Source organism: Dasypus novemcinctus, chromosome X, assembly GCF_030445035.2.
Source record: "Dasypus novemcinctus isolate mDasNov1 chromosome X, mDasNov1.1.hap2, whole genome shotgun sequence".
Classification (NCBI taxonomy): Eukaryota; Metazoa; Chordata; class Mammalia; order Cingulata; family Dasypodidae; genus Dasypus; species Dasypus novemcinctus.
Window position 1 is genome coordinate 83725132 of NC_080704.1, and position 288358 is coordinate 84013489.

The 288358-nt window shown below is 39.8% G+C and overlaps 2 protein-coding genes across 4 annotated transcripts; one reads left to right on the forward strand and one right to left on the reverse strand.

Annotated features, from left to right (window-relative positions):
* The first annotated feature begins 26740 nt into the window (after window positions 1-26740).
* SLC16A2 (solute carrier family 16 member 2) lies at window positions 26741-199565 on the forward strand. Its single transcript, XM_004475775.4, has 6 exons — window positions 26741-27993; window positions 186598-186742; window positions 189386-189836; window positions 190827-190970; window positions 195265-195493; window positions 196315-199565. The coding sequence occupies exons 1-6, from the start codon at window positions 27564-27566 to the stop codon at window positions 196533-196535; spliced, it is 1620 nt and encodes a 539-aa protein (XP_004475832.3). The 5' UTR covers window positions 26741-27563; the 3' UTR covers window positions 196536-199565.
* Window positions 199566-226452: 26887 nt separating this feature from the next.
* Window positions 226453-251678, reverse strand: RLIM (ring finger protein, LIM domain interacting). 3 transcript variants are annotated; one of them, XM_004475771.5, is made up of 5 exons: window positions 251423-251627; window positions 249504-249567; window positions 235817-236009; window positions 234820-234903; window positions 226453-233286 (listed from the first exon to the last, which is right to left on the reverse strand). In XM_004475771.5, the coding sequence occupies exons 3-5, from the start codon at window positions 235983-235985 to the stop codon at window positions 231692-231694; spliced, it is 1848 nt and encodes a 615-aa protein (XP_004475828.1). In that variant the 5' UTR covers window positions 235986-236009; window positions 249504-249567; window positions 251423-251627; the 3' UTR covers window positions 226453-231691. The 3 variants fall into 3 exon arrangements, with proteins under 3 accessions (XP_004475828.1, XP_023439638.1, XP_004475829.1); XM_023583870.3 differs by having other exon boundaries at window positions 249504-249562; window positions 251423-251609; XM_004475772.4 differs by lacking the exon at window positions 249504-249567 and having other exon boundaries at window positions 251423-251678.
* Window positions 251679-288358: the final 36680 nt, after the last annotated feature.

Sequence of the window (288358 nt, forward strand, 5' to 3'; positions counted from 1 at the left end):
TATGCCCACACCTCACCAGGAACCCCAAGTATGCTATTGGAAGCTTGGAAAGCACCTCGTACAGTCCCTCTCCTTTAGGTGTGCTATGAGAGGGCTAGTTGATTTTCTGACTCCACCTTCTCCCAGGTCAAGTTTCCTATCCCAGGGTATTTAGGTGAATTGGGCTTTCTCAGCGTATTTGCCACTCCTCTCTGCCCAGGCTTTCCCCAAGCCAAATGATATACTCCTCCAAGCACAAAAAGGGGGGGGGGGCAGAAAATGGAGCTTGCCTGGCCCCTCTGGTGCACCCCCCACCAAATCCCTCCCATTCAGGGAGTCAGTCCAAAATCATTGGGCTATGGCAATCCTGGACCTCCAGGATTGCTGGACTTGGGAAAGGGAAGTCCGGAACACTGTGGACTCAGGGTATGTACACCTGTGAAATGTGGGCTATGGGGACTTAGGGGACACAGACCTGGGGACCATGCATCTGGGGATCACGGCACCCAAGAATGCTGCCGTACAACCGACAGTTCTCTGGGAACACTGCGGCTGCCAGCCCTAGGGGAAAGGGTCCCACCTCCCCACAGTCTCTGACCTCCATACTTGCAACCTGCAATTCTATCTGTAGCAAGAACTACCTCTGTCACTGTCTCTCCAAATCAACATCCACATTTTACCTCCTGCCTTGCAAGCCTGCTCTGGCAAGACTCCAACCCCACTCAGCTGCCTCTTTCCAGGAGAGATTGTGAGGTGCACTCACTCCGATGCCATCTTGCCCCCAGTAGTAATATTTTAATGATGTCCTTTCATAGTTTGTAATAAATGTTTCACAACAATGCAAGGTGTTGGCGGTGGGGAGATGTATTGGAATCTTGTATTATGACATGCATGTTTGTATTGTAAATTCACAAAATTTACTATAATTTTTTGTTTATGCATGCTTATGTATGAATGAAAGTCTTCAATAAAATTTAGTTTAAAAAAATAACCGCATGGCATTGGCCTACAGATAGACACATTGTTCAATGGAATCAAATTGAGAGTTCAGAAACAGACCCTCAACTCTATGGTCAACTGATTTTTTTGATACATGTACCAAGCCTACTTTTCTGGGACAGAACAGTCTTTTCAACAAATGGTGCTGGAAGAACTGGCTATCCATAACCAAAAGAATGAAAGAGGATCCCTAACTCACTCCCTATAGAAGAATCAACTCAAAAGGTATCAAAGACATAAACATAATAGCTAGGACCATAAAACTCCTAGGGCGGTGGACTTGGCCCAGTGGTTAGGGCGTCCATCTACCACATGGGAAGTCCACAGTTCAAACCCTGGGCCTCCTTGACCCGTGTGCAGCTGGGCCATGAGCAGTGCTGATGCGTGCAAGGAGTGCCCTGCCAAGCAGGGGTGTCCCCCGCGTAGGGGAGCCCTACGCACAAGGAGTGCACCCTGTAAGGAGAGCCCCCCAGCGCGAAAAAAAGTGCAGCCTGCCTAAGAATGGTGCCGCCCACACAGAGAGCAGACACAGCAAGATGATGCAACAAAAAGAAACACAGATTGCCATGTCTGAGAAGCAGACAAAGAAGACGCAGCAAATAGACACTGAGAACAGACAACCGGGGTGGGGAGGAGAAGGGGAGAGAAATAAATGAATAAAAAAAAATGACAATGTCACAAAGGCCAAAAAAAACCACAACTCCTAGAAGATAATATCGGGAACTATCTATAAGACCTTATAGTAGATGGGGGTCTCTTAAACCTTACACCTAAAGTAGAAGAAACAAAAGACAACTAGATAAATTGGGCTTCCTCAAAATTAAACCCTTCTGCACCTCAAAGGATGTTGTGAAGAGGGTAAAAAGCAGTCTTCTCAATTGGAGAAAATATTTGGAAGTACCACATCAGACAAGGTTCTGATATTCATGATATAAAAAGAGATCCTACAACTCAACAATAAAAAGACAAATGACTGGATTAAAAATTGGGCAGAAGACCTGAATAGGCATTTTTTAAAGAAGAAATGCAATGATGAAAAACACATGAAAAAATGCTCAACATCACTGTCTATTGGGGAAATGAAATCAAAGCTACAAAGTTATTATTTCACACCTACTAGAATGGCCACTAATTTTTTAAAAAACATAAACCTACAAGTGTTGGAGAGGATGTGGAGAAATAAGGATGCTTATTTACTGTTGGTAGGAATGTAGAATGGTACAGTCATGGTGGAAGTCTGTTTGGCAGTTCATAAAGAAATTAGATATGTATTTACCATGTGATCTGGCAATAAAATTACTAGGTATATACCCAGAAGAATTGAGAGCAGTGACACGAACAGACATCTGACACTGATGTTCATAGTGGCATTATTCACAATTACCAAATGATGGAACCCATCCAGGTGTCCATCAACTGATGAATGGATAAACAAATCGGGGTATATACACCCAAAAGAATATTATGCAGCTGTAAGGAGAAATGAAGTCATGAAACATATGACAACATGGATGAAACTTGAGGACATTATAGTGAGAGAACCAAAGCCAGGAACAAAAGGGCACATATTGTATGATTTTGTTATTATGAACTAAATGTAATGAGCAAATTCATGGAGTTAATAGCTAGTATGTAAGTCACCAGAGAAAAGAATGTGATTAGAGAATGGAAAACTGAGGTTTAATCTGTGTAGAATTGGTAAAATGTTGTTTGTAAAAGTTTGGAAATGGCTACAAATGGTGAAAGCACACATCATAAGATTTGTAGTTAGGAAGACAGATATATGGATATGATTGTTTTTGTTTTGTTTTGTTTTCTTTTATTTTTTTTTGGAGTCATGAAAATGCTCTAATATTGAAGTGATGAATCACAACTCTGTGATTATAACAAATGCCATGGATTATACACTTTAGATAAATTGTATGGTTTATGAAGAAAAATATTAAGGTGTGTTGAGGGAACAATACAACAAATGTAAAATATGGGCTGAAGTTAGTAGTGATACTTTGATGATGCTCTTTAATAATTTGTTACAAATGTTTCACAACAATTCAAGGTATTGTTGGTGGATAATGTATGCGAGTCCTGTATAGTGTTATACTTGTCTGTTTTGTAAGTTCATAGCTTTTACTATACATTTATTTTTTATATATGTTCATGCATGAATGATATGCTTCAATAATCTTTTTAATGAAAAAAATGTCAACAGTATACTTTGCAGAAATTGAAAAATCAATTACCAAATTTATTTGGAAGGAAAAAGGACCCCAAACAGTCAAAAAACATCTTTAAAAAGAAGTTAAGGGAAGCACATGTGGCTCAATTGTTTGGGCTACCTTCTACCATATGAGAGGCCCTGGGTTGACTTCCCAGGGCCTCCTTGAGAAGGCAAGCTGGCCCATGCCCATGGAGAGCTGATAGCCAGTGCCCATGGAGAGCTGACAGCCTACACCTGTGGAGAGCTAGCACAGCAAGATGATCCAAAAAAAAAGGGAGACAAGCAGACACGGAAGAACACACAGCAAATGGATGCAGAAAGCAGAGAGCAAGCAAGCCATAAGGGGAGGGATAAATAAATAAATAAATAAATAAATAAAATATTTTTAAACAAAAAGTTAATAAAGAAGTCCCTTTTAGACAACATATAGGTGGCCTGATATTTTTTATCCAGTATGGTGAACACACATTTCCCAACTTTAAATCTTATTACAAAGCTACAGTGATCAAAACACCATTGTTTTGTCATAAAGATAGACATGTAGCACAAAGGAATTGAATCGAGAGTTCAGAAATAAACCCTCACCTCTACAGTCAATTGATTTTCACAAGTCTACCAAGCCCATTCAACTGGGACAGAATGATCTCTTCATCAAAAGGTGTTGAGAAAACAGGATATCCATACCGAAAATAATGAAATAGGACACATGTTTCACATCCTATACAAAAATTATCTCAAAATGGATCAAAGACCTAAATATAAGAGCCTTGAACATAAAACTTCTAGAAGAAAATGTAAGGAACATCTTCAAGATCTGGTGGTACAAGGTGGGTTCTTAGATCTTATACCCAAAGCAAAAGTAATGAAAGAAAAAAATAAATAAGATGTTCTTAATATTAAATGTTTTTGAGCATGAAAGGACTTTTTCAATAAGGTGAAAAGGCAGCCTACTATATGGGAGAAAATATTTGAAAATCTCATATTAGATAAGGGTTTAATATCCATGATAAATAAAAAGAGATATATATCATGATTTTATCGATGTCAATGATAGAACAAATTACCCAATTAAAAATGGGCAAAATATTTGAATAGACCCTTTGCTAAAGAGGAAATACAAATCGCAAAAAACACATGAAAAAATACTCAACATAACCAGCTATTATGGAAATGCAAATAAAAACTACAATTAGATATCATATCACAACTACTAGACTGGCTGAGGATGCTGGTTAAAACCCAAATATAAGAATGTTTTTTCAGTATCTATAACAAAGGTATGTCACTAGTACAGGGTATTGATAGTAAGGTGATACATGACAAAAATGCACTTAAACATACTTCTATGGGATATAAATATATTCATGTTGTCATAGGTATGATTTCTTGAGAGATAGAGGTCCACTCATTAGCTGATATTAAACTTCTATCCTGGGAAAGTCCTGCAACTCTTTCAAATGAAATGGCAAAATGCCTGGAATATATAAGCTGTGCCTAACAAAAGAAAACAAGCCCATACCCCTAATTCTATATCTCAATGCTTTTACTCCTGTAAAAATGAAACTTAGACTAGTTATAATCAATGCTTAAGTTGCATCCTGAAAACCTCCTTGTTAGTCGTGTGTCCTCTCTCAGTCACACTCAGCAAATAACCTACCTACCTTCTCTCTGGCATGAGACATGACTCCTGGAGATATGTCTCCCTGGCACTGAGGGATTATTACCAATCATTAACCAGGGATGTATTTGGAAAAAAAACCTAGACCAAAATGAGAAAACATTAAGTAAAAAAAAAAATAATTATAGCAAAGTGAGTAAGAAGGTCTTTCCAGAAGTTATGTTTATGCAGTTCTCAGGTATATTTCACTAACTGCCACAGTAAACAAAACCTCAAACAAAAGTGCTCCTGAAGATAAGAGGAGGGTTCAGAAGAACTACTGATACTCGATGCATATATTACACACTGTAAAATGTAGAAATGGATAGAGTTGATGGTAACATACTATAGTGAGCAGCAACTCATTTATAAATGGGATTGTGACTGAAAAGAATAGTCTAGGGATGTAAATGTCAATTGAAAGAGAGGTAGAGAATAATCTAAGGACTGACTATTACAGAGAACCCAGAGGTGTATGAGAACTGTGGTTGATGGTACAGATGCAAGAATGTTCTTCTGTGAGCTAGAACAGATGTACATCACTATTGCAGGGTGGTGGGAATGTAGAGAAGCATGGGAAAAATACAATTGGTGTAACCTATGGACTGTGGTTAACAGCAATACTGTAATATTCTTGTAACAATGCCAAAGATTTACTGTGTTGTTAATGGGGGTGTGTGGAAAAAGTGTGCTATGGGCCATTGTTTGTGGTAATAGTCTGATGACATTATCTCATAATCTGTAAAAATTTTCCACCATGGTGTACTGTGTTAGTGAAAGGGTGTTGTATGGGAATTCTACACTCGCACATGATTGGTTTATACGTTTTATATGTTCACAACCTCTGTAATAAAAGTATATATTTTTAAAAAAGGGTGGGTTGTGGGAAAATACCCCCAATGTAAGATAGTTAGTAGTAATATTTTGATGATGCTCTTGTATACTTTGTAACAAATATTTCACAACAATGCATGATGTCAGTGAAGGGGTGATGCATGGAACCACTGTATGATGTTGTGCATGTTCATTTTTTAACTTCACAATTTTTACTATACACTTATTATTTATGTATACTCATGTGTGAATGATATACGTCAAGAAAAATATATTTTAAATCATGCCTTTGAGGGCTCTAGAGATGTCTGGACACCATAGAAGAGGCACACAGCCTCGTGAAATCACCACCTTCTCAGTGGGCTTTATTTGGGAATATAAAATAATCTATTTCCCCAATATAACATAATTATACTCATTTATACAACTTCTACTCTTGATTCTTCTACTCCTTGTATTTGAACCTATAATTTTCAATATCTCTCAGAGACTTAAATCTTTGTATTGTTCATATGCAGGTTGAGCCCTGAATCCCAGCAAAGGAACAGCAAATACTACTCTCCAGTTCTTCAGCTTGCCCTGGACCACTAACAAAACGATGATGATGGATAAGTTCCTTCCCAAAAAACAAGAAACATCTACAACTGTAAGCAAAGCAATTCTTTCCATCTGCCCCATAATATCTAAGTCCCGTCTCAGCTTGAAGCAGTCAGAACAGACATCATCCCAAATCCCAAATCTCAAATCCCTCAAGACTGGGGAAGTACAACCATGAATAAAATTAAATTTTTGTTATTGTAGTTATTATCTTGTGTTAACAGAAGAATTTGTAGCATTGATATAGAATAGTGGTTGCCAGAAGTTTCAGATGAATAGGTGGAACACAGGACATTCTTAGGACAGAGAAACTGTTCTGTATGATGCAGCATTGATGGCTATATGAAATTATACATTTGTAAAAACCTACAAAACTGCACAGCACAAAGTGTAAACCAAAATGTAGAACACAGACTTTGATCAATAACATAACTTGAGTATTGGCAAATCAAGTGTAACAAATGTACCACACTAATGTAGATGTTATTAATAGGGGAAACTATGTTTGGAGGGGTTTATATAGGAATTCCCTATACTTCCAGTGTACTTCTTCTGTAAATCTAAAACTTCTCTAAAAATGAAATTTATTATTACAAAAAAAAACTACAAATATCATTTCAAACCTATTAGAATAGCCATATTAAAAAAAAACAGAAACCTACAATGTTTGAGAGGATGTAGAGAAATAAAAAAGCTTATTCTGTGTTGGTGGGAGTGTTAAATGGTGTAGCCACTGTAGAAAACTGTTTGGCAGTGATTCCTTAGGACATTAACTATAGGCTGCCATAAGATTTTGCAATGCCACCACTAGGTATATACTCAGAAGAACTGAAAGCAAGGATGTGAATAGACATTTGCACACTGAAGTTCATATAGGTATTATTCACAATTGGCAAAAGATGGAAACAACCCAGGTGTTCCTCAGTGATGTATGGATAAACAAATATGGTAAATGCATAGGAAGGAATATAATTCAGCTGTAAGAAGAAATGAAGTCATGAAGAATATGATATGAAAGAACCTTGTGGACATCATGTTGAGTAAAACACACCAGACACAAAAGGATAGTATTGTATGATATCACACCAATTAAGTAAATATAAGGAGTAAAGTCATAGATTTAATAACTAGAAAATTGGTCACTAGAGGCCAGAATAAGGGTAGACAATGGAGGGCAGAGGCTCAATTTGCGCTGAATTTGTAATAATGTTCATTGTAAATGTTTTGAATTGGATAGAAGTGATGCTAGCACATTAGAGTGAATGTAATTAACAATGTTGATATGGAGGTACTGTTTTGGTAGAAGGGAAGAGTTTAGGTTTGTGTATGTCACTAGCAGAAAAGCTAAAGGATGAAACCTTGGATTGTATAGGATAGTGAATCCTGTTGCAGAAAAAGAGTGTGGTTAATAGGACAAACATAAGAATGTTTTTCCATGAATCAGAACAAATGAATGTCACTATTATAAGATGCTAACAGTAGGATGGTATTTGAGCTAAAATGCTCCTAAAGCAAACTATGGACAGTAGTGAATATACATATATACACACACACACAATCAATTGCAAAAAAAGAGAAAGAATTATCATAAGTGACAGAAACCAGATAATAATTCATATTGTTTGACTCCATTATATAAATTGTGACTACAAATAAAGTATAGAGATGGAATTAGATTAGCAGATATGTATTGCAGGGGAAGGATAGAGGGATTGAAAGGTGACCGCTAAGGGGGGTTTCGTTTGGAGTAATGAAAATGCTCCAATATTTATTGTGGTGATGAGTACACAACTCTATCAAAAGCCATTGAGGGAGCTGATGTGTTTCAAGCAGTTGAGCACCCATCTCCCACATGGAAGGTCCCAGGTTTGGTTTCTAGTGCCTCCTAAAGAAGACAAACAAACAACAAGCAGCCAATGAGCAGACATTGAGCAAAAAAAAAAAAAATTGGCAACAAGCAAAATCAATGAGCAGAAAATGAGGGGAAAAAACAATGAGCAGACAATGACCAAAAACAAACAACAAAAAAACAAGCAGGGAGCAGATGCAGCTCAAGCAGTTGAGCACCAACATCCATGTGGCAGGTTCCAGATTTGGTTCCTAGTGTCTCTTAAAGAAAGCAAAACAAAACAAACAGACAACAAGCAGAAAAAAAAAAGTCACTGACTATACACACTTTAGATTGCCTGTATGGTACATGAATGTATATCAATAAAACTGCTTTTAAAATTAAAATAAAAAATAAACAAACAGAACAACTGCAGTTGTGGATGATGATAAATGAAATGAAAAATTACCAGGATAGTTTCACATGCAGATTGGAACTGACAGAAGAAAAAACCAGTGAACTCAATGGCAAGACAATTGATATTAGTCAGACTGAGGAACAGAAAGAAAAAAGAATTTTAAACAGCAAAAATAGTCTATGAGAGCTCTGGGATCCCATCAAGTGTACTAATATATGCATTATGGGTATCACAGAATGAGAAGAAAGAGAGAAAGGGGGAGAAGGAATATTCAAAAAATAATGACAGAGCACTTCCCAAACTTAGCAAAAGACATGAAGAGGCAGACTCAAGAAGTCAGAGAACACCAACCAGCAAAAATATGAAGAAAAACACACCCTATCATAAATTAGGCAACCTGTCAAATTTAAAGGACACAGAGAAAGTTCTGAAAGCTGCAAGAGAAAAGCAATGTATTATGTACAAAGGAGTTCAAATTAGACTGAGTGATGATTTCTCATTAAAAAACCATGGAGGCACTAAGACAGTGGGTTAAAATTCATAAAGTGCTGAAAGGAAGTAGCTATCAGACAGTAATTTTGTACCCAGTAGTGAGACTTTCCTTCACATATAAGGGAAAGGTTAATACATTCATAGATAAACAAAAGCTGAGGAAATTCATCACCATTAGACATGCCCTACAAGCAACGCAAAAGGGAGTTCTTCAGACTCAAAGGAAAGGACACTAGACAGTGGTTCAAAGGGGCATAAAGAAATAAAGACTTCTGATAAAGATAAGCATTTGGGTAATGATGAATGCCAGTAATATTATATTGAACTTCTTGGTATATAACTCCACTTCTTATATCCTATAGGGACTAAAATAGAAATGGATAAAAAGTAATAATAAATCTATGGTTTTGGACATACAGTGTACAAAGTATAATTGGTAAAAATTTTAAAAAAGGTGGGGGGCAAAAGTGTTTAGGAAAAGTGTGGGTGTATGCTAATGAATTCTGGATGGTGTCAGTCCAACTTAGAATGTTAAATTTTAACTCCATAGTAATAAAAAGAAAATATATTATAACGTATCCAGATAGAAATGAGAAAGCACTCAATAAGGTATAACACCAAAAAACAGTCAAACAGTCAAATACACATACAATAAAAGTAGGCATTAAAGGAAGAATTGAGAGAAAAAAGATATGACTTCCAGAGACTAAATGGCAAAATATAGACGAAAGTCTCGCACTATCAGTAGTGACTTTAAATGTAAATGGATTAAATTCTCAAGTCAAAAGGCAAGAATGAAAGAATGGATAAAAAGCATAAACCAACTATACACTGTATACAAGAGACTCACCTTAAATTCAAGACACAAATAGGTTGAAAGTGAAGGAATGAGGGAAAGTTAACAAGCAAGTACTAACTAAAAGAGAGATGGGAAAGTATATTAGTCAGGGTTCTCTAGGGAAACAGAACCAACAAGAGATATCTTAAATATGGGATTTTATAAAACTGTCTCACATGACTGTGGGGGTATACAAGTCCAAATTCCATAGGGCAGGCTACAAACCAGGGGCTCTGGTGAAGGTCCTTGATGAGTTGCCCAGGAGACACTGGCTGTCTGCAGTAGAGATGGGAATTCTCTTTCTGAGCGTTGAAACCACTTCCCCTTTTAAGGCTTTCAACTGACTGCATGAGAAGACCCTAATCGCTGATGACAATCTCCTCAGTTGAATGTAGATGTAACTAGCCATCTCTATCTATGCAATCAACTCACTGATGATTAAAGTCCATGAAATGCCCATGTATTACAATTAGCCCAGTTCTTGCTTGACCAAACAACCGGGCACCATTACCTGGTCGAGTTGACCCATTAGCCTAACCATCAGAGGTAGGTATAGTAATATCAAATAAAATAGACACTAAGTCAAAAATAGTTATGAGGGTTAAGACACTAATTATTTCCTGATAAAGGGGTCAATTCAATGAGAAGACAAAAGTTATGAATATATGTGCACCTAACAGCAGAGTCCCAAATATATATGAAGCAAATACTGACAGATTTGAAGGGAGAAATTGATGGATCTTCACTAATAGCAGGAGACTTAAATACACCACTTTCAAGAATGAATAGAATATTTATAAAGAAGATCAATAATGAAATAAAATACTTGAATGATACTCAAAACTAACTAGACCTCACAAACATATATAGAACACTTTAACGAACAACAGAATGCACACTAGTCTCAAGTGCATATGGATAATTCTCTAGGATAGATCTTATGGTAAGTTACCAAAAAAGTCTCAATAAATAAAAGAAGATATTGAAATCATAGTGTATATTCTCTGACCATGAAATAATGAAGCTGGGAATCAATAATAACAGAATGAGAAGTGGAAACTTCACAAATAGGTCAAAATTAAACAATATACTCTTTAACAGCAAATCAGTTAATGAGGAAGTCAGAGGGGAAATTAAGAAATATCTTGAGGTAAACCAAAAATGAAAATGCAACATATGCAAACGTATGTGGTGCAGAAAAGGCAGTGTTAGAGGATAGTTCATAGCTCTAAATGCTTACATTAAAATAAAAGAAAGACTTCAAATCAGAGACCTGACTTTGAAACTGGAAGAACTAGATAAAGAGAAAATTAAAGTCAAAGCAAGCAGAAGGAGGGAAGTAAACAAGTTAGAGCAGAGAGAAATGATATAGAGAACAAAATAATTACAATCTACAAAAGTTGGTTCTCTAAAAAGATCAATAAAATTGACAAAACTTTAGCTAGACTGATAAGAAAAAAAAAAGAGAGGACACAAGTATTTTAAATCAGATATGACAAGGGGAACATTACTACTGACCTCAATGAAATAAAAAGGACTATGGAAAGATACTATGGCAATCTCTTCCATTTCTTCCTCAGTGTCTACATCCTTTTTTAAAAATATGTCTTTAAAAAAGTTTTAGGTTATGGTAAAGTCATATATAGAATATTGGAAACTCCCATATACCCAACATCTAACTCTTTTCCCCCTTCCCCAGCAAAGATCTTTTTACATGTGGATGTTACATTTGCTGCAACTGATGTACAGATTATGCTTGTAATCTGATCTGTACCTGGGCATGATTGAGTTATGATTCGGGCCTTATAAAAGTCATGGCAAAGAATACAGTTGAGGCTTTCTGATGTTGGAGTTTTGATTTGGAGTTTGAGGCTGAAGTCTTAATCTGGAGACCTGGGGAAAGAGACAGCCATTTGCCTGATAGTCTACAGCTGACCTTGTGGAGAGAAGCAAAGCCTAGAGAGCATCATAGTCTACAACTGACCTTGTGAAGGAACCAGAGGAGCTGATCCCAGAGGAACCCAGAAAGCCTGAACCCGCACAGATGTCAGCAGACATCTTGCTCCAACATATGGAAATAGACTTTGATGAGGGAAGAAACTTATGCTTTATGGCCTAGTAACTGTAAGCTCCTACCCCAAATAAACACCCTTTATAACACCCAGCAGATTTCTGGTATTTGGCATCAGCACCCCTTTGGCTGACTAATACAGCTACTAACCATGGCTCCATTATGGTTTACACTTTAGACTATACACTTGCAAATTTTTGGTTACATTATGGTTCATGTTATGGTTTACATTTTAGACTATATACCTTTATAAATTTTTGTTGATATTTAACACAGTCTTTATCCATCATTACAGGATCATGCAGAACACTTCCATTGCCCCCCAGTTACCCCCTCTTCCAACTATTCTATTCCTTTCTTCCCCTCCCCTCAGGGCCCACAGTGACAACAAAGCTTCACTGCTTGAAGGCCAAGATTCATACATACTTGCAACAATGCTGAGGGCTTGACACACTAGAATTATTGTGACTCGAAATGGAAGAAATTATATCATTGATGTAGAGACAGTGGCCATGGGAGTTCAGGAAGGCAGGGAGAGGGAAAAAGAGGTGTGATATGGGAACATTTTCAGGACTTGAAGTTGTTCTCAATGATATTGCAGGGACAGATGCAGGACATTATATACCCTGCCATAACCCACTGAATGGACTGGAAGAAAGTAAAAACTACAACATAAACTATAATCCATGCTGTGTAGAAATGCTCCATATGTACTCATCAAATGCAATGAATGTACCACACTAATGAAAGAAGTTGTCAATGTGGGAGGATGGGGGGTGTGGGGAGTGGGGTATATGGGAACCTCTTATATTTTTAATGTAATATTTTGTGTGATCTATGTATCTGTCAAAACAAGATAAAAATGAAAAAAATTAAAGATATTCTGAATAACTCTGCTCCAAAAAATTAGAAAATCTAGATGAAACGGACAAATTCTTTGACACACACAAACTATCTACACTGACTCAAAAAATAGAAGGTCTTAACAAACCAATCATTAGTAAAGACATAGCATCAGTAATCCAAAACCTCCCAAGAAAGGGACCTCAGAATCAGGTTGCATCACAGGGGAATTTTAACAAATATTCCAAAAGGAATTAATAACAATTCTACTCAAACTCTTCCCAAAAAATTGAAAAAGAGGGAACACTCACAAACTCATTCTACGAGGCCAACATCACCTTCATACTAAATCCAGATAAAGATACCAAAAGAAAGACTAATATCTCTTATGGATATGATTTCAAAAATTCACAACAAAATACTAGCAAACTGAATCCAACAGCACATTAAAAGAATTAGACACCATTATCAAGTGATATTATCCCTGGAATGCTAGGGTGGGTCAACATAAGAAAATCAATTTATGTAATACACCACATTAACAAAATGAGGAGGAACACCACATGATCATTTAATTGATGCAGAGAATGCATTTGTCAAAATCCAGCACCCCTGCTGAAAAAACACGTAGAAACCTGGGGATACAAGGAGACTTCCTTAACATCATAAAGGGCATATATGAAAAACACACAGCTAACATCCTACTTAATGGTGAAAGACTGAAAGCATTCCCTCAAAGATCAGGAAGAAGACCCTTAAGGATGCTTTCTGTCACCACTGTTATTAAACATTGCAATGAAAGTTCTTGATAGAGCAATCAGGCAAGAGAAAGAAATAAAGGCATTCAAGTTGGAAAGGAAAAGTAAAACTTACACTATTTGCTAATGATATGATCTTATACACGGAGAATTCACAGCATAGCTCCTAGAGCTAATATATGAATCCAGTAAAGTGGCAAGATACAATATTGACACCCAAAAATTAGTAGTGTTTCTATACACAAACAATGAAAAAATTCAGAAAAAAAGTTAAAAATTATATTCGCAAAAGCAACTAAGAGTCAAATATATAAGAATAATTCTAACCAAGCTTCTAAAGTACTTGTACACAGAAAACCACAATACATTGCTAAAAGGAATCAAGAAAGTCATAAACAAATGGAAGGACATTGTCAATGTCAATTCTACCCAAAGTGATTTACATATGCAATGCAATCTCAATAAAAATTCCAACAGCCTACTTTGCAGAAATGGAAAAGCTAATCATCAAATTTATAAGGATAGATAAGGGGCCCCTAATAGCCAAAGCCACTGTGAAAAAGAATGAATTTGGACAACTCAAATTCCCTATTTTAAAATTTATTACAAATGTACAGTAATCAAGAGAGCATGGTACTTGCACAAGGACAGACATATAAAATAATGGAATCAAACTGAGAGTTCAGAAATCCACCCCCACATTTATGACCATATACTTTTTGACAAGGGCAAGCAAACACCACACAGTTGAGAAAGAACAGTGTTTTCAAAAAATGGAGACAGGAAAAGTGGATTACAATTTGCAAAATAATGAAGGATGACCCATACATCACATCTTATGCAAAAATTAACTCAAAATGGATCAAAATGTAAATATAAAACCCAGAATTATCAAACTTCTGGAAGAAAAATTAGGGAAGCAACTTCAGTACCTTGCATTAGGCAACAGTTTCTTGTCTTTCCACAAGAAACAAAAGGAAAAATGGATAAATGAGACCTCATCAAAGTTAAAAACATTTGTGCCTTAAAAAACTCTATTATGAAAGTGTAATGACAACTTACAAAATAGGAGAAAATATTTGGAAACCATGTATATGATATGTTTAATATCCAGAATATATAAAGCAATCCTTCAAGTTAATGAAAAGATAAACCAATTAAGAAATGGGCAAAAGACTTGAATAGATATCTCTCCAAAGAAGATGTATAAATAGCCAAAAAGCACATGAAAATATATTTAACATCATAGCTATCAGTGAAACACATATCAAAACCACAATGATATTCCATTTCACACCACTAGAATGACTACTATTAAAGAAGACCAAAAATTACTGGGGTTAGAGAGGATGTGGAGAAATAGGGCCACTCATTCATACTGGTGGCCATGTAATTTAATCCATATTAGCCATCAGGGAAATGCAAATCAAAACTGCAAGATAGCATTTCAAACCAACTAGGATGGCTACTATCAAAACATCAGAAACTAACAACTGTTTGAGAGGATGTGGAGAAATAGGAGCAATTATTCATTGTTGGGGGAATGTAAAATTGTGCAGTTTCTGTGGAAAACAATGTGGTGTTTCCACGGAAAGTTTAGTATTACCATATGACCTGGAATTACCATTTCTAATGTATATGTCCAAACTAATTGAAATCAGGTACTCAAAGAGACATTTGCACACTGACATTCATAGCAGCATTATTCATATTTGCCAAAAGTTGGAGACAACTCAAGTATCCAAAAACAGAGGAGTGGATAAAAAAAAAATGTGGTATATACATATAATGGAATAATTTTCAGCCATTAAAAGGAATGAAGTTCTGATACATATGACAGTATGGATGAAGTTTGTGGACATCATGATAAGTGAAGTAAGCAGACCCAAAATGACAAATACTGAATGATTTTTAAAATATTAAATAATAAAGATATGCTGTTTTATAGAGTCAGAACTAAAATATAACTTACCAACATTTGGGGTGTGGGTGGGGAATAGTGAGTTAATCCTTAATTGGTGAAGAGTTTCTGTTTAGGATGGTGGAAAAGTTTTGGCAATGGATAATGGTGGTGGTAGCAAAACATTATGAATATAATTAATACGACTGAATTGTATATTTGAAATTGGTTAAAATGGGATATGTTAGGTTGTATGTATGTCCCCAGAATAAATTTTTTTAAAAAGACCTGTACAATACAAAGAGTAACCTTAATGTAAATTATGGATTCTATTTAATATTATAATTATGATAATATTGTTTCATAAATTGTAACAAAGGTACCACACTAATGCAAAATATCAACATTAGGAAAAACTGTGTTTGTGTGTGTGTGTGTTGGGGGTATATGGGAACTCTATTTTCTGTGTAATTTTTCTGTAAATTTATAACTACTCTTTTAAAAATTTTTAAAAAGAAGCCAACCATATAGCTACAGTAATCAAAACAATGCAGTAAGTTTGTTTTACAAATTCACAACTCTTACTATACACTTGTTTATGTATGTTAATGTATGAATGATATACTTAAATAAAATTTTATTTTACAAAAGCAGTTCGGTGCTAGTATAAGAATATATATCATTGGAAAACAACTAAGAATCCAGAGATAAACCCTCTCATCTGTAACCAATCTATTTTTGTTTGTTTGTTTTTTGTTTTTTACTTTATTTTATTTTAAATAAAATCTTTTAAATTAAAGTTATATCTATTTTCAACAAGGGTGCCAAGTCTACTCAATGGGAAAATACTAGTCTTATGCTGGGAAAAATTCATATCCACTTTTAAAAGAATCATATTGGAACCCTACCTTACACTATATTAGAAACTTACCTTATACTATACACAAAAATTAACACAAAAAATTAACCACCTTAATACAAGAGTTAAAACCATAGAAGTCTTAGAAGCAAACACAGGGGAAAATCTTCAGGGCCTGTATTTGGTAACTGATTCTTAGGTATTACACCAAAAGCACAGCCAATAAAAGTAAAATAAATAAATTGAGCTTCATCATAATTAAAAACTTTTTTGCATCAACAGGCATTACCAAGAAAGTGAAAAGACAATATACAGAATGGGAAAAATATTTGGAAACTATATCTGATAAGGATTTAATATCCAGAATACATAAAGTACCTCTACAACTCAACAACAAAAGACAACTAACCCAATTAACAATGGATAAAAGACTTGAATAGACATTTCTCCAATGAAGATATATAAATTGGCAACAAGTATATGAAAAGATGCTCAACAACATTAGTCATCAGGGAAATGAAAATTAAAACCATAATGAGATATTCCTTCACACCCTCTAGGCTGGCTATTATTTTAAAATTGAAAATAAGTGTTTGAAAGGATATGAAGAACTTGGAACCCTTATGCATTTATGGTGGGAATGTAAAATGTGTACTCACTATGAAAAACATTTTGGCGGTTCCTCAGAAAGTTAAACAAAACATTATCACATGACCCAGCAATTCCACTCCTAAGTATATACCCAGAAGAACTGAAAGCAGGGACTCAAACGGATACTTGTATGCAGATATTCATAGACATATTATTTACAATAGCCAAAAGGTGGAAACCACCCAAATGTCTATCAACAGATGAATGGATAAACAAAATACAGAATAGGCACACAATAGCACATTATTCAGCCACAGAAAGGAATGAAGTTCTGATAAATCCTACAACATGAAAGAACCCTAAAACATTTATGCTGAGTGAAATAATCCAGACCAAAGGACAAATACTGTATGATTCTCTTTATATGAAATATCTAGAATAAGGAAATTCGAAGAGACAGAAAGTAGATTAGAGGTTATGCCAAGGGCTTGAGGTGGGGAAAGTGATAATTATTGCTTAATGTGCATAGAGTTTTATGTTTGGGATGATGAAAAAGTTTTAGTAATGGATCGTGTTGATGATAACACAACATTGTAAATGTAACTAATGCCACTGAATTTTACTATTAAAAATTGTTAAAATGACAAGTTTTATGTTATATACATGTTACCACAAGGAAAAAACACAACATCCCAAATGTCCATGTGTATATACTCTATTCATTCTCTGAAATAATATACAGCAATGAAAATGTCTGAATCTCCCTGGCAACAAGGGATTACTACCAAGCACCAGCTGATGATGTAACTACAAAAAGACCATGAACAAAGAGTTCAACTCAGACCGGCAGAATATCTCAGCCTACATGTAGTATCGGGTGTTAAAAACTGCTTTTTGACTTTGGATAAAAGGGGGGAAATGGAAAGGACAACTTAGTTTATATGTCTAAGAGTCTCCAAAAAAGAGTCGGGAGGTCATCAGGGGGTGATGCTTACGCACACCTCAGCAAGGTACCAGAGACAGCCAAGGTAGATGGAAACCCAGGTGCTGGTTCTCCTGAGGGCTGCAGTGACCCACAGGTTCTGTGGTCAAGGCAGATGGCTTGGAGTTCAGGGCCATGTCAGTTGGCCCTACTTTGGAGTTTGTGTTCCTGAGTGTGATGGAGTTGGACTCAGGTATGACCTTTCTACCCATGCCTCTTCTGTTACTTTTACTGGACCTGTGGTTGGTGTTTGGGTTGGGGTATACTCAGGGGACCTGAATCTCTGACCCGTCCATGTGACAGCCAGGCCCTGGGCCTCAGCAGACTTGCAGCTCCTACCCTCTGGTTTCTTGGAATTGCCCTGGCCAGCTGACAGGGAGGTGAAGAGGGTCAACCACCACACCAGGGAGCCAAGAGTGCCTACAGCTGCAAGCAGGAGAATTGCATCCATCATCCATGTGTAATCTAAACCCTCTCTTCATGCAGAGGGGGACTGGACATAGCCATCCCAGGTCCACAAGATGGAGGAGTAGAGTATGGATTAGAGTGGACTTACTGATGTTCTCCTGGGGAACTATTGTGATTAGTAAGGGCAGAAACTATAGCAGTGATGTGGAGAGGGTGGCCACGGTGGCTGCTGATGGTCAGGAGAGGGAAGAAGAGATATGGTGTGGGTGCATTTTCAGGATTTGGAGTTGTCCTAGGTGGTGCTGCAGGGATGGATGCTGGACATTGTATGTCCTGTCGTGACCCACTGGGTGGACTGGGGGAGAATGTGGACTACAATGTGGACCACTGTCCATGTGCTGCAGCAGTTCTCCAGAATGTATTTGCTGGGTGCAGTGGATGTATCACTATGATGGAAGAGTTTGTTGATGTGAGAGGGGTGGTGTGGGTGAGGTGGGGGTTATATGGAGACCTCATATTTTTTGTATGTAAAATTTAAAAGAAAATAAAGAAAAAAAAAGTCCAATTCAAAAAAAAAATGTCTGAACCATTGCTACATACAATGTTGATGACTCTCACAAGTATAATACTGAAAGAAAGAAGTCAGGCACAAAAGAATATACAATATCATTCCATTTATGTGAAATAGAAAAACAGGGAAAACTAATTTTTGCTATTAGACATCAAGATAGTGGTTACCCTTGCAGTTGGAGGAGAGATTCTGACTGTAGAAGGGCACAAGAGGGGCTTTGGGGATGCTGGTAATGCTATGCTTCTTGATATGGGTGCTAGAATATGAGGACTGGTTAAATGGGAGTCTTTCATTTGTGAAAATTCAATTATCTTTACATGTCCACTTCTCTAAATAAAAGAACTAACAATATAATGGTAAGAAACCAATATGATCCAATGGGAGAAGGGAATTCTTTTCAATAAGTGATACAAGAACAACTGAATATCCATGTGGGGAAAAAAATGAACCACATGCAAAAATTTGAGATGGATCATAAGTTTAAATATAAAATCAAAATCATAAAGCTTTTGGAGGAAAAGAGGAGAGAATATGACTTGGGAAAACCAACTTCAAAGAGGTGAAGCAGGCAATATCTGAGGAGACAGGCATACAAAGTCTACTCTCAGTCCTCTCTCTGCTACCCTGAACCCCACTTCACCCCACCCTCAGATCTCCATCACCTTGCCCTCTGTCCACCTCAGCAGTTAGTTTCTCTTCCATGGATATGGTGCTAGGGTTATAATCTTTCTGGAAGTATATGATTTGTCTCTTTAGCTAGACTGTAAATTCTTAGCAGGCCAAATGAGAAGGGTCAGGCTAAAGATTGTTGTAAGGCCAAAGCAATTCCTAAATTGAACCAAACCAAACCAAACAAACCAACAAAAACAACAAATGCAATACCCCAAAGCCTTTAATAAAAAGACTCCTCCTAATGTGGTGAGGAAACTCTCAGATCCCATCATGGTTCTGACATTTCATCTTCCTCATGAAGTTTCTCATTCATAATTCCCCCTTAACAGCCTGACCCAGCATGGCTGTATGCTTTGTAAAACAAAATACCAAGCTAAAATATTCAACAAGACATTAATAAAGGAAAGGAGAATACAAAAAGGAAATGAACACCCATAGTACCACAAAACTAGGTAATCTGGCTTCAAAAGTATGGCCTGCTCTTTGGAGCTACCAAGTCCTGACATGTAATAGGTGCTCCATAAATTTCTAAGTGTATGACTATCCACAGTGGAAGCCAGTAATTGGGGAAACAAAGAGGAAGCAGATAGTATCCCTGCCCTCAAGGAGCTTAAGTTCTAGTGGGAAGAAATGCTAAATGGGTAATTTTAATATAATCTGTTAAGGGATTTGATAGAGAATTGCATGGTAAAAATCAGACTTCTGGTGTCAGACTGCCATAGTGTGAATCATAGACACTTGAGCAAATTTTAAATCTTTTCCTGTATCCATTTCCTAATTTGTAAAATGATGCCCCTACCTCATATGTATGTATATCATATCACCTTTCACAATTATTTGAGGTCATTAGAAGGAAAGTTTAGATAAGTCAGATGTGACTTTATGTAAGTACTTTTCCTTCTTTAGGTTTCAGTTTGTTGAACAAGGAGATTGGACTTTGTAGAAGATACCTTCCAGCTCTGATACTATGGTCTAGATTTCAGAATTGGACCAATGCCAAAAGACATACCAGATTGTTTTCTTCTTCAAACTATCTGGACACTAACATTTATTGATCATCAAATGCTATGCTAAGTGCTTTCCACACCTTATTTCTAATCTTCACGATAAACCTTCCAGACAGGCCTCATTACGATTGTTTATGGATAAAGAAGCTGAGACTTTGTTACATCAAGTAACAAAATGTATTTGTTTGTTTGTTTAAATACTTAATGAGCATCTGCATCATATCAGGCATTGTGTTAAGTGCTAAAGACTCAAAATCAAATAATCATGACCCTGTTCTCAAGAGGAGTCACAGTTTATGAGAAGCATATATAACAAAGGCAAGACCCATCCTTACACTGCGTTGTAACCATATACTTTAAGGTTCCATTTATTAGAATAGGAAACTTTTTAGCCAAGGTCTAGCACAATAGTCGCCATATAGTAGGCCTTCAATAAATACCTTGTGAATGAATGGAAAAAAAAATTAATGATTTTAAAATGCAAAAAACCATTCCATTTCTTCCTTGGAAATGATCAGAACACCAAACTATTTCATCTTTTCTCTGACTTCAAGCTTTGTTATTCTATTCTAGCCTCAGAGAGTAAAGTGTTTCCTATCTTTTTGTTTTACATAATGCTCCTGCTACTTCTGTTATCTTTTCCCTTCTGGCTCCAGGGTCTTTTCCCTTCTATGCCTGCTCTAATAATAGACTAACTATTGAGCAGAACTGCTTTCTTAGCATTCAGGAAACCAGCTCCATGCATATGGCCAATTGATTTGCTTTTATTTTTTTTTTTATTTTTTATTGACTTTGTAATAATATTACATTAAATATATATATATGAGGTCCCATTCAACCCCACCCCCCCACCCCACCTCTCCCCCCCCCCAGCAACACTCATTCCCATCATCATGACACATCCATTGCATTTGGTAAGTACATCTTTGGGCACCTCTGCACCTCATGGTCAATGGTCCACATCATGGCCCATACTCTCCTCCATTCCATCCAGTGGGCCCTGTGAGGATTTACAATGTCCGATGATTGCCCCTGAAGCACCATCCAGGGCAGCTCCATGTTGATTTGCTTTTAATGTACCTATTATTATGAACAGCCTGTGGCTCAAGCTGAAATCAGGGTTTACTGAATGTCTTTTCCCTTCCATGCCTCCTCTTTGGCCATCAGAAAACATCAACATTCAAATTCATTTCCCAGTATGTGAGTTCCCTTCTGTACTCTTTCCTGATTATGAACAATAAAACAAAGTCTTCTCCGCCTTTGGAGTTCTTTCACCACTGCTAGAGCAACTCCATTTCACAATCAATCCAACTTGGATCTTAGATCCAGATTGATGCTGTATCAACATAACTTCTAAGCTATCTTCACCGAATTAAATAAAGAAAAGTAAGTGAGTGAAGGAGGGCAAGATTATGTGCTCATCTTCTTGAGAACGCTTCCAATATGTCATCCAATATCAAGTAGTTAGGATAATGTAAGCACAGCCCAGGGGATGATGTGAATGATATGTTGAGCTTCATGCTATCCAGAAAATTCTACTGGAGAATAGGAGAAGCCAAAAACAAGGAAGTACTTTTGGCCTAAAATAGAGAGCTTCAGGGCTAGAAGGGCTTCCAGAGGTCATCTGGTCTAGTGAAACCCCAGTGCTAGTCGGCAAATGCATGCCAGTTTATGACATTTTCGTCAGTCTGCCAATACATGAGAAAAATTGTTGCCAACTGACAACAAACAGTCTTGAGAAAGACTGTTTTCCAGAAAAATCTATGCCCTTTCTTTTTTTTTTTTTTGGTCTTAAAAATATCATTTCTTTAATTATATGTTAGTGTGGATTTGTCCTCACATGGCAACATTGAAATTTCACAGCCTTATGTTGGTTCCTGTTGGGGATTGAATAATGTCCCCAACAGAAGTAATGTTCAGGTCCCAACTCCTGGTCCTGTGGGTATTAATCCATTCATATATAGGCTCTTTAAATATGTTATTAGTTAAGGTGTGCCCAACCTGAGTGACAGTAGGCCTTAATCCAATATGGCTGAAGTCCTTAAAAGCAAAGAAAATTGTACACAGAAAGAGAAGCCACAGGGAGCAGATAGAAGCTGGAAGTCAATGGAACACAGAAAAGAGAAGATGGCACCATAGGTATTGCTATTTGAGAGAAATGATAAGGAACCCAGGAGACTGCACGCCAACCAGAATATATTGACCCTGGGAGTAAGAAGCCTTCTAGCCTCTGAAACCATGATCCAATAATTTCCTGCTGTTAATCCAACCCATTGTATGGTATTTGTTTTAACAGCTAGGATACTAATACATTCCCCAATGTTTGGGGGAAAATTTTACTAGTCTTTGAGATCCTAATTAGGGGAATTATTTCTTTGGTTTAGTGGTATCCAAACCTAACTGTATATCAATAATACTAAGAATCTCATTAAAAATATGTATTTCTGTCTCTACCCCATGACATTCTAATTCAGAATGATTCAGTAGGAGCAGGAGTCAGTACTTTATGAAACTCTTCAGGTGATTCTGATGCACAACCAGGTTAGGGTAACAATGTTCTTCTCCAGTCCCAGTAAAGGGCATAAGTAACTACAATGATTCCATTGTGGGCTCATTTCTCTTAAGGACATTCTCTCACTTGCAGTACAAAAAGGAGACCTCCACTGGGATTTTCCCAAGGTCTGCAATCAGACAAGTAAAATAATCTAAAGAGTGCTATACAAGTCATACCTCACTCATGAGCATGAGCCAAACTGAATGAGTGATAATACTCCATACATAGTAGGTACTCTCCAAAATTTTGTTGTTGATGATGCTTGTTGACTGAGACTGATTTAGAGAAGATTTCTAGAGAAAACATTCATCTCAAGACCCTAGCCTTACTTCTACCACCTCACTCTCAACCTTACACCATCCTTGACGCCCTTCCCTTCCCTTCTCTTCAATCTCAAATTTTTCTATGTATTCACTCAATTTAGTGGAGTTAAATCTAATAAATGATAGTTATAATTATTGTTATTTTTCAACTAGAATGTAAACACCACATGGACAAGAATCATTGTTTGTCTAGAACAATGACAGGTACACAATAGTTGCTCAATGACTGTGAAATGAATGAGTGAATGGTATAACAAAAGCAAGAGGCATGCCTCCCAATTTCAAGACTAACCATGATATCTGCTTTATTGAACCCACTCTGTCCTGTCCCTGCTGGAGAATCAAGAAAGGTATGGGATCTCAACTGGATTGTTAGAAAATGGGTGGTCAAGGCTGAGAAATTGACAGGTATCCCTTAGTCATGGAGTGATCAGTAATTCATTTTGGTTGGAGTCTTTCCTAAATGGGACAAAGGGGGGGGGGTGGCGAAAATAACAGAAAGTGATCCTAGACAGGTTGAATATGAAATTCTCAGAAACAGGCACCAAGTCTTTTATTATTCTGTCCTTGGTATTTAGTACAAAGTCTAGCACTTAAAGGCTTAGTAAATGTTTGCTGAATGAATGAATGAATGAATGAATGAATGAATGAATGAGGTTAGTCCCAAACCATAAGCGACCTTTTATTCTTGGCTGAGGAATTGAGACTTAAGAGTCAAATGGAGAATCATTGAAGGCTTTTAAAGCAGAGGAATGTGATGATTAAATTCATACTTTATAGCTGTAATTTACAGGATGGATTGAAGGGGTAAGAGACAGGAAGCCACAGGCACCTTGGATCTGCTTCTGCTTCTAATTTCCATTTCTATTAATGCTATTATCATCTTTTTCTTCACTCAAGCAAGAAATGTTTGCATAACCCCTGCTTCTTCCCTTTCCCTCACTGCCCTAATCTGTTCTATCAACTCTACCATAACAATTGTTCAGTCATCCCTTTGTCTTGATCCCTACAGTCAATGCCTTATTTAAGATCATCAACATTTTTACCTGGTCCATTTGTAAAAGCTCTTTAACTGGTTTCCTTACCTCTTCTCTTTCCAAGTCATCTTCTACTCTGCCACCACAGTTTTCTTTCTAAACTGCAGATCTGATGTTACTGTCCTACTCAAAAAATCAGTGGCTCCCTTGTATATCCAAAATAAAGCCAATACCCACCCCCAGCATGGAATTTAATAACTGTGATGTATTTAACCCTATTTTACAGATAAAGAAACTGAGGCTCAGACAGGAAAAACACCTTGCTTAGGATCACCCAGGCATGCAATGGTAAAATTAAGATTAGATTAGAACTCAGGATTCCTGATGTCAGCACGTTAACCATTTTAAAGTACCTTCTAAAGAGTGTGTTGCTGTGGGATTGCAGTTACATAATTCTGTCTCCTGGATGGGGCACATACTTCGAAGTTCACACAAATGAGCAAAAATCCCTGTTCTACTTCTTATTGGCTTTGTAGACAGAAACAACAGCTTCTCTTGAAGCTTCTGTTTCCTCATTTATAAAATGTTGCCAAATCACCCCAACCTTATAAGGTTCTTATGAAGGTTACAAAGGCTACATGAGATCATGTATTTAAAGGACCTAGCATAGTGTTAGGCTCACAAGAGATTCTCGGTGTCATCACACACCTTTACTCCTACTCCAGTGATATAAAAACTCATTTAAATAATGAGGAAAATAAACTTTAGAAAGTATGGATCTGAAGTTGGAAGCAAAACTCTAGGGTTCATTCCTAGTTCTGGCATTGGAAACAACCCTTTTCAGAGTCTGATACCCCTGACTAGAAAGCAAATCTTAAACCCCAGTGACCATAATATCCACAATTAGTAACTCCTGTGGCTGAAGCATTGTGAATTCTTATTAAAATTCAAATGTTTCCTGGGATAGGCAGCATACATATTCAATTTTTCACCTTATTAGGTTTCACTTCCCTCCTATGACAAGAATCCTAAACCTCTGTGCTTTAAGCTAAAGGCATGCTTCAAGGCAAGGAACCCTCCTAACCCAACCTGTTAAAATCCTACTCAGTGTTCTAGCCCCACCAGGTCACCATCTCCTCCAGAAGCCAGCTATGATAGCTTAAAGGGATCCTGCCTTCCTCTCTCTAACCCCCACTCTAGGAGCACCAAGTGCCTGACTTGTTGGTGGATAGAGTGCAGGGAGCTTGAGACTTTGCCTTATGGAGAGACCTTTGAAATTCCATCTTGTCTCTGATTTGCCCCATGTCCTCAGGCAAATGGATGCCTTGTCCTCCTTGGGCCTAAGTTTTCAGGCCTTCAAAAAGCAAGTGATAATAATACCTCAGGACAATAAGGGATGTGCTCTACTTCCTCCGACATCTACTCTGTTCACTTGCACAGCCCCTGTGATTTGTGAATTTGGCTGATTCCTCTCTAGGCACAGCAAGTTCCTCAGAACTCCTTTATCTTCCCTATCAGCTCAGCCCTCCCTCAGGTGCTTAATAACTGGGTGTTCGCTTGTCCCTCTAACACCGGCCACAGTCTTTTCATCTAGCAAGAGGGTTAATGCGATGCTGGGGAGAAAGGGCTTGGCGCTTGTCTGCCGGCTGCTTCCAGGAAACCGAATGCTTGGTAACCATACGACAGCCTCATGATTAGTGCATTATATATACCGGCTCTAAGGGGAGGCAAAGTTTCCCGGGAACTCCCCGCCGGCCCCGAAGGCTGAGGCTGTGCACAACAGTGCATCGTGCTGGGAGTCGGCTAGGACTGATCGCCTACTCCTTGATCCCACCCCACCCTTCAGGACCCGCGTGCTCCCCGGAAAGCAAATTCTTCCTTACCCTCGCGGGGCTAGGGCCCGAGTTTGAGATATTAAGCGAGGTTTCCCTGTCTGGATGCCCAAGGGGCCCCATTCCCGGCGGACCAGGGGCGGACCCATCTGCTTGCGATTCAGCCAAGTCTTGGGCACTGGAAAAGCTGTGGCCAAGCCCAGCCGGAATGTCGGGGACGAGGACGCCCTTGCCCAAATTGGTGGCTCCGCCAGGCCCCGGCTCCTGTCTCCTCGGCCCCACACTGGAGAAGGAAGGAGGTTTCGGGGGGCTCTGGTTCTCGACCCCGCCGGGGCCGGCCCCCTCCCGTGCCGCTGCACCTCCCTTTCACTCTGGCCGGGCCCCGGGTCCTGACCAAGCCCTGGCAGGGCCCAGAACCGGCGTTCTGCGACTCCTCCGGGTTCCAGGTTGGAGCAAACAAAGCCTTGATTGACAGCCCGGAGGGGCGGGACTCGCTGAGGCGCCGCCTCCTGCCCTCCCAGCACTGCTAGGCATTTGCCGGGAGGGGCAGGAGTGGGGGAAGACTCCGGGGTGGGGGGTGCGCCGACAGTGGGGTGCCGAGTCCTGGGGCTCAAGAAGATCGTACCCACCCTTTGTCCGAGGTCCAGGCTGTTCACTACAGGCCAGGCTGGTGGGGGTGGGGCATAGGAGGGACTCTTGAAGGCAGGGTGGGGTCCCATGCAGGCCAGCTCTTGCTCTGGGGGTCCCGGGATCACCCCAGTTGCAGGCTGCGTGTGAGAAAGGAGGGAACTGGACGCGAAGGAAAAGGAGGGGGTCTCCTCTTGAAACTCAGGGTTCATCAATAACTGTCCTGGAACCTCCCGGGAAGACAGGGCAGGGGTACAGGATAGTTTATACTCTTTTTCTTTTTCTTTTTTTTTTTTTTACATTTTAACTTTCTCTACTGGACATCTGGACAAAGAGGGCAGGATTCAGTAGTTTGGAAAGGGAGTTGGGGGAGGCATCGGGGGGCCTGAGTAGGTAGGATAGTAAGAGAAGGAGGGGGAGGAAGGGTTGGGGAGAAGAGCGAGGCTGTAGTGGCTGCCTGTTGAGGGAGGAAGAGGTGGGGGGAGAGGAGGAGGAGGGGGAGGAGAAAGAGATGACATGGGGAGAGGAGGAGGGGGTTGGACGGAGGAGGAGAGGGCTCAAGGGACCGTCTGTCGCGGGACGGGCTGGCCAGCTGGGGCGCGGAGCAGGGAGACGGAGGCAACGACAGCAGCAACAGCGCTCTGAGCAGCAGCAGCAGCAACAACAGAAACAAGTACCAGCCACACAGCGGCTCCTCCGGCCGGAGCAGCCACAGTCACCCGGCCGCGATGGCGCTGCAAAACCCGGAGAGCGAGGAAGCCAAGGGGCCCTGGCAGGAGTCAGAGAAGGTACAGCAGGAGCCGTTGGGTAACCTGGAGCCCGAGCCTGAGCCAGAACCTGAACCCGTGCCTGCGCATCTGCCTGAATCCCAGCCAGAGCCCCAGTCAGAGCCCCAGCCCCTACCGGATCCCGCACCCCTGGCGGAGCTGGAGTTTGAGCCAGAGCCTGTGCACGAACCCGAGTCCACGCTCACGGTGGAAACCCGCGGCACTGTGCGTGGCTTCCAGCCCCCCGAGGGTGGCTTCGGCTGGATGGTGGTCTTCGCTGCCACCTGGTGCAACGGCTCCATCTTCGGCATCCAGAACTCGTTTGGAATCCTCTACTCCATGCTACTTCAGGAAGAAAGAGAGAAAAATCGCCAAGTGGAGTTCCAAGCAGGTGAGTAGCCCCGCGCGTCCCACCTGGCCTTCTGGGCACAGGTGTCTGCCCCTGTCCACCCCCCACCCCCCATCCTTCCTGGTCGGAGGTTTCCCTCTCACGCTCTGTTCCAACCCCTTCCCTTGCTCCTTTCTTGTGGACCTGTTAGAGCGTGGATTGCGGGGCTCTGGGCAGCCCTGGCTGCGGAGATTGGTCGCTAGACGCCATAGGGATGGGAACCGGCAAGAAATGAACTTTTTTTTACCCTAGGACAAATCCAGACACACCTTCTCGGTTAAGTACTCTGCCTGTGCGTGCTGGGGGAAAATAGCTGCAGGGTTTTTTTTTCGGGGGGGGGGGGCGGGAGGCGAAATCATAAAGAGAGGAGAGGCTAGCTCCTAGAGAAACAAAGTCCTCTGATTCCGATTCCGCAGCAGCCCGCGATGCGGTGGGGAAGTGTAGGTGTTTTTTTACCAAAGACACTTTAGGAATCCTAGTGACTCTGAACCAAGACTCAGACACATGTTTGAGTGTTTGAGGCAGGCGTGTGTCTGCAGAACAGAGAGGGAGGGCAAGAGGGTGAGTGAGTGGGGTTGTGCACGCGTCTCTTTGCTCGCGGTAGCTACCGCCCAGCATGGCCAGGCCGTCCTCTGCCTCCTTGGGGGAGCGAAAGGATCTCCTTGATCTCTGAGCCGAGCTCCAGGGCAACCAAGGTGGCGGTCTCCTGGATCTCTTGCCAGAGAGGCATGAGTCGACCCGCAGGCTGGGCCCAGCAGCTCACTACCCACCGCCCTAGCCTCAACCATACCCTCCAGGGCGCCCCACACCTCTCTGCTAATCGTGGGGTGCCTCATTAGGCTTTAAGCCTGAATACAGGCCACAGCACTCTCACTTTCGCTTGGAGCTGACTTGGTCTCCTTCCTAAGACAAGCAGTGCTGGGGGCGGGGGCTAACCCTCTCTCTCCAGGCCACAGGATGCAGTACCCCAGGCAGGTCCACTTCTTGTACTAGTCCACCTTCGAGTTTGGAGAAGTCAGATACGTCATGCCTCTTAGGACTCCAGCATGCTGCCAGTGGAAACCCCCATTGTTTCTGGCGAGGGGTCTTGGGACAGAGCCAGGAACTTGTAATGCCCTCTCCCACAGGTCTAGCACTTTCTCATAGCTCCTCAGGACAGCTCTACTTGTGCCAAACACCTCAAGTTCTTCACTGTGCAGGATGTGGGGCTCTTCTAAGTAATGCCCTGGGGCGGACAGGTTTCTCCCCTCACTACCCCCAACTTCTACTGCTATGTGAAGAGGCCTGGGGATTATTAAGTGACTAAAGAAACCTTGAGTTCTGGTGTGTCCACTTGTGGCTCCTCTGGACCCTTCAGAGCCCCTCCCACCACTTTCAACCAAGGACCCATTTTTTTTTGTTTGCAGCTTCCCTGGACTGCCTTTGCAGAAGGGGCCTTGGAGCTCTTAGTGCTTCTGACTTTATGACCCATGTGTGCAACCACAGAGTGTGCAGACTCCACTTGAAGGAAACTTGAGTGTGTGTCAGTGGCTGGCAAGGGCAGAGTCTCAGGATTGCACAGGCTGTGTTGGCACCTGTATGAGAGTAGTCCCTGGACAGTGTGGAACAACTTTTGTGGGGGAAGATTGCTGCCATACTCACCCTTCAGACTACATTTTCCTTGCTGTGATTCAGTTCAGGGATTGTTAGGAAAACAACTATGATAGGGCCTCTGACTGTTGCCTAGTTTACCTCAGAGAACACCTGCTGAGTATGACCCTGTGGTTGAAAGCAGGCTGTTTCACTGTTAGGGTCAGTGGCAAAGTCTGGGTGAAACTTTATGGGAGGCAGCAAGGGCTGGGATGAAGCTAGGCCCTGGTATTTGTGTAGTGTGAGCAGACCTAGACCTGGGGCCTTTGGAATGTGTAATTAAACTTGGAAAAACCACTATTTCACCAGGAAGAGGTTTACTGCTGGGGAACAGACTTCAAAGTGGGTGATCATAGGGGACTCAGGGGGAGGGCTGGTGGGGACTTTCCGGTCAAGACCTCACAGTGCAGCTGGGGGTGGGTGGAGTGGTGGGCTATGTAGAGGTGTGGCTGGTGTGTACTTTGACACAAACTAAGTCCATTGAGGGGAAGAGTGTACTGGTCTAAATTATGGTTTTATTGTAAAGTCAAGAAAGGATAGAAAGGAATTTGCTATGTCCCCAGGATCTCAGAATATTTTGGTTTGTGTCCTTCCTGTGGTATATCTTGAATTCACTAAAGTTATTTTTTATCATTGAGGCTCTCGGGATCACCCCAATTTTTATTTTAGGAAATTTGAGAATACCCCACCCTATTCCTGAGCTACTGGAAAATCACATTGTCAGCAGTACCTCTCTTGAGCCCCTCAGTTCTCCCAAGCAACCATTTATATCCTGAGATTCCAAAAGTGTCTCTGCTTGCAGATATTCTCTGCAATTTACTTAAATTTTCCCAACCCTGGTGTCCCGAAGGGATAGAAGCTAGTGGAAGCTCACCATCATTTTTATCAGCTAATATGTGCCCAATAGCCATTCTCAGGGACTTGAAACATACACTCCCACACTCAAGGAGATCTTTGCATTGTCCATTTCTATTAATGTCTGAATTGCCTTCCATCCTAAATATTTATGAATTTAATGTCTGGAGGCACCTGCAACCCCAAGGTCTCTTTTGCTATGCCTAATATCTTCACAGCCCTAAATCTGTGACTATTGGCTTAAAGAGTTGACAGTTCTGCAGATGATTGGTACTGTTATGAGGAAGCCCCAGAGAAAAGTAGTGTATCAGTCAGGGATCTCTTGGGAAACAGAATCAACAAGCGATATCTGCCAATAGTATGCAATTATATAAGAGTCTCTCATGCAGCCGTGGGGATGCACAAGTCCAGGTTCCACAGACAGGCAATGAAAGTCCAGTGAACTGGGAAATGTTGGCTGTCCAAAAACGAGCTGGGAAATACTCTCTCAATGCTGTAATCACTTCCCTTTTTAAGACATTCAACTGATTGGGTTAAACATCACTCTTGCTGATAGCAATCTCCCTGACTGATGTAATTATAACTAGCTATCTATGATTTACCACTGCAGTAAAGTCAATATGGTGACTGAAGTCCATAAATGCCCTTGTATTACAATTAGCCCAGTGCTTGCTTGACCAAACAACTGGACACAATTACCTGGCTGAGTTGACACAACAGCCTAACCATCACAGGTAGTCTTGATGTTTGGGGGCTAACTACATATCAGAGGGACCTCTGGGCATGAGAAAAAAAGCCACAGGGCATAGAAGAAGTGAAATTCAGGCCATACTAGAGCATACAGCATGAAATCTTTGTGGACTCTGTGATGTGTACAGTGCTATGGTATCACAAGCAGTATACCTTGTCCCCTTTCTTCAGCTATTTTGGGAGGGATGTCCACTTTCCTTAAGTCCTAAGCCTAGGAAAGCAAATGATTCCTGAGATGGAAACAAATGGCCAGAGTCTAGTTTAAGAAAAAAGAAAAATCAGCAGAGAAATCAGTCAATATTTTTTGCAGAGCTTATGGGAAATTTGTGAATACCCCAAGCTGACCAAGCAACAGATGGGACAGGGGTCAATCAGGTAATTTTTTGAAAAGTATAGACAATAATGGCTTCCTGGGAGGATAGGGGAGCTTTTGTGGGGAAAGAGGAGCTAGATGACATTGGGTGTAGACCCCAGCTTGCTATTGGAGTCCTAAGTGAGTTGGATCTGGGGCGGGTTTAGGGCTAGAGTTTCAGTGGACAGAGGCAGAACAAGTCAGAGTTGTTAATCCTGGTTCCAATCTAGGGCCTTTTTGAAAGCGGTCCAGAGTAAACCCATTACCTTGCATGATCTACCTCAACTGTGAGTCTAGAACTGAGCCATAAAATACAATGGGAGACATCTTTTGGGCGGCAGTTTTTAAGCATGACTATTATAGGCCCCCAGGTTGGGGCTAAGACTCTACCACCCAGGGAAAGGGAAAATTATCTGGAAGGATTAAAACTGGGTACAAGATGGTTCAGGTTAATGGACCACTCTGATTGAGACAGAATTTTCTAGGCATGAGGAAGAATGCTACACTTCACCTTTGGGAAAGTTTAGAGTCCCAAGGATGGGTAAAACCAGAGGCAGAGTAAGTTCTTTTTTCATCCCATTTTAAAGGTTTTTCACTGCTTTGTCCAGTGGATCACTGGGCTCACCATTAAATGGTAACTAGAGAGCCAGGTATCTTTTGAAAAAATCTGCCAATCTCTTGCCTTTGGCTAAAGGCATTTGTCTACTGCCCAGAGGAACTCGATCAGATTGGCCTAGAGCATGCGATAGAGCTTCAGACCACAGGGCCATTGACCAGGCATCTTTCAAGTCACTCCCCTGCTTTCTCTCCAGTCAAACTGTGTCCCACACTGGGACAGTGAATCACACTGGTAAGGATGAGAATGAGAGGTTGGGACATTTGAAAGCCGAATTACTCCTTTTTATCTAGTATGCAAGGGCAGCTCTGGGTGTGTAGCTGCTTCTCCCAGAATGCCCTGTTTATCATAGAGCTAAACCTCCAATAGAACTTCCTTGATTTGGCCTGCTGCAGGCTAGTAGGGTGGGTCCATATGCTGCTATTTCCCAGCATTTGAGCCAATTTATAAAAAGCATTAAATTACAAGCATTCCTTTAGTCCCTTGTTTGGATCCTTCTCCTGGAACTTCATTTCCCGCAGATAACTCTCATTTCTCAGAAACGCTTGGTCAGTGCTACCCTGGTTTGCTGTTACTTCATGCCAGAAGAGTAAACCAAGGTTCCTATATATGATACAGAGGTTTCCTTCAGGGAACTTCAGACAGGGCATCTTTATAGCTGGCTTGACACTGCTGCCTGGATCCCACTGTGGTAGGTTGGGAGTGTGCTGCCTGTAATCCTGGAGAAGGCCCTGTTTGGTGTCCACTATTTCTGGTCAACTTCAGCCTCACTTAGGGATTAAATGAGAGTGTGGCTACTGGAGTAGTAGGCACAGAGCTCTCTCCTTTCCCTTGGATTTATAATTTCTTGTCATTGGCAATATTTCCTCCAGTCTCATAAAGACTAAACAAGCAACTAAGCTATCTACATTTGTAGAACTATGCAAAAGATGCCATCCCATCTCAATCTCTTGGGCAGACCAGACTGGTTTCCAAAAAGGGTGGATTGCTTCTCCATACGACATCTTTTTTGTTTTGTTCCATTTTGAAAAGAATTATTTTGCTCTTTTCAAATTGTGTATAAGATGGAGTAGGGTTTCTTGTCTTGAGAGGACCCGTATCACTTGGGAATGAATGAGTAAACCCTAGAGAAAAAGCTTTGTTCTTATATGCACATACACACATACACATCGTACATTCCAGGTCAGGAATAATGAATATTCCATCTGAAAGAAGTTTTTCCCATCTGTCTGTGGAATCAGGTTTAATGTAGCAGAGGCTTCTGTAGGATTTATAGGGGAATAGTACAAAGGACCTAAACTGGGAAATTTGCTAGGTGAGGGTAGGGTTGTACCACCTGGCCCAGATCCCTTTGAAAACCTCCAATAATTAGTCTAGAAAATATTTATTGCAAATTTCTTTCTGCTTCCACCCACCCCTTGTCCCACATTCCTCCAGTACTCAAAGATTACTGTGGTAGTGTGGATAAGCTAGGTCACCACAGTCCTCTTATGTTCCAGAGGTAACAGGACTAAGGCTTGGGACCTTTAATCACCACCTGAAGGTGGTTGCTAATGTGAAATTGCTTGGACCTACTTGTGGGTGGGAACATGGTATAGTTGGGTAACTTGAGAAAGTGTGTTTCTCTTCATGCTGCCTGTCTTGGGATCCTTTATTCTTTACTTTGTTCCATTTTCTGTTGGGGGAAGAGGAAAGATTGGATTGGCTATACCAAGCATATATTTTCTCAGCTTCTCTTATTTTCATGGTGTATTTTTATCACCTTTTCAGAAGATGTGACACTCACTTTCCTCTCAGCATTCATCTTTGACTTTTCTCTCTCTCTTGCTCAATTAGAAGAACAGCTGGAATTTAGGACATCGAACAAGTCCAACTCCAACCTTGGTCTCATATCCACCCGTACATGTCCCACAAATACATAATCCCTTCCCTTTCCCCTCTTTCCCCACTCTTTACTTCCACTTTCTGGATGAAGGGGGACTTTCTATGGAGCACTCAAGGGTATCTTCATGCAGTAAGATAGCTGCTATGAAACTCCTTTCATCACTTATATACCTCCTCTTTTCACAGTCTTAGTACCCCAGCTCATGAGATAGTATTGCAGTAGAGACTTACTCAATGGCTTTCAACAATGTCCTAGACTGTTGCACCCCTTTGTCCTCAATTCCTCACCACCACTGTCCCCCATCTCCTGGGCTGACTGAACCCTCAGAGACTTCAGATTGGCTTTCAGTAGCTTTGGGGTTTCTGGTTAGGACAAAAGTCTTCATTCTATTTCTGAGGCCCTAGCATCTCTTTCCTTGCCACAAATACTGCAGAACTGGTTATACAGAGACTGGAGAGAGGAGAGAACAGACCCTCAACTTCTAATTAGACTCAAAAGTGCCTTCAGGAAGTGAGGAGGGTGTAAAGCTTCCAGGTTAGTTGTTTCTTGTTTCTATACTGTTAAAGGGAGACAAGGAAAGGAAATGTTGTTAAACAAGCAATCTATACACCCCTGCATGGACTCTTTGCCCAACTCTTTGTGTGGATCAGCCCACCCATCTTCTTACCTAGCCTGGAAGAGTATGCGCATGCACATACAGACATGTATATACATGTGTATAGCTGGGTGTGAGGTTTTTCTGGGCCAATTAGCAAATGTTGCTTAGAGTATGGTACCTAAAAGGCTGATATTACTGATTCAGTCACTTTTTCAGGTCACTGACCTTCTCACAAAGAAAAGAACACTGTCCTCTGTTCACAGTCCATGGCCCTCACATGGGGTTGCCACTAATCCCAAGGAAAACTGGATAGAAGAATGGAAATGACTAACCATAAGTCCTCCTTGCTACTGGGAAAAAGATGAAAAGAACACAACCTAGTGGTGGCGCCTCTACAGCGTTCCACAGTGTGATTTCTTTGACACTTAATACCATACTTTTGCCAAGCACCCTAATAATAATAATAATATTGCCAATATTTATTTAACAATTTAAGTCTGTGACAGGCACTATACTAAGCACTTTACATGTATCATTAGATGTACCATTACATGATGCATTAAATGTGTCATTATTTCCCACATTTTGCAGATAAAGAGACTGAAACACGAAAGTTAAGTAATTTGCTCAGGCTCATACTGCAAGTAATGGCAGAGCTGAATCCAGAGCTGTTTTTTAGACAACACTTGATATATAGCGCAGATGTGGGGATAGCTACCAAGGGGGCCTGCTGCAGGATTTTTCATTCCTATAGCTTCAGGGAATCCTTATGATTAAGGAATAAAAATAAATAAAAAAGAAGAGGTTATTTGCAAAAAAAATGGCAGTTTTGTGATGCATGGTGTACTCCTCTAACCACCCATGTCACTTTACCCAGAGCCTGTAGTCAAAGGGTCATAATCCTTGGGCCCAAAAATGACCAGAGAAACTCTATCTCTTCTTAGTTGTTCAGCTCTGAGCTGGTCACTTAACTTTTCGGGCTTCAGTGCTCTCGTCTATAATATGGGACCTACAGTTTGTACTTTTATAGGACTATGAAGGGTCAGATGAAATTGTGTATGTGAAAGAACTTTGCAAATTGTAAATGGGATGTTGTTGTTGTTGTTATACAGTTGCCTTTTCCAGCCCCTGCTTCTCTCAGGACTTCCCCAAACTATCCTATAAATGGAGTCACTACACTTTTCTCTGAACGTTTCTAGAAGAATCAAGCCCCACTCCCCAACCCCCAGCTCCCCATCCATCTCTTCCCCATCTTTCTTCTGGATTCTTCTGCAATTTGACCTGGGTAACCTGCAGCTAACTATGAACTGCTTGTGATTTCTTTTTTCTTAGGTCTCTGAGAGCCGAGAAAGAGAACGGGCCAGATTCTAGGTCATATACATTCAAGGAAACAAGGCATGTTGAAATATTTACAGCACTTGGCAGGAGCTCACAAACCTCCTTACAAATCAAGGAATGAGTTCTTTTTGTAGGAATTGCTAGGGTTGGGTGGCAGAAGGATTGTGGGGTGGAGGTAGGGTGTCACTTCCTCCCGAGGGTCTCTCACAGAGCCTCTGTTCTTTTGCAGGTAGTGAGGAAGAAGGAAAAGGATATTTAGGGTCAGAAGGTCTGGGCCAAAGGACATTAAGCATAGAAGGTAACTTGCTCCTTTGTATTCAGGCTTGGATAGGGCCAGTTTCCTTGTGTTCTAAACAGGATAGTCCCAGAGAACAGAGGCCACAGAAGGCCAGAAGCCTAGAAGCGGACAACAATAGCAGTTTTTAGCAAGCACTTCAAGGATTGCTCAGCGAGCCTCCAGTAAGTCCACATAGTAGACAAATCAGAATGGAAATGTTTCTCTTTTTGTTACAAGGAACAAAATCCCCAATAACCTCCTTCCACACTAAGATTTCAAATCTACTGGGACTTATTTTTTATTTTTAGTTATTTAGATGGCTGAGCTGGAAGACTTTTTAGGGATTACCTACTTCTACTCTATCTACTTCAATTTTACAGATAGAGAATTGAGATCTGGAAAGATATGACCTCAAACCATTGTTGACAGATGCTTGTAGTGGGAGTTGGTTTGTAAAAGAGTTGGGGAGTGGGTAAAAGGGCAGAGCTTCAGGCACACTGGGTGTTCCCTAATGGAATCACTGACATACTGCCACCTTCCTCTCTCCATGAACTTTTCTGAGGTCATTACTTTGTAGAAAGACATTGGGATTTGTATGTGTTTTAATAAATGTAATTTTATATATTTAACATGAGACAAAATACAAAAGATGAGACAGTAAGAAGTCTCTTAGCCAGCCCTGTCTCCAAGCCACCTTTTTCCTCCCCTTAGGGGCAACCAGTGTTATCTGATATATCCTTCCAGAGATACTCTGTTCATGTACAAGCAGGTATCTATATCTAAATTTATATCTATATCCAAAATCTTGCTTTTAAAACCCAAATAGTAGCCTATAATTCACATTATCCTCAACCTTGCCTTTTATACTTCACAGTATATCTTGGCTATTGTTATTCATAAGTCCATAAAGCACATACTCATTCTTTTTTATAACTACATAGCCTTCCATTATATGGGTGTGGCAGTTTGATATCATTTATGATTTCCAAAAAGAGATATTGATTGTTTGTAAACTGGTCTTTTCCTCTGGGCATGATACCCTTTGGTTGTATTAAATACAAAGGTTTTATGTTTACTTGATTATGTTAAGATTAGGGCTTTGACTTGACCATGTCATTAGGGTGTGCAGGGTTGAGTCCCCACCCCCCTGGTGGGCTATATAAATGGACATTCACTCAAAGAGAACACAGAAGCAGATACACGAGAAAAGAGAGAGAGTTCCATAGACATGGAAGAGAGATAAGCCATTCACCTGATAGTTTGCAGCACTGAGAAAGCACCAGGGAAAGAGCCTTTTGCCAGCCCTTAGCTGAGATCAGAAGAAGCTGGGACCATGGAGCCTTAAGAGGAAGAAGGAAGGCTGAACCCTCACAGACATCAACAACCATCTTTAGTGAGAAAGTACCTCTTATAGTAGCTTGAGTTGGACTCTTTAAGGCCTTGTAATTGTAAGCTTCTACCCCAAATAAATACCCTTTATAAAAGCCAACAGATTCCTAGTACTTTGCATCAGCACCCCTTTTGCTGACTAATACAATGCATATGTGGTATGTCACCATTTGTTAAACCAATACCTTACTAATGGACATTGAAGTTATTACCAATCTTTTAATATGGGCTTTGGAGTCAGAGTAAGTTCAAATTTCTTACCACGTGACTGGTCTTGATAAGATTTTTTAACTTTTTGGAGTCTCAGTTTTCTCATACTAAAATAGGGATAATAATAACCATTGTCATTATTGGTGTGGAAATTAAATTAAATGAGGCACATAAAATATCTAGTATTCAGCCTGGCACATACTTTAAGTGTTCAATAAATGTTAGGTTCCTCCCTTCTCAAAAATCTCTCTTCGTATTTTCCACCTCCAATTCAATTAATGTTGGTTCAATTCAAATAAATATATCTTTGCTATGTATCAGATGAGCCAAAGAAGGAAAAGAGTCCCTCAAGGAGTTTATCATTTCTTTGACAAGACATAAAATATCAAATAACCAAATAACTGCAGATCACTGCCGAATAGTAATACACACACATGCACACACACATACACACATACACACACATGCATGTATTAAACTGAATGCAATTTTACAGTGGTGATGTGGAAAAGGAGAAGTGAATGTAAGGTCCAGAGGAATCAAGGAAAGTTGCTGGTGGAGTTGAAATGGGGTTGAAATGGGGCTTGGGCTAAGTGGAGAGGAGACTAGGAATTAGGCAGTGTGTGGGGTGGTGGTGGTTGAGAATAGGACAGTTCAGAAGTTGCTTGGATTCTGGATCTTTGTCCTCTGTGAGCCCAGTGAGTCACTGTTTCCCAGAAGTACCCTAACCCAGCAGGTGGAGTGAGGATGGAAGGCTAGGAGGAGAGGAAAATACTGAGAACATTTGGAGAGAAAGGCATGGAATGAGATGCCTGAAAATGGCTTGTGGCACAGCCTTGCCAGGCTCTACCACCTGCTTTTTCATGTCAGCAGCTCAGGCACTTTTTATTAGAGGTCTGAAGGGAAAGAGAAAGGGCCTGAGAGAATAAGGAGCAGCAGTTCCGAAACCCTTGCCCTGAGAGTTAAGCAGGTCTCCAGATCCTATGAGACCCAGGACAGGGGAGACTTTTGAATGATAATAATCCCCTCTGGGTGTGGCACATTGTAGTTCACATCTTAGTTGATATTAATCCTTGCAACAGAAATAGTCACAAAAGCAAATAGTTGAATTGCATCTTGTGCCAACATCTTTGGTCACCAGTGCTATGTTGGGGGGTTCTGGTAAATGAAAGTCAACATGATTAGTATGAAATAGGGAAAAGTTAACTGCAGGTCAGTGCTTTGTAGAGAGTAAGATCCCCATTTTACAGCTACAGAAAATATGGAGAAGATTCAGGGTGAGTGGCCTAAGGTCACACACAGTATTTGTCAGAGTTGTGAGTAGAACTCAGGTCTCCCAATTGCATGTTTTGTGGGGACAGAGATATAAGAGCTTTGTGAAGCTGGAATGGAGTTTTTCTAAACTTGATAGCAGCCTGAAGTTTAAGTGTGGGTATAAGAAACAGTGTGTTAAAGCAAAAAAAAATTGGGAGTTAGGAAGTTCAGAGAGATGGAAATGCGGTTCATGCAGGAAAGGATCTTGGCAGAGCTAAGTCCTGCTAGCTAGGAACAAGAAGGAGCACTGGACTAAGAGTCAAAGACCTGGGTTCTGATTCTGTCTGTCTTTGTGACCCCAGCAAGTCCCTTCCCCCTTCTGGTTCTCAGTTTCTCCACATATGAAATGGGAAAGTTCTACCTCCCAAATACTTTTTGGTTCTTAGAACTAATGGTTTCTGCAATCCAAGGAAGCTTTGGATACTTCTAGCAAGAAGGGAGAATAGGAAGTGATGAGGTGGTGAGTGAAAAAGAACAACTTCTCTGATGAATATGGAAACCAGATTCTCCTAGATTTGAACAAAGATGAGTTTTGGAAAGAGTAACTCTCCCATGGTTTCCATCCTATCTCCTTGGATAATCCCATTTAAGAGAGGCAAACAGAGAAAACATTCATGCAAGTAAGCAAGTACTTCAGTATGAAGTTGACAGCAAAGTCATTGCCTCTGGAAATTTTGTTGTTCTGTCCCATGAGTTTACCAATAATCTGAGTAGGCAGTGGTAAAGCTGCCTACTTTCCAGTTGTCAGTTTTCAGGAGATATTTTAGTTCTCATCAATGTGAAGAACCCCCTGGTTATCCAGAATTTGCCCTGTTTCATGAAAGACAAAAAACATATATTTACTATCAGGATATATTCACTTTAACTCCTGAACCAAGAACTGCAGATCTAGTCATTTTCATTGCTATCAACTCAGCTGCTTATGCCAATTTAATTACAAACAAAATATAAACCTCCAGAATTTCATGAGCAGTTACCACAGCAGAATGAATCCTTAAGTTGGCCTTTTTTTACCCCAGGTTATAACCCATCAGTAAACACAAAATCTGCATTTTGAACAGGAATATTAGTTCAATAAATTTAGGGCCTAGTGCCTTTCTATTATAGTCAAGGTCATTTATTTGGTCGGATCTAGTACAAAAGTAGCATGATTTTAGGAGACTGCATCTCCCAAGCCCAATATTAGGGTCGGATAATAATGCTTATTCTAGCTGGTCAGATGGTACACCAACAAATGTTTGGCCCACCCATGTACTTGTAATGCATGTGGGACATGCCAATAAGTCCAAAGAAGCCAACTTAAGGGTTTGAGCCTTTTCAATAAGTGTGGTGGCTGCTGCCACAGCTTGAAGACATGTAAGCATTCCCAGTGCCACAGCATCCAGAAGAATTAAGAAATGAGCAATTGGCCTAGAAGCTAATTCCAATTTTTAGTTAAAATTCTACTAGCAGTGCTTTTATTTTCATGACAAAACAAATGGAAAGGTTTCCCCAGGTTTTATTTTCATGACAAAACAAATGGAAAGGTTCTCCCAGGTTGGGAGAGCAACTACTATGCATTGAATAGTGTTCCCCTAAAAGACACATTGAAGTCCCAATCCCCAGTATGTCAGAATGAAACCTTATCTGGGAAAAGGTCACTGCAGATGAAAATTAGTTAAATCATACTAGAGTAGAGTGGGCTCTGACTCCAATATGACTCATATCCTTTAAAAAATTTTTAAAAATATGAAGTTGATATTTGATGGGACAGACTATGGGATACCGAGTAAACATCACTGGAAATCTCTCCTGAATAATCTCCCTTGTAAGGTCACTTTTTTACTAAGATCTTAGTTTTATTTTTAAAAAGGTCTTGTGTCTTAAAGGTGGGTACTATTGAGAGTACTCCTCCTATGAAAGGCTCATGAATAAGCCTAAACTACCTGGGTTAAATCTTGACTCTGTCATTTACTAGCTGTGTGTCACTGGGCAAGGTACATAATCTCTCTGTGCCTCTGTTTCTTCATTTGTAAAAGGTGAATAACAAGAGTACTTACCATACAGTGTTGTTAAATGAGTAAATATATATATAAAGTGCTTAGAATAGTGTCTGGCACTAAGAGCTTTATAAGCATTTGCTGTTGTTATTATTTACCTAGCAGGCTACATTTCATGGGTCTATCTAGTTGGGCTTCAGAAAGGAAATGTATCCCCAGGTTAGTCCAAGGGAACTCAGCATTATTCAATCAGGAATTTTGGGGGCCAGGATTGAGCAGGGGCCTTGTCAAAGTAATTTGGGCTAATATGATGTTGACCATATCCAGGTCCAGAGTAAGATCTTTAGAGGCCCTAAGCACTGTTTTTCTGACTGCCACATTCTGAAACAATTCATCAAAGCTATACTTTTCTTATTTTGGGATGGCCCTGCTTCACTGACACCTTAAACCTATGCTTAGTCTACCTGTTTGTGGAATGCACTGTAAATGTCAATCTGTAAGTTCCACCCAAAATTCTAGAGGGAGCCAATGACTAGTTGATCTACACATTCACAAACAACAGTTTTGAACCAGAGTAGCTCCTTCCACAACAGGGTTCTCTGCATCCCAGCTCCTCAGAGCTTACCTGCCAAACCACATGGCCTCTTTGCTGGTTGGGATCTCCCACTCTATCACTTGGAAGGAAAGCTTATCTTCTGGGGCCAGGAGTAGGAAAGGACAAATTCCTGGATGTCCCAAAAGACCTCCTTCAAGAAGCTCTAAACATTAGTCATTTAAAGTTCTGTGACAAATTGGAATGGCTGAGAAGGTTCATAACAGACAAAGGAAATGATAAAGATTTTCTACCTTCAGATGACTAGGAGACTAAGCCTCCTGTCTTAAACCCTGACTCCTCCAAGGACTTCAAATCAGTGGTACTGAAAACTTTACAGTCACTACCAGTATTTTCATTACTCTATGCAGCTTAACCAGACTCTAACCATGTTGAACAACAGGACAGTATGTATTCCAAGAGTAACAGTGATTTTTCTCTTGATCTTGATTTTGCCTATGGAAAGACTAGCCAGTAGCAAGTTTTCCTTAGATCTACTAGCCAGCCAGCTGGAGGGACCTAGTGACCAGGATAAGGGAAGTCAGCAGGACTCCAGATGGACTCATTTGCTTTCTTGCCCAGGAATGACACCACTCACATGCAGGCCTAACCAGGCTGGTGCTTTCTGCCCTCCTCTTAGGATGCCTTAAACATGAAAAGTTCAGGTGGAACCTGTCAGACCAGATGTTGGGTGCCTGCAGCTTTTAGGAAGAGAGGGACAGACTGACAGCCAAAGGAGAGATTAGGGATAGAATAAATCTATCATCCCCTCTCCTAACCTCAGGAAGCCCCTCATGGGCTCCAGAGTATCATCAATGAAGAACTGTTCAAGCAACCCGTGGCTTATCTGTGTCCCAAGAGGGACCTGGCTGATGTCTCCAATCAAGACCAGGTGACCTGCAAACCGCTTTCCAGGCCATGGTGCAACAGAGAACAGCACTAGTCCTGGAGCCTTCTTCCTTTTCATGGACTTTGTTTCAGAACTAATAGAAAAGATGGTCTTAGAATAAGATATCATAAAGAAGAAGATACCAAAAGTTGATTCCCCTTTGCCTCACTTCTCCATATGCTGTGCAGTATAGAGCAAGGCACAGAATCTGACATCAAATAGCCTAGTGTTAGGGTCTTGGCTTTGCCATTTTCCTGATTTGCAATCTTGGCCAAGTCATTTGGCCTCTGTGAGCCTCACTTTCCTTGTCTATAAAATGGGGAGGAGGGTTATAATCATACTCCTATGATGACGTTCTAATGAGAGGATGGATTGACTGTCCTTTGAAGACTGCTTTAAACTTTACATATGAATTATTGTCATGGCTGCCACATACATTAGTTTATCTGTAGACTTGTATATGTACTATAGCAGGATCAAGACATATACCCATGATTACACATGTATATACAACCACTTATATGTACAAAACTACACACATAAATCTGATCTCTTTTCTCCTTTGTTTTATTTTTTTTCATTTTCTATTATCTTTTTAAAAAAGATATATATCACACAAAATGTTACATTAAAAAAGATAAGAGGTTCCCATAAAACCTACTCCCCATATCCCCCTCCTCCCACATCGACAACTTCTTTTATTATCCATATAATGCCTTATTTCTTTTTCTCTCACATGTATAACCACACATAGACAGAATATATATGTATGTGTGTAAGTAGGCATATATGTGTGTGTTTAGCCTCCTAGCTGTGCAGATGCATGCCCTCTAACCTTTCCCTAGACTATCCATTTTTCGAAGTGTCTGAGAAAGGCCCTGCTTGTAGATTCCCCCACTTTGTACTGATAATGTTCCTTTTGCTCTTGCTGGGGCCTCCTCCTAGCCTCCATTTTATTTGCAGATTAATACAGCTGCTGTCAAAATTCAAGCTGCAATATGTGGTATGTATATGTCTGGAGAACATGGATCCTTGACCAGTTGCTCTGTGAATAGCACTACAACTCTATCCTGCATAATATATTTATAGCCATGTTTGCAAAGAGCTGACAGCTTTTTCAGATTTTTTTTAAACACAGTAACACAGTTAATCTAGCCACGAAAATAGTCACTGGCCCACATGCCCTGGAGCTAAAAGAAATTAGGCAGCTGCCCTAATGAAAATTAGCTACAGAATCTAACTGAGGTTGTATCTCTCTTATTTTTGCCACTCCTTTTTATTCCAAAGATTTCAGAGACTAAGGTGAGGATAGTGGTGAATGGAGTGCATTTGCTTCAGGAAGAGCCCTGGGTAAAGGTGGGAGTCATCAGAGACTAGTATTTTGGGGTGGAGGAGGAGCAGGAAAAGGAGGCAAAAATGAGGGTGCCTAGATTTATAAGGAAGAGGAGCATAGCTGGGGGATTAAATGGGATGAGACAAAAAAGTACTAAGGACTAATGCCCAGTTTAAGGCCATCTTGAAATTTGGGTGAGTGGATAACTTCTCAATCCAACTGACAAAGCCCCTCCCCCCAATCACTGGGATGTGGTCTGGTAAACTGCTGTGCTTATTATTGGCATGGTTGGAATACTAAAAAGGATTCCTAGTGATGAAACTAAAGAGCTAAGCATGGTTAGAAAGCAAGAGAGTAGGCCTGGAACTGATGTGATGGGCCCCATCCCAGGATGTTCAGCCATGACCCAGGGTAAGGAAGGGTTTAGGTAGGGTCATCATATAATTTATCATACAAACTAAGAAACTTTTCCGAGTGATAAAGGGATTAATATTTTGCTGGGACAACAGGTATAAACTATGATTATCCCACACAGATAAAGATACATGTTGACTCTAGGTTTAGGTCATATTGCTCCAGCTTTCCAGGAAAGGGCAAAATGTAAGGATTCCTTATAAAATGCATTGAAATCTCTGTGTGTGCTTGTGTCGTAGTTAGGTAAGGGGAGCTGGGCAAGGAGATTTAAACTTTGGTGTGAAGATTATTTACTCTGAATATAAATTCCTTTGGTTGTTGTCCATGGATGTATTTAATAGAGTTCCTTCCCAGGTATGTTTATTTCCTGGTCAGCTTCAGAAGACTGATTCTGTGAGTGTGAGTGTGTGTGTATTGGGATCTGTGTATGAATATAGATTTGCGCATTGTATTTATTCATTTGTATCAAAGTTGTGGAAGTATGTGTGAGTATGAGTGGGAATGTGAGTATATGTAACTGTGTGTAACTACGATAATGTGAGTATATATGGATGTGTATGGGTATGAATGTGTAGATGTGGTAAAGATGAATGAGAGCATGTGTGCATGTGTGTATGTGCATGTGTGCACACACGTGACTGATGCCTTGTTTATTGATTACGGACTCAACTTTCAGAGATCAATCACATAGAACAAGACATACACAATTTTACTATTTGCTTGGCAGTGGTTGAGGATAGAATAGCAATAGTCAAAATAATGCTGATTGGGAACCAAATGCCAATCATTCATTGGAGCAAAAGCTTAGCTATTTCTTTAAGATATCTGCAAACAATGGGTGCTTGGCCTGTGCAGGAAGAAGTTGCTGAAAAGTGCACTTGACATACATGAAAGGCCTAGCTTTGAGCACAAACACAGATGGCCAGTTCCCATAGGCTTGCCTCTCTGAAGGGCCCTTTCAAGCAATGGAAACTCTTTCCATGCTGTAAACATTATTCAATCCCCCTCCTACTCCCAACATACAATATGCCAATATAGTTTGCCTTGGAGACAAACCTTGATCTCCATTAAAGATCCATTGGAGGCAGGGTGCAGGTCTGGCATAAACAAAGTGTTCCCAGACTGGGCAGTAATATACAGGAAGGCCAACCCCACAACCCTCAGTCTCTGACCCTTCTTCTCCTGCCCTCATCACTTTGGGCTCTGGAGCAAGGGAAATAGCTAGACAAGTCTAAGGTGTGTTAGAGTTGGCTGCTGGAAAGGGAATGTGTGCTCCTAGAAGAAGAATGGGTGGCTACCTCATGAGCCTTGGCCTGTTCTACCTGCAGCTGAGGGTTAGCATGCATGTGAGGATAGCACAGTGCTAATGAAGCCAAAAACCCAAAACCATGTTTCAGTTCTCATCAGAAAAACTTCAGCTTGCTTGAGCCTTTGTTTAACCTGGACCCATTTGCCTGACTGGTCACACAAAGGATGAGACAAAAGAGTGTAAGATGATACAGCACAGCTCTGAAAAAACAATCCAAGTTTCATGTCCTATTCAGATTGTCAGTATTTACTGAGCATCTTCTATATGACTAGCACTATGTTAGGCTTTTACATGTATTGTCTCATTTAATCATCACAACAGCCCTGTGAAGTAGGATTAGTTGCATTAAGACATTCTGAGAGGTAAAATGGTTTGCCAAAGGCAAAACAGCTAGTAATGGTTCAGAATTCAAATCACAATTCTGCTTGATTTCAAGTCAAAAACTGACTGCCTGACTTGATGGTACTAAAACTATTTTACATTAAAAATTATTGGGGAGTGGTTGTAGCTCAGTGGTTGAACACCTGCTTCCCATGTATGAGGTTCCAGGTTCAATCCCTGGTAACTCCTAAACATTTTTTTTCAAATATTGAGAACCCACTGTATTAGTCCTCAAAATAACCTATGGGGGTGTACTCATCTTTTTTTTACAGATAAGGGTATTGAGGAAAAGAAATGTTAAGATGTGAAGCAACTTGTCCAAGGTCAGTGCTAGTATTAGCTAGGATTTGGGTTTTTTTTTACAGTCTACTTTTTTATTGTATTTTTGAAGATATATAAATCACGAAAAATGTTACATTAAAAAATATAAAAGGTTCCCACATACCACACACCCTACCCCACTCCTCCCACATCAACAACCTCTTTCATCATTGCAGCACATTCATTGCATTTCCTGAATACATTTTGGAGCACTGCTGCACCACATGGATTATAGTTTACATTGTAGTTTATACTCTCCCCCAGTACATTCAATGGGTTATGGAAGGATATATATAATGTCCAGCATCTGTCCCTTCAATATCATTGAGGACAACTCCAAGTCCTGAAAATGCCCTCACATCACATCTCTTCTTCCCTCTTCCTGCCCTCAGCAACTACCACGGCCACTTTCTCCACATCGATGCTACAGTTTCTTCTATTACTATTCACAATAGTTCTATAGTAGAGTAAAAGTAAGTCCACTCTAATCCATATTTTATTCCTCCATCCTGTGGACCCTGGGATGGTGATGTCTACTCCACCTCTATATCTTAGACCTACATGGCCGAGGAAGGCAATTTTCCTGCTTGGAGTTGTAGGCATTCTTGGTTCCCTGGTGTGATGGTTGACCATCTTCACCTCCCTGTTAGCTGACTTGGGTAAGTCTAACAAACTGGAGAGTAGGAGTTGCAACTCTGCTGAGGCGCAGGGTCCAGATGGCACACAGTCAGTCAAGAGATTCAAATCTCCTGAGTATACACCAACTCCAGAGCCAACCACAGGTTCAGTAAAGGTGACAGAAGAAGCATGTGTAGAGAGGTCACATCTGAGTCCAACTCAGGAACACAGATTCAAAAGTAGGGCCTACTGACAAGGCAGTGAACTCCAGAGCTAACTTCCATGTCCATAGAACCTGTGTGTCTACACAGCCCTCAGGAGTACCAGTACCTGGTGTTGTATCTACTTTGGCTGTCTCTGGGATTCTGCTGAGGTGTGCATAAGTACGACCCCTCTGATGACCTCTTAACCCTTTTATTAAGATTCTTAGCCATATAAACTCATTTCTCTTTACCATTTCCCCCTTTTATTCAAGATCTTTGTCTAGTTGCATCACCAATTAGTGATTGGTAATAATCCCTTAGTGCCAGGAGGTTCATCCCCAGGAGTCATGTCCCATTCTGGGGGGAAGATAATGTATTTACATGCTGTTTGGCTTAGAGAGTAGCCACATTTGAGCAATATGGAGGATCTCAGGAGGTAACTCTTAGACATCCTGCAGCTGTAGGCCTAGCTGAAATTTCAGACAAACAAGCTCATAAGCATAGTCATCAGTATCAAGGACTCATTATTGGAACATCCTTCCTCACAGGTCTTTGTCCTTGCACTTGGGAGATTGTTGCAGTTCCATTGGGGAATGTGACAGAGCTCCCCTGGCTAGGAACTCAGCACTCCCTCAGTTGTCAGTAACTGTACAGTTGTAACTGTAACTACTATGAAAATACCCAACGAATATGTGAACATTTTTATATACCCTATATACATGCCCTGGAGAACTTCCTCCCAACCATGTCCCCCCCTTCAATAATACCCCACATAGTCTCCTAAGCTAGGATTTGAATACAGGTCTGTTTGATTCCCAAGCTAGGCCCATCGCTTCCCTGATTTTCTTGGGTACCAGATTTCCCATCTGGGACTCCTAAAATCCCTTCCAGCTTTCACATTTTAGAAGTCAGTAATCCTATGGTAACCCCCACAGATTCAAGCAGCTTTGGATCACTTGCTGTAGTCCCGTGTCATGTCCCTTCCCTACTAAGGTCTCTCTGTGTGTGGTGCAGAGGAAGAATGGATTAGTGGCCTCCAGTAAGCTCAGTCTGAGCTGACCTAGGGCTCTGACACAGCCACCCCACTCCTGGTCCCAGGTCCCAGGTGAGGCACTTTCTGTAACAATATCCAGAAACTGCTCTGGACTCTATGCCTGGGCCCTATAAAGCTCTCCTTCTGTGAAAAAAAAAAGAATAACAATAACAACAAAAACAAAACAGGAAATATCTCTTTAAATTGGCAAATGAGAAAGCCCTGCAAGAGGGGCCCAGGGAAGTTGCCTCCATGCCTACTGTGATTGTGTACATGTCTGAGTGTGTTCTCTGTGTACATGTGTACATGATAGAGCCAAAAAGAAAGCAGGCAGAGGTCAACCTTGATTTTGCATTGTCTACAGCCCTTCTTGATGGGCTGAGATGAATATTTCCTTCCCTGCCCACCATATCAACATATCCTTTTGGAAGTTGCTGATAGATTTCCCCCTCCCCTTCTGAGCCTCAAGCAAAGCAGAATGTTTGGCTCATGAAGTGATATTGGTCAGGATTTGGTGCCAGGTGTGTGTGTGGGGAATGGAGGTAGGGAGATGATGGCATGGTCTAGGCCCAGCAGAGGGCTACTTAGAGTGCCCAGTGGCCAGGGTCTGGAATAAGCCAAGTTGCTTGTGGAGAAAGCATCTGGTGGAGGTGAGTTTCTCCAGGAGGGTCCTACGAAGCACTTAGAAAATGACTGTGTGGGGTGGAGCTGTGGTTCAGATATCTCCCAACTCTCCAATCACCTTCCCTTATCTTGATGTTTTTTGTCCTCCTCCAAAGTACCTCCTTCTTCAATCTTTGCTGTCCTGGAACCCCACTCTCCCTACCCTTGTTATTTGGTACAGGGAAAAGAGCACTCCACAAGGAGTCAGGAAATCTGGATTCTATCACTATCTGCCAATTTCACCACTATCTCCCTGTGTGATTTGGGGCAAGTTACTTTACCTCCCTGGACTTCAGTTTCCTCATTTGTAAAATAGACAAAAACAAGCCTGATTTTAAAGGTTTGACACAGGGTTTAAGTGGGGAAAATGTATGTATAAACATCTAGGATATATAAATCACTTGGTAAATGTTAGTTTTTTTTTCTCTGTTGCTTGTGTGAGGATCAAATGAAAGAATGAACTGGAAATACTTGAGCCTTAAAGTACTGTTCACACAGGAGGAGTTGCTATTATTAATATTTCTGCTCTCAGACTACCCTTCCATACACACAATTTACCCAGCATTGCTAGTGTCCTATCCTGCTCTAATTTTTGTTCTGAAAACTAGGAGGTCACTTGCTTCTGTAATCTCTATGTGTATGGCAGAGAATTACAGCATCCTCTTTCTTCTTCCAGGGACAAACTTAGCTAGATTTTTCTGCACAGAAAGACCTTCTTATATTATCCCATGGCTGCAAGTGGCAACCTCAAGTTAATGCAGGCCAGTAGGCAAAATCTATTTGGGCAAATGTGACTTGTCTCAGGATGCTATTATTAGCCTATATGAGAATAATATTATTATTACAGATGAAGAAACGGAAGCTCAGAGAAGTAAAGAGCACATAGATAACAAAAGTGATAAGCTCTGTGTGTGTGTGTGTGTGTGTTGAGGTGAGTAGGAAGTTTATCTGGAAGCATTTGAGAGATGAAGAATCTGTATGAGCTATTAAGATAACTATTAGTCTTCAGGAATCAAATAAAATCAGACAGCAAGCCTAATAAAAATTAGGCAATAGACCAAAAAGATACTAACTGTACATTGCCTTCTGTTTCCTTCTCTATTTGGCTTGGCTTCCTACAGGGAGCCCACAATGTGGTCCTCATTTTTTAAAAGATTTATTTACTTAGTTTTAATTTTTTAAAATTTATCTCATCCTTGCCCATGGTTCTCTATCTGCTCATTGTTTGCTTGCCCTCTCCAGGGGGCACCAGGAATGGAACACAGGACCTCCCACATGTGAGATGAGTGCCCAACAGCCTAAGCCATATCAGCTCCCCATGGTCTGTGGCATCTGCAGGCTTGTGGCATCCACTCATTTAGTCATCTGCTTGGTGCATCAGTGCTGCATTTAACTCCATGCAGTGGGTGCGGCATCTGCTCACCTTCCTCAGAAGGCACCAAGAATCGAACCCAGGACCTCCCATGTGGTAGGTGGGCACCCAACTGGTTGAGCCATATCCACTTCACGAGTGGCCCTCATTTTATTTCTCTCTATATAACACATTTCACAAGGTGGTACGATGGGAAGGTCATGGGGAGATATAGAATTGGGTAAGAAGATGGACATAGACACACACATATGTACATATACACAAATACCAGTCTCCAATTAAAGTAGACTATGAATGATAACAATAAAAGTTAAACATTGAATCTAATGGGTTATAAGAAAGGATATAGTTAGCACCTAACACAATGCACTGTATATCATAAGTGCTTGATAATTGTGTATTGGAATGTTTGGAGAAAGGTTAATGCATTGTAGGCAAGAAGGGCCAAGTGAGTCATGACTCTCATCCAGGCATATTAGCAAAAGTCAGGACTCACTGCTGAATTCCCAGGCCCTATTGCAAGGCTACTTGAAAGAGGTGATGTGTTTACATGTGTTTTTAGCAACCAAGGTCAGGGTTTTTGACTTTTCTTTGACCACTGACCATGACCCCCTGCCTAAAAAAACTCACAGGAATCTCCCAAGCTTCACTTTGCCCTGCATTTCCTTGCCCTGTCTACAGACTCTGATTTTGGTTGTGGGGGCCAATATTTTTTTCCTTCTCCTTCTTCCCCTGGGACCAACAGGTTTCTAAATTCCAGAGAAGAGCTGCACTCTCACCCATCTTCTGGCTAAGTCTGGAATTCTTAAAGCATGGTCTGTCTTGTCAGTACTCCAGGAATAGCTGGACAAGATAAATTTCCTGGACTGCTCCTCTGTCCTCCCCTGGGCAAATTGACTTCCCTGCCCACATCTCCCAGATCCAACCTAGATTAATTCCCTGCCTTTTTTCCTATTCATGAGAAAAGCTGGCAGAATGGAAAGGTTCCTCTCTTATCAGCCTAGAGGCACCTTTGGATGGGATAGGCAGATAGCATCTCATGTTAGAGTAGATTCTGACATAATTTTCAAGGGTTGGTGATTTAAACTTGCTTAGTTCTCATACAAAGACTGAAGTAATGGTGAGGTATACTTGCAACAGAAGAAAATTAAACTAGAAGAAAGAACTTCTCAGTTCTTAGAATTTCAAGACACTATGACAGATCCAGTTCTCCCTAAGCGTTTGTGTTCAGCCTCCTGCCTCCAAGTCATGCCAAGAGATGAAGGCCTCTATTTTCTTTTTGCCAGAAATTCAGATTTTGGCTTAAGGCCTGGATGAAGATGAGGATGACAGAGGACAGAGTTACCTAACTGTTTGCAACAGAGAATACATTCTTCCCCACCCAATCCTGCCTCAACATGTAATTGAATACCTCTCTCTTTGCCACCCCTCAATAGACTTTTGCCCTTTTCTTTCTAAATAAAGTTAGGTTATTGACTTAGTTATTGAAATAACAAGTTTTTCCAAATGCTCAAGAGCCCTTCTGTATGACTTTTGGGTCTGAACACACCATCAATTTCAATCTTTGTGAGTTTTCAGAGAGGACCACTAGCTTCCTGTATGAAATGCCTGGACCTTAATCATGTGAATGTAGTTGCATGATAAAGGCTTTTTGAATGGCGATATTTATAATCATGATAAGGTAGTTAGTCCAAACTTGCCTTAGACTCATAAAAGACTAAGGATAGAGGGTCCTCAGTTGTCATCCAATTTAGTGGCTCCCAACCCTGGCCAATCATCAAAATCATCCAGAAAGTGTATTAAAAATACAGCTTGTCTGGGGTCCATGACATACCTACTGAATCAGAATTTCTGGAGTGGGGCCAAAAATCTATATTTTAAATAATCTTATCAGGTGATTCTGATAATAGACCAGATTTGAAAGCCATTTGGCTGAATCTGATTTTTTTAGATGAGGAAACTGGGGCTCAGAGACAGGCAGTAGCCTGCAGCAAGGTGGTGATACAGGAAAATAAAGATAGAGCACCTCTGCCTTGGTTCTCTTCATCTGCTATTTGTATAGAGCACTTATATTACTTTCTCTCATCCTACATATGTAGGATGTGATCAACATTACTTTCCATGTATCCAGGACTGTTCTGAGGCCTCCAAGTACTTGAACTTGGTACCTGAAGCCAGACTCCCAACATACTGGGCAGGTAAACATTCTTAGCCTCTCTGCCCTGTTTCCCAAGGGATAAAAGGGTAGAGCAGAAGCCAAAATGTACCCCCTACCTTCAAAAAGCAGGGTAGTCTACAAAGTTTCAAGTGTGTGTGCTGGCAAAGATCTAGCCAGAGCAGTGTGTGAGCTGGGAGCCAGGTTCTTGTTCTGAGGGAACTGGAATGTCTAGTGGAAGCAGGTTACCTGAAGCTCGGGCTGGGGCTGAGTGTCTGTTTATCTCAGGGAATTTTGGCCTCACTCACATCATATTATAGCCGGCGGCAGCCTTAAGTGTAAGGATAATGACATGCTTTGAAAAATGCCTCAAATGTCAATTACCTAGCATTGAGACAACCCCTGGGAGTTGTTCCTTCATGTCCACATCTTTAGCTATGCTTTTCACTCTCACAGCACTGTTTCACCCTGTCTGAGTCAGCAGGGCTACCTCGAGCTTCTGCCTGCTGCTCTTCCAGGCTGGAGTAGGAAGTAGAATAGAGAGATGGCTGGTGGAAGGCAAGGTGGAGCTAACTGTTAGGTAGTTTGCATTTTTGTGTGTTGAGATGAGTTCAGTGCCAAGCTGTGTATGGGGGTATAGTGAAAAGAGCACTTACTATCATTAGATCTGGATTCTAGCCTTACCACTGCTATATTCACTTGCTGAGTGACTGTGGACAAGGCCATTACTTCTCTAAGCCAATGAGTAGGTTGGACTCAGAGTTTTCCCATTCTGATAGAAGGGTGCTAATTAAAGAGTCAAGCTATAGGGTCAGAGGGTTGGCACTTAATGGGCGATGTCCAATCCCTGCCTTCATGGTGTCCTATTTATCCCATATCTTTACTTTCTCTTGGAGAAAATGTTATTACCCCCAAAGCCCAAGATATGAACTCCAAAGAAATTTGCATAATATGTTCATGTCCTGGTGAGCTAGATTTAATGGGCCTGGCTCTATTCCACTCTGAATTTCAACTTCTCAAGGGCAGCATGGTACAACTGAAGATTGCTTTCCCACTGTATGTGGATGCCTGAGGGTGTAGCTAATTCTGCTTTTCAGGGTCTCCTCCCAGGTTCTCGCTTGTCCTGCTCTGTAACATCCTGTGGGACTTTTCAGTACATTGACCCCCTCAGCTACACACCCTTCTATCTAGGTCACCTGCTGCCCCTGGCTTAGGGCCAGAATTCTGTGGTTTCTCTGATTGGAAAGACCTTGATTCATCCTGTTGTGGAGAACTCTTGGGTTTGGCAGCTGTTTTGCTCTAAGGATTTCTCCCCTGCCAAACCCTTCTCTTTCTAATTCCTTTACCTCCCTCCTCTTCCTCTCCCCCAAACCCCTAGGGATTGTCACAGAGCAGGGAACTGTAGATTACCTAGAAGGTCCAGCCTTCCTCCACTACTCCTGAGAGCATCAAGGAGTAGATTGGGCAATTTTAGCATCCCCAAAGTCATGTCTAAAAAATAGATAATCTAAGCAAAATGTGTATGCTTGTTATGGAAGCCACCTTCAAGATAAGTCCTCTAGTGATCTCCTTCCAACCAAATTGCTTTCTCTAAATTCTTTTTATTAAGAAATTATGAAGCCCCCATTATATTCTCCAGGGGCTAGCATAAAGCCTGGCTGGCACATAGTAGATATTCAATAAATATTTGTTGAATGAATGAATCACCAAATGAACACCATACAGACCTAAAAGCCAAAAGATATAGTGATAGCTGAGTCAGGAGACCTAAATCATCCACGATCCCATCTTGTACTTTTGGGCATGTCCCTTCCTTTCTCTGGGTCTCAGTCTCTCCCTTTGTAGTATCAGGTGCTGAACTCAAAGATCCCATAGGGGCCTTCCACCTCTAGTAGTATGACTCTGTGATCTGTACTCCTGTCCAAAAGAAGTGAAAGAAACCTCTATCTAGTTATCCAATAGGTTTTGATTCATGTTGCTGGGAAAAAGAAACAAAATTCCAGGTTTTGGGCTGAGCCAATTTCAGAGTAGCCATTGCCTCCCATGTTGCCAATGGAGATTGCTTTTTGTGTCCTCTTGCTTCCATTCAACATTCAATTTCCCCCACTACTTGCCTTCTTTTCCCTGTCTTTGATGCACCAGGTGAAATGTATTGAGCAAAAGGTGTCCCTTGGGCTCTGGTGGTGGTTGAGGTGGAGAGACTCCTGTAAATATGGAAATCCTGGCCATGGTAGAAAAAGTCCTTGTCCTTTATTGCAAGCATATAGTTCTTGATTTTGAAAATCTCTTCCAGCCATGTACCTTCCTGCTCAGGATTAAAGGGAACCAGGCAGGAGACCAGATAAAGATATAATCTCTCTTATTTGTCCTTTCCTTTTTTGTACCTCTGCAGTGGATTTCTGTGGGGTGCTGTGGGTGATATACATGAACTTTAAAGTCTCTTTTTATTAGGATGATCTTTGAGAGAACTTCCAATGCTGAAAAATCAAAGATTCTCTAATTCTAAATATGTAACCAGCAGAAAGATGATGTATTTTGTGTATGTTTATTTTTTCTGTAGTTTTTGTGTATGTTCTTTGAGTGTGATGAGTCAGGCTGGAAATGGGGATGGGAAGTAGGTATATGACTACAATAGTGTGTTTTAGTGGGGAAATAAAGGCCACTGTTTTTAAGAAAAGACATAGCATACTTACCAAAGAATGTGTGTAGCCTGAGAAACAAAATCAATAATTTGAAAAGCTGGTCACCCATACTTCCCTTCTTCACAAATACAGTTTTTGCTCAATGCCCAACAGCAAGTTTAGGCTAGATAATCTCTGATGGTTATTTCAGTTTGGATATTCATTCTCTAATTCTGTGGCATAATTCAAACTCACCATGCACTTTGCCAATGACTTTCCTATGTTTACTTTCAATGTTTTATTCCAGCAAGAAAAAAATGACCAGATCACATGGCTAGACCTTGATGAGTTTGGCCATAAAGTGACATAAAATGTTGATGGCTAATGTTGGAGGATAAGCTATGAGTCAAAGCAAACATTTTGGTCCCTCAGAAACCAGAAGCTCAAGAATTGATCATAAAAAGAGTATGTGGATGTGTATGAGGTGGGGTTTCTTATAATCAAGTGATGTGTTTATTTGCATTGAAATGTCAGCCCTCACCAGTAATAGGACAAATGTTTCATAAGCATATGTGACATGAATGTACCACACTGATCAATTGTCTTTGATGTACTTGAGCCCCACTTGTGTGATAAATAGGAGGAAATGAGCCCAGATTCAAATATGTTATGCTCTGTCAGAAAGAGAATGCATGTGTTACCATTAAAAAGTGTCTTGCTACCAACTGATGATGCAACTAGAAAATGACCTTGAATTAAAGGTTCAACGCGGACCGGCAGAATATCCCTGTCTACATATAATAACAGGAGTTAAAAATGCTATTTGACCTAAATTAAGGGGGAAATGGAAAGGACAAATGAGTTTATATGGCTATGAGTTTCTAAAAAAGAGTCTGGAGGATGTCAGAAGGATTGCCCTTATGCACACCTGAGCAGAGTCTCAGAGACAGATAAAGTAGATACAACCCCAGGTATTGGTTCTTTTGAGGGCTAAAGAGACCCACAGGTTCTAGGGTCATGGCAGATGGGGTTCACTGCCATGTCAGTTGGCCGTTCTTTGGAGCTGGTGTTTCTGCGTGATGGAGCTGGACACAGATGGGATCTCTTTTCACAAGGTTTTCATGCTACTTTACTGGAATTGTAGTTGGTGCTGGGGTTTAATATATATGTAGGGGATTTGAATCTCTGGACTGACAATATGATAGCCAGGCCCTGAGCCTCAACCGACTTCAACTCCTACACTCTGACTTATTGGACTTACCCCACTCAGCTAACATGGAGTTGAAGAATATCAACCACCACACCATGGAGCCTAGAGTGCCTACAACTGAAAGCAGGAGGATTGCATCCAGTATCCATGTGGAATATAAGCCTCCTCTTGACATAGAGGTGCAATGGACACAACCAATCCAATGTCCACAGAGAAAAGGTGGCATTGGTGTGGGAAAAGTGGCCATGGTGGCTGATGGGTATGGGGAATGGGAGGAAGAGATGAGATGTGGAGGCGTTTTCGGGACTTGGAGTTGTCCTGGGTGGTGCTTCAGGGACAATTACCGGACATTGTAAATCCTCTGGATGGAACGTGGGAGAGTATGGGCTATGATGTGGACCATTGATCATGAAGTGCAGCGATGCCCAGAGATGTACTTACCAAATGCAATGGATGTGTCATGATGATGGAGTGAGTGTTGCTGGGGGGGGGGGGGGGAGAGGTGGGGTGGGGGTGATGGGGTTGAATGGGACCTCATATATATATATTTTTAATGTAATATTATTACAAAGTCAATAAAAAAAAAGAACAAATTGACCTAAATGACTAGAAGTATGTTGGTACTTGACTACTTTGGATCATGGTGAAATGACCAGAATAGAGTTGAGCAAGTCCCCCAGGCACTCTCCAAACTAGACATGCATTGAGACCTAGCAGCCTTTTCCACCAATTTCCAACTGCCGGTCTGCTGTTCTCTCCAGCGCACTATCACTACTGCACTCAACAGGGTGGATTTGGGAACTGGCTAGAAGGTGGCAAGCCTTCCAAGTTGCATGTGAGGGGTGGTCTTATGAGCTCCCATTCTAAACAAAAGGAGAGGGGACATGCCCACAGCTCCAATGCCATTTTAAGTTAAGGAGCAAGCAATGAGCAGCACAGAATGGTGAAGGCATAGGGCATAAGGGACTTCAAAATTACCTTGTACAGTGCTTTGCAAAATGTGCATTAAAACACATAGGTGGGGTGGCGGACTTGGCCCAGTGATTAGGGCGTCCATCTACCACATGGGAGGTCCACGGTTCAAACTCTGGGCCTCCTTGACCCGTGTGCAGTGCTGACACGCGCAAGGAGTGCTCTGCCACGCAGGGGTGTCCCCCGTGTAGGGGAGCCCCACGCACAAGGAGTGCCCCCCGTAAGGAGAGCCACCCAGCGCGAAAGAAAGTGCAGCCTGCCCAGGAGTGGTGCCGCACACACGGAGAGCTGACACAACAAGATGACACAACCAAAAGAAACACAGATTCCCATGCCACTGACAACAACAGAAGCAGACAAAGAAGACGCAGCAAATAGACACAGAGAACAGACGACCAGGGTGGGGGGGGGGGGAAGGGGAGATAAATAAATAAATATATAAAAATCTTTAAAAAACAACCACATAGGTGGGTCATGAAATTAATTCGGAAAGTCACAATCTGCATTTTAATTTCATTGTTAATCTTTTCAAAAAGATACATAGAACACACAAAATGTTACATTAAGCAATATAAGAGGTTCCCATATACCACACTCCCCATACCCCCCACTCCTCCCACATCAACAACTTCTTTCATTAGTGTGGTACATTCATTGCATTTGATGAGTACATTTTGGAACATTGCTGCACAGCATGGATTACACTTTATGTTGTAGTTTACACTCTCCCCCAGTACATTCAGTGGGTTATGGCAGGATAAATAATGTCCTGCATCTGTCCCTGCGATATCATTCAGGACAATGCCAAGTCCCAAAAATGCCCCAGTATCACACCTCTTTTACACTCTCCCTGCCTTCAGCAACTCCCGTGGCCACTGTCTCCATGTCAATGATATAATTTCTTCCATTGCTAGAATCACAATAATTATATAGTAGAATACCAATAAGTCCACTCTAATCCATATTTTCTTCCTCCATCCTGAGGACTCTGGGATGGCAATGTCCACTCCACCTCTAAATCGAAAGGGGGCTTAGATCCCACATGGCTGGTGGATAGAATTCTCCTGCTTGCAGCTGTAGATTCTCTCAGTTACCTGGTGTGGTGGTTGACTATCCTCACTTCAAAATGAGTCGGGAGGTCATTAGAGGGGTCACACTTATGCACATCGCAGCAGGATCTCAGAGACAGACAATGTAGACACAACCCTAGGTAATGGTGTTTTTGAGGGCTATGGAGACACCCAAGTCCTATAGTCATGACAAATGGCTCTGGAGTTCAGTACCTTGCCAGTGGGCCTTACTTTGGAATTTGTGCTCCTGAGTGTGATGAAGTTGGACTCAGATGTGACCTCTCTAAACATGTCTCTCCTGTCACTTTTACTGAACCTGTGGTTAGCGCTGGGGTTGGTGTATGTTCAGGTGACTTAACTCTCTGTACTGTCTATGTGCCAGCTGGGCCCTGAGCCTCAGCAGAGTAGGAACACATACTCTCCAGTTCATTGGACTTACCCAGGTCTGCCAACAATCTGCATTTAAAAAAATAAAATAGATTGAAAATATCAGTGTTTGTCAAACAGAGTAGGGGAAATTACTGTTTTGTGAAATTTTGTTTAAGTTATATATAAACATCACATATATAGTTTTAAATATATCAGATATATACATATTATATCATGACACATATGTGACACATACATATATATTTATGTGTGCAAATGTGTGCACTGTCTTCCTTTCTTAATGCTCATATGACATAGTTTCAAGTGTCTTCACTCTACAGTCCATGCTTCTCTGGACATACTCCAGTTGGTTTTAAAATTTGGGGCCCCAGAACTGCAGCAGCCCTTCAAGTGTTGTTTTCCCAGAGCAGAGGAAGGCCAAGTTATTTACTCCTTTTTTGGGGCCAGTACATTTTGAACAATTCAGGCTAAGATTTCCAATAAGGTAGCACATAATAACTTTGATAACTATTCAATTTGTTGTCTAAAACCCCCAAGTGCCCCACACTTCTCTGCTAAACTCTAGTTACCTTATTCTACCATTGTGCAGGTTGCTTTATACTCCATTTATCTATCATTTATCTCAGTTACAATTTATCTTCCACCTTCACTCACCTTTTTTTAATCCATTTATACATCCATACATGACCATCTTTATGCATATATTTGTGAAATTTTTCAGTTAAAAATATTTCCAAACCTACAGAACAGTTTAAAAAATAATACAAACCTAATACAGAGAACTCCAACACAGCCCTATCTCCAGATTCCCAGATCCAGCCATTTTAACATTTGCCACATCATTATACCTATCCATCTATCTTTCAATCTATACATCTGTCTGTCTATTTAAAAATCCATTTTCTGAATATTTCAATGTAAGTTGTATGCATCATGCTTCTTGAATACTTAATACTGCATGAACATTTCCTAAGAACAAAAATATTCCCTTATGTAACCACCTTATGTGCAGTTAAGTTCAAGACACTTAGCATTGACATATAACTTCTAGATTGAATTCTACTTTTCATGTCCCAATAATGTCTTTTTCAGCTTTTTCCCTTCTTAGATACTGTCCAAGACCACAAATTTCATTTAGCTGTCATTGTCCCTTTTTTAAAAAATTGTGGGAACATATGTACAATATAAACTTTCCCATCTTACCCACACTCAAGTATACCATTCACTCAGTGGGATTAATTATATTCACAATGTTGCAGAGCCCTTATCACCTTCCATTACTATGAATTTCCTATCTCTCCAAACAGAAACCCTACACTCATTATGCATGAACTCCCCCTCTCCCTGCCCCCTGACCTTGGAAATTTGTACTCTTTTTTCCCTAAGCTTGCATATTCCCTGACATTTTCTTTGTAGTTACCATGGGGCTTAAATTTAACCCCCCAAATCTATAACAACCCATTTTCTTTGATACCAACTTAACTTCTATAGTATACAAAAACTATATTCCTTTATACCTCTGTCCCCTCGCCTTTATGTATTTATTTTTAAATTTATTCTTGTCTTTTTTAAAGGTACATAGATTGCAAAAAATGTTACATTAAAAAATATAAGAGGTTCGCATATACCCCACACCCTACCCCCCACACACCTCCCACATAAACAACCTCTTTCATCATTGTGGCACATTCATTGCATTTGGTGAATACGTTTTGGAGCACTGCTGCACTGCATGGATTATAGTTTACACTGTAGTTCACACTCTCCCCCAGTACATTCAGTGGATTATGACAGGATATATGATGTCCAGCATCTGTCCCTGCAATATCATTGAGGACAACACCAAGTCCCAAAAATGCCCCCACATCACATCTCTTCTTCCCTCTCCCTGCCCTCAGCAACTACCGTGACCTCTGTCTCCACATCAATGATACAATTTCTTCCATTGCTAGAGTCACAGTAGTTCTTTAGTAGAATACTAGTAAGTCCACTCTAATCCATATTTTATTCCTCCATCTTGTGGACCCTGGCGTGGTGATGTCCACTCCACCTCTAAATTGAGATGGGGCTTAGATCTCACATGGCTGATGGATGTGATTTTCCTAATGGCAGTTGTAGGCACTCTCAGTTCCCTGGTGTAGTGGTTGACCATCTTCACCTCCCTGTTAGCTGGCCTGGGTAAGTCCAATGAACTGGAGAATAGGAGTTGCAACTCTGCTGAGGCTCAGAGCCCAGATGACACATCGCCAGTCCAGAGATTCAAGTCTCCTGAGTATACACCAACCCCAGTGCCAATCACAGGTTCAGTAAAAGTGACAGAAGAGGCATGAGTAGAAAGGTCACATCTGAGTCCAACTCTATCATACTCAGGACCTTGTAATAGGAAATGGCTTCATGAAATTCACACCCAAAGCATGAGCAGCAAAAGAAAAAATAGATAAAAGGGACCTCCTCAAAATTAAAGCCATTTGCACCTCAAAGGAGTTTGTCAAGAAAGTGAAAAGACAGCATACCAAATGGGAGAAAATATTTGGTAACAATATATCTGATGGGAGACTAATATCCTGCATATATAAAGAAATCCTATATCTCGAAAATTTTTAAAAAACAGACAATCCTTTAAAAATAGACAAGAGATTTGAACAGACGCTTCTCCAAAGAAGAAATACAAATGGCTAAAAAGTAAATGAAAAGATGCTCAGCATCACTATTAGGGAAACACAAATCAAAACTATAATGAGATGCCATCTTACACCCGTTAGACTGGTGGCTATTAAAAAATCAGCAGACTACAAGTGTTGGAGAGGATGTGGAGGAATGGGAACCCTCATCCACTGCTGGTGGGAATGCAGAAGGATCCAACCATTCTGGAGGAGAGTTTGTTGATTCCTCAAAAAGCTAGGTATATATTTGCCATATGACCCAGTAATTCCACTGCTGGGTATATACCCAGAAGAACTGAAAACAAGGACACAAACCAATATATGTACACCAATGTTCATTGTGGCATTATTCAGTATTGCCAAAAGTTGGAATCAACCCAAAATGCCCATCAACAGATGAATGGATAAACAAAATGTGGTATATACATACAGTGGAATACTATTTGGCTTTATATATTTCTTGTCACAAGTTATATGTTAAACGTATACATTGAGTCCAAAATGACTGATTTTTCATTACATTTTGTGGGTTTGGTTTTTAGATCCTGTATAAAGTAAAAAGTGGAGTTCCAAAATAAAAATAGAACATTACTGGCATTTGTATTTACCCATGTCATTATCCTTCCCAGAGTTCATTATTTCTTCATATGGCTTTAATCTGTTGTTATTGCACTTTCCTTTCAACCTGAAGAACTCTGTTTAGTATCACTTGTAGGGTCAGTCTTGTGGTGATGAAGTCCCTCAGCTTTTGTTCATCTGGGAATGTCTTAATCTCTTCCTCATTTTTGAAAGACTGTTTTGCTGGATATAAAATTCTTGGTTGGCAATTGTTTACTTTCAGCACCTTAAATATGTCATCCCACTGCTTTCTTTTTTTATTTTATTATTATCTTTTTTAAAAGGTACATAGATCACACAAAATGTTACATTAAAAAATATGAGGTTCCCATATACCCCCATGTCCCAACCTCACCCCCACTCCTCTCACATCAACAACCTCTTTCATCAGTGTGACACATTCATTGCATTTGATGAATACATTTTGGAGCACTGCTACACAGTCTGGAGTATATTTTACATTGTAATTTACAGCAGTCCATTCAGTGGGTTATGGCAGGATATATAATGTCCTGCATTTTTCCCTGCAATATCATTGAGGACAACTCCAAGTGCCCCAATATCACAACTCTTCTTCCCTCTCCCTTCCCTCAACTACTACTGTGGCCATTGTTTCCACATCAATGATACAATTTCTTCCATTGCTAGAGTCACAATAATTCTATAGTAGAATATCCATAAGTTCACTCTAATCCATATTTTATTCCTCCATCCTGATGTCCCTGGGATGGTAATGTCCACTCCACCTCTAAATCAAGAGGGAGCTTAAATCCCACATGGCTGGTGGATGGGATTCTCCTGCTTGCAATTATAGACTTTCTCAGCTCCTGTCTCTGTGGTTTCTAATAAGAGAACTTATTGATGTTCCCTTGTACATGACATATTACTTCTCTTTTGCTGATTTCAGAGTTTCCTCTTTATCTTTGATGAACAGTAGTTTGATTATAATATGTAATGTGAGTCTATTTGGATGTATCTTGTTTGGAGTTCACTGAGCATCTTGAATGTGTATACTCATGTCTTTCATTAAATTTGGGGAGTTTTCAGCCATTGTTTATTGAATATTTTCTCTGCCTTTTTCTCTTTTTCTCTTCCTTCTGGGAGTCCCACCATGCATATGCTGATATGCGCGATGGTGTTCCACAGGTTCCTCAGAGTGTTCACTTCTCTTCATTCTTCCTTCTACTCCTCTGTCTGAATGATTTCCATGGCCTTATCTATTACTTTGGTCTTCAGCTCTGTTTCATTACTTTTCATAACTTACATCTGTCTATTAATGTCCTCTTTGTGTTTTTTTTAAGATTTTTAAACTTTCTCTCCCCTTCCCCCCCAGTTGCCTGCTCTCTGTGTCCATTCGCTGTGTGTTCTTCTGTAACCACTTTTATCCTTATCAGTGGCACCGAAAATCTGTGTTTCTTTTTGTTGCATCATCTTGCTGTGTCAGCTCTCTGTGTCTGTGGCACCATTCTTGGGCAGGCTACACTTTCTTTCACACTAGGTGGCTCTCCTTATGGGGCACACTCCTTGGGTGTGGGGCTCCCCTACACGGGGGACACCCCTGCATGGCACGGCACTCCTTGCGTGCATCAGCACTGCACAAGGGCCAGCTCCACATGGGTCTAGGAGGCCCAGAGTTTGAACCGCAGACCTCCCATGTGGTAGGTGGATGCCCTATCCATTGGGCCAAGTCTGCTTCCCCCTCTTTGTGCTTTTGATTTCCTTTAGTTCTTTGTCTATGTTTTCTATTAGCTTTTTGAGAATATTTAGGGCATTTAGAAAGAAAAAACTCTTTGGTATGGTCCCAATCTGGTCCTACTCATTGGCGGTTTCTAATGCTTTAATCTTTTCCTTTCTTGGACCATTCTTCCTGTTTCTTTTTGTTTTATAACCTTTTGTTGAAATTGGATATTTTGATATTTTAAAGTGTTATCACTGGAATTTTTACTCTGAAGCTTCTATTATTTAAGTTTGTATCCAGTTAGTGTCATAACAGCTTTCCTTGAATGCTAAAAGCTAACAAGAAAAAAGAAAGAAAATTAGAAAACCTTTCCTAGAATTTATGGATTGACTTTGTGTGAGTGCTCTCCTTCAGAGCTTATCGATACAATGAGCTTAGAGAATAGCTCAAGGCCAAAGAGTAACGGCCTGATTCTTTCCACACATGCATCTTGTCTTGGGAATGCACCTTGTCTTGGATAAGCACATGTGCCCTAGGAATTCCCCCATTTATGTGGATATGAATGTCGGTTCTTCCCTAGTTCCTCATGATCCCAGGTACTGCACTGTATGTCCTACAGTCAACAATCCCTTGTCCCAGGCAGCCACAACTTGATTGCTTTCCCACAGCCCTCTTTTGGAGAGCTCGGTGAGCCACCTTCAACAAACAGTGCAAGTATTAGATCAGTAATTCTGCAAAGAGTGTCCTGCTTCACTCCCTCAGGCTACCACCAGAGAGACTGGGCCCCAATATGAGGGTTACTCTACCCTTTCTGGAACCAGGACACTAAGAGTACAGGCTGGCTGCCTGCCAAGTGGGTGATGTGATGGGGGAAGGGCAGGTAGGGAACCTACCACTTTTAAGTTGCCTTTTTATTGATTCAGCACTCACCCGGTACTATAATCCTTTAACTCTTTCTGGAAATTTGAGAAAGGTTTTTATTTCAGCTCTTGCTTCAAGGCTTCTGTGGGGGACAGAGCCCTGAAACTTGTTGCTCTGCTATCTTGATTGGAGCAGGGCCATGCATATTTAAATATAGTTTATTTTCTAGGGAAGACTAGCATTCAAATTCCATATAACTCTTTCTCAACAGGTCATATTTATTTTTTCCAGACCATTCCTTTTACTGCTTATCTATCCTTTATCTGTATGATTACTATGATGTCCCTACTCCAGGTCTACCAGACATGCTTCTACCTCTGGGCTTTTGATTATGGTAATCCCTCTTGTGATACCCTCCTTACTCTAATCTATTCCTCATGGCTCAACTTAAGTCACTACATGTTCTGTGATGCTTTCTTTGCTATTTCCAGATCATGCTGATAGTTCCTCTGAATTTCTATATTTTTATTGCATTTCCTGTATTGCTTCACACTTAATGTTATATAACATATATATAATATTGCTTGTATCAGAGGCACATGGCTGAGTCATACAAGTGGGCCCTCCAAAACGAGACTGCCTGGGTCCAAATCCAATTCTACAATTTACCAATTATGTGTCCTTGTGCAAAATACTTAATCTCTCTGTGCCTCTGTCTCCTCAAAATCAGGATAAAAATTGTGTAACCGTATGTGGTTGACTGTAAGATTAAATGAATTGATACATATGAGGTACATAGAACAGTGCCTGAAACATATCAACACTCAACACATATTAACTATTATGATTAAATATTATATACTTCCACATATTTATTTTATTTTATTTTATATGGGAGGAGGTTAGAGTGGGGTTTGGGGGATTATCATGCCCATTTTATAGAGGAGAACCTGAGGCTTAAGAGGCTAAATGACTTGTCTAAGGTCACACAAGTGAAGTGTCATAGGTTATTTGGCAGATTAACTATAAAGTATGGTAGAAAATGTTGAAGGTCATGGGAGAGGGGAGCAAAATCCCCGCAGAATTCAGAAGTTTTTCTGACTGGAGAGAGTAAGGAAGGTTTGCTGCTGCTGTTGAGACAATGAACAAGATGTAGGATAGGACTGGCTTCTTAAGTGTCTATCAGGGAGTGGCTATAGCTCAGTGGTTGAGCAGCTGCTTTGCATGTACAGGTCCTGAGTTTAATCTCCAGTACACCCTATTTTTAAAACATGTCTATCAGGCCATTTCAGGCTGCTGGAATAGTATGAGTAGGGGCCCAAGTGGCATGGGGGGGAATGGAGGAGGTGGAATGTGGCTCTTCCTACATTTTACTTCTGGTATAGAAGTCCTAGGTCACAGGCAGGAGAATAGAAAACATGAAAAGGAGACACCAGAGCATGACAGCCATATGGGAATCAGTTAGGAGTAGTTCTGTGGCATGATAGGAAGGCACTGTGTGGGAGAGGGAAGAAAGCCTGCAGTAGCAAGCTAAGGTGCTAGACCTGTGTTCCAAAAATTCCCACTCACAAAATTCATGAATATTTGGTCACTGCACTGGGCTTTTGCATATCCTTCATTGATTATCCCTGACAATGTTATCAGATGAGCCAGGTGATCTCTTGTGAAACATACCCACTATCTGCTCAGGTTTGTATTAGACTTTGGGGAAATGAAGAGAAGGAAGAAGCAATGTCTCTTTCCCAAGGAGCTTCCTCTTTAGGTAATTGACTCTATTTCATTATGTGTGAACTGTGGTTGTTGCATGGTAAAATTGCTGTTTTATTTATTGTGTTCTATAATTCATGAGTAGGGCTGTGGGGGAAGACAAGAAGTGGATGAAGAAATTGCCATGTGGCATGAGGGCATTGGCTAGAAGAGGAGTTCTGAAAAGGGAGATTGGGAGTTGGAATGGAGATGAAGGAAGATACTTTGCTCCATTCTAAACTAGGCAGCGTTAGAGTCCAATGTGTGAGCAAAGAATCTTGACAAAGCCTGAGTCTTGAAAATGGTGAATTGAAATATGAGTTAACATATACACTTCCACCTCAACTCCCTGGGCCTTTGTCTCTGTAGCAGAAAAATATAGGAATGAAAGAGAATACAGACTTGACGTGCTCCTTGGAACATTGCTGCAGATATATTTGAGCTATCATTATTATGGAATGGGAAACCTGGATGTCAAATTAAGATCATTATTAATAATAATAATAATAATAATAAATGTGCATGTGGTACCAGCAAAACTACCAGCATCCTGAAGAATCTGTACTTGGGAATTGTCCCTGCTTAGTGGGCTTACAGCTGAGGAGAACCTGAAGACAATTTTCATGCCTTCCAAATGGATTCTGTGTAGGCAGTTCCCTGGGACCGGCCTTTCCCAGGGGGCTGGGTTAGTGGTGCTCTTTAGCATCCTCTATAAGCCAAACCTTGCCCATGCATTTACAGCAGAGCCATTTGTCCCCTTCTATTGCCTGATAAATTCCTAGAATATTGCCAAAATTAGGAGAACCCTTAGAGTCTATCAAGTCTAACCCCTTAATTGTGCTGGTGGAGGCACAGGGGCTCAGAGAGAGATATGGAATTTCCCAGGGTCACATAGAAAATGAGAGGCAAAAACAGGGCCATAACCCAGGTCTCCTGGCTCACAGGCCAGTTTACACTTTCACAGTACCCATTTATCTCTACTTCCTATCCCCCTCCCTCCACAAACTTCCATTTCCTTAATCGGTCACCCAAGCTGCCATCAGACTGAGACCATAGGCATTCTCTGGAGCGGTGGTTCTCAACACAAGCAGCCCATAAAAAATCCCCTGCTTTTAAAAAATGCAGATATCCTGGCTCCTACCCCAGATCAATTAAATCAGCATATCTGGGGAGGGGGGTGGGCTTTTTTAGAAGCTTCCCACATGAATCTAATGTGTAGCCAAAATCGAGAACTTTGTCTCTAGAGAAAACTAGCTTCACACTTGTCAAGAGATCTGAAGGACAGATTATCAATGAAGCAAGATTCCCAACCACTGCTCCACTGACTCCAGGCTACCCTAGAGTAGTATGTAAAAGACCTAGGAATCTAGGAGTATGAGTTTCAGAGATCCTGATGCTGCCCTGAGTTCCATTGACCATCTTACCGTCACTTCTCCCCTCATCCTAGCTCAGAATTATTCTATTTCCAGTTGCCTTTCTCTTTCTTTACTCATCACAAAGACTTATTTGCACCAGTTTTGATGTTTCCTGAAGTCATGCCTCATCTCTGGCTCCCTCCAAGGTTCTTGCTGAATGTCTGGAACCACTCTTCAGCCCCCACTGCTATCTACTTGTATTCCCCCCACATACAGCTCATTTTTTAGGAATCTTACCTTTAGGTAGATCAAGCACAGAGTAGGGAGAAGGGAGACCTGGGACCTCCAATGCCTCTTCAAATCTTTGCCTTCTATCTTGCTGTCTCTAGATATATAGTTACTTGCAAACTTGACATACCTAAGGATGAGAAGATAAAGATGTGTATCTTTTACTAATTACCAAATTTTTTTTCAGAAATAGTAAGATTTATGTAAATATTCCATTAGTAAAATTAAACATTGGTCATTTTAAACAAAACATCTTCAACATACTGCATAATATCCCTCAAAAAAATCAAACCAGAAGGGATAATTAATAAAGATATTAATCTTTGAAAGATATAGCCATTTTGTTTTTTTACATGGTCTTTTTTTTAAATTGATTTTGTAAAAATATTACATTAAAAAAATATATGAGGACCCATTCAACCCCACCACCCCCACCCCACCACTCCCCCCCCAGCAACACTCATTCCCATCATCATGACATATCCATTGCATTTGGTAAGTACATCTCTGGGCACCTCTGCACCTCATGGTCAATGGTCCACATCATGGCCCATATTCTCCCCCATTCCATCCAGTGGGCCCTGTGAGGATTTACAATGTCTGGTGATTGCCCCTGAAGCACCATCCAGGGCAGCTCCAAGTCCCAAAGACGCCTCCACATCTCGTCTCTTCCTGCCATTCCCCATACCCATTAGCCACCATGTCCACTTTTCCCACTCCAATGCCACCTTTTCTCTGTGGACATTGGATTGGTTGTGTCCATTGCACCTCTATGTCAAGAGGAGGCTCAGATTCCACATGGATACTGGATGCAATCCTCCCGCTTTCAGTTGTAGGCACTCTAGGCTCCATGGTGTGGTGGTTGTCCTTCTTCAACTCCATCTTAGCTGAGTGAGGTGAGTCCAATAAATCAGATTGTAGGTGCTGGAGTCTGTTGAGGCTCAGGGCCTGGCTATCACATTGTCAGTCCAGAGATTCAGATCCCCTAAATATATCTTAAACCCCAACACCAACTACAACTCCAGCACAGTAGCATGAAAGTCTTATGGAGAGCCCATCTGAGTCCAGATTCATCACGCATAAACACCAGCTCCAAAGAAGGGCCATCTGACATGGCAGTTAACCCCATCGGCCATGACCATAGCACCCATGGGTCTCTTTAGCCCTCAAAGGAACCAATACCTGGTGGTTGTATCTACTTTATCTGTCTCTTAGACTCTGCTCAGTTGTGCATAAGGGCAATCCTTCTGACAGCCTCCAGACTCTTTTTTAGAGACTCGTAGCCATATAAACTCATTTCTCCTTTCCATTTCCCCCTTACATTAGGCCAAACAGCATTTTAAAGTCGTTACATGGTCTTTTGATGTCCTCCCTTTGTCAAATTCCTGCTTCCTCTTCTACCTCCTCCCACTTATGATGTAGTGCCCAGGAATGTGCTGGTTAAAACTCCTGGACTGGTATTCTTAGGTTTTCAAAATGTAAAATCAAATCTTGAGCAAGGACGAAATCCCTTTCAGCCAGGTTTGTGGTAGAATAGCAGTGCATGGTGGATGGGCTGGGGCATCCAGAAAACCAAGATGGGCTCTAATCCCTACCTTTGAGGGCCCTACCTGAATCCTTCAAGCCAGTTACAGACCTCTATTCTGGATTCTATCAGTAACTGAGTCCTTACTCCTGTCTCCTATTAAGGCCAGAAGCTGAGAAGTGTCCTTGGAGGAGACCCTAAGGCATTGGCTCCCCAAGGCTGGAGCTGGGTTGAAGACAGGGCAGTCGAATGACAAGAATGCAGACTTGTGGTAGTCTCCAGTTTGCAGAGAGGGCTGCACTCATGCCAGTCTCTGGAATTCAGAAAGAGGAAACACTAATGGTAAAATTTGGGTCCTCTACTGAGGTTCTGGTTCATTGTGAGTTTGGAGGCTCTGTCCTTTAGAGCTGTGCACCTGTAAAGAACTGGCTTTTCCCCTACATTCTCAGTTTTCTTGTCCATCAAGCATATACACTAGTATCTATCAGCAGTGCTATGTTGAGTAATGCAGGTTAGGTATTAAAAGGGCATAGCATACTATCTCATTTTGTTGGAGTCTCAATAAAATACTAGTTTCTTTCCCTCCCCTATCCTAGTCCCAAAATTCACACCCAATATTGAAAGAAAAGAGTTGTAGCTGATGCTCTCCTCAACACCCACACCACCACACTGTTTTGCTCAGTGTTCTCCAGACACAGATGATTTAGAGGATAGGGAAAAGAAGGATAATGGATATCTGGGACAGGAAGGAATCTGTACCTTCAGGATACCTGGAAGGGCAACTGGAATTGAATGGCTCTGATGGACAACTGGGGGGGGGGGCGGGTATGTGAATATTAGCCCATAACAGAGCAAGTACTGGGAGTTCAAGGTTATGGAAAGAAAGAGCCAAGGCTCAATGTAGGTTTGACTTCATTTTTTCTGGCAGCAGCCCTCTGGTCCCACTCCTCTTCTGTTCATCTTCCATAGAGACTCAAGGCCCCAGTTGGGCCTGTGGATCTGGATAAATGACTGCAGCAAGACAGGGAAGGGGTAGGTAAAATATAAAAGTAGAGTTGTATTGCAGCCACAAGAATTCCCCTTGCAGAACTACAACTGCAGGAAGCATAATAGACCAAGGTCCTTGGCTGTTGTGCCCTAGATCCATCCCAGGCCACAGCTCCTACACAGCATCGATACTAAGGTAGGCCTATTCCTGAGAGACATGGAACTCTTCTGACTGCTGAACTTGATGTCATGATTCCCTGACGGCCTTGCCAAATTTTGCTTAGTGTGCAGGGCAGACTAAGATGTTTCCACTCAACCTTTCATCCTTCTCTTCTTCAATCAGGGTCACACTTACATCCCAGCCTCACAGCTTTCTTAGCCTTCCTAGGTTCTCTCCCCATTTTCTCTCATTTCTCTTAATAAATCCTTGCACATTTAATCTTATTTTATTGTCTGCTTCTGGAAGCTCCAGACTAATGCAAGTTCTTACTAATGCAAGTGAAATGAAATGTGTTGGGCTGGAGTTTGAACCTGGACACACAGTTTTGTGTAGTAGAAGCCCCGGGCCACTATTAGATAACAGTTGGCAGATTTCTAAACATTAGAGAAGAATTTCTGTGGTTTAGAGGGACTTTGTTTTTTTTTTTTTTTCATTGTACGGTATTTGTTTTATTTTTTTTTCAAATTCTACTCAATTTATTCATTTTTTAAAAAGATATTACATTAAAAAAATATGAGGTCCCCATTCACTCCCACCGCCCCCACCCCACCACCCCCCCCCCAATAACACTCTCCCCCATCATCATGTCACATCCATTGCATCTGGTGAGTACATCTCCGGGCATTGCTGCACCCCATGTCCCGTGTTCCACACCATAGCCCACGCTTTCCCACGTTCCATCCAGTGGGCCATGGGAGGACATACAACATCCGGCAATTGTCCCTGGAGCACCACCCAGGACAACTCCAAGTCCCGAGAATGCCTCCACATTAGAGGGACTTTGTAAGTGTTCTCCAAATCATTTATTTATTGCCCTGCTTTATTCTGAATCAATATTCCAGACAAAACAGTTTCTTTTTTTTTAATAATCCAACTCAGTGCCATATCCCTTCTTACTGAGGAATATCTTTTACTGTTGTGAGAAGCACTCATTTCCTCTTGTTCTCCATTTTGGACTGGGAGTCAGGGAAATATAACTCCATATTTACCACTGACAAACCATGTCACCTTGGACAAATCCCTACGCTGTCTATGACCTTTCTTTTCTAGGCCTTAGCTCTTATTTTCTGCTACTAACAGTTTTTGTGTTGTAAAAGGAGAATGTGTGCAAGATGGGGAGTGAGAAAGAGAGAGAGAGGCATCTCAGTACAGCTTGTTTCCAGATTTGCTTGGCATTTCCCCACATGCAGTGCTAGGCAACACACATGGTGACCTACTTTTTTAGGAAGCCTCATTTTGGAGTTATATAGTCTTCTTTACCTTGTTTCTTGGCCTAGGATGAGTCCGCTACTAAACAGCAAATACAGATATAGGAATCAGAGGAACTGTGGCAAATAGTTACCAAATTAAAGAAATTATAAGGTCAAAAAGGATTCTACTTCTTAGCTTTTTTTGTTGCCAGAAACCACCCCAGAGATTAGAAATTTAATCACTTCTAATTCCTTCTAAGAATGATTTAGGATTCATACCATCTCCAGCCCCATCTGGAGAAGCCGGGGTACTTTGTTCCAAGTCCCTCTTCCCAGCAGTGGTCTTCACTCTCTCCTACTTCAGTGAAGTGCCTCCTACTGAGCCCTTCAGCTTAGGCCAGGTCAGTTCCTTTAATAGGTGACCATCCCCCTTGAACTCCCTCTTCCTGCCTTCTCTTCCCCCTTGTGGCGGAAACCCCACCTCTGTTGACTGAGTGTCTTTGAAGAGGGGTTGAACTGCCCCATCTGAGTTTGGGTGGAGCCCCTTGCAGGCATCCAGAGAACGATAAGGAATCAAAGTTGTTTGTGATTTCTGGTTCCCAGTCTCTTGGGGTTTGAGGGTCTCTTCATCTAAGATGAGTCTGAAGTATTTGTTTCATGGGCAGCCTTCATAACTTTTGGTTCTGTTTTTTTCTTGGTGTTCTTGTCCCAGCATGTCACAATTTCTCTATGGCGCCTGCAGCAGATCCATGGATAATGAGCTTTTCCAGAAAGGAGGGGTAAGGTTTATAGGCCTGGCCTGGAAGTCCATGATCAAATAGAAACAGTACTGATGGGTGGGGATGGGTCAGAGAAGTAGCTCTGCTTAGGAATAGTGTAGCAGAAATTCATTAGGAGTTCAAGACACTTGTGAAGAAATTGAAAAGAAAATCTTATCAAAATAAAAGCCCTTCAGAAACACCATCCACAGGCACAACAAGGGAATCTGGCCTGTTACAACGAAAACACTTGGGCTCCCAAATTCTGTTTCTGTCATGTGGGACCATGTGCAGGTTCCTTCACCTATTTGTGCCTCAGTTTCCCCACCTATAAAATGAAGGTGCTGAACTCTATTATCTTTTAGGTCAGATAGTGAGACAGTAGTTAGCCTAAGAAAAAGGATACTTGCACAATTCTAGAGATTACTCAGAGCCCTACAAAGACAATTGCTAGGGGAAGGAAGTGAGTAAATGAGAAAAAAAATCAGTGATGCTTTCAGTACCTTGACAAGCACCCACATCACATTACTTTTCTATGATTTATACAAAGCACTTCAGTATATGATTGCAATTGGAAAGGAAAAGGGATTCCATGGATTTAGAAAGGTTTTAAACTTTCTAACCCCTAATGACAAATGAGTCTGGAGAAAAAAGCATGTAGCTTTTGTAGCTTCGATAATGGTGGCAGAAATAGAGAAAAGAGTTGAAAATGCATATTGAGTTAGCCCAACAACATCTACTAAAATTAATATTTTTGCTTTAAATCTAATTACATTCTTAAAAAGCTTTATTAAAGTATAATTGATGAACAATAAACTGCACATATTTAAATTTTATTATTTGGTAAATTCTAACAAGTGTATACACCTAAGAAATCATTGCAATAACCTAGATAATAGACATATGTATCACACCCAAAAGTTTCTTCAAGTCCTTCCCTCTACCACTGATCTCTTTCCCATCACTATAGATTTTACATGTTTTAGGATTTTATATAAATGAAATCATACAGTATGCCCTGTTTTGTATGGATTCTTTTGTCTGGTTTCTTTCACTCAGCATAATTATTTTGTATGTATAAAGTATGTATCAATATTTTTCCCTTTTTTATTTCAGTGTAATATTTCATTGTATGAATATACCACAATTTGTTTACCATTCATCTGTCGATGGGCATTTGCATTGTTTCCAATTTTGGGCTATTACAAATAAAGTTGTTAGAATACTTGTGTACAAGTCCCTTTAAATCTAGCTGATGACTTCCATTTTCAAAATGTTTTTGCCAGAAACTGATGTGGAAAATATTTCATTTGTATTTCTCTTTTATACTCAAGGCTATTTTTGGCTGGATCTTTTTTTGTTGATGATGTTTTACATCCTTTTGATGTTATTACACATTGTTGATCCTCCAATAGTACTTTCCCTCATATGGAGAAGGGGTGTCTGAAAACACATGTAAGAAGAATTTCAATGAAAAACTTATGAATTTATGTATAAAAAGTTGTATTGGGAGAAATAAGCAACAAATTCCCTCATAAAAATTTTATATTTATGAAAATAAACCAATATATATAATACTAAATAAAGACAGTATTAATATTTTTAAAACTCACTGGGCTAAACAAATGCCAGGGTCTTCACCCATCTAGGAAACACTAGGTGTCCAGGGGACAAGAATACAGGGAACACAGTCTTAATAATAGTTGGTTTCAGAACTTTTGCTCCATTATTGAACCAGGGAATATAGTAACAAGGAGAAATCTGGTCTTCAGGGCTGGGCTGGCTCATGGCCAACAAACAACTGGTGTTTCAGGAAATGGGTTCAGGTAGAGATTTCATAGTGTGAAAATTGTTAGCAGAATGGGATTTGAGATCAACCTTATGTCTTCCTTCCAGGCCTCCTCACAGAAATGGACTTAAGTTCATTTCTTTCTAATTATATTTTATTTTTCTGTAATAAAATTTAAAATGGCCCCATGGGGCTATTTGTAAATCAAAGATGACTTTTCAGGCCACGAAAAGAGTATGACTTGAGTAGACTTAGCCACATCATAGAAAGAGGCAGACTGTTTTGGGAAATCCAAGAATTCTGGAGACCCTGGATGTGTCCTTCATAATCTAAGCTCCCTCTCAATATAGAGGTGGAGTGGACGTAACCATCCCATGGTCCACAGGATGGAGGAAAAGAGTATGGATTGTAGTGGACTTACTCTTATTGTACTATGGAACAATTGTGATTAGTAATGTAAGAAATTGTAGTAGCCTTGATGTGGAGAAAGTGGTCACGGTAGCTGCTGAGGGTAGGGAGAAGGAAGAAGAGATATGATGTGGGGGCATTTTCAGGACTTGGAGTTGTCCTGGTTGGTACTGCAGGGACAGATGCTGGGCAGTGTATATCCTGCCATGGCCCACTGGGTGGCCTGGGGGAGAGTGTAAACTACAATGTAAACCACTATCCATGTGGTACAGCAGTGCTCCAAAATATATTCACCAAATGCAATTAATGCCCCATGATGATGAAAAATGTTGTTGATGTGGGAGGAGTGGGGTGAGCAGAGTGGGGAATATGGGGACCTCTTATATTTTTTGAATGTAACATTTTTAAAAAATAAAGAGAAAAAAAAAGCATTGGCCTATCAGCTGCTGCAACTCCACTGTCCTTGCTGCCCTTTCCCACCATTTGGACTCTTCCTTTGGACCTTGAGGCCACAGAGATTAGCTTGATCAGATTGGATTTAGCTAGACTTCTAGGGAGGCTGAGGGTGGTGCTCACCAATTCTGAATGTAGGAGACAATGTTTGTGCACCAGAGTGGTGTCTACTGGCAGGTAGAAAAGAGATGGAGAGAGACAGAGAGAGAGGCCTAGTGAGGACCACACTGCAGTTTTCTTCCCAACCCCCTTATTGTGGTGGCAATTCCTCAGAGTTGGGATGTATTTGTTCTTTGCTTGTTGGGGATCTCTGGACAGGGAACAAAGTAGTCAAAAGGCTGTGTGACAGGGGAGGATAAAGAAAGGGAGGGGACAGGAGGGGAGGTGGTAGAGGATATGGACAAGGAGCCCCTGGTGCTACCCAGGCTGGCTGACTGATCTGCTTACAAACATCAGAACTTCCCCTCTCCGGCCCTCCCAGCCCCTGGGGAACATGAGCTGTTTTGCTCTCCTATAGCAGGAAAAACATTTGCTCTCCTAGATCAGGAAGAACATGACGTCTTTATCTTGTGGGAGAGGATTGGTCAATGCAACCTCCAAAGAGAAACAGAGAATGGAACTAGAACCATAAACCCAACAGGCAATGCCATTCTTGGAAGAAGCTTGGGAAGAGGGGGACAGGCTACATTCTAGGCTCCCAACATTTCAAGAGTCTAAATGGACAGTGGATTCAAACTCCACACTCCCCTAGGATTGCTTAAAAGTCCTGGTGCTTGTGACTGGTGTGAATTTTTTACTTTCATTATCTTAATGAGCTTTTGCTAGACCTAGCCCTAAAAAGCAATGAAAATCAAACACCTTCTCAGGCTATAGCATTCTCTACCCACTTCCCTGACACCCTACTTGCCACGAGGATGTATTTATTTATTTTTTATTAGAGAAGTTGTGGGTTTATAGATGAATCATGCATAAAATACAGGATTTCCATACACCAACCAATCAATACCTTGCACTGGTGTGGAACTTTGGTTTCAATTGATGATAGCACTTTTTTCTAATTGTATTATTTTTTTAACAGTAGTTACCTTTGTTACAATTGATGAAAAAGAATTAAAATAGTACTATTAACTTACTGTCCATAGTTACCATTAGGTGTTATATACCACCGTCTTATTAACACCTTGTGTTAATGTCAAACATTTGTTATAATTCATGAAACAATATTCTTATACTTGTACTATTATCTGTGGTCTGCTGCAGACTTATGCTGCTTCCAGGTTTCTCATTCCCTGTGTCACCTCTCACCACAGAGAAGTTGCCCCATTTTACCTGATGAAAACAAAATTGCCCTTCCCTGACTTACTTTACCAAGCTCCGTCCAAGATCCAGTCTCTCTTCACACCAATTCAGTGAAATTAGAAGCACGGTAAATACTCAACTGGCAGGAGAGGTATGGAAATTGTGGAATCTGATTTCAGTTGTGACAATGATGTTATCTGATCTAAGTTAGGGTTTCCATGGGTTTAGCATGGTCTAGAAGCCCATGGCTTTGTCACAATACTTGCTTCTTAATGGTGTGGCCCTAAAAAGGTTTTATTTTTTTAATTTTTTATTTTTAAAGATTTATTTATTTATTTAATTCCTCCCCTCCCCAAGTTGTCTGTTCTCTGTGTCTATTTGCTGCCTCAGTTGTTGTCAGCAGCACGGGAAGTGTGGGCGGCGCCATTCCTGGGCAGGCTGCACTTTTCTTTCGCGCTGGGCGGCTCTCCTTACGGGTGCACTCCTTGCGCGTGGGGCTCCCCTACGCGGGGGACACCCCTGCGTGGGGTGGCACTCCTTGCACACATCAGCCCTGTGCATGGGCCAGCTCCACATGCGTCAAGGAGGCCCGGGGTTTGAACCGTGGACCTCCCATGTGGTAGACGGACGCCCTAACCACTGGGCCAAGTCCATTTCCCCCTAGAAAGGTTTTAGACCTTTTAGCAGAGGTTCTTGAATTTTGGCCCAGTTCTGCCAACCTAGGTCAATTTACAGCTATTGAACCAATTGAGCCATACGTTCTCCTGAAAAAAATGATGAGTTTCACCAATCGAACAAATTTTCTAAGTACCTGCCTTATTGTGGAGAAACAGCCCTAGAGTGGATTGGGGTAAAGGAGAAAGGGTTCTGACTGGTAGTTTAGAGACCTAGACTCTTCAGACAAGTCACTTCTCCTCCTTGGGTCTCAGCTTTCTTAAGAATAAGGGTCTATCAGCAGTTCCCAAATTTTCACCCTTTCAAGTATTCCCCCTCCTGGACCATGTATTTCACAAGATTTTGCTTACTAATAAATACATTGATTACATGATAATTTATTTCCTCATCTTATTAGCTAGAGGCATAAATTCCAATTGAACTTATGATCAGTAGATGACTGTTATAGCCAAAAATAGAGAAACTTTGTAATTTAGTGAGCATGTGCCACTTTATTCTGGATAAACCTACAATTTCTTTGAGGGCTTTGGATTCACTCAAAGACGTCTTTCTTTTTCATCCTCTTTGCCTGTGCCACCCCTACTTGCTGCCTCCAAATCTTGCTCCCCCAATTTCTGTGGCACTGCCATACCAGCCACTGCCATATCAGCCTTCCAAACCCTAGCTCTCTTGTGAAAGTGGTAAGCCTTTTTCCCAGGGTTGCTTCTCCTCAGTTGTAAGGCCTCTGTGAAGTATGAATAGAAGCAGACATCCCTTCAAGATAGGAAAGTAGGATCAAGACATGGGTCCCACTGAAGTTCAGCTGAGCCTGAGCTCCAAGGCACTTTTGTCTGCCTGCTATTGTTCAGTGAACTACTAAGGTTGCTAATAAAGGACAAGTTTCCTGTGAGTTCCTGTCTTACCCAAAAAAGTATGTTCTCATTAGCAATATGTTTTACTGAAATTTGGGGACACAGAGCATTGGGCAATATGAAGTACAAAAGGGGGAAATGGAAAGGACAAATGAGTTTATATGGCTATGAGTCTCCAAAAAAGAGTCGGCAGTCATCAGAGGGATAATGCTTACGCACACATCAGCAGGGTACCAGAGACAGCCAAAGTAGATAGAAACCCAGGTACTGGTTCTCCTGAGGGCTGTGGAGAGCCACAGGTTCTGTGGTCAGGGCAGATGGCTCTGGAGTTCAGGGCTATGTCAGTTGGTCCTACTTTGGAATTTGTGTTCCTGAGTGTGAGGGAGTTGGACTCAGATATGACATTTCTACACATGCTTCCTCTGTTACTTTTACTGGACCTGTGGTTGATGTTTGTGTTGGTGTATACTCAGAAGACCTGAATCTCTGGACTGTCCGTGTGATAGCCAGGCCCTGAGCCTCAGCAGACTTGCAACTCCTACCCTCTGGTTTATTGGACTTACCCTGGCCAGCTAACAGGGAGGTGAAGAAGAACAACCACCACACCAGGGAGTCAAGAATACCTACAACTGCAAGCAGGAGAATTGCATCCATCATCCATGTGGAATCTAAGCCCCCTCTTGATGTAGAGGGGGACTGGACTTAAACATCCCAGGGTCCACAGGTACAGGAATAGAGTATAGACTAGAGTGGACTTATTGGTGTTCTGCTGGGGAACTATTGTGATCAGTAAGGGAAGACATTGTAATATTGATGTGGAAAAAATGGCCACAGTAGCTGCTGATGGTAGGGAGAGGGAAGAAGAGATATGATGTGGGTGCATTTTCAGGATTTGGAGTTGTCTTGAGTGGTGCTGCAGGGACAGATGCTGGACATTGTGTGCCCTGCCATGGCCCACTGGGTGGACTGGGGGAGAGTGTAGACTACAATGTAGACCACTGTCCATGTGGTACAGCAGTGCTCCAAAATGTATTCACCAGGTGCAGTGAATGTGCCACGATGATGGAAGAGGTTGTTGATGTGGGAGGAGTGGGGTAGGGGAGGTGGGGGCTATGTGGGGACCTCATATTTTTAATGTAACATTTAAAAGAAAATAAAGAAGAAAAAACACACAAAAAAATAATAAAATAAAATAAAATAAGTGGAACACACCCAAGGGCAGATGTTGGTTTGAAGAGAGCATATTTTGTTTGAGGACAGCCCCCCCTTTTCCAAAGTTGAACTAGGTCACCATATACCCAAGCAGCTTTTAACCAGAGAGAGATGTCTAAGGGCCTATCCTCTCTCCCATATTTATGACTTTCTCCATCTTTCCGCCCCTCCATTGTCCAGTCAGACTCAGCCCCAACTACAGAAAGCTGGGCTAAAAAGCTAGAAGGGCCCCTAGAGATAATATTTTCAAAATATCTCATGATATAGATTGAAAAACCAAGACACAAAAAGAGTAAGGGTGTTGACCAAGGCCACACAGCAGGTTTACTGGTAGAGTTGGGAATTAAGACTAGAGTAGACAGAGATCTTCTAAAACAAAGAGGATATTCATATCCTAGGTTAAGTGGGGAGGGGCATGGAGAAGGCAGATCAGGACCCATAACCTGGACTTTGTGGCCACCACTAGGGTTAGTTTAAAGACTACCTGGTAACCTTATGGCACTGGCACCCAAAGTTTCTCTCAGAAACAGAAATGCCACCTCTTGAAGGCTTTGCACATTTAATTTTCCAAAAATAAAAACCTACTATAGGCAAGGCACTATGGGAACAAGGCTTAGAGTGGCATTTCAGAGAAGACAATTGAGAAATCACCCAGTAACAACCTTTGCAGACTACACAGTTTACAAAAACCTAACTGGTATTCTTGCTTTCTTCAATGTATTCTATAAGCTGATTGCTGTCAGGGCATGCTTCATAACATGGAAATTTGACCTTCACAGTCTTCAGCCCAGGAACTGTTTGTTTTAGTTACCAGGCTGCTAAAGCAAATGCCATGCAATGGGTTGACTTAAACAATGGGAATTTATTGGATTATGATTTTGAGGCTAAGAAAATCAAGGCATCATTAAGGCAATGCTTTATCTCAGAAGAATGTGGTATTCTGGGGGTGACTGCTGGTGATCCTTGGTCCTTGGCTTTTCTGTCACATGGTAATGCACATAGTTGTCTCTTCTGGCTTCTCTGGGTCCTGTTGACTTCTGGCTCCTTTCTGTGACTTTCTCTCCATCTGACTTTCACTCTACTTACAAAGGCCACCAGTAACTCAGATTAAAGCTTAACATGATTTTTTGGGCCTTACCTTAACTGAAGTAACATCATGAAGAAATCTTATTTACAATGGATCTACACCCACAGGAAAGGATTAAATTTAAGCACATGTTTTTTGAGGTACTGTAGCAGTTTGACATAGTTATGAATTCCAAAAATAGATATTGAATTATGTTTATAAACTGGTCTGAACCTGGGCATGATTAAGTTATGATGAGGGCTTTGATTGGACGATGTCATTAGGGCATTGAGTCCCCACCCACCAAGGCAAAGGACAGAGTTGAGGGTTTCTGATGTTGGGGTTTTGATGTTGGAATTTGGCACTGAAGTCTTAAGCTGGAGCCCCAGGAAGTAAGCACAAAGAGGAAAGAGAAGCAAGACCCAGGAAGAGAGGACCTGAGCCAGGAGAAGAACACAGAGGAATAGAGACAGCTCCTTAGACATGGCAGAAACCCCAGGGAGAGAGACAGAGCCATTCACCTGATAGTCTATAGCTAATCTTGTGGAGAGAGGCAAAGTCTGGAGAGTGACATAGACTACAGCTGACCCTGTGGAGGAAACAGAAGAGCTGAACCAAGAGGAACCCAGGAAGACTGAACCCTCATGTGAAAACAGACTTTGGTGAGGGAAGTAATTTATGCTTTATGGCCTGGTAACTGTAAGCTCCTACCCCAAATAAATGCCCCTTATAAAAACCAACCAATTTCTGGTATTTTGCTTCAGTACCCCTTTAGCTGACTAACACAGGTACATAGCTCCAAACTGCCACAACACCATGAATCCCATTGACTTGGTGAAAATAGAGCCAAACACATACCATTAAATTTCCCCAGCACTTTCCAGATTTATCATCTTCCACCCAACACCTACCTATACCACCCACACATACCTTATTCACTCACACCATATCGTGTACATTTCAGCTTTCAAACCATTGTTAGAGCTTTTCCATCAGCTGGAAATATCTTTCTCTACTTTGTGACTGTCTTGTTATCATAATTCAAAGATTACCTTCTGTTCTGTTAAGCTTAAAAAATAACAGATTTATTGACACATAATTAGTGTACCATTTAAAGTGTACAATTCATTGGCTTTAGTATATTCACAGGGTTATGCATCATTCACCAAAATCAATTTTTAGACCATTTTCCTCACCCCCAAAAGAAACCCCATACATTTTAGCTATCACTGCTAATGCCCCATTGCCCCTCTGCAAGCACTAATCTACTTTCTGTCTGTATATTTGTATATTATAGACATTTCATATAAATGGAATCGGACACTATGTGGTATTTTGTAACTGGTTCCTTTAATTTATTATAATGTTTCAATGTTTACTCATGTTGAAGCATATATTAGTATTTCATTCCTTTTTATTGCTGAATAAAATTCCATTGTATAGATGCATCACATTTTGTTTATTAATCAATTGGTGGGCATTTGGGTTGTTAACATTTTTGACTACTATGAAAAAATACTGCCATGAACACTTGTGCACAGGTTTTGTGCTTTTTTAAAATTTTGTACACATATGTTTTCAATTATCTTTTATGTATTCCTAGGAGTAGAATTGTGGTTAGAGGGTAACTTTATTTTTAAAAGTTTGAGGAACTGCCAAACTGCTTTCCGAAGTGCACCATTTTACATTCCCGCCAAGAATGTGCAAGGGCTCTAATTTCTCCACATTCTTACCAACATTTTAAAAACTATTATTGTAGATACCCTGGTGGTGTGAAGTGGTACCTCATTGAGGCTTTTTGTGTTTTGTTTTGTTGAAGCACCAGGCTGGGAATTGAGCCTGGGACCTCCTATGTGGGAAGCAGGCTGTCAACCACTTGAGCCACATCCATTCCTTCATTGTGGTTTTGATTTGCATTTCTCTAATTAGTGATGATGTTGAATATCTTTTTATGTATTTGTTCACCATTTGTATATCTTTTTTGAAGAAATTTCTACTCACATATTTGCCCTTTTTTGTCTTTTTGTTGTTGCATTGTAGTTCTTTATATATTCTGGGTACTAGATTCATATCAGATGTGTAATTTGCAAGAATTTTATCCCATTATTTGGATTATCTTTCCATTTTCTTGATGGTGTCTTTTTTTTTTTTCTTCATTAGCAAAGTTGTGGGTTTACAGAAAAATGATGCATAAAATACAGGATTCCCATATACCATCCCACCACCAACACCTTGTATTGGTGTGGAACATTTTTTAAAATTGATGAAAGCATATTTTGACAATTGTACTATTAATTAAAGTCCATGGTTTAACTTAGGGTTCCAGTGTAGTGTAGTTCCATGGACTTTTTTTGTCCCCCACCTTGTGGCTTTTTGCATGGTGTCTGCTCTCTGTGTCCATTTGCTGCTCTCTCTTCTGTGTGTTTTTTTGTTTTTTGTTTTTTGCTTGTTTCCCTTTTTTGTTGTATCACCTTGCTGAGTTAGCTCTCCATGGCACTTGTGGGCTGGGCAGCACTCCCCGGCACTTGTGGGCTAGGAGGATCTCCGCAGCGTGCGGGTGAGCCTGCCTTCACAAGGAGGCCTTGGGAAGCGATCCCAGGGCCTCCCATATGGTAGACGGTAGCCCAGCTGGATGAGCCACAGCCACTTCCATCCATGGATATTTTAAAACTTTTATTCCTTTACTGTATGTACAATCTAAGATTTCTCATTTTGATCATATCCAGATATGTATTTCAGTTCTGTTAGTTGTGTTCACAATGCTGTGTATCATCAACCACCATCCACTATTGATTGTGTCCTTTGAAGCACAAAATATTTTAATTTTGATGAAGATTAATTTATATACATTTTTCTTTTATTGCTTGTGGTTTAATTTTTATGTTAAAAAATCATTGCCTAATCTAAAGTAGTGAAGATTTATGCCTATATTTTCTTTGAAGAGTTTTATAGTTTCAGTTCTTACATTTAGGTCTATGCTCCATTTCGAGTTAATTTTTTAAATGGTGTGAAGAAGGGGTCCAATTTCTTTTTTTTTATATGTGGCTATCTAGTTGTCCCTGCACCATTTGTTGAAAAGACTATTTTTTTCCACATTGAATTATCCTGGCAACCTTGTTGTCAATCAATTTGCAATAAATGTACAAGTATATTTCTGGACTCAATTTTATTTCATTAACCCATACATCTATCATTATGCCAGGAAGAAACTGTCTTGATTACTATAGCTTTGTAGTAAGTTTGAAATTGGGAAGTGCAAATGCTACAACTTAGTTCTTTTTCAAGATTGTTTTGGCTCTCTAGGGTCCTTGAATTCCCAGATGAATTTTAGAATAAGATTGTCAGTTTTTGAAAAAAAAGTAGTAGGATTTAGATAGGATTGTGTTAAATCCGTAGGTAAATTTTAAAGAGATTGTCAATTTAACAGTGTTAAGTCTCCTGGTGTATGAAGATAGGGTGTTTTTCCCTTTGTTTAGGTATTCTTTAGTTTCTTTAAAAAAAAAAAAGGTTTGTAGTTTTCAGAGTATAAATTTATAGCCCTTTTGTTAAATTTATTTCTTTGTGTTTTGTTCTATTTGATGCTATTGTAAATGGAATTGTTTACTTAATTTCATTGTTGGATTTTTTCTTTCAAGTGTATAAAAAATAATTTTTGTATGTTTATTTAATAATTTATGTATGTATTTATTTATTGTCTTTTTTTAAAGATACATAGATACAAAAATGTTACATTTAAAATATAAAAGGTTCCCATATACCCCACCCCTCCCCCACTCCTTCCATATTAACAACCTCTTTCATCCTTGTGGCACATGCATTGAATTTGGTGAATACATTTTGGAGCACTGCTGCACCACATAGATTCTATGTTTATTTTGTATACTGCAAATTTAGTGATCTAATTTAGTAGTTATAATTGTTTTTTGCCTATTCCTTAGGATCTTATATATAAAAGATCATGTCATCTGTAAATAGAAATCGTTTCATTTCTTCCTTTCTAATCTGTATGCCTTTTACTACTACTTCTTTTCCTTCTTCTCCTTCTCTTTCTTCTTTTTGACTATTAAAGACCTGATGGAACATCCAGTACAATGTTGAATGGTCATGATGATAGCAGACATCCTCTTGCCTGGTTTCTGGTCTTAGGGGAAAAGGAATCAGTTTTTCACCAAGAATTATGTTGTTAGACTTGGGTTTTTCATAGATGGTCTTTATCGGGTTGAGGAAGTTGCTTCTGTTGCTAGTTTGTTGAGTGTATTTTTTTATTATGAAAGGATGTTGTCTTTTGTCAGATGCTTTTTCTGTGTTCTCTTGAGATGATCATGTGGGTTTAGCCTTTATTCTGTTGAAAGAGTGTATTATATTAATTGATTTTTGATGTTAGACATCATTCTTGTTATAAACCTCACTTGGTCATAGTGTATAATTCTAACATATTTCTGGATTTGGTCTGCTATTATTTTGTTGGGTATTTTTGCATCTATTTTCATAAGAGGCATTGGTCTATAGTTATCTTTTCTTGTTATGTCTTTGGCATCAAGATAATTCTGGCTGCTGGCTGTGTATAATGAATTGGGAAATGTTTGCTGTTCTTTTTTTTTTGAAGATTTGTGAAGATTGGTATTAATTCCTTTTAAAAATAATCTATTGCTAGAAAAATAAATCTATAATAGAATAATAATGTCTACTTTAGTCCATCCAATTGTCCTGCATAACATTGCAATGACAGATTCAGGCCATTATACATTTTGTCATAACCTATAAAATTGTGCAGGACAGAGTGTAAATAATAAACTATAGTCCATGGTTAGTAACAATGCTTCAATATGTGTTCATCAATTGTAACAAATGTACCATACTAATGAAAGATGTTATTAATGAGAGAAAGTGTGGGAGGGGCAAATGGGACTCCACTATATTTTTATGTAACAGTTATGTAATCTAAAGCTTCTTTAAAAACACATTTTTTTTAAATTTATTGAGGTGAAATTCACAAAAAATAAAATTAACCATTTTAAATTGAGTGATCAGTTGAAATCAGTACTTTCAAAATATTGGGCAATCATCACCTCTATCTAGTTTCAATACATTCCTGTCACTCCAAAATAAAACCCCTTACCCATTAAGCAGTTACTCCTTCCCCCTCTTCCAGTTCCTGCAAATCACCAATCTGTGTTCTGTCTCCATTGATTTATCTATTCCGAATATTTCATATGAATGGAATCATACGATATGTGACATTTTGTGTCTGGCTTCTTCCACTTGGCATAATGTTTTGTAAGGTCATCTATGTTGTAGCATATATCAGTATTTCATTACTTTCATGGCTGAATAATATCCCATTGTGTGGGTATTCCACAATGTGTTTATTCATTCATCTCTTGATGGACACTTGGGCTGTTTCCTCCTTTTAGCTATTGTAAATAGTGCTGCTATGAACATGTGTGTACACATACATATCTAGATATTGGTTATCAATTCTTTGGGTCATATACCTGGTATCAAATCTTTCTTAAATGTTTGGTATGTCACTAGATGTGCCTGGGCTTTTTGAAGGTTGGCTACTATTTTGATTACTATTTTAATCTCTTTACTTGTTGTGGTTCTACATGGATTTTTAATTTCTTCTTGAGCCAGTTTTGGTTATTTGTGGCTTTCTAGGTATTTAACCATTTCATCTAAGTTTTTAAAATTTATTGGCATAAACTTGTACATGGAATTCCTTTACATTCCTTTTATTTCTGTAAGATTGGAAGTAATGTCCTCTATTCCTGTTTAACTAATTTGAATCTTCTCTCTTTTTTCTTGTTCACTGTAGCTAAAGATTTCTCACTTTTGTTGATTTTTCAAGGAACCAATCTGTGATTTCATTGATTTTCTCTATATTATTTATTTTTGCTCTACTCTTTTTTATTATTGCCTTCCTTCTCCTCACATGGGTTTAATTTGCTCTTTTAGTGTTGCAGGATGCCTAAGAGTTACCTCCTGAGAGTCTCCATGTTGCTCAAATGTGGCCATTCTCTAAGCCAAACTCAGCATATAAATGCATTGCTTTCTCCCCAGTGTGGGACATGACTTCCAGGGATGATCCTCCCTGGCGCCAAGGGATTACTACCAACAACTGGCTGGTGAGGCAACTAGAAAAAGACCTTGAATAAAAGGGGGAAGTGGTAAAGACAAATGAGTTTATATAGCTAAAAGACTTCAAAATGAGTCAGGAAGTCATAAAGGGATTTCACTTATGCATGTCTCAGCTTGATCTCAGAGACAGCCAAAGTAGATACAACCCCAGGCAGTGGTGCTCCTGAGGTATACAGAGACACCCAGGTCCTACAGTCATAGCAGATAGGTCCAGAGTTTAGTACCTTGCCAGTGAACCCTACTTTGGAATTTGAGCTCCTGAGTGTAATGGAGTTGGATTCAGATGTGACCTCTCTACACATGTTTCTTCTGTCGCTTTTATTGAACCTGTCATTGGCACTGGGTTGGTGTATGCCCAGGAGACTTGAATCTCTGGGCTATCCATGTGTCAGCTGAACCCTGAGCCTCAGTGGTGTAGCAGCACCTACTCTCCAATGCCTTGAACTTACTCAGGTCAGCTGACAGGGAGGTGAGAACAGACAACCACCACATCAAGGAACTGAGAGAGTCTACAGGTGTGCACATGAGAGTCCCATCCATCAGCCATGTGGGATCAAAGCCCTCTCTCAATTGAGAGGTTAAGTGGGCATCACCATCCCAGAGACCTCAGGAAGGAATAATAAAATATGGATTAGAGTAAGCTTACTGGTATTCTATTACAAAATTATGGACCCTAGCAATGGAAGAAATTATATCATTGATGTGAAGACAACGGCTATGGGAGTTGCTGAAGGCAGGGGGAGGGAAAAGGAGGTGTAATATGGGGGCATTTTTGGGACTTAGAGTTGTCCTGAATGATATTGCAGGGACAGATACAGGACATTATATACCCTGCCATAACACTGAATGGACTGGGAGAGAGTGTAAACTACAAGGTAAACTATAATCCATGCCATGTAGCAGTGCTCTAAAATGTATTCATCAAATGCAATGAATATACCACACTAATGAAATAAATTATTGATGTCGGAAAAGGGGGGGGGGAGTGTGGGGAGTGGGCATATGGGAACCTCCTGTATCTTTTTTTTGAGCGTTTATTTATTTTTTATTGTATTTTTTTAACTTACATAGATCACAAAAAAATGTCACATTAAAAAACATAAGAGTTGTAGGCACTCTTGCATCAATTATCCACGTGGAATCTAAGCCGCCTCTTGATGTATAAGGGGACTGGACTTAAGCATCCCAGGGTCCACAGGTACAGGAATAGAGTGTAGACTAGAGTGGACTTACTGGTGTTCTGCTGGGGAACTATTGTGATCAGTAAGGGAAGGCAATGCAATATTGATGTGGAAAAAGCAGCCACAGTAGCTGCTGATGGTAGGGAGAGGGAAGAAGAGATATGATGTGGGTGCATTTTCAGGATTTGGAGTTGTCTTGGGTGGTGCTGCAGGGACAGATGCTGGACATTGTGTGTCATGCCATGGCCCACTGAGTGGATTTGGGGAGAGTGTAGACTATAATGTAGACCACTGTCGATGTGGTGCAGCAGTGCTCCAAAATGTATTCACCAGGTGCAGTGAATGTGCCACGATGATGGAAGAAGTTGTTGATGTGGGAGGAGTCGGGTAGGGGAAGTGGGGGGTATTTGGGGACCTCATATTTTTTAATGTAACATTTAAAAGAAAATAAAGAAGAAAAAAATGCTAACAACAAAACAAAAACATAAGAGGTTCCCACACACCCCAAACCCCACCCACCCCCACTCCTCCCACATCAACAATCTCTTTGATTTGTGTGACACATTCTTTGCACTTGATGAATACACCCGGAGCACTGCTTCACCGCATTGATTACAGTCCACATTGTAGTTTATACTCTCCCCCAGCAAATCCAGTAGGCCATGGCATGATATATAATGTCCAGCATCTGTCCCTGCAATATCATTCAGAACAACTCCAAGTCCCAAAAATGCCACCCCCCAATATGGTAACCATTTTCTCCACATCAATGCCACAATTTCTTCCATTAATAGTCACAGTAGTTCTTTAGTAGAATACCAGTAAGTCCACTCTAATCCATATTTTATTCCTCCATCCTGTAATGTAACATTTTGTGTGATCTATGTATCTTTTAAAAATAAATAAAAAATACATTAAAAAATAGTTTCTTAAGGTAGGTTAGGTTATTGATTTAAGATCTTTATTTTTTGATTCAGATAAAAATTACATACCACAAAATTTACACTTTGAAATGTACAGTGATTGGTTTTTACTATATTCACATTGTTTTGCAGCCATCACCATTATCTAATACCAGAACATTTTCATCACCCAAAAAAAAACCCTGTATGTATCAGCAGTTGCTCCCCATCTGCCCCACCCCCTCAGTCACCTGGCAACCACTAATCTTTCTGTCTCTATTAATTTGTTTATTCTAGAAATTTCATATAAAAGAGTTTTTTACCTGACAATTTTTTTTATTCTTTCATCATTTTGTTTTTTTTTATTTTATTGACTTTGTAATAATATTACATTAAAAATATATATATATGAGGTCCCATTGAACCCTACCACCCCCACCCCACCTCTCCCCCCCCCAGCAACACTCCCTCCCATCATCATGACACAGCCATTGCATTTGGCAAGTACATCTCTGGGCACCCCCGCACCCCATGGTCAACGGCTAACACCACGGCCCACACTCTCCCCCATTCCATCCAGTGGGCCCTGTGAGGATTTACAATGTCGGGTGATTGCCCCTGAAGCACCATCCAGGGCAGCTCCATGTCCCAAAACGCCTCCACTTCTCATCTCTTCCTGCCTTTCCCAATACCCATCAGCCATCATGTCCACTTTTCTCAATCCAATGCCACCTTTTCTATGTGGACATTGGATTGGTTGTGTCCATTGCACCTCTATGTCAAGAGGAGGCTCAGATTCCACCTGGATGCTGGATGCAATCCTCCCACTTTCAGTTGTAATCACTCTAGGCTCCATGGTGTGGTGGTTGTCCTTCTTCAACTCCATCTTAGCTGAGTGTGGTGAGCCCAACAAGTCAGATTGTAGGTGCTGGAGTCTGTTGAGGCTCAGGACCTGGCTATCACATTGTCAGTCCAGAGATTCAAATCCCCTAAATATATCTTAAACCCCGACACTAACTGCACCTCCAGCACATTAGCATGAAAGTCTTATGAAGAGAGATCCCATCTGAGTCCAGATTCGTCACACATAAACACCATTTCCAAAGAGGGGCCATCTGACCTGGTAGTTAACCCCATCGGCCATGACCATAACTCCCATGGGTCTCTTTAGCCCTCGAAGGAACCGATATCTGGAGATTGTATCTGCTTTATCTGTCTCTCAGACTCTGCTCAGTTGTGCATAAGGGCAATCCTTCTGACAGCCTCCAGACTCTTTTTTAGAGACTCGTAGCCATAAAAACTCATTTCTCCTTTCCATTTCCCCCTTACATTAGGTCAAACAGCATTTTAAAGTCATGTTATTTTATGTAGACAGGGATATTCCGCTGATCCGCGTTGAACCTTCCGTATGAGGTCATTTTCCAGTTGCATCATCAGTTGGTAGTTGATAGTGGTCCCTCGGTGCCAGGGAGGCTCATCCCCAGGTGTCATGTCCCATGCTGGGGGGAAGGCATTGCATTTACATGCTGAGTTTGGCTTCGAGACTGGCCACATTTGAGTAACATGAAGGCTGACAAGAGGAAATTCCCAGGCACAATGCTGCTCTAGGCCTTGTTCTTATTTTAGGCTTATCAGCTCACAAGCTTAGTCATTAGCATCAGGGGCTCACTGTTGAACCCTCACTCACTCCCGGTCCCCGCCGCTGCACCTGGGAGACTGTCGCTGCTCCCCTAGGGACCACGACAGAGCACCACTGGCCAGGAACCCAGTACCCCCCCTACTGTGGTTTTTAATTGTTGCCACTATGAGTATATCCAAACATTGCCATGCACCCTGGACATATGTTCTGTACAGCTCCCTGTCAGCCATATATCCCCTGTCAATGATATCCCATACCAGTATTCCTCCATTGCCTTTGTTGAACCACTCTGTGATCCAGAACTCCCTGAAATTTGAAGCCCAATATAATGTCAGGGTCCCTTACTAGGAAATGGCATATAGCGATGGGTTTAAAGGTTATATAAAGAATAAGTGCTGACTTGGAAAAAATTCTACATCCTATCTTCCCCCCCCCCCTAATTATTGAGCTTCTCTTCACAGGAGCCCTAGACCACAGCAATGCATATATATAGTATACAGCACTCCCATACATCCACCACAAAACCTTTCCCTTCCACAGCGATACTCTTACACCCTATTCACATCATATTTACTTAACGTAATGTACAGAGTCTGAGACAATAGCTTTCAAACAAGGTGACATTTGTGCTTACATTGTGGTGCATACTTTAGGATACACAGTTTTTTACATTTTTAGTTATCCTATGTTTTACATTATGGTTTACATTATCAGTCTGTCACCTCCTATACGTTATGCTGTAATATTACATGTTTTATATCCATCCTTGTGTACTCTCACGAAACTCCTCTCTTACCCCCCATTTACCTTGGTTACACACATTTAACGACCATTTTCCCTTCCACATTGGTGCCCACAGTGACAGCCAGCCTCCGTTTCCTGAGGAGCCACTTCCAGATATAGATGGAATAGTGTTCAGGGTCTAACTTGCTCAACTGCCCCAATGCCCTGGGAGCCACCCTTTCTTTCGAGGGATACAGTTCCCTCTATTTGATGGCATTAGTCCTCCCCAGGATGTGGGTCCACCCCCACTCTCACTACTTGGGTTTCTACCCCATGGTGTCACCCACTCTGGCAGAATGAGCATTTAGACATTCCCCAGGAGCCCGTCCTGCATCAGACCCTCCCCTCCGAGCATTCTAAACAGGTAACCCTCTTTATTATATTTTGATATGATTTTCTCAGCATTTTACTCTCCACCAACACCTGACCCTCTCCTGTGTTCATATGCTACCCCTCCCTCCCCCCACTTTTGGGCAATGTTACCCATCCGCCCATCCCCAGCCTCCCTCAAACCCACAAAGCCCCAACCAAAGGCAACCCCTGCCCCCCTTTTATCTCTTCTTTGTGTTCATACTTACCACCATCTCGTCTTAAATTCCACCCCTGTAGACATCGGCTCACATCCTTCCTCCACCCTCCGATTTCTTGTAAGCCTCTCGTTCAGTCTCTTGCAATCTAGGGCAACTTGGTTATTTCAAATCATTGAGGTCATGTAGTATTTGTCCTCTAATGTCTGGGTTGCTTCACTCAACATAAGGTTCTCAAGATTCATCCATGTTATCACATGTGTTTGTAGTGTGTTTGTTCTTACAGCCGAGTAGCATTCCATTGTGTGTATATACCACATTTTATTGATCCACTCATCTGTTGATGGGCATTTGGGTTGATTCCAACTTTTGGCAATAGTGAACAATGCTGCTGTGAACATTGGTGTACATATATCGGTTTGCGTCCTTGTTTTCAGTTCTGCTGCGTATATACCCAGCAGTGGTATTGCTGGGTCATATGGCAAATCTATGGCTAGTTTTTTGAGAAACCGCCATACTGTCCTCCAGAACGGTTGGATCCTTCTGCATTCCCACCAGCAGTGGATGAGTGTTCCCCTTTCTTCACATCCTCTCCAGCACTTGTATTCTTCTGTTTTTTTCATAGCTGCCAATCTTATGGGTGTAAGATGGTATCTCATTGTGGTTTTGATTTGCATTTCCCTGATAGCTAGAGATTTGGAACATTTTTTCATGTGCTTTTTTGCCATTTGTATTTCTTCTTTGGAGAAGTGTCTGTTTAAGTCTTTTTCCCATTTTTTAAATGGGTTGTTTATCTTTTTATTTTCAAGATATAGGAGTTCTTTATATATGCAAGTTATAAGTTTCTTATCAGATATATGGTTGCCAAATATTTTCTCCCACTGTGTGGGCTCCCTTTTTACTTTCTTGACAAACTCCTTTGAGGTGCAGAAGGCTTTAATTTTGAGGAAGTCCCATTTATCTATTAGTTCTTTTGCTGCTCGTGCTTTTGGTGAGATATTCATAAATCCATTACCTATTACAAGGTCCTGTAGATGTTTCCCTACACTGCTTTCTAAGGTTTTTATGGTCTTGGCTCTTATATTTAGGTCTTTGATCCATCTTGAGTTGATCTTTGTATAAGGTGTGAGATGGTAATCCTCTTTCATTCTTCTACATATGGCTATCCAGTTCTCCAGACACCATTTGTTGAATAGGCCACTCTCTCCCAGTTGAGAGGGTTTGGTGGCTTTATCGAATATTATGTGGCTATATATGTGAGGTTCTATATCAGAGCTTTCAATTCGATTCCATTGGTCTATGTGTCTCTCCTTATGCCAATACCATGCTGTTTTCACCACCGTAGCTTTGTAGTATGTTTTGAAGTCAGGTAGTGTGATTCCTCCAATTTCATTTTTCTTTTTCAGTATGTCTTTGGCTATTCGGGGTCTCTTTCCTTTCCAAATAAATTTCATAGTTAGTTTTTCTAGTTCCTTAAAGAAGGCTGTGTTGATTTTTATTGGGATTGCATTGAATGTGTAGATCAGTTTTGGTAGGATAGACATCTTAATAATGTTCAGTCTTCCTATCCATGAACAAGGAATAGTCTTCCATTTATTTAGGTCTTCTTTGATTTCCTTGAACAATCTTGTATAGTTCTCGGTGTATAAGTTCTTTACTTCTTTAGTTAAATTTATTCCTAAGTATTTGATTTTTTTATTTACTATTGTGAATGGTATTTGTTTCTTGATTTCCTCCTGATCTTGCTCATTATTGGTGTACAGAAATGCTACTGATTTTTGCGCATTGATCTTATAACCTGCGACTTTGCTGAACTCATTTATGAGTTCTAGAAGCTTTGTTGTAGATCTCTCAGGGTTTTCTATGTATAGGATCATGTCATCTGCAAATAATGAAATTTTGACTTCTTCCTTTCCAATTTGAATGCCTTTTATTTCTGGCTCTTGCCTCAGTGCTAGAGCAAGTACTTCTAAGACAATGTTAAACAGGAGTGGAGACAGTGGGCATCCTTGTCTTGTTCCTGAGTTTAGAGGGAAGGAGTCTAGAATTTCTCCATTGTACACAATATTGGCTTTAGGTTTTTCATATATACTCTTTATCATGTTCAAAAAATTTTCTTGTATTCCAATCTTTTGGAGTGTTTTTATCAAGAAAGGGTGCTGTATTTTGTCAAATGCTTTTTCTGCATCAATAGATATAATCATGTGATTTTTTTTCCTTCAATCTGTTTATATGGTGTATTACGTTGATTGATTTTCTTATGTTGAGCCATCCTTGCATACCTGGGATGAATCCCACTTGGTCGTGGTGTATAATTCGTTTAATGTGTTGTTGAATACGATTAGCAAGTATTTTGTTAAGTATTTTTGCGTCTAGGTTCATTAGAGAAATTGGTCTGTAATTTTCCTTTCTTGTGATGTCTTTGTTTGGCTTTGGTACTAGGGTAATGTTGGCATCATAGAAGGAGTTCGGTAATGTTTTTTCTGTTTCGATTTTTTGGAATAGTTTCAGCAGGATTGGTGTCAGTTCTTTCCGGAATGTTTTGTAGAATTCACCTGTGAAGCCATCTGGCCCTGGGCTCTTCTTAGTTGGGAGATTTTTTTATTTTATTTATTTTTATTTTTTTATTGACTTTGTAATAATATTACATTAAAAATATATATGTGAGGTCCCATTCAACCCCACCCCCCCCACCCCCCCTCTCCCCCCCCAACAACACTCGTTCCCATCATCATGACACATCCATTGGATTTGGTAAGTACATCTTTGGGCACCTCTGCACCTCATAGACAATGGTTCACATCATGGCCCATACTCTCCTCTATTCCATCCAGTGGGCCCTGTGAGGATCCACGATGTCCGGTGATCACCCCCGAGGCGCCATCCAGGGCAGCTCCACGTCCCAAATACGCCCCCACCTCTCCTCTCTTCCTGCCCTTCCCCATACCCATCGTCCACCATGTCCACTTTTCCCAATCCAATGCCACCTCTTCTATGTGGACATTGGATTGGTTGTGTCCATTGCACCTCTATGTCAAGAGGAGGCTCAGATTCCACATGGATGCTGGCTGCCATCCTCCCATTTTCAGTTGTAATCACTCTAGGCTCCATGGTGTGGTGATTGTCCTTCTTCAACTCCATCTTAGCTGAGTGTGGTAAGTCCAATAAATCAGATTGTAGGTGCTGGAGTCTGTTGAGGCTCAGGACCTGGCTATCACATTATCAGTCCAGAGATTCAAATCCCCTAACTATATCTTAAACCCCAACGTTAACTGAACCTCCAGCAGATTAGTATGAAAGTCTTATGAAGGGAGATCCCATCTGAGTCCAGATTCATCACACATAAACACCATTTCCAGAGAGGGGCCATCTGCCCTGGTAGTAAACCCCATCGGCCATGACCATAACTCTCATGGGTCTCTTTAGCCTTCATAGGAACCAATATCTGGGGGTTGTATCTGATTTATCTGTCTCTCTGACTCTGCTCAGTTGTGCATGAGGGCAATCCTTCTGCCAGCCTCCAGACTCTTTTTTAGAAACTCGTAGCCATATAGACTCATTTCTCCTTTCCATTTCCCCCTTACTTTAGGTCAAACAGCATTTTAAAGTCATGTTGTTTTATGTAGACATGGATATTCTGCTGATCCGCATTGAACCTTCCATATAAGGTCCTTTTCCAGTTGCATCATCAGTTGGTATTTGATAGTGGGCCCTCGTTGCCAGGGAGGCTCATCCCCGGGTGTCATGTCCCACGCTGGAGGGAAGGCATTGCATTTACATGCTGAGTTTGGCTTCGAGACTGGCCACATTTGAGTAACATGAAGGCTGACAGGAGGAAATTCCCAGGCACAATGTTGCTCTAGGCCTTGTTCTTATTTTAGGTTTATCAGCTCACAAGCATAGTCATTAGCATCAGGGGCTCACTGTTGAACCCTCACTCCCTCCCGGTCCCCACCGCTGTACCTGGGAGACTATCGCTGCTCTAGTTGGGAGATTTTTAATAACTGATTCTATCTCTCTCCTTGTGATTATTTTGTTAAGATCATCAATTTCTTCTTTTGTCAATATGGGCTGCTTATGTGTTTCTAGGAATTTGTCCATTTCCTCTAGATTGTCATTTTTGTTGGAATATAGTTTTTCAAAATATCCTCTTATGATAGTCTTTATTTCTGTGGGGTCAGTGGTGATATCGCCTTTCTCAATTCTTATTTTGTGTATTTGCATCTTCTCTCTTTTTTTCTTTGTTAGTGTCACTAAAGGTTTGTCAATTTTGTTAATCTTCTCAAAAAACCAGCTCTTGGTCTTGTTTATCTGTTCAAATGCTTTTTTATTTTCTATTTCATTTAGTTCTGCTCTTATCTTTGTTATTTCCTTCCTTCTTCTTCCTGTTGGGTTACTTTGTTGTTGTTTTTCTAATTCCTTCAAATGTGCTGTTAGTTCTTCACTTTTTGCTCTTTCTTTTTTTTTGATATATGAATTTATGGCTATAAACTTCCCTCTCAGTACTGCTTTTGCTGCATCCCATAAATTTTGGTATGTTGTGTTATCATTATCATTTGTTTCAAGGTAGTCATTGATTTCTTTTGAGATTTCCTCTTTGACCCACTGTTTTTGTAAGAGTGTGCGGTTTAATTTCCAAATTGTGGTGTGAAATCTGGGCTTCTGTCCCTTGCAAATCTCCAGCTTGACTCCACTGTGGTGAGATATAATGTTTTGTATGATTTCAATCTTTCTGAATTCGTTCAGCCTTTCTTTGTGGCCTAGCATATGATCTATCTTGGAGAATGATCCATGTGCACTTGAGAAAAATGTATATCCTGCTGTGTTTGGGTGTAGCGATCTATATATGTCTATTAGATCCAGCTCCTCTAATATACTGTTCAGATGTTTTGTTTCTTTGGTGATTCTCTTTTGAGATGTTCTGTCCAGAGTTGATAGTGGTGTATTAAAATCCCCCACTATATTTGTAGATGTATCTATTGTTTCACTTAGTTTTTCCAGCATTTGCCTGACATATTTAGAGGCACCCTTGTTAGGGGCATAAATATTTATGATTGTTCGATCTTCTTGACAGATTTTCCCTTTCACTAAAATATAGTATCCTTCTTTGTCTCTCACAATTGTTTCACATTTAAAGTCTATTTTGTCTGATATTAATATAGCTACTCCTGCCTTTTTTTGGTTATTGTTAGCTTGTATGATTGTTTTCCAGCCATTCACTTTCAATCTCCATGCGTCTCTGGGTCTAAGATGTGTCTCTTGTAGACAGCATACGGATGGGTCATATTTCCTTATCCAATGTCCCAGTCTGAATCTTTTGATAGGTGAGTTTAATCCATTGACATTCAGTGTTATTACTATCAAGGAATTATTTGTGTTAGCCATATTTTGATTGGATTTGTGTTTGTCATATTTTGTTTGTATATATATTTTTTTGTCTTTTTTGTTGTTGTTGTTGGTCTTATACTCTCCTCCAACTCTGCCTTTCCTGTTTTTTCCTTTCTTCCTGCAGAACTCCCTTTAGAATTTCTTGAAGGGGAGGTTTCTTGTTGGTATACTCTTTCAGTTTCTGTTTGTCTGCGAATATTTTGAACTCTCCATCATGTTTGAATGCTAGTTTAGCTGGATAGAGTATTCTTGGTTGGAAATTTTTTTCCTTTAGTACCTTGACTATATCATATCACTGCCTTCTTGCCTCCATGGTTTCAGATGAGAAATCAGCACTTAATCTAATTGAGCTTCCCTTGTATGTGATGGTTTTCTTTTCTCTTGCTGCTTTTAGGATTTTCTCTTTGTCTTGAGCATTGGATAATTTGACAAGTATATGTCTTGGGGTGGGCCTGTTGGGGTTTATGACTAGTGGAGTGCACTGTGCTTCTTGGATATGTACATCTGTCTCTTTCAGTAGATTTGGGAAGTTTTCAGCCATTATTTCCTGCAACACTCCTTCTGACCCCTTTCCCTTCTCTTTACCTTCTGGAATGCCTATAATACGTATGTTTGAGCATTTTGCATTGTCATTCAGGTCCCTAAGTCCTAATTGGATTTTTTCTATCTTCTTATTGACCCCTTCTACTATCTGTTTGATTTCTGATGTACTGTCTTCCACATCACTAATTCTCTGCTCTGTCTCTTCTAGTCTGCTGATATTTGCTGCAAGTGTATTTTTGATTTCTTGAACTGTGGTGTTCATTCCCATCATATCTGTTATGTTTTTTCTTATGTCTGCAATTTCCCCTCCAAGTGATGTCTTCATGTTGTTAACCTGTTTCATTACTTCATTAAATTTGTCGGTGATATATGTTCTGAGATCTTTCATTGCTTGTGCCAAGTTTTGCTCCCCTTCGTGATTATTGGTTTGTTGATTGGATTCAGCCATGTTTTCCTGATTACTGGTTTGCTTTGTAGATTTTTGTTGCTTTCTGGTCATCTCTTTATCTTGACGGATTTAATCAGTTCCTTAGCTTCTTTGTCTGCTCTTGGAGGTTAATTAGCTGTTATTTTTGCATAGGTGTTATATCTTCTCTTTGTCACTTTTTTCTTCTTATTCTAGTTTCTTGTTGTTGGTTAAGTTCACGCAAAGGCAAGTTCACTCAGCGACCATCTTGCCTCTTTCATCATTTTGAATATGTCATTCCACTGCCTTTTGGCCTATATGCTTTCTGGTAGATTTCAGCTATTATCTTTTTGGAGTTTCCCTTGTACATGAAAAATTATTTGTTTTCTTGCTGCTTTTAAGATTTTACCTTTGTGGTTCTCAACACTTTAAGCATGACGTGCCTGAGTATGTCTCCTGTGTTTATCCTGTTTGGAATTTGTAGAGCTTTTTCAGATATGCAGATTAAGTCTTTTCTTCAAATTTGGGAAGTTTATAGTCACTATTATCTTAAATATTTTTATGCTCCTTTCTCTCTCTCTTCACTATCTGAAAGTCCCACTGTACTTCGTTGGTGTGCTTAATTGCACCCCCTATTTCTCTGAGACTTTGTTCATTTTTCTGCATTCTATATTCTCTCTCCTCTTTAATAACATGTATTAATATATCTTCAAGTTTGCTGATTATTTCTTTTGCCACCTTATTTCCACATTTGAGTCCCTCTATAGTTTCTATCTTTTAATTAATATTCTCTATTTGATGAGACATTGTCATCATATATTCTTTTGGCACTTTAAGCATGGATTCCATTGTTTTCTTTAACATATTTATAATAGCGCCTTTGTCTTCTAAGGCAGTTTCTACCGCTTGCTTGCTTTTCCTGTGTATGGGTCACACTTTTCTATTTCTTTGCCTCTCTCATAATAACTTTTTTGCATTAGAAACTGGAGTTTTCCAGCACATGAAAAGATACTCAACATCATTAGGTATTAGGGAAATGCAAATCACAACCACAGTAAGATACCATTTCACACCCACTAGAATGGCTACTATCTAAACAACTGAAAATTACAAATGTTGGAGAGGATATAGAGAATTAGGAACTCTCATTCATTGCTGGTGGAAATGTAGAATGGTACAGCCACTGTGAAACACAGTTTTGCAGTTTCTCAAAAAGCTAAGTATAGAATTACCATATGACATAGCAATATCTCTACTAGTTATATATCCAAAAATTTGAAAGCAGGGACTTGAACAGATATTTACACACCGATGTTCATAGTGACATTATTTACAATTGTCAAAAGATGGAAGCAACCCAACTGTCTATCAACTGAGGAATGGATAAACATAATGTGGTATATACATACAACAGAATAGTATTAGCTGTAAAAAGAAATGAAGTCTTAATACATGTTACAGCATGGATGAACCTTGAAGACATTATGCTAAATGAAATAAGCCAGATGCAAAAGGAAAAATATTGTATGATCCCAGAAATATGAAATAATTAGAATAAACAAGCACATATAGTTAGAATGTAGATTACCAGGGGCTGGGTTGAGGGGAAAGAATGGGGAGTCGATGCTTAATTTGTACAATTTCTCTTTAGATTGATTGTAAAGTTTTGGAAATGAATAACAGCACATTATTGTGTGTAATCAACAGTACTGAATTATATATGTGAATGTGGTTAAAAGGGGTAAATTTTAGTTTATATAGATGTTACTATAATAAAAATTAAAAGACGAAATATATGACACAGTGAATCCTATTGTAGACAATGGACTATAGATAATAATACATCTGTAAAAATATTCTTGCATGAATTAGAACAAATAGACTACACTAATAACTGGTGGAATATGAGAAAATACACATAATGTAAACTATGGACTATAATTAACAGTACAATTTTAATATTCTTTCATCAATTAAATCAAAGGCACAGTGTCAATAATTGGGGGTATATGGGAGTCCTCCCTTTTTACAAGATTTTTCTATAAACCTAAAACTTCTCTAATTTAAAAAAATTAATTGAAGAAACTGGACTTTCCTAATAATGTACAGTACAAATTTGGATATTGAAACTGACTTTGCTGGACTAGTTCATAAAAATCTATTTCCTTCTAGCCTCTGATATTGTTCCTCAGAAGTCACAGCCTTGGGCATGTGCACAGCCTCACTACCACCAGTGATCACTGTGGTTTTAGCTGGGCTCTCTTTGAATCTCTCTTTCCTGAGATGCCATAAGCATCTGGCTGATCTATCCCTAGTAGTATCACACCCAGCTGTTAGTTATTACTAATTGCTTCCTATTTCCTCTATTATTTCAAAAATGCTTTGGACATAAATTGTTCCAAAATCTGATCCAGTTAAAGTTGGGCCCAGCACAGGAACAGCCTGTTGCCAGTCTGAGGCTTGCTTTAACCCTAGAATGGCTCTTCTTATTTCTTTCCCTGGTTATTTCTATGAAACTTCTTCCTGGTATACTATTTTGTAGTTTCTAATAGAATCATGGCCAGCCAACCCCCTCTTGATGGCTTATTACCAAGATCTTCATCCTTTCTGACAAAGCCTTTAGCACAAAGTTTTCCATGCTCTTTTCCAAATAAAGTCAGTCTCTTTACAGAGACCTAAGGAGCTCTCCAATCTTAAAGCCTATCTCTTCTCCTAGGGAGAAACTCTGCTCTACTGCACTGGAGCTTGAGGTGGTAAGAGTGGACTGCTTCCCCAAGTGTGGAATCCATGTTTTACAAGCAGGGTGTTGGGTGGGAATTATAGCCCCTGCTTTTCTAGTCTTGTCTTTCCTAGCATGGAACCTCCACCATAAAAGTAAGCTAGAACAGAGGTTATTCAAGAAACAGTATTTGTGACCTGTCATGATGGGAGAAGAGATTCCACCCATAAGTAGAGGCTGGGTGGGGGAAGGGAATCCAGTACTCTCAACCCCACGTTCTTAGAGGTAAACAAAGGTACATTCATCTGGGCCACAGTTGGCAGAGGAGCCCCTGGGAAGGCAACTCCAGATCCCTGGAGCAAGCCTTAACTCCCTGGCTTACTTATCACGGAGCTTCTACAACATGGAGCTGGGGGAAAATGATAAATACAAGCAGCCTAGTTCTCCCAGCTGGAGGAAGATAAAATTTCATGTTCTTGGCCACATCCACCCAAAATAGAATGTCTATCACAATGAACTTGGGGTGGATGATTGGAAAATGAGAGCAGGTCATCATTCAAATGCAACAGACTGTTTCTGTTCTTACTATGAGTTAGCAGATTTTCTTGAATGAACATTTCTCCATTTACTACATGCCAGAAAATTTTCAGAAACTTAAATGGATGATTTTTCAAAATTTAATTTTCAGCAGTTATGGTTGAGTCTCTGGAGAATGGGTCTGATGAACTCCTTACATCACCATTCCAGAACTGGAAACTTTTCTGTTAAGTTTGCAAACTTCCCCCACATAGACTTCTTCTCTCCTGCTTCTACTTTTCCACAGGGCTTATGCATCTTCAGCACAGCACTTGTTGCACTGAATTATAATTATAATTACTTGTTTATCTTCACTGACCCATTACTCCTGGTTGTAAACTTAAGACAGACGCTGGCATCTATTAAACACAGTACAACTCTTATTGCTTAGGATACAGTAGGTGCTCAGGAAGTATGTGGTGAATGAGCAACTGGGATCAGAGGTATCTAGAAGTTGGGCTTCCTAAATTAATTCAAGCCTAAGTTGCTCTATCCTTGCAGAGATTGTACCTGGTTGCTGTGGGGGATGTCACAGGGTACCCCCAGGCAATCTTCTGCCTCTGTCTCTGAGGAGACTGGCCTGCTAGAGAAGTCAGAGGGGCTCAGTGAGCAATGGAGAGTTGGAATCACCCTTCCAGCAGCTCCTCTCCCAGCTCTGACTGAGCTGAATGTACTCATGTTCATGAGTAGTGCCTATGTGGGGGAGGTAGGCTGCTGGCCAGGCTGAGTGCCACAAAGACTGGCTGGGCACAAGAGCAGGGAGCGAGCAGTTCTGCTCCAGAAGCAGGAGCCAAGGCTGGAAGAATCTCAGGATAGAGACAGATGCCCAACAGAAGGAGGCTCCATTGCTCTCATCCTCCTGCCATAGCCAGGCCTGCTTAAATCATAAACCCCACCAGAAGCCCTGGGTCAAATGTTCCCTGCCTAAGTGGGTCAGTGGGAGAAGACTGAACTCAGTGACAGGAATTGGATTCTGGACTTTGCAAATTTGTCAATCCCAGTGGCTTGCCCTTTAAGAAAGCTAAAGGTGGTGGAGATCAGAGGGCCTTGGGTCTCTGGAAGCCTGTTCCCTGATAGGTGACTGGAGGCAGGGAGGTGGAGCTCAGAGAAGAGGAAGAGCATGGAAGGCTACAGGCCCCCACAGCAAGGCAGAATGGACTAGCTCCTATGGCCCCCACGGGATGGAGTCACCTGGGTACCACAAGACAAAGCTCTTTTTAAGGGAAAGCTACAGCAAAGGCTGCCACAAGAAAAAGTGTTCTCTCTATTGTTGACACTGGGGTTATTATCTATGCACAAAGCAGAGGCCTATGTATTGAGAGGCCTCTGGCATTTGGTGAGAAGCTGGATCCCAGAACCCTTGGAGGGCCATTGACCCTAAAATGTCCTGATCCTCTTGTCTTTGGTGAACAAACCCTGTCCAGTCCTTTCTGACCTGGTCAGATGGCTCATACTGCAGGCTTGTTCTGGGGTTTCAAAAACATGAGGTATTATCATTCTTTAGTGTTATAATTGGTATCTTAATTGCCAGTAGTATGCTGATGAACCTTTTTTTAAAGATTTATTTTTTATTTCTCTTCCCTTCCCTGCCCCCTGCCCAGTTGTCTGCTTTCTGTGTCCATTCACTGTGTGATGATCTTTACATTGAGGACCTGGTGAACAACCTGCCCCTCCCTCCATTTCCCTGGAGTTCAATTCCCTGCCTCCCAGTTGTGTCTCACCTTCCATTCACATACACCTGCAACTGCCTTTCCCCAGCTAAGCCTGGAGGCTGGGATGAGCTTCCCCAGGGCATGTGCATTCCACCTTCTCTCCCTCCCACTTACAGTGAGCTCAGGAAATTGGTTTTAATCCACCAGGCTCCAGTTGCTTAGTAATAGAAGCTCCTGCTCCTAGCAACTAGGAACCACAAAGATGCTGTAGCAAGAGGGGGCTGTCTGGGCTCTGCTCTTGCCCAGCTCCTGACTACTGAACTCTCTGATATTTTTCTCTTGGAACACACACACACTTCTTCTCTCAGATGCCAGATCTTGAAAGGCTGATCTCTGGGGTGGCTACCTCACCTCTACTCCCCATCTTGTCTGCCTCCATCTCTTCTGTAGCCTACATCATGTTGGCTCTAGGATGAGCACTCACTAAGAAAGGAAAGAGATTATTGGCTGCTTTGGATCTTCCAGTCTGACCTGGTAGGTGGGTGAGAGCAGCCCTGGCCCAAGAGGGTGATGGTGTGGGAGAACATATTGTAATCTCAGGCCATCTGAACTTGAAGAAGGGAGGTGAGGGTTCACTCAAAATAACTTTCTCCTAGAGATCAGGAAACTAAAGATCAGTAGCAGTGCTCCAAAATATATTCATCAAATGCAATGAATGTGCCACACTGAGGAAAGAGGTTGCTCATGTGGAAAGAGTGTGTGGGGTGGGTGGGGTGTGTGATATATGAGAACGACTTATATTTTTTAATGTAGCATTTTGTGTGATTTGTGTATCTTAAAAAAATTAAAGACAATAAAAAAAGATCAGAAACCCGCTCAGGCCCATATAAAGCTTTTCACTGACAGCTGAGTCTGAACCAATGGCAAAATGTGGGACTCCTCAACACAGTCAGCCTTCCTGAGACTGCCAGGCCACTGTGCAGTGCCAGGTGATACCCCTCTGCTCCCCACATGACAGTTAGCACAGGTTTCTACATCCCTGAAGAAAACCCTTACTCTCTGTGGATTTGACTTCTGCCTTCTGGGATGGCCACAGCTCAGGGTGATTACGAGTGCAGATTTTCCATTTGATGAGCTGTTTCCTTGGAATTTTTTAACTTAAGAGTTCTGAAGTGTTCCTCAGGAGAGGTCTGCCCAGAATTCTGACTCTGTGTATGGGTGGGTGCTAATTGGTATCTTAATCACAGATCTCACTCTAAAGGTCCTTGCAGCCGTGTGTGCATTCCTCCTACCCCTTCTGTGGAACTTCAGGCTCTGACAATGGGGCTGCCCACCTGGAGAAAACCAGGGAGCATGGGGGCTGTGAAAAACAGGCATCCAATCACAGACCCCCACTTTTTATTGCACCCTCTGGGCTAGACTCTGGGCTAGACTCTTTCTGTACGCCCTCCCTTCTTGCTTCTCTCCCTTCCTCACTTTCTTCCTCTAAAAATAGGGTTTCTGGCCTCTCGCTGCCATTGCCTGGCAACCAAACCTCCTGTGACAGGCTGAGTAAAGCACCACAGATGCTGCTGAATGAAGGAGCTGAAATGAGGGGGTGAAATCTCTGTCTTTAGGCATAAACCATCTGCCAGCAATGCTGCTAGCACTCACAAATCAGATACAAGGCTTTTCTTAAATTTGTGAAGGTAATGCTCTACATGGAAAGTCTCCCAAAGGTGGATAGAATAAAACATATTTGGTTAAACATCTTCTTGATCTACTCTTTTATTTTCATATGTAAAACCTATTGTTATGGAAAACTTTAAACTTACACACAAATAAACAGAACCAAACAATGTGTCCTCATGTACACATTTCTAGCATCAACAATTTTCAACACCTGGTCAATCTTATATCAACTCCTAGCCAGTCATAATATCACTTTATCCATAAGTATTTCAATATATAGCTCTCAATAGCAAGAAGTCTTTTTTAAAAACATAATTACTATCAGTACCATTATATCACCTAAAATAACAATAATTCTTATATCATTGATATAAGATATATATATATATATATATATCCTGTCAATGCCCAAGCTTCAAGTGTTTAATTGCCTCATCAATGTCAGGAAGGTTTTTTTTTTGGGGGGGGGGTTGTTTTTTTTTTTTCCTAAAGTTCACGTGAATCAAGATATAAATAAAGTCCACACATTATGCAGTTTCCCCCTTTTGAATACTGAATATTGAAATTATCAGGAACTGGAATTGTCCCAGAAGCCATTGACCTACAGGCTCTTTCTGAGACTACTGGTTGCTTAGCCTTGAACTACATTAGGCATTTGTTAGTTATCAGATTTGGAGATGAAGAGACTGAGATTCAGAGCTGCGAAACAACTAGCTCAAAGTCACCCAGCTACCGAGGGACTGGGCCAGGTAGAAACTCATTCCAAGAATCCAAAGTCCTAAATGTGTGTACCCTGTTGAACACTCTGCCAACCCTTCCTGTGCTGCCTTCAGAAAGATGAGGGAGGCCTTTAGGAAGGGGGCTGGGAAAACCTTCCCCACCCCCAAGCTGGTCCAGGTCATACCCAGGATCTAACAAAGACCTATGCAATTCCATCTCTTCAGGCCCCGTCCTATTTCTCTTGCCCCGAGTGTTTGTCCTTGGGTTCATGTACCTCACTCTCCCTCTCACCCAGAAGCTCCCTGAAGGCAGGAACCTTGGACCTTAGATATCTGTAACCTAGCCCCCAGCTGAGCCTCATCCATAACCATTTCAATGTTACTCCCTGAAGGGGTAGGGTCTTCTTTTTGTTTCAATGAGGGACCTTCTGGAAAGTGGGTGATTTGAAAATCAAGAATAGTCTTTGGGACCAAAAAAGAAGGAAGGTCTAACAATGAGCCCTTGATACTAATGACTATGCTTGTGAGCCTGTGCACCTGAAATAAGAACAAGGCCTAGAGCTGCAGGGTGCCTAAGAGTTACCTCCTGAGAGCCTCCATGTTGCTCAAATGTGGCCAGTCTTGAAGCCAAACTCAGCATGTAAATGAGTTGCCTTTCCCCTAGTGTGGGACATGACTCCCGGGGATGAGACTCCCTGGTGCCGAGGGATTACTACCAAGTACCAGCTGATGATGTAACTAGAAAATGACCTTGAATAAAAGGGTCAACTCGGACCAGTGGAATATCTCAATCTACATAAATACCAGGAGTTAAAAATGCTGTTTGACCTGAATCAAGGGGGAAATGGAAAGGACAAATGAGTCTATATGGCTATGAGTCTCCAAAAAGAGCCGGGAGGTTATCAAAGGGGTTGCACTTGTGCACACCTGAGCAGAGTCCCAGAGACAGATAAAATAGATACAACCCCAGGTATTGATTCTTCTGAGGGCTAAAGAGACCCACAGGTTCTATGGTCATGGCTGATGGAGTTCAGTGCCATGTCAGTTGGCCCTACTTTGGAGTTTGTGTTTTTGTGTGATGGAGCTGGGCTCAGATGTGATCTTTGTCCACAAGTTTCTCCTATTACTTTTGCCAGAACTGTAGTTGGTGCTGTGGTTTAATGTATACCCAGGGCACCTGAATTTTGGACTGACCATGTGATAGCCAGGTCCTGAGCTTCAACAGACTTACAACTCCTACACTCGGTTTATTGGACTTACCCCACTCAGCTAACCTGGAGGTGAAGAAGGTTAACCACCACACCAGGGAGCCAAGAGTGCCTACAACTAAAAGCAGGAGAATTGCATCCAGCATCCATGTGGACTCTAAGCCCCCTCTTGATATCGATGTGGAGTGGACCCAAACATTCTAAGGTCCACAAGATGGAGGAATAGAGTATGGATTAGAGTGGACTTACTGATATTCTCTTCAAGAACTATTGTGATTAGTAATCAAAGAAAATGTGGCATTGATGTGGAAAAAGTGGCCATGGGGGCTGCTGGGGGAGTGGGAGGAAGAGATGTGATGTGGGGGCATTTTCGGGGGTTGGAGTTGTCCTGGGTGGTGCTGCAGGGACAGTTACCAGACATTGTATGTCCTCCCAAGGCCCACTGGGTGGACTGTGGGAGATTGTGGGCTATGATGTGGACCATTGACCATGAGGTACAGCGGTGCTCAGAGATGTATTCACCAAATGCAATGAATGTCTCATGATGATGGAGGAGATTGTTGTTATGGGGGGAGGAGTGGGGTGAGGGGAGTGGGGGATATATGGGGACCTCATATTTTTTGAATGTAACATAAAAAAAATAAAGGCAAAAAAAAGAATATTCTTTGGGGATAGATCTCGGGTCTTGGGCAGGAACCAGCCATCAGATACTCCAGAGTGGCATTCATCCCTCTTGTCCTTAGAGGAGGCAAATGAATGTCCAGAAAGAAGCCTGGGTATGAGCATCCTGCGGAGAAGCTTTGATTTCACCCCTCCCTCCCATTGGACATTTACCTCTGAGGGCCTCAAGTCGTCTTAATATGTATAGCAAAGGCATTCCAAAGAATCAACTGGCTTGCCCTGTAGTTGAAGGAGGCCTCTCAGCTTGGGATAACAGAAATAACTTTGGCTGGAGAGTCCTAGGCCAGCAGGTCTTGGTCTCTGCTCTTGCATTATGCTGCTCTGTGAATTTGGGCCAGCAACTTCCTCTCTGTTGGTCTCAGTTTCCTTGTCTATGCAATGCAGGGGCCAGAACAGATGTTTTCTAGGGGAGGAGAACCACTAGCTTACAAGTTTCTACAATTTCCAGGAAATGGAGAACCACAAAATTCCTTGATAAAAGATTTCTGGTCTTAATTACCTTTATAGTCAGGAGTGTCTTCCTGCCTATTTCCTACTGTCCCTGAGCCTGATTTCCTCTTGCTGAAGCCCATGCCTGAATAAGTATGTTGATTGTCTCAGAGCTAGCAGGGTGGGCAACAGGCATTTTATTATCACAACTCAAGTCACAATGGTGGGAAAGTGAGGCTTAGACCCCTCAAGTCCTGGCTGTTGACCCCTGAGGTTTTTGGGAATCTGCTACATTTAGGTCACTCATAGATACACAATCATGGAACAGATAAGCTCCTTGACTTTCAACTTACTCAAACTACCTCCACCCACTTTCCAGAGAAAGAAACAGAAACTTCCCCAAAGTCATACAGATCTCGGATAGGAAGCAGCTTTGGCAGGGATAAGCTGGGGACCCCTCTGAAGTGATCTTTTCTGGGCAAGGTTGGGGATGGTAAGGAGAGACACCCCCTGGACATCTCAGGTCACCAATTTGTGAAGCTTACCTTCTGGGAGCTGGTGGGTTCTGATGGGGGATGATAGGAAACACACATGAGTACACACACACACACACACATCACATCACATCACATCACATCACATCACATCACATCACATCACAGAGAATGTCTGATTACTAGGTGTCTCAGCTGGAACTCTAACTTGACCACTACCCCAGGAGGCAGTGCGCCTCCTGGCAGCTTCATTTATTCTACAAATAGTAACTGAATTGCTAGAACTGGAGTTGTGAACAAGAAGGATATGGTCTCGTCCTTCTTGGAACTTGCCACTGGTGAAGGAGGCAGATGCTCAAGAGGTGATTCCAACCTAGAGAGCTACACCCAGGCTACAGTTAGCCCATGGGTCTATGGGAGCCCAGCAGAGCTCATCTCAGGAGCTCAGAGACAGTCCTGTGCTGCAGACACTATCTTCACTCTGTCCATTTCTGGAGAAGTCAGTCCTGGTTGGTTGGGGAAGGTAACCCTGGGGTATCATTGGCTTACCTCTTCAGATCAGGCAGGGAAGGTTGAGAATGGATATGACTCTCAGGGACTTTTTCTTATCCCAGGGAGAATTGCTTAGGTTCGGAGACTTGGAGGAGAGGTGGAGCTCCCCATTTTTTAGACCAGGTATTCTCAATGTACTGGGTTGAGACCTCAAAGCTCATTGTTGAGGCTTCAGCATCTTTGGTGAACAGAAATTATATGAACTGGACACCCCTTATCCTACTGGTTGTGGTGATAAAAGACATGGGTTATGGGTTTCAGAAATGGCAAAAGTTCAATAGTTCTGAAAAAAGTTTTCTTTTTTCTTCCACTCATGCAGAGGGCTAAGATGTTTCCTTCCTCAAACCTGTGTTTGTGATTTAGTTTCCATTAACCCTGAAAATTAACATAAAGGTCACTGAGCAAGGCTGTCCTTTTTGTACATCCCTGCTACCCTTCTCCAGTGTATGTGAAGGGGAAGTAACAGAGAAAGGAAGGGGGATAAAGTATGGAAAATGTCCTGTAGATTCTAAATTTACTGAGATCAGTGGCACACGAGATGTTTAATTGACTCTTTTAGGGAAAAATATGAAATGGTTTATTTAAGCTACCTGATCTTTCTCATTATCGTTGTTTTTTTGCAGCAAATCCATTTTTATTGGTACTTATTAATAAAATGTACAATTCATCCAAAGTATGAAATCAATGGCATTCCCATTGTTTTGTTTCTGAGTCTTGTTGTTTTCTAAGCTGTTGTGTAAGTACTGAGCTATTGAGGAACTGTAAACTTTCTTGGAAGAGAAGGGAAAGGGGTCCCTGGTCCCTGGCATGCCTCCCTCTGGACATCTCTCCATTCATCTAGGGATGCTCTCTTTTTCGTGCTGGTCCTGGGGAGGGGTCTATGATTATTGGAAACAGTGATACTAATGGGTGTCCAGTTCTTTGGGGTCCAGGAATCCATCTCCATTCTATTCCACACACATGAAGCTCCACCTGTGTAAGATTTTGGAAAAGGGGGAAAATGTACAGCTCCAATTTATCCATAGCTGAGAACTGAGGCCCAGAATCCACAGAGCACTTGACTTTTTCAAGGAACAGAAAACTGGAAACCTCAATTATATTCATTTATTACTGTTTTACTTAACTATCAGGAATTTAGACAGTATTTATTGCAGGGTTATATTCTGGAATAGAATGCACAGTTCCTGATGAGCCTCTAAGAAACAATTATCAACCTCAATGTAATTATTTCCCTACCCTTTGCACCCTATTTAATCTATTTCACAGGTGAACAAACTGAGTTCCAGAGAAAGGAGGTCATTTAGAAAAAAAATCTATAGCAATCAATTGTAGCACTAGAGGACAATTTTTCTTAATAATAAGTAATCTTTAAAATAGAATTATTGTTTGTCCCAGTTTATGACTGTAGTGCCATTATAATTATTAAATGTGCTCTCTTTCACTCTCAGAATTGTCATGATTTGGATGATAAATTATATGCTCACCTTGTTTATGTGCCATTCATTGTACTTCAGATGCATTACTTTATATAATCCTTATGATAATCCTATAATATATGTATTACTATCACATACAGAGGAAGAAAATGAGATTCAAAGGGGTTATGTTATTTACCTGAAGGTATATAGAATGTAATGTTGAAACCAACTTCAAATTTAGGTCATGTGAAAATTAGTCACCCAAATGCTATGCTATCTTTAGTGTCTCCAGAACAAGATCTCACCAGACATGGAACTCCAGGGTTTGCGCTGGATGCAAAATAGCTGCTTGGCCTCCACTTGTATCCTGTTGGAGATGCTATTTACCTGGGCTTGGCAGACAATGCATAGAACACAAGGAGCCTAGAGCAGGAAGGGGCAGAGGGCTACTATACCTCAGCAAGGTAGTGAAGTGCCTTAGTGGCAGCTGTTGACAAGAGTACAAGCCAGTTGAGAAGGAAGATTGTAGAGTGCAGCTGTAGCTCCTCGAGCAAGTATGTCAAGGGGCAAGAACCAGATGCTGCTGCTACCATCTCTGGTTTCCTTTGATTTCAGTCCCAAGGAAATCCAAATTTCAAAAACTGTCTCCTCCTAGATAAACATCATGTCCTAGTCAAAAGGAAATGTTGGTGGGGGGTGGTGATGGTGATGGTGGTGGTGGTACTGGGGATGCCCATCTTTCACCCTGCTCTCTTCTGCCCCATCCTATTGGTTTCCATGCTTCAGCCTGGTACTGCAGGCTGGACAGTTCACTCTGAACAGAGTCAAATCCTCTCTTACTAACCACCAAATTTGAAACCCTTAATTAGTATTCTATGTAAAATATTTCTGAAAGAGTTTGTCTTGGCGTGTAGGCCACCCCCTCCAAAGAGTACATGTCTCAACACACAGCTCCTGCTTTTCTTCACCTTGGTACTTATTAGCTTGTTCACTCCTGCAGCACTTTGATAATACTGATGAATTCCAAAAAGAAATATTGGATTATGTTTGTAAACTGATCTTTTCCTCTAGGCATATTAGATTATATTGGATTCACAGGTTTACTCGATTAAGAAATTATGTAAACCTCTTCTTCCAGTGGGGCATTGAGTCCCCACTCTTTGGTGGGTGGGTACTCACAGATAAAAGGCATGACAAAGAACAGGGTTAAGGTTTCTTAATGTTGAAGTTTTGATGTTGGAGTTTGATGCTGAAGCCTTAAGCTGGAGACCCAGGAAGTAAACTCACAGAGGAGAGAGAAGCAAGACCCTAGAAGGGAGAAACCCAGGAAGCCTGAACCTTCGCAGACGTCGCAGCCATCTTGCTCCAACACGTGAAAATAGACTTTGGTGAGGGAAGTAACTTATGCTTTATGGCCTGATAGCTGTAAGCTCCTACCTCAAATAAATACCCTTTATAAAAATCAACCAATTTCTGGTCTTTTGCATCAGCACCCCTTTGGCTGACTAATACAACACCCAACCCTGCCCTAGAGTGCAGGGAATGCCACCCAAATAGAAGAAAGGAACACAATATAGTAGGAGTTAGGCAGCCAGGGTATTGCATGCTCTACCAAAACCTACCAGGTGGGGACTCCTAGTAAAAAACCCAAACCAGCCCCAGGCCTACCATGGATAGGGTACCTGAGATCTTCCAAGCACCCAAACACCCAGGCCTGAGAACAGGGCCTCAGTTACTCTCTTTGAAGCATTCCCAAAAATCCTGTCCACCCTCCACAGGTGGGGAAGGCGCAAAGAACATCTGTGGGATCCTGTGTCCAAGAACTATCTGGGATGCATTTGTAGGTTTGAAACCTTGGAGTCCTCCACAGCTCTGTCCTCTCTTTTTCCAGGTAGTCTTATCTCTTTTTAATGTCTAAAGTCTTTATGTAGTAGGACAAAACACAACATGTTGCTTCAGGCTCTTAAGGCTCAGTCACTAACAGATTGGTGATCTTGGGCAATATACTTTAATTTCTCTGAGCCTCAGTTTCCCCTTGTGCAAAATGAGGAAGTTGGTCTAAATGAGTACTAAGTATTTTTTTCCAAACTCTTATTTATGTGTGTGATTCAGTCTTATCTCTGCTCTGATTGACAGGTCCATAGACCATCTCACTTCTACTCATTAAAAAAAAATCTTACTCCAGCCTCCTCAGTGACGGCTTCCAATTCCTCTCTGTATCTTTATGGACATAATAACCTGTCACCATTTTTTAAATTATTTTTTAAAATGATATTAATATTTAGTTTACATAAATGTTACATAAAAATGTAGGGGATTCCCATATGCCCTACTCCCTACCCTTCCCACACTTTCCCAAATTAACAACATCCTTCACTAGTGTGGTACATTTGTTAAAATTGATGAACACATATTGAAGCATTGCCACTAAGGGTGGGTTATAGTTTACATTATAGTTTAAACTCTCTCCAGCACAATTTTGTAAGTTATGACAAGATATATAATGGCCTGTATCTGTCATTGCAATGTCATTCAGGACAAGTCCAATGTCCCAAAAATACCCCCATATTACACCTATCTTTCTCCTCTCCCTCCCTTCAGAACCTCCAGTGGCCACTGCCTCCACATCAATGATAAAAGTTCTTCCATTGCTAGAGTAACGATAAGTCTATAGTAGAATAACAGTAATTCTACCCTAGTCCATCATTAATTCCCCAATCCTGAGGATTCAGGGATGGTGATGCCCACTGCATCTCTAATGGAGAGGGGGCTTAGATCACATGGGGCAGATGGATGGGACTATCCTGCTTGCAGTTGTAGACTATGTTCCTTGGGATGGTCATTGTCCATCATCATTTCCTTGTTAGTTGTCCTGAGGGAGTCCAATGTACTGGAGAGTAGGTTTTGCAACTCTGTTGAGATTCAGGGCCAGCACAGTCATCTTTTTAACATCCCACTTGGACCATGTGTGGCCTTTCCAAAACCCAAAGATCTAAGTCTCTTTCTTGATCCTGTCATTCAAAGCTCTCCACACTCAGAAATGGAGAAAGACTCAGGAGAGCCTCAATGTTTCAAGGATCTCTGGATATTTTAAAATGAAGAAATGTCAAAATATGGTATCAAAATTATATATATTTTAAATACTGTGACAAACATTTTAACATAGATATTACATAAATACAATGTAGTATATGTATGCCATTCACAAAATAATTACAAGATTAATAATTTTTACATTGGAGAACTTTTCTGAATGAGAGCCCCATTCAAATAGACCCTTCTGACCTCTTCCTCCTGCTCTCTCCATTCCCCACAATGGACTATAATGGGAAATATTAGTTGATTTAATCTAGTGCCTTCCAAACCTGGAAGTGCCCTTGAGTTACCCAGATGATGAAGATACAGGTTGGTATTTGGGAGCCACTGAATAAGCTCCCTTTGCATGCATGTTAGCCTCCTGTTTTGACTGGTCATAACTTTGGCTTGCATTGATCCAAAGCCACCTCAGTCCCTAGAGCCAAACCAAAATCCTGGCAGACTCTTTGTCAGTGTTGGTTTCATGGCTGAAGACCAATGTGGAAATGTGTTTACAACCCTGTCTGTGCTCCTATCCTCTCCCCACTCCCTTCAGCATCACCACATAGACTCTATAAAAAGATACCTCAAGCCTTTAAGACCATGATATTAACTTCCCTTTACTTGTATACAAACTATTAATACATGATTTCTCAAACCTATTTTGTCTCATTTCTGCAGGCCCCTGGCCTTCTCTTCAGTCACTTCACATCTGTGTGAGCCCCCTTTGCTTTGCCCCTGCCCTGAAGTTTCCACAGACCTAATTAAAAGGAGAAAGGGAATGCACTGGGTTTCTTTTGTCTGATTTTTTTTTGATCCAGACTGCTTTCTTTGCTGACATCTGGGCACATGCATAGATATACAAGAGAAACAAGCCCAGACTTGAGAGTTAAGAATTTCAAGGAATTTCTCTGCTCCTGGTACAGTGAGGAACCTGGAGTAAGTTATTTGCCTCTTTTCTGCACTATGGTTACCTCATCTAGAGAGCAAGCTTCATAAGTAATGAAGGATTAAGCCCTGACCTTACTGGGAGAGGGCATGTTTACCTAACCCCTGGAATTCTAAGCACAGGGTGACCACAGGGTACCTGGAACATAGTACCAAGGGGTGGGAAGACATGTCATTGATGATGAAAGATACAGTTGATAAAAAGGGAAAGAACACAGACTGGAGGCTCATGGAACCCAAGGTTAAGCTTAATTCTGGTACTAGATTGCTTTGTGTCTGTCCTTGGGCAAGCCTCTCAAGCTCTCTGGTCCCAGTTTCTTTCTCTTCAAAATAAGGTATATATAGCATAGTAGCTAAGCACAAGAGCTTTAAAGTCAGACAGACCTGGGTTGGAGTCTCAGTTCTCCTTCTTACTAGCTTTGTGATCTGGGCTAGTCACTAAATCTCTTCAGGCTGTTTACCAGCTTGGAGGCAAGTAAGTGGAGACACTAATAGAACCTTCATTGTGAGGTTGCTATGAGTATTAAATGAGATAACATAGCAAAAGTATGTAAAGAATTTAACATAGTGCCTATCATACAGGAAGGCTATATAAGTGTTAGTTACTACTACTACTACTACTACTACCACTACTACTACTACTAAAGAAAAGGAAGAAGGGTGGCAAGACATTTGTTGGTCTATCTTTTTAAAATTCTATTTTAATGTGGACATACATATATGTATATATATATAATACAGTTTTCCATTTTAGCCATTCTAAGTGTACAATTCAGTGGTATTAATTACATTCACAATGTTGTGCAAGCATCTCCACCATCCATTACCGAAACTTTTACACCCTCCCAAACAAACTCTGTACCCATTATGTAATAACTCCCCACTTCTCCCTCCCCTGAGCCTCTAATAACCTGTAATCTACTTTCTGTCTCTACAAATTTGCCTACCCTAGACATTTCATATAAGTTGAACAATATTCAATATGCAATATTTATTATTTTATTTTTGACTTAATTAACTTAGCATAATGTTTTAAGATTCTTTCATGTTGTAGCATGTATTAGCCTATTTTACACAGATACTATGAGGATTTAATGAGTTAAGTGCTGGAAAAGATTTTTGAAAATAAAAGACCCTTTGAAGGTGAGATGGAATTGAAATTAAAAGGCAAAAGTGTTGGGACCTCCCCCCTCACTACTGCGAGGTTTATCGTGAGTCTATGGGCTCTGACTTTGTCAGTGCTGGCATGAATAGCTATTGCCTCCTCTCCCACACACCCATCTTTGCTATCATTGTGATTTGCTCCTCCTGGAAGACTGAGTTCGAGGAGAGGATTCAAAACCTTGATCACCATCCCTCTGCCAACTCTACTACTCCCAAGACACAACTCTCAGGCAAGTAGCCAGTACTGAACCAGGCCCAGACCTCACTTTGCCTTTGCCCTGCTGAGAGCCTGGCTCTTTGTTAACAGTGGACAAGCTTCCTGCAGCTGCATTTCAGCTTTTTGGGTGTACTGGAGCACCCTAGGGTTGCTGTGATGACCTACTTTTCTGGACAATCATTAACTTCTGCACACAAAGCCACACTGTTACAAAACAGCCAGTCAGCAAGCATGGGCTAACCAAAGGAGGGGTATATGTGCATAGGAGTGGGGTTCAATTCAGTAGCAGCCTGAGAGGAATGACTACCTTCATCTACATTCCCCATGACAATATATATTGTCTACATGCCAGGTCTTTTACATTACCTCACTTAATATGTACAAAACAAAAATTTAGTTGGTACTTTATAATGCTCAATTGCCAGATAAGGAAGCTGAGGTTTAGAGATATGAAATAATTTGTTCGAGGTTCAACAGAAAGTAGGTGGAAGATTTTGGTGGAAGATTTTTGTCTTAAACCTATGTCTGTCTGGCTACAGAGACTACACTCTTAACTTATACATTATAGAAAGATTAATCAAGGTCAGAAACTTCCTGTAGGTCCTAGCCTACTTCCAGGATGACCAAGCTGAGGCTTAAGGAAATTTCCCAACTAGAAAGCAAGTTGCCAAACCCTGTAATGTCCTCTAGCCTACAGAGACCTTCAATTTCTTTCCTCTACCCTTTCCCATTTTCCCCATGTCTCTCAGAAACATTAACAAAAGGGACAGTATCCTTAGAAAAGGCATTTTAGATTAAAAATGAACTTTGCCCATATTTTCCAAGTCCCTCTCCTTCTGACCTCTTTTCTATCCCTCTACTCTGACAAGGAATCTAAGGGTACTGGGATTGTCAGTGGATTACTGCTCAGAGGCAGGAACATGGCCTATGTGACCTCTTGAGAATTCCACCCAGCTTTGTTACTTCATGACACCATATAAGCAACAGGCCCTAACAGTGGAGCCAACATTAGTGCTTGGCTCAGCTCTAAAGATGAAAGCCATATTGATCCTGACATTGAGTCTTACCTGAATTGATTACCTTGTCATTTGCCCCAAGCAGATTATCCAAGATTCCTTTCCTAATGCAAGTGGCTGTGCTGCGAGTATGGGGAAAGCTGCTACTGGAAACAGTGGTCACCTGACCCCTTAGGACTGCTGTGGGGAGTTGGTCCAACTGGTTGCCTCCTTAGCTCAAAAGTGTCCTCAAAGCTAAGGGTAGGGCCATGTCCAGCATCAGTCTCAGACAGGAAGGTTTTTCATGATTTCTGTATTTGTTCCTTGTTTTGGCTCTGTAAAGGCACTGATGCTTTCTGAAAGCAAAGTTTAACAAATTGGCCTTCTGGCCCACTATACTTCCTTCTCTGATGGTTGGACAGAATATTGGAAGAGCCATAAGTCTTCAGTGAGGGTGTGGAGCCTTACTGACATAGCAGGGAGAAGTTGGTAAGCTCTAGACATCTTTGCCCAGTCTTAGCTGCAAACTCATTCCTTTTGGTCCATATTCCAGACTTCACAGAGGCCGTGGTCAGGATGGGGCCTCCAGCTAATGACCTAGAGGTTGCAAGGCAGAGATACTAAAATGGCACAGAGTAAGACAAAGGAGTAGACATGGCATAATGAGACAGGAAAACTGAGACCTACCCTGCCATGAACTAAGTCTGTGAACTTGGCCCTCAGAGTCTTCATCTGTAAATAACAGGGCAATGCATTGATCAGCTTCTGCTTGGTGCCTCTAAATACCCTATTATATGGGGCAGGGAACTTGGATGTGAGACTGTGGAGACAGTGATATGGATCCAGGCTAAGAGGCACTGGCATATAGTCCTGGAGCACCAAGTTCACAGAACCACTGCCTCATTGAGCACTAGGAGAATGCCCCAGAGAGACCAATTTCCTCCCAGGCAGGTGAGCTTGACTGAGAAACAACTTGAGATTTGATTACTGTCTAAAGAGAAAGAGGTCAAAGTAAATAGCCTACAGGGAAGAAAGAGAAAAGGTCTGTGTGGAGGTTCTCAGGGACTTTCCCATGGAGTCTCAGGGGAGGGAGACCTAGAAAGAGTTGGGCAATGGAAGAAGAAAATTGAGGAGGGCAGTCTTTTCAGAGGCCTGTCAGGATCATAGTGCAGTAGAAGGAGCACTAAATTAGGAACTGTAGCAGTTTGATATTATTTATGAATTTCAAAAATAGATATTGAATTATGTTTGTAAACTGGTCTGTTCCCCTGGGTACATTAGACTGTATTGGATTCAGAAGTTTCACTCTTAAATGATTAAATTTTATTAAGGCTTTAATTGGGCCACATCAGTAGGACATTGAGTTCCACCCCCTTGGTGGTTGGGGACTCACAGAGAAAACTACACAGCAGAAGTGTTAGTTGGAGTTTTGAGCTGGAGCCCTGGGAAATAAACACACAGGAGGAAAACACAGAGGAATAGAGATGGCTCTACAGAAGCAGCATAGGCCCTAGGAAGAGACGAGCCATTCACCTGATAGTTTACAGCTGGCCTTTTGGAGAGAGCAGAACAATTGTGCCCAGAGTGAAATGAGTGCTGGGAGAGAGACAAGACTTATCCCAGCCTAGGGCTGAGACTGGAAAAAGCTGGGACCATGGAGACTTACGAGGAAGAGGAAGGATAAACCCTTGCAGATATAAGCATCCATCTTGCTCCAACACGTGACAACAGACTTGGGTGAGAGATGTAACTTATTCATATTCATCACTCTCAAAAGTCCTCCCCCCATGCACAGGTGACCACTGTTTTACTTTTCTGTCACTTTAGATTAGTGTGCATTTTCTATAATTTTGTGTAAGTGGAATAAAAAAGTAGGTAAATTTTTAGTCTGGCTTCTTTTACTTACCAAAATTGTTCTGAAATTCATGCAAGTTGTTGCATGAATCAGTAGTTCATTCCTTTTTATTGTAGAGTAGTATTTCTTGGTATGCTTCACAAGAATTTGTTTATCAATTCACATGTTAATGGCCATTCGGGTTGTTTCTAGTTTTTGACTATTACAAATAAAGCTGCTATGAACATTCATGTATGAGTTTTGGTTTGGACATACACTTTCATTTCTTTTGACTTAAATAACTTGCTGGGATATATGGTAACTGTATGTTTAAATGTCAATTAGCTTCCTAACTGTTTGCAAAGTGATTGTGCCATTTTACATTTTCAGCAGCCATACCTGAGAGCTCCAGCACTTGGGATGGTCAGTATTTTTAATTTTAGCAATTCCGAAAGGTAAGTAGTGGCATTTCATTGTGGAATGAACTTGCTTATCCCTAATGAATAGTGATGTTGAACACCTTTTCATCTTCATGTATTTGTTTACTATTCATATACCCTCTTTGGTGAAGTATCTGTTTAAACTTTTTGCCTATTTTTTTAATTGAGTTTTTTGTTTTCTTATTTTTGAGTTTGGAGAGTTTTTTTTTTTAAGAATCTAATGTAAAGAAAAATATGCTGAATTTTTGCTTCTATCATCCTTCTCTTTATTAAAAACAGACAGCATAAAGTTTGGAAATTAAACTCAAATAAGCAATGTTATTAAAAGCAAAACTTATCTTTCTTTTAAAAAAATTCATTCTTTATCAGACATACATTGGGAAATATTTTCTCCCCCTTGTGGCTTGTGTTTTAATTCTCTTTCATGTGTCTTTTGTTTTGTTTTGGTTTTTTTTTTTGTTCTTTTCTATTTTTATTTTATTTTTTTCTTCTTGATTTTCTTTTTAAATGTTACATTAAAAAATATGAGGTCCCCATATACCACCCACCCCACCCACCCCACTCCTTCCACATCAACAACCTCTTCCATAATTGTGACACATCCACTGCACCTGGAAAATACATTCTGGAGCACCACTGCACCATATGGACAGTGGTCAACTTTGTAGTCCACATTCTCCCCCAGTCCACCCAGTGGGCCATGGCAGGACACACAACATCCAGCATCTGTCCCTGCAGTGCCATCCAGAGCAATTCCAAATCCTGAAAATGCTCCCACACCATATCTCTTCTTCCATCTCCCTACCATCAGCAGCCACTGTGCTGTGGCCACCTTCTCCACATCACTACTACAATTTCTTCCTTTACTAATCACAATAGTTTCCCAGCAGAAAACCAGCAAATTCACTCTAATCCATATTCTATTCCTTCATCCTGTGGACCCGGGGATGGTTATGTCCAGTCCCCCTCTACATTAAGAGGGGGCTTATATTCCACATGGATGATGGATGCAATTCTCCTGCTGGCAGCTGTAGGCACTCTGGCTCCCTGGTGTGGTGGTTGACCCTCTTCACCTCCCTGTTAGCTGGCCAGGGCAAGTCCAACAAACCAGAGCTGCTGAGGCCCAGGGCCTGGCTGTCACATGGACAGTCCAGAGATTTGGGTCTCCTGAGTATACACCAACCCAAATGCCAACCACAGATCTGGTAAAAGTAACAGAAGAGGCATGTGTAGAAAGGTCATATCTGAGTTCAACTCCATCACACTCAGGAACATTTCATGTGTTTTTTGAAGAGTAAAATGTTTAATTTTGACAAAGTCAATTAATATTATACTGTTTGCTTGTTTCCTATTTAAGAAATATTTGCCTACCCCAAGATCATTATGACTTTCTTCTGTGTTTTCTAGAAGTCTTATAGTATTAACTCTTACATTTAGATCTATGCATCATTTTGAGTTTTAATATATGGTGTGAGGGAGTGTTTCAATGTCATTGTTTGTATGTGGATATCCATTTGACCCAACATCATTTTTTAAGACTATTCTTTCCCTATTGACTTGTCTTGGTATCTTTATCTTATATCAAGTAGTAATAAATGTGGACTATTTCTGGACTCTCTATTCTGTTCCATTGATCTATATATTTATTTTTATGCCAGTATTTCACAGTCTTTATTATTATAACTTCCTAGTAAGTTGAAATCAGGTAATGTAAGTTCTCCATCTTTGTTCCTTTTTATCACAATTATTTTGGATATTTTATGTCTTTTTAATTTACACATAAGTTTTAGAATCAGCCTGCCAAATTCTAGAAAAAATGCTGGGATTTGGATTAAGATTGCTTTGTATCTTAGAACAATTTGGAAAGAATTGATATCTTCAAAATATGGAGTATCCCAACCCATGAATAAGGTATATCTCTCCATTTATTTAAGTCTTTAAATTTTCTCAGCAATGTTTTGTAATTTTCAGTGTAGAAGTCTTATACAACTTTTATCAAATTTACCCATGAACATTTCAAATTTTGATGCTATTTTAAGTGGTATTTGTATTACCATTTTTAATTATTCATTGCTAGTATGTAGAAATCCAATTGGTTTTTGTATGTTGACTTTGAATTCTGGGAGCTTACTAAACTCAATTAGTTCTAGTAGCTTTTTGTAAGAGGGCTTAAAATTTTGTAGCAAAATGATTATGTTGTCTGTAAATAGAGACAATTTTACTTTCTCATTTCCAATTTTTATGTCTTCTATTTCTTCTTCTTGCCCTAATGCACTAGCTAGGACCTCCAGTACAATGTTAACTAGAAGTGGCATCCTTGCACTGTTCCTAATTGGGGGGAATGCACTCAGTCTTTCACAATTAAGTATGATGTCTCTCTGGGCCTCAGATTATCTGTAACATGAAGAACTGAACCCCTACATCTTCTTATTCCAAAAAATAGAAGTAAATAAACAAGAGCAGCAAGGGAATAGAGGACAAATAACCTAATAAAGGAGCAATAAGACAACTTATGTTTCCAGTGATTATTTGGCTATAAAAGTCTTGAAAGTAAATGTTCTAAAGTCAAAAATACATAGCCTGACTTCTGGTTGACCAAGAAAGCAGCATAAGACACCCCAGGGTGCAGTTACACCACAGAATCTTTGAACAACTAGCAAAAACTGGAAGGCACATCTTCCTCCAAACTCTGGAAAACTGTTAAAGAGTCACAGTACCTGGGCCAATGCTGAATCAAAAAAAAAAAAATCCCAGCTTTTGAAATGGTAGGAGAAGCTCAGGGCACCCTTGTAGACCCTTCTCTTGCACTCTCCCCGGTAAAGGGTGGCACTGGCCGGTGCTCCCATTGTAAGTCCCTGGCCCTATTCCAGATAGAACAGAGTTAACTTCTATGTACATACTGGGATGCCTGTATGTAAGTGCCATCTATTGGTGCCAAGCCATCAGGGACAGCCTGAAAGATTGATCAAGAGCATCTTAGTTTTGCTGCTTGCCCTGCAGGTAGAAGCAGCTTGTGGGGAGCTAAAGTATAAGAAACAAGTCAAAGCAGTCTGGGACTAAGGATTACTGGCTTTAAGACATACAATACATGAGTCAGGAAGGGTAGAAAGTATTTATTAGGGAGTAGATGGGACATTCATATTCTTGCAAATAAAGGAATTCCTAAGGCCGTGAATGAAAACAAGGCCAGGACAAGATGCAGGATCAGAAAAGACAGCCAGGACACTGAACTTTTTTTTTACCCAAGGCTGATCTTTATAGAAGGACTAAACTCTGAAGGGAGCACCAGCCAGCACAGAGCCAATTTGAAAAGATTGTGAAATGTAGGTTTTTTAGTATGTTATCCTAGTGTCTTATTTTTTTTCAGTTTATTTTCCAAGAAGTTTTAGGTTATAGAAAAGACATGGAATATCTCATCCCTCATGTATTATCAGATGTTAAAAAGTGCCTTTTGACCTTGAATAAAAGGGGGAAATTGAAAGGACAATTGATTTTGTATGGCTATGAGTCTCCAAAAAAGAGTCGGGAGGTCATCAGAGGGGTCACGCTTATTCATGCCTCAGCAGGGTCCCAGAGACAGCCAAAGTAGATACAACCCCAGGTACTGGTTCTCCTGAGGGCTACAGAGACCCACAGGTTCTATGGTCATGGCAGATGGCTCTGGAGTTCAGTCCCATGTCAGTTGGCCCTCTTTGGAGTTTGTGTTCCTCAGTGTGACCTTTCTACACATGCCTCTTCTGTCACTTTTACTGGACATGTGGTTGGTGCTGGGATTGCTGTATACTCAGGAGACCTGAATCTCTGGACTGTCTATGTGACAGCCAGGCCCTGAGCCTCATCATACTTGCAACTCCTACCATCCAGTTCATTGGACTTACCCTGGCCAGCGAACAGGGAGGTGAAGAAGGTCAACCACCACACGAGGGAGCCAAGTGAGCCTACAACTGTATGTAGGAGAATTGCATCCATCATCCATGTGGAATCTAAGCCCCCTCTTGATGTAGAGGTGAAGTGTACATAACCATCCTTGGGTCCACTGGCTGGAGGAATAGAGTATGGATTACAGTGGACTTACTGATATTCTACTATGGAAATATTGTGATTAGTAATGGAAGAAATTGTAGCATTGATGTAGAGAAGGTGGCCACGGTAGCTGCTGAGGGTAGGAAGAGGGAAGAAGAGATATGATGTGGGGGCATTTTCAGGACTTGGAGTTGTCCTGGGTGGTACTGTAGGGACAGATGCTGGACAGTGTGTGTCCTGCCATGGCCCACTGGGTGGACTGAGGGAGAGTATAAACTGCAATGTAAACAATTATCCATGTGGTGCAGCAGTGCTTAAACATGTATTCACTAAATGCAATGAATGTGCCACAATGATGAAAGAGGTTGTTTATTTGGGAGGAGTGGGGTGAGGGGCGTTGGGGTTATGTGGAGACCTCTTAGATTTTTTAAATGTAACTTTAAAAAAATAGAGGAAATAAAAGAAAATATAGAGGATTCCCATATACCCTACCCCCTGCCCCTCTCACATTTTCCTCTATTAATAACAGCTTACTTTAGTATGGTACATTTATTATAATTGATGAACACATATTGAAGCATTGCTATTAACTATGGTCAATGGTTTACATTATGGTTTACATTTTGTACCAAACACTTTTATACATTATGCATTTTGAAAAAAAATGCATAATGGCCTGTCTCTATTATTGCAAGGTCATGCAGAACAATTCCAGTGCCCCAAAAATGCCTTATGTCCCATCTATTCTTCCCTCTTCCTCCCCTTGGTACCTATTGTAACCACTAAGTTTCAATTTTTGAAGAATAAGGTTCGTAGTTAAATGCATTAATATTGAAGGCTTGACATTGTTGTGTTTTCTTTTACTAGGTTCTGTCTATGTTCTCTAGAGATTCTTGCCCCTGTAATTGAGAAGAGGGCAGGATTCCCAGGGAGGAAGTTTAATATTTTCTTCTTCTTTTTTTTTTTTTAATTAATTTTTTTTATTGACTTTGTAATAATGTTACATTAAAAATATATATGTGAGGTCCCATTCAACCCCACCCCCCCACCCCCCCTCTCCCCCCCCGCAACAACACTCGTTCCCATCATCATGACACATCCATTGGATTTGGTAAGTACATCTTTGGGCACCTCTGCACCTCATATACATTGGTTCACATCATGGCCCATACTCTCCTCTATTCCATCAAGTGGGCCCTGTGAGGATTTACAATGTCCGGTGATTACCTCTGAAGCACCATCCAGGGCAGCTCCATGTCCCGAAGACGCCTCCACCTCTCATCTCTTCCTGCCTTTCCCCATACCCTTTGTGCATTATGTCCACTTTTCCCAATCCAATGCCACCTCTTCTATGTGGACATTGGATTGGTTGTGTCCATTGCACCTCTATGTCAAGAGGAGGGTCAGATTCCACCTGGATGCTGGATGCAATCCTCCCATTTTCAGTTGTAATCACTCTAGGCTCCATGGTGTGGTCGTTGTCCTTCTTCAACTCCATCTTAGCTGAGTGTGGTAAGTCCAATAAATCAGATTGTAGGTGCTGGAGTCTGTTGAGGCTCAGGATCTGGCTATCACATTGTCAGTCCAGAGATTCAAATCCCCTAAATATATCTTAAACCCCAACATTAACTGCACCTCCAGCACATTAGCATGAAAGTCTTATGAAGGGAGATCCCATCTGAGTCCAGATTCATCACACATAAACACCATTTCCAAAGAGGGGCCATCTGCCCTGGTAGTTAACCCCATCGGCCATGACCATAACTCCCATGGGTCTCTTTAGCCCTCAAAGGAACCAATATCTGGGGGTTGTATCTGCTTTATCTGTCTCTCTGACTCTGCTCAGTTGTGCATGAGGGCAAACCTTCTGCCAGCCTCCAGACTCTTTTTTAGAGACTCGTAGCCATATAAACTCATTTCTCCTTTCCATTTCCCCCTTACTTTAGGTAAAGTCATGTTATTTTATGTAGACAGGGATATTCCGCTGATCCGCGTTGAACCTTCCGTATAAGGTCATTTTCCAGTTGCATCATCAGTTGGTAGTTGATAGTGGTCCCTCGGTGCCAGGGAGGCTCATCCCCGGGTGTCATGTCCCACGCTGGGGGGAAAAAGCCCTAATCTTAACATAATTTAATCAGACATCTCAGCTGAATCTAATACAATCAAAGGGTTATCATGCCCAGAGGAACAGACCAGTTTACAAACATAATCTATTTTACTGGAATTCATAAATTATCTCAAACTGCTGCATTCTACCTTCTGAATTCCAAAAATACATGAACATATTCAAAAAACTTTATTTTAATAGGAGTCCTAAGTACAAAATCATATCACAATCAGTTTAAAGAAATACAGTTTGTCTTGGGGCAAATTCTCGTCTGGCTGTAGACCAAAACAATTTATCTGCTTCCAGTTTACAAAGGGACAGACAAAGGACAAACATTTGTACTACCATCAGAAGAAACTGGGAGGAAAATATGAATCAAGGGTACCCTACAGTTCTGTAAGCGTCAGGGGAATACTTCAATAGATTTCAAAGTCTGAGACTCATTCTCAGGGTGATAGTTTCTTCTCCCTGGGGCCTCATGAGGACCCACCCTTTCCACAGGCTTGTCCACTGGCTGTTCTTGGCTCCACCCTCATAAAGAATCTGGGTGATGACCAAGCTCCAGACCTCACCTTTTTTTTTTTTTTTTTTAGTCTTTAATTTTTTAAATTGATTTTGTAAAAATATTACACTACAAAAAAATATATGAGGACCCCTTCAACCCCACCACCCCCACCCCACCACTCCCCCCCCAGCAACACTCATTCCCATCATCATGACACATCCATTGCATTTGGTAAGTACCCAGACCTCACCTTAAAGAACATTGGGGTGATGGCCATACCTTACACAATCCCTGGGGTAAAGTGTCAACCACCTTAGTACAGTGAGGGGGAGGCAACATTCTCCCTAGTTGCTGGCATACAGGCCCAATGCTCTCAGAGCAACAAGTTGGTGACCTGGCCTTCCCAAATCTATTGGGAACAGGCCTGACACTCAGACCTATGGGGTGTCGACATTACTCTCCCTAACCTTTGGAGAATGTGCTCTACCCTCTCTGTAGCCAGGGGTGACAAAATATTCCCTGAATAGTGTGCTGGAACACCCACCTTCTTCAAATGCTAGGCAAACTCTCCCTCTTCATACACATGGGTGGGGTTCCTCTCTTGACCCAAGGAGATGTCTTACTTCCAGATCTGTTTCCATTGTTTTCCTCTTAAAGCCACTTTCCTTCCATATCTCCCCTGCACATCCCTTTTAGTCCAGGCAAAACTGGTTTTGTTCATATAGCTCTCACAAAAAGCTTCTTGGTCTAGCATGCAGGAAGCAGGGATCTAAACCATCAGACAATAACACTTTCCACAACTCTTTCCTAGATAACTGCATTTTCAAACCTGACATACAAGGTCCATGCTTAGTGAATTCTTCATGTGGGGTACTATCATCTGGGGGCTTCATTTCCAGAGGCTTGGAATTTCCAGAATTAGTTTCTGGTTTCTTTGTGCCCAACAATTCTCTTCTAAGCTTATCTCTCGTGTTTAGCATTTTATTATAAACCACAAGGAGAAGCCAAGCCACACTTTCTGAGTTTACTTTGGAAAAATATTCAGCCAACTGTCCAGGCTTGCCATATTCAAATTCTGCTTTCCATATAACATCAGCAGTTAATCTTGCTAAGTACTCTGCAACTTTAAAGCATGGATTGCCTTTCCTCCAGTTTCCAATAACAGTTTCATCATTTACTTCATTTTTAATAGCAAAATTTTTAATTGTCTTTTTTCTTAAAGATACATATATCACAAAAAACATTTCATTAAAAAACCCAAGAGATTCCCATATACCCCACTCCACCCCTGTTCCTCCAATATAAACAATCTCTTTCATCATTGTGGCACATACATTGCATTTGGTGAATACATTTGGAGCACTGCTACACCACATGGATTATAGTTTGCATTGTAGGTTACACTCTCCCCCAGTCCATTCAGTGGGTTATGAAAGGATATATAATGTCCTGCATCTGTCCCTGCAATATCATTTCATTCAGGACAGCTCCAAGTCCTGAAAATGCCCCCATATCACACCTCTTCTTCCCTCTCCCTACCCTCACCAGCTACTGTGGCCGTGATCTCCACATCAATGATATATTTTCTTCCATTGCTAGTCACAATATTCCTATAGTAGAATTCCAGTAAGTCTACCCTAATCCATATTTTTTTACAATTTTTTGTCTATTTATTTTTTAATGTTACATTAAAAAAATATGAGGTCCCCATATACCCCCCACTCCCCTCACCCCACTCCTCCCCCCATAACAACAACCTCCTCCATCATCATGAGACATTCATTGTACTTGGTGAATACATCTCTGAGCACTGCTGCACCTCATGGTCAATGGTCCACACCATAGCCCACACTCTCCCACAGTCCACCCAGTGGGCCATGGGAGGACATACAATGTCTGGTAACTGCCCCTGCAGCACCACCCAGGACAACTCCAACCCCCAAAAACGCCCCCACATCTTATCTCTTCCTCCCACTCCCTACCCCCAGCAGCTGGCACTTTCTCCACACAAATGCCACATTTTCTTCAATTGCTAATCACAATAGTTCATGAATAGAATATCAGTAAGTCCACTCTAATCCATATTTTATTCCTCCATCATATGGACCCTGGGATGGTGTGTCCACTCCTCCTCTAAACTGAGGGGGGTCTTAGATCCCACATGGCTGATGCATATGACTCTCCAGCTAGCAGTTGTAGACACTCTCAGTACACTGGTGTGGTGGTTGACCATCCTTACCTCCACATTAGCTGACCTGGGTAACTCAAACGAACTTGAGAGTAGGTGTTGTAACTCTGCTGAGGCTCAGGGCCCAGCTGACACAGGAACAGTCCAGAGATTCAACTGGACTGAGCATAGACTAACCCCAGCACCAACCACAGGTTCAGTAAAAGTGACAGAAGAGTTATGTGTAGAGAGGTTACATCTGAATCCAACTCCATTACACTCAGGAGCACAAATTCCAAAGTAGGGCCCACTAGCAAGGCACTGAACTCCAGAGTAATTTGCCATGACCATAGAACCTGTGTGTCTTCGTAGCCCTCAGGAGCACCACTAACTGGGGTTGTATCTACTTTGGCTGTCTCTGGGATCCTGTGGAGCAGTGTGTAAGTAGGACACCTCTGATGAACTCCTGACTAATTTTGGAGTCAATTAGCCATGTAAACTCATTTGTCTTTACCATTTCCCCTTTACTTAAGTTATTTTTCTAGCTGCATCACCAGCTGATGATTGGTAGTAATCCTTTGGCACCAGGGAGGCTCCTGCCTGGGAGTCATATCCCATGCTGGGGAGAGGGTACATGCTCAGTTTGGCTTAGAGAGTGGCCACATTTGAGCATCATGGAGGCTCTCAAGAGGTAACTCTTAGGCACCCCAAAGCTCTGGGCCTAGATGAAATTTCAAACACACAGGCTCATAAGCATGGTCATCTGTATCAAGGGCCCATCATTTGACCATCCTTCTTCACTGGTCTTTCCCCTTGTACTTGGGGTATTGTTGCTGTTCCATTGGGGAATGTGACAGAGCTTCCCTGGCTAAGATCTCAGCACACCCTCAGTTGTCATGTCTAACTCTACCTACTATGATAATACACAACAAATATCCAAACATTTTTATATACCCTATATATGCCCTGGAGAACTCCCTCCCAACCATGTGTCCCCATCAATGACACTCTACACATTGTTCCTCCTCTGCCATAGTTGAACCCCTCTATGATCCAAAACTTCTTAAAAAATGAAGCCTAATACATTGCCAAATTCAATTAGTAGGAAAAAATAGGAATGATAGGTTTAAAGGTTAGAAATAGAATACATATTAATTTAGAAAAAATAAAAGAATAAAATAGGGTATTAAAAATGAAAAATGCCATAAAACTTTTTTTTGATGTTTTGCCTTTCATCACTGTAATAGGTGTTGCCTTGTATGTAAAATGGCAAGGCAATCTCCTCCATTCCTTCCTCAGTGTCTACATCATTGTTTTTTTAACTTTTAATTTTTTCTTCAAAAAAGTTTTAGATCATAGTTAAGTCACATATAGAATATAGGGGACTCCCATATACCCAACATCAAACCCTCTTCCCCCTTCCCAGCAATGATTTTTTACATGTGGATGTTACATTTTCTTCCTCTGATGCACAGATATTGATACCGCTATTAACCGTGGTTCCATTATGGTTTATATTTTAGACTATACACTTTTTAAAATTTTTGGTGAAATTTAAAATGGCCTATATCCATCACTACATGGTCCTGTGGAACACTTCCATTTCCCCCCAATTCACCCCACTTCCATCTATTCGATTCCTCCTTCACCCTCCCCTCAGGACCCACAGTGAAAACCAAACTTTGCTGCTTGAAGGACCAGATTCTTAGATACTTGCAACAATGTTGAGGGCTTAATACACTAGTCTGTCCTCCCCGATTGGGAGCCACACATGCTTTTGAGAGACACACTTCCCTCTGTTTGAGAACATCAGGCCTCCCCAGGATGGGGGTACAACACCTTCCCACTCATTGTATATGTCTCCACACAATGATATAATACACTATGACAAGATGAGCACTCACACACTCCCTGGAAATCTGTCCCATGTGCACCCTGTTACAGATGCCTCCCATCAAACACGTTAAACAAGTAACCCTTCCTTATTTTATTTTCTAAAGAGTTTCTTCAACATTATAGTTTCAACCACATACCTGACAATCTGCCATGTACACCTGGTCCCCCCAAATGCTCCTCCCATTTCCATGGAGCATTTGGCCCATCTTCCCATCCATAGTCCCCTTCAAGCCTGAAAAGCCCCACCTAAGGGAATTCCTATGCTCCTATCTTATTCCTTTTCTTCACAACTACTTACCTCCACTTTATCATAGATTTCACCCATGTAAGCGTTAGCTCACAACCTCCCCTCCCCAATTTCCTGTAAACCAATCATCCAGTCTCTTCTTCTCTTAGACAGCTTGATTTGCTTAATTCATATCAGAGAGGTGATGTAGTATTTGTCCTTCAGTGCCTGGCTTTCTTCACTCAACATAAGGTCAAGATTCATCCATGTTATCCCATGTGTTAGTACTGTATTCCTTCTTACAGCTGAATAGTATTCCATTATATGTATATACCACATTTTGTTTATTCATTCATCTGTTGATGGACATTTTGGTTGATTCCAACTTTTGGCAATAGTAAATAATGCCAGTATGAACATTGGTGTACATATATTGGTTTGTGTCCTTGTTTTCAGTTCTTCTGGGTATATACCCAGCAATGGAATTGCTGGGTCATATGGCAAATCTATAGCAAGTTTTTTGAGGAACTGCCAAACTGCCCTGCAGAATGGCTGGATCCTTCTGCATTCCCACCAGCAGTGGATGAGAGATCCCATTCCTCCACATCCTCTGCAACACTTGTAGTCATCTGATTTTTTAATAGCCGCCAGGCTAATGGGTGTAAAATAGTATCTCATCGCAGTTTTGATTTCCGTTTCCCTAATAGATAGTGATGAGCATATTTTCATCTACCTTTTTTTAAAAGATTTATTTATTTATTTATTTCTCTATCCCCCCCCCCCCAGTTGTCTGTTCTCTGTGTCTATTTGCTGTGTCATCTTCTTTGTCCACTTCTGTTGTTGTCAGCGGCACGGGAATCTGTGCTCTTTTTGTTGTGTCATCTTGTTGTGTCAGCTCTCCATATGGGTGGTGCCATTCTTAGGCAGGCTGCACTTTCTGTCACGCTGGGCGGCTCTCCTTACAGGGTGCACTCCTTGCACGTGGGGCTCCCCTACGGGGGGGGACACCCCTGTGTGGTACAGCACTCCTTGCACACATCAGCACTGCATGTAGGCCAGCTCCACACGGGTCAAGGAGTCCCGGCGTTTGAACCACCGACCTCCCATGTGGTAGACAGACGCCCTAATCACTGGGCCAAGTCTGCTTCCCTTTTTGTCTACTTTTTAGCCATTTGTATTTCTTCTTTGGGGAAGCATTTGTTCAAATCTCTTGCCCATTTTTAAAATGGGTTGTCTTTAATTTTGAGATATAAGATTTCTATATATTTGCTGGATGTTAGTCTCCTTTCAGATATATGGTTTCCAAATATTTTCTTCCATTGGGTAGGCTGTCTTTTCACTTTCTTGATAAACTCCTTTGAGGTGCAAAAGGCTTTTATTTTGAGGAGGTATCATTTATTTTTTACTTTTGCTGTCCGTGCTTTGGGTGTGAAGTCCCTGAAGCCATTTCCTGTTACAAGGTCCTATAGATGCTTCCCTACATTGTCTTCCGAGGTCTTTATGGCCTTGACTTTCATATTTAGGCCTTTGGTCCATCTTGAGCTGATTTTTGTATAAGATGTGAGATGGTAATCCTCTTTCATTCTTTTGCATATGGATATGTAGTTCTCCAAGCACCATTTGTTGAAGACGCCATTCTCTCCCAGTTGAGTGGGCTTGGTGGCCTTGTTGAATATCAGATGACTATATATGAGGATCTATATTAGAACTCTCAAGTTGGTTCTATACATCAGTATGTCTATCTTTCTGCCAATACCACTGTAGCTTTCTAGTATGTTTTAAAGTCAGGTAGTGTGATTCCTCTACTTTCATTTTTCTTTTTCAATATGTCTTTGTCTATTCGGGGCCTCTTTCCTTTCCAAATAAATTTTGTAGTTAGTTTTTCCAGTTCCTTAAAAAAATTATGTGTTTATTTTAATTAGAATTGCATTAAATCTTTAGAAGAGTTTGGGTAGGATAGACATCTTAATGGTGTTTAGTCTTTCTATCCATGAACATGGAGTATTCTTCCTGTTTTTTTATTAACAAGACTGACATTTATTGGGCACTTTTATGTGCCAGGCATGGTGCTTATTACTTTGCCTACAACAATCCTATGAGACTGGTGCTGTTATTTGCTTCATGAGGAAACTAATTCAGGAAGGTTAACTGACCCAGTAAGAGGTACTTTGTCAGTGTCCCTTACTCCAAAGTCCATGCTCCTTTTTCATCTAACTTTTTTTTAAAGATTTATTAATTTATTTGTCTCCCCATCCCCTCCACCCTGGTTGTCTGTTCTCTGTGTCTATTTGCTGCATCTTCTTTGTCCGCTTCTGTTGTTGTCAGTGGCATGGGAATCTGTGTTTCATTTTGTTGCATCATCTTTTTTTGTTGGTTTATTTGTCTTGTTCTGTTTTGTCTTTATTTATTTTTTAATATTACATTCAAAAAATATGAGTTCCCCATATACCCCCACCCCCCTCACCCCACTCCTACCCCCATAGCAACAATATCCTCCATCATCATGAGACATTCATTGCATTTGGTGAATACATCTCTGAGCAACGCTGCACCTCATGGTCAATGGTCCACATCATAGCCCACACTCTCCCATGTTCCACCCAGTGGGCCATGGGAGGACATACGATGTCTGGTAACTGTCCCTGTAGCACCACCCAGGACAACTCCAACCCCCAAAAATGCCTCCACATCACATCTCTTCCTCCCACACCCTACCCCCAGCAGTCACTATGGCCACTTTCCCCACACCAATGCCACATTTTCTTCGATTACTAATCACAATAGTTCATGTATAGAATATCAGTAACTCCAGTTTAATCCACACTCTATTCCTCCATCCTGTGGACCATAGAATGGTTGTGTCCACTCCAAATCTTTATTAAGAGGGGGTTAGATTCCACATGGATGCTGGATGCAATTCTCCTGCTTTCAGTTGCAGGTATTCTTGGCTCCATGTTGTGGGGGTTGACCTTCTTCAACTCCATGTTAGCTGAGTGGGGTAAGTCCAATAAACCAGAGTGTAGGAGCTGAAGTCTGTTAAGGCTCAGGGCCTGGCTATCATATGGTCAGTCCAGAGATTCAGGTCCCCTGGGTATATATTAAACCCCAGCACCACCTACAGTTCTGGTAAAAGTAACAGGAGAGGCTTGTGAAAAAAGTTCACATCTGAGTCCAGCTCCATTACACAGAAACACAAACTCAAAAGAATGGCCAACTGACATGGCACTGAACTCCATCTGCCATGATTACAGAACCTGTGGGTGTCTGTAGCCCTCAGAAGAACCAATACCTGGGGTTGTATCTACTTTATCTGTCTCTGGGACTCTGCTGAGGTGTGCATAAGGGCAACCCCTCTGATAACCTCCTGGCTCTTTTCGGAGACTGATAGACATATAAACACATTTGTCCTTTCCATTTCCCCCTTGATCCAGGACAAAAAGCATTTTTAACTCCTGCTATTATATGTAGACAGAGATATTCTGCTGGTCTGAGTTAACCCTTTTATTCAAGTCCATTTTCTAGTTACATCATCAGCTGGTACGTGGTAGTAATCCCTCGGCACCAGGGAGGCTCATCCCTGGGAGTCATGTCCCATGCAGGGGAGAAGGCAACACATTTACATGTTGAGTTTGGCTTCAAAACTGGCCACACTTGAGCAACACGGGGCCCCTCAGGAGGTAACTCTTAGGCACCCTGCAGCTCTAAGCCTTGTTCTTATTTCAGGTGCACAGGCTCACAAGCATAGTCATTACTTTCAAGGGCTCATTGTTGGACCTTCATTCTTTTTTGGTCTTTGCTGTAGCACTTGGGAGATTGTTGCTGTTCCTTTAGGGACTATGATAGAGCTCCCCTGGCTAGGAACCCAGCACTCCCTCAGTTGTTGTTTTTAATTATATCCACAATAAAAATATCCAAACATTTTTATGTACACTGGGTATATGCCCTGTACAACTCCCTGCCAAACATGTGTCCCCTGTCAATAACATCCCACACCAGTATTCCTCTGCTGCCATTGTTGAACCTTTCTGTGATCCAAAACTTCCTGAAAAGTGAAGCCCAATATTTTGCTAGGTTCCATTAATAGTAAAATGGAATATAGTGATGAGTTTAAAGGTTAGATATAGAATACATATTAATTTGGAAAAAATATGGTAAAATTGGGGTATCAAAAAATTTTTAAATGCAAAAGCTTTGTTTTTGATGTTTTGCCTTTCATCACTGCAATAAGTCTTGCCCTGTATGCAAATTGGCAAGGCAACTACTTCCATCTTTTCCTCAGTGTCTACATCATATCTTTTTCTTTTCTTTTTTTCTAATTATTAAGCTTATCTTCACAAGAGTTTTAGATCACAGTAATTTATATATATATAATATACAGTACTCCCACATATCCAACATAAAACCTTTTCCCTTCTACAGCAATAATCTTTTTACATATTCATACTATATTTACTGAAAGTGATGTACAGGTATTGAGACAATAGCTTTCGAACAAGGTAACATTTGTGTTTATATTGTGGTTTATATTTTAGACTATAAAATTTTCTAAATTTTTGTTATCTTATGTTTTACAGTATGATTTACATTTTAGCCTATTCAGCCCCTATATATTTTTGGTGTAATTTTACATGTCTTATATCCATCCTTGCATATTCTTGTGGAACACTTCTATTGTCCACACAGTTACATTGGTTCCATCTATTCAATATCTCTTTCCCCCTCCCCTTAGGGCCCACAATGGCAGTCAATCTTCATTGCTTGAAGGGCCATGATCAGAGATACTTGCAAGAGTTTTGAGGGCTTGACATGCTCAACTGCCCTAATGCACTGGGAGCCACCATTTCTCTTGAGAGATACAATTCCCTCTATTTGAGGGCATCAGTCTTCCCCAGGATGTGGATATACCTGCATTCTCATTACGTGGGTCTCTATCCAATGATTTAATCGACTATGGCAAAATGAGCATTCACATATTCCCTAGCAGCCTATCCTGCATCATATTATCCCCTTTAAGCATCTTAAACTTTCCTTATTATATTTTTGAAAAGCTTTTCTCAGCATTATACCCTTAACCAAATACCGGACAATCTCCTATGTTGTATGTTGCCCCACACTCCCCCCCCCCCCAATTTCTTGGGCAATATTACCCATCCTCCCATCCCTAGCCCCTCTCAAGACCGCAAAGCCCCACCCAAAGGTAACTCTTTGCCCCCATTTTATCCCTTCCTTGTACAAATACTTATCTCCAGTTTATCATAGATTTCACCCATGTAGGTGTTAGCTTACATCCTTCCTCTACCCCCCAATTTCCTGTAAGCCTATCATCCAGTCTCTAGCTCTCTGAGGCAGCTTCATTTACTTATTTCATATCACTGAGGTCATATAGTATTTGTCCTTCAATGCCTGGGTTGCTTCACTCAATATAAGGTTCTCAAGATTTATCCATGTTATCACATGTGTTTGTAGGGAATTTGTTCTTAAACCCGAGTAGTATTCCATTAGTATTCCATTGTATGTATATACCACATTTTATTTTTCCATTCATCTGTTGATGGACATTTGTGTTGATTCCAACTTTTGGCAATAGTGAACAATGCTGCTATGAACATTGGTGTGCATATACTGGTTTGTGTTCTTGTTTTCAGTTCTATTGGTACATACCCAGCAGTGGAATTGCTGGGTCATATGGCAAATCTATGGCTAGTTTTTTGAGAAACCACCAAACTGTCCTCCAGAATGGTTGTATCCTTCTGCATTCCCACCAGCAGTGGGTGAGTGTTCCCATTCCTCCACATCCTCTCCAGCATTTGTAGTCTTCTGTTTATTTCATAGCTGCCAATCTTATGGGAGTAAGATGATATCTCATTGTAGTTTTGATTTGCATTTCACTGATAGCTAGAGACTCAGAGCACTTTTTTTTTCATTTATTTATTTTTTATTGACTTTGTAATAATATTACATTAAAAATATATATATATGAGGTCCCACACTTTTTATGTGCTTTTTAGCCATTTGTATTTCTTCTTTGTAGAAGTGTCTGTTTAAATCTTTTTCCCATTTTAAAATGGGTTGTTTATCTTTTCATTTTCAAGATATAGGAGTTCTTTATATATGCAGGTTATAATTCTCTTATCAGATATATGGTTACCAAATATTTTATCTCATTTTGTAGACTCTCTTTTCACTTTCTTGATAAACTCCTTTGAGGTGCAGAAGACTTTAATTTTGAGGAAGTCCCATTTATCTATTTGTTCTTTTGATGCTCGTGCTTTTGGTTTGAAATACATGAAGCGATTTCCTATTACGAGGTCTTGTATATGTCCCTATACTGCTTTCCAAAGTCTTTATGGTCTTGTCTCTTATATTTAGGTCTTTGATCCGATGTGAGTTGATTTTTGTATAAGGTGTGAGATGGTAATCCTCTTTCATTCTTTTACATATGGATACCCAGTTCTCCAGGCAACATTTGTTGAAGAGGCCATTCTCTCCCAGTTGAGAGGGTTTCATGGCTTTATTGAATAGTATATGACTATATATAAGGATCTATATCAGAACTCTCAATTCGGTTCCGTTGGTCAGTGTGTCTCTTCTTCTGCCAGTGCTATGCTGTTTTCATTACTGTAGCTTTGTAGTATGTTTTGAAGTCAGGTAGTGTGATTCCTCCAATTTCATTTTTCTTTTTCAATATGTCTTTGGCTATTCGGGGCCTCTTTCCTTTCCAAATAAATTTCATAGCTAGTTTTTCTCCTTCCTTAAAGAACGCTGTGTTGATTTTTATTGGGATTGCATTGAATGTGTAGATCAGTTTTGGAAAGATAGATATCTTAATAATATTTAGTCTTCCTGTCCATGAACAGGGAATATTCTTCCATTTATTTAGGTCTTTTTTTATTTCCTTGAACAGTGTTGTGTATAAGTTTTTTACATCTTTAGTTAAATTTATTCCTAGGTATTTGATTTTTTTATTGACTATTGTAAATGGTATTTGTTTCTTGATTTCCTCCTGAGCTTGCTCATTATTGGTGCACAGAAATGCTACTGATTTTTGCTCATTGATCTTATAACTTGCAACTTTACTAAACTCATTTATGAGTTCTAGAAGCTTTGTTGTAGACCTCTCAGGGTTTTCTATATATAGGATCATGCCATCTGCAAATAATGAAATTTTGACTTCTTCTTTTCCAGTTTGAATGCCTTTTATATCTGGTTCTTGCCTCAGTGCTTGAGCAAGTACTTCTAAGACAATGTTAAATAGAAGAGGTGATAGTTGGCATCCTTGTACTGTTACTGATCTCAGGGGGAAGAATTTTTGGATTTCACCGTTGTAAACGATATTGGCTGTGGGTTTTTCATATATACTCTTTATCATGTTCAGAAAATTTCCTTGTATTCTGATCTTTTCCAGTGTTTTTATCAAGATAGCATGCTGTATTTTGTCAAATGCTTTCTCTGCGTCTATAGGTATAATCATGTGATTTTTTTCCTTCAATCTGTTTATATGGTGTATTACATTGATTGATTTTCTTATGTTGAACCATCCTTGCATACCTGGAATGAATCCCACTTGGTCGTGGTGTATAATTCATTTAATGTGTTGTTGAATACGATTAGCAAGTATTTTGTTAAGTATTTTTGCGTCTAGGTTCATTAGAGAGATTGGTCTGTAATTTTCCTTTCTTGTGGTGTTTTTTTTTTTTAATTTTTTAAAATATTTTTTTCCTTTTTTAAATTTTTTAATTTTTTATTGACTTTGTAATAATATTACATTAAAAATATATATATGAGGTCCCATTGAACCCTACCACCCCCACCCCACCTCTCCCCCCCCCCCAGCAACACTCCCTCCCATCATCATGACACATCCATTGCATTTGGCAAGTACATCCCTGGGCACCCCCACACCCCATGGTCAATGGTCCACACCATGGCCCACACTCTCCCCCATTCCATCCAGTGGGCCCTGTGAGGATTTACAATGTCCGGTGATTGCTCCTGAAGCACCATCCAGGGCAGCTCCATGTCCCAAAGACGCCTCCACCTCTCATCTCTTCCTACCTTTCCCCATACCCATCAGCCATCATGTCCACTTTTCTCAATCCAATGCCACCTTTTCTATGTGGACATTGGATTGGTTGTGTCCATTGCACCTCTATGTCAAGAGGAGGCTCAGATTCCACATAGATGCTGGATGCAATCCTCCCACTTTCAGTTGTAATCACTCTAGGCTCCATGGTGTGGTGGTTGTCCTTCTTCAACTCCATCTTAGCTGAGTGTGGTGAGCCCAATAAGTCAGATTGTAGGTGCTGGAGTCTGTTGAGGCTCAGGACCTGGCTATCACATTGTCAGTCCAGAGATTCAAATCCCCTAAATATATCTTAAACCCCGACACTAACTGCACCTCCAGCACATTAGCATGAAAGTCTTATGAAGAGAGATCCCATCTGAGTCCAGATTCGTCACACATAAACACCATTTCCAAAGAGGGGCCATCTGACCTGGTAGTTAACCCCATCGGCCATGACCATAACTCCCATGGGTCTCTTTAGCCCTTGAAGGAACCGATATCTGGGGGTTGTATCTGCTTTATCTGTCTCTCATACTCTGCTCAGTTGTGCATAAGGGCAATCCTTCTGCCAGCCTCCAGACTCTTTTTTAGAGACTCGTAGCCATATAAACTCATTTCTCCTTTCCATTTCCCCCTTACATTAGGTCAAACAGCATTTTAAAGTCATGTTATTTTATGTAGACAGGGATATTCCGCTGATCCGCGTTGAACCTTCCGTATGAGGTCATTTTCCAGTTGCATCATCAGTTGGTAGTTGATAGTGGTCCCTCGGTGCCAGGGAGGCTCATCCCCGGGTGTCATGTCCCACGCTGGGGGGAAGGCATTGCATTTACATGCTGAGTTTGGCTTCGAGACTGGCCACATTTGAGTAACATGAAGGCTGACAGGAGGAAATTCCCAGGCACAATGCTGCTCTAGGCCTTGTTCTTATTTTAGGCTTATCAGCTCACAAGCATAGTCATTACCGTCATGGGCTCACTGTTGAACCCTCACTCACTCCCGGTCCCCACCGCTGCACCTGGGAGACTGTCGCTGCTCCCCTAGGGACCACGACAGAGCACCACTGGCCAGGAACCCAGTACCCCCCCTTCTGTGGTTTTTAATTGTTGCCACTATGAGTATATCCAAACATTGCCATGCACCCTGGACATATGTTCTGTACAGCTCCCTGTCAGCCATATATCCCCTGTCAATGGTATCCCATACCAGTATTCCTCCATTGCCTTTGTTGAACCACTCTGTGATCCAGAACTCCCTGAAATTTGAAGCCCAATATAATGTCAGGGTCCCTTACTAGGAAATGGCATATAGCGATGGGTTTAAAGGTTATATAAAGAATACATGTTGACTTGGAAAAAATTCTACATCCTATCTTCCCCCCCCCCCTTAATTATTGAGCTTCTCTTCACAGGAGCCCTAGACCACAGCAATGCATATATACAGTATAAACACTCCCATACATCCACCACAAAACCTTTCCCTTCCACAGCGATACTCTTACACCCTATTCACATCATATTTACTTAACGTAATGTACAGAGTCTGAGACAATAGCTTTCAAACAAGGTGACATTTGTGCTTACATTGTGGTGCATACTTTAGGATACACAGTTTTTTACATTCTTAGTTATCCTATGTTTTACATTATGGTTTACATTATCAGTCTGTCATCTCCTATATGTTATGCTGTAATATTACATGTTTTATATCCATCCTTGTGTACTCTCACGAAACTCCACTCTTACGCCCCATTTACCTTGGTTACACACATTTAACGTCCATTTTCTCTTCCACCTTGGTGCCCACAGTGACAGCCAGCCTCCGTTTCCCGAGGAGCCACTTCCAGATATAGATGGAATAGTGTTCAGGGTCTAACTTGCTCAACTGCCCCAATGCCCTGGGAGCCACCTTTTCTTTCGAGGGATACAGTTCCCTCTATTTGATGGCATTAGTCCTCCCCAGGATGTGGGTCCACCCCCACTCTCACTACTTGGGTTTCTACCCCATGGTGTCAACCACTCTGGCAGAATGAGCATTTAGACATTCCCCAGGAGCCCGTCCTGCATCAGACCCTCCCCTCCGAGCATTCTAAACAGGTAACCCTCTTTATTATATTTTGATATGATTTTCTCGGCATTTTACTCTCCACCAACACCTGACCCTCTCCTGTGTTCGTATGCTACCCCTCCCTCCCCCCACTTTTGGGCAATGTTACCCATCCGCCCATCCCCAGCCTCCCTCAAACCCGCAAAGCCCCTACCAAAGGCAACCCCGGCCCCCCTTTTATCTCCTCTTTGTGTTCATACTTACCACCATCCCGTCTTAAATTCCACCCCTGTAGACATCGGCTCACATCCTTCCTCCACCCTCCGATTTCCTGTAAGCCTATCGTTCAGTCTCTTGCTATCTAGGGCAGCTTGGTTATTTCAAATCATTGAGGTCATGTAGTATTTGTCCTTTAATGTCTGGGTTGCTTCACTCAACATAAGGTTCTCAAGATTCATCCATGTTATCACATGTGTTTGTAGTGTGTTTTTTCTTACAGCCGAGTAGTATTCCATTGTGTGTATATACCACATTTGATTGATCCACTCATCTGTTGATGGGCATTTGGGTTGATTCCAACTTTTGGCAATAGTGAACAATGCTGCTATGAACATTGGTGTACATATATCGGTTTGCGTCCTTGTTTTCAGTTCTGCTGGGTATATACCCAGCAGTGGTATTGCTGGGTCATATGGCAAATCTATGGCTAGTTTTTTGAGAAACCGCCATACTGTCCTCCAGAACGGTTGGATCCTTCTGCATTCCCACCAGCAGTGGATGAGTGTTCCCCTTTCTTCACATCCTCTCCAGCACTTGTATTCTTCTGTTTTTTTCATAGTTGCCAATCTTATGGGTGTAAGATGGTATCTCATTGTGGTTTTGATTTGCATTTCCCTGATAGCTAGAGATTTGGAACATTTTTTCATGTGCTTTTTTGCCATTTGTATTTCTTCTTTGGAGAAGTGTCTGTTTAAGTCTTTTTCCCATTTTTTAAATGGGTTGTTTATCTTTTTATTTTCAAGATATAGGAGTTCTTTATATATGCAAGTTATAAGTTTCTTATCAGATATATGGTTGCCAAATATTTTCTCCCACTGTGTGGGCTCCCTTTTTACTTTCTTGACAAACTCCTTTGAGGTGCAGAAGGCTTTAATTTTGAGGAAGTCCCATTTATCTATTAGTTCTTTTGCTGCTCGTGCTTTTGGTGAGATATTCATAAATCCATTACCTATTACAAGGTCCTGTAGATGTTTCCCTACACTGCTTTCTAAGGTTTTTATGGTCTTGGCTCTTATATTTAGGTCTTTGATCCATCTTGAGTTGATCTTTGTATAAGGTGTGAGATGGTAATCCTCTTTCATTCTTCTACATATGGCTATCCAGTTCTCCAGACACCATTTGTTGAATAGGCCACTCTCTCCCAGTTGAGAGGGTTTGGTGGCTTTATCGAATATTATGTGGCTATATATGTGAGGTTCTATATCAGAGCTTTCAATTCGATTCCATTGGTCTATGTGTCTCTCCTTATGCCAATACCATGCTGTTTTCACCACCGTAGCTTTGTAGTATGTTTTGAAGTCAGGTAGTGTGATTCCTCCAATTTCATTTTTCTTTTTCAGTATGTCTTTGGCTATTCGGGGTCTCTTTCCTTTCCAAATAAATTTCATAGTTTTTCTAGTTCCTTAAAGAAGGCTGTGTTGATTTTTATTGGGATTGCATTGAATGTGTAGATCAGTTTTGGTAGGATAGACATCTTAATAATGTTCAGTCTTCCTATCCATGAACAAGGAATAGTCTTCCATTTATTTAGGTCTTCTTTGATTTCCTTGAACAATCTTGTATAGTTCTCGGTGTATAAGTTCTTTACTTCTTTAGTTAAATTTATTCCTAAGTATTTGATTTTTTTATTTACTATTGTGAATGGTATTTGTTTCTTGATTTCCTCCTGATCTTGCTCATTATTGGTGTACAGAAATGCTACTGATTTTTGCGCATTGATCTTATAACCTGCAACTTTACTAAACTCATTTATGAGTTCTAGAATCTTTGTTGTAGATCTCTCAGGTTATTCTATGTATAGGATCATGTCATCTGCAAATAATGACATTTTGACTTCTTCCTTTCCAATTTGAATGCCTTTTATTTCTGGCTCTTGCCTCAGTGCTCGAGCAAGTACTTCTAAGACAATGATAAACAGGAGTGGAGACAGTGGGCATCCTTGTCTTGTTCCTGAGTTTAGAGGGAAGGAGTCTAGAATTTCTCCATTGTACACAATATTGGCTTTAGGTTTTTCATATATACTCTTTATCATGTTCAAAAAATTTTCTTGTATTCCAATCTTTTGGAGTGTTTTTATCAAGAAAGGGTGCTGTATTTTGTCAAATGCTTTTTCTGCATCAATAGATATAATCATGTGATTTTTTTCCTTCAATCTGTTTATATGGTGTATTACGTTGATTGATTTTCTTATGTTGAACCATCCTTGCATACCTGGGATGAATCCCACTTGGTCGTGGTGTATAATTCATTTAATGTGTTGTTGAATACGATTAGCAAGTATTTTGTTAAGTATTTTTGCGTCTAGGTTCATTAGAGAAATTGGTCTGTAATTTTCCTTTCTTGTGATGTCTTTGTTTGGCTTTGGTACTAGGGTAATGTTGGCATCATAGAAGGAGTTGGGTAATGTTCTTTCTGTTTCGATTTTTTGGAATAGTTTCAGCAGGATTGGTGTCAGTTCTTTCCGGAATGTTTTGTAGAATTCACCTGTGAAGCCATCTGGCCCTGGGCTCTTCTTAGTTGGGAGATTTTTAATAACTGATTCTATCTCTCTGCTTGTGATTGGTTTGTTAAGATCATCAATTTCTTCTTTTGTCAATATGGGCTGCTTATGTGTTTCTAGGAATTTGTCCATTTCCTCTAGATTGTCATTTTTGTTGGCATATAGTTTCTCAAAGTAGCTTCTTATGATAGTCTTTATTTCTGTGGGGTCAGTGATGATATCGCCTTTCTCATTTCTTATTTTGTGTATTTGCATCTTCTCTCTTTTTTTCTTTGTTAGTGTCGCTAAAGGTTTGTCAATTTTGTTAATCTTCTCAAAAAAACCAGCTCTTGGTCTTGTTTATCTGTTCAAGTGCTTTTTTATTTTCTATTTCATTTAGTTCTGCTCTTATCTTTGTTATTTCCTTCCTTCTTCTTCCTGTTGGGTTACTTTGTTGTTGTTTTTCTAATTCCTTCAAATGTGCAGTTAGTTCTTCAATTTTTGCTCTTTCTTCTTTTTTGATATATGAATTTATGGCTATAAACTTCCCTCTCAGTACTGCTTTTGCTGCATCCCATAAATTTTGGTATGTTGTGTTATCATTATCATTTGTTTCAAGGTAGTCATTGATTTCTTTTGAGATTTCCTCTTTGACCCACTGTTTTTCTAAGAGTGTGCTGTTTAATTTCCAAATCGTGGTGTGAAATCTGGGCTTCTGTCCCTTGCAAATCTCCAGCTTGACTCCACTGTGGTCAGATATAATGTTTTGTATGATTTCAATCTTTCTGAATTCGTTCAGCCTTTCTTTGTGGCCTAGCATATGATCTATCTTGGAGAATGATCCATGTGCACTTGAGAAAAATGTATATCCTGCTGTGTTTGGGTGTAGCGATCTATATATGTCTATTAGATCCAGCTCCTCTAATATACTGTTCAGATGTTTTGTTTCTTTGGTGATTCTCTTTTGAGATGTTCTGTCCAGAGTTGATAGTGGTGTATTAAAATCCCCTACTATAATTGTAGATGTATCTATTGTTTCACTTAGTTTTTCCAGCATTTGCCTGACATATTTAGAGGCACCCTTGCTGGGGCATAAATATTTATGATTGTTCGATCTTCTTGACAAATTTTCCCTTTCACTAAAATATAGTATCCTTCTTTGTCTCTCACAATTGTTTCACATTTAAAGTCTATTTTGTCTGATATTAATATAGCTACTCCTGCCTTTTTTTGGTTATTGTTAGCTTGTATGATTGTTTTCCAGCCATTCACTTTCAATCTCCATGCGTCTCTGGGTCTAAGATGTGTCTCTTGTAGACAGCATACGGATGGGTCATATTTCCTTATCCAATGTCCCAGTCTGAATCTTTTGATAGGTGAGTTTAATCCGTTGACATTCAGTGTTATTACTATCAAGGAATTATTTGTGTTAGCCATATTTTGATTGGATTTGTGTTTGTCATAGTTTGTTTGTATATATATTTTTTTGTCTTTTTTGTTGTTGTTGTTGGTCTTATACTCTCCTCCAACTCTGCCTTTCCTGTTTTTTCCTTTCTTCCTGCAGAACTCCCTTTAGAATTTCTTGAAGGGGAGGTTTCTTGTTGGTATACTCTTTCAGTTTCTGTTTGTCTGCGAATATTTTGAACTCTCCATCATGTTTTCTTGTGGTGTTTTTGTTTGGCTTTGGTACTAGGGTAATGTTGACATCATAGGATGAGTTAGGTAATGTTCCTTCTGTTTCAATTTTTTGGAAGATTTTCAGCAAGATTGGCATTAGTTCTTTCTGGAATGTTTTGTAGAATTCATCTGTAAATCCATCTGGCCCTGGGCTCTTCTTAGTTGGGAGGTTTTTAATGACTGCTTCTATCTCTTTACTTGTGATTGGTTTGTTGAGATCATCAATTTCTTCTTTTGTCAATATAGACTGCTTATTTGTTTCTAGGAATATGTTCATTTCCTCTGAATTGTCATTTTTGTTGGAATATAGTTTTTCAAAGTATCCTCTTATGATAGTCTTTAGTTCTGTGGGGTCAGTGGTGATATCTCCATTCTCATTTCTTATTTTGTGTATTTGCTTCTTCTCTCTTTTTTTCTATGTTAGTCTCGCTAAGGGTTTGTCAATTTTATTGAGCTTCTCAAAGAATCAGCTCTTGGTTTTGTGTATCTTTTCAAGTGCTTTCTTATTTTCTATTTCATTTAGTTCTGCTCTTATCATTGTTATTTCTTTCTTTCTTCTTCCTGTGGGGTTACTTTGTTTTTTGTTTTTTTTTACTATTTCCTCCAAATGTGCAGTTAGTTCTTCAATTTTGGCTCTTACTTCTTTTTTGATGTGTGAATTTATGGCTATAAATTTCCCTCTCAGTAATGATTTTGCTGCAGTCCATAAGTTTTGGTATGTTGTGTTATCATTTTCATCAATTTCAAGGTAGTTATTAATTTCTTTTGATATTTCCTCTTTGACCCACTGTTTTTCTAAGAGCATGCTATTTAATTTCCATATCTTCGTGTGAAATCTGGGCCTCTGACCCTTGCAGATTTCCTCCTTCACTCCACTGTGGTCAAAGATATTATTTTCTATGATTTTGATCTTTCTGAATTCATTGAGCCTTTCTTTGTGGCCTAGTATATGGTCTATCTTAGAGAATGATCCATATGCACTTGAGAAAAATGTATATCCTGCTGTATTCATGTGTAATGATCTGTATATGTCTATTAGATCCAGCTCCTCTAACATACTGTTCAAAGTTTTTGCTTATTGATTCTCTTTTGAGATGTTCTATCCAAAGTTGATAGTGATGTATTAAAATCTCCCACTATAATTGTAGATGCATCTATTCCTTCACTTAGTTTTTCCAGTGTTTGCCTCACATATTTGGAGGCACCCTTGTTAGGAACATATATATTTATGATTGTCCGTTCTTCTTGAGAGATTGTCCCTTTCACTAATATGTAGTATTCTTCCTTGTCTCTCACAATTGTTTCATATTTAAAGTCTATTTTGTCTGACATTAATATAGCTACTGCTACCTTTTTTTGGTTATTGTTTGCTTGTAAGGTTGTTTTCCAACCATTCACTTTCAGTCTCCTTGAATCCCTGGGTCTAAGATGTGTTTATTGTAGACAACATATAGATGGTTCATATTTCCTTATCCAATCTCCCCGTCTGAATCTTTTGATAGGTGAGTTTAATCCATTGACATTCAATGTTATTACTTTCAAGGAATTATTTATGTTAGTCACATTTTGTTTGGACTTGTGTTTGTCATATTTTGGTTTTTTCCTTCTCTTTTTGTATTTTTTGTTGCTCTTACACTCTCCTCCAACTCTGCCTGTCCTGTTATTTCCTTTCTTCCTGCAGAACTCCCTTTACTATTTCTAGAAGGGCAGGGTTCTTCTTGGCATATTCTTTCAATTTCTGTTTATCTCTGAATATTTTGAACTCTCCACTTTTGAATGCTGGCTAAGCTGGGTAGAGTATTCTTGGTTGGAAAATTTTTTCTTTTAGTACCTTGATTATATCATATCACTGCCTTCTTGCCTCCATGGTTTCACATGAGAAATCAGCACTTAATCTTATGGAGCCTCCCTTGTATGTGATGGTTTTCTTTTCTCTTGCTGCTTTTAGAATTTTCTCTTTGTCTTGAGCATTGCATAATTTGACAAGTACATGTCTTGGGGTGGACCTGTTGGAATTTATGGTTTTTGGGGTGCGTTTTGCTTCCTGGACATGTACATCCATCTCTCTCAGTAGATTTGGGAAGTTTTCAGCCATTATTTCCTCCAACACCCCTTCTGTCCCCTTTCCCTTCTCTTCTCCTTCTGGGATGCCTATAATACGTATGTTTGTGCATTTTCCATTATCATTCAGGTCCCTAAGTCCTAGCTGGATTTTTTTCTATCTTTTTATCGATTAGTTTTACTCTCTGCTTGATTTCAGATGTACTGTCTTCCATGTTGCTAATTATGTCCTTTGCCCCTTCTAATCTGCTGCTATTTGCTGAGAGTGTATTTTTGATTTCTTGCACTGTGGTGTTCATCCCCATTATATCTGTTATCTTTTTGCATATGTCTGCAATTTCTTCTCCAAGTGTTTTCTTCATATTTTTATTCTCTTCCTTTACTTCATTAAGTTGGTCTCTAATATATGTTTTGAGATCTTTAATTACTTGTCTGATGTTCTGCTCCCCTTCCTGGTTTTTAGTTTGTTCATTGGATTCAGCCATGTTTTCCTGATTATTGGTTTGGTTTGTAGTTTTTTGTTGCTGTCTGGTCATCATTTTATCTTGACGGGTTTAATCAGCTCCTTAGCTTCTTTGTCTAGTCTTGGGGATTAATTAGTTGTTGTTCTTGCATAAGTGTTATGCCTTTTCTTTGTCACTTTGTTCTTCTTACTCTATTTTCTTGTTGCTGGTTAAGTTCACTTTGAAGGAAATTATTAGGGCTACGGAAAGCAAAATGTGTAAGAAAAGAAAATATATAAAGTAGGGTTGGTAATGAATGTTAACAGAGCAACAATGTGAGATCTGGGAGAATGGATATTAGACTCATGTAAGTTGTGTAGGGTTATAGCAGTAAGTAGAGTATCTATAATGAGACAATGAACTGAATATGGGGAGGAATATAGTATGAATTTAAAAGCTAGTGTTTTCATGAGAGAGGGAAAGGGAAAAGAAAGAGAATAATATCAAGAGTGGATAAAAGACAGAAAACAGAACAAAGGTATTAGAAATTAAAAGTCTGACAATTTGGGGGCCAAAGAAAGGGAGGTGGAATATAATAGAGACAGTAGATGATGGAGGATAGCAAGATATAGGGGATAGGGGATAGTGTAGGTGGCCAAACTCAAATCACACAGAAAAGCGGAAATGGAGGATGAGGAAACACAGCAAATGTGAAGCGCTCCCTGCAGCACCTATTATATAAAGAAAATAAAATAAGAAGAAAAGCAGGGAAAAGAAAAAAATAAGAAGATAAAGAAGAAAGAAAGGGGGTGGGCAAAGAAAAGGGAGGGAAACAAGCAAGAAAAAGAACAGGAGAAAAAAACTAAATAAATGATAAAGGACCTTGAGGGATAAAACGGGAGAAAAGACCAGGAGATAATGCAATATTAGCAACCAAGACAAAAAAGAAAAAAGATAAAAGAAAAAAAAACACAAACGCTGAGGGCTAGGGTAATCAATGACCTCAGATGGACTTCAGGGTACTGTGGATTCAGGGATGGGAAGTCTGTGATATTGCAGACTCAAGATGTGTGTCTCTGGAGCATGGTCCACCAGGGATTAGGGGACCCAGACCTGGGAACCATGCATCCAGTAACTGGGAGCACCACAGCACAACACAGCCTTCAGGGATCCCCACAGCTGGGCACCAGCCCTAGGGGGTGGGGTTCTGCCCACAACCTCTGACCTCCGTGTCAGAAACCCAAAATTCCACCTCTCACAAGAATCTCTTCTATCACTGTCTCACCAAATTGACATCCAGACACCTCCTGTCCTGCAAGCCCCCGAAACTGCCCACTGGGGGCACTGCTGCACTACAAAATTTCAGGGACTGCTGCAGAGGGGCCGTCAGCCCTAGGGGGAGGGTTTCCACCTAGAACTTCTGACCTCCATGTCAGAAAACAAAAGTTCCACCTCTTGCAAGAATCTCTTCTGTCACTGTCTCACAAAATCGACATCCAGACACTTCCTGCCCTGCAAGCCCCCAAAACAGCCCACTCAGTGTTTGGGAACACCCCACACAACAAAGTTCCCAGGGATCACCACGGCCCGACCACCAGCCCTAGGGGGAGGGGCTCCAGCCAGAAGCTCAGACCTCCATGTCAGAAACCCAAAATTCCACCTCTCGCAAGAATCTCCTCCGTCACTGTTTCACCAAATTGACTTCCAGACATCTCCTGCCCTTCAAACCCCTGAAACAGCCTGCTCAGGGCTTGGGAACTCCCCAGCACAGCAAAACCTTTAGGAATCACCACCACCAGGCCACCAGCCCCAGGAAAAATGGTCCGTCCCACTCACAACCCTGACCTCCGCGAAAGAGACCCAAAATTCTACCTCTTACAAGAATCTCCTCTGTCACCGTCCCACCAAATTGACGTACAGACACCTCCTGCTCTGCAAACACCTGAAACAGCCTGGTCCAGCAGGACTCCAACCCTACTCAGCTGCTTCTTTGCAGGAGAGATTATGAGGTGTGTTCACTCCTCTTCTTTTTTAATATAGGCATTTATGGCTATAAACTTCCACCTCAGCACTGCTTTTGCTGCATCACATAGGTTTTGACATGTTCTGTCATCATTTTCATTTGCTTCAAGGTAGTTACTGATTTCTTTTGAAATTTCCTCCTTGACCCGCTGGTTGTCTAAAAGTGTGTTATTTTACTTCCATATCTTTGTGACTAATCTGGTTCTCTTCCCCTTACTGATTTCCAGCTTCATTCCATATTGTCTGAGAAATTGCTTTGTATAATTTCAATTTTTCTGAATTCATTGAGAGTTGTTCTGTGCCCTAGCATATGGTCTATCCTGGAGAATGATGCTTGGGAGCTCAAGAAAATTGTGGATCCTGCTGTATTTCAGAATAATGCTCTGCTTTGTATGTGTATATTAGCTCTAGATTCCCTGATGTATTATTCAAGGTCTCTGTTTCTTTATTGATCCTCTGTCATGTGTTCCATGTAATGGTGAGAATGATTTTTTAAGGTACCCCACCTGTAATTCTAGAGGTACCTATTTCTTCACTTAATTTTTCCAATATTTGCCTCATGTGTTTTGAGGCTCCCTGGCTAGGCATGTATATGTTTATGATTTTTCTTTCTTCTTAATAGATTATCCCTTTTATTAATACATATTGTTTTTCTTTGTCTCTTATGATAGTTTTGTATTTAAAGCCTATCTCATCCAATATTAGTATAGCTACTCCAGCCTTTGTTTGGTTATTGTTTGCATGTAAAATTGTTTTCCAGCCATACACTTTCAGCATCTTTGAATCTCTGAATCTAAAGTGAGTTTCTTGTAGAAATCATATACATGAGTTATATTTCCTTATCCAATCTGCCAACCTGTATCTCTTTTTTTATCTTTTATTATCTTTTTAAAAATGTTATAGATCACACCAAATGTTACATTAAAAAATATGAGCTTCCCATACACCCCACTCTCCAGCCACCCCCACTCCTCCCACATCAACAAACTCATCAGTGTGGCACATTCATTGTATTTGATGAATACATTTGGGAGCACTGCTACACAGCATGTATTATAGTTTAAATTGTAATTTACACATGCTCCCAGTCCATTCAGTGGATTATGGCAGGATATATAATGTCCTGCATCTGTCCCTGCAATATCATTCAGTACACTCCAAGTCTTGAAAATGCCTCCATATCACATATTTTCTTCCCTTTCCCTGCTCTCAGCAATGCCCATGGCCACTGTCTCTGGAAATTTTAATCCATTAACATTCAATGTTATTACTGTCAAGGAATTACTCACATTATCCAAATTTTCATTAGGTTTATGTATTTCATATGCTGTTTTTATTACTCTTTTCATCTTTTTAGTTTCTTACCAATATTCTTCATTACTACACTCTTCTCTAACCCTCTTTCTCCTGTTTTTCCCTTTCAACCTGCAGAATTCCCTTTAGTATTTCTTAAAGGGCGGGTTTCTTGTTAACTCTTACTTTCTGTTTATCTGTGAATATTTTGAACTCTCCCTCATTTTTAAATGCCAGCTTTGCTGGATAGACAATTCTTGGCTGGAAATGTTTTTCTGTTAGCACCTTAACTATGTCATACCACTGCTTTCTTGCCTCCTATGGTTTCAGATGAGAAATCATCACTTAATCTTATGGAGCTTCCCTTTTATATGATAGATCTCTTTTCTCTTGCTGCTTTCAGTATTCTCTCTTTGTCTTGAGAATTATACAATTCGGCAAGTATACGTCTTAGTGTAGACCTGTTAGTACTTACACTCTTTGAGGTGTGCTGCACTTCCTGGATATGTATGTCCATGTCCCTCAAATGGGTTTTGAAATTTTCAGCCATTATTTCCTCTAAAACTTGTTCTACCCCCTTTCCCATCTCTTCTTCCCTTGGGATACTTATAATGCTTACATTTGTGCATTTCATGTTGTCATTCAAATTAAGTCCTTGTTGGATTTTTTCCTATCATTTTATCTATCTGTTCTACTATCTGTTTGATTTCAGATGTACTGTCTTCAACACCACTAATTCTTTCCTCTGCCTGTTCAAATCTGCTATGTGCTTCCAGTGTATTTTTTATTTCCCTGCATTGTTCCATTCATCACAATCATATCTGCCTTCTTTCTATGTATGTTTATAATTTCTTCAGGAAGTTCCCCCAGCTTCTTCTTAATATCCTTTATATTTTCCTTTACTTCATTAAGTTTATTCATGATATTTGTTTGGATATCTGTGGTTAATTGTTCCATGTTCTGCATCTCCTCCTGTTTTTTAGTTTGTTCATTAGACTTGGCCATGTGTTCTGTTTCTTTGTATGGCTTGTAATTTTTTGTTGATGTCTAGGCATCCATTTATCTTAATGAGCTTCTTTTATTGGTTAGCTTTTCTTTCTACTCTAGGATTTTATTTTGTTGTTTTTGTGTATGTGTGTGGTAAGGTTCTTTTTGGCACTGGTCCTCTTATTCTGTATCTTTGCAGTTGTCTGTATTCCCTTGAAAATAATATTAGGACCAGAGTAAAGGAAAGACATAAGAAGAGAAAAAATAATAATAATATAATAATAACAATAATAGAAGAACCATACAAGAGCTAGGAAAATAAGTAATATGAGTAAAAAATTTAAAAATACAAAGGAATAAGAATAAAAAGGTAGAATAGAGAAAATGAAACAAGGAACAAAATAGAGGAAAAATAGAATTAGTTAAAAGGCTGGAAAGATGAGAAGAGAGAAAAAGAGTGAGAGAGAAAGAAATTTTTTAAAATGAAGGCCAAATAGAGGTGGAATGAAAGAAAAACAACAGAAAGCATAAGATAGAAAAATGCAGGAAAGATGGTGTAGGTAGAAAAATATAAGTAAAAGAAAAAAGGAAACAAAGGGCAAATACAAGAAACAAGAAACAAAAAGAAAAAAAGAAAAAAAAAACAACTCATGAAAAACAGCCTTCACTCTTAGGCCCCTAAGGAGCTTCTCAGCCTGCTGGTGCTCATCAGTCAACCACACTTCATCCTGCCCTCTGCAGGTGATGTACTAGGTTTTAGTGAATAAAATTAAGAAAATAGAGGGGAATCAATTAAAAGTCAAAAGTAACAGGTCAAATAAAACCTAAAACAAAGAAAACCTGTCTAGTGGAGCTGCCCTGGATGGCGCCTCGGGGGTGATCACCGGACATCGTGGATCCTCACAGGGCCCACTGGATGGAATGGAGGAGAGTATGGGCCATGATGTGGACCATAGTCTATGAGGTGCAGAGGTGCCCAAAGATGTGCTTACCAAATCCAATGGATGTGTCATGATGATGGGAACGAGTGTTGTTGGGGGGGGAGAGGGGGGGGTGGGGGGGTGGGGTTGAATGGGACCTCACATATATATTTTTAATGTAATATTATTACAAAGTCAATTAAAAAAAAAAGGGAATAATAAATGGTTAACAGAAGAAGACAGTTATAAATATGCACTATGACCACAGAAATGAGGACTGTAATCATTATGAATATTTCTTCCTTGTTTGTATGTTTGTATATACATAAAGCAAATATCTTTTTTTCCCTGTCTTAAAAAAAAAAAAAAAAAAAGAAAACCTGTCTATATGTTTCCTGTCATAATATACCAATGGATGCCTGATAACCCAGTGGATGACTCTCTGTATCACTTCTCTCAGGAGACCCAGGAATCTAACCAGGACCTTATATATGCAAGGCAGGAATTCCCCCACTGAGCTATACTGCCTCCAAAACCTAAGTAAGCTTCTGAAAGCTTATCTGAGTCTTCCTGCCTCCATTCCCTCAAGCAATTAGACTTCTAACAGTTTGCCAACCTGGGCTGTTTAGGCACCTGTCTCTGCTCCCTCTCTACCTTAGTTCCTCCCTCTCCCAGGTAAGCTGGTTGTGATAGCCTGCCTGATCAGATCCCCCTTCCCGTCTCCCCACAGCCACATCAGTCCCCTCTGAGATTCAAAGGGGGCTCAGCTTGCCATACACACTGAAAAGAAATCACCCTCCATCCTCCAACAGACTCCTCTTTCTCCCATGAAACACTACCTCCCGTTCCTACACTTCTTTCAATAATGGATAGAGCATCTAGATAGAAGATCAATAAGGAAATAGAAGATTTGAATGATATTATAAAACAACTAGACCTAACAGACATATATAGAAAAATTCAGCTAAAAGCAGCACACAATTCCTATTATCTAGTTCATATCATGATTCTACAGGACTGACCATATATTAAGTCATAAAACAAGGTTCAATATACTTAAAATTGATTAAAGATATATGTCAATAAGTAAGAGAGAACTTGAAAATCCACAAATATGTTGAAATTAAACATTCTTAAACAGCCTATGGGCCAAAGAAAAAAATCACAAGGGAAATTAGGAAATATCTTGAGGCAAAGTAAAACATAACATACCAAAACTTATGGGATACAGTGAAGTCAGTGCTTTGAGGAATATTTATACCTCTAAATGCTTACAATAAAGAAGAAAGATCTCAAATCAGAGACCAAGCCTCACAACTGGAGGATCTGAAAAGAGAAGAGCAACCTAAACACAAAGCAAGCAGAAGGAAGTAAATTACAAAGATTGCCAGAGAGATAAATAAAATAGAGAATTTAAAAAATTGAATCAATGAAACCAAGTTGTTTTTTTAATATCAATAAAATCAAACTTTTAGTTAGATGGACAAAAAAAGTTGAAAGGACACAAATAACCAAAATAGAAATGGAAGGAGGGAAATTCCCTCTGACCCCGGAGAAATAAAATGGGAGAATAAGAGGATAATATGAACAATTGTGTGTCAACAAATTAGATAGATGAAATTGACACAAACTACCTACACTGACTCAAGAAGAAATAGATCTCAACAGGCCAATAAAAAGTAAAGACACTGAATCCATAATAAAAAACCTCCCAACAAAGAAAAGTCAAGGACCAAATAGCTTCACTTGTGAATTTTGCCAAATATTTCAAGAAAAATTAATGCCATTCTTGTTCAAAACCTTCCAAAACCTTGAGGAAAGAACATTCCTTACTCATTCTATGAGACCAGCATCACTTTAATACCAAAGCCAGATAAAGATATCACAAGAAAAATAATATTTGAACCAATATCCTTTGTAAATGTAAATACAAAAATCCTCAATAATGTACTAGCAAACTGAATCCAAAAGTACATTAAGAGAATTATACACCATGATCAAGTGGAATTTATTCCAGGAATGCAAGGGTGGTTCAACATAAGGAAATCAATTAATGTAATACACATTAATGGAATAAAGGAAAAAAGAAGCACAAAATCATCTCAATTTATGCAGAAATATCTTTTGACCGAATCCAGCAACTCTTCTTAAAAAGCACTAAAAAATTAGAATAGAAATAGAAGGAAACTGCCTCAACCTAATAAAGGGCATATATGAAAAACCCACAGTTAACATAATACACAATGGTGAAAGCCTAAAAGCTTTTCCCCTAAGATCAGGAACAAGACAAGAATGCCCACTGTACCTACTGTTATTCAACATTGCACTGGAAGTTTTAGTCAGAGAAAATAGGCAAGAAAAATAAATAAAATTCACTCAGATTAGAAAGGAAGAAGTAAAACTTTCCCAATTTGCCAAAGACATGATCCTATATATAGAAAATACCAAAGAATGCACAACAAAGGTACTGGAACTAATAAATGGATTCAGTGAAGTGGCAGGGAACAAAATCAACATATAAAAATCAATGGTGTACAGGGTGTATGGTCGTGGCAGTACAGGGTATATGGTCATGGCAGATAGATTTGGAGTTCTGTGCCATATCAGAGGGCCCTACTTTGGAATTTGTGCTCCTGAGTGTGATGGAGCTGGACTCAGATGTGACCTTCCTACAAATGCCTCTTCTGTCACTTTTACTGAACCTGTGTTTGGTGCTAGGGATGGTGCATACTCAAGGGCCTGGAATCTCTGGACTGCCCATGTGCCATCTGGGCCCTGAGCCTCAGCAGAATTGTTACGCCTACTCTCTGGTTCATTGGACTTACCCAGGTCCGCTAACAGGGAGGTGAAGATGGGTCAAACACCACACCAGGGAATCAAGAGTGCCAACAAGTGCAAGCAGCGGAATTACATCCATCATCCATGTGGAACCTAAGTCCCCTCTTGATCTAGAGGTGGAGTAGACATCACCATCCCAGGGTCCACAGAATGGAGGAATATAATATGGATTAGAGTGAACTTATACATGATATTCTACTATAAAATTATTGTGAATAGTAATAGAAGAAATTGTAGCATTGAGGTGGAGAAAGTGACCACAGTTGTTGAGGGCAGGGAGAGGGAAGAAGAGATGTGATATGGGGGCATTTTTGGGACTTTGAGTTGCCCTAAGTGATATTACAGGGTCAGATGCTGGACTTTATATATCCTGCTACAACCTACTGAATGTACTGGGGGAGAGTGTGAACTACAGGATAAACTATTATCTATGTGGTGCAGCAGTGCTCCAAAATGTGTTACCGAGTGCAATGAGTATGCCACAATGATGGAGGAGGTTGTTGGTGTAGGAGGAGTGGGGTGGGGGGTGGGGGAATATGGGAACCTCATATATTTTTTAATATATTTTTATTTATTTTTAAAAGATACTTAGATTACATAAAATGTTACATAAAAAATATAAGGGATTCCCATATGCCCCACTCCCCACCCCTCCCAATTTCCCCCTCATGAACAACTTCTTTCATTACTGTGGTACATTCATTGCAATCAATGAACACATTTTGAGCATTGCCACTAAGTATGGGTTATAGTTTACATTATAGTTTACACTCTCTCCCACTCAATTCTGTAGGTTCTGGCAGGATATATAATGGTCTGTATCTGTCACTGCAATGTCTTTCGAACAGTTTCAGTTCTTAACAGGTAATTTAGTTAAAGACATCTCTGGTGAATCTAATACAATCAAACAAAGTGACACCCAGAGGAACAGATTCATTAACAAAATAATGTCTTTTGGGAATTTACAATCGTAATGTCTTTTGGGGAATTCATAAATAAGCTCAAACTTCCACAGTGGTTTTTGTCATGTTGAGAGCATTTCCTTTTATTCTTACTTTTCTAAGTGATTTTATGAAAAAAGGAAGCAGGATTTTGTAACGAGTCTTTTCCACATAAATTGAGATGATCATTTTTGTTCTCTTGTTTTCATGAATATGGTGTATTACATTAACAGATTTTCTTGTCTTCAACCATACTTGCATAATGGGGATAATCCTACTTGATCATAGTGAACAATTATTTTATTATGCTTTGGATTCAATTTTCTAGTACTTTGTTGATTTTTGCATCTATATTCATAAGAGAAATTGATCTTTAATTTTCTTTTCCTGAAGTATTTCTTAATTTATTTTTAATGGAACATTAAAAAAATATGAGGTCCCATATAGCTCCCAGGCCCCTCACCCCACTTCTCCCACATCAACAACCTCTTTCATCATCTTGGCACATTCATTGCATTTGGTGAATACATTTTGGAGCACTGCTGCACTTCATGGATAGTGTTTTACATTGTAGTTTACACTCTCCCCCAGGACACCCAGTGGGCAATGGCAGGACATACACTGTCCAGCATATGTCCCTGCAGTACCAATCAGGACAACTCCAAATCTTGAAAATGCCCCCACATCATATCTCTTCTTCTGTCTCCCTACCCTCAGCACCTACCATGGCCACCTTCTCCACATTAATGCTACGTTTTCTTACATTACTAATCACAGTAGTTCCAGAACAGAATATCAGCAAGTCCACTCTAATCCATGCTTTATTCCTCCATCCTGTGAACTCTGGGACGGTTATGTCCAGTCCACCTCTATATCAAGAGGGGGCTTAGATTCCACATGGATGATGGATGCAATTCTCATGCTTGCAGTTGTAGGCACTCTTGGCTCCCTGGTGTGGTGGTTGACCTTATTCACCTCCCTGTTAGCTGGCTAGAGTAAGTTCATTAAACCAGAGGGTAGGAGTTGCAGGTCTATTGAGGCACAGGATCTGGCTATCACATGGACAGTCCAGAGATTCAGGTCCCCTGAGCATATACCAAACCCCAGCACCAACGACAGGTCTGGTAAAAGTAACAGTAGAGGCTTGTAAACAAATATCATATCTGAGTTCAACTCCATCACACTCAGGAACACAAACTGCAAAGTAGGGCCAACCGACATGGCACTGAACTCCATCTGCCAGGACCATAGAACCTGTGGGTCTCTGTAGCCCTCAGAAAAACCAACCCAGGGCTTGTATCTACTTTGGCTGTCTCTGGGAACCTGCTGAGGCGTGCACAAGAGTGACCCCTCTGATGACCTCCTGACTATTTTTGGAGACTCATAGCTATATAAACTCATTTGTCCTTTCCATTTCCCCCTTTTATTCAAGGTCAAATAGCATTTTTGACACCTGATATTTCATGTAGGCTGAGATTTCTGCTCTCAGTTGACCCTTTTATTCAAGGTCATTTTCTAGTTACATCACCAGCTGGTACTTGGTAGTAACCCGTCTTTGCCAGGGAGGCTCATCCCTGGGAGTCATGTCCCATGCTGGGGGAAGGTAAGGCATTTACATGCTGAGTTTGGCTTACAGAGTGGCCACATTTGAGTAACATGGAGACACTCAGGAGGTAATTCCTGGCATCCTGCAGCTCTATGCCTAGTTCTTATTTCAGATGCAGAGGCTCACAAGCATAATCATTAGTGTCAAGGGCTCATTGTTGGACCATCCTTCTTTATTGGTCTTAGCCATTGCATTTGGGGGATTGTTGCTGTTCCATTGTAGAATGTCGTAGAACACCCTGGCAAGGAACTCAGCAGTCCCTCAGTTGTCATTTTTAAGTGTAACCACTATGACAATAACCAAACATTTTTATATACCCTCTCTACATGCCCTGGAGAACTCCCTTCCAATCATGTGCCCCCTATCAATAACTTCCCACACCAGTATTTTTCCCCTGCCATAATTGCACCTCTCTGTGATCCAAAACTTCCTGAAAAGTGAAGCCCAATATATTGCCAGGTACCATTAATAGTAAAATGGAATATAGTGATGGGTTTAAAGGTTGGATATAGAATACATACTAATTTAGAAAAATTAAATAAAGGAACAATAAATTGGGGTAACAAAAAATTTAAAAATGAAAAAGCTTTGTTTTTGATATTCTGCCTTTTATCAATGCAAAAGTGATGCCCTGTATGAACAGTGGCAAGGCAATTTCTTCCATTTCTTCCTCAGTGTCTACATCCTTTCTTTTCTTCTCTTTCTTTGGTAATTATTAAGTTTGTCTTCACAAAAGTTTTAGATCGCAGTAATTCATATTTTCAATATACAGTACTCCCACATATCAAGCATTGAACACTTTGTCCCTTCCTCAGCAATGATCATTTTATATGTTCATATTATATTTCCTGCAACTAATTCACAGATATTGAGACAATAGCTTTCAAACATGGTTACACTTGTGTTTACATTATGGTTTACATTTTGGCCTATAGGTTTTTATACATTTTTGGTGTAACTTAATGTGTCCTATATCTGTCATTGCATAATCTTGTGGAAAATTTCCATTGCCTCACAGTTACACTGATTCCGTCTATTCAATACCTTTTTTCCCCTCCCCTCAGGGCCCACAGTGACAATCAATCTTCATTACTTGAAGGACCATATTCAGAGATACTTGCAAAAATGTTGAGGGCTTGACATGCTCGACTGCCCTAACCCACTGGGGACCACCAATTCTCTCAAGAGATATAATTCCCTCTATTTGAGAACATTGGTCCTCCCCAGAATGTTGGTATACCTTCACACTCGTTGTATGGGTCTCTATCCAATGATATAGCCAACTATGACAAAATGAGCACTCACACACTCCCTAGAAGCCTGCCCTTTGTCAAATTCTCCCCTTTAAGTATCTTAAACATTTAACCTTCCTTATTATATTTTAAAGAACATTTTCCCAACATTATACTTTCAACCACATACCTGATAATCTCCTATGTTCAAATGTTCCCCCCACCCTCCCCCTATTTCTTGAGCCAGCTTATCCATCTGCCCATCCCTATCTCCCCTCAAGCCTACAAAGCCCCACTGAAAGGTATCCCTATGCCCCCATTTTTCCTTTCCCTGTACAAATACTTACCTCCAGCTTATCATAGATTCACCCAGGTAGGTGTCAGCTTGCAACCTTCCTCTATCCCCCAAATTCCTTTAAGCCTATCGTCTGGACTCTAACTCTCTGAGACAGCTTGGTTTACTTATTTCATAGCAGTGAGGTCATGTAGTATTTGTCCTTCAATGCCTCGGTTGCTTCACTCAACATAAGTTTCCCAAGATTCATCCATTTTATCACGTGTTTGTACTGTGTTCATTCTAATAGCTGAGTAGTATTCCATTGTATGTATATACCACATTTTATTTATCCATTCATCTGTTGATGGGCATTTGGGTTGATTCCAACTTTTGACAATAGTGAATAGTGTTGCTATGAACATTGGTGTGCATATTTCAGTTTGTCCCTTATTTTTAGTTCTACTGGGTATATGATCAACAGTGGAATTGCTGGGTCATATGGCAAATCTATAACTAGTTTTTAAGAAACCACCAAGCTGTCCTCCAGAATGGCTGTATCCTTCTGCATTCCCACCAGCAATGGATGAGTGTTCCCATTCCTCCACATCCTCTCCAGCACTTGTAGTCTTCTGTTTTTTTACATAGCTGCCAATCTTATGAGAGTAAGATGGTATCGCACTGTAGTTCTGATTTGCATTTCTCTAATAGCTAGTGATTTTGAGCATTTTTTCATGTGCTTTTTAGCCATTTGTATTTGTTCTTTGGAGAAGTGTCTGTTCAAATCTTTTTCCCATTTTTTAAATGGGTTGTTTGTCTTTTTATTTTCAAGATATAAGAGTTCTTTATATATTACAGGTTATAAGTCTCCTATCAGATATGTGGTTACCAAATATTTTATCTCATTGTGTAGGCTCTCTTTTCACTTTCTTGATAAACTCCTTTGAGGTGCAGAAGGCTTTAATTTTGAGGAAGTCCCATTTATCTATTTGTTCTTTTGCTGCTCGTGCTTTGCATGTGAAGTTCATGACCCATTTCCTATTACAGAGTCCTGTATATGGTTACCTATATTGCTTTCCAAAGTCTTTATGGTCTTAGCTCCTATATTTAGGTCTTTAATCCATCTTGAGTTGATTTTTTTTATAAGGTGTGAGTTGATAATCCTCTTTCATTCTTTTACATTTGGATGTCCAGTTTTCCTGGCACCACTTGTTGAAGAGGCCATTTTCCCAGTTGAGTGGGTTTGGTGGCCTTGTCAAATATTATGTGACTGTATATATGAAGATCTATATCAGGACTCTCAATTTTATTCTATTGGTCTGTGTGTCTCTCCTTGTTCCAATACCATGTTGTTTTCACTACTGTAGCTTTGTAGTATGTTTTGGAGTCAGGTAGTGTGATTCCTCCAATTTCATTTTTCTTCTTCAATATGTCTTTTGCTATTCAGGGCCTCTTTCCTTTCCAAATAAATTTCATAGCTAGTTTTTCTAGTTCATTAAAGAATTCTGTGTTTATTTTTACTGGCATTGCTTTGAATGTGTAGATCAATTTTGGTAGGATAGACGTCTTAAACATATTTAGTCTTCCTAGCCATGAACTGGGAATATTCTCCCATTTATTTAAGTCTTTGATTTCCTCGAAAAGAGTTGTGCAGTTTTCTGCATATAAGTTTTTTAGATCTTTAGTTAAATTTATTCCTAAGTATTTGATTTTTAAATTTACTATTATATATGGTATTTGTTTCTTGATTTCCTCCTGAGATTGCTCATTACTGGTGTACAGAAATGCTACTGATTTTTGTGCATTGATTTTATAAGCTGTGACTTTACTGAATTCATTTATGAGTTCTAGAAACTTTCTTGTAGAATTCTCAGGATTTTCTATGTATAGGACCATGTCATCTGCAAATACTGAAATTTTGACTTCTTCCTTTCCAATTTGGTTGCCTTTTATGTCTGGTTCTTGCCTCAGTGCTCGAGCAAGTACTTCTACTTCTAAGGCAATATTAAATAGAAAGGGTGATAGTTGGCATCCTTGTCTTGTTCCTGATCTTAGAGAGAAATATTTTAGGATTTCACCATTGTAAACGATGTTAGCTGTGGGTTTTTCATATATACCCTTTATCATGTTCAGAAAATTTCCTTCTATTCCAATCTTTTGCACTGTTTTTATCAAGAAAGTGTGCTATATCTTGTCAAATGCTTTTTCTGCAGCTATAGATATGGTCATGTGATTTTTTTCCTTCAATCTATTTATATGGTGTATTACATTAATTGATTTTCTTATGTTGAACCATCCTTGCATACCCGGAATGAATCCAGCTTGGTCATGGTATATAATTAATTTAATGTGTTGTTGAATATGACTAGCAAGTATTTTGTTGAGGATTTTCACATCTAGGTTCATTAGAGAGATTGGTCTGTAATTTTCCTTTCTTGTGTTGTCTTTCTTTTGTTTTGGTACTAGGGTAATATTGGTATCATAGAATGAGTTAGGCAATGTTCCTTCTGTTTTGATTTTTTGGAAGAATTTCAGCAAGCTTCACGTTTGTTCTTTCTGAAATTCTTTATAGAATTCACCTGTGAAGCCGTCTGGCCCTGGGCTCTTCTTAGTTGCGAGGTTTTTAATGACTGATTCTATCTCTTTACTTGTGATTGGTTTATTGAGATGATCAATTTCTTCTTTTGTCAATGTAGGCTTATGTGTTTCTAGGAATTTGTCCATTCTTCTAAATTGCCCTTCTTGTTGGACTATAGTTTTTCAAAGTATCCTCTTATGATAGTCTTTATTTCTGTGGGGTCAGTGATGATATCTCCTTTGTCATTTCTTATTTTGTGTATTTGCATCTTCTCTCTCTTTTTCTTTGTTAGTCTAGCTAAAGGTTTGTCAATTTTATTGATCTTTTCAAAGAACCATGTCTTGGTTTTGTTTATTTTTTCAGGTGCTTTCTTATTTTCTATTTCATTTAGTTCTGCTCTGATATTTATTCTTTCTTTCTTCTTCCTTTGGGGTTACTTTGTTGTTTTTTACTAATTCCTCCAAGTGTGCAGTTAGCTCCTCCTTCTTTTTTTGATGTATGAATTTATGGCTATAAATTTCCATCTCAGTACTGCTTTTTTGCATTCCATATGTTTTTTCCTTGTTTTTTCTTTAAAGATTCATTTACTTATTTCACTCCCCTTCCCCACCCTGGTTGTCTGCTCTCTGTGTCCATTCGCTGTGTTTTCTTCTGTGACTACTTCTATCCTTATCAGCAGCCCTGGGAATCTGTGTTTCTTTTTGTTGTGTCCTCTTATATGTGTCAGCTCTCTTTGTGAGCGGCACCATTCTTGGGCAGGCTGCACTTTCTTTGGCGTTGGGTGGCTCTCCTTACGTGGTGCACTCCTTGCACGTGGGTCTCCCCTCTGTGCGGGACACCCCTGCATGGCATGGCACTGCTTGCACACATCAGCACTGTGCATGGGCCAGCTCCATACAAATCAAGGAGGCCCGGGGTTTGAACCACAGACCTCCAATGTGGTAGGTGGATGCCCTATCCATTGGACCAAGTCCGCTTCCCTCCATAAGTTTTGATATGTTGTGTTATCATTTTCATTAGTTTCAAGGTAGTTATTGATTTCTTTTGAGATTTCCTCTTTCACCCACTCTTTTTCTAAGAGTGTGCTGTTTAATTTCCATATCTTGGTGTGAAATCTGGGCCTCTGGCCCTTGCAGATTTCCAGCTTCACTTCACTGTGGTCAGAGAAATTATTTTGTATGATTTCAAACTTTCTGAATTCAATGAGACTTTGTGACCTAGGATATGGTCCATCTTGGGAAATGATTCATGTGCACTTGAGAAAAATATATATCTTGCTGTATTTGGGAATAATATTATGTATATGTCTATTAGGTACAACTCCTCTAATATACTGTTCAAAGTGTTTGTTTCTTTATTGATTCTCTTTTGAGATGTTCTGTCCAAAGTTGATAGTGGTGTATTAAAGTCTCCCATTATAATTGTAGAGGTGTCTATTCTTTCACTTAGTTTTTCCAGTGTTTGCCTCACATATTTGGAGGCAGCCTTGTTAGGAATATAAATGTTTATGATTGTTCTTTCTTCTTGAAAGATTATCCCTTTCACTAATATGTAGTATTCATCTTTGTCTCTCACAGTTGTTTTGCATTTAAAGTTTATTTTGTCTGATATTAATATAGCTACTCCTGCCCATTTTTGGTTATTGTTTGCTTGTAAGAATGTTTTCCAGTCATTCACTTTTGACATCCCTGAATCCCTAGGTCTAAGATGTGTTTCTTGTAGACAGCATGTAGATGGGTCATATTTCCTTATCCAGTCTTCCAGTCTGAGCCTTTTGACAGTGTAGTTTAATCCATTGACATTCACTGTTATTACTTTCAAGGAATTATTTATATTAGCCATATTTTCTTCATATTTGTGTTTGTCATATTTTGTTTGATTTTTTTCTTTTTGTCTTTTTAGTTGCTCTTACACTCTCCTCCAACTTTGACTCTTCTGTTTATTTATTACTTCCTGCTGAACTCCCTTTAATATTTCTTGAAGGGCAGGATTCTTGTTGGCATACTCTCTTAGTTTCTGTTCATCTGTGAATATTTTGAACTTTCCATCGTTTTGAATGCTACTTTAGCTGGATAGTGTATTCTTGGTTGGAATTTTTTTTATTTTAGTATGTAGACTATGTCATACAACTGCCTTCTTACCTCTATGGTTTCAGATGAGAAATCAGCACTTAATCTTATGTAGCCCCCTTTATATGATAATGGCTTTCTTTTCTCTTGCTCTTTTAGAATTTTCTTTTTGTCTTGAGCATTGGATAATTTGACAAGTATATGTGTTTGGGTAGGCATGTTGGGATATATACTGTTTGGGGTGTGTTGTGCTTCCTGGACATGGACATCCATCTCCCTCTGTAGATTTGGGAAGTTTTCAGTCATCATTTCCTCCAACACCTGTTCTGTTCCCTTTCCTTTCTCTTCTCCTTCTGGGATGCCTATATTGCATATGTTTGTGCATTTTGCATTGTCATTCAGTTCCCTAAGTCCCTGCTGGATTGTTTCTATCTTTTTATCGATCAGTTCTACTATCTGTTTGATTTCAGATGTACTGTCTTCTACATCACTAATTCTCTCCTCTGCCTCTTCTAATCTACTGTTATTTGCTGAGAGTGTGTTTTTGATTTCTTGAATTGTGCTATTCATCACCATCATATCCATTATCTTTTTGAGTATGATTGCAATTTCTTCTGTATTCTCTCCAAGTGTTTTCTTCATATTCTTAATCTCTTCCTTCACTTCATCAAATTGGTCACTAATATATGTTTTGAGATCTTTAATTACTTGTTTGATGTTCTGTACATCTTCTGCTCCCCTTCCTGGTTTTTAGTTTGTTCATTGGATTGGGCCATATTTTCCTGATTATTTGTTTGGTTTGTAGTTTTTTGTTGCTGTCTGGTCATCATTTTATCTTGATGGGTTTAATCAGTTCCTTAGCTTCTTTGTCTGGTCTTTGGGTTTTATTAGTTGCTGTTTTTGCATATGTGTTATGTCTTCTCTTTGTCACTTTGTTCTTATTCTATTTTCTTGTTACTGGCTAAGTTCACTTGAAGGAAAATATTAGCATCAGGGAAAGCAAAACGAGTAAGAAAAGAGAGTGTATAATAGTAGTATTGAAAGTAAATGTTAACAGAGGAACCATGTGAGACTTAGGAGAATGGATATTCGATTCCTGCAATCTGTAGAATTATAACAGTAATTAAAATAGAGTACCTATAATGAGACAGTCAACTGAATATGAGGGGGAACATAGTATGAATTACAAGGCCAGTGTTTTCAGGAGGGAAGGAAAGAGAAAAGAAAGAAATAATATAAAGAGTGAATAAAGACAGAAATCAGAACAAAGGTGTTATAAAGAAAAAGTCAGAAAATTTGGGAAACAAACAAAGAGATGTGGAATGTGAGTCACAATAAATGATGGAGGATAGAAAGATGTAGAGGAAAGGTGATAGTGTTGGTGGTCAAAATTAATACACACAGAAAAGAGGAAATAGAGGATGAAGAAACATAGCAAATGTGAAGTGCTCCCTGCAGTACCTAATATAAAAAAATTAAAAATTAAAAAAGAAGAGAAAGGAAAAAAAAACAGGGGGGCAAAAAGTGGGGGGAAGCAAGCAGGAAAAAGAAAAGAAAAGAAAAAGGGTCTGTGGGGGTAAAGAGGAAGGAAAAACCAGAAGACAAATCAATGACAACAACAAACAAAAAAACCAAAGTTTCAAGCTAGGAATCCTCTTTGCAGTTAAATAAAACACCTAGGAATCTGAATTTCCCCCTTTCTCCCTTCCTTACTTTCCTCTCTCCCAGGGCAGCAGGTAAAGCTGTGTGAGAGGTCCAGAAGGGGATTCAAGTGGGTCCTTGGTGAACCAACTCAAAGCAGAAATCAATGTCTCTTTATTCCCAGTGAGAGAGTACCTACACCTCACCAGTAACCCCAAATATGGTATTGGAAGCTTGGAAAGCATTTCCTATGGTCCCTCTCCCTTAGGTGTGGTGGGGGGGCTAATTGATATTCTGACTCATCCTTCTCCCAGACCAAGTTTCCTATCCCGTGGCATTTAGGTAAATTGGGTTTTTTCAGCAGATTTGCCACTCCTCTCTTCCCAGGCTCTTCCCAAGCCATATGGTATGCTCCTCCAAACTCAAAAAAAAAAAAAAACCAAAACAGAAAATTGAACCTGCCCACCTAGCCCCTCCGCATCTCCCACCAAATCTCTCACATTCACAGAGTCAGTCTAAAACCGGAGTGCTAGGGCAATCACGGACCTCAGGGAGCACTGGATTCAGGAATGGGAAGTCTGGGGTATTGCGGACTCAAGGTATGTGGGTCTGTGGAGCATGGGCTAAGGGGTCTTCAGGGACACCGACCCCAGAACCAAGCATCTGGGAAAAACAGGGCTTGCAAACGCTGCCATACAACCAACAGTTTTCAGGGAACGCCACAGCCACCAGCACTAGGGGGAAGGGTCCCACCCACAACTTCTGACCTCCATGTCAGAAACCCAAAATTCTACCTCTAGCAAACACCACCTCCATTACTGTCTCCAAATCAATGTCCAGATAACTCCTGCCCTGCAAGCCCCCAAAACAGCCCACTCTGGCAGGACTCCAACCCCACCCAGCTGCTTCTTTGCAGGAGAGATTATGACGTGCACTCATTCAGATGCTATCTTGCCCTGCCTCCCCATATTTTTAAATGTAACTTTTTTGTGTGATGTATATATCTTCAAAAAATACAATTTACAAAAATGATGGGATAGGCGGTAGGGAGTGGGACATATGGGAACCTTTCTGCTTTTTATGTTTTTCATGTAATGTTCTTTGTGATCTATTAACTTTAATTTAAAAAGTGTAAAATAAATAAATAAAATAAATGTCTGTTCAAAAATAAAAAATAAAAATGGGGACCTCACAGCGCCTACAACTGAAAGCAGGAGAATTGCATCCAGCATCCATGTGGAATCTAAGCCCCCTCTTGATATAGATGTGGAGTGGACACAACCATTCCAAGGTCCACAGGATGGAGGAATAGAGTATGGATTAGAGTGGACTTACTGATATTCTATTCATGAATTATTGTGATTAGTAATCGAAGAAAATGTGGCATTAGTGTGGAGAAAGTGACCATGGTGGCTGCTGGGGGTAGGGAGTGGGAGGAAGAGATGAGATGTGGGGGCATTTTCAGGACTTGGAGTTGTCCTGGGTGGTGCTGCAGAGACAGTTACTGGACATTGTATGTCCTCCCGTGGCCCACTGGGTGGAATATGGGAGAGTATGGGCTATGATGTGGACCATTGACCATGAAGTGCAGCTGTGCTCAGAGATGTATTCACCAAATGCAATGAATGTCTCATGATGATGGAGGAGATTGTTATGGGGAGAGGAGTGGGGTGAGGGGGGTGGGGGGTATATGGGGACCTCATATTTTTTTAATGTAATATTTAAAAAATAAATAAAGACAAAATAATTCTCAATAAAAAAATCAGTGGTGTTTCCAAACACTATTAATGAACAGTCCAATTTGGAAATCAAGAAAAATCCATTTACATTAGCAACAAAAAGAATCAAATATCTAGGAATAAATATAAGCAAGGATGTAAAGGATTTGTACATGGAAAACTACAATACATTTGTGGAAGAAATTAAAGAAGACCTAAATAAATAGAAAGATAGCATATAAAAGCACCTTCAGGACCTTGTGTTAGGCAATTGGTTTCTTAGACTTTACACAAAAGCATGAACAAAAACAACAACAGAAACAGATCAATGGAATTTCATCAAAATTAAAATATTTTATGCACTGAAGAACTTCATAATGAAAATAAAAAGACAGCCTAAAGAGTGAGGGAAAATATTTGGAAAGGACATATCACACAAGAGTTTAATGCCTAGAATATATAGAGTAATTCTACAACTCAGCAACAAAAAGACAAACAACCCAATTAATAAATTAGAAAAAGACTTGAATAGACGTTTTTCCAAAGAAGATATACAAATGGCTTTAAAACACATGAAAAAATGCTCAACTTCTTTAGCCATCTGGGACTTGGAGTTGTCCTGGATGGTACTGCAGGGACAGTTACTGGACATTGTATGTCCTGCCATGGCCCACTGGGTGGACTGGAGGAGAGTGTAAACTATAATGTGGACCAGTGCTCAGAGATGTATTCACCAAGTGCAATGAATGTCCCATGATTATGGAGGAGGTTGTTATGGGAGGAGTGGGGTGAGGGGGGTGGGGGGTATATGGGGACCTCATATTTTTTTAATGTAACATTAAAAAAATAAAGACAAGCAAAACAAAAACACAATGAGAGGGAGCAGGTGTAGCTCAGTGGTTTGAGTGTTTGCATTCCACGTACAAGTTCCCAGGTTCAATCTGCACTACCTCCTAAATAAACCCACAATGAGTTATCTTTTCACCCTCACTAGCATGACTATTATTTTTTAAAATGGAAAATAAGTGTCACAGAGGATATGGAGAAATAAGAGTAGTTTTATTAAGAATGTAAAATGGTGCAGCAACTGTGAAAGACAGTTTAGTGATTCCTCAGAAAGTTAGGTATAGCATTACCATATGACCTGGTAATCCCACTTCCAGGTGTACACCCAAAAGAATTGAAAGCAGAGAATTGAACAGATATTTGCACACTAATGTTCATAGCAGCATTAATCACAATTGCCAAAATGTGGAAGCAAATCAAGTGTCCATCAACAGATGAATAAAAAAATAGTATATACATACAATGGAATATAATTTGGCTAGAAAAAGAGTGAAGTTCTGATGCATGCTACAACAAGGATGAACCTTGAAGACATAATATTGAATGAAATAACCCAGACATAAAAGTACAAATATTTTATTATCTCACTTTTATGAAGTAGCAGAATAGGCAAATTCACAGTCAGAAACTAAAATATAGGCTATCTGGGGTTGGGAGGTGTAGGGAGTGGGGAGTTAATTTTTAATTTTATGGTGTCATTGCTTGGTGTGATGGAAAAGTCTTTGCAAAGGATGATGGTGTTAGAAGCACAACTTTGTGTATATAACTGACACCACTGGATTATATATTTAAATTTGGTTAAGAGGAGAAATTTTAGGTAGAATACATGCAAATATAATTTTAAAAATTTAAAACATATTACTGTACAACACAATCAGTGAATCCTAAAGTAAATTATGGACTATAGTTAATAGTGTAATTATAATAATAGTGTTTCATCAGTTGTAGCAAAGGAACCACAATAATGCAAATGTTAATAATAAGGAAACCTGCATATGTGAGGGGTATATTGGGACTCTATTTTCTGCATGATTTTTCTGTAAATTTCCAACATCTTTAATAATTAATTATTAATTAATTAATTAATTGTAAAATAGGTAGTCCATCAGTGAAGGTATTGGGGAGTTATTGTTCAATGGGTACAGAGTTAGTTTAAAGTGATGAGAAAGTTTGGGTAATGGATGTTGGTGGTTGTAGCACAATATTGTGAATCTAAATAATACCACTGAATTGAATCCTTGATATGGGTAAAATGGCACATTTTGAATTGTAATTGTGTTACTATAATAAGATTTTAGAAAAGAAAGTAAGTAACCCATCAAAATTGGCTTGTGATGAAAAAAAGTGTGGGAAAATAAAAATGGGGTTTGTTTAGAGGTTTAATGTTTGGAAAAGAATGTACTGTGTGTCTTGTCAAGAAGCAGGGGCCCTAAAATAGAGCCATATCTGCCCCACTGTAACCCCTTAACCTCTCTCCTATCAACCTTCTTGCAGCTTTGGCCCTTTCCTTTGGCCTTGCTCTCTAATTTCCTCATTTGAGCTTTTGTTAGTTCTCTACAATAACAAGAATTTGTAAATTTTGTAATTTATTTGGAGTATTTGACCCTTGGAGCAAACTCTCTCCCCATTTCAAGTCATGGGGTGAATTCTCCCCTTCCCGGACTCAAAGAGGTTTGTTCTTAGCAGCCAAAGAATGAGGAATCTTGCCTCAATTTTGAGATCTTTTCTAAGGGTTCTTCCTAAACTTCAAAGACGTTAGCCTGAGAGTCCAAGTAAGGAACTGAGGCACTAATTGGGCACTTGAGTGGAAAGACTCTGAAGATGAGGAATTTCAAAGGCCAATATGTTCAAGAGGGAGCCAAAAAGTCCAGAGTTTTTCCCTTGTACTGCCCAGGCCCAATAGAAACCCAGTTGTCTATGGGTGCTCAGAAGAGAATGGGAGGGATTACCTGTTGAATACAGATATTGTGTTCCCTCCAACTAAAGGCACTTAGGGGCCAACCCTCTGGGGATACTTCACTCACCTTGGGAGTAGTGGTTGAGGCTGAAAAGAACTCTGGTAACCATTGTATGAAAGCTGTAGATGGTGTATTTATATATACTTCACCTTAAAAGTCCCAGGGCTCTGTTGGGTGGAAAATTTATTAGTCAGGAATTAGGTATTTGCTTAGCACTTAGTGGGTGGAAAATAATGCATTCTGCCTGATGGGAGGTTATGTGGTGCTATGGGGTACCATCTCTGATTTTGCCAACCCTCAGTTTAGAAAGATGTTTCTGTACCTCTCCTGTTGAACCTACTTTTTAATCTTCCCAACTCTCCCACAGCTCAACTGCCTCCACAAAATCTCTTTGTAAGGAAAAATAAAAACTTCCTAGCTCTGAGTCCAAGGATTGTCAGAGCCCTGGAAAATCTCTTCCCCATTCCTTGCTTTTCCAGAAAAGCAAACACTTCAAGAACAATAAAGCACAATAATACTCATTTATGCCCAACATAGTTTTATTTTTCAGGATGATGATTGTGACTATTGGTTTCTTTTTTATATAGTCATTGCTTGATTGTTTTTCTCTTACTAAATTTCTACTGATAACATTTCCCACTAACAAATATTTAATTAGTTTCTCTTATATCACACTATTTTTCAGTCAGTAATCTAGCTATTAGATTGCATTTCTCTCCCTGGATATAGAATTTTTTTCACTTAGAATATCTGGCTTCTCTGAAAATCTTCAAATAGAAAATTTTACTCTGGTCATGATCCATAGGACTTATGAATTTTATTGCCCTACTCTACAGTAAGCTCCTTGAACACAAAGATTATATGCACTTATTTAGCATCCACCACACCTGTAGGTGAGCCTAGTGTCTAGGCCAAAGAGGACATTAACTGTTGAATAAATGAATACCAAATATGGATGGCTATTTTTAAAATAGTCATTTAATAATTAAAATGAAACCAAAGCACTTTTCCCTATTCCTCCTACAAAGGAGAGCTAAAAATGCTGGATATGATATACAAACTTAAAAATACTTAAATGTGGAGAGAAGACAGCAGACCAACTAGGAACACCATTGGACCCAAATTACAACATGACATTTGAATTCTCTGGAATTTCTTTTTTCTCATACGTGAAAAACTTGGAGCTGAAGAAGCCAGCAACCTAAAAATACCAATAGGAGCAGACCAAGAAAAGCCCCAAGTAAAGCTTACTTTCTTTAGCTAAAGAACCAGGAAAGGGGTAGCTTAGCAAGATAGAAAATTTTTAGACAATAACATCTCTACTTCAACCAAACACCAGGGGAAAAAAATGTTCCCCACACTATCTTTGCCAGCCAAGGCCTAGTGAGGAACCTAGAATTTCACACTTGCCCACCTGTAATGAGGGGCCCCATTCTGCCCACTACCCCATAACAAAGTGGTGTCAGAGAAAACTGAGTAGGAAGCCAGGCATTTCCTCCCCTTCCGGTGGTAATGAGGCCTACCAAAACCCCCATGGTGTCAATGGAAACCACTCAGGGAAACTAGAGTTTCCCCCTTGCCAGACTGTAAGGAAGCACCCTAACCTCCACTTCTCAACCTACTCTCCTTCCCCACCCCCACTGAAGTGCTGAGGTAATGTCAGTAAAGGAAGGCCAAGTAAGGAAACAGGGCCTTCACCACCATTCAGCACCACATTGGCTGAGGCTATGTGAGAAGCAGTAATGAGGGAGCTCTACCCATCTCAGCCAGGGAGGTATTAGAGGCCTAGTGTAGACCCTGAATACTGACCCTGCTCAGTAATTGCAAGGCCTCTCCAGGGTGTCACTGGAAGCTGAATGGAGAACCTGGATTTCCACTCCTATATGGCAGTGTCAGAGGAGACCTGTTAACATTCAAGATTTAAATAAGACCCAGAGTCTAGCATAATATCCTAAATGTCAAGTACACCACAGAGCATCACTCATCATACCAAGAACCAGGAAAATCTTGACATCCATAAAAAAGCCAATCGCATAACACCAAAACCTAAACAACACAGATGTTGGTGTCATCTGTCAAGGATTTTAAAACAGCCACCATGAAAATGTTTCAATTAACATTTACAACACCTTGAAACAACTGAAAAATTAGAAAGTCTCAGCAAATAATAGGAAAATATAAACAGAAACCAAATAGAAATTTTAGAACTGAAATAAAAATTCATTGTGTAGGCCCCAAAGCAGAACAGAGAGGACAGAGTAAACAAACAGAAACTTAAAGGTAAAACAATAGAAAGTATCCAATCTGAAAAACAGAAAGAAAAGGGACTGAAAAATTAAATGAACAGAGCTCAGCAAATTGTGGGACTGAAACAAAAGGTCTATTTTTCCTGTCATTGGAGGAGTCCTGGAAGAAGAGAAGAAAGGGAGATTGAAAAAAGTATTAAGAGAAATGATTTTTAAAAGGTGTGTGACAAAAGCAAAAGAAATAATGGCCTAAAATTTTCCAAAATTGACAAAAGATATAAGCCTAGAATCTTAAGAAGCTGAGCAGATCCAAATAGGATAAACTCAAGGAAATCTATGCCAAATATCATAGTAAACCTGAAAATTGAACAGCATACCCAAATTATATAATCTTGAAAGCAGTAAGAAAGAAACTGTACCTTAACTGTAAGTGAAAATCAATTTAATTGACAGCAGATTACTGATCAGAAACCATACAGGGCTGAAGGAAGAAGTAGTACATTTTTCAAGTGTTGAAACTAAAGATCTATCAACCCAGAATTGTATATCCAGTGAAAATATTCTTCAGAAATTAAGAGAACACTAAGACATCCTCAAATGAAAGAAAACTAGACAATTTGTGACCAGCAGACCAGCCCAAAAAGAATGGCTACAGCAAGTTAAAAAAAAAAAAAAGGAAACAGTAAAAGAAAGAATCTTAGAACATCAGGAAGGAAGAAAGAACAGTGGAAGGAGCAAAAATGTGGGTAAATACCTAGGCTTTCCTTCTCTTCTTGTGTTTACTAAGTTATGTTTAAAAGTTGAAGCAAAAATTGTAATACTATCTGATGTAGTTCTCAATGTATATGAAGAAATACTTAAGGTAATTATATTATAAATGGACAAAAATGAAGTGACATAAAGGGAGATGAAGTTTCTACACTTCATTTGAACTAGTAAAATGCCAACACCAAAAGAACATAAGTTTCTACATTAAAGTAGTTCTTAGATTAATTGCTAAGAAAGCTATACAAAGGGACACACTAAAAAAACACTATAAATAAATCAAAATGGAATTATGAAAAAAAGTTAGTGTTTGGATCTGCATGGCAAAGATTGCTGCCCACACCTGAAGCTCCATCCCCATCCCAGGGAGGGGAGGGAAGGGCATGAAGCTTTATCAGTCTTTCTGGGTAACTACAGATAGTCTTGGCTGCATGACTTAGATTATTACACATGGTTGTTCCTCTGTCCCTACAACTGGCAAAGAAGAAAGATGGGAGAGGCTTCATTGGTTCCTGGCACAACACAGGCAGCTTTGGGCTTCAGAGCTTACAACACCAACTACATCATCAGCTCCTACTAAATAACCAGCAAGGGAAAAAAGGCAAGAAATCCCTAAACTAAAGAGAGAACCCAGAATAAATACAACTAGCAAGCAGATGCCAAGATATCAACAAAAATTACAGTTCATGCCAAGAAACAGGAAGATATGGCTCAGTTAAAGGATAAGACATAAAGGAGGTGAGACAATTAATCATAGATGTTCAAACAATTCTTCTTAATAAATTCAATGAGATTGCTAAAGAAATTAAGGATAATAAGAAGACACTGGGTGAGCACAAAGAAGAATTTGAAAACATACATAGAAAAATACAAGATCATATGGGAATGAAAGGTGCAATAAATGAAATAAAAAATACACTGGAGTCATATAACAGATTTCAGGAGGCAGGAGAAAGGATTGGTGAGCTTCAAGACATGGCTTCTGAAAGCAAACATACAAAAGAACAGATGAAGAAAACAGTAGAAAAAACTGAACAAGGTCTCAGGGAACTAAATGACAGCAAAAGATGTGCAAACACATGTGTCATGTGTGTCCCAGAAGGAGAAGAGAAGGGAAAAGGGGTAGAAGGAGTATTTGAAGAAATAATGGTAGAAAATTTTCCAACTCTATTGAAGGACAAAGATATCCATGTCCAATAAGCACAAGTACTTCTATCTGAATATATCCAAATAGACCAACTCCTAGACACATACTAATCAGAACATCAAATGCCAAAGACAAAGAGAAAATTCTGAAAGCAGCAAGAGAAAAACAATGCATAACATATAAGGGATACCCAATAAGATTAAGTGCCAATTTCTTATCATAAACCATGGCATCAAGAAAGCAGTGGTTATGATATATTTAAGATACTGCAAGAGGAAAACTGCCAGCCAAGAATCTTATATCTGGCAAGATTGTCTTTGAAAAATGAGTGAGAGTTGAGAATATTCACAGATAAACAGAAACTGAGAGAGTTTATAACAAAGAGACCAGCTTTGAAGGAAATACTAAAGGGTGTGCTACAGTCTGGAAAGGGAGAAAAGTAGAGAGAGGCTTGGCAGAAAGTCTAGAGATGAGGATTATGTCAGTGAGAGTGACTGAAAGTGTCAAAAGAGTAGAAAAAACAAGGAATGACAGGTAAAACCCAAAAGTCAGGATGAGTGACAAAAGAACTGCCTTTACATTAATAACACTGAATGTTAGTGGATTAAGCTCCCCAATAAAAAGACATGCACTGGTGTAATGGATAAGAAAATATGAGCCATATATATGCTGTCTACAAGAGATTCACCTTAGACCTAAGGATACCAATAGATTCAAAGTGAAAGGCTGGAAAAAGACATTCCACACGTGCACTAACAAAAAAAAAAAGAAGAAGAAGAAGAAGAAGAAGAAGAAGAAGCCAGATGACACACATGAGTTGAAACAGATTTTAAAAGACCCTAGTAATGCAAAATCTGAGGAAGAAGTCAGGAAAAAATTCCATTTACAATAGTGACTAAAATATTCAAATATTTAAGAATAAACTTAACCAAGGATGTAAAGCACTTGTATTCAGAAAACTGCACTGCACTGTTAAAAGAAATTTAAAAAGACCTTAATATTAATTATTGGAAGAACATTCCAGGTTGATAGTTTGGAAGACTAAATATCATGAGTGAAGCAACCCAGCATTGAAGGACAAATACTACATGAACCTTTCTGATATGAAATTAGTAAACCAAGTTTCTCAGAGCTAGAAACTGGATGATAAACTTAAAGGAAGTTGGAGAGTAGAGGAAGGTTGCAAGCTGGCACCTACATGGGTGAAATCTATGACAACCTGCAGGTAAGTATCTGGACAGGGAAGGGATAAATTGGGGGGCATAGGGATATCTTTAGGTGGAGCTTTGTGGGCTTGAGGGGGGCTAGGGATGGGAGGATGGGTCAGATGACTCAAGAAATTGGGGGGAGTGTGGGGGGAACATTTGAACATAATAGATTGTCAGGTATGTGGTTGAAATTATAATGTAGAGAAAACACTTAAGAAAATATAATACAGAAATTTACCTGTTTAAGATGCTTAAGGGGGCCATCTGACACAGGGCAAGCCTCTAGGAAGTGTGTGAGTGCTCGTTTTATCATAGTGGGTTATATCATTTGTTGGAGACCCATACAATGAAAGTGAAGGTATACCCACATCTTGGGGAGGACTGATGTTCTCAAACAGAAGGAATCGTATCTCTCAAGAGAATAGGTGAGTCCCAATGGGTTAAGGAAGTCAAGTATGTCAAGCTCTCAACACTGTTGAAAGTATCTCTGAATATGGTCCTTCAAAGAAATGAAGATTGATTGTTATGGTGGGCCCTGAGGGGAGGGGGAAAGAGGTGTTGAATACATGGAATCAGTGTAACTGTGGGGCAATGGAAGTGTTCCACAAGACCATGCAGTGATGGATATAGGATATGTTAAATTACACCAAAAATGTATAAAAATCTATAGGCTAAAATGTAAACCATAATGTAAAACATATAATAACTAAAAATTTAAAAAATTGTATAGTCTAAAATATAAACCACAATGTAAACCAAAATGGAGCCATGTTTCAAAGCTATTGTTTCAATATCTGTACATTAGCTGCAACAAATATAATATGAACATGTAAAAAGATCATTGCTGGGGAAGGGACAAAAGGTTTGATATTGGATATGTGCGAGTACCATATATTGTATATGTGAATTACTGTGATCTAAAACTTTTGTGAAGACAAACTTAATAATTAGGGAAAAAAGGAAGAAATGGAAGAAATTGCCTTGCCACTGTACATACAGGGCAACACTTATAGCAGTGATGAAAGACAAAATGTCAAAAAAAAATCTTTTTCAATGTCTCATTTTTTTCCCCAAATTCTACTCAATTTATTCATTTTTTAAAAAGATATTACATTAAAAAAAATGAGGTCCCCATTCGCCCCCACCACTCCCGGCCCACCACTTCCCCCCCCCCCCCAATAACACTCTCCCCCATCATCATGTCACATCCACTGTGTCTGGTGAGTACATCTCCGGGCATCGCTGCACCCCATGTCCCGTGTTCCACACCATAGCCCACACTTTCCCACGTTCCATCCAGTGGGCCATGGGAGGACATACAACATCCGGCAATTGTCCCTGGGGCACCACCCAGGACAACTCCAAGTCCCGAGAATGCTTCCACATCTCTTCTCTTCCTCCCATTCCCTGCACCCAGCAGCCACCATGGCCACTTTTTCCACATCAATGCCACATTTTCTTGATTATTAACCACAATAGTTCATGAATAGAATATCATTAAGTCCACTCTGATCCTTACTGTATTCCTCCTTCCTGTGGACCTTGGCTTGTGTCCATTCCACATCTATGTCAAGAGGGGGTTTAGATTCCACATGGATATAGGATGCAATCCTCCTGCTTTCAGTTGTAGGCACTCTAGGCTCCATGATGTGGTGGTTGACATTCTTCAACTCCATGTTAGCTGAGTGGAGTAAGTCCAATAAATCAGAGTGTAGGAGTTGAAGTCTTTGAGGCTCAGGGCCTGGCTATCATATTGTCAGTCCAGAGATTCAAATCCCCTACATATATCTTAAACCCCAGCACCAACTACAATTCCAGGAAAGTAGCATGAAAGGCTTGTGAAAAGAGATCCCTTCTGAGTCCAGCTCCATCACGCAGAAACACCAACTCCAAAGAAGGGCCAACCGACATGGCAGTGAACCCCATCTGCCATGATCATAGAGCCCGTGGGTCTCTTTAGCCCTCAAAAGAACCAATACCTGGGGTTGTATCTACTTTATCTGTCTCTGAGACTCTGCTCAGGTGTGCATAAGGGCAATCCTTCTGACAGCCTCCCGACTCTCTTTTTGAGACTCATAGCCATATAAACTCATTTGTCCTTTCCATTTCCCCCTTAATTTAGGTCAAACAGCATTTTTAACTCCTGTTATTATATGTAGACAGGGATATTCTGCCGGTCCACGTTGAACCTTTAATTCAAGGTCATTTTCTAGTTGCATCATCAGCTGGTACTTGGTAGTGATCCCTCGGTGCCAGGGAGGCTCATCCCCGGGTGTCATGTCCCACACTGGGGGAAGGCATCAATGTCTCATTTTTGATACCCTAATTTATTGTTCCTTTATTTAATTTTTCTAAATTACTATGTATTCTATATCTAACCTTTAAACCCGTCACTATATTCCATTTTACTATTAATGGAATCTGGCAATATATTGAGCTTCCTTTCTGAAGAAGTTTGGGATTACAGAGGGGTACAACTATGGCAGGGGAGGAGCACTTGTGTGGGGTGTTATTGGTGGGGGCACATGGTTGGGAAGGAGTTCTCCAGGGCATGTATACAGGGTACACAGAAAGGTATGGATATTTTTATAGTGGTTTCAGTTGGAAACAACTGCTGAGAGAGTGCTGGGTTCCTGGCCAGGGGAGCTCTATCACATTCCCCAAAGGAACAGCAACAATCCCCCAAGTGCAATGGCAAAGACCAACAAAGATGGATGGTCTGACAGTGAAGCTTTGATACTGATGGCTCTGATTATGAGCCTGTGTACTTGAAATATGAACTAGGCCTAGAGCTGCGGGGTGCTTAAGTGTTACCTCCTGAGAGCCAACATGTTGCTCAAATGTGGCCACTCTCTAAGCCAAACTCAGCATGTAGATCCATTGCCTTCCCCTCAGCATGGGACACGACTCTCAGGGATGAGCCTCCCTGGTGCTGAGGGATTACTATCAAGTACCAGCTGATGATGTAACTAGAAAAAGACCTTGAATAAAGGGGTCAACTCAGCAGCATATCTCAGCCTACATGTAATATCAGGTGCTAAAAACTGCTTTTTGACTTTGATTATAAGGAGGAAATGGAAAGGACAAGTGAGTTTATATGGCTATGACTCTTCAAAAGTGTCAGGAGGTCATCAGAAGGGTGATGCTTACGCACGCCTCATCAGGGTACCAGAGACAGCCAAGGTAGATGGAAACCCAGGTGCTGGTTCTCCTGAGGGCTGTATGGTCATGGCAGATGGCTCTGGAGTTCAGGGCTATGTCAGTTGGCCCTACTTTGGAATTCATGTTCCTGAGTATGATGGAGTTGGACTCAGATATGACCTTTCTACACATGCCTCTTCTGTTACTTTTACTGGACCTGTGATTGGCATTTGACTTGGTGTATACTCAGGAGACCTGAATCTCTGGACTGTCATGTGATGACCAGGCCCTGGGCCTCAGAAGCCTTGCAGCTCCTACTCTCTCTGGTTTCTGGGACTTACCCTGGTCAGCTGACAGGGAGGTGAAAATGGTCAACCACCACACCAGGGAGCCCAGAGTGCCTACAGCTGCCAGCAGGAGAATTGCATCCATCATCCATGTGGAATCTAAACCCCCTTTTGATGTAGAGGTGGACTGGAAATAACCCTCCCTGGGTCTACAGGATGGAGGAATAGAATATGGATTAGAGTGGACTTATTCGTGTTCTGCTGGGGATCTATTGTGATTAGTAAGGGAAGAAATTGTAGTAGTGATGTGGAGAGGGTGGCCACGGTGGCTGCTGATGGTAGGGAGATGGAAGAAGAGATATGGTGTGGGGGCATTTTCAGGATTTGGAGTTTTCCTGGGTAGTGCTGCAGGGATGGATGCTGGTTGTTGTGTGTCCTGCCATGGACCACTGGGTGGGCTGGGGGAGAGTGTGGACTCCAATGTGGACTACTGTCCATGTGGAGCTGCGGTGCTCCAGAATGTATTTGCCAGGTGCAGTGGATGTGCTGCAATAATGCAAGAGGTTGTTGATGTGGGAGGGGTGGGGTGGGTGGGTGGTATATGGGGACCTCATGTTTTATGAATGTAACATTTAAAGTAAAATGAAGATGAAAAAATAAAGTGAAGGATAAACTGTTGAAAAAAAACCAAATTGATATACAGATTCAATGCAATCTCAATAAAAATTCCACAAGCATTTTTTAAACAAATGGAAAGCACAATTATCAATTTTATTTGGAAGGGTAAGGGGCCCTGAATAGACAGAAACCTCATAGAAAGGAAAAGCAACATTGTAGGAATCTCATTTCATATTACTTATCTATAGTGTTACAAACAGCATGGTACTGGCATTAAAGATAGACATATAGAGCAATGGAACTGAATTGATGGTTCAGAAACAGACCCTCACTTCAATGGTCAAGTGATTTCTGACCAGCCTGTCAAATCCACCCAGCTGGGGCAGAGTAATCTATCCAACAAATGGTGCTGAGAGAATTGAATATCCAAACCCAGAAGAAAGAAAGAGGACCCCTCTCTCATACCTTTTTCAAAAATTAACTCAATGGATCAAAGACCTAAATATAAAAGCAAGCACCATAAAGCTCCTAGAAGAAAATGTTGGAAAATATCTTCAAGACGTGGTGGGAGGTGGTAGATTCTTAAAGGAGATAAGAAGAGGACTGAGAAGGACTACTGATGCTTTAATGTGTGTAGAAGTTTTAATTAACTTTACTGTAAAAATCTGGAAATGTATAGATTTGATGGTAACACCTTAAACTGAGTAGCAGCTGATTTATAAATGGGAATGTGGGCTAGAAATGGTAGACTAAGGATGTAAATGTCAACTGAAAGAAATATAGAGAATAATCTAGGTACTGAATAACACAGTGAACCCAGAGGTTGATAAGAATTGTGGTTGATGGTACAAATACAAGAGTGTCCTTCTGTGAGCTAGAGCAGATGTACATTACTATTGCAGGGTGGCAGGAATGTGGAGAAGCATGGGAAAAATACTACTAGAGTGACCTATGGACTGGTTATCAGCAATCCTGTAATATTAATGCATCTAGGCCAAAGATGTACTGTGTTGATAATGGAGGAGTATGGAAAAAGTGAGCCAAATGTATACTATGAATCATGGGTGATGTTAATAGTCTGATGATATTATCTCATAATCTGTAACACATGTTCCCCCACAGTGTGGTGTGTTGGTGAAGGGGTGTTGTATGGGAATTCTGTGCATGTGCACTATTGTTTTGTAAGTTCACAGCTTCTGTAATAAAAATATATTTTAAAAATAATAATAGGGTGGGTTGGGGGAAAAATACACCAAAGTAAGTTGTGATCTATAGTTAGTAAGATTTTCATGATATTCTTTCATAATTTTTAACAAATGTTTCATAACAATACAAGGTCTTGGTGGTAAGTTAATGTATAGGACCCCTGTATGATGTTATGCATCTTTATTTAATAAGGTCATGAATTTTACTATACACTTATTGTTTATAAATGTTCATATATGAATGAAATGCTTCAATAAAAATTTTGAAAACATGCACAAAGCCACAAAAAGCTATTGTAACCGAGAAAAGCAGGAAAAAGAAAAGAGAAAAAACAAAGGGAACAAACAGAGCAAAAATAAAATGGCAGGCTTAAACCCTAACATATTAATGATTATGTTAAATTTAAATGGTCTAAATAGATCAGTTTTAAAATAAAGTTTAGCTGAGTGGATAAAATAAAAATATATACCACCTATATGCTGTCTACAAGAAACTCACTTCAAATATTGACCTCCAAGGAATTATACTGAGTAAAAAAAGCCCATTTCAAAGGTCACATAGAGTATGATTCCATTTATATAACTTGCCTGAGATAAAATTACAGAGATGGAATACATGCTAGTGGCTGCTGGTAGTTAGGGATGGTGGGGGGAACAGACTGGGTATGACTATAAAGGGGTTGAATAAAAGAGATCTTTGTAGTGATGGAAAAGTTCTGTATCTTGATTGTGATGGTGGTTACACAAATGTGCACATGTGCTAAAATGACATAGAACTATACACACACATTATACCAAGGTTAAATCTCCTGGTTTTGATATGGCAATGGGGGAAAGTGGGTGAAAAATGCTCAGTATCTCTCTGGACTATCTTTTCAATTTCCTGTGTCTCTATAATTATTTCAAAATATAAAAACTTTCAAAAAACAAACAGATTAAAAATTATAAAGCTATATCAAATATAATTTAAACATTCCTTTACTATACAAAAGATACCTTACAAGCTTAATCATTAGTTTCATTGTATTATAGCTATTCAGAAAGACCAAGAGTTGATATGATGCCAGTAAGATGAAAATCTGGCATGAAGAAAAATACATACATCATAAACTTGCACTGGCACTTCCTAGTCTCTTGGTTCCTCCCTTTTTTTAAAAACATCAGATTTATTGATATAATTTACATATGGTGCTTTCACCCTATTTTTATGATCAATTCTGTGAATTTTGACAAAAGTGTATCATCACCAAAGTCAAGGTATATAACATTTCCATCACCCCAAAATGTTCCCTTGTGCCCCTCTGTAATCAATCCTCTTCTCCCTACTCCTTCCCCTGGCAACTAGTCATCCATTTTTCTGTCTCCATAGTTTTGCATTTTTCCAGAATTTTATATAATTGGAATCAGGTAAGTTTGGCTTCATTCATTTAGCATAATGCCTTTGAAAACCACCCAAGTTGTTGTCTGCATCAATAGTTTGTTCATGGTTATTGCTGGTCATTATATCCCTGTTTGTCTGATCACCAATTAAAAAACTTTTGGGTTGTTGCCAATTTGGAACAATTATGAAAAAGTTGTTATAAACTTTGTGGACTAAGTTTTCATCTGTCTTAAGAAGATACCTAATAATGGGATTTCTGGGTCATATGTGAATGTGTATGTAACTTTATTATTATTTTCTTTTTTTGTCCTTATTTTTTTAATGTTACATTAAAAAAATATGAGGTCCCATATACCCCCCAGCCCCCTCACCATACTTCTCCCCCCATAACAACAACCTCCTCCATCATCATGAGACATTCATTGCACTTGGTGAATACATCTCTGAGCACTGCTGCATCTCATGGTTGATGGTCCACATCATAGCCCACACTCTCCCACAGTCCACCCAGTGGGCCATGGGAGGATATACAGTGTCTGGTAACTGTCCCTGCAGCACCACCCAGGACAACTCCAACCCCCAAAAATGCCCCCACATCACATCTCTTTCTCCCACTCCCTAACCCCAGCAGTCACCATGGCCACTTTCTCCACACCAGTGCCACATTTTCTTCGATTACTAATCACAATAGTTCATGAATAGAATATCAGTAAGTTTACTATAATCCACACTCTATTCCTCCATCCTGTGGACCTTAGAATGGTTGTGTCCACTCCACATCTATATCAAGAGGGGGCTTAGATTCCACATGGATGCTGGATGCAATTCTGCTTTCAGTTGTAGGCAGTCTTGGCTCCCTGGTGTGGTGGTTGATCTTCTTCACCTTCATGTTAGTTGAGTGGGGTAATTTCAATAAACCAGAGTGTAGGAGTTGCAAGTCTGTTGAGGTCCAGGGCCTGGCTATCACATGATCAGTCCAGAGATTCAGGTCCACTGGGTATATACTAAACCCCAGCACCAAGTACAGATCCGGTAAAAGTAACAGAAGAGGCTTGTGGACAAAGACACATCTGAGTCTAGCTCCATCACACAGAAAACATAAACTCCAAAGTAGGGCCAACGAACATGGCACTGAACTCTATCTGCCATGACCATAGAACCTGTGGGTCTCTGTAGCACTCAGAAGAACCAATACCTGGGGTTGTATCTACCTTATCTATCTCTGGGACTTGCTGAGGTGTGCATAAGGGCAACCCCTCTGATAACCTCCCAGCTCTTTTTGGAGATTCATAGCTATATAAACTCATTTGTCCTTTCCATTTCCCCCTTTTATTCAGGTCAAAAAGCATTTTTAACTCCTGGTATTATATGTAGACTGAGATATTCTGCTGGTCCGAGTTGACCCTTTTATTCAAGGTCATTTTCTAGTTACATCATCTGCTGGTATGTAACTTTATAAGAAGCCACCAAACTGTTTTTCAAAGTGGATGTATCATTTTGCATTCCCACCAGTAGTCTATAAGATTTTCAGCTCTTCAGCATTTTCACCAGTACTAGGCACTGTCAGGTTTTTAAAAAGCCATTCTAGGAAAGCAGTTGTGGCTCAACTGATAGAGCATCTGCCGACCATATAGGAGGTCCAGGGTTCTATACACAGGGCCTTCTGACCTATGTGGTGAGCTGGCCCACACACACAGTGCTGCCCCGTGCAAGGAGTGCTGTGCCACCCAGGAGTGTCCCCTGCATAGGGGTGCCCCATGCACAAGGAGTGTGCCCTGCAAGGAGAGCAGTCCCATGTGAAAAAAGTGCAGCCCACCCAGGAGTGGCACCACACACATGGAGAGCTGACACAGCAAGATGATGCAACAAAAAAAGTGACACAGTTTTCTGGTGCCGCATAACAAGAATACAAGCAGACACAGAAGAGCATACAGTGAATGGACACAGAGAGCAGACAATGGGGGAAAAGGGGAGTGAAATAAATAAAATAAATCTTTAAAAAAAAAAGCCATTCTAGTGAGAGTGTAGAGGTAACTCATTGTTCTTTTAATTTGCATTTCTCAAATAATTAGTGATGTTGAGCATTTCTTCATGTGCTTATTTACCATTCATAGGGTGTATGTGTGAAATGTCTGTTCAAGTCTTCTGCCACTTTTTAATTTGGTTTATTTGCCTTCTTATTGAGTTGTGTTTTTTATACATCCTGGATACAAGTCTTTATCAGATATGTGTTTTTCAAATATTTTTCCTAGTCTGGCTTACCTTTTCATTTTCTGTACAGTGTTTTTGGAAGAGCAAAACTTTAATTTTGATGAAGTCTAACTTATCCTTTTTTCTTTTATGGCCCATGCTTCTTGTATGTGTCTATGAAATGTTTGAATAACCAAGGGTAAAAAAATTTCTCTCATGTTTTCTTTTAGAAGTTTTATAGCTTTAAGTTTTACCTTTAAGTCCCTGATCCATTTTCTGTTAATTTTTGTATGTGTGTGACAAAAATTTTCTGTTAATTTTTGTATGTGTGTCTTTACAAAACTTTCTTATACATACATTTGCATCTGACATTGTTTAAAAATTTTTTTAGGAAGGCACAGCAGGGAATTTAATACTCATTTCACAGGTGAAAACACTGAGGTTAAAAAGTGCTGAGTGACTTGCTCTAGGTCCCACAGCTGGTAAGTGGTGAAATTGCAAGGTTAGAGGTGAAATTGTGATGATAACCCTGGTCTCCTGCTTTCCCAAGCCAGTACTTTTGGAGCTAGGCAGTTGGGGCTCAGGATGGGGTCCCAGCAAAGCAAAGATCCACAGTAGGTATCTCAGCAGCCTATTTGGCACTAAGGTGACAGACCCAGGTGATGGACTAGCCCTGAGGTAAAAGACACAGGTATTGGACTAGTTCTGACAGAGACAGGAGGTCATCTTTCCATGATCCTCCAGCCCCAGCCTACTCAGGCTGCATGCCTCTGGACCACTTGGGGTTCCACAACCTAAGAGTGCCAGAAACTGGCCCAGTGCCTGCTCAGATGACACTCAATAAATGCTTTTTGATGATAATGGTGGTGACTTGGGAAGTGTTCAGAGGAGAGCTCTGAAAGTGATTACAGCATTGAAATTAAAGCTGAAAAGATTATTTAGTCTAGAAAACAGCAGCACAAGATACAACTTGATAACAGTCATCAAACAAACAACAAAAAATCTTGGCCTTTCATTTTGGGAAAAATGGGCTGGAAAAATCTAACTAAAAGGGCAAATTTCTTCCTCCTTGGTGAAGATTGTTCCAGATATTTAAGAGCCTTTAAAAAACAGGACAAACTCTTTGTTGTGGGTTGAATAGTGTTGCCACAAAATGCATGCATGCTCAAAAACTCAGGATGTGACCTTATTTGGATGTAAGGTCTTTGCGGATGTAATCCGTTAATATGAGGTCAGACTGGATTAGGGAGGCCCTAAATCCAATGACCAGCATCCTTATAAGAGAAAGAGATTTGAGCTCAGAGACACAGAAGAGATAACACAGGCAAGAAGGTGATGCAAAGATGGAGGCAGAAATTCGAGGCAACTACAAGGCAAAGAATGCTAAGTATCACTTGGAAACAAGAGAAGGGGCAAGGAACAATTTTTCTCTAGGGCCTCCAGAGGGATCATGGTCCTGCCAACACTTTGATTTTAGGCTTTCAGCCTCCAGACTATGAAAGAATAAATTACTGTTGCTTTAAACCACCCAATTTGTGAATATTTGTCATGGCAGCCCTAGGAAACTAATATACTCTTTTATTTACATTTGGAGTCATGAATTTGCCAAACAGGGACTCTGATGAAGGATTTCATCATAACCCTCTTGTAGTGTCCTTAGAAATCTTTGGATGGCTTCTGAAACTGCCCTGTGTCCTAATACAATTCCACAAGACTTTTCTCTGTGTTCTGTCCTATTTATTAGTCTCAATATCTTCACAGGAATGCTCCAATGACCAAAATAAGTCTGACCTTAGATCCTGAAGATTTAACTCCCATATTACTTTCCCCTGAAGTCAAGCAGCCCAGAGCCTAAGGTTATTTATCTGGCTTAGCCTCCCTGGAAGGGCCTTAAATGGTGTCTAGTCCAAATATGACTCCAGTGCTTGAATTCCCTGTTTTGCATCTAGCCTCTGCTTGCACACCTCCATGACAAGAAGTTTAATTTCTACCAAAAGAATATATAAGGAAATGAATTTTGAACTAGGAATAAGGAGAGTTGGGTTTGAGTCTTAGCTCTGCCACTAACTTGCTGTGGGATCTCTGGCAAGTCCCTTCACATTTCTGGGCCTCAGCTTCTACATCAGTAAAATGGTGGCAGAAGAGTCTGTTTTATTTTTGGGTTGGTTTAACTGCTGTAACAAATGGCCCCCAAAGATTCAATCTTTTGAAGAACAAAAAGTTTCCTTCTTTCTCATGTAACATCCAGGGCAGGAATTCCCAATTGGTGAGGAAGAGAGGACTTTGCCCCATGTAGTTATTCAAGGACTCCGGCTGATGGCAGTTCTGCCAATTTCAATATGTGGCTTCCAAGGTCACTCTGCAATTGTAGCCATAGCCCACAGGAAGGCAGAAGCTTCATGGAATTTTTTTATGATCCAAACCTGAACATGGTACATATCACTTTTACCCACATTTAGTTGGTAAAAATTCAGTCACATAGTCACATCCAACAGTTAAAGAGGCTGAGAAAAACAGTGTAGCTGTGCCAAGGTAAAAGAAAAGAATGGATTTTGGTGGCTAGCTAGAAGACTCTTTCATAGATTTAATCATAGCTAAGGGTCCTATGCCCTGGTTCTGAAGTCATAAGTATGTTTATGAAATAGATTCCTGGTTTTTACATGGCTTGCTTCAGGCAAATTGAAAGTCACCCAACCTCTCTTTCCATGAGGCTGGTGGGCTGGAAGTACAAGCCAATGCAATGCCCCCTCTTAAAGGGCAGAGAAGAAGAAATAAGATAACAACTACACTACTAAGCACCGCATTAAAGTAAGGTGACTTTGTGCTTCCTATCTCTGCAGCATGGGTTGGAGCCCTTGCAATGGGGATGATCTTCTTCTGTTCTCCCATTGTGAGTATATTCACTGACCGTTTGGGCTGCCGAATCACAGCGACTGCAGGGGCTGCCATCGCTTTCATTGGCCTCCATACCAGCTCCTTCACCAGGTAAAGTTAGGGGTTGATGGTTTCTTTCTGGGCTTCAACTAGAAGCTCATCACAAGTCCCCTGTAGCCCTGCTCATGTAGGTCCCTCAAAATCTTTTCTCCCAGGATTTATTATCCAATGGGACTCATCTAGGTATGGTTCCCAGGACATGTTGGTAGGGAATATTCCCAAAAAGGATGCAAGAGTTCCCAATTGGGGGCAAAAACCCAAACCTGGGGGTTCATACATCTGGGCCCCAATCCGTTTTGGCCACTGAATCGTTATGGTACACTGCACATGCCTATTCCCCTCTCTGGGCCTCATTTTATATATTTGTAACATGAGGGGATTAGACCAGGTGGTCTTTGCACATCTCTTCCAGCCCCACCATTCTATTCCTTTCCAATGTGCCACAGAGCCTTATGACCTCACCTTCCCTCTTGGGAACAAGTTTCTTGAATGGAGCCCACATGAGCACCTAGAATTCCAGGATTCCCGAGGGAATCTTATGCTGAAGAAGAGGGTCAGATGAGCCCAAGTCTCCTTGGCATTTCTGGCCCTTTTCCAGGTATCACTAGCTGTGGATGCATGAATATTTGGGACAGATAAGTATTCATTTCTTGGGCATGAAAGGGATGTTTAGCAGCATTCCTTACAGAGGTACAGACCCAGAACCCAACTGGCAGAGCATGATAGTTAGTGTCAGGCAAGGAGCAGGCCACAAGTTCTTTTCTGCTTTCTTTTTCTCCCAACCCTGCAGAAGATGTATATAGGGAAGGGGAGAACTGAAGTTCCTATATCACAAACTAAAGAATGAGGGATTCTTACAGAATGTCATTGATTCTCTGTGAAAGACACTTGGGAAGTTATGGTACCTCCTACCTCCAGTCTTCCTGGACTGATGTAGGTGAATCCTGGCCTGGAGATACAAAATGACCATATTGAGATGCCTGGAAAGAAGACAGAGCTAACTGGTCAGGGACTTACTTTCTGAGCTTGGCTCCCCAGAAAAGGACCATGGTTGTACTCTCTAGGCTGAAGTTTCCACTCATGGAGGAGAATAATAATTGTACACTGCTAAAACTGAGCCCTGTGAGGATGAGTCAGCTTTCTTTATGACTCAAGCATTTCCAACCCCCTTCCCCAGAAGAGGTTGGATTTAGCCCACATTGGTTTCCTGGCACTGGCTCATCTAGTTGGGAAAGAGGAGGAAAAATGTATGTCCTTCTTAGGACCTGTTCAGCTCCCCCAGGGCAGCAAGTCCAACCTATTTAGGACCCCTCTTGCCATCAGTCTCATTTGCTTTATTGAGGCTGATGCCTGTTCCTTGTGGGGAGGAAGATTTCAGAAATAGCTCCAGTTCCAGGACTACACAGCAGAGGTCTGATCATAAGTTTGGGCAGAGCAAATAAACAAATCAGCAACATACGGTTCCCATTTTGCTTCCAATACACATGATTAAATTATAGGAGCGGAAGTCATTCAGATGTGGTGTTTTCTTCTGGCACCCTTCAAGCACATTGGACTAGACTTTCTGTTCTCCAGCCCCTAACTCCCTCTTCCACCTTTTTTGCCCTTCCTGTAAGACCATCTTCAGAGCCAAGAAACTTTCTGGATGGCTTCATGTCCAGCAAAAAAGAATGGTTCTGCTTGTGTTTAGAGTTCCAAGTCATCCTTTCTGTTGTCTGAGTCAGTGCTCTGAGTTCCTTTGGATGGCAAGGAATGGGACAGAATGCAGGCAGTGGTGGTGAGGCTTTGGCAAGCCCAATTTGGGGGCTTCCTGTCCTGGGGTCCAACTAGAAGATTTACCACATAGTACCCTGAATTGAATTTCTTGCTTTGCCCCACTGGTCCCTCCCTGAAGGTCTAAGTCCTCCCCTTTTGACAAGGTTACCAGTCCAGCTAATCCCAGAGACCTTAAGAATCTAATGGGAGCAGGCTGCAAGGATTCTGACAAGTGGAGCAGTTGGATTAGCTATATGTTATAATTGGAGCCAACCCTTTTGAAACCAAGGCCCTTTCTCGTGTCCCATAAATTCAAACGGATGGTGAGTAAAGGATGTCATGGAAACATGGATGCTAACACCACATAATCTCTGCAGATAGGCCCAGTCCTTTTGTATGAGGACTGGGTCTATCTATGAGAAAGAACTTTCTGACCATGGAGAGTATTAGATAATTAAGTGGGCAGTGAGGGCTATTGCAAAACATGTGGAGGCATGTGGTAGGTAGTGGCTGTGGTTTAGCTAATTCTCGGTGAGCAGGAAGGTGAAACTGTTCTCTCTAAGACACTGACTTACACCTTATAGCCACTCATGAAGCCTTTGCATAAGTTGGTTCTGGCTTTCTTTTGAACAATAAATAGTCTTCTATGGGGTGCTATGGAATATATTCTAGAGTCACACAGATCTGTATTCAAGTCCAAGCTTTACTGATTACTGGTTATGTGACCTTGGGCAAATTACCTCACCTCTCTGAGCCTCTGCTTCCCCATCTACAAAATGGGAATCAGAAGGCCCTATTCCTTATCTTCTCTTAGGGTCAGTGGTAGGTGGTGATGTGGGTTAAGGGTGTGGGAAAGGAGGTCTCAGGAGGCTGAAAGTAGAAGGGCAGGTAGATTGCTGGTCAGCTTGCTGAGGAAAACTCTCGGTATTTCTCCCACAGCTCCCTAAGCCTGCGTTACTTCACCTATGGGATTCTCTTTGGTTGTGGCTGTTCCTTCGCCTTTCAGCCATCCCTTGTTATCCTGGGCCACTACTTCCAACGCCGCCTGGGTCTAGCCAATGGCGTGGTGTCTGCTGGGAGTAGCATCTTCTCCATGTCTTTCCCCTTCCTCATCAATATGCTGGGGACCAAGATCAAGCTGGCCCAAACCTTCCAGGTGCTGAGTACCTTCATGTTTGTTCTCATGCTGCTTTCATTCACCTACCGGCCCCTCCTGCCAAGCTCCCAGGACACTCCAAGCAAGAGGGGCATCCATACTCTGCGCCAGCGCTTTCTGGCCCAGCTCAGGAAATACTTCAACATGCGAGTGTTCCGCCAACGTACCTACCGCATCTGGGCCTTTGGGATTGCTGCTGCTGCCCTTGGCTACTTCGTTCCCTACGTACACCTGGTAAGGAATACCAGGGTGGGTCTGCCCCACCTGGCCCCAGGAAGCTCCCCTCTACCTGCCTGGAGTCAGAGGGTGGCAGTAGAGGATTTGGAAAGGGAAAAGCTGGGACCTTCAGGAAAAGAGACAAAACAGTGGTTGGAGGGATCCAAAGAGGGGAAAAGCACAGGCTGAGGGAGGACTTCAATGGGAAACCAATTAAGTTTCTCAGGGGAAAGCCCATGTGCTATAGCTTTCCCACTGGTAAATCTAGATAGTTTTTTAGAATATAAGCATTGCCTCGATGTAGGAGACTGACCCAGATGACCCTAGGACAGGGTTTTCTAAAAGTATGTTCTGTGGAATACTGGTCTTGTGATCAAATGATTTTGTTTAGGATACAACATATACTAGATTTCTCTCTTTCTCTTAGAGCTTTATATTGTGCAGTAATCTCTTAAATGTTCTGAAAGTCCTGCAGTAAAGAAACCTGTTCAGCTTTGTTTAGCCCAATATCTAGCAAACTTAAATGACCAGAGAACCCTAGATCATAGCCCAGCTTTTATTATCCACAAATCTCATATTTCTTAGAACATGAGATTTCTGGAAGAGTTGCCTGGAAGTTGGTGGATTCTTCTCCCCTGGTGTCCTAGTGTTGTCCAAGGTTGTCAGTTCTGGATCTGGTGTTGGGGAGATTGTAGGAGGAACCCTTGGATTTTTTCAGCTGTTAGAGATGTGTTCTAACCTATCAGGACTTCGAAGTGGCTTAAAGACATGCCACCCCCTCAATCTTGGTTAGAAGTGCAAAATACAGGAAGCCAAAGGAGGTCTATGTTGCCTTCTAGGCTATTGGAAGCATCTAGAAAGCTTGCCCTGGGGCTAGGGCTATAGGGAAAGGGAATTTTTACTTGGTCCAGGGAAGTAAGAAGTAGAGGGTTCTGCATATGCCAACAGTTAACCAGTCAGTTCCTTTTCCTCCTCCTGTCCTGGGGGGCCTCGTACTATGATTTTCAGATGAAATATGTGGAAGAGGAATTCTTGGAAATCAAGGAGACCTGGGTGCTCTTGGTGTGTATTGGTGCTACCTCAGGCCTCGGGCGTCTTGTGTCAGGCCGTGTCAGCGACTCCATCCCAGGACTTAAGAAGATCTACTTGCAGGTGAGTGTGATCACCCTGTCCATGGTGAAGAAGGATAGCCTGCCACAGATGATAGATTATCCTCAGCCTTTAAAATAGCATGGTAGGTTGTGCCACTGTTATGCCCTGAGCATCAGTTATGACACCAGCTTGTATGACATGGGAAAGTCAATCAAATTCTCTGAGCTTCAGTTTCCTCTGCTTTTAAATGAAGACAGTTATCCTTGTTATGCCTTCTTTCACCAAGATGAAGTGAGAATCCAGTGAGAACAGTGTATATGGAACCTCTTAAAACAAGTTAAAAGGAAATTTTTATTAACAATGTCACTTACATTGAAAGGGGAAACTGAGGCCAGGACGTAGATGTTACCTCCCAGAGAGAACTAGCCTCATTGCTATCCTGCACTATCTTGGGTATCTGTATCACTCTGTGTCCCAGCATCTCTCTTCTTTAGGCCCAGGCCCTGATCCATCACCTCTCACACTTCCTTTGGTTTCCAAATGCCATACTATCAATGGACACAAGAACTGTGAGAGAAAAGGTCAAATCTCACTTCCCCTCTCTAAGTTTTAGTCTCCTCACTTGTGCAATGGAAATAATTCTTACCTTTTCTGTCTCACCTCACAGGTGAGGATCAAAAGAAATATAGATGTGAACAGGTTTTGGGAAGTAAAAAATAGTTACAGCTACACAGGGCTTTAATCCTTCTGACAGTGACACAGTAAGCTTCATATAGTGGACAGTAGCCATGTGGATAGTCCAGAGATCACTAACTTTATGAACTAGATTCTGGTCTGGTTTGAATACAGACTACTGCTCAGGCTGTCTGTTTTTGTCTACCTTGTGGCAATATAGCCTTTTCTACCTAGCTCATGTTTTTGCTCCTGCAGCTGAGCATACCAGGAAGTGTCCAAGTATAGAACCCTGTGGAGGGATGAAGGCAACGCCATAAAACAAAGTCACAAATAACACATAAGGAACGTGGTTGAGCTCTGACTCACTCATCTCCTGGGGAAGCCCTAATAGAAATTCCAACAGGCACTGACCAAATTTATGGCAAGGATTTCTCTTTCTTCTGATAGCCCCACATGTTTTCCCAAATAATCCTCAGATGTCTTGATCAAGAATATGATTAAGGTTTCCTGTTGTGTTTAATTCTGTGTCAGATTTGCAGGAGCTGCTTTTTCAGAGATAGAAGTGTCCTTATGGTCCGTCCAGACCAACATCTAATAACACTGATGGAAAAACTGAGAGAAAGCTTCGTATAGCCAGGAGTGACAGAACTGACCTCCAGTAGGCTTCTAATATTCCACTTTACCCTAAGTGATAGAGGCAGAACAAAGTCCCAAGAGATGATAAGCAACTTAACCAAGGTCAGACAGAGATTGTGATTGAAATAAACCTATTATGAAATTTAGAATTCCTGCGAAGATATCAATAAGTGCCTTATCTCAGTGGCAGTTTGTATAGGAGTATGTGTGGCTTTCCAAGCCTCTTCCACGGACAACCCTGCGGGTTTTCCCAGCCAGTATCAGCAGCTCCATGATGCCAAAATGTTCTGGAAATTGGGGTGAGCTGATCGTGGGCCTGGGCTTCCTACCGAGGAGAGGTAACAGCTCTTGCCTGGCTCATCTGATTCTCGACACAGTCCCTAGGAGAGAAGTAGGGCCCTAGAAGCCTTTGCCTTCTGTTATGTATAGGGTGCTCCAAGAGGGAGGCATGAGCTAGTTTCAGGACCTAGTGCTTCTGCTGACTACTTTCCACCTCCCACCCCCAGGCTCTCTCCCCTTTTCCACTCTTCTATGATCCAGTATTACCACTTAGAAATCTTAGAACATTATAGTTGAAGTATATGGTCATCAACTTTTAGTCCAACAACTCCCTTCTTTTACAAATTGGGGGAATGAGGCCTAGAGAGGGAAAGTGACTTGTCCAAGCTCATTCTGCTAGTGGGTGTTTCATGCTGAGCGCATACGACAAAGGATAAACTTCTCTCTTCCTTTGAATTCTTCAGGATATTCCATCCATCACAGGAATTTGGGAGCAGCCTGTTACTACCCCTGCCCCTTTTTCTCTCTTGTTCAGATATAGGAGTAAAGGCCTGGGGGAAGAAAGGAGTGTACACAGCTCCAGGTTCAAAGAGTCACCCACACTAAGCCCAGATCCACTAGACTCTGTGTTTCCTGCTGTTGGCAAAAGCAGGCACATGTGTCCTGAGCTTCCCAACAGTCTGCCTGCCAATCTGTTAGAAAATAATATGGTGACAATATGCAGGACAACCTTACTTTGGGCTAGTTATTGAGGCCTAATTCTCAGTTCATAGAGTGACTTTTCAGCACCTTGGCAAGACCTATTTGTGGATGTTGAGAGGTAGATAGATGTAATAGGTCATAATTAGAGATGATTAAAATCAGTTAATGGGGTTCTTTGTGTTATATGGTGGTTTCTTTTTTATGGTATTAACTCTAAATTGTCCTAAGGGGTTTGGCTGATAGGTGGACCTGGTTTTAGCTCATATGTGTATGGTGTGACTCTCCTAGAGGAGAAGCTGGGGATGCCTGGGTTCTTATTCCTAGCTTCTGTCTAGCTACCCCAAAACAGCTTAGGCAACGTTCAAAGGTCCCTCAACTGGAGAGATGCCCTCAGATGACATGGCTGGGACATTTCTTCTCCTCTCCAAAAATCAATCGACCAACCTAACAAACCCATTGCCAGCAACAACACACAAAAATAAACTTTAGGGCATGAAAGAGTCTTGACCATCCCACATCTTCCATGTGCTCCTGGGTAATTCATCCTGCCTCTGTGAACTACTGGAAAATCCTTGGACCTGTTATGGCCTCTGTAGACAGGTCAAATCTTTGCCCTGGCCTTGGGAAGACCTGGCTCTGCTGGATGAAGTCAGGTGTGGAGGTGGGCTCCTTTCTCTGGCTGCAGCCCAGGTCTTCAGTCTAGCTTGCAGATATAGTATGAAAATGAATTTAATAATAATAATAATAATAATAATAATAATAAGCAGCTGTGTTCCCAGTGGCCCTTCCCTCTGTTGAGAGGGGAAAACCAGCCTCTGGAAAGGCAGCTACTTTGTTTTGGAGGCATTTTGCTCAGCCCAAAGAAAGCCCAGTGGCTAGTCAGTGCCTCTAGGCTGGCTTCGACCTTCCTAGACCCTTTCCCTGTGGCTCAGTTTTTCTGAAACAAAGGAGCTCTTCATTACCTTCTCAAGGTATCCAGCCAGAGGCTGCCAGAGCTGTGCTGAGATGTATAAGTTAGGTGCTGCATTGCTTATCCTAAAGTTTAGAACCTGGGTGAACCTCCCAGTGGTCTTCATGCCAAGACGTTTTCTAAAATCAACCCCCCATAAGAATGGTTTCCCATAGAGTATGGATTAGAGTGGACTTACTGATATTCTATTCATGAACTATTGTGATCAGTAATCGAAGAATATGTGGCATTGGTGTGGAGGAAGTGGCCATGGTGGCTGCTGGGGGTAGGGAGTGGGAGGAAGAGATGTGATGTGGGGGCATTTTCGAGGGTTGGAGTTGTCCTGGGTGGTGCTGCAGGGACAGTTACCGGACATTGTATGTCCTCCCATGGCCCATTGGGTGCAACATGGGAGAGTGTGGACTATGATGTGGACCATTGACCATGAGGTGCAATGGTGCTCTGAGATGTATTCACCAAATGCAATGAATGTCTCATGATGATGGAGCAAATTGTTATGGGGGGAGGAGTGGGGTGAGGTGGGTGGGGGGTATATGGGGACCTCATATTTTTTTAATGTAATATTAAAAAATAAAGACCAAAAAATGTGGTAAATAAATAAAGACAAAAAAATTGACAAAGGAAAAAAGAATGGTTTCCTTTTCCATTTCAGGAAGCTGGGCCTTCCATTCAGTCTCCCATACAATTGTCATGCAAGTCATCATCACTTCCTCTTCCTCTCCCCATTCCTTACTTGAATCTGAGAATACTAACACGGCCTGGTCCCAGACCCTGATACCTGATGTGCCAAACCACAGGATCAGAAAGCAGATACTTTAATTCCCTTTATCTCGGGGCCCAGTGCAAAGACTAACTTCTTAAAACTAGGGGTCTTGCCCCCCCTCTTTTTAAGGGGCTCTCTTAAAGACTTTAGATCTTTCAGTGTGAGCTTAGAAGGGACCTAAATAAACATTTGGTCCAACTTCTCTCCCTGTCGAGACCCTCCTGACCCACTTTATCAGTGGTAGAAATGGAGCCCTAAGAAAGAGATGTGACTTGCTATGTGGTTTTGGTTGGCCAGCACAGCATAACTTCAGGCCCTTGCTCCTCTAGGTGATCTCCTTCCTGCTCCTGGGTCTGATGTCCATGATGATTCCCCTGTGCCAGGGCTTCGGGGGCCTCATCGTTGTCTGCCTCTTCCTGGGCTTGTGCGATGGCTTCTTCATCACCATCATGGCCCCCATCGCCTTTGAGCTGGTGGGCCCAATGCAGGCTTCACAGGCCATTGGCTACCTCCTGGGAATGATGGCCCTGCCGATGATTGCTGGGCCTCCCATTGCAGGTGAGGCTGATATTCCAGGGAGGTCATGAGTCTGTGTTTAAACAGCCTTGGAAGAGTGAATGAACCTGGTCAAAGAGACTAAGCACAGTATACATCCATAAATTCATTTGGCAGAAAAGCTTTTCCATGGCTGTATCTGTTTCAATGGGGTTTTATTGTAGAAAACATGTCTGCTTCCAGGAGGGGAGTGAATGAAATTGGTTTGGCTTTCCTGACAATTACATTGACCTCATATCCTCTGTCCCTCTCCACAGGCAAGTGATTATTTGCAAGGCAGCTGGATAGGAAGAGAATAGAAAGTGGGCCCTGGTTTTACTAAGACTGAGACACCCTCCCTCTCTTCTACTGGTTTCTGAACTGAGCTTGAGATTTAATTAAAGTCAGACCCCAGGACTAGGTCAATGAGGCTCACCTCCAGCAAGCAGAAGGGAAAATGATGGCTTAGTATCTGTCAGTTTCTCCCTCCACTGTCCCAAAGGACATTGTTGGTATCTCAGAGGAACACAGGAAATAAGGAAAACCAATGAAAGTCATACTTTGTCTCCTTTCTGTATGATTTATTGCAAACATTGACTCATGGGCTAGCCTCTCCCAGGCTGCTCAATGGCTTGCAGTCCTAGTACCTCATGGACTGGCCACCTGCCTTAGTTAGAGAGGTTTTATTTCTTTCTTCTGGGAATATTTTAGTTGAGGGGGCTCCTGAATCAAGGAAGTGCAGGCCAAAGTTCTCCAGACAGGCACTGTCAGGTCTCCTGGAAAATGAAGAACCTTTGGGAAGTAGGTCAAAACTGAGTTTGACTGGTCTCTCTTGACTGTTGCAGGCCTCCTGCGCAACTGTTTTGGGGACTACCATGTGGCCTTCTACTTTGCCGGTGTACCCCCCATCATCGGGGCTGTAATCCTCTTCTTCGTCCCTCTCATGCATCAAAGGATGTTCAAGAAAGAGCAGAGGGATTCCAGCAAGGATAAGATGTTGGCTCCTGATCAAGACCCCAATGGGGAGCTCTTGCCAGGCTCCTCCACCCCTGAGGAACCCATCTAATGCCTCTTTCTTGCCATTTTGTGCTCCTCCCAGGCCCTTCCCGAACTTCACCCTGCCCCGCTCAGCATTTACATTTTTGCCACCAGCACACTTGTTCCCAAACCTGTGCACAAGGCATTTTAGCCACTTAACCATTCCCTTGGAGCCCATACTCCAGAAGTTCCAAACTCATTAACCAAACTCTCCCCATGAATGCCTTTAAACTTGCCAGGGCCCTTTTCTTCCCAGGATCTGAGGAAACTTGGGATCTAAGGAAGCTCGGGATCAGGCCCCTAGCCTTTGGAAACTTCCCATATATATTTTCTAACACCTGGGAAAAGAAAGAATTGGGACTTCCTGGCCCCAGGTTTTTAATCACCCACAAAAAACAACTCCAAAGGTGCTATTGTGTCCTAGAAGCCTGGTGAGGAGACCCAAGCCTCCATGTGCGGAAGAGTTCACTGCCATCCATCATTGGGAACTGTTGTGTGTGTGGGGGGGGGGGGCGGCGGGGAGTAGGGGAAGGAAAGAGAAGCAAAATGAGACAAGGATCCTTGTTCAGCCTCAGAGTCTGAGAGCTGTGGCTACTCAAGAGCTATGCGTACCATCATTTTACAAATGTACAGGCAGTCTCCTCATCATATGGCTAGCTAACAGTCTGCTTCTTTCTTCCTTTCCTCTATTTATTCCTCTGCTGCCCCCTTTGCCTTCTCTTCTCTATTTCTTTTTATGAGTGCCATAAATGCATGGGTGCTTTGAGAAAGGAGGGACACACAGGGTGGGCCAATAAGTCTCACCTTGGCCCAGCCTACCCCTAACACTACTATCAATCCCACTCATCTCAGGCTGAGCCACAATCTCACTTTTTGGCCCAAGCTGACAGAATGATAGACTGGAAGAGGAGCATATCATATTGGGAAGAGATCTTAAACACCACAGAGCTCTACTCACTGATTTTACAGACTTCCCAGGCCAACACACTAACCTGGAAGCCCTCACAGCTCCCCACTTTTGCATCTACCTGACAAATGTGAAGAAACTCCTTTCATCTCAGTAGGCAGAGGATTGATGACAGGGAAATGGCATGGTGGGTGGAGGGGCAGTAGTTATTGACATGTGAATGACCTACTCCTCCATCTCTTATTACTCATGACAAGTGAATATTTCCACCTGAGTCAAGTCAGCGAAGGAACCGCCCTAGGGAAAATTCCATTCTCAATCTGGATCACAAAAAGGTACAAGCAGCAGCTGCAAATAGGGTTGGAAAATTTAGGAAGAGAAGCCATTTTAGTAACAGTCTTGTTGAAGAGCATTTCCAGTGCCTCTGATTAGGGACAGGAAGAATTGCTAGGTCGTGTCCATCCAGCACATTTCCACTCATTAGGAACTCAGTTCTGCCTCATTCTGCCTCTGTGTCTTTTTCTTCTCTCTGGGCCTTTGTTGTGTTTCTGCCACCCCAACCTTTCATCATCTTTTTGCCAGGCATCGCATCCCTGACTATTACTTGGAGCTAGCAGTGACATGCCATCACAAATCAGAGCCATCCCAGGGATAGGAGAATGAGGATGCTCCTGAGGGGTTCCAAAGAGGATAATGGTCCCCACTCATGATTTTTTCCATTACTAACAGGCAGCTGGGGCATAGCTGGTTTCTGATGGTTTCATTAAAGACCAAAGTCCTGGGCCCCCTCCACTGATCCCAATATGACTTTTATCAATTCCCCAAAGGACAATCCACTGGTTCTTAATGGTGTAGGTGGGAAGGGGCCCAGTTACTATCCTGTTATCCCAAACAGCAATGAAGCAGAAGTTGGGCCCCAGGAGTCCTGTAACTCCCAGGAAGGACCACTGAAAATGCTGGAGCAACAACTTCCCTGATTCCATTCCTCCCTGCCTCACCCCTGCTATGTCACCAGAGAGTGGTTTTACTGGGCATCCTTTGTTGCTCATGGTGCAGATAGCTCTTAAGAATCAGACTGCCACCCACTTCTCTCCAGATGAAGAGAAGACATTCAAAGATCTCAAATCTGCCCAGTTAAGTGGTCACATAACATGGGAGTGTCAGTTTATTTTTTCCACATATGTCCATGTACATGTGTGGCTTTTTGCTTTTGGAGAGAATGCTGATTGGTGAAAGCAGCACAGTATTACTATTTAGGGCAGGATGCAGGCTTTATGTGCTACAATTAAATCTAGGAGAATGAACAAAATTTGGAACTCAAGATCTGGGACATTTAAATCCTCAAGGGGTTTGTAATAAAAATAAACATCTAAAAATCTAGTCTTAATATGTCCACTGCCTACAAGGGTAAAATAGTCTTAACCTGGTTAACAGTAGGAAATTTTGGCTTCAGGACTTAAATCTCATTTCAAATCAAATTTCCACCTGGGTCTATGTTCTCTGCTGGAGAAGAAATGGGAAAAGGAGCTATAGAAGGGCTTGGAGTGGGGTGGACTGTTCGAGATTGGGTTTTTTAAGGAAGCTCTGAAGTGGAAAATGGGTTCCTTCACAAAACAGGAACATGGTCACCGACTGAGTCAGAATGGAGGTCCTGTCAATACTACCACCTTGTTACAAAAATGTCATGTTGAAACTTGGCAAAGACCTTAGCAATAATCCAACCCAACCTCCCTCTCCTCCTCCCTATGTTATTGATGGGAAACCTGAAGGGACTGTTGTACTTGGCTTGCACAGTCAAGGCAGCAACAGAGCCTGAAATTGAGGATGATACAGAAGAGAGACATACAAGAATGACAAAGTTGGGAATAAACTTAGAGAACCCCTTGTCCATCCTGTGCATTAATTTTAAGTGGGGAATCTGAGGCCCAGAGAGAGGAAGGAACTGCTGCAGTTTCATCAGTGACAGAGCAGGCTGAGACTTGAATTCAAGTAATTGCCTTCCAATCCAGTCCAAACCTGTCATTTTACAGACGAGGACACCAGCCCAAAAAAGAGAAATGGATTTGCTCACTTCACTCATTCAACAACCATTTCCAGCAGGGTGTCAGGGGGATCATCCCTGAGCAAAAATAAAAACTGAGCAAAGTCTGACTTTTGGCACACCTCATCTCTTCACCATATACCATCACTCCCTCAAACTGACACACACTCATTTTTTAAGATTTATTTTATTTACTTATTTCTCCCCCCTTGTTTGTATTCACTGTCTGCTACCTGTGTCTGTTGTGTGCTGTGTCTGCTCGTCTTCTTTTTAAGAGGCATTGGGAAATGGACCCAGGACATCCCATCTGGGAGGGAGGCAACCGATCACTTGAGTCACATCTGCTCCCTGCTTGTTGTGTCTGCCATCATGTTTCCTTGTTGTGTATCCTCATTTTGTCATCTTGTTGTGTCAGCTCTCCATGCCAGCCCATGGCATCAGCTTCCTGTCTTGCTCATCTTCTTTAGGAGGCACCAGGAATGGAACCCGGGACCTCCTATGTGGTAGGTAGGCACCCAACTGCTTGAGTCATATCCACATCCCAACACATACGTTTGCTATTCTCTCTTCCCAGGCACTCCAGACCTTCATACACCCTTAGCTTTGGCCAGTTGGTCCCACCTACTGCCCTTCACCACCAGCAACCTGAAGTCCATCTTCCTATGGTCACACTCTGAGTGGGGGAGAGTTTTAGGGAGGGGACTGGTTTTCTAATGTCATTTCTCGCCTGACTCAATGCCAGACATCTTCTGGCTGCCAGCTTCCTCAGTTTCTTCCATTGAGGTTAATTAGTATGCCAATCTACCCATCCCAGGCTGTACTACCCAAGGTCTGCTTGCCCCTCACTCAGTCCCTCCCCCAGCAGCTCCAAGGCCCCAGGTTGTGTTTGATCATCTAGGATAATTAGACTTCAATGCTATTTAATCCCATAATTTTTATGACCACATGCTCTCTTCTAAGGCCTTTTCATATTTAAAAAACGCTTCCAGCATCTCCTTGACACTTTCTCCACAGCAGTAGAGCAGGCTAGCTGACAGATTACAAATGCCCCAGGAAATCCCCAGTGTCCTGGTAGCTGGCACCTAGATAGGCTGGGTGCTGCTTAAAACCAGAGCCCTTGAAGCAGGTTCTGAAATTTTCATAAACTGAGGTGTCAAGGAGACAGCCAAGACATAAGGAAAGGGATTAGAGACCAAACTCCTGCAGGGGTTGAGGATGGGAACTTTGCTTCAGAAGGCCCCTTGATTCCTGCTTTTCAACCCTCTCTAGTGGTCACCAGAAGCAGAACTCCACATCTGCTTTTCAAGTCATTTCAGCAATATTTTCTAGGGTCATGCTGTGTCAGGCATTCTGCTAGGGCCCAGAGACTTCAGGAATGAAAGGAACAGAGGTATAGAAAGCAAAAGGAAACAGGAAGGAACTTATACTGTTTTCTTTCCCAGATAAAGTTTCCTCCTCTGGGCTCCAGCGGCCCATAGCATAGGAACCTCCATGTGAAGACTCGTCCTTTCTGGGGGAAAACGGGCCACCAAGCCTGGAAATGGACTGAGGCCTCACCATCCCTCTTCCCTTCCTTCCCAACTATGAACCTCCCTCGGGCCAGAGGACCTGGAAGCGCTACATCCCTCAGCGTCTGCTGCCTGATGTGCCCCAGTAGGATAAAATTAGCCCCCTGTTCCCATCTAACCAGTGTCAGAGCCCATGTCTAGCTCGGGGGAGGGAGGGAAGAGCCGAGTCAGGTCGCCCTCCCCTCCACACCTGTCCTGCACTCCCAGCTCAGTGCCTCCTCACTCCTGTGCTCACACCACACACTGAGGTTCAAGACCCACGGGGTGACATGGTGGTGGTGGTGATGGGGGCAGCTTCCTCCAACTCTCCTTTTGAAGCAAGCCATACTGAATCCACCTTCTAATGGGTTCCTGTGATTCCTGGGCTTGGGGCTGGAATGCACAGGAGCTGAGGAGAGGAAGGGCAGGTTGCATCACATCTACCCTTTCCCACCACACACCCACCCTACACTGCCCTCCAACAAGAAGGCCAGGGATCCAAGGGGAATGCTCATGGGTACTATGCCTCTTCCTCACCCCTTCTTCATACCCACCCTACAGTCCAGGAATGTGTGGGGAAGGAGATGAGGCCAGGATGCCCCAGGGATCTGACTGTTGCTCCTGGATCTGCCCCTGGCCTCGGGTCACCTTTGGAGGACGGGGGTGGTGGTGCTTTCCCACCTGTGTGCCTCCATTCATCTCTCCATCTAGAAGGGATAACCCAGGAGACATGCCTTGGAAACACATCTGCCATTGGTATTCAAACCGGAATCCCGCTCGGCCTGTCCCAGACTCCCAAACCCTCCTCGCCTGGGAAAAGGGGGTGGAAAAGAGGGTGGGAGGACCCAGCATCGGGCCCTGTCAACTGTCTTGTGAGCCGAACCCACAGAGTGCAGCTGCTGTGTGTCGGGGGCTGTTTCTCAGTTTCTTGTCGTTTCCCTGCCCGTGGCCCTTACCAGGGACCCAGCGGCGACTGCGCACTCACCAAGCGCTCGGTGCGTCACAGAGACCTCGAGGTAATGCGGCTTGGCCCATCAAAAGCCCTTTCTAACCGGCGACCACATCTTCGCTTCTCTCCACCACCTCGGTCCCTAAGGCCTCAGGGCCGCCACACCGCAGCTATTGAAGGACTTCCGGCTGAAAGCTCGCCAGGAGGAAGGGGCCAGGGACGGAAATGCTGCCAGAAAACACCATCCCCCCTCCCTCATGGCGCAGCAGTCCTCCTCAGCTTTCCTTTCCTACCCTCTGCCTCCCTACTGCGGGCCAGCGGAGCTGCCTCCTCCATACAGGCCAGCCCAGGAGGGCTGCTTCTGACAAATATTTGGCCCATCCTTCAACCTCCCAGGCCCCATTTTTAAAAAATGCCCAAAAACTCGAGCGTCAACCCCACGCTGGTGAAAGCTCCCAGCTCAGGTGCGTTTTTTGAATGCTAGGTTCTTTTTTTTTTTTTAATTATTATTTTTAAAAATTACATTAAAAAAATATGAGATCCCATTCAACCCCACCGCCCCCACCCCCCGCTCCCCCCACAGCAACACTCTCTCCCATTATCGTGACACATCCATTGCACCTGGTAAGTACATCTCTGAGCATCACTGCACCCCATAGTCAATGGTCCACATCATAGCCCACACTCTCTAACCCCATCTCCAAGGCTCTTTCCATTCTGCCTCACATAAAGTAAGGACCAGTAAATCTCTCTTTCCCCTTTACTTCTCTGAAAGCCTGCTTGCTGCCCCTGGAATCAGAACCTGCTACCCCCAGCCCCATTCTGTCCCCCATGAAGGTTCTGGGCAGCGAATGTGCCACAGCCCCACGATGGAGGCATGGAGGGCTGGAGAAACTGAGCCAGAGTCCATGTGCTTCCTCCTCCATCCTGGCCTCTCCAATGGAAGGAGAGAGATGGGAGGGGAACGTGGAAGAGGAACTGGGTATGTCTGGCCTGCCTTTCTCTGGGGTATATGGTCATTGTCTTCTGGGTTCTTCTCCCCCTCAAAATGGAGGTAAAGGTCCCAAATGAACTCTCATGTGTCTTGCTCCTTCAGTCCTTCCCTCATTATTCAACAAAATTATCATCGCTGAAAGCTACTTCTAGAGTCTTGTTTGATGCCCATAGATCCCCCAAAAGGTCTTTTGTCTGGGTTGGTAAGGGGGGCGGGGGGTGGGGGGCTTGTTCCTGGGAGACTTTGCTTCCTTGGGAAAGGATATGTATATCTTAGAAGTTAATAGCAGTTAGCACTGAAGTTTCCTATCTTCTAGATTTCCAGCTCTGCCCCAGTCTTTCCCTCCCCCCAGGAAGGGGATGGGTAGGAACAGCAAACATCATACAAGTAAGGTGGGGGAGCTCCCAAAGTAGCCCCTTGAGAAAGGGAACAAGGGAGAACATGCCTAAACTCGTGCTCCCGCACCTCCACCTCTCCTCAGTGAGATGGATTTGTCCTATATATGCCCTCTAGCAACTGTGGCCATTACCCTCCTCCTCAACTCCCCTATCCCCAGTTAAAAGAGTCCCAATATCTGCAAGGGAACTGAGTGTCATCTAGGAATCCTCTGCCACCCAGTACCACATAATTTGGTGGACAGAGTGAGATCTGTTCCAAGATACCAGTCCCCAATAGGGGCCAACCTTTCCTTCAGGGTGAATAGCTTCAAACATCCAAACCAGATCCTTTCAAAGTTAAGAGTCATCTGTCAACCACGATGACTAGGCCTGGAAAGCAGGGACAGCCAATTTTCAGGGAGTCAAGTTCCAGGTAAAACTATTTTCAGTTTAGTAGTTCTGTAAATAGTTGTAACTCTTGAACTCCAGAAGCACTTCAACATTATTCTGACAAAACACAGAGGATTCAACCAAACTTACCTTAATTACCTTCTTCTGGCCTCCTGAGTTCACCACAGTTTTTGGTCAACACTGTTGATGGCTATCAAGAGGAAATCAAAGACCCATAGAAGGTCAGAGCTGAAATGGTGGAGACCTTCAGGTACAGTAATTTTTCAAACCATGCTCTATAAATCCCCTATACAGAGGTACCTCAGGGTACAGTGAAATATCTTATCTTGGAGGAAAGCAGATCATGGGGTGCTCGGCTTTTTTCCCTTCTCTTCAATCAGAATAATGTTTTATACATTAAAAAAGGGATTCTGCTATTTATATTAAAGAACTGCAAAAATGACTTTTAAAAAAAATTACTCCAAGTTAAGACTTATACTTGTGAAGAGACTGATTATATGTATATGTCACTATCCCTCCTGTGAAGCTAGACATTATATATATTATATATAATATATATATAATGCTAGACATTTATTTGTTTTATATATATATATATATATATAACAAATATATGAAGATTCTGAACAGTGGACAGAAGTAGGCAGAGTGGATAGGGACTTCAGAACCCAAGAAGCAACACTGTGGCAAGTTCTTGGGTTTTCTTTTTGCCTCATATATCCAAGACTTACTTCTAGAGTAGACTGCAACCCAGAAACATCAATGGGTGCAAACAAAAAAAAGCCCCAAGGAAAGTTTGCTTTCTCTAGCCAAAGAACCAGGAAAGGGGCAGCCTAGCAAGAGACAAAATGCCTAGACAATAATCACTCCAGCCAAACACCATGGCAAAAACTGTAGCCCTGTCTTTCCTGCCTCATCAGAAACATGTGGGAGAGCAGTAACAAGGCACACCTATCCCTCCCAGCAAGGATGGTATTAGTGGAGGCCTACTGTAGTGCCAGAATTCCCACCCACACTTGGCAATAATGAAAAGCCACTCACTGCCCAGGTTTCAACAGAGGCTGAGTGGAGAACCTGGACTTTCAACTAGCAGTAATGAGGTAGTACATCCTTCCATTCACCTGCACAGTGTCAGAAGAGGCTTGCTAAACACAAAATTTAAATAAGATCCAGAGTTCCATAACATACAACTCAAAATATCCAGCTTTCAATAAAATTCACTCATTGTATAAAAAACTAGGAAAATACCAACTTGAATGAGAAAAAAACAATCAGTGCATGCCAACATCAAGATGGCACAGACATCAGAATTATCCAAATATTTTAAAGTGGTCATCATAAAAAAAAGCTTCAATGAGTATTTACAAACATGCTTGAAAGAATTGAAAAATTAGAACTTCAGCAAATAAGTACGAAGGGAAACCAAATGGAAACTGAAAACTGAAAAATACAATAATTGAAATACAAACCTCAATGGATAGGCTACACAGCAGAATGGAGTAGACAGTAGAATCAGAGAACTTGAATATAGAATAGAAGTTATCCATATGAAAAACAGAAAGAAAATGAATAGAGCTCAGGGAACTGTGGGACTATGAAAAAAGATCTGAGATTCTTGCAATCAGAGTCCAGAAGAAAAGAAAGAAAGTGGGGCTGTAAACATAATCAAAGAATAATTTGGCAAGGTACATAAACATACAGGTACAGGAAGCTGAGAAAATGTCAAACAGGATGAACTCGAAATCTATACTAAAATACATCATTCTCAAAGTTCTGAAAGCTGAACACAAAACAAAAGAACACATCTTGAAAGCAGTAAGAGAGAAATGACACCTTAGTTATTGGGAAAAATTATTTAAATGACAGTGGATCTCTCATCAGAAACCATACAAGGCTGAGGAAAGAAGTGGCTCAGCACTTTTCAAGTGTCAAAAAAAATCTGTCAATCTAGAATTATATATTCAGTGAAAATATCCTTCAATAACGATAGAAACCCAGGTACTGGTTTTCCTTAGGGCTATAGGGACCCACAGGTTCTATGGTCACGGCAGATGGCTCTGGAGTTCAGGGCCATGTCAGTTGGCCCTACTTTGGAATTTGTGTTCCTGAGTGTGATGGAGTTGGATTCAGATATGACCTTTCTACACATGCCTCTTCTGTTACTTTTACTGGACCTGTGGTTGGTGTTTGGGTTGGTGTATACTCAGGGGACCTGAATCTCTGGACTGTCCATGTGACAGCCAGGCCCTGAGCCTTAGCAGACTTGCAACACCTACCCTCTGGTTTATTGGATTTACCCTGGCCAGCTAACAGGGAGGTGAAGAAGGTCAACCACCACACCAGGGTGCCAAGAGTGCCTACAACTGCCATCAGGAGGATTGCATCCATCATCCATGTGGAATCTAAGGCCCCCACCCATTAATGTAGAGGGGGACTGGACTTAATCATCCCAGAGTCCATAGGATGGAGGAATAGAGTATAGATTAGAGTTGACTTAATGGTGTTCTGCTGGGGAACTATTGTGATTAGTAAGGGAAGAAATTGTAATATTGATGTGGAGAAAGTGGCCACAGTAGCTGCTGATGGTAGGGAAAGGGAGGAAGAGATATGATGTGGGTGCATTTTCAGGATTTGGAGTTGTCCTGAGTGGAAAGATGCTGCCATGGTCCACTGGGTGGATTGGGGGAGAGTGTAGACTACAATGTAGACCACTGTCCATGTGGTGCAGCAGTGCTCCAAAATGTATTCACCTTGGGAAGTGGACTTGGCCCAGTGGTTAGGACATCCGTCTACCACATGGGAGGTTGGCGATTCAAACCCCGGGCCTCCTTGACCCATGTGGAGCTGGCCCACATGCCGTGCTGGTGCGTGCAAGGAGTGCCGTGCCACACAGGGTTGTTCCCGCATAGGGGAGCCCCACATGCAAGGAGTGCGCCCCATAAGGAGAGCCACGCAGCGTGAAAGAAAGTGCAGCCTGCCCAGGAATGGCACTGCACACACGGAGAGCTGACACAACAAGATGACGTAACAAAAAGAGATACAGATTCCTGTGCTGCTGACAACAACAGAAGCGGACAAAGAAGAACACACAGCAAATGGACACAGAGAACAGACAACTAAGGGCTGGGGAGGGGAGTGAAATACATAAATAAATCTAAAAAAATGTATTCACCAGGTGCAGTGAATGTGCCACGATGATGGAAGAGGTTGTTGATGTGGGAGGAGTGGGGTAGGGAGAGTGGGGGGGAGGTATATGGGGACCTCATATTTTTTAATGTAACATTTAAAAGAAAATAAAGAATAATAAAAAAAGAATGAAGAGGACATCAAGACATTCTCAGATGAAGGAAACAGATTTTGTCACAAGCATACCTATCTTAAAAGAATTGCTAAGGGAAGTTCTCTAAACAGAAAGGATATGACAAAAGAAGGGTTGTTTGAATACTGTTTATTGTTGCTGCTTTTCATGCCTTTTATTATTTAATCATTGTGTTTTAATTTGTTGTGTAATATTTAGTAGTGTTGATCTGGCCAAGTGAAAGACAATCACAGAATAGTTCTGGGCTATCAGACAGACTACAAATGGAATAGTCTGAGAAAGATTCATGTTATTCATTTAAGAAATACTTATATAATGTTTGCTATGGTCCAAGCATTATGTTACACATTTGTCAAATGAAAAATTATTTACTATTTGTAAAAAAAAAAGAAATCTTGGAAGATCAGGAAGGAAGAAAGAATAGCAAAAAAAAAAAAAAAGAGTAAATACAATGAACTTTCCTTCCACTCTTGAGTTTTCTAAATTATGTTAAACAGTTCAGGCAAAAATTACCACAATGCCTGATGTAGCTTTCAGTGTATGTAGAGAAATTATTTAATATATTAAATATATTTAATTATATTACTATAATAATTATATTAAATTATCAATTATATATTAATATACTATATCATTATTATATTCTAAATGGAGGAGGATTAAGGAACAGAAAGGGAGATAAGGTTTCCATACTTCACTCAAACTTGTCAAATATCAATACTTGTAGCCTGTTAGGAGTTATGTATATATAATGTATTACTTGGACCAACCACTTAAAAAGAAATACACTCAAAAACACTACAGAAATATTCTACAGAATTCTACAGAATTCTAAAAAAGGTAAAAGTAACCCACAAAATGCTGGAAAAAGAAAACAGAAGTGAAGAAAAGAGGAAATAAACGGAAAACAAATAACAAAATGGCAGATTTAAGCCATAAAAATCAATTAAGTATGCTAAATTTAAATGATCTAAGTACATACATTTAAAAACAGAGCTTGGTAGAGTGGATTAAAAACATGATCTAATTGTAGGAAAATGGTGGAGTAGGAAGCTCCAGGAATCATTCCTTCCACCAGAACAACTAACTATTAAACAGTCAGGAACTGTCTGAATCAATTATTTCAAAACTCCAGAGTCCAGTAGGACACTGTATAGTATCCAGAGATGAGCAGGAGGAAGAGGCTGCTAAATTATTAAATTTACCAGCAAATTGTTCACTCTGCACAGCAGTTACCTGCACCCATCCCTTAATCTTTTAGTAAGCAGCAGTGGGTCCTGGCCCCTGGTGTACCTTGCTGATACCAGAAAGGGACATAAAAATCCACTTCCCTAAGAGCCAAGGCTGGCATTAGCTGATTGCTGATCATGGCTATTGATTAGCAACTTTAAATCACTGGGGGCCCAGCTATGAGTGCAGCCATTGTTTAAACCTTCCCCAGGCAAAGGCAATGGAGGAAAGTTAAAGACACTAAGCTTATTCAGAGCTGTGTAGGACAGCTGAAGGCCTGCATTTGCTGGGAAGGTCAAGAAAGTGCAGCTTTGGGGAATTATGGAAGAAGCACCTGGTGCCCTTCCTGGCCCCTTCCTCATCCCCTCTCCAGGGCAGTTTGAAGCCAGCCTGCATTCCCTTTGTGGGCCCCTGGCCTCATTCCAGCTGGGAAAGACTAATTTGAGAAACTCCTCTCCAGTTCCTGTGGCACCCCTCCCAGAATTTGCCCTCCAGGCAAGAACAGCTTGACACAACAAAAGTAGTATAAAAAGTAATTGAGGTGGACAGCCTGGGGCAAAGAGTTACCCGGTTTAAATCTGGGTAATGAAGCAGTTTGGAGGGGGAAAGGTCTTGCTCACGAGACATAAAGGGGGCATTCAAACTCCTGCAAACAAGAGAATTCCTAAGCAACTAGCAAGCAAAGCCCAGGACACACAGGCCCAGAGAAGACAGGGGGGACCTTTCACTTTGCATTAATCTTGAGTGAACATTCTTGATAGGAGTGCTGACATTCAAGAAAATCTCTGTCATATCACCAGTAGGATACAAACTCAAGAATCACACATTTTAGGGAATAAATCCCAGACTTAACATTTTAAAATATTAAAATATACAGTGTGCAACAAGTGTGCAAGTAAAACAAAGATAAAGGAAATAGGAAATAATGGCCCATTCAAAGCAAGAGGATAAAACTCCAGAAAACACCAATGAAGAAGACCATACTGGGCTAAGATTTTTTTAAAAAATGATCAGCAGTATGCTCAAGGAGATGAAAGAAAATTGAGATACAGAGTTAATGGATATTAGGAAAGCAATGAATGAAAAATATGAGAATCTCAAAAAAAAGGTAGAAATTTTTATAAGGAACCAAACAGAACTACTGGAGTCAAAGACCACAATAACTGTAATGAAAAATTCCCAGGAGGGTTTCAACAACATATTGGAGCTGGCAGAAGAAAAAATCAGCAAACTAAAAGACAAGACAATTGAAATGAGGTAGGCTGAGGAGCAGAAAGATAAAAGAATTACAAAAAGTGAAAATAGCCTAAGAGAAAACTAGGACACCATAAAGAGTACAAGCATATGCATCATGGGAGTGCCAGAAGGAGAAGAAAGGGGCAGAAGGAATAGTCAAAGAAATAATGACATAGAACTTCCCAAAGTTAGCAAAATACATGAATAGATAGATCCAAGATGCCTAGAGAATACCAAACAGGATAGACTTAAAGAGATCATGTATTGATCAAACTGTCAAATGCAAAGGACAAGGAGAGCATACTGAAAGCTGCAAGAGAGAAGCAATATATTATTTATAAGGGATTATAAATAAATACAGTGCCAATTTCTCATCAGAAACCACAGAGGCAAGGAGGCAGTGAGTTGAAATATTTAAAGTGCTGAAAGAAAACAACTGCCAGACAAGAATTTTATATCTGTAAGACTTTCTTTCAAAACTGAAGAGAGACTAAGACATTCCAAGATAAAGCTGAGGCACTTCATCACCACTAGACCTGCATTCTTAGCAAAGTTAAAGGAAGTTCTTCAGGCTGAAAAGAAAGGACTCTAGGCATAAAGAAGTTAAGTCCTCCAATAAAGGTAACCATTTGGGTAATTATAAATGCCAGATTATTGTAATGTATTTTATGGTATGTAACTCTACTTCCTACTTCCTATAGGTGCTAAAATGCAAATGCACAAAAACTAATGATAAATCTATGGTTTTGGACATTCAATGTACAAGGATATAATTGGTGACAAGTACAAAAAAGGTGGGAGTAAGAGGGGTATAGGAAAAGTATAGGTATGCTACTGAAGTCATGTTGGGATCAAACTAAATAGGATTGTTATACATTTAGGAGGTGAAAATTTAAATCCAAGGTAATCACAAGGAAAATACATGAAAAATATTTCCAGACAGAGATGAGAAGGCACTCAATATGGTACCTTCAAATAAACATAAAATTAGACATTAACATAAAACTTGAGGGACCAAAAAAGGTATAAGACTTAAAAGATAAATGGCAAAATGGCAGAAGAAAGTCCTAAATTATCAGTAGTCACTTTAAATATAAATGGATTAAACTCTCCAGTCAAAAGGCAGAGACTGTCAGAATGGATAAAAAAGCATGATCCAACTATATGTTGTCTGCAAGAGACTCGCTTTAAATTCAAGACAAAATTAGGTTGAAAGTGAAAGAATGGGAACAAAAGAAACGAAGCAAGTAGTAATCAAAAGAGAGATGGGGTAGCTATACCAATATCAAATAAAATAGATTAAGTTGAAAGGAGTTGTGAGGGACAAAGACTGTTGTTATATCCTGATAAAGGGGTCAATTCAACAAGAAGGCATAACAATTATAAATATATAGGAACCTAACAGCAGAGCCCCAAAATATATGAAACAAATAGTGATAGATTTGAAGGACAAATTGACAGTTCTACATTAATAGGAGGATTTAATACACCATTTTCAATAACAGAACATCTAGACAGAAGATCAATAAGGCAGTAGGAAAAAAATCAACAATACTCTTAACCAGACAGACCTAACAGACATATATAGACCACATCACAAACAAAACAGAGTACATATTCTTATTCAGTACATATAGATCATTCTCCAAGATAGACCATACCTTAGCTAACAAAATAAGTCTCAGTAAATTAAAAGTTATTGAAATCATACAAGTTATCTTCTCTGAACACAATGGAATGAAACTAGAATTGAAGAACAGAGGAGAAACTGGAACTTCACAAATAGTGGAAATTAAACAACCTACTGTTAAACAGCAAAATGCATTAAAGAGGAAATCACAAGGAAAATTAGGAAATAACTGAAGACAAATGAAAATGAAAATACAACATACCAAAGGTAGCACGGGATGCAGCAAAGGTAGCACTGAGAGGGAAATTTATAGTTTTAAATGCTTAAATTAACAAAGAAGAAAGGTAGCAAATCACAGACCAAACATCAAAACAGAAAGAAATGGAAAAAGAAGAGGAAATAAAACACAAAGAAAGGAGAAAGAAGGAAATAACAAAGATTAAAGCAGAAATAAATGAAATAGAAAATTAAAAAAAAAACAATAGGAATCAATAAAACTCAAAGTAGGTTCTCTGGAAAGATCAGTAAAATTGACAAACCTTTAGCTAGACTACTGAGAGAGAGAGACAGAGGGGATACAAATTACTAAAATCAAAAATTAAAAAATAGGGATGTTTACCAACCTCACTGAATTAAAAAATGACTATAAGAGGATACTATGAACATCTGTTAAGTCAACAAATTAGATAATGTAGATGAAATTGAAAAAAAATCCAAAAACACACAACTATTATACTGAATCAAGAAAAAATAGAACAATGGACTAAAGTAGATTTATTATTATTACACCATAGACATTATTATTCTAGTAATGGAGGAACTTTTATCATTGATGTAAAGGCAGTGGCCACCAGAGAGGTTCTGAAGCATGGGAAAGGGAAGAATAGGTGTAATATGGGGGCATCTTCAGTACATTGGAGTTGTCCTACATGATATTGCAGTGATGGATACAGGCCATTGTATATTTTGTCATAACCTACAAAATTGTGTGGGACAGAGTGTAAAATGTAATGTAAACTCTAGTCCATGGTTAGTAGCAATGCTTCAATATGGGTTCATCAATTGTAACAAATGTAACACAAATGAAGGATGTTGTTAATATAGGAAAGTGTGGGAGGGGAAGGGAGTGGGACATATGAGAATCCCTTATGCTTTTTATGTAACATTTATATAATTTAAAGCGCCTTTAAAAATAATAATAATAATAATTTTAAAAACCTCACCAAAATGTTGGGAGATTTCGCTACAACCACTAGGAATACTCTAAAAAAAAATGTCTTGACTCACTGGTCAATACAGTATTAGATATCTTCCTAGACCTAGACTATCTCATGGCTGAAAAGTGTGCTGTCTGTATCATCATTAACAAGACCTGCTGCACTTATGTCAACGGAACAGGACAAATTGAAGAAGACACAAAAAAGATCTTTGATCATGAAAATGGCTCCACTCCTTCAGGAAGGGTCATTCTTCTGCAGAATCCACCTGCAAGGCTATAAGATCCATTCTTTCCTCCCTCACTTGGTTCCTTCCCCTCCTTGGACCATTAGTTCAGATCATTACTCTTAATCTTCAGGCCCTGCTTATTCAACCTACTAACAAAAATTGTATCTTCCAGACTTCAACAGCTTCCAATTAAGATGATGGTCATGCAAGGATTTTCTCCAGTCCTGATCACAAACTTCCAAGCTGATCCTCCCTTTAGATTTAGTGGCCAGAGAATTCCATTCCCATGATAGACAGGGACAACATCCCAATGACAGCGTGAAATAGTTACCGAAAACAGATCATCCTTCATCACCCCTTAAGAATAAGGAACAATCCCCAAATCCTCAAGACTGAGGAATGAACAAATATAATAGGGAATGCAATCATAGACCAAAGTAGACATTATTATTGTAGTAATGGAAGAACTTGTAATATTAATATAAAGATAGTGGTTACCAGAGGTTCTGAGGGGAAGGGGAGGGAAGAATAGGTGGAACGTAGGGCATTTTTAGGGTACTGGAATTGTTTTGCATGATATTGCCATGATGGATACAGACCATTATACTTTTGTCAAAACCTATAATATTGTACAGTGCAAAGTGTAAATCATAATGTAAACTATAGATCATGGTTAGTAGAAATGCTTCAGTATTCATCAATTGTAACAAATGTACCACGCTAATGTAAGATGTTATTAATAAGGGAAAATTTGAGAGGGGAGGGAGTGGGATATATGGAGAATCCCCTATTAATTTTAAATGTTATTCTTAAAGAAATTTTACATTATAGAAAAGTTACATAAAAAGTATAAGGGTTATATTCACATACTCCCTATATTTTTTAATGTAACTTTTCTATAATCTAAAATCTCTTTAAAAGTAAAGTAAAGAAAAGAATAAGGGATGGGATTCTCTGAGGGGAGAATAAGGTAGGGAGAGAGGTAGGAAAAGGGAGATAAATCAGCAATGGAGGAGGACCAATGAAAATTTACCATCAGAGAACACCTGACAGCAGTGGAAAATCACCCTCCCAATGCCTGGTGCATTTGCCCAAGGCCTAGTGCTGAAAGATACTAGATGACAAAGGCCTGCCCATCACCTGATTACCACAAGCTCCACCAACCCCTCCCCTGGACAGTTTCCAATACAGGCAGCAGGAATATGGAGCCAGTAAAAAGTCGTAGTTTTCAGTCTTTTGCAGAAAGTGGAGACAACTTTCAAGCTCTCTTTTACATAAAGTAGGGAGGAGGAGAAAGCCCTAAGCTTTTATAAGACAACTGTCCAAACCACATTAGGCACCACTCATGCTGCTCATATGTGCACACCCGCATTCCTGTCTTGAGAGTGTACTTTTGCTTTACATTAAATTCTCCTGCTACTAAAAAAAAAAAAAGAAAGAAAAAACTACTTAATGGTGAAAGACTGAAACCTTTCCTTCTAAGATCAGGAATAAGACAAGGATGCCCACTGTCAACACTATTATTCTACATTGTACTGTAAATTCTTGCCAGAGCAATTAGGCAACAAAAAGAAATAAAAGGCATCCAAATTGGAGAGGAAGAAGCAAAACTTACCCTATTTGCAGATGATATGATCCTATGTACAGAAAATCCTGAAAAATTGACAACAAAGCTCCTAGAGCTAATAAATGAACTCAGCAAAGTGACAGGGTACAAGATCAGCACCCCAAAATCATTAGTTTCTATACACAAGCAATAAACAATCAGAAGAATTCAAAAAGAAAAAATTCCATTCACAATAGCAACTAAAAGAACCAAATCTAACAAAGAAATAAATCCAACCAAGGATGTAAAGGACTTGTACTCAGAAAATTACAAAACATTGCTAAAAGAAATGAAAGAAGACCTAAATAAATGGAAGAATAACATGGATTGAAAAACTAAATTTATTAAGATGCCATTGCTACCCAAAGCAATTTATAGATTCAATGCAATCCCAATAAAAATTTCAACAACCTTCTTTGCAGAAATGGAAAAGCCAATCATCAAAATTATGGAATGGTAGGGGGCCCCAAATAGCTAAAGCGATCTTGAAAAAGAAGTATGAAGTTGGAGGACTCACATTTCTCAATCTTAATATATGGGCATTTTCAGGACTTGTAATTGTCCTGAATGACATTGCAAAGACAGATACAGGAAAGTATATATCCTGCCATAACCGACAGAATGGAGTGGGAGAGAGTGTAAACTACAATGTAAACTGTAATCCATGCTATGTGATAATGCTCCAAAATGTGTTCATCAATTGCAATGAATGTACCACATTAATGAAAGAAGTTGTTAATGTGGGGAAAGTGGGAGGTGTGGGAACGGGGCATGTGGGAATCCCCTATATTTTTTATGTAACATTTTATGTAATCTATGTATCTTTTAAAAATAAATTAAAAATATATTTTAATAAAACTTATTACAAGGCCCAGTAATCAAAACAGCATGGTACTAGCACAAGGACAGATATATAGACCAAAGGAATCAAATTGTTAGCTCGGAAATCAACTTCCACATTTATGACCGGCTGATTTTTTACAAAATTGCAAATACCACTCAATTGGGAATGAATAATCTCTTCAAAAAATGGTGCTGAGAAAACTGGAGCTCCCTTTGCAAAAAAAGGAAGAACCTCTATCTCACACCATATTCAATTATCAACTGAAAATGGATCAAAGATCTTAATATAAGACATAAAACTATCAAACTCCTACAAGAAATCATTGGGAAGTATCTTCAGGATCTTGTGTTAGGCAATGGTTTCTTAGACTTTACACTCAGGCACATGCAACAACAAAAAAATAGATATACGGGCTTCATGAAAATAAAAAAAAGAAAATCTTTTTTTCCCAAAGGACTTTATCATGAAAGTAAAAACACAACCTACACAATAGGAGAAAAGATTTGGAAAACCACATATATGATAAAGGATTAATATCTAGTATATAAAAAGATAATCCTTCAACTTAACAACTAAAAGACAAACAACCCAGTTAAAATATGGGTAAAAGACATGAACAGCTATCTCTCTACAGAAGATAAATAAATGGCCAGACAGCACGTGAAAAGATTCTCAGTACCATTAGCCGATAGGGTAATGCAATTCAAAACTACAAAGAGGTATCATTTCACACCCATTAGTAGAATGACTGCTATTTTTTTAAAAAAGGAAAATAACAAGTGTCAGAGAGGATGTGGAGAAATAGGAACACTCATTCACTGCTGGTGGCAATGTAAAATGGTGCAGCTGCTGTGGAAGACTGTTTGGTGGTTCCTTAGAAATCTAAATACAGAACTCCCATATGACCTGGCAATCCCACTACTAGGATTATACACAAAAGAATTGAAAGTAGGGGTTCAAACAGATATTGGCACACCAATGTTCACAGTCACCAAAAGATGGAAGCAACCCAAGTGTCCATCAACCAATGAGTGAATAAATAAAATGTGGTATATACATACAATACACTATTATTCAGCCAGAAAATGAATGAAGTCCTGATAGATGCCACAAAATAGATGAACCTGGAAGATACCATGTTTAGTGAAATAAGCCAGACACAAAAAGGCAAATATTGTATAAACTCACTGATTTGAAACAATTAGAATAAGCAAATTCAGAGTAAGAGTCTAGAATATAGATTACCAGGGGACAGGGTGAGGATATCAAATGGAAAGTTAAGGCTTAAAATGTACAGGGTTCCTATTTGGAGTGATGGAAATGTTATGGTAATGGATGGTGGTGATGAGAGAAAAACATTGTGAACACAACAGCAGTGAAATATATATCTGAATATGATTAAAAGGGGAAATGTTAGCATGCATATATGGTAATGGAACAATTTTTTAAAAATAATCCTTGGAACTACACTACACAAACAACAAACCCTAAGTTAAACCATGGAGTTTAAATAATAGTAATTATTAAAATGTGCTATCATCAATTGTAACAAATTTTCCATACCAGTGCAAGGTGTTAGTAGTGGGGTGGTATATGGGAATCCTATATTTTATGTATGATTGTTTTGTAAACCCACAACTTCTCTAATTAAGAAAAATAAGAAGAAAAAGATATCAACAAACCAATAACTAGGAAAGAGATTCCACCAGATACTCAAAAACCTCCCAAGAAGAAAAGCCCAGGACCAGATGGCTTCAGAGGGGAATTTTACCAAACATTTAAAAAAGAACGCCAATCCTGCTCAAACTCTTCTAAAAAATTAAGAGAGTGAACACTGCATGATGCGTGATTCATTCTATGAAGTCATTTGTTTGTTAGGGCAATACTGAGATTTTGCAAACTTTATTACAGTCCTAAGATCTAACTTTCCTTTTTTGGTCTCTCAAAATTTAGTAACTGGGAAGTAGATGTAGCTCAGGTGAAAGAGCGTCCTCCTACCACATGGGAGGTCCTGGGCTAAGTTTCTCAGTGCCTCCTAAAAGAGGTGAGCTGGCACTGTGGGAAGGTGTGGTGAGCTGACGTGGCAAGATGATGCAACAAAGGAGACACAAGGAGGGGGAACAGTGAGAGATGCAACAGGCCAGGGAGCTGGGGTGCCTCAGGTGATTGAGCACCTCTCTTCCATGTGGGAGGTCCCAGGTTCGATTCCTGGTGCCTCTTAGATGATGAGTGGACAGAGAGAGCACACAGCAAGTGGACTCAGAGAGCAGACAGCGACTACAAACAAAGAGTAGGGGGAGGATAAGTAAAATAAATCTTTTTTAAAATGTTTAAAAAAAAAAACAACTTAGTAACTTTCACCAGTGTACTTTCCAGGGTCCACTTGCCTACATTTAGATCACATTCTCTAATACCAAAGTTCTTCTAGTTCTTCTTGCTGGTCAGATTTTCCTTGAGATACTCTCCCTTCCCCTGCTCCAGCCCCCAACACACACTGGTTTTTCCCCCCTCTAGATGGCTCAACCTTTTCAGCAGTCACATAATTTGCATATATATTGCTGGGGTGGATTTTCTAACCTCCAGTCCTAAGTCTTCCCACTTAACCTTTAAGATCTGGCTTGTTTATATTCAAGATTTCATAGAAGCTTCTTGCCTATTTCATGATGTTCTCTATTGAAAAATGGCCCACTCATTATCTAGGCTTAGCAGTTAAAACAATGTGGACCACTGTCCATGTGCTGCACTGGTTATCCAGAATGTATTCGCCAAGTGCAGTGGATGTGCCACAATGATGTAAGAGTTTGTTGATGGGGAGGGGTGGCGTGGGTGGAGTGGGGGGTACATGGGGACCTCATATTTTTTGAATGTAATATTTAAAAGAAAAAAAAAACCCAATGCTGATCACTACATAGTACCACCTACTGAGATAGGAGGAGGATATTACATGAGTATAAATATTCAGGTTCTGTTGTCTAAAGTTTAAAAAAAAATGTCTTATTGTTCCAGGGAGAGGTAAGGTCTACAAGAGACTTACAGGTTGTTGGAATATGGAAAATAGTTAAAACTATGGAGAAGTGTCTTCTGTAATCAATTCTTACTTAAAGGAAAAATACCATGGGAGTGGGTGAAGTTGCCCAGGGAAACAATGTTAGAGAATGTATGGAATATTGCTTTTTTTCTCTGACCTATGATCTCTGATGGCTGAAGTCATGTACCATCATAGTCATGTTGAGAGAAGAAGTAGGGCTTTGTGTGGTGATTACAGTGATGTGAGAAGTTTCCTCTAGATCAGTTGCCTTCAGGGTTTTTTTTTTTTTTACAGGCCATCTCTGACCTAAGAGTAGATAACTCCTTTTAGAAGAATAAAGGAAAATCTCTTCAACTCAGACCTGAGAATACTGATTAGGGAGAAGGCTGCTAGATACAATGCCTAAAACATTGCTAAAGCATATCTGAGGGCTGCTGTTCCTAGCAAAATGACTCCCAAATTATAGGAGGAAGGGAAACAGGAAAAATTTTGGCAAGGTTCTGGGGGTCCCTGATTTCTAACAAAAGTTCTTGCTGGTCCGAAAAGCTATACTTTTCACATTTCTTTTCCTTCTGACTATACAGTGTTTCCAACTGAATCAAAGATTTTGTTTTTTAGTTATCAGTTAGCATTTGTGGAGTCTTTGGTTGAGACATACGCACATTTTAAAAGAACTGTCTTAGCATGCTTCTTTTGCCAATTATACTGTTTCACCAGATATTTTTGTACCTGGTATATCTAATTATTTCCCTATCTAGCTCCAGTTGTAGCTTCTAAATAGTGGCTAGATGCAGAGCATAAAAGATGGTCACAGCAACAAATCTTCAGCTGGTGATTTGTTGCTTTACAAGCAATTAGTTGTAATCCTAGTTTACAACTCTGCCTGGTAAAACAGGGATCTCTTACATGGGTTTATGTGTTTTTCTTTCCCCCTACTGTCACACAATGGACAGATACCATCTTATTCCATGGCAGCTCTATCTGTCTCCCTGCCTGTCTCCTCCCCACAAACCTAGGAGGCTTTTGAGGCTTCCAAAGAACTTTGGCCAGATGCATTCATCTTCATTGAAGCTGACATTCCAGACCACACACTCAGTCTTGTGAAATGTCTCAAGTCAGGTATACAGATTTCACAGTCACTGAAGTTGGCTCAGCCAACTCCTATGCTGGGCAGTACTGCCCTCCTACCTTATAAATAAGAACTCAGTAGAACGTCTCCATCATTAAAGTACTAGGAGGTTTACTTATGTGATAGTTAGGTATCCCAACAAAGTAGGCATCATTATCTCTGCTTTTCAGAGAGGAAAACAGAAACTCAGAGAGAATAATTTATCTAAAATCACATAGCTGGTAAGAAGCTAGGTGGCTAAGTCTGACTGGCTCCCTCAAATATGTTCTTTTCAGTGCACCTTTAGGTCCCCATCTCACCTTTCCATCAACAGGATGATCTCCATCAACAACAATCAATAGGATCATTGTTGCTCATTACTGTTAAGGCCTTGAACCCTTTTAACATCTCTTAAAAGTTGCTGGGGCCATGTGTCCTTATCGAGACAGAACGCTAATACTTTAGTTGGACCCCTAAGTGAATAGATTCTTCCAAAGGAGGAAAGAGGGAATATTGAGGGGACAAAAATACCCTTTTCCTGAGTGGGTGTCTTACACAGGACTAAGGGCCACACCAATAAACTATCTGCAGAGCCCTTTTTACAGCTCAGGGAGAAAAGGGTTAGAATCAGTATCTCTTTCTACTTCCATTGAACTAGGACCTCTTTCTAAAATTTGTTGCTTAGCTGAGAAAAGACCTCTGCAGATGAGTCAGTTTCCACATGCATTCATCTGCAACCCTGAAAATCCCTGGACCTTGCTGGGGTCCAGAGGGAATATGAATATGAAGTCACCATCAGACTTACTCCACAGAGTAAGTGGTGACAGAGAGAGAAGACTGCAATATGGACCTCACTATCTAGACTCAAGAAGCAATGTATGCCACTCTAACAAGCAGAAAAGGAGAGCCAATTTCCATGTAGTTTGGCTTGATTCCTATGCTGTAGCCTAGAACTGCATTTCTTTTGGCTCCAAAGCTATCCTTACACCTTTAATCCTATATCTGAAACCCAAAAGATGAACTAGGAACCCGGTCAGTGAAGTTAGGGCACCTGTCTGCTTAGTAATAGGAATCATTCAATCCAGAATCTCCTGTTTTTTAGCTACCAATTCTCTCAGATTGATTTAAGTGTGGACCTGCCTGAATGCAGGCAGCTGGGTGACTAACAATCCTAAAATGCCAGGACATATTTGCTAACCTATAAATGTATGTTAAATTTATTAGATTCATCTGGATGTTGATTTAGTTTACCCAGCAGTAAAATCACTAACAAGTAACTAAGATCCATTCAGTTAGGAGGATTTGTGTAATCAGCGCTATAAAAACTCAGCAGTCCCTTTGATGTATTATATGAGCAACCCTGCCCTCTACAGGTATCATCAGCAAAGAAAAATAGAGCAATGCTGGCAGAGTCTTGAGTGAGAAGTTTGTTCCATTCTATTTGTGGTATTGGGTTCCATCACCTGAGGATTTTCTCAGTGATGACAGATAAAGGTTGTTCAAATCAGATCAGACTAAATTAGCACAGAGTAGCACCACTGTTTATATGAATCCCCCAGTTTCTTAGGATCCAAAAACAAACAATGAAACCGGGAAAGAGAAATCAAAAGCCTACCACATTGCTAGAGTAACAGTAAGTCTGTAGTAGAATAACATTTAAGCACCGCACTAATGAAGGATGTGGGAAAGCATGGGAGGGTTAGGGAGTGGGGCATATGGGAATCCCCTACATTTTTTTATGTAACATTTACATAATCTAAGAATCTTTTAAAAATAATAATTTTTGAAAACAGTCTACCACACTGCAGTAGTCTCCAGAGTTCTGTGGACCCAGCTTCCCTGCAGTTTCACTTTGGGATGGGGAAAGAGCAGGTAGGACTTCTGCTGTAGTGTTATGGAACATGCACTAGCACTAGCCCTAGATTCAGATGTGTTCTAGCCCTGATTCTGCCACTTAGTAGTTGTCAGAGCACTTCCCTCCCATGATTAAGGCTCTTCAATATCTTCTGATCTTAATAAAAATCCCATCTCCCTTCCATATACTATAGAATCCTCCATGAACTGGCCCTTGCTTCATCTCTTACAGCTTTCTGCTATCAACGTACCCCTTTTCCTTCTTCCAAATAATGAACCAAGCTTATTTCAGGGGGCTGGAATATTCTGCCTTCTTTTATCTGTTCAGGTCTTTCAGCTTATGTTAGTTCTTCAGAGAGGCCTTCTCTAAATACCCTATACCATTTCAGTCACAATCACATTACCCTGTTTCAATTTCTTCCCAGCATTTATTTTGAATTTGTATTTACAAGTATATTATGTGCCTCTCTCTGCTAGAATATAAGCTCATGAAGGCAAGGGTCTTTGTTTTGTTCACAACAGTATCCCCTGTACCTGGAACAGAGTCTGAGACATATATTCCATGTTTTTTGAATGTGCAATACTAGCACTGGGACTTGTAGCATGTCACTTACCCTCTGATTCTATTTCATTTACAATGCGCAAATATCCAATCCACCTCAAACTGCTATGAGTATCAAGAGGACAAATGTGAAAGGACCTAGCCTAGTGGTTGATAAACAAGTATTTAACACACTTTTGGGTATGATCTACTTACCAATCCATAACCATCGCTTTACAACCCTCACAATCCCCTACCCTACATTTCAGGGCCAAAGCCATGCTGGCAGTTAACATTAACCTTTCAGTGGGATCAAAGTGTATGAAGAGTTATGGTGATTTGAGGGTATGGGTACTATAAATCACAGATTGCTTTATATTGGGTCCCACGGTACCTCTTTGAAACAATTGTGGGTACATATTTCAGCCATCCACAAAGATGTCAGGCAATCAGTAATCTAGCCTATTCATTTCTAGGCTGTTTATAAACTGGCATTTTTGAACGGGAAATATGCCTTATGCCAGGCCTAGTTACTATATGTTGGGCAGTTAACTTATAAGGTATTCAAATTCAAATGTACCGATAGCGTAAACTTAAGAGAACTTAGGGTAGGATGGAGGGAAAGATTTTTTTTTTCACTCATGATTTTGACCTCAGCCTTAAAAACAGAACAGAGAAATGGGCCAGTCAGCACCAATCAGTGCCCATGTCTGTTAAACATCTCTAGTAAAGTGAAGCTTGGAATGTATTCCTATTCAGCAGATTAAGCTTAGTGATTTTCCTGTTTATAAATATGTGAATGTTACTAGTCCCCAAATGTGGAGAAAAAGGATTAACCTAATGCTGGAGAAGACAGCTTAACCAATGGGGGAAGGCTTCTTTTTCATCAGAGGAATGGGTAGAATTTGGGTTTTGTTGCTGAGGTGGTCTCTCCTTCTTAGGAACATTCGTATATACATTTGAACTAATAGAGCCTCATTGTTCCATTCCTTTCCTTCTCCCAAGAAAGAGCAGGGCCAAGGAAGAAAAGAATGACTTCCTTATTTTCTACCTTTAATCCAGAGGAACTACACTCAAGATTCTGGGGAAAAAAGCTAGGTGATGTGCTCCTCTGGCTTCTTCCAAGTAAGCAGTCAATTTCCATGTGCTGGAACTAGGTTTGAGTCATTTAATGTAGAAACCAACTTCCATCCTCTACTAAATAAGTTTTCAGATTTTTAAATAACAAGTCCACAGAAAATGTTATATTCACACAGAAAATATGAGTAAAGTGAAGCCAAATGAATCAGCTTTTTCCAAAGGCTCAACTCCAAAGGCTCCTTCATCACAAGGCTATTAATATTTCACTCCATGTTGTTTAACATAAGACCATAATCATTCACTTTCAGCAATGGCATCAGAGACTTGGTGTTAGGAAATACTTGCTCTCATTGGGGCTGAAGTCTGATCTAGTAGCTTCTGTTCTTATCAATTTCCCCTCTCCATCCCAAGAAACTCAAACATACATATTAGCATTTACTATTTAATCTTACTACAATGTGGAATCAGTTGTAAATCTAGGTGAGGCATTTTAACTGCTTGGAAACTATTTGAATTATTTTAATATCTATTAGGATCTGAATTGAGACACTCCATGGAAAATTTTGGATCTCCACTCCTGTAGTAAACAAATGCAACTACCACAATCTACTGGCTGCTATACAATAGCTGAGTTGTTTCCTAACTTTTCAACATGGAATCCTCAACAATTACCATGTAAGGTCATTTGCTAATTCTTAATGGCTAAATTTTGAGGTTTGTTCAGAATCTTTTGAGATTATTCTTATAATTTCAAAAGGGAAGGAGAAAGATGGTAGTTTAGTAAGCTTGGATAGACACTCTTGAGCCACAGCTTTGACATAATTTAAAAACTGATGCTTATATAGTTGAGGGGTAGTATAGGTGAACAAATAAAGTGTACTGATACATATATCTTCAAAGAAATACAATTTACGAAAATGATGGGGTTGGGGGGTGGGGAGTGGGTTATATGGGAAACTCATGTTTTTTAATGTAATGTTCTTTTGATCTATTAACTTTAATTTAAAAAGTGTAAAAAAAATAAAAAATAGAAAATTCATTGCCACCAAAATTCATTCCGACCCACTTTAATCACCCTCTCCCATATTCTTGTAGAACTTCTAGAACCTGTGGGCATTTGAATTGTGGTGCCTAGTACAAATTGAGATGTACTGTAAGTGTAAAATATACAGTTTTTTTTTAAGGAGGTACCAGAGATTGAACCCAGGACCTTGTACATAGGAAGCAGGTGCTCTAACCAGTTACACCTGCTCCCCTACACATTGATTTTTGAAGACTCAGTATGAAAAAAGCAATGTAAATATCTAATAATTTTTACACTGATCACATGTTGAAATATTTTGGTTTTATTGGGTTAAATAAAAAATTTTAAATTACTTATGTGGATTGCATTATATTTCCACTGGACAGCATTATTCTATAACATTTGGTGTGTTTAGGAGACAAATGGTGAATTTCTTTAAAAAGTAGGTACAAGTTACCAACACTGTCCATTGAGAAACCCAAGAATATTTCAGTGGCTTCAGGCCTCCATCCTGCCAAAAGTAAAGAGAAATCTTAGACCAGCTCAATGCATAGGATGTAGTAAGAGCACAATACACACCTATCTCCTATTAGCTGGGAAAGCAAACTCCTGCAAACTCTAAATTCAGAGGAGTCCTTCCTTATTCACGCTTATTGCTCTCCTCAAATATTACACCAGCTCTAGCAGTTATTACATATTTGAATAGGGTTGGATAATTACAGTATATATATATCTCAAGATTTTTATGTTTACCTATCTCCCCACTCAAATGGCTGCTCCTTATGTGTGGGGATCGTCTTTTCCCCTGTGCTTCAAATGTTGAATGGGGCATAATCTTTTCAAAGTAATCACTGCCAACAGTCATTTATTCTAAATACTACTGCACTGAAAAGACTTGTTTGCAATTACCTTCAGAATGCATAGTACTTTCTGAATATGCTTAAAGGTGGAAAATCTCCATTGAGAAAAGGATAATTCTTGGTAACAGCCAAAATTTAACTCAAGGGTGACAAAGTCAGCAAACTGCGTAAAGCTGCTTTTCAGTGGCTCTTAAAATTGGTTCTAAAAACAATTTCAAAAAAGTTCCAATTATCTTCTCAGCAGTTAACATTCCTGGAATGCCTAAGGCTGCCCAAGGCAACTTAAAAGGGAATTTACTTGAATGCCAATAATCTAACTGACATACTAAACAACAAAAAAAAGGGCTGCAATTCTGATTTCATATTTCAAGTCAAGTCATAATCGGAGTCAAGAGCAGTACATATAAGAGGTTGAGATGACCATTAACACTAAAGATTCCCTAAACTTTTATTACCTTTTGCTCTAGGGTTGATTACAAGATACACTTAACCTACTAACATGGAGGTCCACATTATTCATAGTGCTTAGGTTTATTTCATAATGCCCAAAGTGATTTACTGAATTTACATGTGACCTTCAGTCTTCCTCAGCAGGAAATTATTTGTGCTTTAAAGTTCTCCTTGGCAAACCTGCCAAAATCAATGAGCTTAAGAAATCATTGGGGTATTGGGTATATGCAAACGTCTTGTATTTTTTAATGTAACATTTTTTTTTGCGATCTATGTATCTTAAAAAAAAAGACAATTAAAAGATTTAAAAAATCATCTCTCATATGTAACAGCCTGGGGCTTGAGACAAATATTTTCTTAAAAGGTGGGGAGGGGGTGGGTATAAAGCAGCGGGATTAACAGTATATGCAAATAAGCTCTGGAATCAGAGACCTGAGAGCAAATACAAATACTCTGCTGTTACTATGTGACCCTGGGAAAAATTTTAGAGTGTTTAGTACAATGCCAGGCAGTTAGCAAATCAGTAAATTTTAGCTATTTTTAACACAGCTATTAGTAATCAATTTGCAAGGTCTCACGATTTAAATTTTGCCCAAAGTTTAAAAATCTCAAAGAAACTGGACCTATCTTTCATGACCATTAAGAGTTTATAATCCATCTTGATTTACTAGATCTTCTGTTCTAGGTATCTAGGCCCTTTTCACAGACTTCCCCTCAAAAATGATGCTTGTGCACTGGCTTACTCTGTTGTCTAGAACATAAACTTTTCAGTGGTTTCCTGAGTTTCAAAGAATAGTATCATGAAGATACTAAAATTAAAACCCTAGGAAATTCACGAGACCTGACCACATCCAAGTAATCCTGAGGAACAGAGTCCCACCGCCAATGGTAGTACAAGAACTCGTAGGAACCAGAGGAAATTAAACTATTATGAACTTCACCACCTGCTGAATGAGTTATCAATGCCACCGGGAAGCTTATCCAGGTATCAAAATGTGGTGATCCACTCAAAAACAAGGACATCTTATTGGCTTTATCAACATGTATAAGTTGGAGGTAGGGATGAAAAGACAAAAGCTGCAGGAGCACAAATGCACACCTAGTTTCTGTATACAGTGATCAAGCAAGGGTGATCACAGGACAATGGGGAGAAAAAAATAACAAAGATGCACCCATTTAAAAAGTCATTTACATATTTTTCCAGGATTCTTTTATCAGAAGAAGAGTTTAAATTTTTCATTTTACCAAAGATTAAGCCATTAAGCTACATAAATACAAATAAAATGGAAAGTCACATAAACCAGTATCTGTCCACACTTGTGAGGGGAATCAAAATCAAGACTGCTCTGTAATTCCACTTGAAAAAATTGTCTTTTTTCTGACATTGGTTTGAAACTACAGAACCCTTACCATATTCCCCTTTTTAAAGAAGAGCCCAAGAAGAGATGATCAAGCACAAATGATCACTTCATGCATTTTATTGGTAGTCTATATTTTAAATCTGCAGTATGACATCTTACATAGGGAAAACGCTTCTTCCTAAAAGTATTAATAATCAAACCAACTTTAATATGACTGACCTTTCAAGGTCTTGTTTTGCATTAAACAAGTTAATTTTAGCAGGTGTAAAGCACTGTACAAAAATTGAAAACTAGGTACATTCTCAAAATTTAATTCAGGGCTTCCCAACCAGGAGTCTGCTGGATAGATACCGGACAAGGGAGTTGTATTCATGTTTAAATTGAAAGAAAATGAGAAACCAGGTAAAGCAAGCCAACCAAATGAACTTCTTTGTGCTCCTGCTTTTTTGCAAGTCTCTCCCAGAGGTCAGGAAGCCCTGTTATAACAATCACTTTAGTCTTTACAGAACATACATTTATGTGGTTCATGTTCATAGACATAAAGGCAACTTTTGTTGCTGTTCCCCCTCCAAATCCCTTCAAGTTCTTACAGGCTTCAGAAAGCTTTCCAAGATGCTGCCCAGTAATTTATATGAATCCAAGTAAACATCTATACCAAAGCAGCTCTTCCTGGGAGAAGAAAAAAGAGGCACTGATACATAACCAGGCCAACTGCGTACCTTCTCAACTTGATACCTGATCACACGACCCTAAATCTGTAAAAGCAGCACCAGGGACAAATGGAGCTATCAAGGGGTAAAAACCAAACACCAGACAGTTAAAACACAAATCAGTTAGAAGAATGTTAGTAAAGGGGAACTAAATACAGAGTTAAGTCTGGGCAGTTGGTTCAACCATACCTTGATATTGGAATAATCTGCAAGATGAGCAACTGATAGAGGAAACTTGAAATAACTAGGCACAGTGGGAGATAACTGTGTTTTTAAGATAACTATTTGTCACTCATCCCAGATGACTTAGAAAGTAGCTTGTTGGTCTTTAGTAAACAAATTCTAAACAAAGCCAAACATCTCACTGTAATTTTATTTGAGGGTATTGGAGGATATGTCTAATTCCTTCATAATGGATTCAAAACATCTATACAGTCATGAAAAGAATCATAAAACTGATAAAACGTTATTATACCTTCAGAGTTCTAAAACCCTAGTGACAGTTCTATTCTATGCTGTAGACATTGAGATCTCAAACAGGGTTAAAGCAAAGTGAGATCAATTACTTACTGGGAATATTTGATCTTTTAGAACTATTCTAGTTAAGAAAATAGAATTCTTAATTTCAGAATGCTAAAAATTTTAAAGGGCAGGCACTGAACCCCCAGCTGTTTCTTAGGTGCTCATAAAAAGTGGAATTTAAAAATAAATAAGATACTAGGTTCCTCAGACCTTGCACTTTAACTTTCCAAATGAAGCACATTAATTTACATTTTCAAATGCTTTTTCCAAAAGCATGCAATTTACTAGTTAACTCAATGAATTGCAACACTGTTACTTAATATTAAACATACTGAAGAATTAAGGGAAAAAACCTGACACTTTAACATGTGTCATTGCATTACTAAGGTACAGAATATTTTAGAAAGTAGCAATCAACATAATCATGTAAGACAACGAAAGAATAAAAGTGCCCTGCAAACATGGCTTCTATGTACTTAATATTGATAATACAATTGACAGGGAAGCCAGTAAAGTAAAACTTAAAAAAAAAAAAGGCAGATTACAAATCTTTTTTTTTTGTTCATGAAAGAACAAAGGAGAAAAGGGAGGGTATAAAAAATTTCTCCATATTTAAAAGGATCAACAACCACAAGGTACCACTGTATTCTAGCAAGCTGTAAAAATGGCTATTTAAAAGGCATTTTACAACATTTACCTCCCTATCTCATGGGTATTTTGGGAAATGACTGAAAGCCATGGCTGATGCTTGACCCATTTTCATGTCATGGACATATGGGAAGCAGGTGGTTAAATACAAAGCACATTAACCGATAACTCTTCATTAATTTGAGACACTGACACTAGGAGAGAATACTTGGCACAGAGGGGACATTTTTTTCCCAGGAGGAAAAATCAATCATTACTTAAGGTAACACTAATAATTAAGCAGTATCCTAATCTTAAAATTTGGATGAATTCCAATATTTTCAATAGAGACTATGTATCTCCTGACAATAAACCTTTTTCTTTAACTTTACTATTGTTACACTCCCACAATAATGTGAACACTTTTCTTAATACCCACCTCCATTAACAACACTGAGGTATAACTAATGTATTCTTTTTCAGAGGAAAAATTCTATATTAACAGCACAGCTCTTCTAGAGTTGCTACAGATCAAGTCTGCAAACTTTTAATACAACTTGTTCAACTGTTTCTAGTACTCAACCATGTCAGCTTCTTGGAGTAAAATAATAAAACACTTCAAACATTTTAGACTAGTAAGTGGATTTAAACAAATACCTGAAACATTCAAGGAAACAGTTTTTAGTACTTTTCCCTATGCTTTGAACAATGTAACCTCCCAACATTATTTTTCCTTATTCCTATTACTGCATGAAGTTCAAACCAGGTCTTGAAGACAATCTTTCTGTAATGAAGAAAAAGTGCAAAGATACAAAATGAAATGTAATGTCTTTTTCAAGAAAATGTTCCCTCAAATAACAGGTGTATGAATGCTAGTAGGAATGGATTTTGTTCTCCTACATCTGACACCTACCAACGACCTTGCCTTCAATGTCCATAACCCTATTAAGAATATATTAGTCATGGACTTTGCAAAATAAAAAAATTAAGTAGCAAATTTCATTAAAATACTTATATTCATTCTACACAAAACAATGGATTTTTATGAGTGCTATCGAAAAAGTGCCCACATGCATGTGTCAGACATGTGTACTCTACTTAAGGCTAAATCTTAAAATTCTATTTCCAGTGTTTATGAATAGCTTTAGTATCTACATTCATAACCAACTTTCCACATGATTTACCTCTCACTTTTAATACTTCACAAATGAGTAATACATCTTGGGAGGGTAGGGAGGTACATGTTGTCAATAACCTTCTTTTATATTAGAATGTGCTGCAGTTGTTTTTAAAACTATTTCAAATGATCACCCCTGTAATAATGGAGAAAATTTACACCAAAAGGAAAATGTATTTTTCTTAGCCAATCAAGGACTACCCTGCAGATCTGGAAATTGTAGATTATGCCCTTAGGAAAGGAGACAAGGAGACTCACAAATTATAAAGGAATCCTGACTTTCACATGGACAAGTTTTTTAAAAGATAAAATGTATTACGTAAGCGCCATAAACAGTGAAATCTGCTTATATTAAAAAAAATAGGTGAAGCTTTGTTTGGATATTATTTCCTTGCAAGAGCAGTACATATCCTTAGTAAACAACTACTATGTTTACAAGTTAATTTCTGTAGGTAGGACTGAAAGCTAGAGGAAAACATGAAAGAATGAGCTTTGAAAAAATCTCTATAGCTAAATTGGTAACAATTAAGGTAGCCAGATAACTTCTAAAGCAGATTTGTTTATTTTATAAAGTGTTTAACTATGTCTGATAGCTAGCTCACTTTATTAAAGGCCAAGGACACATTCAATCACTCTTTGGGCCTGTTAACTTTTCCCAGAAAAGCAAACATTTGCACCAGTCAGATTAATCCTAACCCCAACTGGCCTCAAAAGAGAAATCAGCAAGAGTACTGAGGTTCTTCACAAATCTATTCTTACTCCTAAGAAAAGAACAAAAAGTGCATGTCCCATACATAGGAGTCAAGAGCCTCATCTTCAAATACGGGCAGCACAATTAAAATTTAAATTTCAAACAACCAAACATGACTCACTTTCCCCTAAGAGGGATAAAAATCCCTTAATTTTTTAACTGGCCTTTAAATGTGAGATGTTAGGTCTGTGTTACAGAGATTGTAATGAAACACTAACAAGTGTGCACTGGTACCGTAAAAGACAAACTTCAAAAACAATGCAAATTCAAGACTTGTCTATTAGCACACACCACCAATTTCAATTTTTATGCTAAAAGTGGTTTATAGTCTCTTTCCTCCACTTTTTTTGTTTTTTTTTTTTGAGGAGCCGACTTATAAAAACATCACTTCAACTTGTGCTAGGTTACAGTGGTTTTTCTTAAACCAAAACTCTAACAAATTTGATCTATTTCATCTATTCAAGGAGAATACTGTGTTCAAGCTTCTGTGAATTTCACTGGATGTAACCAGTTCATGTCTGTATAATTATTGTGTTCATGAAAAGTTTAAATTCTCAGAAGATTTCTTTACTTCTCCTATCTTTCATTTCCTGCCTAAATCCAAATACACAATTTCTTTAACGCAGTTCAATTCTGCATTTTGTCCTTTCCTTTGCATGTCACAGTAGCTGTTCACATACATTAAATATTAGATATGTTCTGCTCTTGACAACTACACACTTACAAAAGCAGCTTTGTACTTTGTTTGGTGTGTTTTCTACTATGTTGGCTCACAAAAAGCAGTTTTCTCATTTCTAAGCATGGTACTTTACAATTTTTAATGCATTAATACAACAGTGCATTGGAAAAAGTACTGAGCCTCTACAAAATAGCTTTACATTTTTAAAACAAATGAATGTGATTTTTTCACTTACACAAGCATAGGCTTTTTAATATTTCCACAAGATAAATATCTCAATTAAACTATAAGCTCACTCTACAGTGTGCCACAGTGATGGGCTCAGGAAACAGTTATACACTTAGAAGATCCTAACCTTAGTGTTATTTACACTGACATATCCAATATCACCTAGTCTGAAAGGTGAACAAATGTTATTCGAATGTAACTGAATTTGTGTCAACTAATAATTGAGAATGGTATAGCTTTAAGCAATCACTTATAAACATGTACTGTAACTTAAGTCTAAACTGGGAATTTCCTTTGCCCCTCCTCTCTATGGCATGGGAAACTTTAAAGATCAACATGAAACAGACAAGAGTCATTGCTAAGGCAGATTTTTAAAGATAAACAAGGGAGAAATTGACAAGATAAAGAGGTGCCTATTGATTGAACTGGTACTGAAATCAGATTTTTAGGTCCTAAAACATTGCTTTTTAAACGTTTCCTTTTATTCTGGAACAGAAACTGGAGAAAGGACAATTTATTCAGAAAGCAATGACTCAATTCAGGTTTTTACTTTACATTTAAGCACCACTCAAAAAGTGGACATAAATCAAGTGATTCCTGTTTGCCCATCACTATACCAGCTATACAGCTGAGAGTTCAGATCTTAATTACACAACACTTTCTCTGTTACCAGAAGCTAAGACTGCTCTGCGACAAATAGGGCAGGTAGAATTCTCAGATAACCAGCGATCGATGCAGTGGACATGGTACTCATGAGAACAAGGTAGTTTACGAAGTTTGTTGCCTTCTGTATATTCTGTAATGCAAACACTACAGGTTTTTAATGCATCATTTTCACCAAAACTTCTCATTGCCAAGTTGTCAATCTGTTCTTTGGTGAGTCCTCTAGGTTGGTCATCATCATCCTCATTTAAGAGGAAAAACTGAGCCAGACTAAGGAAGGGCAAAGAGCCACTTTCATCAAATGTTACTGGGGCCCTATGTCGACCCTCTCGCCTGGCACCTGATGATGAGCTTCCTTCATTACTGCCTTCAAATACCTCTGAGCTAGATTCTGAACTTTCACCACTGGAACTGGAACTAGGACTGGAACCAGAACTATGACTGGAACTGGAACTAGAACTGGAACCAGAACTGCTACCACCACCAGAAGCCCCTCTTCCATTCCGTGACTCTGCTCTTTCCATATTTCGACTTGGCACTGAGCCACTAGGCTCTGAATCACTATCACTGTACATAAAGTAGCTTAACTCACCAAAACCTGTCATTATCTGCCTTAACATAGTCTGAATTGCAACAGATGTAGTCTCACTTAAACCAGTATTTAAGATTCTACGAATGGGAATTCTGATGGTACTGACATAGGTTCTCACACCTGCCCGCTCAGAACGTGAAAACGTACGCCTAAAACCTCCTCGTTCACTTTCATAAGTGACAGTGTTATTTGGTGTTTGAGATCTTGACCGAGTTCTGCTAGCTATGCTGTCTCTCTGCCGATACTCTCCAGGACGAACTCTTCTAACTTGAAGATCTAGGACTATGGTTGGAGGTCTCTGCCCTGATCCCGTGGATTCACCATTGCCAGCTGTGTCTGAAGAACCTGCTCCTTGGGAGGCATTTCTTGTTCCAGAAGCTGCAAAAAGACCCCTACTTAGCAGCTCAGGTCCAGTTATTTGCTGTCTCAATGTCACATGGTGCCGGGTTCTAGAACTTCCCTCAGGTTCATTTACCAGAGGATGCTCAAAAGTCTGAGCTGAGATACTATGATGAGATCTTCGTGGAATTTCACTCATTGGATGCAGAGGTGACCTACTTCTTTCAGCTCTAGCTCTGGTTCTCCTATGATCTGGGCTCCTGCTTCTCGCCCTTCTCTGACCTCTGGTAGGTGGGACTTCTGTTATTGCTTCAGTTGAATTTCGTTCTGATCTAGATGGCCTTGCAGATATAGATTCTGATCGTGGAGATTCCACTTGCCTTTGGCTGCTGTTTTCCGTATTTTCTCCAATAGAACGTCTTAGAGATGGCTCAGTTTCATTCTCTGGATTTTGGCTCCCATTATTACGGTTAACATTTATTTCTAAACTGAATCTGAAATCACCACTGTTTGGATTAGTCCGGCTCACAGCTCGCCAAGATTGGTTTCCTCTTTGCCCACTTCTTGTCGTATTTCCAGTTTGTCTGACAGAGTTAAGCCAGTCTATTATAGAGTCACCATTAGACACATCATCTGAAGAGTCTCCACCTGTTTAAAAAAAAAAAAAAGCAGGGAGGGGAAGAGGAAGAGAAAGGAACTACCAAAATTAGGACAACCATAACAGTGCTCTGAAACTTTGTATTAAAAAAAAAAACTTAAAATTATGAACAGATTTCACATTTACAGATTTTTATAAACTATACTGTACATAGACTTGCAAGTAAGGCATGGAAGTTTCATTTCCATGTGATAGGAGTGAGCTAATTCTACAGAAATTTAGAGAATTATTTTTTAAAAAAAGGAATCCGTAGGAAGTCTATTTTCAGTATATCATATGTAGAACCTAGCATACCACTATGGGACTATCAGAGGACAACATTTTTCCAATCTACTGTCAAACAGTAATACAATCAAACAAGGTAAACAACAGTGCTAATGTTTTAGTTCAAATTACATTTTTGTCAAAATTTTATTAGTCTATAATATTTCTTCTATTCTAGGCTCTTGATTTAAGTGCCTTTGATAATACCTAAGGTTGCTTTAGGTATTGAGAGGTGATAAGTTTTTGTCTATTTTTTGTTTTTATTATTATATTACTGGAATAATGAAAATGCTCTATAATGACTGAAGTGATGAATGCACAACTACGTGATTATACCAAATATCTCTGATTGTACACTTTGGATGGATTATATATTTATTAATATGCATCAATAAAACTGATTTAAAATTTTAAAAAACACAAAAAATGCAAGACTACAATGCAAAAAATATAAACAAGCGTTATAGAATTAAAAACGTCTGTTAATGCTACCAAAATTTTAAATCAATATTTTGAAGATCAGACCAAATAGTTTGAACCCAGCATAGTACATATAATGGCATATTCAGGAGCACATATTCAAGCACCAAAATATTCTCATACCCTCTTTAAGGTTAGATAGTTAAATTCCTTACTTCACACTGAGGGAAACACTGGACTTGAAGTTAAAGTAGGATTTCTCAACAGCAGTGCTCTTTATATTTTAAACCAGATAATTCTTTGTTGTGTGGGGCTGTGCTATGCATTACGAGATGTTATCAGGCTTAGCACCATCTCTGGCTTCTACCTACTACATGTCAGTACCACCCCTCTCCCAGTTGTAACAATAAAAAAATGTCTCCAGATATTGCAAATGTCCCCTGGAGGACAAAATTAAACTCTGTTCAGAACCACTGGGTTAGCGTATGGATTGTTTCTTTTGGCTGATAAGAAAGTCACATGTCTACACAGAAGGAATAGTTCAGTAAGTATGTGGAAATCTCAAAGGCAGTGGAAAACCAAGAAAAAAATCACATTTAAGCAGGCTATTTCTCACTGTGTCCGAATTAACACACACAAAAACAAAGGTGAAGCAGAAACAAACATATTGACATTTTCATGAAATAGCAAGTAAATGCCAGTTCTCTTTTTATGAGCAGTTACTTAGCCCAAAATAAAATTTGTGCCATCTCTGGATAATCTTTGGCTGACATTTACTATTATGAAGTACCTTATCCATTCCATCTCCCCCCCCCTACACCCCCAAAAGCCAAATATACCTCTATTTTCATCTGAGTTTTGTGGGGGTGGACCCTCTTTAATTTGCTGTAGTCTTCTCAGCAACTCTTCCTCAGTACTTTCACCTGAAAACAGTACAAAAATGTTTGTCAAATGAAATGAAAACTAATGACTTCTAACCCTCTGAAATGAAAACTAAGAAGGAACAACCTGGGTAATACTTCTTTGGGAGCATAATATTACAACTTGTATTTATTTTTCTTTCCAGTTTACAAAGTGCTTTTCCATACAATATCTAATTTTTTAAAAATTGCAACTGTGAGATAGCTATTGTTACCTGCATTTTAAAATGAAGAAACTGAGACTGAGTGACAGACTGACTTGCCAGAAGACACATCAAAATAAGCAGTAGAGTCAGAACTCCAACTCATGCATTCCAATTCAATTCTGTTGTTGGCTCAAAACACACACCTCTCATAAGTCATGCTTAAACTTTCCCTTTTAAAATTAAGCAGTCACCCAAAGATTAATAGAATTAAATATAAATGAGGAGAAAGTGTTTTAACTAGGATCAAATGAGACATAAATGGAGTATAAGAGACTAACCAACCACAAAGTTCTAACTGACAATTTTACTCAAAGCTAGCTCTGGAGGATTATAACTGGTACATATTCAGGGAATCAGATGACAAAATAGAATAAGTCTTTCCTAAGAATTGAAGTTCTCATTAGCTATTCCACACTTGGATCCATGTCTAGTAAGTTAAATAATACTAACAAAAAGACTGTTCAGCTCCAAGCTTTTCACTTCAATTTATTGCAAATTCATAATAGAATTCTCAACTTAAAAATCTCTGATTTAATATAATTCCAAATGTGAGTGAAGATGATCAGGTAATAAGAACAGCAGTTAAATGTCATTCATTCTATATCCCTTGTATTAGAATCAAATTGCACAATGACTAAAGAAACAGGTTAAAGTATTTTCAGAAAATCAGTAAATTATATATATAAATCCTTAAATTATATGTAGCATACCTGGGGTGCCTAGCAAATTGTTATCCCTCATAAGCCTATAATCTTCTTCACTCAGGTTGTTTACAAATTGATAGAAAGCTTCTTCCCGATCCAATCGGTCCATCTGACTTCTGCGCTGTGCTGCAGACTGATCACCACTTCCTTTATCGTTGGAATCAGAGTTTTCCATCTTGATGAACAAGTGGAAAATTATCTAAAAGGAGAAAGGAAACCAATCTTGAAAACACAATTGTTGGCATGTATTCTATAAAGCAGTTTTAATTATGTGAAAGTCCAGAATGTAGCTCAAGATGTGGATTTTAAGACCTCAAATGAATGAAATTTCATGGCAGAAAAACTCTTGAAAAGCACTGTTATATTAGGAAAAGACTAGGTAAGGGGTTGGCAAAACTACGGCCTGCGGGCAAAATCCAGTCCCACCTCCTGATTTTATTCTGCTTGTGAGCAAGCAATGATATTTATAATTTTATGGCATTCTCATTGCTTTGCAGTTTTGTACACTATAAATCACAGTGATGCAATTATAACCTGACAGCCTTTCAGTGCCACACACATCACCATACTGCAACTTTTTTTATTACCAGTGCAGTTATATCAAAAGAAGAAAAAGTCCATGAATGTCACACTGCAGTGTAGATTACTTTATCATCAGATTAGATGGCCAAGCATTGTTTTTATTATGCAACAGCACCATAACTATGCTGATGTAATATGATATATGCTAACATTACTAGCCTAAGAACTCATCACAGTATTTCTAACTCACAGGAAAGCTATGATCTGAAATATTAAAAAATTTAAAATGAAATCCCATCAGAAAATATTTCAACAATAAAAAATGAAAATGAGGCTTTAACCAATCAAGTTTCCAAGCAACTCATTTATTATCTAAGCAAGGAAAGCCATTTATTGATAGTAAGTTAATTATATGTTTGATTGAAGCAGCTAAAAATTGTGCCCAGAGGAAATAAACTTATGATTAGCCTTTTGGTGGGTGTAATTGCTCAAAAAGTTGAGGATATTGGAAGCAATGTCACAGTTATCAATTGAAAAAAAAAAAGGGCAAATGATTTTTAGTGGTTTCCCTTGACTCAATGCAAATGTTATCAATACTATTCAGTTGTTCTTTATTCAAGAAGTCAAGTGTTTAGAAGCGTTTAAAGTGACTGAGAATTAGCCTCTATAAATAGTCTGCATGGAACAACTGCAGGTGAGAATACTTTCAAAGAAGTTGAGGAAAATAGTAATTCAGTAAAAACTACTAAAATGGGAATAACAATATGTGCAGAAAACGGAAAACAAAAAATAGCCCTAACGTTTAAAAAGGAAAAAAGGAGGTAAACATTAAAAATGACCACCACCATAATAAAACTGGTCCAAATGAGAGATTACTACAAATTTATATTTAAAGATAGGAAAGTACTCCTGTTAACTAAAGAGGTAGCTAAAAACCTTATCAATATACACACAAATACTAGGAAAGAAATGTACCTAAAATCCAAGTGGTTCTATATATGGATTCATCCATTTTGCTATAGATTTTTAAAAATTTCTACAATGAACACCTATGTCTTTTATAATTTTGGACAAATTTACAAAGCTTGTGAAAAATAAGGTGTCTGGACCAGAAGTGTCAATGGTGAACTGCACTCTTGGGGACTTAACCATCAGTTCTGTGAATTTTTGTCAGAAAGAGATGCTGAATATCCTGACTTGCCCTAATACACAGCGATGATATATGGCTTAGCAATGGTAAGGTTTTTTTGTGCTCATGGCTGAACTTGAAATGTTTTTTGAATGACAAGAACGGCCCTCAACTTACTGTGCTGTGAAAAGTTCTAAGAAATGAGATTTCCATTCCCACATGAATTTCCAGTGCATATATTTTCTGAGTACAAACTACAGTTACAGCACTCTTTTCTGGATCTCAATACAAGTGCAAAGAAAATTTTCCTATTTCAAATTTATTTAACCATGCAATTGAATTTCCACCTAACCTTCAATTGGAAGTGATAACTCTTCAGTGTAATGACAAGATAAAAGGTAAAGGTGAATATCAAAAGAAGAATCTAAAAATTCTACACATGTCTTCTAAGGGATGAATATGCATCATTAAAATTTGACTTTTCTCCATTTATGTAATAACTATACAATGTCTTCAATTTTCCTTTTGGGCCTGAAAAGTCTAAAATATTTACTATCTGGCTTTTTATAGAAAATAGTATGCCAAACTTCTGCTCTAGGTAATACATAAAATGAGCTCCAAAATGCTTAGTTATCATTGATTACTTGTACAGCCATATGGAAATTACATTATTGGCTCACTTCCAGACACTCTCAACCACATTAAAAAGCAATGGGAGAGAACATGAAATAAGGGAAGACTCCAAATCCCCACAAAATCATTCTCTAATCCTTTCCTTCAAACTCAAGATTCCTCTTAAGTTGATATCAAATATAATAAAAACTTAATTCTAATAACATGAAAATATGATTTGTGGAAAAGAGGTAGTCTTGATTGGTACTATGTTTTAATCCCTATGCATATTCTTACACAGCACAAGAAGTTTCAGAATGTTCACAAGTAAATTCTAAGGGGAAAATAAAAACAAACCTTCTTCCAGATATAAAAAAACAAATCCCACAACTAAGATTCTGGTAAGACTAACTTACAAAAATTTCTGAAAGTTTTTTATTTTATAATAACTGGAAACCTTTGAGAAGATTTGAAATCAGCTTAAATGAAGCATTTATAAAAATTATAAGGGTCAGTTATTTTGAAAAGACAAAAAGAAGCCAAATTTTTCTACATGGATCTCAAGTTATACAATTCTATAATATTAAGCAGATAAATTACAACAACAACAACAACAAAAATATAAAAGAGAACAAAGAAATAAACTTCATCACTCATCCTCAAACCAAAGAAAACCACCAGTAACATTTGACAAATATTCTTAAGCAGTTAATATTCTGACTGCTAGTAACACAAAAGTTAGGACAAAATCCATGTGTGAAGGATCAGTAAAGAGAATAGTTCGGAAATTTTTATAAAAAGAACACGACTCAGTAGGGTTAAAATGCTCTAAAAATATAAATCTTTCACTGAAGCCAAAAACCTCTGATAATTTCATACATTTGGAGGACACAAACCAAAGATAACAGTAAACTCACATATAAATAACAGAAGAATGGCAGAGACTAAGTCTTAAGAATAGTATTAGGAAGGTCCAAGTCCAGGAGCAGAAACTTACAAAACTGGGAAAGATTTGAAAAATGGCTTTAGAAGACAACCTGAAACAACAAAGCAGTCTTCAGGCAAGGGAGATAGTGGGTATATTAATAGAAGACGGAAGGTAGAGTCATTCAACTCCTAGTTTGTGTGTGTTTTTTAGGGGGTACCAGGATAGAACCTAGGACCTCATACATGGGAAGCAGGCGCTCAACCACTCAGCTACATCCACTCCTCCATGTTCTGCATTTTATTCAACAAGGAAAATCACCTTCCAACTGAAAAAACTTTTTGAAGAGAGAATCAAAAGCCAACACCACAAACTTTCTGATACACCTCAAGAAACAATAGGAGAGATGCTAGACTAGATTTTTAAAATGACCCAAACTTCACAAAAAACAAAGACTAGACACTATAGAGCAGCAAAATCTGACATCAAACCTAGGGAAAATTTTTGCAATAATCAAATATATTGCAAGCATGTACAAAAAAATATGCTCACTGGCAGCAAGGTTCACTGCCAAATTAACCTCACTTGCTTTACATACAGATGGTTCTCAACCTTAGCTTGCAAGTTAAAACAGGTAATCCTATTGTGCAATTGGGGTTGAGAACCTCTGTGATAGGGACATCAGGATAATATTGCTGACTTACTATAGGTTCATTTCCACACAGAATCTAAGATGGTTTCTCAGCCTATAGTTATGGAGAAATGTGAGTTAGTTCAGTGCTTTCCAAATTTCAGTGTACATACAAATCACCTGGCAATCCTTAAAATGCAGATTCTGATTCAGCATATGTGGGTACAGCCCAACAGAGTGTTTTTAATTAGCTTTCATGATGCTGATGCTGCTGATCCTAGAAACAGACTTTGAGTAACAAAGAGCTTGAAGATGATACAGTTAAATAGGCTCAGTTGTTTACTAAGATTATCAAAGATTACGGATCAATGTTTACCTAACAAAAAGTCCTGTGGGGGAGCAGATGTGGCTCAAGAAGTTGAGCACCCAGGTCCCAGGTTGGTTCCCAGTGCCTCCTAAATACAACAAGCAAGACAGTGAACTGACACAACGGGCTGGTATCGCAAGCTGATGCAACAAACTGATATAGTAAGAAAACACGAGATACAATAAGCAGGAAATAGAGGTGGCTCAAGCAATTGGGTGCCTCCCTCCCACATGGACAGTCCCAGGTTCAGTTCCTGGTATCTCCTAAAAAATAAGACAAGCAGACAGCGGGTGAAAACAATGGGGCAGGGGGAAGCAGGGGAGAAGTAATAAAATACATCTTTTAAAAAATCCAAAAAAACTAGTGCAAACAATGAGCAAACAGACAGGGAGCCATGGGGGGAAGGGGGAGGAGATTTTTTTTAAAAAGCCCTGTAAATTTTAGCATTTAAAAATGAACTATCTGGATCTGTCAAGGACATAATTATCAAACCCACTGAAATCTCAAAGCTGGGAGTTAGTATAGAAGTTGCATATGATAAGTAAATATTCTGAATTCTCAATGGACTGTGAGGTTGGGCTGAAATCAACAAAAAGCATGATAAATGTGCTGTCCTAAACACTTTAATGGTTAACAAGCTAAGACAATCGATAAAAAAAGTATAGAGTAGGGGAAGAACCTGTCTTGGCAGTTCACATGGAAAAGATCTCAAGCTTTTAGTTAACACAAGTTCAATAAAAAGCTTGTTTGACCTGACTGCTAAGAAACCTAACATTGTCACAAGTTTCTTTTATAGACATTGCCCAAATAACTACCTTCAACCTGTTATTCAGACTAGATGTGGAGTATCTGAAACATTTTTAAAAACTTCCAAAAGGACACCAACAAGAAAAAGTATCTAGATTGACCAAGACCGTGAGGAGCCTGGAAACATCATAAAATAAATGGTTGAATCTCCTGGGAATATCTAGTCTGAAGACTAAAAGTAGACATGATACCATCTTCAAATACTTGGGAGGGTGGCAGCATGAAAGAGAGCAGAACCACAGGGTAAAACTAAGGCCAATATTGAAGAAATGTGAAAGCAGATAATTCTCAGTTTTAGTACAACAATCCAACTAATAAAATTGTTCAAAAATGGAGATGCAGCCTGCCTCTTAAAGCAACTACCAGCCTCTTGTAATATTCAAGCAGAGACTGGATATTATAGGGGATTCCTTATTAGGTGGGAAGTTGAACAGACTGATTTCAAAAGACTCTTTAGACCAAAATTTCATTAAGGATGGGTAACTCTCTTGGTCTTCTATTCTGGGCCTCAGGCCATATTAAGCAACATATTCTGGTAGAACAATTTTGTTGTAATACTTTCTTGGCCAGACCAATCCACTCGCTTTGCCCTACCCCAACCTCCAACATACCTTGTGCTTTACTACCCTCACATTTCTGCTAATGGTGGTCCATCAGCCCCTTCTTAGTCTTTCCCTATTTCACTCACCCTTCAAGGCCCAAAAGACTCTCACCTCCTAAGAAGCCATTTCTATTCCGGCTAGTATTCTATCTCTACATATAGCATTTGTCTGTGCCACTTAAGTGGCACTTCCTGATTTATACAATCTTTTATATTTTTAAGGTGTATGTGTGTCTTTCCTTCCTAAGGAGTTTCTCCATTAGGGAAGGAATCAGAATTATAGTCCTTTGAACTCATTAAGAAGTGACTAGCACAACACTGCACATTGTAGATGTTTAAATGACCTGAATCCGATGTGAATATTAAGTTTATTTCCCTTAATATCCTAATTTTCTAAAGCAGCACTGTCTAGTAAAATACAGTGCAAATCACACATGCAACTTAAATTTTTCTAGCAGCTATATTTAAAAAGTGTAAAAAAAACCAGGTGAAATTATCTTACCCAATATATCCAAAATAGTATCATTCAACATGTTACTCATATAAAAATAAGTGAAATGTTTTACACCTTTTCAAAATCTGGTGTATATTTTACATTTATAGCACATCTCAACTCAGATGCTAAATTTTCAATAGTTAAAATGAAATGCATGGAAACAGACTTTGGCCCAGTGGTTAGGGCGTCCGTCTACCATATGGGAGGTCCGCAGTTCAAACCCCGGGCCTCCTTGACCCGTGTGGAGCTGGCCATGCGCAGTGCTGATGCACGCAAGGAGTGCCATGCCACGCAAGGGTGTCCCCCGCGTGGGGGAGCCCCTCGCGCAAGGAGTGCGCCCGTGAGGAAAGCCGCCCAGCGTGAAAAGAAAGAGCAGCCTGCCCAGGAATGGCGCCGCCCACACTTCCCATGCTGCTGACGACAACAGAAGCGGACAAAGAAACAAGACACAGCAAACAGACACCAAGAATAGACAACCAGGGGAGGGGGGGAAATTAAATAAATAAATAAATAAATCTTTAAAAAAAAAAATGAAATGCAGTCCTACAAAAACAATAAAGTTATGTTTAATAAAAAAATATTTTACACTGCTTTAGTTGATTTAAATTAATGGAGATTAAATATAATTAAGAATTCAATTCCACAGTTACACTACTCAAATTTCAAGTGCCCAATTGCCACATGTGGCTAGTGGCTATCATAATGGACAGCACAGCTTTAAAGCATTTATAAGGTGCAGAAATCCCACACATGGAAACAGTTTCAAAGTATCCTTAATATACTGTTCATGCTCCATAAACTCATCATTTATACATTCCTTTAATGTCTTATGAAAGTAAAGTAATAATGTTGGGGATGCTACAAATACACATAGGATAGATTATTCTTTCCTATGTTCACCTATCTTCCAACATTCACTCTTGACCTTTTCGAATTCCTTTAACTTCCTATGTGGAAACTAGAGACAAATCATTATACTTCTACCCAAAACTCTCTCAATACTGTGATTTTAGACTTTTGAATTCTGAACATCTCCTACCTGATGAGCTTGGAGGTAGTTTATGTTTATTCCATGCAAGAGGAATTTTTATTTTGGTTTAGTTTTATTTCTAATTCAAAATTTTAACAATAAGACATAAAGCAACAAGTGAACAAATCCAAATTATCATTACTTTCATAACACGCTGCTCTCGTTTACCCCAACCCTCTCACACATACATCAGACAAATTCAAGGAAAATATTCTCTACATATCTCTTACAATACTTGTTACTTCAAGTTGCAACCAAACTGGCAAGGCTTCATTAAACAGGACACACACTTTTAGGTACGGTAGAAGCTTCCATTAAAGAAAAAGTTTTTTCCTTTTAGTTGCTTAAGGGATAGAAAAGAATAAACAATCTATAGGGACATTTAAGGGGTTAGTTATGGCTGCCAACACCTGCATAAATCCTCTAGATTTGAATTACATTTTAAAAGACAATCTTGAACTCCTTCAAATGCCTTGTAAAATAATCTTACTCTCATAAACACAAAGAGCCTGGTCTCATTTTAAGCAGTCCTTCATTATCTAAGGAGCATTTAAGTGGAGAAACATACTAAATCTAAACCACAACACGTTCTGTTCCTGGTAGATGTAACGCCACTATTCTTTGTTAAATTAAATTGAACATTTTAAAGGTTGATGTAAGCCAAAGATATCAAGGGACCACAATCCAAATGATTAAACACAGATCTCTCTCCATTTTGGTGTGAAACTATCAGGGAAGAAATATATTAACAAGATGGATCTCCAGATTCTACTCTGGTAAACAGCATTGCGTACGTTTCCAGTTTATTAAGAAGGAATCCCCATACATCCCCAGGGCTCCTTCAATATAATAAAAGAGGTTCTTAAATTTATCTTACTCTCAGTTAAAATATTTGTAAGGCATAAACAAGAAATTTTGGACTGAGTGTATGATTAGCATCAGCTATTTTTAAATAAATATTTCTATGAAAAGCTTACCAATAAAACATAATTTAAGAGAATGAATAAATAACTTTTCTTAAACTACTTAGCTCTTTCCCTACTTATAGGCAATACTTTCTACCCTAATATTTACAGTCCTTTCACCTCTATTTCATTTCTCACAAAAATCCTATTAAGTAGAAATCACCACCTCTACTTTAGAGATGAGAAACAGAAGCAGGGAGAAAGGAAATAATTTATCAAAGACCATGTGGCTAATTAGTAGACAGAGCCAATAATTAAATCCAGGTCTTCTGACTCCAAACTTCCACTAAACTATAACTGCCTTCCAATGTATGTCAAGACTACATACTTTTAAAATACATTCCTTCCAGTAGGCATGTCTAAATAAAAACTTCGCTGAATTTTTTTTATACCAAGCTTATTCCTTGTACGAAAACTTCCAAAATAACAAACACCTTTTATAAAACAGCATGAATCCAGCAGGACTTCTTTTTAAATAAGTCAAATTTAGTTTTGTTTTTTTTTAAATACTGTTGCCCTTTGAAGAATAGCATATTTTATTAACTTTATCTCTTTCAGAGAACTATGTGCCAATATATCTAAATCCATTCCTGGAAACAAGCAGCTAAATCAGAAATTCTGTGCAGCTGTCTCAAAAACCTATTCACTTTGGTAAATGAATGTATGCCTGGGTCACATAAATTTACTGCTGGGGAGGAAAAGCCAGTAAGAAAACCTGAAATTCATTCAGTAATCAGGTAATTCAGATTTTATTCACCTTGAGAATTTTAAAGCAGTTAAGTGTTCTCCATTTCTCCCTTAGACATTATCATATATTAACAGCAATTATGCAATTTACAATGTTTTTGGCCAGTGCCAAAAGTAGTAGCGCATTTAATTCTCCAAATCCATGTACAGTAAGTAAGCTTTAAAAAATGGAATTTTCTTTGATGTTAGGGCAAAAAATCACTGAAACTTTATTATTCAGTACTAATGGCTGAGGAGACTGGAGGTCTAATAAGGTCACACACTGATTAATTATATTCGATGGACACAGTGCATTGTAGTACCCTATCAAGAGACTTAAGGAATCAAAATATACTGCTAATAAAGCAGACTTTACAAAATTGAGATATAAAACATCAAGTCAAATGCTTATCAACTAATAAACCATACCTATGAAATCTGGAAAAAATAACCTTTTTAAAAACAAAAGAGGGGAGGAGGGAGGAATCAAGATAACCTAACATCAACCAACTATTAAAGTAGGCTGTGCATCTTCCACTTTTGCATATGCTCATCCAAGCCTCAAATGCAGTATTATTTTAAAGCACAACATGCCAATAAAAGAAAAATCCTAAGTATTCAACATAAAAATCTACCATACTGAAAAGAGAAGGGCAAGGATCATTCTGTTTGCAACAGAGCTTCAGTAAGAACCTCATAAAGGAGATGAGATTAAATGTCATGCAATCCCTATTAACTCCAAGAAAATGTAAGCTTTAATAACACCATCACCAAAATGAAAAATATTGACATAGAGGTGCAATGGACACAACCAATCCAATGTCCACATAGAAGAGGTGGCATTGGATTGGGAAAAGTGGACAAGGTGGACGATGGGTATGGGGAAAGGCAGGAAGAGATGAGAGGTGGAGGCGTCTTTGGGACATGGAGCTGCCCTGGTTGGTGCTTCAGAGGTAATCACCGGACATTGTAAATCCTCACAGGGCCCACTGGATTGAATGGAGGAGAGTATGGGCCATGATGTGGACCATTGTCTATGAGGTGCAGGGGTGCCCAAAGATGTACTTACCAAATCCAATGGATGTGTCATGATGATGGGAACGAGTGTTGTTGGGGGGGGGAGAGGGGGGGTGGGGTTGAATGGGACCTCACATATATATTTTTAATGTAATATTATTACAAAGTCAATAAAAAAAAAAAAAACCTCAAATCCTCAAATCACTAAAACTGCTGAATTTAAGGTCACGATATAAAACACCACCACAATGCAGATACCAAAAGTGTTGGAGATTTTTCAAAGACATGAAGGTTTAATTAAAAATTTTACAGAATTTGCAAAAGGCTGTTGATAGCAACCAGACAGCTTTTTAATTCTATACATGGTTGTGGTGGAATTCAGCTTTGTGACAAGGAAAAAAGGGAAGTTATGGGGTTCTAGTTTTGGCTGTAACATTAAGGAGCTATTTGACTTTGGCCAATTCACTTAACTTCTTGTATCTCAGGCTCTCCATCAATAGCAGAGGATTGAATTAAATCATCTTCAAAAATATCCTCCAGTTCTATGAATCTGTGACTGTGAATAAAATGTAACCTAGGTCACAATTCAGTAGTAAGTCAGAAAATAAAGCTTAATAATAAATAACATGTCAAATTTCTGTACTGTTTTTTAAAAAATTATTTTTGCAACAGTCCTGTAATTTAGAAGCTGTGATATTCTACCATTTTTCTCATTATGTACTTCTCTCTTTTTGTGACTATCTTATGTTTTTCAAGAGAATATAAAGCATTCTTCTTAATAACAAAAACAAAAAACAGGTAGGGCTGCTGTTTCATTGTCTTTACTTCTCATTTTATGATATATCTCACCAGGAACACAATATGTTGATTATTTCCAATACTGGCCTATCACAGGATGCTATCACTGCTGATGCTACCATAGCAATAAGAGATTATAAAAAAATTATCTGAATGGCAGTGTTAGCTTAACCACTTTTCTTTACTTGCAGAGTAACTTGAAGAGGACAACAGAAAGGGAAAAAAAAGGGACTCAGAAAAGCCACTCAAGTCTAATCTCTTGGCAGGAAGTATATTAACTTGAAAAGAATTTTTATTTTTACACCCTCCAGAGCAGGTAAACAGAAAAAAATATTAAAGAATTTCACAAATGCTACCAATTCATAGGACCAAGTTAGTATAAAAAAAGAAAGCATTATGACATTTCACCTAAAAGTATTCACGTACTTTTAGGCAGTGAATTTAATCTTCAATTACCCATCTCGTGTTCTTTTATATGTCACTAAATTACAATTTGGTCTTACCTAGGATCTCAGTTTTGACTTGCTAGTCTCCCGATTCCCAAGAAGTCAAAAAATGACTCAAAAATCCAAAAGGTTCATGTGTTATAAAAGTTAGTTGTTATTGCTGGCAATACTCACCAATAACTAAATTACTATTTTAAGGACATAAGAGTTTTCCATCAAAAAACATTTTTAAAAAAGAGTAAAACCAATTTAAAATAATTAAAACCACTTGACCAAAAAGAAAATATTACAATCTAAACCAATGATTGTTGTCATTATTTCAGGAAATAAAATGTTGTATAAGGCCAGCCATGCTGACAATTTTCCTTCCTGAACAAATTCTATACAGTATTCCTGCATAGAAATGACAAGGGTTACCATATATTCCTGGTTTGACCAGAACAGTAACCATTTACACCTGCTGTCCTGGAGTAATATGGGCCCCTCTTATTCTCAAAAGTATCCCAGTTTGGATAATTTATATGGTCACCTAAACTGACATTAAAGGGAACTCTGGTCAATAATAAATGAAAATTGTAGTTAAGATTTAACTCCTTTCTTCCTACAGTCAGGTGGAGTTCAAGAGGAAGAGGAACTTTTTTACTCCAGAAAAAAATTAAAAACATTAAACATAAATATCTTCTTTCTCTTACAGAAAGTATCATGTTCACCACCATATCAAAACCATTAAACACTGCAAAATGTTGTAACAGCAGCCCCATAGGTAGTCGTGAAATTATTACAAGAGGTCCACAAATCTATATATACACCAAATGCTGTCTACAGACATGTCTCCCACACATGTAGGTGCTATTATGATTAATAAAATCAAGATCTTGGGTTGGAACACCAAAATGTGATAAAATCTACAGCAAAAACACTAATTATCTCTTTCAAGAAGAAAACCACAAATTCATTAAATGTATACCCAACTTATTCAAAACTGTCAAGCTTTTAATATTAAAAGAAAAATACCTCAATGAATAAGAGAAACTTAAATTTCTAAATTATCTGGGAAAATTTCATATTCAAGAACAAGAAAAAATTTTGGATAAAGAACACTGGGTATCGAAATCTCAGTAGATTATGTAACCTAGATAAATTTAAAAAATCAATGGGCCATAAGGGTTTGGAAATCTTTGTCTTATACAGAAATGTTAAGAAACTGGACTTAAAAAATAAAGTGTCCCATTCTAGGCAGTGGCCCAAAATTCTAGTACCTCATTGCTCTGGATTTAACAGAGGACTTTTCACTTTCTAATTTGTTATCCCCTCTTAGGGATATAGGAGGCTAATCAGTGATTTGCTCTATTTCCCCATCCACCAGTGCTAAGGAAAAAATATATATCCATTATAATTCCATAAAAACAGTTGCCCCATTTGACCTACTATATTTAAGGCTTCATTACACAGTCACCAACCTGAAAAAATATCCATTCAGCTTAACAAATCTAGGTAACATCTTAGTCATTTAAGAACATTTCAAATTTTAAATAAATTTGATTAAAATTTTAAATTACCAAAGTATATCAAAAATGCTAAATGCTGAAACAGACAAAAAATTTGCTAAATAGAGTTTCATCTGTTTCACAAAACAGATTACCTTTAAGTGTTTGGTGGAAAATAACCCATAGGTTTTTTATTAAAACATTTTTAATTTCATTTTTATTGTATTTTTTATCTAATTAGAGAGCAATAAAGTCTAGAGGAGTTAAAGTTTAGTGACTTCAGTATCAGGCAGTCCTGAATTCAAATGGGGGCTCCACTATTACTAGCTATTTAACTGAGGATAAATTACTTAACCTCTTTACCAAGTCTCAGTTTCCTCTGTAAAACAATTAACATACCCATAAAGCTTTGCTGTGAAGATTATAAAATAACGCACGGAAAGCATAGGGCCTACCAGATAAGCATTCAAAAGATGTTTGTTATGAATTTAGGCTATTTTTCCCTGTTTCCCTGGGACAATCCATGTTGCATTTGTACCTGTTTTCCAGATATAATTACTAATGTCTCTTTTTTTCTTAAAGTGTTCTGGTTAAGACAATAAATTATGTGGTGGCATTAACAATGATGCTGATGATGATGAAAGGAGTTAAACCAATCAGAGTATTATGTATCAATTATAACTTTGAATCTAGAAGAAAAAAAACAAATATCATGCAGAATAAAGATACAATATTCCTAAATGACATTTACTGGTATTTCATTTAGTTATTCAAAAAACCACTAAAAACTATTTTATCTATTCATATCCATCTCATTACAGCCACAATTTAAGGTAGGACATTTCTTTTTTTTCCCTCTCTCTCTTTCTGGTTCTACACAGGTAACAGCAAATTTCAGGCATTTAAAAAGAGGAAAATTCACAGAAAAAACACTGGTAATTTCCAGCTACTCAGAAACATTACCCTTTGAACTCCCAGTGAAAAGTACCCATTCTCATCAGGAAGAAATGCCCAACACCAACTAACATATATCAATGAGCCCATCCAATTACAGGGCCTGCAAAACAGAATAAATATTTTAAAACATGCATTCTACACATAAATCATCAGGAGACGCAACAAAAAATAAATTACCTGACTGTTATGACATAGTATTGAAATACAATAAACTGGATTTTAGTTTTCTTCACTCTCTGCTCTAGAAAAAAAAAGAATCCATTATTCTTTCTCTTTTATAAGATACACATTTTCTTTGAAATAGAAACATCCTAAAAAATACATATCTGATGTATTTTAGTTACACACACACCACAACCCAATCCAATTTAACATTAGAATTAGTATATTTGGGGAGACCAAAAAGGTTAGAGGGAATTAGGATTTAGATGTAACATTTCCTTTAAAGGCTGAGAGCTAAACTACCTTTTAATATAAGCTTGTTTAAAATAGGCCTTTCCTTATCAAACCAGTAATTATTTTCATATTTTGATAGTCACTGTCAAGGACTTATTCAGCACATTACACTAGCCAAAGGCAGAAACCAAAGTATTAAAAATCATCAGGACATTTTTGGCTAAAGAATGTTTGAAACATTTTTCAGTCAGTGGAGAATGTCCTAAAAGCATATTTTAAAAATTGTTAAATTGGTCTTCCTGGGTTTTAATTTTTACAACTCAGAAGACTCATTATTATTATTATTGGTTGTAATGTTGCCTGCCTTCTCTCAGGTCATCCATGATGGACAAGGTACCTGATGGGGGATATGCATAGTAATTTTCTCTTTAATCACCAACAGCCAAAGAAATGATTTGTAGTATCACATTTAATACTTCTCCCTTGATTCAATCATCCAAAACCAATACGGTTAATTCTGATTCAGGAAATGTGGGGTCCTTATTTTCAGGAAAAAAAAAAAAAATATATATATATAGTGGGACCTTGCAAACGGTGGGTAACAATCTAGTATAAATGCTTCCTCTTGCCCAGAGATGGAAAAAAAAAATGACCTAAAAAACAAGTAAGGCTCTGTTAGGCCTCAGATTCTTGGACTAACCTGTGGAATAAGTATGGAGAAACTGTCTAGGGAAGGAACGTGGCTGTCTCCTCCATCTTGAAATTAATCAGCATAAGGGAAAAAGGGACTGAGTGTTCAGGAAGCAGAAGCCCAACCGGTTAATACTAGTTACTAAGCTATGGCGTACGTGGCAGGTACCGCCCGCAGAAGCCGAGACCCTTGGGTTTTTTGCTTGTTTTTTGTTTTTGAGGAGGAACCGGCAGGTTTGGCTGATTGAACGGAAATTAATTAGAAAATAATTTGGCCCAATTCCCACATAGGAAAAGACAACAAACACGCAATGGCTTTACGCTCCCTTTTGGGGCGGGTGTGGGTGGGAAGGATAATCCTTCCAGTAATATGAGGCCTAGACTAGCTAGGGTTTTCAATTCGGGCAAGGGAGTAAGCCACATTTGCCTCTGATCCTTGGAAGATGTCATCGTGTCCCCAGGGGGCAATGGGCAGTACCCAACAGAAGGGCTCAAAATAAGGTCTTGAAAAATGCAAATCCTGGGAAATGCAAAGTCTCAGGAGTTCCCAACATTTGAATCACAGGGGCCTGGTTTTCTCCGTTTCCCAGACCCAATCTCGCCATGTAAAAGGCAGGGAGGCGAGGGAACCATTTAGAAGAGAAAACCCTGTGACGATCAAAGATTCTCAAGCCGGAGACCAACACTTTTTGAAACAGTCTCCCCCAAATTCCTAACGCTCTAAAGGGCTCCTGCTGCGGCTCAGCGCGACCATGGAAAGGAAGTACTACCCACTTCCCACCTTCCCCTTCTTCAAAGAACCGGTCGACCATACCACCCAACTAAAATGGCAGCGGCGACTACGCCACGGAGCCCCCAGCAGCAACGGGCGCCAGGGGTACAGAGGCGGCGCTGAGCCTCCGCCACGAAGCGCCACTTAGGCCATTTTGAGAAACCGCGGCAGCAACGGCTCCACTGTCTTCCTCTAGTTCTCCATCCATTTCTCACATGATTCCCAAATCTGCACTTACTCGGTTTTAGTGTCAAGATCCGACTTGGTCAGTTCGACCACCGCCGCCAAGGCTCCTTCGCGCCGCCCCTACCGCGGCTCTCAAGCCCGCCTCCGATGAGTTGCTGGTTGAGACCCGCCTCTAGCCCAGCGCCAGCTTGGAGACGTTACTCAGGCAGCCATTATCTTCCCCATTGTTACCAAGCAGCGCAGGAAACGACCGCCCACAACAGGAAGTGATGATAAAGCGTCCGCCGCTCAGAGCCCCACTCCCGACCTATTAGCCAATCCCGGTGGATTCCTGGAAAATGCACGGCGGGAGGAGGCGGGGGATGGCAGACGATGCAGAACTACTGGAGGAGGTTTGGAAAAAGAAAGCTACTGTGACGCCCAGCATGTGACCGGCCCCACCCTCCACCGCCATTTTGAATAGTGGCAAACAATTTGAGTTCTGAGGATTGTGGGAACCTTCACTTTCCCATTTTGAAAAGTGAGCAACGTCATAATGTGGCGGCTGGAAGTCTTATTCAGAGAGACAGAGGCAGAGACTGATCTCAGCTACTGTTGATTCACGTAATTATTCCGGACTAGTTCATACAGCATCCTAATGTTTGTTCAATATGTATTTATTGAGCGCCAACTGTATGTTAAGCACTATTGTAGATGCTGAGGATACAGAAGAAATTAACAGACCAAAAATCACAGGTCTGATGTAAACTGCAACTCGACTCTGATTTGTCTTTCGACATCACGGATCTTTATGTTTTACTGGGGGGGAGGCAATAATAATTTTTAAAAAGTAAGTACATATCGCGTTAGTAATAAACGCGAAGGAGAAAAAAAGCGGAGAAGGTGTGGGAGAGTGCCTGGTGGGTGCAAACAGGAATTGTAATTTTGAAAAGAGCCCTCTCTGAGACCATAACTGAAATATTTGAGAAGGGAGAGGCTATTGGGAAAGGGTGGGAAAATCTGATACAATCTGATAAAATTGATATGGGTAAAGGGGCGGTTAAGGAAACCCTTGAATGAGCTACTTAGCATCCGTTCCCGTTTTCACAGAAGAAGGAAAACAACCTTATCAAGCTTTAAGAGTGTTTTCCCATTTTTCTTTGTTCCGTGTTTTCAGGTAACACTCCAGCATACTGTCTTACTATTTTCCCAACAAACCAAACTTGTTCTTACTCGGGAACCGTTACGCGGGCTGGAATATTTCCCCGTCATCATTGCTTTCATCATTCAGGTATCTTCTCAATTGTCATCTCCTGGAGATGCCTTCAGGAGAATAACGATTCCCCTTACCCCCTTCATTTTCTTTAAAGGTGCTTAATCTGAAAGTGTGTTATTTATCTCATCATTTAAGAGCAATAAATCTGTTTTGTTCACTGTTGTGTCCCCAGCAGGCTTATTATAGGTAGCCCTCAAATATTTTCTGAGGGAATGTTCCCCTCAGCATGATGGTCATTTTATCATCCTGAAATATGAGTAAAATATTTCACTCCAAACAATTAACAATAATATACTTCATACTTAATGCTCAACTTCCCAGCAGGCTTGATGTCATTTTTGACAGTATATGTATGTAATTTAGGTGCTGAGTTGTTACTTTTATTTTGTCTGATTTTACATAATCAGGTACTCGCATGTACTTGTGCTAGAACATTTTCCTGGAACCTGGAAAATGAATTCTTCAGTGGCCTGCAACTGCTATTAAATCTGATATTGAGGCTATGGCAGTAACAGATAAAACATTGTTTTTATTTATTCTAGTGCTTTTTTTTTCTGTTCTTTTTCTTCTTCATTTTCTTTTAAATGTTACATTCAAAAAATGTGAGGTCCCCATATACCAGCAACCTCACCCACCCCACCCCTTCCATATCAACAACTTTTTCTATCATTGCAGCACATCCACTGCACCTTGCGAATATATTCTGGAGCACTGCTGCACCACATGGATCGTGGTCCACATTATAGTCCACACTCTCCCCGAGTCCACCCAGTGGGCCACGACAGGACACACAAAGTCCAGCATCCATTCCTGCAGCACCACCTAGGACAACTCCAAATCCTGAAAATGCCCCACATCATATCTCTTCTTCTGTCTCCCTACCATCAGTAGCCACCGTGGCCACCCTCTCCACATCACTACTACAATTTCTTCTCTTACTAATTACTATAGTTCCCCAGGAGAACACCAGTAAGTCCACTGTAATCCATACTCTATTCCTCTATCCTGTGGATCCTGGGATGGTTATGTCCAGTCCCCTTCTACATCAAGAGGGGGCTTAGATTCCACATGCATGATGGATGCAATTCTCCTGCTTGTGGCTGTAGGCACTCTTGGCTCCCCGGTGTAAAATACTGCTTTTAAAACATATTCATTCATTCAATAAATATTTATCAAGCACCTTTTGTGTTCCAGGCATTGAGTTAAGCGCTGTGAATGAAGCTATGAACAAGGAAAAACCCCTACTCTAACCCAGTTTAACGTTAGAGTGGGAATGAGGAAGATCTAGATAATAAGCAAGTAAAGAAATAAATGAACAAAATAATTACAAATAGTATTAAGTATTATGAGGGAAATAAAGCAGTGTGATCTGAAAAAGAATAACTGGGGGAGATCCCTTTAGATACAGAGTAAGGAGGCAAAGATGAAAGCTGGTAGACCTATTAGGAAGCTATTATATTAGTTCAGGTAAGAATTGATGGTGGGTAGTACTGGATGATGGTAGGAAAGACAGAAGTGGACTGGTTTATAAATAAATTGGCTGATAGGTTGGAATGGATGTGGCAGATAAAGGGATAGGGAGAACTCAGAGAGGATTCATAGATTTGAGGTTTCAGTGATTAAAGTAACCAGAGTATTGAAATGCTAGAAATTAGCTAAACTGGATACTTTTAGCCTCTATGGAGTTGACCACCTTGCAGCCATTCACTCATCATCTCATAGATATGAAGCTTCTGCTACCTCTGCCATACTTTTGTTTAGTGCCTCAATATCTCATTCCACTGAGATAAATAAGGAATGTGTACCATCCACACCTGCCCAGCACTTCCTGTGGGCCAAAACGCAACAAATAAATAATATCAAAGAAATGTTCCAAAGAAAGTCACAACAGCTGTTTTTGAGGACACTTGGCTTTATATCTCTAAAGAAATAAAGGTTAGTAACTAATTTACATTCATATTTTTTTCTGGCAACTACGTACTTATCCAAAACTTGCAAGAGGAAAAAGTATTAAAATCATTTAAAGCATAAAAATTTAACTAAGATCCATAGATGGTTTTTGAGAACTCTGTAATCCCCCCGAAATTTCATGCAAAATTATGTATACACACACACACACACACACACACATATATATAAAATTTTCTGAGGGGAGAGATGATAACATTAATTAGATTTTCAAAGTAGTCATTTTCTGCCATATTTCATGATAATGCCCAATAGCCAAAACTTGACATATTTTTGAGGCAAATGCTGCTTAACATTAAATATAATCATAAAAGAAGGATAAGAAAATGTGGATGGCTATTTCTATAATCTTAGGGGTACAGAGAAGGACCACTTCTGCAATATATGCATACTGTTTGAAAGTCCACATACAAGAATTTATTTTAAGAAAAGAAGTTGACAAGTTTGAAAAGATATATGCAATGAATGTACAAAGATGTTAATCATAATACAGTTTATAATATTAAAAAATCAGAAACAAATTCAACAGCAGAGAATTAGTTATAGTACATCTACATAGTGGGTTCCTATGTAGCCATTAAAAATGAGTAGCTAGATCTGGAAATATATTCAGGCTATAATTTTAATGAAAAAAGCAATTTATAAAATAGCGTGTATAATTTCATTTTTATATTAAAAAGGTATGTGTATTAACTCCCACACATACACTTATTTTTTGCAGGGTTTCTATGTGGGGTGATGGAAAGTTCTGGTAAGAACTGTGGTGGTAATGATAGCATAACATTGTGAATGTGATTAATTTCACTGAATTGCATGTTTGGGAGTGGTTGAGATGAGAAATTTTATGTTGTATGTATGCTAGCTACCACAATTAAAAAGAAATACTAAAGAGACAATGATAATTAAATGCAAATCTTGATCCTGGACTGGAATTAATAATGGAGGGGGGAATACCCAAAAAATCATTATTGGGACTACTGAAAAAAAAAGGAACATAGAATGTATGCTTTCTATCAATGTTAAATTTATTGAATTTGATAGCTGTACTTAAGGTGGTTACGTAAGTATATATCCTTGTTCTTAGGAAGTGTATATGGAAGTGTTGTGTTACAGGATCATGATGTCTGCACCCTACTCAGGAAGGTTAAAAAAATAGAATGATATAGCAAATTTTGCAAAATGTAAAAATATGGGTATCTGAATGAGGGGGCATGTTGGAATTTTTATTATTTTTGCAACTTTCCTGTGAGTTTGAAGTTATTTTAAAATAAAAAGTAAAAAATAAGAAGAATGTGGGTTATACAAGTCTGTAAATAAATAATGATTTGTACACTTTACAAAAGATGTGTTTACATAATGCATAGAAAAAAGATTAGATTAGTATGCGTGCAAATAAAATGTGCTGGGAATTTTTTGGTCGTTTTAACTTCCATGTTTACCTCTTTCTGTATTGCCTTGAATATTTTATAATGAAAGAAAATTATGTCTGGATCTGGGGGGAAAAAGGAGTATCTACCTTATGCTCAATGCTTTGTTCAACTATACCCTTTCTTTTTACTTTTCCTCTTCCACATATTCTTCCATGCTTCCTTACAAGCATGGGGCTGCTTACTTTCAATATCTAGGAAATGATCCATTTCTTCCACAATTTCCACCTTAGAAACCCATTGAAGCAACCTCTAAAATACTTCTCATTCAGTTTCCATTTAGTGTAATTGCATTTCCTTCCCATTTTTTTAAACATTTATGATCATCAAATTATTTTTACCCCTTCTTGGTCAAGTGGCTCTTAATAGGAAAAAATAAAAATAAAAGAACTCCACCCAACCTTCATTCTGTTAATGTATTCAACAAAACTTATTATCTGCTACACACTAGTCACTGTGCTGGTCCACTTGGATGTATCAGTAGAGCACAAAGAAGAAAACCTTGTGCTGATGAAAATGAGAGCCACTGAGAGTGCACTTTGAATGGACTGTACAAAGCATGGGACTGTATAATACAGGGAATCCAGTGGTGGAAGATGGACTGTGATTAACAGGACAAATATGAGAATGTTCTCTCATGAACTATAACAAATATACAATACTAATACAGGGTGTTAATAATTGGATGGGTTGGGGGGAAATACACCAAATGTAAGATATGGGCTATAGTTAGTAATATTTTGATGATGCTGTTTCATAGTTTGTAACAAATGTTTCACAACAATGTGAGATGTTGGTGGTGGAGTGATGTATGGGAGTCCAGTATGATGATATGCATGTTTGTTTTGTAAGTTCACAAATTTTACCATACACTTATTATTTATATATGTTCATGTATGAATGGTATACTTCAATGAAATTTTATTTTTAAAAAAGACCCTCTGCTTGTAGGAAGACGAACATTAAACAAATCCTTGTAAGTGTAATGAACCTTACAAAGGAGACATGGGTGCAAAGGGGGTGTATTAAAGGAACATTTGACCTAGAGAAGTTGCCATATTTAGCTGAGAACTAAAGGAAGAATCAGCGTTAGGGAAGGAAAGATGAGGGAGGAACCCTGAGAGAGGGAACAGCCTATACAAATATCTTGGGGGAAGAAAGTGGAGCCTGGGGGAACTAAAAGAACATTCTCTTTTGCAAATCACTCTATTTTCTTCATTGCACTCATCACTTTCAAATTTATATTGCCTACTTGTTTATTTCATTTATTGATTTTATTTATATATTTATAGTCCATCAGTCTTCCCACTGGCCCACCAGCAACCCCATGGTGTAAGCTCCTTGGGAACTGCAGACTTGCCCCACTCCTTCTCCAAGGTATTTTATGAGCCTAAGGTACATAATAGGTGCATAATAGATATTTCCTGAATGAATCCATGAATTAGACTGTAGTTCATATTAGAGATTATGAATCTTAACCTAAGACCAATCAGAAGTTGTCAAAGAGTTTTAAAAAGAGAACCCATTTGATATGATTAAAGTTTGAGTTTTTTAAAAGATCTTTGTGGTTGCTGCATGAATGAGACTGCATTTTCCTTTATAGTGGATAAACTCACTGGTTTTAGATTCCAGTATTAGTTTATCTTTAAGAAACTACATTTATTTACAAAAATGACCCTCACAAAATAAGTATTTAAATTATTTAGTTTACATACTGTGTCTAATGATCTTTTTATCTTTTAATAAGAATAACTGGCCCAAATCAATTTAATCAGAAAACCCATGTTTGTCTCTTAGCACTTCTGGTTCGCTGCCATTCACTCCTTTAGGAGTTCACAATACAATTCAATGTTTGAATACATTCTAAATGTTTTCTTCAGTCTGCCATGAAGAAGGGGATAAGGATGGAAAGAGGAAAGTGAAAGGGAATCAGTGATTCATTCGTTCATTCACTCAGTTAAGTCATTTACTCAACAAATATTTATTGTGTGTCATGCCACTGTGGTAGGGGCTGGGGCTTGAGAAAGGTTCACAATCCTGGAAAAGTGAGGCATCTTGGGAGGGTGTAGTTTCATCTCCAATGGTTTTGCAAAATAAAGTTTGGCCCAACCTGAACTCATGAAAGATACTCATGAAAGATAAAGCTGTTGCCTTGATTCCATTGTAAGGGCCCAGACAATACTTTATTGGAAGTCACCCACTAGTTAGTAGAATGTCGGATGTCTTTAAAATAAGTGAAAGATTAGGGAGTGGTATACACAAAGCATAACAGTAAGGCCCTTTTATTACCTAGCATTTGTAGACTTTAATTTTAACTTAAAAGTCTTAAGAATAGCATCTTGTATACTTGCCTTAGACTAGTAGAAAAGATTACATTGCTTTAATTTAGTAGCAGTGTGATGCCATGTTTATACTAGCATCATTATTGAAAATCTAGTTGCTCTAGAATTCAGTTTATCTCTTTGAAAAAGATATATAGTGATGTCTACTGTCCCTTCTACAAATGCCCTGTCACTTAATTAACTGGGGCTATTATCTCCCAGGAAAATATACTCTAGAAATAAGACGTAGTATTGCAAATACTCAGATATAGTTGAAATAAAATGTGTATTGATGTCTGGTTAATTAAATTATTAGCAGGGAACTCAGCAGATTTACTGTCGTACCATTTTTTTAAGCTATTACAGCAGAAGTGAAAGATATCTCCTTTTTTTACATTCCATGCATTCAGGGAATAGAAAAATAATCTGCCTAATAAGCAACGTCAAGCACCTTACATATCCAAACAAAATAGTGTCAGATGCTTTGGTTTAGAAAGCACAGGGCAGTTTTTCAACCCATGCCAGAATAACTAGAAATTAATCTCCCTGTAACAAATTAAGAGCAGTATAGCAGGAAGGAGACAGTGGGCTTGGATTTGGAGAAGATATGCCCATCTTATCTCCAATTAACAATCTATTTTAATAAATAGGTTCTTTGTAATTTAATCATTTAAACTATGAAGAATAAAATGTTAAAATAGACTAGATTAATAATGCACTGTTTCTGGCATTAAATAACTTTATATAACATTTTCCTTTGGAGTCTTGTGGCAGGGTGACTCTATCCCTGCCTATTACCTCAGTACCCCTCAACCATTACAAAAACTCAAGCTCATCTTTTTTTTTTTAATTAAAATTCTTTATTTTTAAAAATTACATTAAAAAAATATGAGGTCCCAATCAACCCCACCGCCCCCAACCCCCACTCCCCCCACAGCAACACTCTCTCCCATCATCGTGACACATCCATTGCACCCGGTAAGTACATCTCTGAACATCACTGCACCCCGTAGTCAATGGTCCACATCATAGCCCACACTCTCCCACGTTCCATCCAGTGGGCCCTGGGGGGATCTACAATGTCCCGTAATTGTCCGTGAAGCACCACCCAGGACAACTCCACGTCCCGAAAACGCCTCCACATCTCTTCTCTTCCTCCCATTCCCCAAACCCAACAGCCACCATGGCTACCCTTCCCACAGCCATTCCACATTTTCTCTGTGGACATTGGATTGGTTGTGTCCATTGCACATGTATGTCAAGTGGGGGCTTAGATTCTACATGGATACTGGATGCACTCCTCCTGCTTTCAGTTGTAGACACTCTAGGCTCCATGGTGTGGTGGTTGACCTTCTTCAACTCCATGTTAGCTGAGTGGGGTAAGTCCAATAAATCAGAGTGTAGGAGCTGAAGTCTGTTGAGGCTCTGGGCCTGGGTGTCTTATTATCAGTCCAGAGATTCAAATCCCCTAAATATATCTTAAACCCCAGCACCAACTACAATTCCAATAAAGTAGCATTCAAGTCTTGTGAGAAGAGATCCCCTCTGAGTCCAATTCCATCATGCAGAAACACCAGCTCCAAAGAAGGGCTATCTGCCATGGCAGTGAACCCCATCTGCCATGACCATAGAACCCGTGGGTCTCTTTATCCCTCAAAAGAACCAATACCTGGGGTTGTATCTGCTTTATCTGTCTCTCAGACTCTGCTCAGTTGTGCATAAAGGCATTCCTTCTGACAACCTCCAGACTCTTTTTTAGAGCCTTATAATCTCATTTCTGCTTTCCATTTCCCCCTTACATTAGGTCAAACAGCATTTTGAAGTCATGTTATTATACGTAGACAGGGATATTCTGCTGATCCGTATTGAACCTTTAATTCAAGGTCATTTTCTAGTTGCATCTTCAGCTGGTATGTGGTAGTGATCCCTCGGTGCCAGGGAGGCTCATCCCCGGGTGTCATGTCCCATGCTGGGGGGAATGCACTGCATCTACATGCTGAGTTTGGCTGTGAGAGTGGCCACATTTGAGTAACATGAAGGCTGTCAGGAGGAAACTCCCAGGCACAGTGCTACTCTAGGCCTTGTTCTTATTGCAGGTGTGTAGGCTCAAAAGCATAGCCATTAGTATTAGGAGCCCACTGTTGGGCCCTCTGTCCTTCCTGGTTCTTGCCGTTGCACCTGGGGGACTGCCGCTGCTTCCCCAGGGTCCACGACAGTGACCCCCTGGCCAAGGGCCCAGTACGGCCCCAGCTGTTGTTTTTAATTGTTTCCACTATGAGTATATCTAGACATTACTATATACCCTGGGCATATGCCCTGTATAACTCCCTGTCAGCCATATATATCCTGTCAATAACATCCTATATCAGTATTCCTCCGCTGCCATTGTTGAACCACTCTGTGATCCAAAACTTCCTGTAAAGTGGATCCCAACATAATGTCAGCTTCACAAGAGTCTTAGATCACCGAAATTCATATATACAATATGCAGTACTTCCCCAGATCCACCATAAAAACTTTTCCCTTCCACAGCGATAATCTTTTAGCTTATTCATATCATATTTCCTGAAACTGATGTACAGATTCTGAGACAATAGCTTTCAAACAAGGTGACATCTGTGCTTACTATGTGGTCCATACTTTAGATTGTACAGTTTTCTAAATTTTTTAGTTATCCTATGTTTTGCCTTATGGTTTACATTATTAGTCTGTCGTCCCCTATATGTTTTTGGTGTAATATTACATGTTTTATATTCATCCTGGTGTACTCTCACAGAAGTCCTCTCTTGCCCCCATATTTACCTTGGTTCCATCCATTCCACATCCATTTTCCCCTCCCCTTGGGGCCCACAACGCCAGCCAATCTCCATTTCCCAAGAAGCAATGTCGAGAGATACTTGCAGCAGTATTCAGGACCTAACTTTCTCACTGCCCTAATGCCCTGGGAGCCATCCTTTCTCACGAGAGATACAGTTCTCTCTATTTGACAGCATTAGTCCTCCCCAGAATGTGGGTCCACCCCAACTCTCACTTCTTGGGTCTCTTCCCAATGGTACAACCCACCTTGGCAAAATGAGCCTTCAGCTATTCCCCCGAAGTCCGTCCCGCATCAGACCATACCCCCTGAGCATCCTAAACAGGTAACACTCCTACTTATACTTTGATACGATTTTCTCAACATTTTGTTCTCAATGAACACCTGACACTCTCCCATGTTCGTATGTTGCCCCTCCCTCTCCCCAATTTTTGGACAATATTCCCCGTCTTCCCATTCCCAGCCCCCCTCAAACCCACAAAGCCCCACCCGAAGACAACCCCTTGCCCCCATTTTGTCCCTTCTTTGTGCTCATACTTACCGCCAGCTCATCACAGATTCCACCCCTGCAGACGTTAACTCACATCCTTCCTCCACCCCCCGATTTCCTGTAAGCCTCTTTTCCAGACTCTAGCTCTCTGAGGCAGTTTGCTTATTTCATATCATTGAGGTCATGTAATATTTGTCCTTCAATGCCTGGGTTGCTTCACTCAACATAAGATTCTCAAGGTTCATCCATGTTATCACGTGTGATTGTAGTGTATTTGTTCTTACAGCCGAGTAGTATTCCATTGTGTGTATAAACCACATTTTATTGATCCACTCGTCTGTTGATGGACATTTGGATGGATTCCAACTTTTGGCGATAGTGAACAATGCTGCTATGAACATTGGTGTACATATATCGGTTTGTGTCCTTGTTTTCAGTTCTGATGGGTATATACCCAGCAGTGGTATTGCTGGGTCATATGGCAAATCTATGGTTAGTTTTTTGAGAAACCGCCAAACTGTCCTCCAGAATGGTTGGATCCTTCTGCATTCCCACCAGCAGTGGATGAGTGTTCCCCTTTCTTCACATCCTCTCCAGCATTTGTATTTTTCTGTTTTTTTCATAGCTGCCAATCTTATGGGAGTAAGATGGTATCTCATTGTAGTTTTGATTTGCATTTCCCTCATAGCTAGAGATTTGGAGCATTTTTTCATGTGCTTTTCAGCCATTTGTATTTCTTTTTTGGAGAAGTGTCTGTTTAAATCTTTTTCCCATTTTTTAAATGGGTTGTTTATCCTTTTGTTTTCAAGATATATGAGTTCTTTATATATGCAAGTTATAAGTCTCTTATCAGATATATGGTTGCCAAATATTTTCTCCCATCGTGTGGGTTCCCTTTTTACTTTCTTGACAAACTCCTTTGAGGTGCAGAAGGCTTTAATTTTGAGGAAGTCCCATTTATCTATTTGTTCTTTTGCTGCTCGTGCTTTTGGTGTGATATTCATGAAGCCATTTCCTATTACAAGTTCCTGTAGATGTTTCCCTACACTGCTTTCCAAGATCTTTATGGTCTTGGCTCTTATATTTAGGTCTTTGATCCATCTTGAGTTGATCTTTGTATAAGGTGTGAGATGGTAATCCTCTTTCATTCTTCTACATATGGCTATCCAGTTCTCCAGGCACCATTTGTTGAATAGGCCATTCTCTCCCAGTTGAGAGGGTTTGGTGGCTTTATCGAATATTATATGGCTATATACATGAGGTTCTATATCTGAACTTTCAATTTGATTCCATTGGTCTGTGTGTCTCTCCTTATGCCAATACCATGCTGTTTTCACTACTGTAGCTTTGTAGTATGTTTTGAAGTCAGGAAGTGTGATTCCTCCTATTTCGTTTTTCTTTTTCAATATGTCTTTGGCTATTCGGGGTCTCTTTCCTTTCCAAATCAATTTCATAGGTAGTTTTTCTAGTTCCTTAAAGAAGGCTGTGTTGATTTTTACTGGGATTGCAATGAATGTGTAGATCAGTTTTGGTAGGATAGGCATCTTAATAATATTCAGTCTTCCTATCCATGAACAAGGAATATTCTTCCATTTATTTAGGTCTTCTTTGATTTCCTTGAACAGTCTTGTATAGTTCTCGGTGTATAAGTTTTTTACCTCTTTAGTTAAATTTATTCCTAAGTATTTGATTTTTTTATTTACTATTGTGAATGGTATTTGTTTCTTGATTTCCTCCTGATCTTGCTCATTATTGGTGTACAGAAATGCTACTGATTTTTGCGCATTGGTCTTATAACCTGCAACTTTGCTGAACTCATTTATGAGTTCTAGAAGCTTTGTTGTAGATCTCTCAGGGTTTTCTATGTATAGGATCATGTCATCTGCAAATAATGAAATTTTGACTTCTTCCCTTCCAATTTGAATGCCTTTTATATCTGGTTCTTGCCTCAGTGCTCGAGCAAGTACTTCCAAGACAATGTTAAATAGGAGCGGAGACAATGGGCATCCTTGTCTTGTTCCTGAGTTTAGAGGGAAGGATTTCAGGATTTCGCCATTGTAAACAATGTTGGCTGTAGGTTTTTCATATATACTCTTTATCATGTTCAAAAAGTTTCCTTGTATTCTGATCTTTTGGAGTGTTTTTATCAAGAAGGGGTGCTGTATTTTGTCAAATGCCTTTTCTGCATCTATAGATATAATCATGTGATTTTTTCCCTTCAATCTGTTTATATGGTGTATCACATTGATTGATTTTCTTATGTTGAACCATCCTTGCATACCTGGAATAAATCCCACTTGGTCACGGTGTATAATTCATTTAATGTGTTGTTGAATACGATTAGCAAGTGTTTTGTTAAGTATTTTTGCATCTAGGTTTATTAGAGAAATTGGTCTGTAATTTTCCTTTCTTGTGGTATCTTTGTTTGGCTTTGGTACTAGGATAATGTTGGCATCATAGAAGGAGTTTGGCAATGTTCCTTCTGTTTCGGTTTTTTGGAATAGTTTCAACAGGATTGGTGTTAGTTCTTTCCAGAATGTTTTGTAGAATTCACCTGTGAAGCCATCTGGCCCTGGGCTCTTCTTAGTTGGGAGATTTTTAATGACTGATTCTATCTCTTTGCTTGTGATTGGTTTGTTAAGATCATCAATTTCTTCTTTTGTCAATATGGGCTGCTTATGTGTTTCTAGGAATTTGTCCATTTCCTCTAAATTGTCATTTTTGTTGGAATATAGTTTTTCAAAGTATCCTCTTATGATAGTCTTTATTTCTGTGGGGTCAGTGGTGATATCTCCTTTCTCATTTCTTATTTTGTGTGTATTTGCATCTTTTCTCTTTTTTTCTTTGTTATTCTTGCTAAAGGTTTGTCAATTTTGTTGATCTTCTCAAAAAACCAGCTCTTGGTCTTGTTTATTTTTTCAAGTGCTTTCTTGTTTTCTATTTCATTTAGTTCTGCTCTTATCTTTGTTATTTCCTTCCTTCTTCTTCCTGTTGGGTTACTTTGTTGTTGTTTTTCTAATTCCGTCAAAAGTGCAGTTAGTTCTTCAATTTTTGCTCTTTCTTCTTTTTTGATATGTGAATTTATGGCTATAAATTTCCCTCTCAGTACTGCTTTTGCTGCATCCCATGAATTTTGGTATGTTGTGTTATCATTATCATTTGTTTCAAGGTAGTCATTGATTTCTTTTGCGATTTCCTCTTTGACCCACTGTTTTTCTAAGAGTGTGCTGTTTAATTTCCAAATTGTGGTGTGAAGTCTGGGCCTCCGCCCCTTGCGAATTTCCATCTTCACTCCACTGTGTCAGAGATATTGTTTTGTATGATTTTGATATTTTTAATTCATTAAGCCTTTCTTTGTGGCCTAGCATATGGTCTATCTTGCAGAATGTTCCATGTGCGCTTGAGAAAAATGTATATCCTGCTGTGTTTGGGTGTAATGATCTATATATGTCTATTAGATCCAGCTCTTCTAATATACTGTTCAAATGTTTTGTTTCTTTAGTGATTCTCTTTTGAGATGTTCTGTCCAGAGTTGATAGTGGTGTATTAAAATCCCCCACTATAATTGTAGATGCATCTATTTTTCCACTTAGTTTTTCCAGTGTTTGTCTCACGTATTTAGAGGCACCCTTGTTAGGAGCATAAATATTTATGATCGTTCGATCTTCTTGGCAGATTGTCCGTTTCTCTAAAATGTAGTATCCTTCTTTGTCTTTCACAATTGTTTCGCATTTAAAGTCTATTTTGTCTGATATTAATATAGCCACTCCTGCCTTTTTTTGGTTGTTGTTTCCTTGTATGATTGTTTTCCAGCCATTCACTTTCAACCTCCATGAGTCTCTGGGTCTAAGATGTGTCTCTTGTAGACAGCATATAGATGTGTCGTATTTCCTTATCCAGTGTCCAAGTCTGAATCTTTTGATAGGTGAGTTTAATCCATTGACATTCAGTGTTATTACGTTCAAAGAATTATTTGTGGTAGCCATATTTTGGTTGGATTTGTGTTTGTTATATTTTGTTTGTATTATTTTATTTTCCCCTTCTATTTTTGTCTTTTTTGTTGCTCTTACACTCTCCTCCATCTCTGACTGTCCTGTTTTTCCTTTCTTCCTGCAGAACTCCCTTAAGAATTTCTTGAAGGGGAGGTTTTCAAGCTCATCTTGTCTCCCAGTCCCCTAAACTCTCATTTTCATAGAGCTCAGCTATAAATCCACCTTTTTCTTCAACTGCACTGCTCTCCACACTCTAAACACTTCCCCTTTAGCACTCTGAGGTCTTATATATTCAGCATTATCACATTACAATGCTCCTTCTCAGCACTTTAACTGAAAAGAGTCAGCTCCCAAAGGACCCTCCCAGAAACTATTCCAAGGACGTCCCTCAAGGATCCACTGAGAAAAAAAATTCAAGTGCGTTCTATTTTTTTTCTCACACACTTTTCATACCTCAAATCTAGAAGAGGTGGGAAGAAGCCTCCCACCTAGTTCTTACCCTAGTATTCTGATTCAGACATTAAAGGTGGAACTCAGGAATCTTCATTTTAAATCAACTCTCCAGAAGATTCAGATTCAAGTTATTTGCAGAGAAGTGTTTGGAAAGTGGACTTTAAAATAATCTCTACCATTTATTGTGTGTCTACTATATGCCATGCTCTTTATGCATATTGTCTCATTTCATTCTCACACAAAAACCTTGGGAGATGTTATGATCATTTTATAGGTGAGGAAAATGAAGTTCAAATTAGTGAACAACAATATTAAAAAAAAAATTTGCCTGAGATCACATAACTAATAAGTAATGGAGACAGGCTCTAAGTACACGCTGCTTCTAAGCACCCAGATCTCCTAGCTCCAGAACTCCAGGGTTCAAATAATGCATTTTAAAAACATTTTCTTAAAGACGATAAAAAAAAAGACAGAGAGCCTGGCTCTGCTGAAACTTCCATTCTTCAGAAGTTCTATATATCTTAGTATAATGCTAAATAGCTTGAATGAGCACGGTCTTTTCAAATATAAGCACTCTCTCTCTTGCAGAAACCAGCCAAAGTCAATTCTTTATTTATTTAGGTTGACTACTCTTTTTTTCCTTTTCATGAGTACAAGAGCACTTGGAAATATCTAGAAGGACACAGTTTCTAACTTTAGGAAATCATGGATAGTACTCACCTATTTTCAAGTTCTCAAAGATAATCCAGCTGTGAAAAATTGGCTTTCGATCTTCCATAACACTATATTTCTTTTTTTCCCCCCAGTAAATTGGATTTTATTTTAATTTCACTAAAGCTATATATTTTATATTATAGCATTTCTTTTTTTGTTTTGCTTTTTAAAATTCATTTTAAAAAAATATTACATTCAAAAAAATATGAGGTCCCCATTAACCCCCACCGCCCCCACCCCACCACTCCCCCCACAGCAACACTCTCCCCCATCATCATGACACATCCATTGCATTTGGTGAGTACATCTCTGGGCATCGCTGCACCTCATGGTCAATGGTCCACACCATAGCCCACACTCTCCCACGTTCCATCCAGTGGGCCATGGGAGGATCTACAGTGTCCAGTAATTGTCCCTGCAGCACCACCCAGGACAGCATAACACTATATTTCAAGGAGAAAAGATAATGATAGTTAAAAATACACATTACTACCTACATATATAAGTAGGTAATGAAAGTAATATTTATTTATTTTTCCAAATTCTACTCAATTTATTCATTTTTTAAAAAATATTACATTAAAAAAATATGAGGTCCCCATTCACCCCCACCGCCCCCACCCCACCACTCCCCCCACAGTAACACTCTCCCCCATCATCATGACACATCCATTGCATCTGGTGAGTACATCTCTGGGCATCGCTGCACCCCATGGTCTGTGGTCTGCACCATAGCCCACACTCTCCCACGTTCCATCCAGTGGGCCATGGGAGGACATACAATATCCGGCAATTGTCCCTGCGGCACCACCCAGGACAACTCCAAGTCCCGAAAATGCCTCCACATTTCATCTCTTCCTCCCATTCCCCGCACCCAGCAGCCACCATGGCCACTTTTTCCACACCAATGCCACATTTTCTCGATTATTAACCACAATAGTTCATGAATAGGATATCATTAAGTCCACTCTAATCCTTACTGTATTCCTCCTTCCTGTGGACCTTGGCTTGGTTGTGTCCATTCCACATCTCTGTCAAGAGGGGGCTTAGATTCCACATGGATACTGGATGCAATCCTCCTGCTTTCAGTTGTAGGCACTCTAGGCTCTATGGTGTGGTGGTTGACACTCTTCAACTCCATGTTAGCTGAGTGGGGTAAGTCCAATAAATCAGAGTGTAGGAGCTGAAGTCTGTTGAGGCTCAGGGCCTGGCTATCATATTGTCAGTCCAGAAATTCAAATCCCCTAGATATATCTTAAACCCCAGCACCAACTACAATTCCAGTAAAGTAGCATGAAAGGCTTGTGAAAAGAGATCCCATCTGAGTACAGCTCCATCACACAGAAACACCAGCTCCAAAGAAAGGCCAACTGACATGGCAGTGAACCCCATCTGCCATGACCATAGAACCTTTGGGTCTCTTTAGCCCTCAAAAGGACCAATACCTGGGGTTGTATATAAAAAGTAATATTTATTGAATACTTAAAGTGTGCCAGGCTCTAGTCGTCAAAACGGCATGGTATTGGCACATGGATAGACATATTGACAATCAAACCAAATTGAGAGTACTGCTATAGATCCTTGCATATACAGTCATCTGATATTCAACAAGGCCACGAAGCCCAATCAACTGGGAAAGAATGGCCTCTTCAACAAATGGTGCTCAGAGAACTAGATATCCATATGTGAAAGAATGAGATAGGATTATCATCTCACACCTTATACAAAAATCAACTCAGGATGGATTAAAGATCTAAATATAAGAGCCAAGACCATAAAGACCTTGAAAAACAATGTAGGGAAGCATCTACAGGACCTTGTAATAGGAAATGCAGGAGCAGTGAAAGAAAAAATAGATAAAAGGGACCTCATCAAAATTAAAGCTTTTGCACCTCAAAGGAGTTTATCAAGAGAGTGAAAGGACAGCCTACACAATGGCAGAGAATATTTGGTAAACATATATCTGATAGGAGCCTAATATCCAACATATTTAAAGAAATCCTATATCTCGAAATTAAAGGGACAAACAAACCATTTTAAAAATTGGCAAGAGATTTGAACAGACGCTTCTCCAAGGAAGAGATACAAACAGCTAAAAAGCACATGAAAAATGCTCAACATCACTAGCTATTAGGAAAATGCAGATCAAGACTATAATGAAATACCACCACCAATTAGACTGGCATCTATTTAAAAAATAAAAAAAGGACTACAAGTGTTGGGGAGGATGTGGAGGAATGGGAGTGCTTATCCACTGCTGGTGGGAATGTAGAAGGATCCAGCCATTGTGGAGGACAGTTTGGCGGTTCCTCAAAAAACTAGCTATAGATTTGGCATAAGACCCAGCAATTCCACTCCTGGGTGTTATGCAGAGGAACAGAAAACAAGAACATGAACCAATTCATGCACACCAATGTTCATAGCGATGATATTCACTATGTCAAAAGTTGGAATCAACTAAAATGCCCATCAACGGATGAATGGATAAACAAAATATGTTATGTACATGCAACAGAATACTACTCAGCTTTAAGAAGGAATACAGTACAAACACATGGGATAACATGGATGAATCTTGAGGACCTTCTGTTGAGTAAAGCAAGCCAGACATTGAAGGATAAATACTACATGACCTCTCTGATATGAATTAAGCAAATCAAGCTGTCTCAGAGAAGTAGAGACTGCAAGATAGGCTTACAGAAATGGAGTGTGGGGAGGAGGAAGGTTGTGAGCCAACGCCCACACTGGTGAAATCTATGATAAAGGGGAGGTAAGTAGTTGTGCAGTGAAGGGATAAAATGGGGGCGTAGGGATACTATTGGGTTGGGCTTTGCAGGCTTGAGGGGGCCTGGGTTGGGAGGAAGGGTCAGATGGTCCAAGGAATTGGTGGGAAGGATGGGGGGGGAGAGAAGTGAACACAGGAGATCTTTGGGTAAGTGGTTGAAACTATAATGTTGAGAAAACTCTTTAGAAAATATAATAAGAGTTACTGGTTTAAGGTGTTTGACGGGTGTCATCTGGCATAGGGTGCACCTGGGGCAGGCTTCTAGGGAGTGTGTAAGTGCCCATCATGTCATAGTGTGTTATATCAGTGGGTGGAGACCCATACAATGAGTGGGAAGGTGTTATGCCCCCATCCTGGGGAGGTCAAATGTTCTCAAACAGAGCAGAGGGTGTCTCTCGAGAGCATAGATGGCTACCAATGGGAGATTAGTGTACCAAGCCCACAGCATTGGGGCAAGTATCTATGAATCTTGTCCTTCAAGCAATGAAGCTTGGTTTTAACTGTGGGCCATGAGGGGAGGGGGGAGGGAGGAATAGATTAGATAGAAGAGGGGGTAATTGGGGGTGGCAGTGGAAATATTCTGCATGATCCTGCAACAATAGATAAAGGCCATGTTAAATATCACCAAAATTTGTAAAGGTGTGTAGTCTAAAATGTAAACCATAATGCAAACTATAATGGAACCATGGTTAGTAGCTATGTTTCAATATCTGTACATCAGTTGCAGGAAACGTAACATCCACATGTAAAAAGATCATTGCCAGGTTTGTGGAAAAGTGTTTGATGTTGGATATATGAGAGTTCCTTATATTCTATATGTGACTTTACTGTGACCTAAAACTTTTTGAAGACATAGTAAAAAAAAGGATGTAGACACTGAGGAAAAAATGGAAGAGATTGCTTGCCACTGTACATACAGGGCAACACCTATTACAGTGATGAAAGGCAAAATGTCAAAAAAATTTTCTGGTATTTTTCATTTTTTAATACCCCAATTTATTTTTTACTTTATTTTAGTTTTTCTAAATTATTATGTATTCTATTTCTAATCTTTAAACCTATCATTACTATTTCATTTTCCCATTAATTTAATTTGACAATATGTTAGACTTCATTTTTGAAGAAATTTTGGATCACAGAGGGGTTCAACTATGGCAGGGGAGGAACACTTATGTGGTATGTCATTGATGGGGGATAAATGGGTGGGAGTTCTCCAGGGCATGCATATAGGTTATATAGATATGTTCGGGTGTTCATTGGGTATTGACATAGGGGGTAGAGTTTCAAAGGACAATTGAGGGAGTGCTGAGTTCAGCCAGCACACCAGGGAACCTAGAGGGTCTATAGCTGCAAGCAGGAGAATTCAATCCAGCAGCCACATGGGATCTAAGCTCCTCTTGATTTAGAGGTGACGTGGACATTGTCATCCCAGGGTCCTCAGGATGGAGGAATAACATATGGGTTAGAGTGGACTTACTGGTAGTCTACTATAGAGTTATTGTGTCTCTAGCAATGGAAGAAATTATATCATTGACTTGGGGACAGTGGCTGTGGGAACTGCTGAAGGCAGGGAGAAAGAAAAAGAAGTGTGATACTGAGGCATTTTCTGGACTTGGAGTTGCCCTCAGTGATATTGTAGGGCATTATATATCCTGCCATAGCCCACTGAATGGATTAGGAGAGAGTGTAAACTACAATATAAACTATAAACCATGCTGTGTAACAATGCTCCAAAATGTACTCCTCAAATGAAATGACTGTACCACACTAATGAAAGAAGTTGTCCATGTGGGAGGAGATGGGGTCGTGGGTAGTGGGGTATATGGGAACCTATTATATTTTTTTAAAGTAACATTTTGTGTGATTTATGTATCTTTCAAAAAAAGGTAATAAAAATGAAAAAAGAAGTTAGCTAAATCTGAAAAAAAAGAATTAATTCAGGGAGGCTGAATGCACTCTTGTTTAGTTCTCCTTCACTAAAATTTCAATGAAATTTGAGAAAGTAGTATTGTGTTGAACTTCTCCCAAGGTGACCTTTGCTAGTTCATGTGGTCGTTTTATACTTAGCTTTCTGAGGAGCTCCCAAATGTTCTTCCACAGTGGCTGCATTATTTTCCATTGCCACCAGCCATGAATGACTGTTCTATTTCTCCACATTATCTACATCACTTATTTTCCATTTTTTGGGGTGGCAGCTGTTCTAATCGGTTTGATGTATAGATTCGTATACTCCTGATGGCTCATGATATACTTTGTGGTTTTTGTGTATCTTCATTGGAGAGATGTGTGATCTAGACTTTTCCCCATTTTTCATAGATTTTTTGTCCTATTGATGTTGTTAAGTTGCATGGTTTCTTTGTTTGTATGGATGTTGATCCTTTTTTATATATGTGATTTGCAAATGTTTTCTTCCATTGCATCCATTGTCTTTTAGTTTAATGATAAAGTCATTGGAGGATTACGTCACCTCTAAATAAGTAAAATTTTAATTATACCTTTCCAAAAAAATCAGTAATGCTGAGACAATTAGTTAAATTTTTTTTAAAGATTTATTTTATTTATTTCTCTCCTCTTCCCCCCCTACCCCAGTTGTCTGTTCTCTGTGTCCATTTGCTACGTGTTCTTTTTTTTGTCCACTTCTGTTGTTGTCAGTGGCACAGGTATCTGTGTTTCTTTTTTTGTTGTGTCATCTTGCTGCGTCAACTCTCTGTGTGCGTAGCACTATTCCTGGGCAGGTTGCACTTTCTTTCGCGCTAGGCGGCTCTCCTTATGGGGCACACTCATTATGCAGGGGGCTCCACACGGGTCAAGGAGGCCCGGGGTTTGAACCGCGGACCTCCCATGTGGTAGACGGATGCCCTATCCACTGGGCCAAGTCTGCTTCCCATGAACATAAAATTATTTTAATAATGAAATTCCTGCAACTGGTGAAAGTATGTATACATTGGTCCAACCTTTTTGAAGTAATATTTGGCAATGTATCCCAAAAGCCTTACATGCCCTTTTACTCACCCATTCCACATTAAGGAATTTATCTTGAGGAAATAATAATATAAGTACACAAAGTTATATATATATATATATATATGACTGCTCAATAAAAGAAAAAAGGAAGAAGATGCAAATAAATAAAGTCAGAAATGAGAGAGGAAGCATTACTGCTGACCCAGCAGATAGAAAAGAGATCATAAGAGGATACTATGAACAACTGTATGCAAAAAAAAATAGAAAATGTAAATGAGACGGGAAAATTCCTAGGAAAACATGAACAACCTGAACTGAACCTAGAAGAAATAGAAGACCACAACAAATCAAACACAAGGGAAGAAATTGAAAGAGTCATTCAAAACCTCCCAAGCATATGAAAATCCCAGGACCAGATGGCTTCACAGGTGAATTCTACCAATCTTTCAAGGACGATCTAATACCAATCTTGCTCAAGCTCTTTTGAAAAATTGAACAGGAAAAAGTGCTACCAAACTCACTCTGTGAAACCAACATCACCTTAATACTAAAACCACATAAAGATACTATGAATAAAGAAAACTACAGAGCAATATCTCAAATAATATAGATGCAAAAATCCTCAACAAAATACTTGCAAACTGAATCCAAAAGCACATTAAAGGAATTATACATGGCGGATCAAGTGGGTTTTATTGTAGGTATGCAAGGGTGGTTCAATATAAGAATGTCAGTGTAAGAAACCACATCAATATATTGAAGAAGAGAAATCACGATACTCTGAATTCATGCAGAAAAGGCATTTGACAAAACACAGCATCCTTTCATGATACAAACACTCCAAAAGCTAGGAATAGAAGGAAGCTTTCTCAATATGGTAAAATGCATATTTAAAAACCTACAACTAACACTGTACTCAACAGTGAAAGACTGAAACCTTTCCTGCTGAGATTAGGAACAAGACAAGGATGCCCACTGTCACCACTGTTATTCAATATTGTGCTAGAAGTTCCAGCTAGAGCTATTAGGCTAGATAAAGAAATAAAAGACATCCAAATAGGAAAGGAAGAAGTAAACATTTCATTATTCGCTGATGATAAGATTATCTAGAAAATCCTGAAAATCCACAACATAGCTATTAGAACTAATAGATGATTTCAGAAAAGTGGTGGGGTAGAAGATTAATACACAAAAATCAATAGCATTTCTATACAATGATGAGCAATCTGAGGAGAAAGTAAAAAAGTTCCATTTATAATAGCAACTAAATTAATCAAATATTTAGGAATAAGCTTAACCAAGGACATAAAGGGCCTGTATTCAGAAAGCTACAAATATTGCTAAAAGAAACCAAAGAAGACTTAAATAAATGGAAGGACATCCATGTTCATGATCTGGAAGGCTAAATATGATTAAGACATCAATTCTACCCAAACTGATTTACAGATTCAATGCAATCCCAATAAGAATTCCAAAAGTTTTTTTTTTTACAGAAATGGAAAAGCCAATTATCAAATTTATTTGGAAGGGTAAGGGGTCCCGAATAACCAAACATGTCTTAAAAAGAAGAATGAAGTTGGAAGATTCTCACTCACTGACTTTAAAGCATATTACTTAGCTACAGTAGTAAAAGCAAACAAACAAACAAACAAACAAATAAAGAGCATGGTACTTGCATAAAGACAGATTGACCAATGTCAAATTGAGAACACAGAAATAGATCCTCACATCAATGGTCAAAGTCTTTTTGGCAAGACTGTCAAGGCTGCCCACCTGGGCCAGAACAGTCTATTCAACAAATGGTGCTGGGAGAACTGGATAGTCATATATAAAAGAAAGAAAGAGGACTCCTTTCACACACCTTATACAAAACAACTCAAAATGGATCAATGACCTACATATAAAAGCAACAGCCATAAAACTCCTAGAAGAAAATATAGGAAAACATCTTCAGTATCTTGCGGTAGGTGGTAATTTCTTAAATCTTACATGCAAAGGACAAGCAACAACAGAAAAAAATACATAACTGGGACCACCTCACAATTAAACACTTTTGCACTTCAAAGGATTTTGTTGAAAGGGTGAAAGACAGTCAATTCAATGGGAGAAAATATTTGAAAATAATGTATCTGATAACATTTTAATATCCATGATCTATAAAGAGATACTACAACTCAACAATAAAAATACAAACTACCTGATTAAAAAATGGGCAAAATACTTGAATAGACAATTGTTCAAAGCAGAAATACAAATGGCAAAAAGACACATGAAAATTTTTTCAACATCACTAGCAATTAGGGAAATGCAAATCAAAACAACAATGAGATATCATTTCACACCTATCAGAATGGTCACTATCAAAAAGTCAGAAAACTGAAAGTGTTGGAGAGGATGTGGAGAGACAGTGTTGGCGGGAATGTAAAATGGTACGGCCACTGTGGCGGACTGTTTGGCAGTTTCTAAGGAAGTTGAATATAATCTTGCCATGTGACCCAGTGCTGTGGGTATATATCCCGAAGAACAGAGAGCAGTGACATGAACATACATCTTCACACGAATGTTCATAGTGGTATTATTTACAATTGCCAAAAGATGGAAACAACCCAATTGTCCATCAACCAAAGAATGAACAAATTGTGGTGTGTACACACATAGGAATATTATGCAACTTTAAGAAGAAATGAAGTCGTGAAGCATGACAACATGGAAGAACCTGGAGGACATTATGTTGAGTAAAGCAAGCCAGGCGCAAAAGGAAATACTGTATGATTTCGCTATTATGAACTAAATATACTGTGTAAATCATGGAGTTGATAATTAGAATATAGGTCACCAGAAAATAGAGTGTGGGTGGAGAATGGAAAGATGAGAGTTAATCTGTGCAGAATTGGTAAAAAGGTCATTTGCAAATCTTTGGAAATGAAAATAAATGGTGAAAGCTCATCATAGTGTTTGTAAGTAGTAGAACTATTATATGGATATGACAGTGGTTGAAAGGTAAAGTCTAGGTTAAGTATATTACTAGAATGAAAGCTAAAAAATGTAACATGGGACTGTATAACATAGTGAAACCTCATGTGAAATACAAATATGGATAATATTGCATATACAACACTCTTTTTACAAATATAAATATAAATACACTAGAGAAATGGAAACAGAATAGTAGGTATGTAGGGCAGGGGAAGCATAGAAAGATTGAGAATTGGTGAGTTTTTTGTTGTTCATTTTTGTTTATTATTATTATTATTGGAATAATGAAAATGCTCTAATAAAGATTGAATTGATGAATGCTCAACTATATTATTATATCAAATACACTTGATTGTACTCTTTGGATGGATTTGTGCTTTATTAATATGTATCAACAAAATTGACTTGTTAAAAAATACCATCAAACTAGATAATTCACATTTAAGTCAAACATTCTTCATTCTGACTCCATGAACCTATGAAATAGGATAAGTTGTAGAAGTCAAGGAAAAGTTGCCTTAAAAATGTGTCAAGAACAGATAGATAGGGAAGCAGATGTGGCTCAATTGATAGAGTGTTTGCCTACATATGGAGAGTCCAGGGTTCGATACGCAGGGCTTCCTGGCCCGTGTGGTGAGCTGGCCCATGCACAGTGCTGTCGCACGCAAGGAGTGCCATGCTATACAGGGGTGTCCCCCACGTAGGGGTGCCCCATGCACAGGGAGTGCGCCTTGCAAGGAGAGCCGCCCCATGTGAAAAAAGTGCAGCCCACCCAGGAGTGGCACCGCACACACCGAGAGCTGACACAGCAACAAAAAAGAGACATAGTTTCCTGGTGCTGCTGACAAGAATGCAGGTGGATGCAGAAGAACACACAGCGAATGGACACAGAGATCAGACAATGGGGGGGGGGGAAGGGGAGAGAAAGAAATATAATAAATAAAAAAACAAGAAACAGGAAAGCGGCTGTGGCTCAATCAGTTGGGCTCCTGTCTCCCATATGGGAGGCCCTGGGTTCGCATCCCAGGGCATCCTTGTGAAGGTAAGCTGGCCCATGTGTCATGGAGAGCTGGCACAGCAAGATGATGCAAAAAAGGGAGACAAGTAGGTATAGAAAAAAAGCACAGCGAATGGACACAGAGAAGAGACAGCAAAGAAAGGAACAAGCTGCAAGGGGGGGGGCGGGATTAAATAAATAAATCTAAAAAAAGAATAGATAGATAGATAGATATACAAACAGATAGAAAGAAATGTTGGTAAGTCTGAACATCTGGGTAAAAGAGTATATTGAAGTTCTGTGTATTGTTTTGGTATTGCTTTTGCAACTTTTCTGTAAAGTTTATTTCAAAGTAAAAAGTTAAGGAGAAAAAAGACTGTTCATCAAAGCAAAACTAGAAAAAATCTGAATATTCAGAAATACTATATTGGTTGCATAAAATATCGTGTGCCAAATATATTGCAGAAATGAAATATGATTATGTCTGCCTGTATTTATTGTTTTGGAAAGATATTAATGATATGTTGCAATATGAAAATACAGGTTATCAAATACAGTGTGTTCCTATTTTAAATATATATAATAATATATATGGATAGAAAAAGAATTTTGGGACAGACATCCACCAAAATATTAATAGTGTTTATCTCTGGATGGTGGGATTACAGGTAACTTTTATTTTTTCTTTACTTTTTATTATTTTCTGAAAAATATTTACAACAAGCATGAATAATTTTTAAAATAAGAAAACATAATATAGTTAGTTCTATTTTTGCTCTTATTCTCTAGTTCATCTGTTCCAATGTTAGGAATTTTTCCTAAAGAAAGAATAAGAGATATGCACATGCAAAAAAATAACACTCAAGGATTGATCATTGTGGAATTATTGATAATAGCAAAAAATGAAAACATCCTATCTGTTCAATAATTAGGGTGTTTGATAAACTGGCAAATTTTGTGATAAAATATATATTACAGAAATTTTATTTTATTTTTTTGTTTTGTATTTTCTTCTCTCATTTTTTATTTGAAAGTTTTATTTTAGAAGATTTACTGACATGAAAATTTTGATGACATAGTGTCAAGTGAGAAAATCAGTTAAAAAGTGATATGCACAACGTATGAAACTTTTTAAAAAGATTTATTTATTTCTCTCCACCTCATTGTTTTGTGATCACTGTCTGATCTCTGTGTCCATTCACTATGTGTTCTTCTATGTCTGCTTGTCTTCTCTTTGGGCAGCACCGGGAGCCGATCCTGGGACGGACCTTCCAGAGTGGGAGAGAGACACTCAATCTCTTGCACCATCTCAGCTCCCTGGTCTGCTGCTTCTTGTATTGTTTCTCCTCTGTGTCTCTTTTTGTTGCATCATCCTGCTGCTCCAGCTCTCCACATGGGCCAGCACTCCTGCATGAGCCAACTTCTATTCATGAGGACCCAGGGAAAGCAAACCCTAGACCTCTTATATGGTAGATGGGAGCCCAATCACTTGAGCCACATCTGCTTCCCAAATGGATGAAACTTGAAGACATTATGTTAAGTGAAATAAGCCAGACAGCTAAGGACAAATATTGCATGGTCTCACTAATATGAGCTAAATATGAAGAATAAACAAATGGAGTTAAACCTAGGTTATAGATTATTAGGAGATAAAAGGAGGGCTGAGAAGCTGTACTGATGCTTAATATATGTAGAAGCTTAATTTGCTTGACTGTAAAAGTGTGTAAATGGATAAAGTTGATGGTAACACATTCTAGTGAGTAAAACTAACACAGCTGGTTTATAAATAGGATTGTGCACCGGTCATTGTATATCCTCACAGGGCCCACTGGATGGAATGCGGGAGAGTATGGGCCATGATGTGGACCATTGACTATGAGGTGCAGAGGTGCCCAAAGATGTACTTACCAAATCCAATGGATGTGTCATGATGATGGGAGGGAGTGTTGCTGGGGGGGGGGGGGGGAGAGGTGGGGTGGGGGGGTGGGGATGAATGGGACCTCACATATATATTTTTAATGTAATATTATTACAAAGTCAATTAAAAAAAAATACCCTAAATAGGATTGTGGCTGAAAAGGGTAGTTTAGGGACATAAATGTCAATTGAAAGAAAGCTAGAGAATAATCTAGGGACTGAATATCATAGTGAACCCAGAGGTGGATGAGGATTGTAGTTAATTGTACAAATACAAGAATGTCCATCTATGAACTAGAACAAATGTACATTATTCTTGCAAGATGGTAAGAATGTGGAGAAGCATGGGAAAAATACATTTAATGTAACCTATGGGCTATAGTCAACAGCAATACTGTAATTTCTTGTATCAATGCCAAAGATGTACTGTATTAATAACACGGGAGTATGGAAAAAATATACCAAATGTACACTCCAGACAACAGTTAGCAGTAATAGGCTGATTATATTATCTCATAATCTGTAACAAATATTCCACAACAATGTAGTGTGTTGGTGGAGGGGTGTTGCATGGGAATTCTACACATGTGCATGATTGTTTTGTAAGGTTACAACCTCTCTAATAAAAATATATTTTAAGAAGTGATATGTACAGTATGACCCCAATTTCTTTTTTTTTCTTTTTTAAAATTTTTAATTCTTTTTTTAAAAGATACATAATTACACAAAATGTTACAATACAAAATATAAGAGGTTCCTACATATACCACACTCCCAACAACCCCCACTCCTTCCACCTCAACAACTTCTTTCATTAGTGTGGTACATTCATTGCATTTGATGAGTACATTTTGGAGCATTGCTACACAGCGTGGATTATAGTTTATGTTGTAGTTTACACTCTCTCCCAGTCCATTCAGTGTTTTTTTTTTCTTTTTTAAAGTAGTTTTATTGAGGTATATTCACATATCATGCAGTCTATCTAAAGTATACAGTCAATGGCTTTTAGTATAACCACAGTTTTGTGATTATACTAAAAAATTTTAGAAATTACACACAAAAAAATTTAGAACAATTTCATTACTCCAAAAAGAAAAACTCCACACCATTTAGCCAATTTTTATAAGCAGAGAAAAAACAAGTCTGAAAGGATATATATTAAAATGTTAACATATATTTCAGGCTATTGGCATTATTGGTGATTACTTTCCAAAGATTTACAAAAAAATATGCATTACTATCATATTCAAAAGAAAAAGCACGTTTTACCAAGGAGAGATTTTCTTTTTTAATCACTAGAGCAATAATGTTTGCTCATCCCTGTGCATTCCAAATTGTCCATTAGACTGCACCTATCATATGGGCAGAGATTATGTGGTTTCTTTTTAAATTTCCCCTGGTACTTCCTATCACATAGTATTCTGCGTTCAATAAATGTTGCCTAACTGCGCTTCTGCATGTGCATGCATGTAAGTTCATGTACCTATGTGGGTATGCATATTGAAATATGCCATCATTGTTCTACCCAATAATGAGGAAAAAAGAGAAAGGGAGGATTTTGAAAATTTCTATAGATCCACAGAACTTTTGTCATATGTTGAGAAAAGGAACAGCAGTGCCCTGCCTTTGCTAGTACTTGCCAAATCTAAGGGTACAGAATAAACATTAAGGTTTTGGGGTCATAAAGGTCAAGTTTGTCAATCTCAACCCAAGCAATTATTTTCTTGTACTATCCTTGCATGGGTGAAATTGGGTCTAGTCCAATTCTTCTGTGGTTCTACTAATTAGCCTGTCTAGGCACTTTACTGGAAATATTTAAATCAAAAGCCACAAACCACTGCAAATGGTAAATGAGCTGTCAGTACCAACTCTGGGCTCTTGTTACAAGCCAGTGTGAAATGATCTGAAGCGACAAGGGTCTTGACTTGCTGGGAGGCTGGCAAGCAGGACAGGTTTGTAGGTCTTTAGTCACATTTCTTTTTTTTTAAAGATTTATTTATTTTATTTTATTTAATTCCTTCCCCCTCCCCTGGTTGTCTGTTCTCTGTGTCTATTTGCTGCGTCTTGTTTCTTTGTCTGCTTCTGTTGTCGTCAGCAGCACGGGAAGTGTGGGCACCATTCCTGGGCAGGCGGCACTTTCTTTCGAGCTGGGCAGCTCTCCTTTTGGGGCGCACTCCTTGCGCGTGGGGCTCCCCTACGCGGGGGACACCCCTGCGTGGCATGGCACTCCTTGCGCGCATCAGCACTGCACATGGGCCAGCTCCACACGGGTCAAGAAGGCCCGGCGTTTGAACCACAGACCTCCCATGTGGTAGACTGACGCCCTAACCACTGGGCCAAGGCCATTTCCCTTTAGTCACATTTCATTTCTTCTCTCCAGAACTCCATGCTCCACATCAAAAGTGAGATAATGGTACAAAGTTTGTATTTCAGGATATTATCAGGTGCCCAAGAGGGAATGAGTGTTAAAATCCCTCAAACTACTAAATTATTAAAAGGTTCTCTAGAATCAGACAGCAGAGTTCAAGGATTTATACATTTTTATATCAGAGAAAGGAGAATAAAGACATAATTTGAGCCCTTGATGATTTGACTGTTTTTAAAATAGTTATGGCTGTGCAAGGAAGGCATGGAAAGTGGACGGCATTTTGAAGGCAGATTATGGCTGCATCTGAGCCAAGGACATGAATTGGGGCTAATCAGGACTCCAGCCTTCCCTCAGAAATATGGCAGGTAACTGGGTAGGGCTTCCTTTGCATCCTTAAAGCCTCTCATAGAAGATAACAGATTCTGAAATCTTTTATAGGATATTTTTACACAGTGAAGTGGGGATTGAAAAGGTGGAGTTTAAAAACCTGGGGAGACTGGCTAATTGTGAATTTATGCTACATCATTATATTAATGATAGAAGCTGTGCATGTGGACACACTAATGCCACTGTTTTCTTTCATGTTTACTGGGCTGTCAAGATATAAAATGTCACTATTTAAATTCTAAGTGTTGTACATCAAACCTTGGCCTAATATTCCTTCTGTTCACCAATGAACCCTATAAGTCTCACATATAAAAATGCTGGCAGCAGGATCCCCACTCTCAGCAAATATTAAATAGCAAAGAATGCTAGTTAAGCCTCATGTGACCCAGCTTTCCTTCTGTTTCAAATTAACCAGGAAGTGTTATTTGTAAATAATTAAAACCCTAACTCACTTTGAGGCACATGAATCACATTTGATCTTATAGTGGGAGTAATACCTGCTAAAAATCTAATACTTGCATTTTGTGGGGAGATGCAGGAAGTACCTTTATGATGAAGAAAATATTGGAGCTGGCACAAGATTCAGTGAGAATTCTAGTATTTCTAAGCAATATATTTATTGAAAATTACTTTCTTAGTCCAGAAGCCTATGGTCCCACTTGCATCCTGTCTTGTGAACCTCTTACACCATTGACAAAGTCTGTACCCTTATAAAATATACTTACAGCCTCAAATCAACTGACTACACACTTAGCCACATCCTTGTATAGCAGGCAATAAATAAATACTTGTTGGATGAATGAATAAATGAATCTAGGAAGATGGTATTTTTCTGTGCTTGCTGGTGTTAAATTGAGTAAAAGTGAGCTTGTCAAATTTAATCCACCTTTAAATGTGTGGCCAAGTATAGAGAGAAGACACTTGAAAAACTAGGGTGTCTGGCAGTGACCACTGAGCAGCTGAGCACCAACCTCAGCACCTTGTCATATTTATTATTATTCCTTACTAAATAAAAGTGATAACCTATTGATAGAGGAAGGAATTTACTTTTCTTTCCTGATCTGGGTAAAACCTGACCCTAAAAGGAATTACATTATTTCTTATTCTGCATATTCCACTTAGTGAGGTAGTAGACACAAAATGATCACTTGAGGGATAAGACATGTAAATGACGGTCAGGCTTGATGGAGATATGGATGTGTTATATAGTCCACAGATTTAAATCAACCTGGAAAACATAATATTTTCTGCTTTTTAAGATTTCAAAGAAACAAATCCCTTAATCATTTGTGCTCATGTTAAATAACCATTGTTATTATAAGATTCTTTTTTACATTTAAGTCCCAAATCACATGGGTGCAAGAGATAGGGGTTCTAGCGTCAGTGCCACAAGTATAAGTATATGACTCTGATTCAAAATAGATCCTGTGTCTAAGCACAGATATAGAGAAGATAGGTAGAAGTACTAAAAAGAAAAGAATCATGTCACTCCTAAATTTGGCAGCATTAGTTCTTTCTAGAACATCATTTCTGGATATTTTTCTTTATCAGCCCAGCTTCTATGCTGGGCCATTCACATCACTCTTTCTGTTCCTTAAACTACAGATTTTTGAAGAATCAGAAATTTGGCCTTTGTAGTTCTTGAAATCTCCACAATGGCTACTTTTTATTATTATTATTTTTTTTTATTGACTTTGTAATAATATTACTTTAAAAATATATATATATATATGAGGTCCCATTCAACCCCACCACCCCCACCCTACCTCTCCCCCCCCCCCCCCCCCAGCAACACTCCTTCCCATCATCATGACACATCCATTGCATTTGGTAAGTACATCTTCGGGCACCTCTGCACCTCATGGTCAATGGTCCACATCATGGCCCATACTCTCCCCCATTCCATCCAGCAGAATTATTTTATTTTCACATTGTCTGGGCAATGCCTCTCCTTGTTTATTTATTCCCTTTTATCCCATATTCTTCTTCTGTTCCCATCCCCCCCATATATAATTGCTCTAATGTGTTTAATATGTATCTTTTAATTTATAGGTATTCTCATAAAATGTGTATTATGCTGCATGCATATTTTTCATTGTATGCAAATGGCATTGTGTTGTATGTCTCATTTCTCCTCAGGACTGTTTTTTTTTTTTTAGCTCCACCCACATTGCTATGTGTACATCTAGCCCATCATTTCTTTCTGCTGTATGGTACTCCATGATGTGCAGCACTCAACCAGTATGTACAACTCCCTATCACCACCAACAGTGCTGCAGTGAACATACTTTTGCCTAAACCCATGTAAGAATTTTCTTGGGATACTGACTCTGCAACAAAATTGCTGGGGCATAGGGTATGTGTCAAATTTAACCGACTACTTCCAGCTAATTCTCTGGAATTGGGGTACAAATCTAGAGTACTACCCAAATGAGAGTTCCTATTGCCCCAGTACCACCAGCAGTTGGCATGACCCTGCTTCTAATTTTTGTCGATTTAATAGGTAAAAGGTGACATGTTATTATTGTTTTAATTTGCATTTCTATTATTTGCATTTCTATGAATGAGTTTCAGCATCTCTACATCTGTTTATTAGCCTTTTGAGCTTGCTCTTCTGTAAATTGATTGTAAATATCATTTACCCATTTTTCTACTGGAGTTGCTGAGGTTTTTTGTTATTGTTGATTTGCCAGCAATCATGTATATTTTAGGTATTAATTCTTTGTTGGTTTTAGACATTGAAAATATTTTCAATTTCAACATCTCTGTATCTATTTTGTCCATGGTGTCCTATGTTGAATAGAAATTCTTGATTGTAAAATATTCAAATTTATCAAGTTTTTGCCTTATGGTTTGATTTTAAGTGTTTTCTTTGAAAAGTTCTTCCCCCAATTCAACCTCCAACAGTAGGTCTTGAATATATTTTTCCACATCTTTTTTCCAGCAATGTTATGGTGTTGTCTTTTACGTTTAGTTCCCCAATCTGTATTTTGTCCAGCTTCGTATGTCATCATACTCAGGGAATCAGTCTCAATTTTCTTCATATGTTGCAAAATGATGTTATAAGCATTAATTAGCCTTCTCTATACCCATGAGAGTCAACTCCCGGGGCAAAGGCCACTATGAGGAACTGAAGGAAGAAAAATATTTGTTCAGTGAATCCTAAGTCACAAAAGGACTAGGCCTTCAATCCAGGTACTAATTACCTTCAGGATCCTAGGCTTCCTAAGATTACAATTTTGAAAAGGAGAGAGAATAGATGAACTAAAGTGGTCTCAACTTCTCCTGCATTCAACTCCCCATATCCTCTTATCTTCTAATCCTAGTGATTACTGCTGTGGATTCCTGTCTGAAACTGCCAAGTACACCTGAAGTTAAGGATGCTTTTGTGGCAATACACATGGGCTTTAGTAAGGCCAATCCATGTTACAGGTAAAATTACGACAGGACCCCCACAGGATGTGAGGGCGATCTTGCTATAGGATCTGTCACTCCAGTCATGACCAAGATTAATTTGGATGGTCTAGCTGATTTAGCTGTTTCATCCTTGGGTACCCTTTTCTGAGTTGTGTGCACTGTCAAGTAGGACAAATTTTCCATTTGATAGTATCATACCTGACCAATAAGAAACCTGATTGTGTGCTTTCTGTCTAAGTAGCAAGTTAGTCTCATATTGGATAGCATTCTCCATTAATCCTTAGGAAAAAATGAAGATTCCTGGATCAATTTGGAAATCCCATCTTCACATTCTGTAATTTGAAATGCAGGATAATGCAGTGGTCATCTTCCCTAAACTGGGACTCAATTTCAGCCATCTCTAAATGAGATAGAACTACTTTTTAGTTTTACCTTGTGTTGGCCTTCAGGGTCCAAATGTCTGCAGATTCATATCCCCATTATTTCCCATGACTGGTATTTTAAAAGTGCCATTGAAAGAAGAAGCTGTCTGTAGTCAGCAGAGTATTACTGAGTAGCTTTTCATAACACTTGTTTCCACTCTAAATTCAGAGGGGAAAAAGGGATTCTACTTAGGGAGCCCAGAATCTATCACAAGACCCTTAAGGCTGAACCTAAAAGAGAACAAACTATCGTGAGTTGGAGGAAGAGGCAACAGAGTTACTCTGGCAAATCTAATGTTCATTGAGCACAAGATAAAGAGCAATCAGGTGATTTTCACAATCCTGAGAATGGTCCCAGAGGCAGAACTATGTTATATGTATGGTCTTGATTCATTTTATTTTATGTTTTGTAATAATAAACTTTATTTATTATTATTATTTTAAACAAATGAATTTTATAGTTACATGTTAATAAAGCATACAATTCATCCAAAGTGTACACTCAATGGTATTTGGCGTAATCACATAGTTGTGCATTTACCACTTCAATCATTATTAGAGCATTTTTATTATTTCAATAATAGTAAAAAACAGACAAACAAGAAAATTCTTTACCTCTCAATCTCTCTGTTTCCCCTGCTGTGCTTAGCTGCTATTTCTGGCTATTTTTGTACAATTAAATAAAATTTATTTTTAGAAAAGTTTTAGATTTACAAAAAAATTACACTGAAAGTATACGGAATTCCTATATAAGCCCCCACCACATCCACATGCAGTTTCCCCTATTAGTAACATCTTACATTAGTGTGATACATTTGTTACAATTGGTGAACCAATATTGAAGCTTTCTACGAAACAAAGTCTATTTTTACATTATGGTTTACTCTTTGTGCTGTATCATTTTATAGGCTTTGACAAGTGTATCGTGTCAGGTATCTGCCATTATAGTATCATACAGAACAATTTCACTGCCCTAAAAATGCCCTATGTTCCACTTATTCATCCCTCCCCATCCCTTCTGAACTCCTGGTCTATCTTTATATCAATTTTACAAGTTCTTCCATTATCTATGTTTCACTTTTTCTTTAAATAAAAATTTTTTGAAGTCTACCATTCATACATGAACATACATAAACAATAAATGTATAGTAGAAGTTGTGAACTTACAAAACAAACATGCATATCATAATACAGGGCTCCCATACATCACCCTGCCATCAACACCTTGCACTGCTGTGAAACATTTGTTAAAAACTATGAAAGAGCATCTTCAAAACATTATTACTACATATAGCTCATATCTTATATTTGGTGTATTTTTCCCCAACCCACCCAATTACTAACATTTATAAATCAGCAGTGTTAGTTATCCTCACTATAATGTATTACTATCAACTCTGTTCATTTCCATATTTTTGCAATAAACCTTATTAAAAATTCTACATACAAGCAGCACAAGTTCCCATTCTAATACCATTCTATTTCCTAGTAACCTATACTCTAGAGTTTATCTCTGTGAGTTTATTCATCATTTTAGTTCATATTAGTGAGACCATACAATATGTGTCCTTTTGTAAGCACATTTGACATTTCACTCAACATAAAATCCTCAAGGTTCATCCGTGTTGTCATATCATTGCATTTCTTCTTACAGCTGAATAGTAATCCACTGTATGTATATACCACATTTTGTTTATCCATTCTTCAGTTGATGGATGCTTTGGCTGTTTCCATATTTTAACAATTTTGAATAATGATGCTACGAATATTGGTGTGCAAATGTCAGTTCTTGTCCTTGCTTTCAGTTCTTCTCAATATATTCCTAGTAACTGGATTGCTGGGTCATACAGTGGTACTATATTCAACTTCTTGATGTACTGCCAAACTGTCTTCCACAGAGGCTGCACCATTCCTATAAACAGTGAAGAATGAGATTGGTGAGAGTGTTCCTATTATACCACATACTCACTGGCACTTGTAGATTTCTGTTTTTTTTAAAAAATATATGATGATGGTTATTCTATAAGGCTTGAAATAGTATCTCATTGTAGTTTTTATTTTATTTTTTAAATTTCTCCCCCCTTCCCATTGTCTGCTCTCTGTGTCCATTCGCTGTGGATTCTTCTGCGTCTGTTGTATTCTCATTAGGTGGCTACAGAAACCCATCCTGGGACCTTCCAGAGTGGGAGAGAGGTGATCATTCTCTTACGTCACCTCAGCTCCCTAGTTCGTTGCATCTCATATTGTCTCTTCTCTGTGTCTCTTTTTGTTGCATCATCTTGCTAGGTCAGCTCTCCATGTGGGCAGCATCACTCCTGGGTGAACTGCACTCCTGCATGGGGTGGCACTCCTTGTGCAGGGGGCACTCCTTGTGTGGGGGATAGCCCACTGCATGGGCCAGCTCACCACACGGGCCAGGAGGTCCTGGGTATCAAACCCTGGACCTCCTATATGGTACGTGGAAGCTCTATCCTTTGAACCATATCCGCTTCTCTCATTGTAGTTTTGATCTGCATTTCCCCAATAGCAAGTGATGGTGTGAGGGAAGGCTATCTAGGCGAGCTGCGGTGGGCCAAGGGAACTGGTAGAACGGACGGGCTTCCTGCTCTCCGCAGGGGCATGGGCGAGCCCCGCCCTCCCTGTCTGGCGAACGGGCCGCCCGCTCTTCGCCGAGGTACGGGCGAGCCACGCCCTCTCGACCGTTCCTGCCTAACCGCCGAGCCCGACCTACTGCCTCCCCCTCTTCCCCCTCGCCGGGGGCCATGCCATCCAACGACCACCGGCCAATCCCCGCCGGCCAACTTTCACATCGCCTAACTCCCACCAGCTCCAACCGACCAATGCCCTACACGCCGTCTCCTGCCTGCCCCGTCCCCTCACCCCACAATATATATTGTCCAGCACTTCCTGAATAAAGCAGACTGCACATTGCCACCACTTGCCATCTCTGCAGCATTCTTCGCGCCCGCTGTGCGTCCGTCTAGCCCCTCATCCCAAGCAGCCTGGGCAAAGCAAAGGAACCCCCAACTTCAATGGTGAACATTTTTGTTCAGTGCTTTTTGGCCATTTGTATTTCCTCTTTAGAGGAATGTCTATTCAAGTCTTTGGCCCATTTTTAAATTGTGTTGCTTGTCTTTATATTGTTAAGTTGTATGATCTCTTCATATAACGTGAATATCAAACCTTTGCTGGATATGTGGTTTCCAAATATTTTCTCCCATTGAGTAGGCTGCTATTTTACTTTCTTGACAAATTCTTTTGAAGAACAAAAGTATGTAACTTTGAGTAGGTCCCATTTATCTATTTTTTCTTTCTTTGCT

Coding starts and splice junctions, on each gene's coding strand:
- SLC16A2 (XM_004475775.4), top strand. CDS start 27,564: ATGGCGCTGCAAAACCCGGAGAGCGAGGAAGCCAAGGGGCCCTGGCAG. Junction 189,837..190,826: donor TCGTTCCCTACGTACACCTG/GTAAGGAATACC, acceptor TATGATTTTCAG/ATGAAATATGTGGAAGAGGA. Junction 190,971..195,264: donor TTAAGAAGATCTACTTGCAG/GTGAGTGTGATC, acceptor TTGCTCCTCTAG/GTGATCTCCTTCCTGCTCCT.
- RLIM (XM_004475772.4), bottom strand. CDS start 235,985: ATGGAAAACTCTGATTCCAACGATAAAGGAAGTGGTGATCAGTCTGCA. Junction 234,904..235,816: donor CAATTTGCTAGGCACCCCAG/GTATGCTACATA, acceptor TACTGTTTTCAG/GTGAAAGTACTGAGGAAGAG. Junction 233,287..234,819: donor AAACTCAGATGAAAATAGAG/GTATATTTGGCT, acceptor TTTTTTAAACAG/GTGGAGACTCTTCAGATGAT.